The sequence below is a fragment of the Protopterus annectens genome, chromosome 7.part1 (genome assembly GCF_019279795.1).
Source record: "Protopterus annectens isolate FY-2018-M chromosome 7.part1, PAN1.0, whole genome shotgun sequence".
NCBI classification, from domain to species: Eukaryota; Metazoa; Chordata; order Ceratodontiformes; family Protopteridae; genus Protopterus; species Protopterus annectens.
This window is the reverse complement of record NC_056740.1, coordinates 182,891,510-183,179,867: the sequence shown is the minus strand read 5'-3', so window position 1 is coordinate 183,179,867 and position 288,358 is coordinate 182,891,510. Positions and strand designations below refer to the sequence as shown.

The following is a 288,358-nucleotide window of genomic DNA, read 5'->3' as shown; positions in this document are numbered from 1 at the left end:
CCTTACAAATTCAACCCATCCAAGTCACCCTATTGCTTCTTCTGTCCTAACAAAGAGGCAGATATCCTCCACATCTTTTGGAGCTACAAAACAGTTTATAAACTATGGTGCTCACTAAGATTCCTTTTAGAGAAATCAGGGTATTCAAAATTCACGTTGTCATGGGACTCAGCTATACTGCATATATTCAAATGCAATAATAATTTCTCTAAACACATTATAATAACACTATACACCCTATTAAAAGCTTACATAGCAAAAAACTGGATAGACAGATCAAGACTAATCTGATCAGAATACAAAAGCAAGGCGAAAAAACATATATTGGTCAAGAAGCTTTATACAAAAAGTCGGAAGAACCAAACCTACTATCAAAGGTACTGCAAAGCATTAACTGATATTTTGTCATAAACAGTATGTTAAATACTAATTATATAAGGATAGTAAACACATCACTTTGTTGAGATTAGTAACCACAATAATTAAAGTGACATATTTGTATATATATATGTATATAAGGTTTAGTAGAGTAGATTGTTATCTTTATATAGGTTGATGTTATACCTCTAATATTGCTCGCAGTTGTAAAATAATGTACAAGAGAACTGCTATATGATAAAAGTTCTTGGACTAACTTATAATATAACCATATCCTCATAGCAACACAAATGGTAATTCTACCTAATTTGAATGTCAATGACTAAAGTGGGCAATAACTATTATTACTTGCTTATGGTATGCACTCTGTAACATCATCTGTATCACATGTATTTGTCTTGTTTATCTTTTTCTGCATATTTTGTGAACAAATATTTAATAAAAAGAAATTTGATAAAAAAAAAGAATGTGATATAAAAGAACTTGAGCAAGAGGGAGTGAATAAATATTTGGGAATTGATGAAGGGTCAAAAATAAAATGTGAATGAATGCTAATAAAACTTAGTAAGGAATACTTTAGAAGCCTTAAATTAATCCTGAAAACAGTGTTGACTTCTAGGAACAAAATCCAAACTATAAACCAATTTGCACTTCCTGTCCTAACTTACAGTTTTGGAGTGATTGACTGGCTCCAAAACATTTTGGATAGATTAGATAGGAAAACAAAAAGGATGTTTCATGCTCACTAAATTATTTATAAAAATCAGTGTCTACCAAGATTATATATTCCCCATTCTGAAGGAGGGATGGGCCTCCTTGAAATTGATTACATATATATATCTGCAATTGTGAGACTCCACACATATCTGTTAACCACACAAGATCCAAATGTAGTGAAAGTTTTGAAACATGAGGAGAATAAATCTAAGATGACTTCTCTGTTTAATCTAGCAGAAGCATATCAGCATCAAGCAGGAATGGAAATCAAACCAGAAGTAGATAAAAATCAGGCAGCAACTGAATGTGCCAAAAAACAAATGAAAGAATATAAGGTGAAGGACCAGATGAGAAGGCAAGAAATGTGGAAAATGCATAAATATAGTTGCAAGTATAGAAATCTTCTGGAAGAACCTCATGTTGATCAGGAAGGAACACAGGAATAGTTAAGGAGAGGCAAATTCAAACCAAGAGATGAAAGATTAATATTTGTGGCCCAAGATAGTTAATTAGTATACAAAGTCCATGAAACATGTGGGAGAAACAGACAAATGTACATTTATAAAACTGAATTGGAAACAGTAGCATACCTCGATGATGGCTGTGACTTACGTATGGCAGAAGGACTGTATATTTAGAGGAGTAATAATGTGGCAAGACTGTTGCACTAGGGATTGTGCAAACATTATGGTATTGAAGTGGCTGAAAAACACTGGACACATGAGCCACAAAGCATCATAGAAAATGATGAAGTTTACATCACATGAGATCACCCATTACCAATAGTTCAAAAGATAGATGATAGAAAACCAGATATAGCTGTCCATGAAAAGAAGACAAAAGTAGAATTGATCATTGAAATTGCCACACCCAGTGACTACAGTGTCTCATGTACAGAGAGACACAAAATCATAAAATATCAGGATCTGTAGGCAAAAATGAGAAACAATGTGGAAGAAAGATACCCAGACAGTTCCAAGAGTAGGAGCAACAGGTCTTATAAAAATGAATCTACAGTCATATTTAGATATGTTACCAATAAATGTAACCCCATACGAATTGCAGAAGGAGTCATTACTGGGCACATTGCGGGTGCTGCAAAGAGCACTTTTGGCTGACATCAAAGATTGAAACGATACTAATTTCATGAACTTTAATCGTACTTTGACTTAGGAAGTGGGCCCGTTCCCGTCATGGTATTAGAAACCCAAAAGATTAGGGAAAATTAAAACAGGAACAGAAGGGTATGTTTACATTTGGACATTGTAAGATGTGTTCCAAAATAAAAAAAAATGCATGGGACAAAAATAAATGGGAAGAAATTTGTTTATAATGAAAAATGTAATTATGAGTTCATAGGGGTGATATATATCATTCGATGTAGGTGTGAAACTCTAGCATGGTATGTGGGACAAACCAAAAGGAAAGTCAGTCTGAATTTTGGAGCATTTGGGTGATATTAGGAATAAAAATATGAAAAGTCCAGTGGCAGAACATTTTGTATTAAGACATCAGGGGCTAGTCTCCAAATTCTTTTTTAGTGTGCTGGCATAGCAGTTTTTACCCAGGGATGATGATTTTTAAGCAAATCGTTAGAAATGGAAATGAAGATGATTTTAATTTATAGGACCATACACACTAGAGATTTAAATCAAAAAGTTAATTTAGCTATTTAAATACAAGACATTTAATATGATAAATAATAAAATGTGAGAGTTAGAAAATATGCAGGATATATTTAAAATTATTGTATGTGTGATGAAAGGAGATACTGCCAGCCCAGCTATCTGAAATTTTGTAAATAATTATATGTCATTTGTGAATATCAACATGATTTATATAGAAGTGTGACAAAGGGAGATACTGCCAGCACAGCTATCTAGAATTTTTAAATAATTATATGTCATTTGTGAATATCAACAAGATTCATATAAGATGTTTGTGTCACAAATGTATTAGAGCTGTATGTTATATAAGATGGTTTGTACAGATGTGTGCTGAAGAGGTATTTTACAAAGTGTTGTTTGAAATGTATCCACAGTATACCCTACTGGAATATAACAGAAATGTACATATACTATTATAACTGTTTAAATGTATATATTTTAATAGGGGAAACCGGAATATAGGAGGTTAAGTTGCAAAGCTTCAGAAAAATAGCAGAAATTAAATTACTTTATGGCTAAGCCATACAAAGATGTTGCCTTTCAGTTTCAGTGCAGCAAGGAGATACAATGTCTAAAACTAAGGGATTTTCTGTATTGTCTTGGAAGTATTTTATTATTTTATGACTTCCACCATTTGCCAAAGATCTGAGGAAAAGCCCTTGTCTATGTATTTTCACATGTAGATGCTAAATATTGCCAGATTCCAGCAGTTGGGGTTTCACATGGGATAGAATCAGATGAAAATAAATGATGCCATTCTGCAAGCTATCCCAGCAGTAATATTTGAGATATTAATTTGAGAACTCTCTGAGAGAGACTCAGCATTCTGTATTATGTCTTTGACCTGACAACTGGAGAAGGTGCATTCACCACATCTGCCTTGCTCTTAAGTAAGTAACTCTCTCATATTCAGTCAGGAATATAGTCAAGCATAGTTTAGATGTTTTCTTTATTTATTTGAGACTGTCCTGCAATGTTATTTTAAATATTTCCTGTGGTTTTGAACTCAGTTGTCACTGTAAATATATACTGAGTATTTTCTTCTTCTTTTAATATTTATTATTAAATTATTTAAAGATTTCATTGTGGCTGATCTGTCTAGAGATATTTAAGTTCTGACAGTACTTGCATGTTTATTTGGTGACACTGTGTGGGCCACTCCTAATAGCCTTACTCTTGTCTTGGTCAGACTACCATTTGCATTGATAGTAACATTATGCAGTGAGATTGGACACCCTTTGTTAAGGGCCTTAAAGTAGCTGATAAGGGGTTCTGGTGGCAGTGATAACTACCTTATAGTCTGGGCAGGAGGGGGCATAGCTAGTAAACCTGTGTCAGTCTTTCCCAGGTGTATATGGGTATGTAAAACAAATCTCCAAGAGTGTGTGTCAGCTACTTGGGCAGGGACATGAGGCACTGGTTGGACATATAGAGTGTTGGAGGATTTGGCTTGGAACCCTGGCTAAGGACTCAACTCTATAGCTGTACCAGTGGGGAGTCTTACTGGGGATCTGGAGAAAGGAGAATCCAGCCCTAGACTGACTGGTCTCTGTGTGATCTTAACAGAAATTGCACTTGATGCAGTGAGCTGCATCTGAAAATACTGTGTGTGTACCTTGTCATCCACCCAGTTTACATCCTCTACTATTGCCAGTGATAAGGATTGAGGTTCCTTGATTACTGGTACAATGGTGGGGCATCACATTTATTGGCTGGCAATGGTGGGATTATCACATCATGTATTAGGATTCAGTTGTGTGGATAGTGAATTCCTGTAGCCTATAAAAAGTGGTCACTAAAGAAGGTGTCTGTACTCTCTCAAGCAGCCACACAGTAGACATTCAGAGTTTCATATCACAATAATTTAATTTTTTGTTAGCTTATTAGTCAGGGAGAGCAGGCAAGGATGTCAACAGAGGAGTATGGCAAGCTGACAAGGAGCCAATTGGATGAGATTTGCCAAGACAAAGGACTGCGGTATGCCAAACTGACTAAAGTAGAAATTATTGCAGCCTTAGTTACGGCTGCATCACAGACCAGCAACCAGGACAACCAGACTGATGTTGGGGTGTACAATTCTCAGAAAATGCACAGTTCAACATTTCCACAGAGGACTTAAAAATTCATCTGGACTTAAAGAGACTTGAACTGGAGGCCAAACATTTGGAAATAGAATCAGCAGAGAAACTGAGACATCTGGATGCTGAGGAAAACAAAAGGCAGAGGCAACATGAAAAGGAGATACTGACTCTTTACCAGGGTCATGGGGGTAATGGAGAAGGGAGTAACCAAACCCCAGAAGCAACAAAGGTCAGTAAATGTTTTCCACAGTTTACAGAGGGTAATAATTTTGATAGTTTTATTTATCTGTGTGAAAGGGTATGTAAAAAGTATAATGTTGACCAAGGGCTCTGGGTACAGTTCCTGACACCTTGCTCCATGGTAAAGCTGTAACTGCTATTTCTAAATTGTCTGATACCAATTGCTTAAATTATAATACTGTTAAACTTGTTTATTAGAGTGTTTTAAGTTAATACCTGAAGCTTATAGAAAAAAGTTTCCTGAGCATAGGCGCAAGGCAAATGAAAGTATGTGTGAATATATTGCTGAACTAAGCACTTATTTTCATAGGTGAGTGAGTGGGTGTCAAGTCACCACTTTTGAAGGGCTGGCAGACCTTTTGGTGAGGGAAAAAGCCCTTAGCACTTTGTCTGGGAACAATAGAATCTGGTTAGCAGATAGGAAATGTAATACCGCAGATGAGTTGGGGAAAAAGGGAGACCTATACCTAGCAAGCAGGGCATCACTGCACAGGAAAGGGATACCCAGTGCTGCTCATGGGTCTAAGGGAACTCATGGAGAGCAGCCTAAACTGTCCCAACAGAGTCTGCCAGTAGCAGGGGAAGCCACTAGTTCAGGTACATGGCCAGGACCAAAGGTTAAATGTTTTAAGTGCAACCAGTGGGGCCATGTAGAATATAGATGTCCATGGAGACAAGGTGGGGAACAAAAGGTGGGGGTCTATATTATGTGATCAAATGATTAGATGATCGAACACCTAAACATCGACCACAAAATATTGAACTGCAAAATAGTGAACGCCACAGGGAAACGTTACCGTCGGCCACAAAAAAAATTAACTTTACAGCCAAACTAAGTGGGGGACTGTGCCCCCCACACCCTCCCTAACTAAATATACCAACTCTGAGATTGTTCCATAGTGGAGAAAATGGCAAAATCCAGCGAACAGCCAAGGGAAATATTTCCCTGCATTAAATTGTCCATTGGCTGTTTTTTGCTTTCGATATTACGTGGTTGATGTTTAGGTGTTCGATCTCCTAATCATTTGATCACGTAATATAGACCCCAAAAGGTGGGAGATCCAGTTAGTGGGAATGACAGAATGCCAGCAGTAAGTTGTCAGGAGACAACAAGGGTACCAAACTACCATGAGAGGTTATATCCCATCTTAGTAGATGGAAAACAGGCCTCTGCTAAGACAGACACCACCTCTGACCTAACCATTGTGAAGCCTGCCATGGTTAGAGGAGCACTACTTGCTTGGGCAGTCTACTCCAGTCAGAGCTTTAGGAAGGACCCTATTCCAAATACCTTTGGCTAGGGTTCATCTTGACTGGGAGGGGTGGAAAATGAAGCAAGCAAGTAGGTGTGTTTGAGGATATCCCTGAAGATGTCCTGATAGGGAATGATTTTGATAATGCAGTACCTTGTGTGCATGGAGTTACACACAGTCAGGCTTGGAGACAAACAAGTGGGTCTGGTAGCCTAGGGGGGACCAAGACAGACTGCAGACTTGAAGGCAGGACTAGTGTGGTGGTTACTTTAGACAGGGAGCTACCCTGTAGCAGTGAGACTGAAGGTGAGCCACAGCTGCTGGTGGGTACTGATGTTCCCCTGACAGAGTGACTGCAAGGGCAGAGGTGAGTAGTAGTACACAGGCTGACAGTCAGGTCACGCTGTCAGAGGATATCAGACTTCCTGTGGAAAAGGAGCTGGGACGTGTTAAAAGAGAAAGATGAGACAGGCTCAACTCTCAGACCCTACATTACAAGGCCTGAGGGAGGTAGCTAGTGAGGCAAATGATTGTCAAGGAAAAGGACAATTTGTATACTGGGATGAAGGGTTATTGTATAGAGAGTGGACTGCTGAGGAACAGCTAGAGAGTGAGAGAATACAGCAGCTGGTAATGCCCAGAGCCTACTTTCTGGCACTTCTAGCCATAGCCTATGATATTCCGAATGCAGATCATATGGGCATAAAGCATACCAAGAGACATATGCAGAACGTTTATTGGCCTGGGATTCCCAGGAATGTAACAAGGTACTGCAGGATCTATGAGCAGTGCAAAAAGGTAGGCAAGGCAGGAGAATAGGTCAATGCTCCTTTGATGCCTTTGCCTGTGATTGAGGAGCTATTTCAGAGGGTAGCTATTGATATTGTGGGGCCTCTGAGTACCCCAAGTTACACAGGGAAGAAGTATATCCTAGCGGTAGTAGATTATGCTACCAGATACACTGAGGCAGTGGTTTTGTCCTCCATTGAAGCAGAAAAGGTGGCAAATGCTTTGTTAGAGATTTTCAGCAGGGTAGGTTTCCCAAAAGAAATACTGACTGACAGAGGTGTCAATTTCACATCAGACCTGCTGGCTTGTCTGTGAAAACACTGTGGGGTGAAGCACATACAGACCACTCCCCTAACATTCCCAGACTAATGGTCTGGTAGCGAGATTAAACTCTACACTAAAGACTGTGCTACAGGTATTTGCAGACCAGTTTAAGTGGGAGTGTGACAAATATCTGCCCCATCTGTTGTTTGCTTACAGAGAGCTGACCAAGGAATCCACAGGTCTTTCATCCTTTGAGTTGCTGTATGGGCATAGGGTGAGGGGGATCTCTAGATTTGATTCATGATGAGTGGGTGGGTGAGTGTGAATCCCACAAATAGTCTGTTGTGGCATATGTCCTAAACCTCAGGACAAGGCTCAGGGAACTCATGGGTTTGGTCCATGAGAACCTGGCAGAAGTCCAACAGCAGAAAAAGGTCTAGTATGACAGGAAGGCCTAAGCTAGAGAGTATGCTGTGGGGCAGCAGGTTATGGTTCTCATTCCTAACAGACACAAAAAGCTGCAGGCAGCTTGGGAGGGACCCTTCAAGGTGGTAAGAAAGGTCAGTGACATTAATTATATGGTAGGACTGCTAGGCAGGAGGCAGGGGCACAAATTATACAATGTTAACATGATGAAACCTTACCATGATAGAGAGGCCCTTGTGCTAAGTATTTGCAGTGGAAAGGAGGAGGAGTCTGTGGGGGATCCATGGCTACAGGGGACCAGCCAGCAAAGTCCCACATTACTATGGTGGAGCCTAGGGTTGTAGGCATTTGATATGACAGTGCAACAATGTCATATCAAATGACAGTGTTACACTTTCATATGAAATGACAGTGCAACACTGTCATTTGATATGACAGTGTTGCACTGTCATGTCAAATGCATGCAACCCTAGGCATTTGATATGACAGTGCAACACTGCACTGGGGTCAGCAATGCAAAGGCAGCTGGAATCTCAAGAAAGGGAATGGGATAATGCATTACCTGATAGGCTCATCCCTCTCAAGCAACATTTCTCAAGCGTCACTTGAAAAACTAACTTGAGACTTTGAGGGGGGAAGAAGTGTGATGAAAGGAAATACTGCCAGCCCAGCTAGCTGGAATTTGGTTAAGTAATTATATGTCATTTGTGAATACCAAGATGATTTATATAGAAGTGTGACAAAGGGAGATACTGCCAGCACAGCTATCTGGAAGTTTCTAAATAATTATTTGTCTTTGTGAATATCAACACAATTCCTATAAGATGTTTGTTTCACAAATGTATTAGAACTGTATGTCATATAAGATGGTTTGTACAGATGTATGTTGAAGAGGTATTTTACAAAGTGCTGCTTGAAATTTATCCACAGTATACCCTACTGGAATAGAACAGAAATGTACATACACTATTATAACTGTTTAAATGTATATATTTTAATAGGGGAAACTGGAATACAGGAGGTTAACTTGCAAAGCTTCTGAAAAATAGCAGAAATTAAATTACTTTATGGCTAGGCTAAAAAAAGATGTTGTCTTTCAGTTCCAGATACAATGTCTAAAACTAAGGAGGTTTCTGTATCGTCTTGGAAGTGTTTTATTGTTTTATGACTTCCACCATTTGCAAAGATCTGAGGAAAAGCCCTTGTCTATGTATTTTCACAGGTAGACGCTAAATATTGCCAGATTCCAACAGTGGGGGGTTTCACCTGGGATAGAATCAGATGACAAGAAATGAGTTCATTCTGCAAGCTATCCCAGCAGTAATATTTGAGATATTAATTTGAGAACTCTCTAAGAAAGATTCAGCATTATGTATTCTGTCTTTGACCTGACAACAACAACTAGAGAAGATCCATTCACCAAATCTGCCTTGCTCTTAAGTAAGTTACCTAGGGTATAGTAACTCTCTTAGATTCAGTCAAGAATACAGTAAAGCATAGTTTAGATGTTTTCTTTATCTGTTTGAGACTGTCCTGCAATATTGAAACAATGCAGGGTGATTAACAGAAGATGCAGACACAAATCCTTAGCACTTTTGTTCAATTTATTTCTTTGAACTTCATCAGAAAATGACAAACCTCTCGCTCTTCCCACATTATAACAAATTCAAACACAGTCACATGACATAAATGGCCCAATCGCAATACATTACACTTCCATAAAGCATTATAGTATAGAAAATGAATGATAAAATACATATATAAATAAAAATGCAACACTAAATCACTTTCAAAAGGTGAAATATCACCTTACTACAAGAAAGCACTTGATATTAATGCTTTCATTTAATCCTGGTGCTCTGTTTGCCGCCAGGTTGATTTGCCATAGAGATTCTTTACATTCCAATAAAATCTTATAATTTCCTGTAAATTCCTTATTAACAACACTATCTAAAACTGAAAAAGTAAACTTTTTAAAAATCATGACAAGTACTGGCATGTTTGGCAAGGGCTTTGGTAAAGTCCTTCTTTTTAATGGCAAGTGTATGTTCGTAAATTCTCCTTTTTAAACCTCTAATGGTGTTCCCTATATAAAAGGAGAACCAGGAATCACAGATGGCCACATATACTACACACTGTCACAAGAAAAATAATCCCTTGCCCAAATGGTCTTGTTGCAATATCTAAAAAAAGTAGATGAAGCATTACAAATATACCTAAATTGCTTACATTTTTTTGCATGAATAAGTCCCTTTCACATAGTTGTGTCTTATGTAAGATAACTTGTTCAGTGCTTGTTCCAACATTAACTTAATGTTGGAACATTTCTTAGAGCTGAACTTTGGTTTATCACCAACAGCCTGAATAAGTTCCCTATTACCCATCAAAACCTTCCAATTGTCTCTTATGATGTTTTTTATAACTACCATTTCATTAACTATGGGTATAGGAAAGGCTATAGTGAAACCAGTAGTTGCCACATCAGTGTGTTTACCAACCAACATAGAATGTATCATCAAACTAGGTCTTGCTGCACTTTATTGCTATGACTTACATCAGGTGACAATACTTTTTTCAAGAGATGGGTATTCTTAAAAACTTTTTTATTCAAAGAGGCTATGAGTCAGCCTGGCTTAATAACATAAAAAAATGAACCTATTGCACTTAAGGAAAGTGTAGCAAGACCTATTTTGAAGATACATTCTATATTGGTTGGTAGACACACTGATGTGCCAACTACTGGTTTCACTATAGCCTTTCCTATACCCATAGTTAATTAAATGGTAGTTATAAAAAATATCATGAGACAATTGGAAGGTTTTGATGGGTAATCGGGAACTTATTCAGGCTGTTGGTGATAAACCAAAGTTCACCTATAAGAAATGCTCCAACATTAAGCTAATGTTGGAAAAACCACTGAACAAGTTATCTTACATAGGACACAACTATGTGAAAGGGACTTATTTGTGCAAAAAAAATGTAAGCAATGTAGGTATATTTGTAATGCTTCATCTACTTTTTTTAGGCATTGTAACAAAACCATTTGGGCAAGGGATTATTTTTCTTGTGACAGTGAGTATATAGTATAAGTGGCCATCTGGGATTCCTGTTTCTCCTTTTATATAGGGAAGACCATTAGAAGTTTAAAAAGGAGAATTTACGAACATACACTTGCCATTAAAAAGAAGGACTTTACCAACGCCTTTGCCAAACATGTCAATACTTGTCATGACTTTAAAAAGTTTACTTTTTCAGTTTTAGATAGTGTTGTTAATAAGGATTTTACAGGAAATTATAAGATTGTATTAGAATGTAAAGAATCTCTATGGCAGATCAACCTGGAGGCAGATAGAGCACCAGGTTTAAATGAAAGCATTAATATCAAGCGCTTTCTTATATTAAGGTGTATCGGTAAGACCAAGTTCTTTTTACTACTTGAAGCATTTCATAAATCTCAGACATATTAAAGATATTTAATCCTGTGGTTGCATTCTGCTTATTATGAACTGGGTAACTTAGACTTTCATCAATCAATTGACAATTTTAGAATTCATTCAAACTCCTAAACTAAAGTTCAGCAAGAAATCAGTTCAATAATGTTATCAGAATGCCAGCTTATGCCATAGATAAAATATTATGTGACAATCTAACTTTTCAGTCTGTTTTTTTTTTCTCAGCTTTGGAGTTTATTTGAAGCTCTAAATTTATTATCATATAAAGATGCAAGCACATTCCTTTACTTCCCATTACTTGCCTTGTTCAAGAATCATATCTATGTTAACACAGCTACTGATGCACTATAACACAATGATAGAATCAGGTATAATTTCTATGTTAGCATGGTTACTGAAGCACTATAACACAATAGCAGTGCTTCAGCTATCATATCTATGTTGACACAGCTACTGATGTACTATAACACAATAGCAGTGCTTCAGGTATCATATCTATGTTAACACAGCTACTGATGCACTATAACACAATAACAGTGCTTTAGGTATCATATCTATGTTAACACAGCTACTGATGTACTATAACACAATAGCAGTGCTTCAGGTATCATATCTATGTTAGCATGGTTACTGAAGCACTATAACACAATAGCAGTGCTTCAGGTATCATATCTATGTTAACACAGCTACTGATGCACTATAACACAATAGCAGTGCTTCAGGTATCATACCTATGTTAGCACGGTTACTGAAGCACTATAACACAATAGCAGTGCTTCAGGTATCATATCTATGTTAGCACGGTTACTGAAGCACTATAACACAATAGCAGTGCTTCAGGTATCATACCTATGTTAGCACGGTTACTGAAGCACTATAACACAATAGCAGTGCTTCAGGTATCATATGTATGTTAGCACGGTTATTAAAGCACTATAACACAATGACAGTGCTTCAGCTAGCATATATGTTAGCAGGGTTACTGAAGCACTATAACACAATGACAGTGCTTCAGGTATCATATCTATGTTAACACAGCTACTGATGCACTATAACACAATAGCAGTGCTTCAGGTATCATATCTATGTTAGCATGGTTACTGAAGCACTATAACACAAGGACAGTGATTCAGGTATCATTTCTATGTTAGCACGGTTAATGAAGCACTATAACACAATGACAGTGCTTCAGCTAGCATATCTATGTTAGCAGGGTTATTGAAGCACTATAACACAATGACAGCATTTTAGGTATCATATCTATGTTAACACAGCTGCTGAAGCACTATAACACAATAGCACTGCTTCAGGTATCATATCTATGTTAGCATGGTTACTGAAGCATTATAACACAAGGACAGTGCTTCAGGTATCATTTCTATGTTAGCACGGTTAATGAAGCACTATAAACAATGACAGTGCTTCAGCTAGCATATCTATGTTAGCAGGGTTATTGAAACACTCTAACACAATGATAGCATTTCAGGTATCATATCTATGTTAACACAGCTACTGAAGCACTATAACACAATAGCAGTGCTTCAGGTATCATATCTATGTTAGCAGGGTTATTGAAGCACTATAACACAATGACAGCATTTCGGGTATCATATCTATGTTAGCACGATTAATAAAGTGCTATAACACAATGGCAGTGTTTCAGGTACCATATCTATGTTAGCACTGTTACTGAAGCACTATAACACAATGATAGCGCTTCAGGTATCATATCTAATGTTAGCATAGTTATTGAAGCACTATAACACAATGACAGTGCTTCAGGTATCATATCTATGTTAGCATGGTTACAGAAGAATTATAACACAATAACAGTGCTTCAGGTATCATAGGTTCATAGGTTCATAGGTAGGTACTAGGCTATTGGCCCTAGAGCCTATATAAGCCTAGCCAAAAAGGTACCCTGGCTTTTGCCACCCAAGAAAATAATTTTCCTGTGCCCCTGTCGAGCAGAGCCACAGAAGTGATCCCCGGGGTGAATTTCCTATCTCCCATCCAATCATCACGAATTTTCTTGAAGAGTGCTAATGAGGGGCTTTGTTTGATATAGATAAGTAGTTTGTTCCAGAGTATGGGAAGTCTCTGGGAGAGGAATCTATCCCTCTAGCATGTTCTGTTTATTATGGTGACAAGGTTTAGGTCCCTAGAGCATGTAGCTCAGAGGGATTGGGATTTCTTTAAGTGGAGCATGTCCAACAGCTCTGGGTTTGCCATAGCTTTGTATGTTAGGCAGAGATTGTCTCTGAGTAGGCGATATGCGACAGAGTAAAGCTGGGGTTTTTTGAGACGGTCTGAGTAGGGCATCTGTTTGAGGCCAGTAATCCTCTATGTGAGGTATTTCAGCAGCCTTTCTAGTTGTTGTAGATGTCTTGTGAGGTACATACCAAAAGGGGCATTGTACTCTGTAATGGATCTAATGAGTGATGAGTAGAGGGGATCAATGACTTCTTTTTTTCCTGGATGGGAAAACTTTTGTGATGAGGTGTGCCACGTAGAAGGATATCTATGTTAGCATAGTTAATGAAGCACTATAACACAATGACAGCATTTCAGGTATCATATCTATGTTAGCACGGTTAATAAAGCGCTATAACACAATGGAAGTGCTTCAGGCACCATATCTATGTTAGCACTGTTACTGAAGCACTATAACACAATGATAGCGCTTCAGGTATCATATCTATGTTAGCACGGTTACTGAAGCGCTATAACACAATGATAGCGCTTCAGGTATCATATCTATGTTAGCATAGTTATTGAAGCACTATAACACAATGACAGTGCTTCAGGTATCATATCTATGTTAGCATGGTTACAGAAGAATTATAACACAATAACAGTGCTTCAGGTATCATAGGTTCATAGGTTCATAGGTAGGTACTAGGCTATTGGCCTTAGAGCCTATATAAGCCTAGCCAAAAATGTACCCTGGCTTTTGCCACCCAAGAATATAATTTTCCTGTGCCCCTGTCGAGCAGAGCCACAGACGTGATCCCCGGGGTGAATTTCCTATCTTCCATCCAATCATCACAAATTTTCTTGAAGAGTGCTAATGAGGGGCTTTGTTTGATATAGATAAGTAGTTTGTTCCAGAGTATGGGAAGTCTCTGGGAGTGGAATCTATCCCTCTAGCATGTTCTGTTTATTATGGTGACAAGGTTTAGGTCCCTAGAGCATGTAGGTCAGAGGGATTGGGATTTCTTTAAGTGGAGCATGTCCAACAGCTCTGGGTTTGCCATAGCTTTGTATGTTAGGCAGAGATTGTCTCTGAGTAGGTGATATGCGACAGAGTAAAACTGGAGTTTTTTGAGACAGTCTGAGTAGGGCATCTGTTTGAGGCCAGTAATCCTCTATGTGAGGTATTTCAGCAGCCTTTCTAGTTGTTGTAGATGTCTTGTAAGGTACATACCAAAAGGGGCATTGTACTCTGTAATGGATCTAATGAGTGATGAGTAGAGGGGATCAATGACTTCTTTTTTTCCTGGATGGGAAACCTTTTGTGATGAGGTGTGCCACGTAGAAGGATATCTATGTTAGCATAGTTAATGAAGCACTATAACACAATGACAGTGCTTCAGGTATCATATCTATGTTAGCACAGTTACTGAAGCACAATAACACAATGATAGCGCTTCAGGTATCATATCTATGTTAGCACAGTTAATGAAGCACTATAATGCAATGACAGTGCTTCAGGTATCATATCTATGTTAACACGGTTACTGAAGCACTGTAACACAATGACTGCACTTCAGGTATCATATCTAGGTTAGCACGGTTACTAAAGCACTATAACACAATGACAGTGCTTCAGGTATCATATCTATGTTAGCACAGTTATTGAAGCACTATAACACAATGATGGGCCTATATTATCAGACCAAAAGTGCATATGTGTGACTACATAAAAGTTGACACATAATGCATGAAACCTTAAGATAGCAAACGGACATGTAAGATAATTTTTCCCTAGGGAAAAAACTTATGCAGCTGTTCGCTAAAAAAAAATTTAACATCATAAACAGATGGGGGCTTTGCCCCCCACACCCCCCTAACTAAATACACCAACTCCGATATCGCACAATAGGGAAGGAAAGGGCAACTCCGTGAAGTTGGACAACTATCTACTTGCCCTATGATATATTCATTGAATTGCTTAAATGCGATTCAATGAATGTGTCGCTGTTTCCGTATTCGCTTAGAAGCATTTTTGTGATTCTAATATAGACCCCACAATGATAGCGTTTCGGGTATCATATCTATGTTACCACAGTTACTGAAGCACTATAACACAATGACAGTGCTTCTGGTATCATATCTATGTTAGCACGGTTAATGAAGCACTATAACACAATGACAGTGCTTCAGGTATCATATCTGTGTTAGCACGGTTACTGAAGCACTATAACACAATGATAGCACTTCAGGTATCATATCTATGTTAGCACAGTTACTTAAGCACTATAACACAATGACAGCACTTCAGGTATCATATCTATGTTAGCACGGTTAATGAAGCACTATAACACAATGACAGCACTTCAGGTATCATATCTATGTTAGCAAGGTTAATGAAGCACTATAACACAATGACAGTGCTTCAGGTATTATATCTATGTTAGCATGGTTACTGAAGCACTATAACACAATGATAGCGCTTCAGGTATCATATCTATGTTAGCACAGTTACTGAAGCACTATAACACAGTGATAGCGCTTCAGGTATCATATCTATGTTATCATAGTTATTGAAGCACTATAACACAATGACAGTGCTTCAGGTATCATATCTATGTTGGTTACTGAAGCATTATAACACAATGACAGTGCTTCCGGTGTCATATCTATGTTAGCATGGTTATTGGAGCACTATAACAAAATGAAAATGCTTCAGGTATCATATCTATGTTAGCACGGTTACTGAAGAACTATAACACAATAGCAGTGCTTCAGGTATCATATCTATGTTAGCACAGTTACTGAAGCACTATAACACAATGATAGGACTTCAGGTATCATATCTATGTTAGCACGGTTACTGAAGCACTATAACACAATGACAGTGCTTCAGGTATCATATCTATGTTTATTTATTATTTATTTTATTTAACATTTGTTTGCCAGGATAGTCCAACTCGACAACAAATGTCCGTTTTCAACAGAGTTCTGGGGCGAAAAACTTCATACGTTTACAGAGAGAAGAAAAATTTACAAAAGAGACATTACAGAGTAGGAGCATACAGATTGTAGACTTTAGAGCCATTAGTATACAGTAAGATGATATTCCCCCTTTTGGTTGAAAATACAAGTGTCCAAAATATACAATGATTGTAGATAAGAACCTGGTAGAGCATTGCAAGATATTTCACAACTGAATAAGAGTATATAAATGTTTAAGTTTTCCATATATACATTCAAGCAAATAATATATATGTAAGAGTATACATACATATATATGCATATACATACATACACATATATAAATACATACACATATGCATACATATATATATATATATATATATATATATATATATATATATAGATATATATAAAACACACACACACACACACACACACACACACACACACACACACACACACACACACACACACACACATGTGTACATACACTCATATCTATGTTAGCACAGTTATTGAAGCGCTGTCATTGTGTTATAGCATGCTGTATTTATTTGCAATTTATATGTCACTCTTTTATAGTATACTGCTAATGCAAGACTTCTGGGTTATACTTTCAAGGGAAAGTGTAGGAGAAAAAAATGTTTTACATTCTCTGCTTGTTTACAGTTTGTTTTATTCTTTTCCTTTAAAATCATAACTTTTTTCATTTTGAAACTCAGAAATTAGTTTTGATTTCTATAAAGAAAAAATGGTTTATTCAGCTTAGCTATTTTTAAAACACCCCAGAATTTATTTTTGGGTTGCAAGATGAAGTAGTACACAGCCTTTCTCTTTGGCTTGGGCTGCATCAGGTGGCTGCTGCTTGCCTGAACCAACAGTTAAAAAACACTTGGGGACTTATGGACAGCATTGTACAGTGTGAGCACAGGGGTAGTTGTGCTTGTAATTAAATATTTCTTTAATCAAATAATATCTGAATGACCTCTTGTGTTAAGGATATCATTGGTGTACTTCTGCACAAGTATTCCAGTGTCACCGCCAGCCAGTCTGCAGGACAGTATTTTTTGTTTTATGCAATTGTGTGTGTGTGTGTGTGTGTGTGTGTGTGTGTGTGTGTGTGTGTGTGTGTGTGTGTGTGTATGTGTGTGCATCTATATGCAAGTGTGTATATGTACAGAAGAGCTGCAGTAGGTTCCATGTGTTGACTGGCAGCAATGAGCTGAAGTACATTACTGTTGCCATTAATTTTAATTAATTAATTGTAATCACAATTAGACATCTGAGGTGTACACAGTTAAGAAAATTGCTATAATTGGTCAGTGCAGAGGCAGTCTGTAGATAAAAATGACTGATCTCCACTGTATTTGATTACATTTAAATAGTCACTGATTTGGCTTGACTGGGCTAGTGTATTTTTGATTAAAATAAACCAAAATACATTATTATAATTAGTAATAGTATCTGAGCCTCAGTCAGATATCTAGTATTTACACACTCAATAATGTGGAAATAATTGGTGGATACTGATGAAGTCTGTTGATGAAAGTGACTGGCCTCTGCTGTTGTTTGATCATACTTAAACAGCTATTGATCTAGTGTGGCAGACTAGAATGTGTTTGAATGAATCAAGCTGAAATGCATTAATGTGACCCTTTCAATTGATCACAGTCAGACATCTGATGAGTACACTGTCAATAAAGTCATTATAACTACCTTAAATTACTTAACTAAAGCCTCTCAAAATAGCTGGGGCATGTGAAGAGAAGGACCACTACTGACAAACTATTTAGCATGTTCAGTAATTTATGACCAGTTGCTAATGTAATACTGTAACTATGATCAAAGTTTATCCTTTCATAATATAGGTGCAACCCATTTCAGTTAGTCCCACCCATTCAGTTACTTCCTGCAGTTCCTCTTACTTTGATGTTACCACCAGGAGTCACTGCTATGTTTGTAAAGTGACATCATAGAGGCACTATTCTGAGGCTTTGGGAAAACATTATTAAAACACTATGATTATAAACTCAGATTATTTTGTACAGGCAGCTTGTTAAAACTAGAAACCTGAAATACTTTCAACAAAAAACATACAGTATTGCCAGTGCTCTACAGTATATCATGAATGTTGTGCTGAAAGGTGTCATGTTTCAGATGTGGAAGATTTTAACAACCTCTAGACATTTTTCCTTGCTGTGCAGCATCATTTAAGCTAAATGTGAATGATGTGAATACTTTACTTCATGAGAAGGTTCATAAAAACACTGTGGGCAATTTTAAGTAAAGGTATTAAAACATACAAATGTTATAAGTATTATTTTAACTCTGAAAATGCATTTTTTGCTGTATATTTTGCACTACTGAATCTAGTAATCTGGCATAGATGCTCTGTCATATCACCTCATGCCTGTATCAATTCTTAATTCAGATATATTGGTACAATCTCATTTTGGAATTTTGACTGACGACAATCTCTCACATATTGCACAGCAAAACATTTACAATGTAGTGAATCCTCCTTCAATTCCTATGTCTTTTCCCAACTCATATTCTCTAGTGTTTAGCAGGTCTGCTACTGTTATTACATTTTTACCTGCAATGCAGATTAGCAATCAGTGATGGTAAACAGAAATCTGTGTTGCTGTAGGTATAGCAAAAAACTAAGACTAGATTAGACAACTCACAAATACCAACCCATACAATGATACATATATATATATATATATATATATATATATATATATACGGTTTCACTTCAGTATCTCGAAATACTGAAGCACCGAAACTGAAATTGCTGAGACCAGAATGTCGAAGTTTCAGTATCCCGAAATACTGAAGTGCTACATAAAAAAACAAACAAAAAAACCCCACTACATACAACATTTATTCAAGCACCCCCCCCACTTAAATATACCAACTCCGAGATCGCGCTACAGTGGAGGAAAGGGAAATCTCCCATTCCGCACCATATGCGGAAGCGCAGAATGGGAGATTTGCAATGTCCACACTATCGTGCAATCATGGAGACAGTATATTCAAGTGAGGGGGGTGCAGGGGGCTTGCCCCTCTGCAGAAACAGTACTTTTCTTTATTTTAATTTTGTTTTTAGTGCCGCTTCAGTATTTCAAAATACTGAAACTTCAGCGTTCTGGTCTCGGCCATTAGAGTTTTGGTGTTTCACTATTTAGAGATACTGCAGTGAAACTATATATATATATATATATATATATATATATATATATATATATATATATTTTTTTTTTTTCAGTGAATGCAATGTGATCATTTTGTAGGTAACAGAGCATGATTATAATAAACTGCCAGGCATTTGTAACCAGAGTTGTAGCAAGGGTTATGGAAATAGGTACAACTGCCTTTGGGACAAGCAGTCCAGGTGTGTGACTGTCAGTTTTGACAAGGTATCAATTACTCCCTGGCTAGAAGTGCACAAATTCTTGAATTTGTATGGTGGCAGCTGCTTAAAAGCTTAATTAACAGTCAGTATATGAAGACAGCAAAGCACTGTTTTTCCACTATATGACATATGTTTACTATGTTCACACACTGACTTCTGATTAAAACAACAAAGCTCCTTGCATAAAAGTGACATGACTTTCATTCATATAATGTATCAAACAGGTAGCTGCAGTATGAAAACAAAACAAACAAGAGACCTTTGGAGACTGTTCCTCAACTTTGGGTGGAGAAGATAACAGCTGTGAGACATCACCCAGGGCACCAACTGACTTATTAGCTCTATTTGTAGATGCAAATAAAATCATACATTTCTCACTAGTAAAACCTGGCATGACCCTTTAACATGTGCATCCCAAAAGCAATAGTCAAATAATGTATCGCCCTTACTATGCGAAACATCATTTGTCGGGGTACGCCATTCTCTTCTATTTATCTTTAATTCAAAATATGAGTCTTTCATGTCCGAACTGTAATCCCTGGATCACTGCCCTCCAACCCCACCATCTAAAATCTCATGCTCAAAGGAAAAGCCTATTTCCTGCAAACAGTACCAGTTGATCTGCAGTCCATATGAGGCCAAATCATATTATTCTGGCATACATGTATTATAATATGTCATATCTATTGATATTACTGTGCATCCATCTTGTGGAGTTATTCATTTGAAGAATACACTCAAACAGAAAAATCCCCTAGGCCATACAAAGACATAAGCCCATGAAAACCAGAACCTCATACATGTTGCACATAACAAAAACCTCCCCGACCACAATAAATCACACATATTGTCAGTGTACCATGGCCCTGAGGAAGAATCCTTAAAAACAAAATACCTGATGTAAAAACTAGACTGAACCACGCTAAAAAGGCAAAAAAAAAAAAACCGCAGACCATGATATCTGGAAGCCACGGAAGTACTAGTAAATTTGTGACGTATCAACTAAAGTTAAAAGGGACTGAGGATAATTTTGATGAAATCATTGTTCTTGATGGAGTAAACAGTTTAATAAGGTCTTCCCTCTTGGTTATGTAAAAGAATATGGTGGGATTACTGAACATCCCAGCAAGATAAGAAAAAAAAGCACTTACTTTTAAAATCCTCCCATCACTTCATTTGGCACTTAAATATCAAGACAATATTGTGGTATTCAGTCAATGGCTAAGGACATAGGTTCATGGAAAGTGGCTTTAGCACCTGTCAGCTCAGTCTGAGATATAAAGAAAGACAGGATGCTTTTGCACTCACTGGGCTACACTGCCCTCTCGAAGGAGTACAAGTACTGAAGAAGAAACTGTCTATCCCTGTACTGTCTTCTTTCATCTCAGATCTCTTTAAATCTAAAAAAAAAAAATACTGAAAAATATACAAGTTAAAATGTGATGTTGCTAATTGCTAGAAGTTTCAGCAATAATCTGTTTGATTTAGAAGCTTTCCCCTGTTTGCACGATGTTAACTGTACTGTTACTAAAACCTGGTTTAAAGATCCAACATGCATACCACAAACTTCAGTGTATGCCCCCTCATTTAATTTGTTCCATACCCAGTGTGATAAGTAACCATGTTTCAGTATTTGGAAATAGACATCTAAAAGCCAGAAACCAAGACAAGAGTTATTTAAGATGTGCTCATTTCACAGCATTTGCACTGAAGGGCTAAGTGGTCATTGCTGGCTCACTCATTCTGGAGGAAGGGAAGTGGTTTGACTCACTGAATTTACAACATCTGCTGTAATGAATGTGTAACTCCTGACTCAATGAACCTAGTGTACCCACACTCTCAGAGGTGTGCTGCTTGGCCAGGAGATGCAGCATTTGTGCCTCCTGTTAGGCAGCATTTGTAGAGCACACAAGCCACTAATAGGGGGAGAGGGAAATAGGTCAGACTGCATTGTCAGCAGACTGGCCCACACCCTAGTACCTGATTTGTAATGTTTCCAATGTACAGATTACCACTGAAGTCCACTACATTACTGTCTCAGTCGTATGCTGTTTGTTTTTATAACAGATGTCCACTATGTGGCAGCATCATCACACCAAACACAGTAGTACAAAACCGGGCAGAATATGCGAACCATGAAAGTGTAAGTAAAAATCTCATACTCAATGTCAGTAATAGGCAGATACACTCACTGAATATTTTTCAACCATGGACAGGTTCACCTGAATGACTTTAGCAGTCTCTATTTAACCTTAAGTCCCTTGGCCAAGGTGAAGAGAAACTATCTCTTGTCAGTCTTTCAAGGAAGAAAACCACATTACCAGTCAGCTTGAATAGTAAAAAGCCTACTGTGGTTCCAAGGGATAAAGAGCTTCCTCCAGAGATAATACAACAAGTTTCACTCCTAGCTTTCTCCTATCCAAAAGAGCCATAGTGATGTAAAGCAGTTTATCTTATCCAGAAGAGCCATAGTGATGTAAAGCAGTTTATCACACACACAGCATGCCTTACTAACTGATGTCATATCTTGGGTAATACTTCCCTTTGCATTGATCTGATAAGGTGGACCTGACATGCCCATAGGCACAACAACATGGAATAGTTAAATGCATGCAGTGGAAGTCCCACTTTGGAAAGCACGGAAGCATGCTTTTTCTTATATGAATAACACATCCAAAGACTTTGCTTGTTCGTTATTCTGGAAAGGCTGCCAAACTGCTGTTTAACTGGCTGCATGTATGAAAAAGCTAAACTGTTATCGACTGAAAATGTTCTGATCAAATAACTTTGTAAACTGTGAGATGAGAACATAGACAGAATATAAACAGTGTCTTAGAGCACTCTATTTCCTTAAACTAACTGGAACAATTAATAGCAAACAATGAATACAACCTACCAATAAGATCTTCTCAAGCAAATCCAATAAGGTACAAATAGCTGCATGAGTATTCAGCCTTTGAAGAAGCCCTGTGATAGTTTATGCTGCATCTTTGAGGTGTTGTATTGCTAAAGCTGAATTATTTAAATGAAAACAAGTTAGTAACTATGTCTTTTATGGAAAAGATAACATTTGATTAGCTTTTACATATAGCGCCACAACACGACACACTATAGTAACATAAGACATCAGAAAATCAAGTCAGAGAAAGACAGGAATTTAAAAAAGGGGAAAGGTTGAAGGGATCTAACACCAAAAAGACAGGAAGATAATCAGTCATTTACTGATATGGTGTATACCTGATACAACTCGACTACAGTATTCATTTCCTTTCAGTTTTTGTTAGTTCATAAGGTATGAGAAGAATCCCAAGCCATGAATACTAAAGAGAAGGGAAAGCTCTAGCCAGTATACCATAAACTACATCAGCTTCACCTTTATAACCCTAGCCATAGCATGACCATCTAGCTTACAATGCCGGGTGAAAGTGTGGACCAAAGACCAAGTGACAGCACCATGTTAGACAGCAGTAGAAACTCTAAATAGCTGCCAAAGCAACAGCATTGCAGGTGAAATGAGCTCAGATCTTTTCAAAAACCTCACTTGCTTGTAATGCTAAAAAAAGTATATAGCCTGAAAGCATATTACCTATAGTCATTTAGTCTGTATTCAGTCTGTTCAGAGTAAATGTAGGAAAAATACGGTCAAATGTTTTGAAATTCTTCAGTCTAGAAGTATAAGACCATAAATGTCTATGGTCATTCATGGTGCATAACATTTTTACCAGAAATCTGAATATATAGATAGAAGGAAGGCAACTAAATCCTTTTTTGACAATAATAGCAGATATAATATTAAGTTTAAAGAAAAGACCAGTGTAGAACAAAATCTGGTGTTTATGAATCATTGCAAAGGGTTATAAACCCAAATGAATATGCATCACAGAAATCTTCTAGCTGAAGTAACAGTCACTGCAAAATAGTTTTTCCAAGTTAAAAAGGCAGAGGAACAGAATAGGCTAGTTTGAAGGGATAATTAGTAAGTGCCTCCAGAACAATGTTTAGATCCCACAGAGAGGTTGTATTCCTCCATGGAGGTATGAGATGTAAAACTCCCTTTAAGAGCAGCCTTACCAGAGGCCTAGAGAAAAGAGGCTGATACTGGAGGAGAAGAATGGTGAACCTTCAATGAGCATAAGTCAAACCCTCTTCAAAGTTATAAGACAAATAATCTCGCTCCACCGACAATCTGACATTCAGTGAAGAAAGATCTAAAGTCTAGCAGTAACATGGCAGCCTATTTCATTTGGCTCAATATGGTTACTTTTTAGAAATCTTTTTAATTTCAGTCAGCAATTTACTAATATCAGGGAAGAAATTAGAATTATTAAGAATCAAAAGAGTAGCCTCCAAGACATGAGATGAAAATAGTACAGAGGGCAGTAAGAAGGGAACTGCTGTTTGTCCTTAGGAACAATGACCAAATAACACCTATAGGATCTCCTATCTGCAAGACTCCTAAGTCTACTGGTGGACAAAGCAAACAAGCAAATATTTTAGTGTAAGAGAAGATTAATTTGAGTTTGTATAACACCACATCATACTCCCTTTCTTCTCAAAGAAAAAAATGTCTGCAGTAAAGTATAGCAATATATCATTTAGAGCTTTTACTGTGCATTTCAGAATTTTTACAGCCTTCAGATGACTATTTTATAGAGCTTTGAAAACAGTGATATTCAAGCATTCTCCGCATGTCTTCTAGAAAATGTCCAATAAGAACTGTATTTAAACATAATAAGGAACATTTTAAACATTTTGAAATGCTAGGAACTATTTCAAATGAGTAATGGATGAGATTTTTAAAGCAATATTTATATATAGTTGTATTGAAGTATTGACAGTTTTATACATTTCTGGTTATGTCAAATTTTTAAGCAAATGGCAAAGTAAAAGTATAAGGTTATTTCTACACACATAATCGTAAGTAGTCCTGTTTTCTGGTCACTCTTGTAGTCACTTATCATAATCACAATATCTTCTGGGTGGAAATCAACTAATGGGCAAAGTGTTAATTTATTGGAAGGATAGTCAAAGTCAGCAACATTATCAAAATAAAGGTTTGAAATGAACAGTTGCTGCATAAGAAAGGTTTTCTCTTACTAACATTTATCATAGGAACCATTAATGTCTTCTGAAAAATATTGCTCAGTGTTGAAAAAAGGTTAAAACAGGTTTACCTTAAATTTCTTAATGAAACAGTTTTGTCCCTTCTAGAAAGTGTTTCCCCAAGTTGTTTTTGTGAAAGCAGTATAGCTTTTTATTTCAAATATTCATTATAGTCTCTTTTTTTTTTATTTATAGTCTCTTTTCCTTAGAAATGTTCCTTGGCATACTTACAAATTAAACTTTCTTTCAAAAGTCATATTTAAACATTAATCAGACTGGTTCTGACCATATGGTTAGACATTCTTTTATACCCTCTCAGCATGTTACTAAACTAATGCCTCTGTGGTATTCTTTTCACATTTACTATTTGTATGGTTTTCTCTTTGTTGGCGATAATTCTTTCTCTACCATATAATTTGACTTTGCCCTCATGAGAGTCACCCTTCAATATATTACTCCCTATGTTTCACAGAACTGTGTAAGTACTGCAGTAAATAGTTCTCATGGAGCATTGTCTATACTGCTGCTAAATGTTACTTGGGTACTCTGTATGTTGTATATGTACTTATTAATATTATTATTTCCTCTGGAGCTTTTCACCCCAGCCCTCCAATTAAAAGGGACTTGTTTGCCTAGTTAGAATTTCCCTGCAAACCAATGGAACGAATGAAAGAACAAATAAATTAATAAAACAAATAAATAAATAAACAAACTGCTTTACTTGGGAGCTGTTGGAGGGCCATTATCATCAGGGACACTGATTTCTTACTTTTGTGGGAAACTGGTAAATCCCAAATTTGGACTGTCTGAATGTTAGACAAACAAAACATTTTAATTCAGTTTGGAATTTCAGGCTAGAGTACTCATTCATCATAAATCGTTTTCCTTCTTATATTTACCAATAATTTATTTATTTATTTATTTTATTTTATTTTACATTTGTTGACCGGGCTAGTCCAGCTGGATGTATGTCCATTTTCAGTGGAGGCCCGGGGAGAAAAGCTCCAATGGTTATTACAAGTTTAAACAATAAACATAAAAGGATAGAAGGATAAAAGGATGAAAACAAAGATGAAAAGATTATATACAAAATTGAGTTAGTAGATTGTATACAAAATTGAATTAGTACATGTAAAACACATATAAAAGGAAAAAGCAATTACAAGATAAGATTAATAATCAAATAAGTAATTACTTGCAATACACACATGATAATAGATAGCGTGAGTAACAAATTGACAAGGTAATGTGAAAGAAAAACATTTTTTTTTTTTTTTCAGTGTATATGAGATTAAAGAGGGGAACAGTCAGGATATAGGAAAAAGGGAAGGAGGAAATTATGGTAGTGGAAAGGAAGAAGGAAAGGTCAATTAGGGTTGGTACAAGAACAAAGCCAGTGTTTATTAAGATGCATTTCCAGTTGTTTTTTAAATAGTGGAAGAGTGGACAAGGATGAGATTTTGTTAGGAAGTTTGTTCCACATTTTTCCAATAGAGTTTGAAAAGAGGCAGTCACCTGCAGAGTTTTTGGGCTTGGTAATATTAATCAGCAGTTTGTTTGAAGAACGTAGGTGTTTCAGGTTATTATAAGGAGTAATGAGGTTAGTGAGTATTGGTGTTTTGGATGGTTGATATAGAATTTGATGAGATATTAAGAGCTGTTGATAAATAAGCTTGTTAGGAAGTTCAAGCCAACCTAGCTGTTTTAGGTTCTGACAGTGATGAGTTCTAAAAGGGGATCCTGTAGCAAATCGAGCAATATTATGGTAAGATGTAACAAGTTTGTTAAGGTTGTTTTTAGAAAGATTAGTGTAAATAGGGGAAGCATATAGAAGGGTAGAGATAAGGTGAGATCTAGCTAAGGTAGTCCTAGCTTCAGGTGTAAGGAAGGGGTTTGATTCTATAAAGGGATCCAATCTTTTTGTTAACTGCTTTTATTGTGTTGTTGATATGTGAATCAAAGTTAAGATTGTTGTCAATAGTTATACCTAGTAGCTTTGTAGTAGAATCAGGAGAAATAAAAGTGTTATCAGTGGCAGTGATAGAGAAATTTAGAGGGGAAGATTTACGGGTAAGTGAAAACAGTAATAATTTGGTTTTCTTGGGGTTAAGGAGTAGGCAACGGTCAGAGAACCAGTGTTCAACTGTGTTAAAAGCTTTCTGGGTAAGAGACTGAAGTTCAGTTTGAGAGGTAGCAGTGCAGATTATAGTGGAATCATCTGCATATTGTATGCAGGTAGTATTAGGAATAGCTGATTGGAGGTCATTAATAAAGATGGAAAATAGAAGGGGACCCAGGATAGACCCTTGAGGTACTCCTAAAGAGATAGGAAGGAGATTAGATAGTGTATTTTTCTAACATACTGCTTGCTGACGGTTTTCTAGGTAAGATGTGAACCATGTTAAGGAAGAGGGATGAAGTGCGAGAGATTGTAGTATATGCAGAAGAAGTTTGTGATTAACCATGTCAAAAGCTTTTGATAGGTCTATGAAGAGAGAAGATGATAGATTATTGTTGTTGTGGTTATGGTTGATGGAGTTGGTAAAGGAAAGTAATGCAATAATAATTATATTTTGCTTATTGGGTGCTCTGTACTCAGATTTTTAATTTTACATATATGCAGATGCAGGAATATTTCTAATGGGATCAGAGTAATAACTAGAAATTACATCTAAAAATCGAAAGTATAATTCCTGTATTTCATCTCATGAAAATGGAATTTCAGAATTGTATGGGTTCTGATAATCCAGGCATTGAAGACATCTTGTTTAAGATTAGGATTGCTAACTAGGTTGAACTGGATGTAGCAAGTTCCACAACTGACAATACTGAATACTCATATATTATTACATGGAAAAAGTCTCTGTTGTAGGTTGGCCTATAAAAACATTTGCCAGCATTCATCCACACTGCTTTTGGTAACTCGGATATTAGGAGAAGTACACTGCTGTTCTGCTGGGTGTTACACTGTCCAAGCATACATTTTAAAACTTTTTCTGTATTAAAATAAGATGGCAAATTAAGGCTCCTTCTGCCTGAGTTGGTGATAGCTTAGACAGATGTAAAAAAATCCTGTGACACTTACTGAAACGAGTAGGGGAGGTTCCCTGGTGCCCTCACCAAATTTCCACTAATCAGTATTAATACTACCTTGGGTGCCCCCTGTAAAGAGGTCATTGGCCTGGTGAAATTAACTCAGTCAACAAACTGTAAATAATTAAATAAATACATGTCATCCATATCTGTAAACTACATTTTCCCCAGCTATTGTTTGTGTTTTTACAACACCTGGATATGTTTTACAGAGAATCTAAATGATTGCGTTTGCAGCTCATTTGGTCTTGAATCTTGTCTCTTTCCCTAAGAATTTGCTATTGGTGTAAACTGTTATATTTTAAATCTCTATTTCATCATCAGTCTATCTTTTTATGCAGTACACTATTAAGACGAAATTCATCCACGTGTTATAATATGTATCCCACTCTTTTTTATTTGTCTTTTCAGGGTGGGGGCTCTGGGACTGCATGCTTACCATTTTGTTTGGGTAATCTTCTGTCATTTTTTTCATGTCCTTCTCACTTTTTTACAGACACATTAGGATGCCTCAAAGCATGTTCTGCAATGTTTTAACATTCTGTCATTCTCAGATTTTCTCTTCTAAGAAGGCTCTGTGACCTGACTGGGTCACCTCACTTAACAGTAGCTGGCCTGCTTCCTACTTTTCCTTCCCATCCCCTACCAACCCATTGACAAACACTTTTACAGATAAACCCCACAGACTAAACCACCCAACTTTCATATCAATCCAAAAAGAAAACTCCACCTCACTATACCACTATGAAACAGCTCTGCAAAATTTATCAGAAAGCAGTCGGAGATTAACTTTAAATTACATCAATAAAGATGCAGTGCTTTTCTAATAACTAAAAACTTAAACAAAATCAGGCAAATCAGATCTAATGTAAGTCTTAAATAACAATAATAAAACTCAGAAATGCTTTACTAATAACTATGCATTAAAACTAAGTATGCAAGTATTATCCATCATAGTGTTAAACAGACAAATTGTACCTCAAAATTAACACAATCTCAGCTCTTTAAACTAGTTCTTAATGTTCATAGGTTTTACTAGACAATCAGTCTGCCAGTCACTACAAGCTTGCCAATAACTCATATTCAGATGTTCCTTCCAGACTCATGGAGGTCAATACAAGATGGACCAGAAGAAGAATTTGTGGCCACCCATTGAATTATCTAGGTTTACCTTGAAGCTGGCAAGTGCACTGCTGTGCTTGCCATGCAGTGAAAATTTATTCGGGGGGGGGGGGTTGGCACATTGGGATATGAATCTATCACGCTAATGGTTATTTATCTGTTGATGAGGGTTTAGTTTATTTAAAAAGGTATTTAAGAAGCCATTTGCTGTGTGAAGGAACAGGAGGTCAAACAAGGCAGGATCTCTCATGGAAAAGTCTTGAAGAAACAGAGTACCGAGAGAGAAATGCCAGTCTGTCCTGATAACTGATCTTTGTAGGCAGGAATCTCTGACGTCTTTCAAGTTGAATGCTATGTTTAGACAAATACATCCCAAATTGTATATTTTTGTATTTATTTATTTTATTTACTGTTTTATAGCCAGGTTAGTCCCTCTAAGCCAGTGTCCTTTTTTCAGAGTAGAGTTGTTATTCATACTAATTAGGGGAAATTTGGCCAGGTTACCATGGAACTTCTTCTACTCTTTGGAAGAGAGGAAGTAAAGCATTCTATGGAGCTGCTAGGTGTCACTGGAGGGCTGGCACTGTAGTTTTGTGAATTTCAAGATGGAGGAGAGTGCAACAGAGCTGGAGAGAGGAGCAGGAGAAAACTTACTGAAGTAAGGAGATGAAATAACTGTAACAGTGCTGAAAAATGGAAGACTGGAGTCACAAGTGCTTGTAGATTTGATGAACCAGGCAGATTCAAAGCAAGGAGAGGAAGTGAAAAGAAGTGACATGGCGGAGAGAGTGTCTTACAGAAAGAATATCTGTGAGGTTGGAAACAGAAGCAACAGCTGGTGAAGGGAAAACACTGGAGGTATTCTTGACTGGTAGAGAAGTCAGTTTTAAGCATTTACCTCAGTAACAGGGCTTTTTGTTGCAAGAAAGAATGTTATGCAGATGCAGAAAGACAATGAAGAATAGAAGAAGGAAGTGAGACAGGACAAAGATTTGCAGTTTCTCAACAGCCACAGATAAATAAGATGGCCAGTGGTAAGAACAACAATTTAAATGATGGCAGTGTGAAGGGTATGATTTTACGGATAGTATTATTTTGCCACTAGGGTTCAACATTAAAGACAAGAGCATTAATTCATTTGGGAGCTGTTTTATTTTTGCAATGTGATATTTGAACTTTAACTTGATGGAAAATTTATGGCTGAGACTGAAAAAAAGAAATACAGTAACATCACGGAAAGACTGTTCATTTCAGGGAGTAAAACTAGAAAAGAAAAGAAATATGCAAGTTTTGACTTTAGATATGAATGAGCTTTAGTTAAAACTGATTTTGTTTCACTATGTAGTAAAGTACATGAAGTTAAAAAAATATGTGACAAAAGAAATGTATTCAAAGATTCAAATAAAGTTTATTGTCATTTAGGAAACACAAATTTCGAGTGTCAGCTCTTTTACAGGAGAAAACAAACACAAAAAGATAGACATGATAGGTATTAAAGAATAAGCAATAACTATAGTACAAAAGTAAATGACTAGGTAACTGACACGTGCTTGTACACTATTTATATACACTGGACAACACTGACTACTAGATGATTAACACATGAAATGAAAGTACACTATACACAGAGGTGAGATTGGGTGATATTGCACATAAAGAAGTGATTGGAATTGCACTTGAATAAGAATATATTAATTTTAGTATGCAATAAATAAATAGAATTACTGTATGAAAAAAAGGAAAAGAATGCGAGCGTAACAATCTATTATAGTTTTGCTACATCCAGATTTACGTCTGCATTAATGAGTCTTATTGCAGTTGGATAAAAAACATTCATGAATCTGGAGGTCCTGCAGCTGATACCCTGTAACCTTCTACCAGATGCAAGTTTAGTGAACTAACCATACGCTAGATGAGAAGTGTCACTCAGTATTTTGTGTGATCTCTTTTTACATCTCAATTCAAAGAGCTTCTGTAAGGTAGGAAGACTAGTGCCTATGATATTTTTCTGCTGTTCTTATTATTCTTTGTAGCTTCTTCCTTTTGGCCATTGTGCTGTTACTGAACTATACAGTGCAGTTGCTGGTGATAATGCTCTCGATGGCTCCTCTGTAGAACGTATTTAAAGCATTCATACAGAGCTTTGGTTTTCTACACCTTCTTAAGAAGTGTACTTGCTGGTTGCTGGTGGGCTTTTTCAATTAGCTGGCCTGTGTTTTTACTCCAAGAAAGATCATCTGATATATGTAGCCCCCAGGAACTGTACAGTTTAGACTCTCCCCACTTCTTCACTGTTGATTTTGAGGGGCAGGTGCATGGCAGGACTCTTTCTGAAGTTAATAATGATTTCTTTTATTTTATTGATGTCAGTGGCAGCTGGTGAGTTCAAATTGAAGGGGGGCTGCAGGAGACAGCTGAATGGGTGGGGCCAATGGGAAGGGGTGTGGTCAACCAAAAAGGGGAGGGGCTATGCTCAAAACCCCAAAACCTGGAACTTTAATTAAATACGCTGCCCTGGGTGCCAAACCATCATTATGAGAGTCCAATCAAGACAATGTGAAGTGTAGAATAATATTTCAATGCATTAGTTGCATGACAGCTTACTTAATATCTAGATGGAAACAAAAATGCTGTGAGGCATGAAAAAATAAATTACGTTTTAAATACATTACTGGAATGCCAGTCAAAATCAAGTACAAGAAAAACAAGCAGCACTCAACTCAAACCACTTCTCCTTGCACTGCAGTTCTAATTATAATTTATATTCAGCTTTATTAAAGTACCAAGTAACATGCTGAAAGTAGCAATCTCTGTGATATCCCACTTGTAAAAATGTTTCTTATCCAAAAAAGACCTGCTGCCTGACAACAACTATCTACTTGTTTCATGGAGAAAACATGATCAAAGTAAAAAATGAAAAGCAAACATGAAATAAGCTCAATATACATTGCTTAAAGGATTACTGTACAGGCAATGGACCATACACGATAGATTGGCAATCTGTTTGGTTTACAGATAAAGCCTGCAAAGATGACTGCAAGTCTCCAACAAATGTAATGAGCTTCTTAAAATAATAATGTAATCCTGTCCTTTATTAGAAATACTGTAATATGAATTTCAATACCCAAGGCTTATACATTATCTAGTTATGCAAGTATCGTCTGCATGGCAACAGAAAAGCTTTCACTGTTAGCAATTCTTTAACAGTATGCTTATTAAAGCTTATTTGCATCTTACAATCACAGAAAAGCTTACCTGATGGTCATTCAAGCGTTGCTACTTAAACACAGAGCAACAGGCACTTGCTGAGTAATAATAAGCATAAACCAACAGTATAAAAATATGACAAACCAGAACATTCTGCAAAATCAAGGACAGAATAAAAGTATTACTTGTGTCTACTTTGGATGGGGGGATACTCTGCACATTTACATTGCATAACTGCTTCTTGCCTTGCTTGGACACATCCAGAGTCACACTACATGAGGCAGTGGGGCACAGCAAGTATGTCATAATTTGAAATGTCTCTGGCTGACTTTGATGGCCCTGACACATTTGTCATACCTCTCAACCTCAGAGCAACAAATCTGGACAAAGCCATACACAGAAGTAGGACAAGGCCCAAAACAAGGACAATTTTAAATATTGCTCTTATAAACTTAGAAAGGTAATAGAGTAGTAGGTCTTGCATTAGTATGAATTTCTGAAGGGTATGAAATCTGAAACACAAATGTCTGTCATTATTTTCTAACTTCAGTCTTTAATGATTTGCTACTAATTTACCAAAAAAACACAATTTTATGAACAATGGACCAAAAATGTGATGCAAAAATATAAAATAGCCACACAATACAGCTGGGAACCTGTCAAAGAAGGGACACTTTTTTAATATTAGTACTGCTAACATGAGCAGCTGACAAAATAAAATAATCTGCATGCATTTCTGAAATAAAAGTAATCTATAACTCTGATTATTACAGTTATTACAGTTATTTCTTAATTGTAAACCTTCCACGTTTTCTTCCAAAATTGTCATTTTGCAGTGGGATTATTAGGGGAAGAGCAACATTTTGAGCCAAAATCGGGGACAGTTCAGAGGTTTGTTTAAGCCTAATTCTTTAAAGCAATTTATTTGCACATACCTCTCAACCTGTTAATGCAGGAAATCTGGACAAGGCCAAATATACTTATAAACAGTACAAAAAATTGTTGTATAAACTGGGACAGTTGATAGAACAGGTCTTGCTTTAGCATGCATTTTTCTGAAAGTTATGAAGTCTGAAACTCAGTGTCTGTCATTATTTAGTGACTTAATTCCTAAATTATTTGCCAGAAAACCATGCATTTAACGAGGAACAAACCAAATATAAGAAGCAAAAATCTATTCATTCTGTGAAAATCTGGACAGTTGAGAGGTATAGTTCAGCTGGGGCTGTCTCTGAGTTTGCCGCCCTTCCCCCTCACAAAATCATGGTCGAATGGAGCCTTCAGCTATTCCAATGAACCATTACTTGGCTATTTCACCCCATTTACCATAAACACTAATGTGCATACTGCTTTACTTCTACAATGATTTGGACTTCATTTGAAAGTTTTATTTTGCATTTTACAGCATAAACACCAAGACATCTGCTAAACAAAGCAATGCAATCTCACAATGAAAACAGACTTAGCATTAAAACTTCTCTGCCCTTGAAACTCACATTCATTGAAACAGCATTGAAACCCACATTCAAAGAAAATACATTTTGCCAGTGACAGATAAAGATTAACTTTGGGCTGTTTTCAAATCATAGGCCCCTTGCACATGAAACATACACATGGTCTTTGATACACATTTCTGATTTTATTAAATTATATTCCTTGTACAATATAGTACAGCTGTAGGGGGCGTTTTAATTTTGTTTTGAACATTTTTCCAGTAAACAATGAAACAAAATGCATGCACCAATAATGACAAAACTGCCCAATTCAGAACATTTTTCCAGTAAACAATGAAAAAAATGCATGCACCAATAACAACAAAACTGCCCAATTCAGAACATTTCTATCATAAAAGTCTACTCAAACTTCTATAGTCCACCAGTATCAGTAAATATGCACAATCTTTGAAGAAGTAAAAGTCATCTAAATAATTTCACATTAAAGAAATCTGTAACTAATGAAGAGGTTGCTGCTAGCAAACAACTTTATATGTCATTGTTTCATCTACAAATAAAGTGTGTGTTGCCCTTGAGGAATAAATTGCCTATGTTTCATTAAAAAATGATAAGCTAGTAATATTGCAATAGGGAATGGATGGCAAACTGATAACAGGTTCAGAGTTACTAGGTATCTTCACCAAAAAGGACTGCAGCATCCACCCCCTTTACAATACAGTACAGTATCAGCAATGCATTTACCTACTGTGGGAGTAGAACCCACAGCCTTCTGCATCAAAAGCAAGTATGCTACCTGTTGTGCTATTAACAATGCAAGCAGAGTAAGCATAAGCATCACTAAACTTTTGTGCCCCTGCAGCTCTCAGCTTCTTGTAAAATCTACTTGACACTCAGCTGTATCTCTGAACTTTGCAGCACAAGAAATCTGGAAAAAGCCAAAATTTGGGGGGGGGGGGCAAAAGACCAAATACAGCCCCCAAACATATTCAGTGAGTTCAGTTATCCCCATAGCTCTCAACCTTGGCACAAAAAACCTGGACGAAGCCAATAATGGGGGAATACAGTCCCAAAAATAGGGACAAATTTTAAATATCTATCTTATAAACTTATAAACTTGCTATAATAATAGGTTTTATGTTACCATGTACTTTCTGAAGAATATGAAGTCTGAAATTCCAGTGCTTGTCATTTTTATTTATTTAACATTTGTTAACCAGGAAAGTTTGATTTGAAACAAAAGCCAATTTTTGGCAGAGAAAGAAACACTCCAGACATGTCTTTGTAAGATGAGAGGACACCAGAGAAAACCCACACAAACACAGGGAGGACATGCAGACTCCACATAGAAGGCAACCCAGCCAAGAATCAAACCAGACAATCTGTAGCTGTAAGGCAACAATGGTACCACTGCACCACTGGCTGTGTTGAGAAACAAAAATACAGAAACCACAGATTTTATGAGGAACAGAACAAATATGAGGCAAAAATCTGCATTTTTTTTTACACATGGTGGTGGGTAGGGAATTCAGGCTCTTGTCATTTGGGCCCAAGGTACACACACACACACACACACACACACACACACACACACACACACACACACACACACACACACACACACACACACACACACACACACACACAAAGTCCATCAAAAGCAGCAAGCTCTGAGCTGTATAATTCATTCCTGCACCATCAATCCTGGACAAGCTGTTAATCCATGCAGTAAGCAAGCCCTTCCATGAGAGCACCTAAGGCTTGTCCTATCTGTCCCGTGAGATCACCCTGCCTGCGGACATTTTAGTCCAATCCCCTTCCAGTCTATGCAGTTCTGACTGCATAGACTACTGGGAAAATGTAGACGTGCATGTTGTCTTTGAAATCCGGACTGCTGGTGGAGACAGTCTGGATTCTGTGTGCATGCTCCAGACTGGTTCACCAGCAGTCCGAATATCGGAAATGCTGTGAGTCTGCATGCGCGATGTTTCGGGACTCATGGTTATTTTATTATTTTCTTTTTGTTATTTGTTTACAGCTTGGAGGGCTGCAGTCCTGCAGTCCAATAGCACGAGCCGCCCCTGATTGATGTACAGGCCCAAATTGTTGTTATAGCACCATTCAATCAGGGAGATGACCTCATTTCTATACCCACTGTCATCATCACCACTTATGAGTCCCACCACTGTGGTGTCATCTGTGAATATGATGATGTGGTTGTTGTTAGCTTTTGCAGAGCAGTCATGGGTAAGGATTGTTAACAGTAGAGGACTCAGCATACAACCCTCGGGTACTCCAGTGTTAATTGTAATATTCCCTGAAGTGTTGTTACTAGCACAAGTCCTTTGTAGTCTTCCAGTCAGGAAATTGAGGGTCCAGTTGCACAGACCTTTATTTATGTCAAGATTGATTAGCTTATCTATAACTTGCATTGGAATCACTGTATTGAATGCTGAGCTGAAATCTATGAACAGCAGCCTGGCATAGCTGTTCTTCTCCTCTTCAAGCTGCTCCAGTGTGAGGTGAAGTGCCACTGAAATTACATCAGCAGCTGATCTGTTTGCCTGGTAGACAAACTGCAGTGGGTCAAAGGATTGGGGTATTACTGTAGTCAAATGCCTTTTAACCAGTCTTTCAAAGAATTTCATTTACATTTGATGTAAGGGCCACTGGCCTGTAATCATACAGGCAGGTGGGGTTGGCTATTTTGGGCAGAGGGATTATGTTGGTAACTTTGAAGCATACTGGTACTTTTTCCTGGCCAGGTGAGGTACTAAAGATATCCATCAGAACTATGCTGAGTTCTAAACTGGTGGTTGGGCAGTGTGGGTAACAACGGATGCCAAGGATGGGAAAAATCTTACAATTTCATATACAATAATTGTGAATAGCAAGAGAGGATTTGTTAGGTACAGGGACCAGCCTAAAGCAAGTAATGTTTTAGGGATGAAAATCATTTAGTACAAGACTGTAACAAGCAAAGGTGTGGTCAGTGTGGGGAGAGAGGACATACAACAAAAGACTATAAGCCTAGAAAATGTGAAGGATTTGGCCACTTCTGGTATGACTGTCCCATATTGGAAAAGGAAACAGATGAAGAGGAAAGCTCAGAAGAAAGACAAACAGTATTACTGCAAAAGATGCTGAAAGAGAAGGTGGCAGGGGGGAAAGGGATACTGAAGAAAGGTTATATAACAAAGAGGGAGTTAGAGAAGAAAGAACAGTTCAGAGTGAAGTTATTGATATATAGGGAGAGAAAGATGTGCAGTATTAGAATGTGAAGAGGAAGACAAGAGAAATGGAGAGCTGAGATGAACAAGAACAAGACAGTAAAAAATCAGTTGGTGGGAGAAAAAAAATCAGTTGGTGCGAGACTTAGAAGAAGGAAAAGAAAAATAAGATCTGGTAGTAAAACATTTACAAAAAAAGGAAACGGATAATACAGGAATTTTAGCATTAAATGTAAATAGCATTAGAAATGACATAAAAAGTTTGGTGGTGATGGTGGAATTCTGTAAAAAAATAAAAATGCTTGTTTTGCTTACTAGATACCAGATGAAACAAAGAAGAAAAAAGGAAATTAATACAAGCAGTATGGGAGGACCAAATTGTTTGGTTTTTCTCTTGTTTTAATTTTTTTCAAAGATTTTGGGTTTCTAATACCATGGTGGGAATGGACTCCATTCCTAAGTCAAAGTATGATTAAAGTTAGCGAAATTAGTATTGTTTCAATCTTTGGTGCTGGACAGAAGTGTTCTTTGTAGCATCTGCAATGCACCCAGAATTGACTCCTTCTGCAATTCATATGGAGTTACACGTATTGGTAGCATATCCAAATATGCCTGTAAATTATTTTTTAAGAGACCCATTGCTCCTACAACTGTTGGAACTGACTGGGTATCTTTCTTCCAAACTGCCATAGTTTCTGCCTGTAAATCCTGATATTTATGACTTTGTATCTCTGTGTACATAAGACACTGTAATCACTGGGTGTAGCAATTTCAATGATCAATGCTAAGTCTGACTTTTTTCATAGACTACTATTTCTGGTTTTCTCAATTCTATTTGTTGAAGTGTTGGTAATGGCTAAACTCCACCATTCTCTATAATGCTTTGTGGCCCATATTTCCAATGCTTCTCAGCTACTTCAATATTGTAATGTTTGCACAATCCTCAGTGCAATACTCTTGCCACATTACTATGCCTTTCAGTTTACAGGCACTCTGCCATTAGTGTATCATACCCAGCAACAATATGGGCAACTGTTTCCAATTCTGTTTTACAGAACCTGCATTGGCCTGTTTCTTCCACTTGCTCAATGGACTTTGTAAACCGGTGTGTATGTAGTCCACTATCCTGGGCCGATAATATTAACCTTTCATCTTTTGGTTTAAATTCACCTCTCCTTAACCATTCCTGCATCAGATCCTGATCTAAATGAGGTCGTTCCAGGAGTTTTCTGTACTCGCAACTATATTTCTGCCTTTTCTACATTTCTTGCTTTCTAATCTGATCCTTCTCCTTATATTCTTTCTTTTGTTTTTTGCACATTCAGTTGCTGCCTGATTTTTGTCTACTTCTGGTTTGGTTTCCTTTACTGCTTGACACAGGTATGCTTTTGCTAAACTAACCAGGAAAGTCATCTTAGATTTGTTCTCATCATGTTTCAAAACTTTCATTATGTTTCGACTGGGTGAGACCAGCAAATATGCATGCCATCCTACGAATGCAGATCTATTCATGTAATCAGTTTCAAAGAGGTCCATACCTCCTTCAGAAAAAGGGATATATAATCTTGGTATACACTGATTTTATATATCATTCGATAAGTGTGAAGCATTTTACTTGTTTGCTGTCCAACTGATCCAGTACCTTTTGGGGCCAGTCAGTCACCCCAAAACTGTAGGTACGAACAGGTTGAATAAATTGGTTTATAGCTTGCACTTTGTTCCTAGATGTCTGGGGCTGTTTTCAGTATTAATTTTAGTCTTCTTAAATATTCCTTACTGAGTTTTTTTGCATTTGTTCATGTTTTATGGGCTGTAGGAAATTAGACATGTTCTGGAACAGGAATTTGTATAAAAAATGAATAATAGGAATTCTAGATGTTACAACTGTAGTACCAGCAAGGGTGATATGTAATAAGAGAAGGAGACAAAAATGCATAAGATTAGTACTGACTGAGGTGCATACTGATATGATAGACAGAAAACAGTTTAAAAATGTATTAATAAACATGTCAACATTGATGTGGTTATGGTGAACTGTAATATGAGTAAAGAAAAGGGAAAAATAACATGGGATATTAAGATGTTAAGAGAATTAATAAAACACAGAGATTTAAAAATAGGAAAAAAAATGGAGAATGGACATATAAACTGGGACATTTTAAGACTGAAATTGATTGTATAGCTTACTCTAAAGACATAAAAGAAATAATGGGGTTACAGATGGCAGAGTTTTCAAACTATATAGCAGTATGGGCTAGAATAGGGGAAGGCAGAAGAATAGTAAAGGAGATAAAAGGGATAAAGAGATTAACAGCAGAGTTTAAACAGGAAGAAGAAATCATAGGGAGAAAGAAATATTATGTAAAGCTCATATGATAATGAGACCATTGTGATGGTATTGTGTATGAAGTAAAAAATATATTTAGAAGTGGAAAGAAGAGTAAGCAAGAAATAAGATGCAATATAAAGAAATGTTATGGAATTATGAGAAAGCGATAGAACAAGGAAGTGACAAGATAAAGAAAATAATAAAACAGATCTAGGAAATGAATGGAGAAAAAGTAAAAATGATGTTATACAGACAAACGTTTTTTTACTGAAATGAGTGGCATGGGTGGCACAGTGGTGCAGCCGTTAACATTGTTGCCTCATAGCAAGAGGTTCTCCAGTTCAGTTCTCGGCTGGGGTGCCTTCTGTGCGGAGTCTGCATGTACTCCTTGCATTCGCGTGGATTTCCTCCAGGTACTCAGGTTTCTTCCCACATGCCAAAGATATGTGTCTGGAGCATCTCTCTCCTAGCCTCCATTGAAAATAGGCTCTGTCCTAGATGGACTTTTTCTGTCAACAAATGTTAAATAAATAAATAAAAAGAAAAGTAGATTCCCCTTATTTAGGAAAAGAAGAAAAATGAGAGAAGGATGGATGGATGCTATCTTAGATGGCAAAGAAGACATAAAAAAAGGGTGCCCAATTTTACTGAGTGATATCAATATTAATACAAATGGTAGTTTGACCAAGAGCAAGGCTATTAGGAGTGGCCCACACAGTGTCACCAAATAAATATGCAAGTACTCTCAAAATGTAAATATCTCTACACAGATCAGACACAATGAAATGTTTAAATATATTTCATAATAAATAATAAAAGAACAAGAAAATACTCAGTATATATTCAGTGATATCAGAGTTCAAAATCACAGGAACTATTTAAAACAACATTGCAGGACAGTCTTAAATAAATAAAGAAAATATCTAAACCAGGCTTTGCTAAATTCCTGACTATATCCAAAAGAATTATACTGTTCCCTAGAAACGTATTTCATCAGAGCAAGGTAGATATGGTGAATGGTTCTTGTCAGGTACAAAACAGAATAAAGACTGCTCTGTCTCATGAAGATACTCCTCAAATAAATATCTCAAATATTACTGGTGGAATAGCTTGCAGAATTACATCATTTCTTGTCATCTGACTCTAATCACAGGTGAAACCCCCACTTCAGGAAGTTTGGCAGTATTTAGCATCTACCTGTGAAAATACATAGACCTCAGATCTTTGGCAGATGCTGGAAGTCATAAAACAATTGCATTCCTTCATACTTTCAGAGGTAGTAATGAGTTCACTCCCAAGACAATACAGAAAGCTTCTCAGCACATACTATGTCTCCAGCCTAGCCTAGAAAGTAATTTAATTTCAGCTATTTTTCTGAAGTTAACCACCTGTATTCCATTTTCCACTGTTAAAATATATAAATTTAAACAGTTACAACAGTGCGTGTACATTTCTGTTCTCTTTCAGCAGGGCACACTGTGGTTACGTTTTAAGCACAAGCACTTTATAAAATACTATTTTTTAACACACGTCTGTACAAACCAGTTTGATATACACATGACATACAGTTCTAATACATTTGTAACAGAAGCATCTTATATAAATCATGTTGATATTTACAAATGACATATAATTATTTACAAAATTCCAGATAGCTGTTCTGGCAGTATCCCCCTTTGTCACAGTGGCTTCTCTTAGAAATCACTTTACTAAGAGATCGTGATCTGCTAATTGTGGCTATTATCCATTGTCATTGCAGCAGTTAAAGGCATAGTTACTTTTGAGATTAGATGTCAACTTTGCTCTCAGATGGGCATACATGGACATCAGTTTGGTTACAGATTAATCCAGTTATGCCTAACTTGACAGAGAAGTCTTTCCCTAACTTAAAAAATAAAGAAATTCGGTCAGTATTTGCACTGCAAGATATTTAATTAAGAAAAGTTCACTAACAACAGTGACCATCTTTAACAGAAGGAAAGGAATGTTTGCAATTTTAACACTTGACAATTTTTCTAGGTGCATACTCTTATGATAGTGAATTTAAAAGAACTAAGTAGGACTGTAATGTTAATGGACTTCTAAAAGTGCCAAGTGAGAAAGCCAAAAGGCTCAACATTACAAATACACTGGATATGTTCTGTCTCAAAATAATGAGTAGTTACTACTGCCCAACAAACTTATTCATGAGGAAACCAAAAACAGCTCAGTTTTGTTGTAGTGATAAGAGTCTATGTCAATGTCATAAAAAATGGCACCAAAGAGATAATTTCATTGTATACAGCCATAGCAGAAAGGACAGAACACTTATTCACATGCCGAGGAAAGAAACTATGTTAATCAAGAGTGCCAGGTCCTCCCAGGTCATGTGCCACAGTGCTGGTCACAGTATATGGGACACTTGGGGACTATAAAAATGCAATGTCTTGTCATTTTATATATAAAATGTATATATTAGATAGCCATCGAACTCCCTCTATGACTCAGACAGCCACGATGCCTATCTACAGGAATCAGAATCACTCATTATTAAACCCAATACCATTTTCTAGGTGATCTAAACTATTCAGCATTAGACAAGGAAACATATACCACCACTAGAGCACAAGCACAGAGACTCCTGGACTTTGTCAATGCAAACACTCTGGGACAATTAGTAGGAGTACCCACCAGGGGGTATAACATATTGGATCTTGTTCTTACTAATATGGGGGCATCTTGCACCATTCCTTGCATATCTTCGTCATTTGTTAGGTCTGACCATAATGCTGTCTCCTCTGAAATAAAATTGAAATCAGAGATCCCTTCCACCCAAGGTACCTTTAGAAATCTCACTAAGACAAATTATCTACTCCTAAGTGATACACTGGAAAGTTTCAAATCCCACCAAACCCAGTTAACTCCTCTGAATATGTGGAAACATACACCACCACACTATACCAGCATATAAACAGTTGCAGATATGCAGCAAGACTCTGTGGCAACAATCACAAGGCAAACCCCAGAAACAAACTCATATGACGGAACCATAATATCAACAAGCTTCACAATAAAAGGAAGAGAATTTTGACTAAAAGTAAGAAGAATAATTCCCCGAATGGTACAGCTCTCATCACTGAAATAAACAAACAACTCAGGAGCTCAGTAAAATCCACCAAAGCCACGTGTGAGGCTAAAATAGCTACCCAAGCCAAATGCAATCACAGGGTCATTTTTAGTTAAGTCTGTAATCTCAGAAGTACAATACATCAATGCACTGGGCTAATTGTGAATGAGATTACCTACAATAAGATTGGACATATAGTGAAACTACTGACCAATAAATTCAGCTGATATACCAATTTAAGTAGCATGAAGCACACTTTTGCTAGCCCCTAACAACACTGATCAACCTCAGCTGTCATACAGTTTTTGTACCTAGAGAATGAAGAACAGCTGCAGTCATTCCCATGCATAAGGGTGGACCCAAACAATTACAAACTGATAAGTCTGACCAGCCTTAAATGCAAAGCTATGGAAAGACGGGTCTATATTAGAACATCGAAGTTTCAAAACTTTGAATGTTCTAATATCGAACCCTATTCAGCGAAAGCTGAAAACATCGAACATACAAAACAGCAAATTTTTTCCTAGGGAAAAAATTTGCTGTTCCAAAACACATACACACAACACAAGCACAGCAACAAACAGCAATCCACACACATACACCTAAACTCTTATAGCTAACCCTACACTAAACTATACACACACACCACTAACTATCCACTTACCTTAACCCAAACCCTAACCCTAAGGTCCGTCATTATCGCACAATCACCTCACCCGCTCCCTAACCCTAACTCACCTACCTGTCCTAACCCTCACGTCCACACAATCGCACACTTACCTGAGCTGTGCCCTAACCCTAACTCACCTAACCTGCCCTAACCCTCACGTCCACAAAATCACACACATACCTAACCTGCACCCTAACTAACCTAACCCGCACTCAATCGCACACTTACCTGAACCCGACCCGTAACTTTCCACCACAGCGCTGAAAATACAGAAGCAACAGAAACTGACAACCAAATTCTTTCCCTAGGAAAAAAATTTGGTTTTCTGTTGCTTCGATATTTTCAGCTTTCGCTGAATAGGGTTCGATATTAGAACATTCAAAGTTTTGAAACTTCGATGTTCTAATACAGACCTGGAAAGACTTGTCTTGGAACTAATGAAGATGGATATAGGGAACCTCCAAACACTGGACCTGTCTCAGTTTGGATTTATCAAGGACATGTCATGTTTACTCACCCTGGTGAACTTTTATTTTGAAAAGGCCACCAAAGCAATGGATGGAGGCAAAAGGGTACACACCGCATACCTCAACCTGGCCAAAGCTTTAGACCCAATCCCCCCTCCCCAGGCATAGCATAAAAGCTAATTAAACTGGGGATAAACCCCTGTATTACCTGCCGGATTGCCAAGTGTCTCACAGATAGGATGCAGGAAATCAGAAATAGGAAAAAATACCTCCACAAAGAGAACAGCCACCAGTGGAGTTCCCCAGGGCTCTGTTCTGGAACCTCTTCTATTTGGCATTTATTTTTATGAAGTTAAAGCCAATACCAAAGGGCTCTAGCTGATTAAGTTTGCAGATGACTACAAACTAGGAGTAGTCATCGAATCAACAAATGACTTTGCCATCTTGCAGGAAGTATTTTTTTCCCAAATAAATAACTAGTTTGAAAATCATGGACTGAAACTAAATGCCAAAAAATGCACCATTGTATCTTTTGGGAAGTCATCTACACTAGAGGACTACCACATTGATTATATGCCCCTAAAAGCTGACCCAGTTGTTCGGTATTTGGAAACCTATGTGGATAGTAACCTAACTTTTAACTAAAGTGTGTCCATTGTCCTAAGAAAGTTCTTCTGTATTGCACAGTTTACAAACAAAGGGATTGTGTCTAGATCTAATGATGCCATTGTATCCCATTCATTGAGTACAATGTTCCCTTTGGCATGTATCTGTCCAGGCACATGCAACAACTGGAACACCCACAGAGATATCTTACTAAAAATATACAAAGCCTAAATAATATGTCCGACATGGACTGACTCAAATCCCTGTGACTATAATTGGTATCCTACAGACTGCTAAGAGGTGATCTGTGTCTAGCATACAACCATCTTTCCACCCAATACTGATGGATATACTGTACATCAGCAAGTGAAAAGGCATCAGAACTATTCAGTCTAGGAATCTAAACCTCTTCTGCTATATCAAGAAGATTGGAGGGACAAGTATATCTTGTAGATGATACCACTGCTCTGGAGCAATCTCTGCAACCATATTAAACAAAGCTTATCTCTGGCCATACTCAAATGATGGGAACCATAAAATTTACCCCAGGACTGCCCCCGTACCATTAATGGACAGAGGCAGCTCCTAAATGCTTTACCCCAATGAATGGGTCCCCTCAAATTATCTATGGTATAACCAAAAGCACAGCGTTCCTCCAGAATGGAGGTGTTGATTGTGTCTGTAGTACCTCATTCATGAGATCTAGCAACTTCTGTTTCATAAAGTCATCCCCCCATGTATATTTCTAAGGGGATCCCATTAGGTCCAGTGGATTTCCCCTTAGGGAGTTTATTCAAAATCATGTTTAACTCTTCCATTAAAATGGGGTAGGCAGGTCTATCTACATGCTCTGGGGGGATCCACACCATGTTGATTGTGTCCAGATACTCCTCTATTTGCTCAACTGAGGTGTTCTCAAAGGATAGGGCCGAGTATAACTCCCAATATTAATTCTGAAAAGTAGATACAATTACCTCTGGGTTCACAGAGAGTTGGTTACTTCATTTCTGTCACATCTTAAATACCCATCTCTTTGTCTTGTTCAGCCTTAACCTAATGGCTTGGGTTTTCTGTGTCTTGGCAAAGTTCTGCAAATATTGTTTTGCTACAGATTTAGTATTAAATTATCTCTCATTTTCTAACAGTCACTTTATTTCATCTGTAGCCTCCTGAATATCATCTTCCAGACCTTCATTCCCCTTTCCCGACATGCATGTAAATGTTGTAACCATTCCGACTTACTCATCAATTTCGCTCTGTCTTCTCTTGCATATTGGTTGCATTTTTCTCTTCAGTCATATTTTATGCAACCTGATATCTCCAGTAACTTGTCTGGGGGGAATCTATCAGTCTCAAATGGTGGTTTAATGAACTCCATCCACCATTGGTTGAAGCTTGCAGATCTCCTCAGATAGTCAAGAAAATGGCAGTGTTTCATTTCAATTCTGCTGGACAGGGTCATTTCCAGTGTCAGACATGATAAAATGGGAAGATCTCCATGCTACTAATCACATGGACATCTTCTTTGCTAATATATTTTACCCATCCTGAGTATCTGCAGTAGACTGATGAATAGTGTGGGTAGTTTTTCCCTTGACTATCTCCGTGATCCCAACCATCCTGCAGTCCTGCCATGTTTGTGGTTCTGTTAAGACATTTGCCTAAGCTATTTGTTCTGAGGAATCTTGACCCTTCCTAAACATTTAGACCACTCAATTGCTAAATTAAAATCACCAGGCCATAACATTAGACCATCCAAAAAATGGTCTAGAGTAGCTCACCAGAGTCATCACTCTAGATTCTAGCCATCCTTTAATGTCTACAAATCTATCTCCTTCATCTGTAAATTCTTCTAAAAGTTGAAATCTAACATTTTTGTTAATCAGTATGGTTACCTGACATTTCTTGGTAACAGGGAGGGAGAACATTATGAGAATGTACCTAAATTTCCCCAACTTAGTGTGCTCTTTTTTTCCTATATGCAATTCTTATAACATTATTATTTGTGGGGATTTCTATGCATCTAATCCTTCATCTGCCCTCTTTTCACTGGGTTACAGAGACCGTTAACATTTCATGATATTAATCTTAGAATCAGTGTTTAGCTCAGTATAATCTTCATTAGAAAGAAATTCTCTGCTGGTGTTCACATTTGCAATTAGATAACATGGGGTGAAGGAGTGGTTTCTGCAGGAAATTCTCATTAATATACTGCCATCTAAAGCCTGCCTATGTAAGGATAACAGCATACATAATAATCTTCCAAAACATTATAGAAAACCAAAAAAATCAACAATAAATAACTATGGTTAGAACAAAGTTTTAAAATGTATCTTCTCAGTCCAACCTACTCCCAAGGTAATGCAATCAACAGAAAGCTCCTGTAAGATGATGAACCCCTTTGTGAAGCCACACTTGTGCAAACATGAACTCCTCATGTCCAGTTTTTGCATGTCCTTCCCTTGGACAACAACACCATACATAAATTTATAGGTAAATACTAGGCTATCAGTCTGCAGGCTATTACAATCCTGCCCAATAGTCAGAGGCTAGAGTCAAACCTTCTACCTTGCATCAGTGGGGTAAAGACCTTAACCATTATGCCACCCTTTCCCCAATGGATAATCCTTGGTGTACTTCTTTTTTTAATTGCTTAGAAGGTATTACTCTCTTTACTATTAGTTAACATTGCTGGGTGTCCCAATATGTTGGCTACCCATCAGTCAAGTTCCTTTGTTTATTTCCATTTTGATGGGCCAATGTTTAATCCCATTTTTAAAGTCTGACCTTACTTCTTTGTTTGCTGGTGCTGCTGCTTAAATAGAGGAAATAATGTCATTCCTTTGTTAGTCTCTATCCTTCTCTACACTTATAGTTGCTCCATGTCTGCCTGGTTACTCGTGGATGACCATCCAGCTTGTGGGTTGTAGTTCCTGAGAAAACTCAGAACTTCTTCTGCATCTGTTCAAGCTTTTTCTCCTTCTGGGAACACTATTTTAAAAAAATAGGTAGAGCAAGCAAATTTAAAAATTTTCTTAAACAGCACTCCTTCATCGCTGCGACAAATCTGTGTCTCTTTCTCCTGATGCTGGCACGAAAATCATGATTTACATAAATCCTGGTATCACCACAACTTAGTATTTTCCCTGCTCAGCACATACTTATTAGTATTTTTTTCTCTTACGTCATATGTTGACAATGTTATGATATTTGCCTTGGTTGCTTTCCATATTGTTTTTGCCTAGTATAAATAATCTCTAGGTGATTATATCTTGTCCTAGAAGGCCTGTCCACTCCATTAACAGAGCATGCATGAAACCCATGAAACCCATAGGGTCTTTCTCCTCTTTTTTCTTGGGTATACCTGAGAAGCTCACGTTTTTGCAACATGTTGTGCCCTGTCTATCACTCAGATGAACTTCCAACTGTTCCAGTCTAACCCTGATGGCTGTAACATAGGTATTTGTTTGCTTCACATCTTTTTGAAATGCCGGGGAGAATCAGTATGCATAGTAAGTGCCTGTCCCATTTCCTCAAATCATTTCTCTGATTGTGCCACATACCTATCAAGTTTTGAGTTTATGCAGGTGAGTTTTGTCATATTCTCCTGAAGGTGCTGGTCATTCCAACTTGGTTCAATCTATTTTTCATTACTTAAAGTCACTGCCTTGCAGGAGTCTGACATAGCGCTGCTGTGGTGTTGACAGGAGTCACAGTTTTTACCTGGTTACTTTTCTTTTTACCATTTAACATCAACTGTTTCCTTCATTTTTTCCCCTCTATATATGCTGGATTTACTTTTTAAGTACACTTTTGTGATAAAATGCCTTGTGCTGCCTTTACTCTATTCTTATTACTGGAAGTAAATTTACATGTTAAATGTTCTTTGAGCCAAATGTACAAAGCACTTCATGTCTGTTTCCCATCATCCATTTATAAATGGGCTATCAGAAAGATGTATTTAAACATTTAAGAAAACAGCATCACTATGGGGTGTGAACATAAGTCATTACAGTTCAAGACAAACCAATTTATAGTATTGTATAGAATCACACACAACAAAACCAGTGACTCAGCATCAGCAATTTCATTTAAAAATAGGAAGATGAGGTTAACAACGGATCATTGAAACTTGATGTCTTAGGAACAGTACAGAACAAATAATTTTAACACACCAATGACAAGCCAAATATAAATATTTCTACTAGGATGTGATCACACTAGCAGGGCATCTGAAGACCACTGATGGGAGACACCATTAGGATCATGTGTGAAGTGCTTACTTACCAAGAAATGCAATATTCACTAAAAGACAAGTTTTGGTGTTAAGAAAAAGAACTTTAGACATAAACCAAAATGTGGATTACTACTGTAATACCCCAAAAGGAGGGAAAAACAAATCCATGCTATACAAATAAAGGATGACTAACTAAGAACAATGCACCTAGAAGGAAGGAAGAGCCAATGTACACCTCGAGAAGAATGACTGAATCATATCCGATGCACCGATAAACGAAAAACCATTTGTTCTCCAAGGCTGGAAGACAGAGATGCTGAATCAGCAGAGTTCCATTGTAGTTATTTCATTGTGGAGTACAGTTGCCACTTGGACCTGTCCAGATCCTGTCCCCAAGCCTAGTGAAGGCACCAGAGATTCTGTCCTGATTGTTTGAGATAACCTCATTATGACAGAGCAACTGTATCTGTTGTAGGAAGTTATTATTATCAACACTTTATCATAAAATGTGACAAGGATATGATTAACACTGTTAAGCTCAGACCGTCCATAATGATGTAGACATAGACAGTGGTGTTCCCTTTAAATTGCTTATGTATCAAGCTATCCTGTTATGAAATAGGCTGCCCCAAGTTTAGTAATCAGATTTATACAGTATGGTCCCATATAGCCTGAGCTATTTTGGACTTGGATGTATCTGTATTTATTATTTGTTCTTGTACTGACTATATTGTATGGAGCTTTTTTCTCCAGGCCTCTGTTGAAAATGGGCAACCCTGCCCAGTCGGACTCCCCCGGTAAACAAATGTAACACAAATAAATAAATAAATAAATAAATGAATGAATAAATAAATAAATCTGTAAGGTAACAACTTATCTATACACACATAATCTTCAAATACCCCATATTACTATACAACCTTTCTGTTTCATCCTATATTCTTCAACTAAATTAAGCAGATAATGTTTTCCATTCTCTTTTGATAAAGTATTTGTACAGTGCATCCCTTTCATTTTACTGTATGCTATTTCCACCCAATTCTAAATATATTTTACAAAGCAATAAATCTAAACTAAATTTTTGTTACACTCATTATTAATGTTTTATCTATTTGCTTTTTCATTAACTTTCTCTTATCTGACATTCTCTCTCTCTCTCAACCTTGCTGTCCCAAAATATATATTGCAGTTGTCAAAAATCAAACGTGACTGTAAAACTGTAAACTATGTTTATATTAAATGGTTGCATATGTCTTTTTACAGAAATAATGACAAAATGTATAATGTAAATGCAAATGTGTAATGTATAATGTAAAAGTGCAAAGTTTATAATTAATATATTGAACATGTTGTGTCTGCAGAATTTATGTCAAAATTTAACTGCAAAACTGTAATTATTAACTGTGAGATTTATTACTGTTGAGAATCTGTTTATTTAACATTTGTTAACTGGGAAAGTCCGACTTGTAATGAAGCCAATTTTCAGTGGAGGCCCAGGGAGAAACGCTCCAGGCACATGTCTTTTAACATGGGAGGAAACCGGAGCATCCAGAAGAAACACACATGAACGCAGGGAGGACATACAGACTCTGCACAGAATGCACCCCAGCTGAGAATTGAACTGGAGCACCTCCTGCTGTGAGGCGACAACACTACTGCTGCACCACTGCACCATCCAATAAATGCATTACTGTGTAAAGATACTGTAAGCATAGCAGTGTCTTATGGGCTAGGTTGTACACGAAAATAATCCAACTACTCATGAATGAAATTAAATCAGATAAAAGAATACATACCCACAGACACACACACACACACACACACACACACACACACACACACACACACACACACACACACACACATGCACCATGCACGCATACACGCACACACGCACATGCACACACACACACACACACACACACACACACACACACACACACACACACACACACACACACACACACACACAGTCACACACATATATCTTTCTCTCTCTCTCTCTCTATATATATATATATATATATATATATATATATATATATATATATATATATATGCACATATATATATGCCTCTCAACCTCTTGGCACAAAAAATCTGGATAAAGCCTAAAATAATGGAGGACAAATGCCCCAAAATAGGGGCAGACTTTAAATATTGCTCTTATAAACTTAGAAAGTTGCTAGGATAACAGATTTTGTGTTAGCATGCATTTTTCTGAAGGATATTATGTCTGAAACTCAAATGTCTGTCATTAGTGACTTCAATCTTCAGTGATTTGCCAGCAAATCATGAACAGACTAAAAATATGAGGCAGAAATCTGGACATTCTGTAAAAATCTGGACAGTTTAGAGGCAAATATATACATTTATATACACCAACAAAAACCTGTGTACATACATATAGATATATAAACACACACATACTTAAAGAGTAATACAAAAGAGAGCTAGAGCAGTGTTTTTGTTTTTCTTTGCTTTTTACTTATTTGTATACCATATAACACACATATAAATATATGCACATATTTAACAGTTCAGTAAGCTGCAGTGTCTTTTTTATGACTCCTGGATCTACCTCTCAGATTTAATGACATATAGTTTACCAAATTTACAGATACGTAATGGTTATGACAGTTCCATAGATTGATTAAGAATTATGATTTAAACAGAAAAATGTATTTCTCTACTTCTTTTTTTATCCCATTTTGGTTGTAATGATCGCATCTTTCTGAAACTGTTCTGTAGTTTCTGCTGTACATCTAATGAACTTATCCCTTGGTATTGTCATCTGTGAACCACACCAGTAGAATGTCAACAAAGAAGTTCCTCGTATTGTTTATGAAACTTCAGGCAGAGCACCATTCCTTAAAGGACAGCAGAGGTCACTTCAAAAAGATGACAGCTTATCTAATAGCTTATTTCCTGGCTAGAAGGTAGTTGGCTGTTGATTTTGTTACGGATAAACCCTTTTAATATAATGACATCATACTGCTAAACAGTATCTGCCCTGTGTATTAGATTTTATTTTCAAATGTTCTCTGTAATTTCTGACATTTAAAAAGGTATTTTATTATAGGTACTGCTTGCAAGTATAAAACTCTGCTTTTGCCCTTGGCTGTGTTCCTCCTTCTTTTATGATTGTGAAGATTTCAACAGTTTAAAACTAACTATGAAACAGGACAATGTAAAGACTTTTCTTTCCCTTACATCATAAGACTATATACTATGTATATTTTAATCAAAGCAGAGTTACACAACAAATTTTTGGATATGTCCGCAACCTCAAAGGAAATACACAATTGTGTACAGAGCTCATTGTAAATGGAGCCACCTGTACTGAGCCAGAAGATATAGCAAACCTCCTGGCTGATAAATTAGGCTCCAACTTTACTCCTCTCTCCTCCTCAACCTTCCCTCAGAAAATATCATCAAATATAACTCACCCTACTATCACTAGGGAGCAGGTCCTTAATGATCTCTCTAAGACCAAGACCATGGCATCAATGTGCCCAGACAATATCCCAGGATGCCTTTTAAATAGCATGAAACATGACATATCAGTGCCTCTAGAATTACTATTTAACTGTAGCCTCCAAACAGGCGTTATGGCTCATGCATGGAGAAAGGCAACAGTCATCCCTCTGCACAAAGGTGGGCCATCTACAGACCCTGGAAACTACAGACCCATAAGTCTCACTAGTCTTATATGTAAAGCCATGGAAAGAATTATCATGGAGATAATCAATATAGATATAGTAAATCTCCAGACACTGGACCCAACCCAATTTGGTTTTGTCAAGGGCAAATCATGTCTACTCAATCCGGTGGAATTCTTTGAGAAGGTCACCAAAGCAATGGATGAGGGCAAAATCGTTTACACTGCCTACCTTGACCTGGCCAAGGCATTTGACACAATACCCCACTCAGGCATTGTTGACAAACTCAAGAGGTTAGGTACAAACCTGTATGTCACCCAGTGGATAGCCAAATGGCTCACAGACAGGACCCAGGAAGTTAGAATTGGGGAGTCCACCTCTACAAAGAGGCCAGTCACAAGTAGAGTCCCTCAGGGATCAGTCCTTGGACTGCTCCTTTTTGGCATTTACTTCTTAGAAGTCAAGGCCAATGTCAATGGTCTCTGGCTGACTAAATTTTCAGATGATTATCATATTGACAACACACCTCTTAGAGTTGATCCAGTAGTCAGGGACTTAGGGACACACATTGATAGTAATCTAGCCTTTGATCATCACATGTCTACAGTGGTGAGGAAATCATTCTATGTTGCACAACTTATAAACAAAGGTATGTCATCTAAGTCCAAGGAAGTCATTGTTCCACTGTATTCGACATTCATCAGACCTGTCATTAAGTACAATGCCCCCTTTGGTATGTACCTAACCAGGCATATCCAACAACTGGAACGTCCACAGAGTTTCCTCACTAAAAGAATACAGGGCGTAAATAATATGTCCTATGCAGACTGCCTCAAGGCCCTATCCTTGTATTCTGTCTCCTACAGGCTTTTGAGGGGAGATCTATGCTTAGCTTACAGATCATTGTCAGTCCCCACTCTGATGGACCTCCTGCATATCCACAAAACAAACAGTACCAGAATTATCCATTCTAAAGACTTAAACCTTGCCTTTGATATAAATAGGACCTGCTGGAGAGATAGGTATGTATCCCAGAGACTACCCCATCTATGGATCAGACTCCCCATCCATGTGAAGCAGAGTTCCTCCCTAGCCCAATTCAAGTGCAACTTGGACAATTGGACAGGAAACCTGAAATTCATCCCTGGTTTGGGACCTATGTCTATAATGCAAACAGTTAACCTGTAAAGGGTTCATCTCCCAGGCCCATGCTTACACTTATCAAGGGTACCAGAACTTTTCAGAGATTTGGGATGCATGGCTAGACTTAAAAAGGCCCTTGTAGTCATTAGCCTAGTAAACACATATGAACCTATGAACAATGTTACCTAGAGAACATTCTTTGTGCAATTCTGTCATTTGGAGAGTTTCTTCCTGGCCTCCCCTGAAAATTGGCTTTGTTCCAAGTCAGACTTTATCAGTTAACAAATGTAAAATAAAATAAAAAAAATAATAATAATAAAATAAACATTATAGCGAAGTAAGTCTAAAAGTAATGATTACTGGCATGACTCATACTCTGGAGCTAGAAAGAAAAGGGATAATCACACATCTATAATCTGAAGTGGCTATTAGGTAATTAAAATTGTTTGAGACCAAAGCTTCAGAAGTTAACTAATTATTAATTTTTGACTGGGGTAAAGTGCTGCTACAGCTGCTGTATGCATTTAAGTCCAGTTAACTATTATACTATGGCATACATTTTGAGAAATCATTGATCATTGAAGTTACCTTGTAGAAACATCCATTGAGATATTTGGTCCCAGCAATCATTTTAAAATAAGACTGCTATTTAAAATGACTTGCAAAAGGGCCAGTCATTGACTGAATGAATATTTCACCAGAAAGTTTGGAAGTTATTCTGCTCACAGTAACTCCCAACAATTCTCAAAGAAAAAACTTGCACAGGAGATGTTACCACATATACACACCACCAATGCTGTGCACACTGATCAAGTTGGAAATCTAGGATGTTAATGTAAAACAGAAGTAAATGTTGTACCTCCATGTGCTCCACATTTTTTTCTCAGTAGTCTGCAAAAGATCACCCATTAGAGAGAGCATCATGCTAGTTAAACAAAGATAAGATTACTGAAAGGATGCAGAGTGCATGCTACTTCAGGGTAAACCAATTAGTCACTGCTATGTTGGAAGAATGTCTTTAACCTCATTGTTCAACATTCTCCCATCAGACAAATACTGAGCTAGGTGGCAATTTGCGCAGTACACACGGGACACAAACTCTAATGTTAATTGTGAGAACTATTTAATGGCCAAAATATAGACTCACAGTATGATAGTGGTAACACCTGATACAGGATTCCAAATCAAGATGGAGTTATGGTATGGATGTCACTGCTGTCCTGAAAGTCTGAACCTTCAGGATCAAACCTGGTCATGAATCAGGAGTGAATCCAATTACAACTTCTGACTCTACCAGATAGTATTGCTTAACTGTTTATTGTACATAAATTTAAATGTTCATTGAGTAAGCTTATGACTTCATGACATTTGAGTTTTTGTGTAGTGTTGAGAGTTACATATACCCATTTATACATTTTAAACATCTGAAGGGAAATAACTGATTTAAGAGCACTGGAAACTTGTTTCAAAGGTAGGGGAGCTGTTTGGTGATACAGCTGTCACATTTACAATAAATGTTATCAGGTATCTGAAGGCTGATTACCTTTCTGTGTATATTGCTCATCCCACTGCTATACTCTAAGCACAGTCTCAAAGAAGAAAGGGTCTTTGATAGCCTAGATAGATATCATAGATAGATTCTCTGTCCTGTTACAATCAAGAACTGGGACACCATAAGTCCATTTGAATTGTCCAAGTTGTCAAGCTCATCTATTTTCTTAATGAAGATCCTTTAAATCCTTTCTTGCTGAGCCAGGTGTTGGATCAAGAGATTGGAAAAGAGTCTATTATACTCTAAGACTGGCATAACAAATGAGGTGAGCAATAGGTTACTCTGAAGGTCTTTCTTATCACTGTGGCAACCTGTTGCTCAAAGGTTAGATCTTTATGTATCATTGGACCTAGGTCCTTAGTGACATATTCCATCATAAGTATCTTTCTTCAGTGCAGTAGGTGGTAAGGACCACCTACCTTCCAAATGCTGCTATTCTCTATTTATAAATACTGTAGGCAAAGCTAAAATTTTTGCACATGGACCATCCAGCTCTTTTTGTAAAACTACACTGTGTAAATGGGAGGGAACAGTTCTACCCTGTCTGCAATTACAAGCAAACCTATGAAGGCAAATGATGATATCTCATTTAGAAAGGTAATTAAACAAAAAAAGTGAAACAATGTGTTAATTCTGGGTAATTTCAATTATCATTCAAATAACTGGTGTACCTACACATTTAAGGTAAAGTATGCCCAAAGCTTTCTAGATCTTGCAAATGACAACATCTTAAGAAAAATACTTGACCATTCAACTACAGGCCAGAACATGCTGGACCTAGCCCTCACTAACATTGCCTCCAAGTGTACCATGCTATTAGAATCTCCATCCCTGGTTAAATCAGACCACAAATTAGTAACCTTCTTATTTAAAGCCACTAACTCCACAAATGTAAACAATTCTAAATTTAAAGACTTTAAACACAGACAATTAGATTCTATGATGATTTTTTTGAAGTTTACTTGCAATGTCACCACTTCCAATGAAGCTTCAGCTGCGACTTTTTCATTTAAACTCTTTTCCCACGTAAAGTATGTATAGGCCTCGCTATCCCCTTTAAAACCAAATACAATGGGTAATTTAAAAATAAAGCATCTTGGTTATCTACCACTATAAAAAGCTCTACAAACAATTGCTCCAATAACAATTGTACAACCATTAAATAGCTAATCAAAAAGATCATCAAGGAGCTAAAATTATCATCAGAAAGACCACAGATGAACATGAACTGGCACCAGAAGCCAAAGATAGGTACAAATTGTTCTCCAGTTGCATTAGGAAACTGAGAAATACCTTGCGATATGTGGGACTAATCCAAAATAGCATTACCTACTTTGACCCTAAAAACATAGTTAATATACCTGAGGATACATAAACATTTTGACTATGACTGTGACCAAGTCAGCAATGTTTCCATTGCATGTTCAATGAGTCCCAAGGTTTACTAACTATGATGCGGCCAGGCCAGTTTGCATAATGAAGAGTTTCTCATCACAGCTGCAGTACAGAGCTGTGGCCAGATCATGCTAAACTACCTTGTGGCCACATTTAAGTATGAGCAGCTGTGATACACATTGACAGTCAACAAGCATCCTAGTGGTTATTGCAAATATACATTCACATGTTTACAGGTTTAGAATGCTGATTTAAAGTACAATACAACATATATATATCTATAGTTCTAGGGAAATGGAAGAGAAAATACCACTGATGGCTGAGGGAAGAGAAGATTCTGTACTATATCAAAAGATTCCACTGAAATGGACCGAAAAAGTGCAAAGGAGGGTGTGTAACAAACAATTGTTGGAAATGCAGAATGGAGAAGGGGGTATAATAGTATGTGAATGTATACTAATGTGAAACCAAGATAAAAGAGGTGGGATACAATAAAGTAGCGTGATATAACAACCTGCACCAATGTTGATGACATCAGACTATGAGCAGTGGATCTATACCATACTATGACTGTCATTAAAAAAGAAACATATGGTAGGTACCCTAAGGATATGCAGCAGATATACAAACTGCAAAATGATAAGTTGTAAAACAACATACAACCCCCAGGGGATATGTAACACCCACTCAATGCAATGACATAGTATGAATAATTGCATGAGTACATCAAGCCATTGAAGGAGTTCAAATAATGCCAGACCTGTACATTATTTGATATTGCTATGTGCAGTGAAGTTTAGCTCATTTGTGTGATAGAGTAGCATATGCCAAGATTTCTCATCATTTTTTGCCATAGGATGTGGAGTGCCACTTCTTATATATGGTCGTCAATGCTACTCTCTGTCAACTGTCATGCAATGTATGATCACAGAAAAAAGATTCCGAATTACAAGTCCTTTGGGCTTGTGTGTGTACTGTTTATCTATGTTTTGACCATATTACATGTTTGAAATGAGCATATAGGACAAAGATGAAAAGGATACGCAAGCAGATGGTAGAATAAAAAGTGAACAAACAAGGACTGAGGAAGATAGAGGTGGGATAGGAGCCTATATTTTTCCATTTCCTAGCTCAAAAATGGTAGACAGCAATCAATAAATATATAAGTTTAGTTAGAAAATGCCAAATTACATGAAATAATTTACATTATGATGAGATGAATGTTTCATTTCAGGGGCATAGAGACCATGACAGCAAGAAAGCAGACATGCACTTGAATGGATTTGAACCCTTGCCTTTGTCATTGATATTCTCTAGACCACTACCATGTAGCTGAAACACTCAATGTCCTTAATGGGTCATTTGCATATATCCCATGAGCCTCTAGCTTGGCTAAGTTTTTCTTGCAGTTTTTACTGAATAGTTTGTCTTTGTGTCTGTTTTACCCTTTGGTTTGGATGTTAGGTGGGATATTTTGCAGGCCCCTTAATTTGTATGGGCATCAGTTGGTTTTAAAGATCCAATGTTTCTAAAGGATAGCCAAACTATCCACTTATGATGTGCCAATGAGGTCAATAAAAAGGCTAAAACATGCATGATCACAGCTAGTGGGGTTTGGATTTATTGGTCTGAATGTTGCCATAAAGACTTAAAAAGTAAAAAAGTCATGGACATTCAGAAGCCCTGCTGCTGAAACTTAACAGGGCATTTGCATATATCCCATGATCCTCCATTATTGGGGATTTAAGTTATCACCAGGGAAAATTCTAGCTTGGCTGGGTTTTTCTTGCAGTTTTACTGAAGGGAGAGGGGAAAGTGAAAGAGACAATATATAACCACAGAAAGATGATTTTAATATATAAACCTTTTTTCAGCATTCGTGTGGTTTGTTTATTTTTTAACCAGATTAAAGGATGGAAATGGGAATATAGGACAGAGATGAAAAGGGGATGCAAGCAGAGAAAAGAAAACAAGGTAATCAAATAAGGAATGAGCAGGATGGAGGTGGGATAGGATCTATACTTCTTAACTTCTTAACTCAACAATCATGTGTAAAGTATAAAAATGGCTGCACTGATTTAATGACAGAATTATCATGTTTTATGATAAACAATTATGTGTTCACTAATTAAACACCTCTGACCTGAGAGGTATGGGTGGGAGTATTTTTTGTGGGACAGGTGCCTTTTTATTTCATTATTGAGAAGGGAAAGTTGGGGGCAGAAGTCAGGGAAGTAAAAGGTAGGTATGAGAAGAGGGTAGGCCACAGGGGAAGACAGACATGACTGACAGGGTATGAGTAACACAATAAGGGAGGGGGAGCACAATAGTGAAGGAGACATTGGACAAACAGAGGGCAGACAATGGCAAGGGGAGGATTGTATAACATATAAGGGTGGTTATAGACACAAAAGGGAGGGGAACATTGGGTTTGGGGATAAAACTGGATATTCGGAGATACAGTCTCTGCCAGTTTTGATGCAGTTGAAGATTACTCCTCATTCTGGGAGGCCTGAAAACTGGGTCCTTCCTTAAGATCTGGAGGTAGCATTGGGTAGAGACATGACTTCACTTAAAAGCTCTGCCAGCTCCTGACGGGTGACAAAAGTGTCACCTCTACTTGCAGTGTTACCAGCAGGTACTACTGTACTATTCCCCAGCATAGGGCTACTTGAAGCAGGTGGTGCAGGTAGGGAAGAAGGTGTGGCACCAGGTGGCAGGCTGGGACACAGATGGACTGGATGCCCCTGGTGATGGTGGCAGCACTGCTTCTACCACCTGTGAGAGGAATGATAGGGCATGCCAGTGTGGTCAGTTTGGGTCTCAATGCTGCTGCATATAATATTAACAGAAATGGAGAGACATAAAAAATACATAAATGTATAAAAGGGAAAGGCTAGCGACAGAGGGGCTGGGGAAAGAGACGCACAAAAATAATTTATTTGCATTCTGAATTATGTTCATAATCATAACACAGTGAAGAAAAATAAGCTTTTAATAGCAGGAGCTAAACAAGTCTTCAAACTGTTTGTCTGTGTAATTATATTTGGTGCTGTAGGGGGCATATGCCAAAAGACATCATCACATACAGTTTGACATAAAGGAATGATAACTGTGGGAGACATTTATCCAATCAGCATATCTGTGCTTGTGTCCAGTGATGCTGTTGCAGTTTTGACAATAATACAACTGCATATACACATCAGCAACATGGTGATCACACAATACAAATGTCAAGTACAGGTGATAAGTATTGGACAGAAATGTGTACTGTATATATATATACATAAATATATATATATATATATATATATATATAAATATGTATATATATGTATATATATATATATATATATATATATATATATATCAATACTTAGCCAAGTAGTAATTATAGCTAAGCCATATATGGACCTTGTAGTGGCGCAATGATATTACTAGGATTACACCTATAAAATGATGTCAATATATCATTTTTTTTTTGCCGGGGGGGGGGGGCTTGACCTCACAACCATTCTAACCATGCCAGTGCAACTAGACTTAACAAGATGAGTCACTTCTCCACCTATACAGGGACTGGTATGCAGAAGCAAAACTCTAACATTGCACACTCATAATAATTCAGTAAGGTATGCTAGTAGTTACGGATGTGATCCTGCTGTATAAATTGTATATGCTATTAACTTTAATTGTTACACCTCTCACTATGCAAGTAAACATATCTTTCACAACAACAGCTGTATTTATCCTTGTGCTGTTGTAAGCACTCTAGTCTATTCCTGTGCATCTTCTTGCTCCTTTTAATATCTGCAGGGGCTGTGTGCCCTGTTCAGTCACAGCCTTACCTCAGGCTATGTCCCTAACAAATGGAACACTGTGACAGTCATGCCGCTCCATAAAGGGGGAGCAACTACAGACCCTGGGAACTATCGCCCCATTAGCCTGACAAGCCTGGTATGCAAAGCTATGGAGCGCATCATCATGGACCTGCTTAACAAAGATATAGGCAATCTCCAAGCTCTTGACCCCACACAGTTTAGCTTTGTCAAGGGGAGATCCTGCCTGCTGAAGCTGGTTGACTTCTTCGAAGCAGTCACCAAGGCTGTGGATATGGGTAAGGCAGTGTATACAGCCCACCTTGACCTGGCCAAGGCCTTTGATACCATTCCCCACTCAGGTTTCATTGATAAACTCACCAAACTAGGCATAGATCCTTACATCACTAGGTGGGTTGCAAATTGGTTCACAGACAGGATCCACAGAGTGAAAATTGCAGATTCCAAGTCAGACTATCGATTAGTCATGAATGGAGTCCCACAGGGCTCGGTCTTGGGTCCTATCCTGTTTGGCATCTACTTCTCAGAAGTCCAGGCTAACTCAGAAGGACTCTGGCTGACCACGTTCACTGATGACTGCAAGCTAGGAGTCATTATCAACTCCCCAAGTAATGCAGACATCCTACAAAAGGGCCTCTCTGAGAACAATGACTGGTGTCGGAACCATGGCCTGAAGCTTAATGTCAAAAAATGTGTTATCATCCTCTTTGGAAAAAAACTCAGTTCCCACGAACTACCACGTTTATGGGAGCCCACTGAACACTGAAGGGGCCATAAGAGATCTGGGCATCCAGGTGGACAGCCGCCTCACCTTCAACCACCACATTGCCACTGTGGTCAGAAAGTCCTTCTACGTGGCATATTTTATAAACAAAGACTTCGCATCCAGGAAGAAAGAGGTCATCATCCCTCTCTATTCCTCCCTCATTAGTCCAATCATTGAATATAACGCCCTGTTTGGCATGTACCTGACGAGACTCCTACAACAGCTGGAGAGGCCACAAAAGTAACTCACAAAAAGGATCCAAGGCCTTAAACACATGTCCTACATGGACAGACTCAAGAAACTTCAGCTGTTCTCAGTCTCTTATCATCTACTTAGAGGTGATCTCTGCTTGACCTACAAAGCCATGTCAGACCCAGCCCTACTTGAAATGCTACACCTAAAGAAATGACAATCCCTCCGCGTGACATGCTCCAGAGATCACAACCTCATTATCACAGTTAACAGAACATGCTGGAGGACAGGTTCATCTCCCAATGACTGGCCATACTCTAGAATAAGCTTCCCATTGATGTCAAGCAGAGCACCTCAATGGCCTTCTTCAAGAGAAATCTTGACGAGTGGATGGGTAACAGAAAGTTCACTCCAGGGATCATTCCAGTTGCACTACTGGATATGGGCACTGTGAACTAACATCGGGTGGCACAGTGCCTGGGCAATTTTTTTTTGGGGGGGGCTAGGCTTGTAAAGGCCCCAGGGCCATTAGCCTAGTACACACCTATGAACCTATGAACCTATGGAGATAAATGAAGAGCAGAATGAAAAGATTTATGGTACCATATACTAGCAGACTGAATAGATAGGTAAATTATATAATATTTATAGTATGAAGGTGATGGTCATGTTTTAATTTCATTCTACCATCAACCGAGGATGTCAGGCTTGCGTCAAATTAAGTCACTTTAGCAGTGATAGCACTGTTCTCCCATGCTTGGGATGTCAGCAGCACATGTGATAGCCTTGGCCAAACTCTTCCAAATATACGTTTTATATTGTGACCAGGTATAGCTCACTTGCAGGTGCCTGTGGGTGTAATGCTTGTGAAGGATGTCCAGGAAAATCTCAGACCCCTGCTCTCACTACCTATGTGCTCTAAAAGGAGCACTACAGTCACCTTCTCCATATTAGTTTATAATACCTGTCTCACTTGTGTCATATAGGTATATTTGAACATCCATGTGCAACATCCATCTACATAAGGAATGAGGAGGGTTAGAACTCCACGTTATATACTTATAGGTGTAATGACAGATATCATTTGCATGTGTAGTTGTGGTGCTGGGTTATGCTTACACTAGGTAAGTTTTCTTTTGGCATATACACAGGTGAGTCATTCTCTGGCATCAGCACTCTGGAACTAACTCTGTCAAATGCTGTAGGATCTTTAGTGTCTGATAAAGATGGTGAAGATAAGCAAGCACAGTCAAGGGATGCAAAGTCTGTATCAGGCAAAGGAAGTGTGACCCTCCCCCACATTCTCTTCTCAGACTGTGGACACAGCCTCTGTGCCTGCACATGCCCAAGACATAGTACCATCTGAGAGTGAATAGGTTGATGGTGACACTGTAGATCAGGGAAGTAACAGCCCCTGTATAGACATGTCGAAATCTGCCCCAGCCTATGTGGGTGAGGCATCCACAACAGGGAGGGTTGAAACTAGTGCTAGTTGGATGTATGGTTACTGCCCTTCTCATGAGGTTGGTGTGTCAGTAGCTGCCATTCAACATATGTGAAGGACCATTGTGGAGGAACAGGTAAGTTCCACTGGAGCCTGGGCAGATATTGTGAGGGTAATCCAGGTTCTGCATGCTGGCATATGGGTGTGCATAAAGCATATGTGTGATTCATTGTTTAGAATGAATCACACATTGGAACATACTGTGTCTACTCTGAGTCCTCTCTCAGGGGTGAGGGGTCATTCTTACAGCTAGTCATATGCTACGCTTTTGGATTTTAGTCAACTTGGTCATGGAAGAGCAAGATCCTGCTCCCTTTATACTAGCACTTCCATTGCATCATCAGTTGTGTATGTGTCTACACTCAGTAGAGGCCATCCCTATTGTCATTGTCATGCTAGCCCATTCTCAAGCAGGGATTGGTCAAGGTCAAGTAGCACACACTGACATCTAGCTAATGGGACAGCAGGTGCAACTTCTGGCAGAGCCAGATCTCGTGGGTGGGTTCATGCACTATGCACTGGAAGCTGAACTCTTTGTCATGCATGTCCTGGACCTGTCCAGTAGGTCACAGCATTATGCTGCAGATGTGCAAAGGGTGTGTATCTGCAGACATGCACATACACCACCACAGTCCTCAGCACATCCCACACATCCACTGATCTTGGCCCTTCCCAACATTAATCCCTTCATAGCATTGCTGGCTCTTCCCCAAAAAGCACTTTTTCTTTTTATACACCTCAGTGCTCACACTCATATACTTCCCTTGTGAAAGACATGCATTCCCTGTACTCTCTTTTACACCCGTGCAAATGATGATACCATGCCCTGCTCTTTGTACATAGTTACTTGGGCACCCTGCCGTAACTGTTCCTAACAATAATACTGCATAACATAGAAGGCACGGTCAGTACTTTTGCATATGTGGTAGGGTCAAACTTCAGGGCACCACCAGATGTAGCCAGGCAGCAGAAATGTGACTTCAGCAGACCAAACACACTTTCTCTAATTTATGATTTGTGATAGTGCATGGTTGCACCTGTGTTCTGTTTGGTTATGAGGATTTCTAATTAATGCTATGAGCCAGGGTTCAGGGACATATCCGGCACCACCCACAAGATACATATGTGGGAAGTCACCCATTGCAAACAAATGACAGACGTCAAATGTGGGCAATATGTGGGAGTCATGGAAACTGCCAAGGTGGCCTGCATGCACATTGTGGATAATACCTCTGCATTACAGACCACCTGACAGTTGATGGTTTGATAACATATGCTTTTGACATACGTTCTTCCTAGTTCACCAGGTGAGGCCTTTATTTCAATGTGGGTACAGTCTATGGCCCCCAGGACCTCATGGAACTGGGCTATAACAAGAAGTCCTGCATGATGTTTGTTCTCTCCTTGGGGGTACATGGTAACCACATATATTTCCCCACATGCTGAAGCATGGTGTCGAGGAACTGATGAAGTATTCTTGAGATAGATGCCTCAGATACCTCCTCTATGTACCCAGTGGGTAATGAAAAGTCCATGTAGCTAATATACATAGAGCCACACATACTTTTTATCCACTGGAATGGGTACTGCACAACTCTCATGGAGTTTGCTGATGAATCCAACACATGAACACTATTTGTTGCATGGTGTCCCTGTCCACACAGCACTGGTCCACTATGTTGTTTTCAGTGGGGGCATAAGACATTAAGTGTGGTCAGAAATGCTGGCATCTCCATGGTGACATCCCTCACTATCAACTAGAGTTGCTGCTATAACAGTCTCTTGCAGACTGACATTGTCCTCTACCTTGCACTTTGTGAACATGAGTATCTGACTCTGTATAGGACTTAAGTGGGCATATCATTACTGCATAGCATTTAATCATTTCTGAATCACTCTGCCATGTTTTTTTTTTTTGCCTGATTATCGTGTACAGCATTTCATTATGTGGTCATTAGCATATAATGTGACTAACCATGTTATTTCAGTTGGCCCTGTCGTGTTGCTTGGTTTTCAGAATCTCACATACCCTGGGTGTGGCAGCTCATCACACAGATTCACTTACTGCGATGCTGCAGAGTTTTATGAAATCGCCCTATGTCTGCAGACAGATTTAGTATTAATTTTATTCCAAAACCTCCACTGGAGTTCCACAAATCTCTGATTCCCAGTCATCCTCTAAAATTAACACGGACAATGTCCAGGCTGTTAACTGGAACACTAATTCCATGGGCCCAAAATATTTACCTGGATGCCCAATTAATAATACCAGACATGTTGCTGCTGAAACCCTCCTGCAGTTGTTTAGCTTACGCCTATTCATAGGTTATATCCCTGAGGTCTGGAGAGCATCTATTGTGGTGCCCCTGCACAAGAGACCCTACCACAGACCCCAGAAATTACAGACCCAACAGTTTAACTAGCAAGTCCATAAAACATATAAACTCTGATCTGTTAAACTATGATATCAAAAATCTCATATATCTGGCATATCTCTCAACTGTACAGATTTTCGCAGAATGTTCAGATGTTTTGCTTCATATTTTTGATGTGTTTCTCATAAAATTGTAGTTTTCTGGCAAATCATTGAGGTTTGAAGTCAGAAAATGATGACAATTGAGTTTCAGACTCCATACCTTTCAGAAAATTCATGCTAATGCAAAACCTGTTATTCTATCAACTTTCTATGTTTGTAAGAATAATATTAAAAAAAGTGTCCCTATTTTTGGACCTTTGTCCCACCATCATTTATGGCTTTGTCCAGATTTCTTGCTCTTAGCGGTTGAGAGGTATGATAACTGGACCAACAATAATTTGGTTTTGTCAAGTGCAGATTGTGTCTTTTCAACTTGGTAAACTTCTTTGAGAAAGTTTAGAGGCAACTGACAGTGGATACTCAGTCCACGCAGCATGCCTGGATTTAGCTAAGATCTTTAACACTGTACACTATGATGTTATTGTAAACAAGCTAAAAGCACTAAAGTTAATCCCGTACATGTTAAGATAGATTGCAAACTGGATGAATGAAAGAACTCACACATTTAAAGTGGCAGGTGCAACTTCAGAAAGTAAGTAGTGGAGTACCACAGAACGCAGTACCTATAGCTATGCAAATTATGTGCTATGATCAATACCCCCACAGATGCAAAAGTGCTTTGCCAATAATTAGTCCTTACAATACAATAGTGTAAATAGGAAGAGCTCAAACAAAAATGCAAGAATGTGCAGCAGTATCGCCTTTGGTAAACACTCCCTCATTTACAGTACAGCACAGTCAGTATCCGACTTCACACTGATATGGTAGCTGAGGACTGGAGCAACCTGGATTGACAATGCCTTCACCTTTGGCCACCATGTTGCAACAGTAGTAGGAAATCTTTCTTTCTAGAACTGATTTCCACAGCTATGTCAAAAGATGTTATTGCCCCTCAGCAGTTTGCCTAAATAGAGCAGTTACTGAGTACAATGCCCTTTTTACACGTACCTAGCCAGACATATCATGCAGCTAGAAAGTCCTCAAAAGCTCCTGACAAAATAATAATAATAAATAATAAAGGTTATTGACCTAAATATCCTTAACTAACAAGGCAGATGGTCTCTTATAAACTACTGTGTGGAGATCTATGACTGGCATTCTGTGCCATGAAAGACCCAACCCTAATGGGTCATTTTTTACCTTTACAGGATAAATGGCTACACAGACACCTGAACCAAGGATTTAAATCTACCAACAATATAAATAAAACAGTTTGGAGGGATAATGCAGATTCATTACCCAATGCTTGCCCCATTTCTGGAAGGTATTGCCCTTGTTTGTTTTGCAAAGTGACAGACACCCTTTCCTTCTTCAGGGCTAACCTTGATAATTGGCTGCATAGCTGGAACCTTCTTGAAGTGGAGGTACAGCTTGATGGTGTTATTTGTTAAGACACACTCCCTCTTAAGACTTACTTGCCTTGTCATTTCTATGATCATGTAAGTTACATTTCAGATAAATAGTAAGTGTGCACAACCATAACAAAAGTTTACACTATTCCATTTCATCACACTAGCACAGATTTTATGAAGCATAAAGGGAGATAAGAAATGATGCATAGAAAACAATAGTGCGAACCTTGTTGTATGTGTTTGTAAACTTAAAGTTCATTGTATTAAAACCAGCTGAGCAAGCATACTACCAAAGGAAAAAAGGCACTGACGCGTTTTATTTAATAAAACTGTTGTGAATTACTGTCGGTATGACTGTCCTACATGGTGACATGGCTATATAGTAAAATCAGTTATTTAGATTATAAACAAAGGTAATACGTTGAGTTCAGTTGCAGTATTTACCTGCTTACATATGTGTTTCTCACTTATTGTAGTTCAGGGATATATCCCTAAGCAGTACTATTGTATATATTGTATATAATTAATATTTATCTGGCCTCCTTTATCTGAATGTTCATATTTAATCTGCAATTGTTTGTGATGTATATGTATTGAAAATTCAATAACATTTCCATTTGAAAAAAAAAAGCTGTTCACAGGAGGATTGCTAATAAAGAGGTAAGCCCGGGTGATACACATTAAATTAGTTTGCGTGATTACACATCCTAATTACCTTAAGGGGGTCTATAACCTATATAATCTTTGGAGAAGCTCGGTCTGTATTTGTTACATATGCCTTATGCGTGTTTTCTATTAGTTTTTTTAAAGTCCGCTTTTAGTATTTTTACGTATTTTAAGTGGTATTTTGTTGCATTCTAGAATACATACGAGTATGCCACCCAAGAAGCCTATTGCTACTGTTGGCCCACAGCTTGTCTCGAAAGATGGCCGGTCAGGTATATACCTTAACTACTCGGCTGTATTGAGCTGTTTATTTCTCTTGCTTGATATTATTTTTCTGCTGAAGTCTAGTGTTTGTAAGGCAAGTGTGTAAATGGTAATCTGTAGTTGTGTGGCTCATGGAGGTCCCTATGTTGGACGTCGTTTTAAAGTCTTCTGATGTAGCGCTCGCTTTAAACACATAAATATTCAAGTTTTATAAATCCCCCTTCAAGACTTTCCACACTTCAGATTCGCGTTATATATATTTATTTTGAAACTATGTGGCTAGGCTTTGGACCTGAAGTTTCAAATACTAAACCAACATGTGAATTTGGTACAGATTTGTATTTCAAGGTTTCAGAAAAAAGTTACTCTAACGAGACTGCTTTTTAAAAGTAGCTTAAACATGTGCATCAACTGTTCCGATTTTGGGGTAATGTTTTGGTCTGTTCTTATAAAACATTTTCTGGCAAGTCAGCGAGGATTTAAGTCACGCAATAACCAAACGTTGAGCTTCAGAAAATGCATACCACTTTCTGTGCGTTTAAAGCTTTGAGTTGGCCTTGGGCATAGGCCAACTAGGCGGCCGACAAGTGCGCCGCTCTCGCAGGGGCGTTTTTCCAGTATTTGGTGTAGTCTACACCGTGTAGATGGACCAGGATGGGGGCACCAGGCGTCCTGAGGGGGAGCCATGGAGCCCTTTTGTCTAGGGCACCAGTTGACCTAAGGCCGCTCCTGCTAATTCTAACCAGATAGGACCACTGAACACCGTTGCTCGTGAGGCATCCCTGACAAGGAATGTCTGGTGACTTGGGCAAGGTTGGTAGATAAATGCAGAAACAGTTCCCTTACTACAACTAATTTAATCTTCTGCATACTCTGCAAAACTGAGTAGGTTAGTACTCCTTTTAGTGTTTCCACCGTGGGTTTGACTTGACTACAATGTTAGTCTAGCGCCTAGGTTAAGACAAAGGGTTAATCTGTACAGTTGGCCGTTTTTTTCCCCCTACAGTGCATTTGAATAGAAAGTATGACCCCTCCCCCCCATTTCTGTTATAGGCAGTGTATTCTGCTGTAATTCCAGTAAAATTGGAAAAGTACTTTGATTCCTTAAGGATTAAACTAGAAAAATGGACCTTCAACTTAATGCAGTGTGAGGGAGGTTGTGTCCAGCATACCTCTCAACTGTCCAGATTTTACCAGCATGTCCAGATTTTTGACATTTTTGGTCTGTTCCTTATAAAATTTGTGGTCTGAATTTTTGTGGCAAATCAGTGGGTATTTAATTCACTGATAGACCACTTGATTTGTCAGGCTTAATATCATTCAGGAAATGCATGACACAAAGCTTTTTATTCTTACAACGAGCAATATTTTAAATCTGTCCCTATTTTTGGGGCCTTGTCCAGATTTGTCAAGATATTGAGCGATGGTGTCCCATTATAAAATGTGAAACAATTGCAGGTGTTGCACTAAGCTTAAATAACTTTCTCTACCTTTTGTCTCCTGCTTTAGTTTGTTCTGACAAAATAACAGTATAAAAATGTTAACACTTTTGTGGTTTGTCTTTGTATAGATGAAATGCAATGAAGTGAAAATTAATTTTTACTCCCACAAGTCTTTCAGGTGTATCAGGCTGGCTAACTCTTCAGCTGGACTACGTTGCATAGCTAATTTTTGATGTATGGTTGTTACGCATGTTTGACAAGTATATGCACCTGTTTGCATCTTGTGTACTGTTTTTTGCTTCTGAGCAACCACCTTCTCCCAGACTGCTTAATATAAAGGGCTGTCATTAGTCTAATTGGAACTTTTAGTGACAGTTTAGTGTCACTATACCTAGCAAAAGGATCTGACCCTTACACTTGTAAGGGTTTGCGTAAGTATGTGCCTGTGTTTAACCACTGCGCATTACTCACCTTACACCAACACCTTCGTAAAAGTAATTACCAAGCTAACCAGGGGCAGGGAGTGCACATAGTAACAGCAAATGCTGATATGGTCTTCACTGTTTTTAAAAGTGGTGCTCAAAGACCAACTAGAACATTAAGAGAACAAAAGATAGTTTGAGTGATTTACATTGTAGAAATAAGTACTTGCTTCTGTAGTTGGGTGGATGTATGTAAAGTTGAATATTGAAATACAATACCTCCTTTATGCAGGTGTGGAACAAGCACTTGATGCTTGAAGATATGAGAATCTAGTTAAGCTAGATGTGTAACATTGAGGAAATTAGGAAGCTGACTATTCTAGCCAGTGGAACAAGCACAAGCTGCATAACAATGTGAGCATAAGGGAATCCATAGGAGGCGGCCTAAGCCCTCGCTATGCGCTCTAGGTAGAGGAGGGTGTGTATATAAGTGTTTCCACTGTAACAAGTCTGGTATGCACAGTCTAAAATGACAGACTTTGGGAACAGCTATAGGATGGCTTGTATGGCTTATAAACATCTACAGTGACTCTAACCAAGTGAGACAGCTAATAAAGGTAGCAACACAGTTATAGGCTAACTGCAGTTGTCTGATCACAAGGGGCTATACACTCACTTAGTACAGGGTGAAAATCCCCCATTGCTATGAAATACTTTAACAAAGCCTGCAATTTTATTTACACGCTCTCTACAGTTGGGACCATGTGGTGGTGTCTACTACCCCAGTAGATCTATCCTGTACCTTATGCACATGCAATTAAGCTCAGATGTGAGGTAGTGAGACTAAAGCCCACCTCCAGCTGGTGTGGCTACTTAGCTTGAATCTGAGATAGCTGACAAGAGCACTTGAGTGTAGGAAGGAGGGGGAATCTGAAACTAGTTGAAATTTGCGTTTCGCTTTAGAAAGGATATGTGGATGAACTAAATCAGTATTCAGTTGTACTTGGTATAGTTAACCCCATTGCAGGTGAAACTGTAGGTTTTTCAACTTTTTTCCTGTATCAGTATTGCATTGAGACCCCTCTCCCAAAGTTTCTAATTTGAAATTAAAATTAACTTTGTAATTCAAACCTTGTCTTCAGGGAATCGTGAGAGTAACAGTGTTGAACTTTGTAGAGTCTATTATGTTGCCAAGTCCTGGGACACTATAAAATTGAGTCTAAATGCAAGTTTTTTTCGGAGGCAACAAACTAGAGTGCTTACTAGTGTGTGTAATGGCTTGTGGCTGGCTGTATGAACTTTAAGGCTACCCCAAGTGTTGGGCAATCACTTGTAGTAGATGGCTACCCCCACTTAATTGCTACAATGCAAGTGCTGAGTGACTAATTTTTGCCTAAGCAGTCATCTGGGAGTAGTTAAGTGGGGAGAGTATTTGGGACAGTGAAAGTGTGCAAAATAGTGGGTACCTTACTTGCTCTTGGTAGGATTGTCCTAGAAGGCAAATGTCTCAAAGGTGGATGTGAATCTTGGGAGATAGTCTGGCTGTTTAGTGAGGGAGGTGTGGGGGTAGCTGTGCACCTTACTTATAGTTAAGGCCAGTAGCTCCACTAATTTCATTGCAATTGAATGAAGATAATCCCTGCTCTTCCACTTGAGTGGCTGGGAGATTGCTTTGCTAGCTCCACTAATTTCATTGCAATTGAATGAAGATAATCCCTGCTCTTCCACTTGAGTGGCTGGGATTTTTATGCAAGGTCAGTTGTAGAACTTTATTGGATCTCTACCTCAACTCTGTATGTCTGCCATTGGATTTCACTGCCCTTTAAAAAGAACTAGATTATTTGATTGCTTTGCACTAGCTAAAATTGACACCCTATTAGACCATGGGATTAAGTACCTTTGTTTTATAAATCAGTAAAATTCAATGCCAGTTTTTGGTTCTATGTACTTGTTACCAAAGCACCCTGGTTGTCATCAGCTGAATTGTTCTCCAAGGTGGTAACCTTATAAGGTTACCACCTTGGAGAATTGACCTTAAACTGGCCACTGTGCTCTACTCTTCCCCAGTTTTGATATAAATTTGCACTGCTCTGGAAGTAACAGAAAAATTAGTTGACTTACAAGTAAGTATGTAGGTATAAAAGGTGATTAGGACAGGAAACATTTGCTGCAATATATAATTGATCCTTAAATCAATTTCTTCATATCCACTGAATTGTCAAAGTTTTGTACTATAGGAACACTTGAGGACAATTGGACCTTGTACAAATGCCACACAGAATGCTGGGGTGGGGTTGATTAGACTGATATTTTATATCCCATGTTGCTAGTTGGTATAACTTGGGTTTCCATTTCCTTGTACCCAAGAGTATAGTGGGGAAAATGTGTAGAAACTATGTACCCGACACTACAGTGTTCTGACAGTTTAGATTTGACATTCCTAGTAGAAGTTGCTCCTAGCAAGTGAAAGAAGCTTTGTCTCCAGTTTATACCAAAGACTGGGAGGTGTGAGCTATGGTATTTAAAAAGGAATGGAGGAGGTTTCAAAAAGCATATAATTTTATCTGGTTTAAAAATTGGAACTAAAATTTGATTTAGACTTGCATTTTGCTGCAAAGTTGGTATGGCAGTCCCAGACAATCAGCTGGTTTATTGGGGCAACTTATTACTTTGGAAAAATTGTCTTAAAGCCTGTATATTGCGGGTGACCTGTGGGCTTGCAGTGCCAGTGATTTTTCTCTTGCATTGGATAATGCAAAAGTAATTTCTAATGTTCCATGTTTAAACAGAGTGAGGGTTGAAAATGCTTAAAGGGGTGTTCATGGAAATGGCTGGTTGCTTGCCCTCTGTAGCTAGGGGTGTGCAAGAGTAAGCCATTTAGACTTTTGAAACTACAGTTTGATGCTGGACTTGTTATCAAGGCAGAAGTCAAGGAGCAGGTCTCTTGACTTTTTTAAAAAAATCTAAGTTGTACATATTCACAGGTGAATATTAAGTAATCAAACCATATTAAGTTTGCATGTATAAACATTGGACTGAGATGCAATGTATAATCAAACCTACACTTTATAAATTGTTCGTTTCCTGCCTACTCTTAATCATTCCTCAAACATTTTTGCATGTTTGTTTCTGCTTTTCCCAGTTGGGGGTCGCCACAGCGGAACTCTGGTCCGCTGATTGGTAGTTGACTTGTGTGAAGAGTTACCAGCCCTGACTCGCAACCTTCAACGAAGGTACGCCCATTCACACGTCTCCACGCAGACTACTCTCTAGCTGAGAATCTAACCGGACAGCATCTTACTGTGAAATGACAATGCTACCGCAGCACCACCACCACGGATGTATTGCCACAAATTCTATTTTTCTATGTAATGTACTCCTACCCTTTTCTAAAGATAAACTTCTGTTTTAATATCCAAGATATTCACCACTACTAGTGTGGTTTAGACTTTGATTTACATTTTCTAGTTATTGCTTTTTTGGCAGCTGCCAGAATTAAACCCGATAGTTTTACTATATCTAGGCAATTTAGATCCTGCATTCCATCTCAAAAATGTCCTTAATTGTATTCATTTGCTCACCCAGTATTTCTGGCAGAGTACTCTATAGACAATTAATGTCTGCCAGCTCATTGCACTCAAAAGAACATGTGCTCCTAGGTATCTTCCTTATTGCACCTCCCAACCTTGGTCTTCCTGAGGAAAAATGTGAGAGTCTGGGTTATAGAAGTACCTATGCAAATGTTTCCAGGCAAAAAATGTGAGAGTCTGGGTTATAAAAGTACCTATGCAAATGTTTCCAGGCAAAAATCTGTGTATTTTGAGAGTTGTACATATGTTCTCACATTGTGAATTTCTTTTCCAGTCTTGACATAATATTCCTATAGTAATTGTACAGTATTCTGTATGTTATACTAACAATCCCTTTTTTAACAGCTTCTATTCAAGATTCCGATAACTCAAGTCGTGCAAGTCATGGGATTCTCCTACCCCTTTCTCTTTGCCTATACCCTGATATTAGTCCCTGAGGGGAAGGTTGTCGAGCATGGCTGTCCAAACCAAAAAACACCAATCCATGCTGCAGATGTGACTATCTTGTCAATGCATCATAATAAAGGTTGTTTAAAGCTAGCTAACAAAATCAACCATAGCTTGAACACTTAATCATCGGCTGCTCCAGTCTTTCCTTTTAGCATAAATTCCTGAGCATTCAAGAGGGGGAATATTGGGGGTGGAAGTGTTACTTGATTGCAGCGAATGCAGTCAAGTGCTCCAGAGGGAAGAGTAAAACCTCCCTTTCCCACATTTTATAGTTGTCTCGCAGCTCTGACAACCACATGACTCCTGTAGTCTGACAGTCCCTTGCCTGTAGTACAAATGTTTTCTTGGCCTCTTCCGTTCTGTTTACTTTTCTTTGTTCCCAATACCTTGGGTCCTCCAGTAAATTCAGGACTCCTCTTGCCTGTTGTCTGTACCCATACCCTCAGTCTTCCATATCAACATTCTCCTTTCTCCACCTCTGTTTTGGCTTGATCAACTTGCATCCATCCTTGGTCTGAACCATAGATATGGCATTATTGAAGCTGTGTCCTGGTGAGGTTTGGTTTTGGTTATTACTTTAAATTTCTAGACTGCCTAAAGCCTTTGACAGTTTGCCACATCAAGCTTCTACTTATGTCCTCACTATCTCTCCCAGCCCCCCTTTCTGTGCTTCAAAAGCTACCTGTCCAGTAGCTATCAGTAAAATGGTACTCCATGCTCTCCTTACCTCCCAGTTACCACTAGTGATCCCAAGGCTCTATCCTTTGTCCTCTAACATTCGCCAGCACCCTCTATACATCCACACGACAGGTCACCCTAATACAGTTATGTAGACTATTCCACGCTTGTATGCACATCTGACATGGTACACCTCCAAAACATTACTTGGGAAGCTTTAACAGACACGCAATGTGACTTTAACTGACTTCTCATTCTCAGCTGAGAAGACCAGACTAGATTTTTCCTGAAATCCAAGTCTATAATACAGCCATTAGTTGCTTCTCATAGCAAGTTAGGGGTGATGGATTATTTTAGATTTGACCTGCATATACAAAACTGCATAAGGAATCTGTCAACTAGGGATGCTTTAGAGCTTAAAAACTTGGTGACCCAACTAAAACTATACCTGCCACTAATCTCCCCCACAATTTATGGTGCTCCCATCCATACTAACCTTCAGGCTTTGCAAAAAAATAACCATGCTATAACTGTTGCTAAATTTGTAGCAAATACCCTTTTCAGAACATGCCACCGTAACACTAAAGCCTAAATTGGCTGGAACTGCCTCAACTAACATGCCTGTTATCATATCTAGTGCTGAACAGGCAAATGGATACTGAAGCAATTCTACACAACTGTTCCCAGTTTCACTGCAATCCAGTTACCAAAAACACCTGTGTTCAAGCCTAGCTGCTGGGCCTTGTCTGCACTCGTACAAGATTGCCAAGGTCTTGAACTAATCATTCAAAACCCCTCAGACTTCCTAGCTAAAACCTGGCTTTCCTCGTTCAAAACCAGGATAAACTATATCCCTAAATGTGAAGTACCTTTTTGTTCCTTGTATACCACCTTACTCTCCCTTAAATCACTTTCAAATTCTTTTCCCTGACATTCTAAATATGCCATAAGCCAGTTTCCTCGCTTCATATTGCAATACCTCTTAGATTTGCCTTTAAGTTCTTTAGGCTGTCTAAAATTTTTGTAAATTATTGTAACTTGTATTTCATTAATCAATGTTTTTTATTTAATTTATAAACTGAAGTGTTAATTTGTGAAGATTGTAAAATTACATGTTTTGCCATTTGGGGATTTTCTCTCTGGGCCTTCACTGAAAATGAGCTTCTGCCAAGTTACTTTCCTGGTTAATGTCAGCCATGCCATTTCACTGCTACCAATAAAGTGCTGCAGGAAGCTAAATGGGAATTTTTGAAAAACTTAACACTACCTTCTCAATTAGGAAGTAGATGAATAAAATCTTGTTACTAGTGCAAGACTCTAGTCCTTTGTCATACTACATACAGATTGTGATCAGTTTCCTCAGACTTGGAATGCAAATTATAAATTTTGTTGCCTTTATCTGAGGTGGAGCACTGACCTGTTGGACTAATTTCAGTCTCTGCCAAGAATGCAAACACAAAATGGAAAACCTACAATACGTTGCTAAAAGCAAAATGATTATATACAGCAGACAATATTGGCGAAGTCTTTAAAATTTCAAGGAAGATCTTCCAGAGCTTAGGTTCAAGGGTGAAAGGGGAGTGGCTAGAACACTGAAGTCTTGTTTTATAGCTGCTTGCAAGAGAGGCCCCAAGTGGCGGAGATAAAAGGCTATATAATGGAGGTGGTCTAAGCTAGAGGAAAGGACAGAAGTTCTTTCAGGAGCCGAGTAGTAGATTGGCGATTGCCAAATTGGCAGCCAGATGGCTTTGGCTAGTGTAAGACTGATCATACTTTGGGGAAGAGGCAATGAAGTGGCAGATGGAGTTGGCAGTTTGGAAAGTGGTAGTTTGGCAGCAGATTGTTGAGGTAGGCAGTAATCCATATGGTCCCTTTGCTGCAATTCTTGGTAGAAGAGGGGAAAGTCTTGACCCAGAAGAGTAGGGAGTATTTGGGGTATTTGAGATGGAAGTTAAGTGAGGATAGGTATCTAGTAATCTGCTCAGGCACCTAAGGTGAACAAGAGAATTGGGGTTCTTTTGCCTTCTAGGTCTTAAAAGATCCTAGTGTTTGAGGAGTTTTTAGTATTTTACATAAGCTGGAGATGATCTCTGCAGATCATGTTAAGTGGGTTTTATGGCTGGAGCCAGATTGGAACTTGGGGAAGGTAGATATTAAAGGCTCCAGTATGGAGCCTTGAGTGCTGGCTGATGCACTGTTAAAATTGGCTAGGTAGTTTTGGAAGAAGGGAATAGTATCCAGGATAATTCCCATGTCAGTGAGGTGGCTAAATAGGAATGGGTGGTCAACAAAGATTAAAGGCTGTGGTAAGATATGGCTCCAGTAAGGAGGGCTTTGTCCATAGCTAAAAGGGTGTGGTCATTTGAGGTCCAGCGTAGTGAAAGTGCTTTTAACAAGCCCGGAACCCTTGCTTGGCAGAGTAGATGGTGGTAGTCTTAATTTGCAAGTTTAGACCATTTAAGGTTTTCTCAAGGGAAGATGTATATTGGACAGTAATCACTGGATAGATTGTGCTTTGGATTTTAGGGGAGATTTTTTGCTGTCTTCATATATTGAGCAAACAGTTGGAGGACTGCACTTCATCATGGCTTGGTGTTTCCTACATTTAACTCCACTCTTGGACTATTTACAGATTTGTGTTTTTATATGCAATTTGAGTGACTACATGTGGTCTGGCATCTTGAAGTAATTGTGATAGTCTGCCTCTGTTTCCCACAATGCAGTGCTCATCTTTAAAGTTACATCATGCAGGCCTTTCTAATGCTGCTGTCACTGCATTGATTTACATGCATACACTGCTGTCTTTAAGTTTTCAAGTAACATTCATGCTTAAAACTCAAACGGTACAAATGCCACAGAACAGACTTTCAAAAATGCTTTTTACTGCTGCTTCCTAGAATGGCTAAACTGCAGTTTTTTTGTGAAGCCCGAAATGTACTTTCTCCCACCCCCTTCACACAACTTCCCTAGCTGCCCGAGTGCTAAGAGTAATGTGAACTATTATCTGCTGTGATTGCTGGATCGCAGCAGGACACATGACTTGTGTAATTCCTTATTTTAGCCTTTACTGTATGGGTAGGGGAAGGACCAGGGTACTGTGACATCACAGCATGAGTGGGTTTTAGGACGGTGATCTCAGATTGGGGAGGGAATTGGCCAGAAAACTACCTGTATTCAGTGGCCTTAATGACATAAATGAACTGGAGATAACTAAAGCTACCACTGTACAGTAAGGTACTGTTCTAGTGGCGAAAGTCAATTTTGAAATGCTGTTTGTTCATAGGGACAATAAATAGGGAGAAAAAGGACAGAACTTTAGCATTTAATAAAATCCTGCTGTCCTTTAAACATTGTAGATAATTTACTCCTATACTTAATGGGGGAAAAAGATGTCCCTGCAGGTTAATTTTTCAGGGGTAGATCTTAAGTGGGTGGTGTCAGGGAGTGAAATAAAGCACTGGGAGGGATTTGACCTTTTAACAGGCACCCCTCTGCTGAGAATTAGGGGAGGGAAATGCTTGTGTTGTCATGTCTATTAATGACATTTGAATTTATTTTTTGACTACTTTTTGGGGAGTGTGAAGGGTTTGGTAGGAGTTGGGTCAGACTTCCATGAGTGCTATGCTTTGATAAGGGGATTTTGAGTTTTAGATGAGACTAGTGTTTTTGTTAGCTTGTGCAGTCTTTACAAGTCTCATGTCTTATAAAGTTGGGTGAAGAACTGGGCAGCATAGTTGGTCTGAAGAGGAGCTGGTTCAGAGGTTTCATTTAATCTCTATCCGAGATGGTAGAATGAGTTTTGGAGGGACTTGCAGTGAAGGTGGATGTTGAAGCTTGTAGGAGGGTGGATAGAAATGAGGTGTGTCTCAGAAATTGAGGTTTTAAATACGTTTAAGTATGCAGTTTTGTGAGGGGCTAAGGAGACTTGAGGGTGAAGTCACCAAAAAATACACTGATGCTCCAGACAGGGAGTTGTCCTTGTAGGTTGAGTTTTTCTAATAAAACTGAGGGGGGGGGGGGCAAGGTGTTGTACCTCCTTACAGTGGTGCCAGGCCAGGACTAAGGCAATCGTAGCTTGGGAAGAAGTGGTGTATGGAAGGGATCTTTTGTCCTAAGCCAGGATTCTGATGGCAGTTGTGGTGATTGTGAATTGAGATGAGATTTATCTATTTTTTATTGAATGTTGCACATTTTAATGTCAGGAAGGAGGACAAGGTGTTTGGACCTGGATTTTGCTCTTGCTGTGCAAGTGTGGGTGTGAACTTTGAGGAATTAAGGGGGCTGTAACGATAAATGGATACTAGCTGTAGTGGAATTGTGTGAAGAGTGAGCAGGATGGAGTGTGAAGGGCAGGATGTCTTTCTGGCAAGTGATGAAATGCATTTTGAGGTGAAAGATTAGTGGTTGGGATGGAAGAACTGTAACAAAGATTGTAATAAGTGTCAGTGTACCTGTTATGGAGGAAGTGGGAATGTCAGTGGGATGAGGGGGCAGTTTGCTAATGATGGGGTGGTTGGGCTTGCAGTGGGATGGGAGCAAAGCTAGCATTGAATCATGTTCAGGGTTTCTTTTGAGCAAGCTCAGACCCAAAGCTAATAAGTTACCAGCTCTTATAGCCAGGTAAATAGGGTTAATGAACAGACCATAATCTGACCCCCACCAACAAGTTGAGCAGAGAGGTATCATAACTCCTGACCAACTGGATTGTGGGAGTCTTAACTAAAAAAAAGTGGCTTGCTGTGTTTTGTAGCTTGTCATCTAGCTGGACTTCAGAAGTGGCTTCATTTTCCATGCTTGGAAGTAATCTGATTTGTAGCTTCAGTTTGTCCTACACTTTATAGCTTGCTTATCTTCAGTGCATATTGGCATTCAGCACTGCAAATTGTAGTGCTCCAAGTTTTGGGCTTTTCAGTTCATATCTTTCTCCATGCACCAGTTTTCTTGACCATTGATCCTGTAAGCCAGTGATCTGCATGCCATTTTTAAACTTTACATCTGTTTATGTACAGTGAATTTATTTAAAAAGCATACAGTGGGATAAGACATGCATTCTAGCTTTTCTGAATGCCCACTACCCCAGATAATGATAGATTTATACTTTATCATGGCATGTTTAGGGCTAGATGCAGTTTGCCTTGAAGCTGCCTGTGCCTAATTGAAGATCAACTATCTAGAGTCTTGCATTGCAAGGAACTTGATTTTTCTGTACTTGTGCTTGCTTTGGAAAATACTGTCACCTGCTATAGAACAAACAAATTCTTTAATTGGCCCAGATGGAGGCAAAACGCAATTCAAATTAGTGAAGTGCTGCATTTGGCACTCTTCCACTACAGATTTGCACAACCCTCCCACTGAAGCATAATTCCTTGAGCAACTTCCCCCCACTCCTGCCAGTGCTTGTGTAAAGTATGCATTACCGTAACTTTTAAAATTGACATGGAGTTTCAACTTTTTTTTCTATTGCAGTAGTAACTTTGACAGTGGCTTGCATGACTTCTTATTGGGCTTCATTGCAGCTTTGTTTAGTAAAGATAATGGATTGTTCTGAATTGGTAGAAAATATTGACATTTTAAGCCCACTTTCAGGGGAGGCCCAGGGAGTAAAGTTCCAAGGTAATAAGACTTTACGTTTCAAATTTAATTACAATCTTTTTAAATTGTAACTTAAAGAAATTATTCAAATAAAGTAAATAAACTGTTAACCTCATGCTAGCAGCAAAGATTAAATGTGTACATAGAGTATGCAATCATGATATAGAAGATTGGTCAACATTGTACAGTTGGGAGCACCAAAGAATGCATGTAAATTTGGGTGTTGCATAGAATCTATAAAGACTTGTGTAGGGGGAGACTCAAGTACTTTAAAATGAGGGGGAGGGTATGTGGAAAGAGGAAGGGGGAAAAGGGAGGGAAGTAGTAAGGCCATTGGAAAAAGCAAGAGAAGGAAGAAAGTAGTGGAAGGAGGGGGAAAGTGGCTGGAGAATTGAGAAAGCAGGAGGAAGAATTGAGTTATGAATTACCAAGAAAACAGTTGGAGCAGGGAATAGAATAAGCACAGATTTAAGTTTGGTTGGTAAAATTAAGTAATGGCAGAAGCACAATTATCTCCAATCGGGAGAGATTGAACACTGCAGTTTGAGGGGCCTTGTTCAGTATGGATGGATGTAGGCATGTTCTATATCCTGGCAATATTCCAAGAGTGACTCCTGCAGGTAATTTAGGTTTATGAATTTGAAGCAGAGGGTGTTTAGATAGCAGCAGTGGTGTAATGGGGTTGTAAAAGGTAAGGTAACTAAGGGCAGTCTTGTAGCTTATACATTTTGTATGTAGTTGAGTTGGGGTAATAGGTAGTGGGGGAATTCTAGCCATTGTATTTTAGGGCAACAGGTAGAATGACTGCTTGTAGCACATTTAGCAAGCGTGATATAGCAAATTTCTAGTTGTCTTTTCAGGGAAGATTGCATGTTTAGTAAAGGTGCACTCTAGGTTAGAGGGTAGCGGGTAAGATGGTGCTAACTCCTAGTTGGTAGGGAGAGAAACCTATTGTCTCTAGAGTAATCAAAGCTTTTGAGTCTTGTATTTTGTATATGTAGATAAAATTTAAGGTTTTCGTTTATCCCTAACTATTTAGTATGGGTTACTAGCTCAATTTTGGGACAGTTAAGAGGATATATTGAGATCAACTTTACTGATGAGTGTATTTCCTTTGGGAGTAAAGAAGTTGTTTTTTGGCCTTTAAAGAAATGATTTTTGGAAGCCAAATTTCATTGGAAAATGCTGCTTGGGTATTTTGCTGTTTATGAGCAGACTATAGTACACATCTGCATACTGGACTAGGGAGCCATGTGGGATAGCTTGGTGGAGATTTAACAAAAAAAAACTGAAGAGGGCTGAAAATTGAGCTATGGGGTACATTGGTAGGGTTGTGAAGGTTCATAGGTTCATAGGTTCATAGGTTCATACTAGGCTATCTGCCCAAGGGCATTTATAAGCCTAGCCCATAGTTATGTGGCTTTCGCCACCCCTTTAGTTTGAATAAAAACTGTGCCTATCATTTTTCTGTGCCTCTGTCAAGCAGTGACACTGAAGTAATCCCTGGGGTATATCTGCGATCTCCCATCCATTGGTCAAGATTCCTCTTGAACAAGGCCAGCGAGGTGCTCTGCCTCACATGTACCGGGATTTTGTTCCACAGCATAGGGAGTCTCTGGGTGATGAATCTGTCCCTCCAGCATGTTCTATTTATAACCGTGTCAAGGTTTAAGTCTCCCGCCCTTGTGGTTCTGAGGGATCTAGATTTTTTGAGGTGAAGCATATTCATCAAATCTGGGTTTGACATGGCCTTATATGTAATGGGAAAGTTCTGCCTTTGAACCATCAAGTGGGGGATAATCTCTATACTGGATAGAATGAGATGGTATTGAATGCTTTTTGACAGGTTTAAGAAAAGGGCTGATGCATCCAGAGTCTTGGGCTTTGATAGTGTCTAAAGGATCTTAGTGCAGTGGATGTGCTATGACACCAAAACAATGGAGGCAAGTACTGAAAAAGTCACAAACCAGCAAAACCAAATAGTACCAGTGGAAGAAACACGGCTCCTTTTCTTTTAACAGCTTTATTTGCGACAAGGTAACAAAGCACAGCAGCAGCACGTAATTCCAGCAACCAGCTCCAAACACATTAACGCTATGTCTCCACACCTGCGTTTTCGTTTGAACCCACTTCCTCAGATGTACAAGAATAATACAAACTCTTCCCCTTCAACTTAAATACTGTTGCTGATTAGATAATTAAAACTCTTAATGCAATAAAATTCTTAATTACACTAATCCATCATGATTACATTAAAATCCACCTCCACAAAGTGCCTTCGTAAATATCCTTAAAATCATGTTACAATTTATTACCTTACTATTCACAACATTTTATCCCTAAAATTAATTCATAAGGTTTAATCATAAAATTCAATGAATTAAAACATGCATTTTATACATAAAAAATTCAAACATAAAAAATACATACACCAAACAAACCATACATTACACCCAACATTTTTATATAAAGGTGCTTAAAGTAATGCCCATCAAAGTTTTTTTTTACCAAAAAACAATCCCAAATTCATTTCCTGGAAACACTATGTTCACTTACAAAAGGGTATGGTGTGTATAAAATATTTTTTTATTTCAGAAATGGAGCATGTTATATTTTATATTTAATAATCTTTAATTTAATATTTTGATACTTTAACCCCCAGTGTATACATTCCCCACATCAGAGCTTCGCTGCTCTTATTTTCAATACTGGGGCCAATGACACATAATTATTCAGCCCTGGAGGATTATAAGCTTCCAGTTGGAGTTGCCAAAGTAACTCTTTGTACTCAATGGTCTCCTCCCATGGTCCACCACGAATATCCTTATTTACAACCTCCAACACAAAAAAAGTATATTCAGCTTCTTCACATTTTGTTTTATGCTTATACAGAGCATTTCATAGTTATGCTCGTAAATTCTATCTTAGTCTTCTTTCAGACTTCCCCACGTAAAATGCCTCATTTCTTACATGTACTTAAATAAATTATACCTTTGGTCTGACAATTCACATGTTGCTTGCTCTGCACTAATATATCCCTACTTTTCACATATTGTGTCTTTGTTACAAATAAATGGGCACTGGGAGCACCTCCCACATTTAAATGTACCCTTTCTCTCCCTGGTAGTGATATTTTCCTTCCTTTTCCTTTCAAAGAAATTTTTCAAGTTTTTACCTTTTCTGAATGTACATTTCAAGGGTTGTGTAAACAGACTTCCTAAATCAGAGAATTCACTAAACTTTGCCCACTCTTCTTCCACTATTCTTCGGAAGTGGTAGTGGTAGACTAGAGGGAGTAATGAATGGTTTGTTTGGTGTATGTATTTTTTATGTTTGAATTTTTTATGTATAAAATGCATGTTTTAATTCATTGAATTTTATGATTAAACCTTATGAATTAATTTTAGGGATAAAATGTTGTGAATAGTAAGGTAATAAATTGTAACATGATTTTAAGGATATTTACGAAGGCACTTTGTGGAGGTGGATTTTAATGTAATCATGATGGATTAGTGTAATTAAGAATTTTATTGCATTAAGAGTTTTAATTATCTAATCAGCAACAGTATTTAAGTTGAAGGGGAAGAGTTTGTATTATTCTTGTACATCTGAGGAAGTGGATTCAAACGAAAGCACAGGTGTGGAGACATAGCATTAATGTGTTTGGAGCTGGTTGCTGGAATTACATGCTGCTGCTGTGCTTTGTTACCTTGTCGCAAATAAAGCTGTTAAAAGAAAAGGAGCCGTGTTTCTTCCACTGGTACTATTTGGTTTTGCCGGATGTGCTATGACCTGAGTGGAGCCCATGCTGTGTTGTAGAGAATTTTGTTTAGAAGGTAGTGTTGCACATTTGTCTAGGATTTTAGAAATGGGGAAGTGGGTCTGAAATTGGAGATCAGTTGATGGGCTGCCATGATCCCTCTTTTTCCAGAAGGAAGAGACATGGAATTCTTGGATAGATTTGTTAATGAGAATGCTAATAGGATAGGCTACTGTCGACAGCAATCTTAAATTTGGCAGGAATTCTCAGCTGAATTTGAGCTGAGTTATTGCAGTTTGGATGGGGGGTATTGAAGCTTGGAGAAAGGGGAGGCAAGTTGGATGAGATTGGATAGATGGAGTTAGTATATTGCAAGGGGAGGAGAGGAGGGTGTAGGGAGAGGTAAAGCTGTGAGGTTAGCAATAGTATTAAAGTAGGAGTTAAAGGTGTTGGCTATTTTTTCAGGAGGCATGTCAGGGCATGGACGGGGATTAGGTTTGGTGCCAGGATTTAGATTTATGGAAGACTAACAATTAAATTGGTCTATTCCAGAAACGTTGCTGCTTGTCTTAGAGATTTGTTTTAGCTTGGTTTCAGAGCTGTTTGTAATGAATGAGGGTGGAATGACTTAGCCAGAGTTTCCAGGCTTTGTCCCAATTAGTCGGGATTTCTTTTGAACTAGAGGGCATGGTTAATTTTGATTCTTTAGTTCCTGGTAGCAGTTAAGCTAGCCAAGATTTTTAGAAAGGAATTAAAGGAGAGCAAATCATCCAGTGGAAGACCATTCCAATTCAGTATGCCATTATGTGGGGGCTACATTTTGATAGGTGTATGGACAAGTTTGATTGTGGATTTTTGGGAAGGATAAGCAAGCTTGTATAGCAAAGGCAGGGAGTTGGTCACTAATGGAGTTAGACATGCTGCCAGGGGTTATGTATTTAGAGGGGTCTGACAATCCAGTCCAAGATGGATCCTTAGTTTTAGTGTACCTAGTAGAGATTAATTGGGTAAAATGAAACTTTTATACTGGAGGATGATTGGAGGAAGCCCAATCAATTCATGTTGCCAAGGATAACTACACTTTTATAGTGTGGGAAATCCAGAATGGGCTCTAATACTGGTAAGTTACTTCCAGGGGGGATGTATAGGACATTGATTTAAAATTTTAACATCTCCAGAAAGATCAGAATCTCTGCTTTTTGGAATTGAGGAATAAGTCTGTAAATGAAATTGATATTGTGGTAGATTATGGCAACTCCTCCTTTTTGTTTATCTGCCTTAATTACATTAAAGTTGGATTGGAGAAACAAGAGTCCTGTATATTGGGTATAATTTCTGTTGCAGCTAGCATTTAGTATTGAGAGCCAGGCATGCATCTTAGGTTTTATTACAGATGCTTTGAAAATTGAATACTGGGAGTTTTTGAACTTGGAGGAGCTGGGTTTTGTGGAAATGAGTGGTCGAGGGGCCAGGGTTGGGGTGGATCACTGGAACAGGGTATGGTAGATTATAATGAGTTTGGAGAAAGATCTTGGTTGTATTGAGTTTGGTATGTAATGTAAGGAATAGCTGAAGAGTGAGTTGGCACAGAGGAGTTGTACAATATAGGCTAGGGCTAATGTTGGACTAAAAAATGGAACCTGTACGAGTTGGAGTTTTATTGGATAATAAGTATGGACTTGGTGCTGTTGCTTGTGTTAGAATAAGTAGGGAGAGGAATATTTTGAGAGGAACATTGTGACAAAGCAATGATAGGGAAAGGTGTGAAGACTGAGGAAAGTATTGAAATGGGTAAGTGGGGGAGGGAGAGTGTCTCAGATGGTGTATATTTGAGAGGGGGGTGGGTGGGAATGGGAGTAGTAGTGAGCCTGAGTATAGCAAGGGTGAATGGAGCAGGAAGATCCCAAGACACAGATCAGCAATCAACAATCAGGGCAGAGGTTTAGCAAGGTTGGGAAGTACAAACTTAAAGGGGCTTCTAATTCAGGTAACGGGGGGGGGGGTCTAGAAACCACTAAAGATGAGAATAAGGAAAGGTTTGGGTTCTAATATTGCAGAAACTGGGGAAGCGTTAAGTGTCTAGTGTAAGGCAGGAAGTGGACAGCAGTAATGTCCAGTAGTGTGCATGCCTTAATTTGTAAAAGAGCAGGAAAAGTCTTTTTAATCTACACAACACCAAAACCTCAACTGATGCAATTTCTTTGAACATAGCACTTACAACACTGTAAGGGTTGGGATACCAGTATTTCTGGCCAAGTTTCAGAAGTTGGCTTCAGTGCTGTTGGCCACAAATGTAAGGCCCTGAGTTAGGGGACAAAGAAATGGCAAGAAAAAAATGGTGTCTTGTGAAGAGGTTTGTGCCTAACTTTACCTGGCAATGCAATCATTGCACTCTTAACCAGAAAGTGGTGGCTGAGGAAATGTCAGCCTTACATTTTAATGGGAGGTGATGTAGCAATCCTCCAAAACCTGTATTCTAGCTTGGCATTGAGAGAGGTGCCAATTATGAGGTGGGGAGTGAGTAATTGTGTTCTGAATTTTGGAGGATTATGGCACTGCATTGAGCTGTGCTAATCCCATTAGAGATGGTCCTAGATTTTGCTATAGGTGTTAGTTTTCAAAATGTGAATTACTTCCCTGGTTTGTACTGAACTGTTTTTCTAACTTGCATTGTAAAACTGAAATCCTTTGTAGCCTGTTAGTGCTTCACAAAAGATTACAAAGTGCTCTTTGTAAAGGTTTGTCTGTTGGTATATGGAGATTAATTCCACACTTTAATCTGAGCCATATGTACAGGTCAGGGCTACATTGAATTGCATCTGTCTACCTCAAACCAGTTTTCTCTGAATCAATTTATTCCAATCTTGGGACTGAAGATTCTTGCCCAGCTCCAACTGCGACAACTGTAGCCATATTGCCCTATGCTGACTGCCTTAAACTCCAGCTATACTCTTGTTGCATATAGTCTACTTTGAGGCGATCTCTGCTTAACATACAAGGCATGTCAAACCCAGAGCTGTTGGACATGTTACACTTTTCTTATCCCCCAGAGCTGCATGCTCCAGGGATCTAAATCTTATCGCAAACATGCTGGAGGGATAGGTCCCTGACGCAGACTCCCCAAACTCTAATAGACTGTCCATATATGTCAAGCAGAGCACCTCTTTTGCAGTCTTCAAAAAGAACCTTGATGACTGGATGGGAGAGAGGAAATTCACCCCAGGGATCACGTCATTCGCTCTGCTAGACAAGGGTCCAGGGACTAAATAGCCAGGGAATTGTTATGGCTAGGCTTGTATAGGCCTTGGGGCCAATAGCCTAGTACCAACCTATGAACCCATGTTTCTCAGAGAATTTAAACTTTAAAGTTTTGTAGTTCTAATGGCTGTGATTGTAGTCCAATTATCTGTACTTGGCACACTGACAACCTCATGATTAAAATGCAATGTAAAACTTTGAGGCTTGGTTAACAAGTTGCAGTAAAGTTTGCCTCCCACCTGTTTGGTATTCCACTGGCCACCTCAAGGATGAGATGTATCACATACTGAAGGTCTTAATCTTCTGTCCCTATTGAAACTGGCTTTGACAGTCATTGAAATTCATGAATACTTAACCGCTTTGGAATATCATGTACTTGAGAGCCTAGTAAATTGGCAGTCTATTCTCAGCACAGAATCTGTCAGCTGTTGCTATTTCTTCAGCTTAACTACAGCATGGACCTGCAGGTAGTGAACATTATAGCTAAAAGGGAATTTTAGCAGTTACAAGGATGTGTGCATGCTCAATCTTGCAGTGTGGTTTGCATTGTATGAATCTGCCAACAACCACATGGTTCATAGGTGTATGCATATGTGCAATTGTAAACTGAACATCGGAGGTACAATCTGTTGCTCACTAGGTGTACATGTGACTGAGACTCTGCCTGTATCTTTGTACTTCTATTTGTATAGCTTAAATATTTGTATGGGGAATATCTACAATATCGAACAGTAACATTTGGGTAGAGGAACCTTCAGATGCACCAAAATTAAAGAAAAAAAAAAAACTTGCTATCCATGAAAATCGTCCCAAAATTTACCTAATGGCTCATCCAAGTCTGCTAGGCAGGATGGGCATTACAAGGGAAGCATGGAAAGGTCTGAATACAATACTGGGACTTGTGATACCCCAGGTGGTCCACTATTTCCTTGTAAGGCTTGCCACTGGGATGTGTACATGAGGATTACTGCACCTGTACAAACAGGTTTTTCCTTTTCCTGACCGTAGGAAACTTTTCAGTTTCATTTGAAAATACGTCAGTTAAGCTATCTGCATCAAACTGCATTATATTTCTGGGTAGGCTTTAAAGGTTTCTTACTGCAGTCTTCAGCTTTCTCCTTAATTTCTTACCTGGAGTATGCTAACTTCATTTTTAGAAATGTGTGCTTCAGGCACTTAACTGCTTGCAAGTAGCTTTGACTCATTATAAGGGCTGCAAATTTTGCCTTCTAACTGCTAGTATGATCTTGACTGCTTAAGTTTCCAGTACTTCATTTTTGCCTTGTGTAGCTGGTGTGAAATTTGTCTGCAAAGCACTATCAAGCGACATTTGGCAATCTTATGTCGCTAATGTATAAAGTTTCATTTCCAGATTTAATTGGCAGTGTAGGCATGATCCATTGCAGCAAGAATCTGGAACTTGATGCAGTACATCTGCCAAAAACAGATCACAGGCAGTCTGCTGTCTCCTTTGGGTAGCTCCTGCCTGTTGGATTGGTGTGGGAGTGGTTCTGGTATACTTAGAAGCCCTCTACATGGTGGTCTACAGCACAATACTAGTAATACTGCTGCGAACCAGAATAAACAATTCTACATGGGTAGTCCTGGAAAGTTGGTACTGTGCCATGGGGTGATCATGTTTGCTTTGTCTGGCACAGCTAGAAAGGCAGCACTGCCCTATGGTTGAGACCCACTTCCATCTTCATGGGAGATGGCTTTTCCGGTGTCCCTCCTCAATAGAGGCTTGAGGCCTAACTAATTTACTGGCTTACCGGTATTTCACTTGATTTGGTGAGGGGCAAACTAAAAACATTTTGGAAGAGGGCATCCAACATGATGTGAATAGGATCATCCCTAGTGAGTCAAATTTTCATAGCTGCTGACCTTTTATCCTGACCCATGATACATGCTCTCTAAAGTCAGTGCATGAAAGCCCAATATAGATGTTATGGGAAGGACTAAACATGCCTAATACCAGAATGCGACTGCTTTTCTGGTGAGGCCTCAGTAAATTGTGGCATTTGGACAAGTTGATACCATGGCTGAACTCTGTCAAGGGTGATCAAACTAATTCCAGAGACCTCTAGTTATTAGGAAGTAGATGCTATGACCTGATGCCTCTGGGCAAAGGGCCCAAGTTGTTGATCAGTGTGTGGTTTTAATAAGTATTCCAGTCAGTGGGCACATGCATACAAGTACTGAGAACATGCAAGCAAGAGTCATTGAGTGAGCAGCCAGTGAGCATGTATAAGTTCAGTGTTCCTGTCATCCAGCCTGATGTTTGTATGCAATAAACTATAACAATCAAGCCTCAGCCTTAATTTACATGAGTGACAAGGTGTCAGAATGGGATCCAGAGTCACAGGTATGTGGCAAGTCAAAGTTAGAATGAGTGGATCATCCCAACTACTCACTCAGCAGGTTAAACAAATTCCAGGTACTAAAGCTCATTTAAATTTCTTTTGCTGCAAATATAAAGCGAAGCACTTGGAACACACTTCAAATTTCTTGGGTGTCAAACTGCGACATATTAATAAATATTTGAAATTACTATCTGAATCACCTAAAATGTACAAAAACTTTTTTGCTATGTACTAATTAACTGCACACTTCAGATTTTAAGTATTTGCAAGTGTGCAATTTTGCAAAGTAGTTATTTCAAAAGAATATTTTGCAGATTAGTCTTTCGAAGAGCTTATTGTGCATTTGAATCTTACAAGTATCTGGTGTGAATGTTTGTACATAATTACAAGGGCTAAGATTGTGTTGCTGTCTGGGGATGAGGATTTTGCAGACCTGCACTGCTTGTTTGATAACAGTATTTCAGAAAACTACCTGTACAAAAGCATTCCTGCTTAATTTAGCTGGTTCAGTGGCCATTGAAAGGGTGATTATTTGTGTATGCACCTGCTGTTTGTGTGGGAGGTGGAAGACTGCCATATTGTGGTACCTGCTTAAATGCAGGAAGAAGTGTTTAAAAACGTAAATTTGGAGATATGTAACCCCAAACTAATGTTACAATGGAAAGACACTAGAACAAAAGCCTGGTGCAGCATATATAACTTGAGAAATGAGGCTAAACATGCATATTTGGTGAGTTTTGAGAGAGGAGGACAGGCTTGCTACTTTCACAGCTCGTGTAGCTAGTATGCAGCATGAGGCTAAAAGATCACTCCCAAAGGTGGAGTTGCCACAGTCCCAGCTTCAGAAACTTTCAGTAAGGCCCAAGATGCACGCAGCAAAGCACAAAGGTGGTTTGCCAAAAGCCCTAAACTTTAGTCAACTGTCATAATTGTGGTGATCATTGACCCAAACAAGAAGTGCTTTAGCATTTGGTCAGCAGTGTCACTCTTGCAATAAATGGAATTTCAAAAAGTTCGTAAATCGGGTATATTTTAAGAGGGCATTCCAAGAGGCAATTTGATCAATTAGAAAGCTGTGACCCTGGTTGTGTTGATGTCAAACTGTCAATGCAGTAGATTTGTGGGGAAAGAATGGGATCTTTTGTGCAATTTGGATTAATGGGAGCCCTGTAGAGCTCAAAGTAGATACTGGCTCAAAGTGCAGTGTTAGCTGAAATGTTAGCTAGAGTAAAAGTACACAACAGCGTGAGTGTGCAAAGCTGGTTTCTTATGGTAGTGGAGATTCAGACTGAAGGCTCAGTAGTGTTCATGTTCTGCTGGGAGCAGTTATGTAGTTGACACGTGCAGTCATGATTAAGCCTTGGAGACTATTAAATGAAAGTGGTCCCATTTTCAAAGTCTACAATGTAAGCCTGAATGACAACTGTTCAAATTTTGCCCAAACTATTGTGCTGATTTTTGCAGACAAACTAGGCAAACTACCAGTTGTGTACTTCTATGAAGTTAGACCCCCAGAGGTCAGCCCAGTTATCAGACCAGCATAATGTTCCAGTAGCTACTCGGCTCAGTCAAAGCTGAGCTACAGTATGGTGGGCAGCTAGGAGTAATTCTTCCAGTAGAAGAACCTACTAAATGGGTATCCTCCACGGTTTTTCATAAAAGCTTTGATATCAGAATATGTATTGATCCAGATCTGAAGCATTAAGACCTCATTAACTAATGCACACAGTTGGAGGTTACTGCCCTCATGCTAAATATGTAGAGTTATTTGGCAAACTGCTAGACTGCAAATCTTCATTGTTAACCACATTTCTATGCCATTTGAAATATTTCTGAGAATGCAGTTTGGAATAAATATCTGCCAGTGAAGTCCTCCAGTGTGCAATGGAGCAATTTTTTTGGGCTATCCATGTGCTGTTATAGTAAATTTTCTAGGAGGAGGCAGTTGAAGTCTAACATGACAAATCTCCAAGTTCTGGAAAGAGCACTTGGAGTGAATTTTAAGCTGAAGAAGTTACCTATGTTGACTTGTCGTAAGCCTGAACTGAGATGCCAGCTCCAGACTGTTCAAGCCATCTGTTTTCTTGGCATGGTTGACTATCTTGGCAGGTTCATTCCTGATTCACTTTCAGCACCACTAAGATGACTCATGTAATTCTGTCATGGTCAGAACAGCACCAAACAGTATTTGATCCCCCTGAAACAGAAAATTGCTAGTCCACCAATCCTCTGCTACTATGATCATAAACCAGTTACTCTTGCACTGCTTCTAAGTTTTATCTAGGTGCAGTCATTCAAAAGGGTAGACCGGCAGCTTATGCATTGAACTCTTACCCAAACTAAGATGCCTTTTGCCCAGTTTGAGAGCTTTGGCAATTTTTATGTTTGAAGTTTCATGATTATATTTATGGTCAACCTCGCCAACCTCTAGCCACTATTTTGAGAGCCTATGTATACAGCTCCTGCCATATTGTGGCACATGATTCTCAAACTGCAGTAGTAGTATCAATCGTGTACAAAAGGCAAACTTTTTATCTTGATACCTCATCCAGATCGCACAGGAAACTCCCAGAATATAAGCATCTTTAGTTTTGAGGTCATGGAAGGTTTTCTTCACACATCTTGAGCTTAGAACTCCTACAGCTTCAGATCCAGTTCTCCAGAAGCTAAACCTGTGTAGAGGATGGCCTTCAAAGCAATCTTGTTTACTGGTGGAAGTGCAGCAGTATTTTCCATACAAAGATGACTAGGACTAGAGTTCAGCGACTTGTCCAATGTTCCTGTTTCAGAGGACATTAGGATTCTCAGAAACAAGGACTGCTGACTCAGAGTCCCCAAGCAGAACATTCACCAGTGACAATCACTGTTGCTAAACCATCCTATTACATTGAGATCAGATTGCATCTTAAAAACCTAGTTCAGATACACTGCAAACTGGACGGGTCTTATAGTACCTGTAACTTCATGCCTGTTGAAATGTCATTGCTTGAGACAGCTCAGAGGTGTTGTAGATCTGTGATGTGCCTTTAAGAAGCATTCCAGTCAGTGGGCACATGCAAGCAGGAGTGCCATTTTGAGCGAGTAGCCAGTGAGAGCATGCAGGGTATGTAGTTGGTCCGTTCTGCCATCCATCCTGATTATATGCAATAAATACTTAAATGAATACGCAAGCTTGCACATAAGACTGTGCGTGCCCAGATCTTGAGCCGTGGGGAGAAGGGCATAAGCTTCACAAGGCAGTTCAGAGGCAGTTCAGAGGTGGGAAAGCGATAGTTGGGACACTTGTGCAGACCCTTTCCCAGAAAAGCACTGAATGGGAAACCTGTTTTCCCTACTGTATGTAGGCAACCCATGGAGCCTCCACAAGGATAAAATGTGGTTGACAAGTTCGTCTGCTGCTGGCGCTTCATCCATTTAGTACTGAAGCTTGTTTTGACATTGTGCTCAACTTGCTGTTCTGCGCTTAACTTTCGGTTCCCTGGATGTATGTCTCTGCGCTTAACTTGCGGTTCCCTGGATGTATGTCTCTGCGCTTAACTTGCTGTTCCCTGGATGTATGTCTCTTATCTCTTATCTCTGAACTAATTTCACCAGATGTGAAGAATTGAACAGTGTTCATATCGACCACTGCTCCAGTAGCCTTGACTATGGGTTGTATCCTGCCAAGGATAACTGTCTAGCTTTTAAATCTTCAGAGCATCTTCCACATGCTCAAAACTGTCAAGCAGCCAGATGTGAGCTAAAGACCAGCTTGGGTAAAAACCCTTCAGAATTCTGCTGCTGAAGAGTGCACTACTCTAAGGCTTTTGAGGATTAAACGTTTGGTTTGTGCTTTCATTTACTGGGCAGTTTCCATTTGGGGTAGAAACTTTGCTGAAGAGGAAATTAATAATTTAATGCTTTTGAGGATTAACGTTTAGTTTGTGCTTTCATTTATTGGGCAGTTTCCATTTTAGGTAGAAACTTAACTTTGCTGAAGAGGAAAAATAATTTTAATGCTGAAGAGGAAATTAATAATTTTAAAGCTTGGAAAAGTTTTAACTGCCTTGAGACTATTAATGTCAGTCTTGAGTGCAAGTGAAAACCATTTTTCTGTAGAGAAATTTTTATAGGGCTGTTAAATGTGCTGTTCAACTTTTAGATCAGTAGTGTTTACTGGCAATTGCTGCTAATCTTCCCAGGAAATGAGCTCCATTTTTCACCACAGACCACCTTTCACCCTTCAAAAATATCCAGCATACTCAAGTACTTAAGATTCAGAAGGAATCCCCCCAAGATCATTGTGGTGAATGGTTCTTCCATTTGGAAATGGCCAGGCGCAGCTACCACAAGCTTTCTCAAACTGGATATACTTGCACAAGAACAGTGGTGTTTGGTAATTCCAGTGATGTGTCTGGGTGGTGATAAATGCATGCCTAAAGAATTGAGACCTCAAGGGTGTGCAGCAGATGGTAAGTGGGGCAAGAGTCTGTATCTGCTAATATAAGACACTCATATTTGTTATCCAAAGGCCTTTCCTATTCCTCTGGTTCACTTTCTGCAATCTCTGTATATTTGTCCATGGATGATTTGGTGCAGTCTCCTGTCAATGTTCTTGAGAGATTTGACATGAGGGCCAGGAGCTCCTCATTGTGATCTTTATTTTTTTGCTAACACTGGCTCCATTTGAGCCAGCTAATCAGGCTGACTCGAGTTTAACACAGAAAAGCTACAGATTCTTCTGACCTCTGTGTGAAGGTTATGCAAGTTGCAAGCTCTTGTGGAAAAGGGGTAGGGTTCCCTCCCCATAAGGACAGGGTTGCTTTGAGAATCGCCCATTTTCTTTTCTGAACCTAAAAATCTGGGAGAATACTCTACCTTATATACTCTATATACTCTCTGCCCATACTATCTTGATAGATCTTCAGATGGACTTTCCTGGTAAAGAGAGCTGAAAAAACTAACTGGGTAAAAGCCCATTTTCAGCAGAGACCCTGGGAGAGAAGCTCCACAGTACACAACTTAAACTTGAACAATGGTTATAAATATTAAGACAAAGTAGTACAACATGTGAATACAGTAAAATAAGAAACAAGGCCAGCAGTAAAGTTGACCATACATTCTATACAAGATGGTTCCTAATATGCATGTTTGGCAAGAGTGCATGAATAGTCATAAGCCATATACTCATTCTGGCAGGAGAGCTAGATAGTAAATCGGTCATAAATTCTAGGATAGATAATTTGTAGAATTTAACAAAAGGGCCTTCTAATGTTAAGGAATCGGTGTGAGGCTAGAAAGTGGGTAAAGCAGGAAGGGGGTAGGATATATTGAGTGGGAAGAAGGGAATGGAGTACAAGGCAGCAAGGAGCATGGGGGGTAGGATATATTGAGTGGGAAGAAGGGAATGGAGTACAAGGCAGCAAGGAGCATGGGCAGATCAGTTTATTAGATGTTTACAAAGCACTACAAGCTTGAGTCCTTTTACAGTTCCAGATCACACTTTGATAGTCTACTGTCCAGGGGCTCTTGTACTCTTTCCACCTCCAAATATAGTGGCTTTGGTTATATAGCCATATAGCTAAGGCTACTGCAGCAGTGATGAATTCAGTTTTGCAAGCTGAACTTGCCATAACAGATTTGTATAAATCTTTGCTTCAGTAGCTGCCCCCTCCTTCCATCCCCTTGTTCCTATTTTTATAGGGCCAGAATGCTGGAGTGTAGAAAGTTCTAGGATTGTCCTTTCAAAGCTCAGCCTCCCTGTGTACTGGTAGAAAAGCTCTGAAGGGCTTTGCACTCAAATCTTGGCTCTGCTCCAGCTGCTTTACACTGGTTTGGGGAGAGGTGCCCTGAAGCTTTGGAAACTGGCTGTAATCTTGGCAGAATATAACCTATAGCTAAGGCTATTGCATCAGTAATTTGAACATGTAAAAGTTGTGTTGTACTTTGCTTCACAGTGGTAACTTTGAGCACAATAACTTTAGCATGTTTTGGTCTATATGGACACCTGCTTTATTTGGTCTAAGCTGATAGAAATTTGGTATGACAGTGTATTACCACCCAATTACCACCCATGCTATGACTTATGTTCTGCATAACATAAACAATGTCCTGACAGGTTGGACAACCTGATGTACAATGGACTGCTTTCAGTTACAAAACTAGACTAAATGTAATGGTTGAGACTACCACTGGCTGTAGAATTCTCATGACAAATTGGAGGCTGCATTCCTACAGCAGTTATACCAAGCCCAGTCCAGTGAGGGGTTGCTTAGGCAGACTTGCCAATGCCAGTCAACTCCACTGTAGGGTTAAGGTAGCTGTGCATCCCACACACGAGCCTCCACATGGCAGCAGATTTCTTATCCCTGTCCAGTGTTTGACTGGAATGTCCTGCATCTGGCCAGCATACCAAAGTCTCTATGCTTTCCTGGAGCTATGCCCAGGGCTTAAGATACTATGAGTGCCTAATCCCCAGCTTTGCCTCCAGTTTGATTACTTGCTTTGAGTTTGGTTTGTAAGATGTTCACTGTTTGCTCTTGTATCTTGAGAAGGCTTGGTAGCTGCCCTATTGGTATATCTTCCTTTTTTTCTCTACATGTCATTCAGGAAGGGAAATCTTCCCAAGGATACAGTGCCTTGTTTTCTACACCAACCTGTTCTGAGATGTCTGGCATTTTTCCAAAGACCTCCCCAGTGCAGTTTGTCCTTATTTATTTGGAGAACCCCCTTTAAAACTAGTTGGGTGCCATGGTCACTGAATCCTGTAGCTGCATGGAATCAGGAATACCAGACAGGGCAATAATCTCAAGGAAGACTCCACCTGTCTGGTGGGCATCTACAATAAATACTCTATATAATAAAAAAAATTGCTGTCCATGACCCAAGGGGAAGGTGCCTAATTGGAAGCAGTCTCTCCTTTTCCTGAACAAGGAAACAAGAGCACTAGTGAAATCTTCCAAAGCAAACTTGGGAGTCCAACCTGGCCACATCTACTAAAGGCCTTCATGTGTCTGCAGTCCCAAGGGAAGCACCCAGATCTGCTCTTAACTGGTGGTCAAGGACACCAGATAAGCACTGTAGATGTAACCAACCTACTGGCACAGTTTCAGTCAAAACCTGTTTCCCCCATCAGTAAAACAGGACATCCCCAGTACCTGGCCCCTCACCTTATATCTAGGGAGCAACTTATCACTGCCCTCTCAGACAAATGCAGCTAACATTCCAGGCTTCATCTTGCAGGAACTTGCAGCACCATTAGGCACCCAATTCAACCAAAGTCCAAGTACTGACTTTCTCCCAGTTGAGTGGAGGACTGCTGTCATCCCTTTGCACACTGGTAGAGCTTCACCAGTCCTGGAAATTGTAGATCCATCAGCTTGACTAGCCTGATCTGCAAAGCCAGAGTGGATTATCATGGACCTCATCAACAAGGACACTGGCAACCTCCAAACACTTGATCCCTCACAGTTTGGTGTTGTCAAGGGGCCTGTTAGTCTACCTCTGAGACTCACCAAGGCTATAGACAAAGGAAAGACTGCACACTGCCTACTTTGACATTGCCAAAGCCTTCAGTACTATTCCCCACTCGTGTATAATACTCAACTAGGCATCGATCCATGTTACCAGATAGGTAGCTCACTGATGGAACCCACCTAGTCAAAATAGGGAAAGCCACCTCAAGTAGATCTATAACGAGCTGTGTACCCTGGGGATTGGTCTTGGGGTCTCCAAGTTTGGTATGTACTTGGAGGTGCAGACCGAATCTAGTGGAGTATGGCTGACAAAGTTTGCAGATGACCGCATGCTGGATGCTGGTATCAGTTCCCTAGTGATGTGGACATCTGCAAGAGGACTCACCCAAATGACTGATTCCAGAAATGTGGCCTCAAACTGCCAAAAAAAATGCATCCTTGCTTTTGGGGCGAGATGTGCACACAAATTATCACATTGATAAGGTGATAAGCACACAATCAGTTGTGGGACTTGGGTACCCAGGTTGATGGCAAACTGACTTTACCACCATATTGTCTCCATTGTATGGAAAGCTTTTTGTATGACCCACCTCCATTAGTAAGGGTATCTCATCAGGGACAAGGTGGTCAACATCCCTGGGGTCTTCCCTTATAAGACCCATTGAGTAACTATGCCCTTTTTGGCATGTACCTCACTCTGCATATGCAGCAGCTGAGCACATGGAGCAGCTGGAGACAGGTTCTTCACCTGCAGAATCCAGGGCCTCTAACATCTACCCTAGACAGGTTAAAAGCCCTGTCCTACTAGGTCTCCTACAGACTCCTCAGAGGTGACCTCTCCGATGCAAAGCAATCTGATCCCACCCTGATTTGACTGTATATCTGCAAGTCAAGCTCCACTTGAGTAACCCGCATGTGACCTCAGCTTGGTCTGTGACATCAATAGGACTTGTTGGCGGGAGAGATTAGTGTCCCAGACTCCACCTTTTGTGGAATAGACTCCCTCTCCATGTAAAGCAGAGTACTTCATTAAACCTCAACAGCAGCTTGGATAACTGGATGGGGGAACAGAAAATACACCCCTGGGATTCCACCTGTCCCTGCTGGACAGTGGCATAGGGCACAGACTTGCTGGAACATGGGCTAAATTCTTGGCTAGGCTTGTAAGGGTCTTGGGGTCAATAGCAAAGTAACATATATGATCCACCTGCCCCTGATCTTACTGCTTAAGAGAAGCTAAAAAAGGCACAAGTTCAATCTGTTGCTGTGCAGTCTCCCTGTGCCTCTCTTCCAAACAGAGTAACCCCAGTTAATTGTACAGGCAGTTGGGGCATTCCCCAAATTCTTGTTAGCAAGGCAGTTCCTGGCAATCATTTGGACAAGTCAGACTTCCTAGACACAAGGCTCCTTTTCCCTTTAAAGAACAGATGTTGTCCTTGTGGCAAAAGATCACAGAATGGCAGGATTTTACTTGGGGGTGGGGGGGGTTCAATGCCCTTACTGGCTTTAAAGCCTCATGGGTGGTCTTTCTGTTCCCTGGTCCTCTAGACCTTCAGAACACAGGAAATCTAATTTTCTGTGAGGACGTGTGTTTTTTTTTTTTACTGAGTAGTCACTGGCCTACTGTTTCATGCCCTGGGGTCTGAATTGGATTTGAGCAATTTTGATAAACTTATAAAGGTAGTATCCTGTTTTGGGGATACTGTGGTATGTATATCCATTTTTTTAAATGGCATTACTAGGTTTTGACATTCGGGAGGTACTATAAACCTGCAGATTCACCCAGATCTGCAATCCCACCAGTGTGGGATTACTCAGATTCCCAGCCCCTAAGAAGCCTGCGATTCAGGGGTGGCTTCTGTATAAAAGCCCTTCCTGTTATGCTGGGAGCTCCTGGCCACTGAAGTTGCTATCCAAATTGGTCATACTGTGGGGAGTTCCTGGCCACTGAAGGTTGCTATTGCAATCAGTCATATTGTAGAAAGGTATGGGTGGGGGCATGTGTATACTTCTGTCTTGGCTTTCAAGGCCATTAACAGACGCACATGACTAGGTTTGTGCTGGTTGTTTCTAAACATTGGGGGTGCTCTGCCTTATTCTGAGGCAGTCTTCCTCCATTCCTATTAAGTGTTCTGCTTCAGTTGGCTTATCAAATGTAGTTATGATACTGCAAATGCATCCTGTAGGGCAGCCATCAGGGTCTGAAGCATTCTTCGCTGTGCTTACAGGCTGTGCCTGAAGATAAGTTAAATTACTGGATTCACCTTTGGATAACCAGTGTCTCTGGCTCTGCAGCTGCTACAGGATAAGGGTAAAGTCATGCAGGATCTGAAGGTGTTCTAGGTTCCAGAAAAATTAACCTCAAGTTGTGCAGAGGGTGTCTGTTCATGACATGCCTTCCTAGAGTCTAGCATTTTTCCTTGTCAAATAGGATTCCATTTGACATTCAACCTGCAGGATGGAGGGAATATAATAGGCTGAATGTCATTCAGTCTAGCAACTGAACCACATCCTTGGTGCTTCCAACACTTATGATTTGGAAGTACCTTCCTCAGTTTTCTTGCCAGTGCTCTGTTTCCTTTGCCCCTTCAGAATCTGGTAGTATAGGGAATCATCCAGCCAGTCCCTCAGCAGGGTACAGGTTTTATTCCAGGGCATTTCTGGTTCCCGGCAAGGATGGGTCTTGGGAGGACCATTCTGGATTTTCTCCATAACATCCATCTAAAAGTTCCTTCTAAGATGCTCACTGTAGATACTAGTCTGCATCCCAAAGCTTTTCAGGTGTCCCTGGATTTTGAAGGATGCTTACCTCCACATTCCTATTTACAGTCTTCGGGAATTTTTCCTGAAATTGGTCTCTGTGGCTGAGGCACACTTGTCAGAATGTGCAGCCCCAGTGGTAGCCTTCTACAGACTTTCCCTTATTTGGATGACCTTTTTCCCCCTCCAGCTCCTACTTCTGGATCTCTGATTTTCCACAATGTGGGATTTACCCTAATCTGAGTTTTTTTTTTTTTTTTTTTTTTCCATAGGACTGACTGTAGTATTTGGACCATACCAATGTCTTTGCCTGTTCCAGCCCTCTGGATAGTGGGCAGTCTTCTAGGAAGGGATGTTTCTGCATGACTTTCCCCTCTTCCTTTGCTCCCCAAAGTCCTGCACGAGATCATGAAACAGGCCAAAAATCTTTGACTTGGCCCAGACAGCATTGGTTCCCTCCTCTGTTTCATCTGGCTACAGGCAGTTATAAGTTGCCTCACAGGGTAGATCTTGCAGGACAAGGGGTCTTGCACTCACTTGCCCACTCTCTTTGGGTTTTATGATCTCCCTGATGAGAGCTAGATGGTGCCTATACTTGAATGCCAACACCAAGCTCTGGAACTCTGCCAACACATTACCATTGAGCTTTAACAACTTCACACACCCTAAAAACATTGTCGCCAGACCTGACCCTGCTCTTTCAATAGGTGAACTCCATTCAGTCTCTAGAGGCATTCCTTTTTATCCCCAAAACAGGAACTTAATCTACTAACCACTAAGATATGGATCTGGAACTAAAACTTTCCATGTTTCTACACCTTTAAAGCCGATTCATCCACTTTGGGACTAATTTTAAGTTTATTTCCTTTGAGCCTGCAGTCTTTTCTTGCACTGAATTTGGAAGACTGTACTGTTCTCTGAAGTCTCTGTACTTCAGGCACTCATGGCAGTTGTACCTTTTCATAACTGGGCATCTTTGTACCAGTCCCTTTAAGCCCAAGGTGGTTGACTTTGAAATTCATCTTCCTCTTAGAATGTTAATGAGGGTTTTTTACAGCCTGGATTTGCAGACTGTTCAGCTATTACAAAGATTGGATCAGTCTAAGCCACTGTTTTTCATTTCAGGAAATTGATTCTAAGCAAACCAGCTTCTGGCACTCTAAAAATTTCTTTTTGCCATTCCTCTCATTACTAGTGACATGCTCATTCTACCAGGGCGGGTGCCTCTTTGTGCTTTGGAGCAGCTGGATACTATCTCCAGTTGAAGCTGCTACTTATTTTCTGTACACACTAAACCTAAGTTTGTCATTTCTAGGGTCAGGGCAGGGTTTGCAAGGCCATCTGGGTTTTTGGAGGGTTCCTCTGACTTCTCCCTTTAGAGTTTGTACTCTCCCAGCTGTGGAGTACACAAGTGATAAGGACCTAGTGTGGTTGTGTATCCTGTGCCCTTCTGAGCAAGGAGTCTTTAACTTGCCTTCCTGGATGTATATGTTCTTGCTTATCTGAAGGTTGAACAAGACTGTCAAATGTTGAACAAGACAGTCAAGTGATGGGCCAGAATACCAGCCAAAGAACAAATTTCAAAAGAAAGGAATGCTGCCACCATGGCCAATTCAGACTTAAACATAAGCAAATATTTGCTCTCAAGTAGCCTACTTCAGACCAATGGAAGCGTGAGGCTTCTGTTTTAAAATAGAAGTTTATGTTTTCAGAATCTAAATCTGAGCTTTTTTCAATAAGCTGTCCCACAGTCTAAGTTTTGATCGCCAAGCAAGACTCCTGAATTGGCAGAAGCCAGCAGTTGTGTGCATTGTAACAGTAAGTTGTGGTACTAGTGAATGTTTGGGTTTGCTAAATGACATGTTTTTGGTAATCCAAAACCTTGTATTTGCTTTGTGCAACTCTGGTTAAATTACAAAAATGTTGTGTCAGTAACTAGCATATAGTGGTTCTAAAGTCTTCCTCCCTGCAGAATAAGCTAACTTGTGCACCATTTGGAAGCTAACATTTTAGCATTTGAGTAAAAATCTCATGACACTCATAGGTTCATAGGTAGGTACTAGGCTATCTGCCCAAGGGCATTTATAAGCCTAGCTAGAATGTGTTCTCCCCTCCCTTTTTAGATGAGTTTCCTGAGCCTCTGTCCATCAGGGTCACTGAAGTGATCCCAGGGGTAAATGTACGATGTCCCATCCACTCGTCAAGATTTCTCTCGAGTCAGTGAGGAGCTTTGCCTAACTGATCTGGATTCTGTTCCAGAGCAAGGGAAGCCTCTGGGACAGGAATCTATCCCTCCAGCATGTCCTATTTATTGTGCTGAGGTTTAAATCCCTAGAGTGTGTGGCTCTAAGATTTGGTTTTCTTGCAGTGGAGCATGTCCATTAATTCTGGGTTAGACATGGCCTTGTATGTCGGGCAGAGATCACCTCTGAGTAGGCAGTAAGCAACAGACTAGAGCTAGAGTTTGTCAAGCTGCATAGGGCATCTGAGGCCCACTGTCCTCTTGGTGAGGTACTTCTGTGGTCTTTCCAGCTGTTGCAGGTGTCATGTAAGGTAAATCCCAAATGGGGCATTGTACTCTATGGGCCTGATTAGCGAGGAGTAGAGGGGCATAACCTCTATCTAGATGTGAACCCTTTTGTGATTAGGTGGGCTACATAGAAAGATTTTCTAACCACTTTGGCAATGTGATTTATCAAAGGAGAGGTTGCTATCTACTTGGGTCCCCAGATCCCTAATTACATCTTCTGTACTTAGTGGATTACCACCTATGTGGTTCGTGGTCACTTGACTAGGCACTCTTTTTGGCATTTAGCTTGAAGCCATGATTCTGACACCAGGTATTTGTCAGTGAGACTCTTCTGGAGGATGTCAGTCAGCCAGTCTATTATGGCACCCAGTTTGCAATCATCTGTGAACTTGGTTAGCCATAGTCCTCCCATGCTTGCCTGTACCTCAGAAGTATATACTGAACAGGAGGGGTCCCAGGACTGAGTCCTGTGGGACTCAAACTTGTAACCGCTTTAGTCTCTGACATAGCACCTGCAACTCTGACCATGCGAGTTCTACCCATGAGCCAGTTGACAACCCATCTTGTGACATAGGGGTTAATGTTCAAGCTGGTAAGCTTATCTATGCCAGAGTGGGGAATGGTGTTGAAGGCCTTTGCGAGGTCCAGGTAGGCTGTGTGGACTACCTTTCCCTCATCTGTGGCCTTGGTAACTTCAAAGAAGTTGACTAGGTTTAGGAGGAAAGATCTGCCTTTTAACAAAGCCAAATTGGGTAGGGTCCAGTGTCTGGAGGTTCCCAATGTCTGAGTTCCATGATGCACTCAATAGCTTTGCAGACCAAGCTAGTCAGGCTTGGAGGGCGATAGTTCCCAGGATCCTTTGTGGAGTGGGATAACTGTTGCTGTATGCCATTCTTTGGGTACATAGCCTGTGGTAAGGCTGAGTTTGAACAGTGAATTTAGGTGAGTGGTTGGTTCATTTTGGATCTAATGTAAGACTCCACCTGGGATACTGTCCGGTCCCATTTGATGCTGTTTGGCTTTGGAAAGGGTTGTTTTCACCTTTGTCCATATCTGGGCCCCATCTTCTGGGATGGACACTGGCCCTTTTGGGGGTGGGGGGTCCCTTTTGGGGGTGGGGGGTAAAGTTTGCACTGAACCTATCAGCCAGGATGTTGGCGATGTCAGTTGGCTTAGTGTATTTTTTTTGCCATTTTGCACTAGCTCAGAGCAGATCTGACAGTTGCCACACAGATTCTTGACCTAGCTAAAGAAGGCTTTGTGATTATCTTTATAGTCTTTGGCAATTTTTCTTTCGAAGCTGGCCTTCAAAGATTTTAATAGGGATCGTAGTTTCATGCTGATAGGGATGCCTTCCCTTTTTGGGATTTTGCTCATGTAATTTCCTCCTGTTGTACAGCTTATTTATGGCCAGGGCTCACCAGAATGGTTTCCTCTTTTTGGAGGAGTGAGTCTTGGTTTTACTTGGGATGGCTCGCTCCATGCATTCCTGTAGGTGCTCTGCATTTGTAAAGGATTCTGCAATTTGGGCAGCATTATCCTTTAGCAAGGGAGCTTTGAAACTTTCTACCTCTGTCTTGAAGTGTGAAGTTTGCTGTTGAAAAGTTTCAGTGGTTTCCTTGACTGGGGGTGGTGTTGGGATGTGGATGTCCAATGTGATTAGTTTATGGTCTGATCTTACCAGTGACTGGTTCACCTCGTGTGCAACATTGGTCCCCCATGTTGATCAGGTCCAATATGTTGTCACCTCTTGGAGTGGTGACCAGTTCCATGGTGTATAAACTCTAGGAAGCGTTGGGTGAAGGGAGTTAGTACTGGAGTAGTACTCCAATGTTGAGTAGTTGAAATCGCCCAATATCATGGTGTTAGGTAAGACCTTCATATTTTCCAGTGTTCTCAGGAATGCTGAGTGGGGGTCCTGAGAAGGTGATCTGTAGCAAGCTACAATCTGGAAAGCAGCTTTGCCCATTGTTAGTTGCACATGGATGGTCTGAGGCCTCGTGCTGTGCCACTAACCTGGAGGTGCGGGTATCCTTGAAAATGGATACACCCCCACCTTTTGTATTTCAGTCTGGGTTCTGGGGCCGAAAGGTATGGTATGAGTTACTTGTGCTGGGGTGCTCTCTGGAGCCTTGAACCAGGTTTCTGTTATGCACAGTTTGATCCTCTCCATACGGAGTGCCTCAAGTGTGTGCATTTAGAAGTTTAACTTCTGGCATTGAGTAGCATTACCCTCAGATTTTCGTTTCTTGTGTTTACGAAGGTGGGTTTGTCTTTTGCCTTGCCTAAAAAAAAAAAGGCACTATGGGGGTGGCAAGAGCCTTGGCCAGTATTCTAAAGCCACTCAACCAACTTTTCTAAGAGATGGAAGGAACACCTTTTGAGGGCTCCTTAAATATACATCCATAAGCTTAACTATGCTACCCAGTCCACACTGCTGGAACCTATTGGATGGGTAGTGTTTGTAACTTGGGACTTGTTACAATGTGGTGGGTATTGTACAGACAGTCCATGTTGCTCTTGAATGCCAAAGAGCAACCTATGAACTAAGTGGTAGAAAGGAAGAATGGTGATGTCGCTAAGCACAGAATGCAGTGTGGGGGACCTAAAGCATCATTGTGGCATGACATGCGATCACATGCTTTGTAGCAGCATAATGCTTAAATATAGGACAATGCAGCTTCCATTCAGATTTTGAATCTTTTTTTTTTTTTTTTTTTTCCCCCAGCATGCCTGCTGAAATGCCTTCTGGAAACAGTGAGGCAGATATTGTCTGGTACAAACTGTTTTCCCCTTGATATAAAGGTGCCATTTCCAAAACTGCTTGCTTTGCCTTTGTCATGCATTCTCAAATTGTTTTGACCCTGCAATAAATCTGTAATTGCCAAACTTTTGCACCAAAACATTGGTACAAACTTCACTTGCATTTTAGCAGCTTGAAATGTCTAAACTGTTTAAATTTGGAGACCCTTCACTTGGGTAACTAATTTTTTTTGATTTGCAGGAGCCCAGAAGGCTGTACCAAAGACCCATCCAACAACTTTGGAAATGGTGGTTGAGGCCCTTAAGAAGTCTGGAGATCGGAGAGGAACATCTGTTCAAGCCATTCGGGCATATATCTTAAGCCAGTATATGACTGTAGATCCAGTAAGATTAAGGGTCTTGCTTAGAAAAGCCCTTGCCAAAGGGCTTGAGGATGGAACACTTGTTCGCCCTCATAATTCCACAGCTATAGGAGCACAAGGGCGGTTTAAGGTAAGGCATTTTTGTCAGCCTGTTATGGTTTGTGGTTTTGTATAAGAGGCCCAAAAATTTAAACTGGTTTTACTGAAGGCTGGAGTAAACTAAGTGAACACAACTGAGAAGGAAAAAAGTGCTTGGAAACAGTACCAAAAGCACTTGCAGAACCAGCAAACAAAACTCCTCTTCAGGTCAGTGAACCAAAATGTGTGTGCTGGTTCTGAAAGTGCTTTGGTTTGTACTGGACTTGCTTATCAGGACACATCTGTGTGACAGGCAGCACCATCTTGACCCAGTTTCCTTCGGATTCCACTGGGAGGAATAGACTGCAGTAAGGAGCGGTTGTAAACTTTGCTTTTTAATACATGCTGTATTATCCAAACTTTACAGGATCTGGAATACTTGAATAGCTGGCTAGAACACTTGCGGTTCAGCACCGGTCTGGAAATCCTTGCCTCTGCTACACCTTGTCATGCACAACTGTAGTCAAAGGACACTATCGTGGTTTGAAAAGTGGTGCTTTTGAATCGTGGATACTAAACGAGGGAGGTAATGGTTGGCCAAGTTATGATGCCATGGGAATGGCCTCTGGTAGAATGAATTCAAGTAACTGGATTGAATTGGGGGGGGGGGTACTACACTTCTACAGGTGGTATCAAATACTTTTTCACCTGATTAGAATCTGCAAGAGAAGACCCAGCGGTTCACATTTCTTTCCTCACCTGAAGAGGGAACTTTACTTCACTCACATTTTGTACATTGAATTTGACTATTACAAGGTCTGAGCAAATATATGGCCGTGTTGGAGGTGTGGGTTAAATTTTATTGATAAAATAAACTTGAACCACCCCACTTATGTTCTGTATTAGATGTACATACACTGCATAGCAGTGCGGGCAGCATACATTTTGAACTAAGGACCCAATAGTGAACCCTGAGGCTTTCTGCTTCAAACAGAAGGAGTAAATGAAACTGCTCTGGGAAGGTATGATTGACAATCTGGGATGGATGAAAGGTTACAGTAATATCAAGTGTTCAGTCCTTTTCTAGATGGAGGAGAGGCTGTAATGGTCACTTTGTTCACAGGTATATACTAGGCAGACTCCCAGGGCACCTGAATTGTCCCCATATAACTTGGGCATATATTTGGAGGATGTTAAGAGCTTAGTAAAAGTTTAGTGGGGGGATGTTGGAGGCAAATGGAATACCCCCTTTTGGGGACATAGGGGGGATGTCAGACTGGCAGGAATTCACCATTTCCCATCAAATGGTCAGTTGCATTTGAATAGGGTTAGGGTTGGACTAGGCTTCAAATGTGTGGAAGCCTATTTGAGTGGCAGATCTGTCTTGCATGCTCTAGTTGATGAAAGTAAATTTTAAATACTTGTATCTAGTGTCTGCCACTATTCATTTTGCAGATGTGTAAAAAGTCTATCTGGGCTTAATCTGAGGATTCCTTCTGTGCCAGGCATAGATCACATCAGTAACCTGTAGGAGACTGTACAGCAATGGGGCTTTAAAGTGATCTGTATAGGGCAATGTGTTTAACCTGGATCCTCTTGGTTAGGAACCAGAACCTCCTGGGTGTTCAAACTGCATCAGCCTGGTCAGGTAAAAGCTGAGGAAATCATTGTACCTGGATGGTTCTGTTTAAGGGTAAGTAACTTCCCTGGACTTGGATGCCATACCCTTAAGTTGAGCAACAGTGATTTTCTTTTGGCTACATGTTTGTCAAAGGCCTTATCCCTAAGCTAACTCTGGGGTGGGGGTGATATTGGAGTAATTAACCTGGGTGAATGTTTTCCCAAAGTACCATAATGCACTTGCTTTTAATTTTTAATCTGGCTTTGGCACAGGTCATTTGCCTCCTGCTCTTTTGTAGGAAGTTGGTCTCGTAGGAAAATCTGACTCCAATATGCAGTAGTCTGCCAATCTGGTGAGCCAGAGGCCTCTGCTTCTCAGGTAGTCTGGGATCTCAATCCTAACCTCAGATAATATCTGAGCCAGCTAGCAATCAAGAGTAAAGTAGGGATTTATGCCTACTTTAGGTGTCAAAAGACTAGGGTATTGTATCAAACAGGTCTAGGTAGGCAGTATGCACCATTATCCATTTCCTTGGTGACCCTCTAAAGTCTACCAGGTTAAGAAGGCGTGACCTTCCTTTGACAAAACACAAGTTGGATGGCTTCAGTATTTGTAGGTTGCCAGTATTTTGTAATTCATTCCATGGTGTTGCATATTAAACTAGTCAGACTATGGGTGTGCTTTAGGCTTTTTTTTGGGGGGGGGGGTGATTTGGTCACCCCAACCCTACACTCCAGGATTTTGAACTGTACTGTTGGAGACTTCCAACATAACCAGTACCCATTCATACTAGCACCTCTCATTGTGCAGATTCTAAGCCTGACTTGTATACATGGCCCTAATGTCAAGGCTTCAGCCTTGCTATCCACTCACTTGATGCATGCTGACTTGTCTGTTAAACATTTGATTAGTTCTAACACTGGAAAATATTGACCAAATGTACTTGCACCCCTGTTATCCAGTCTAGAGGACTTTTATAAAGGAGACAATGGCTAGTTACTGAACCATACCTCTCAAACTCGTAAAAGAAATCTGGGTAAGGTCATAAATGGTAAGGCCTCAAAATAGGGGACATTTTTAATGGTGCTCCTACAAACTTGGTTGAGGACTACAAGTTTTGCATTGGCATGGATTTTCCAAAGAGTTTGCAGTCTAACTCAAATGTCTCATTTTCTGATTTCAGTCCTCTGCTACCAGAAAATCAAAATTGAGGAAAATGCCAAAAAATTAGGTGAAATCTGGGCTTTGTGGACAGTTGAACTGTTACTGCATGCTTTCCTTATCTTTAAAGCAGATTTAACTGATCTAAGTTTTATAATTGGCACGTGTTTCCCATGCCCTCTGCTCTACTGCTGTAAGTTCCACAACTGCCTAGAGTTTGCAGGAACTCTGGTTAAGCAAAGAATAGTCCAGATGGTTTCTTCAGGGTGGCTAGTGCCAATTACAGCAAGAAGTCTATGGGAACCAGCACACTTAAACAGAATCTGAAGCTTCCTGCACACTGGACAGAGGATAGTGCAGGGACTTTGGCGGCCTTTGGCTTGTCCAGTGAAGGGTAAGATTAGCAAGCATGCATACAGTGGAATTGGGAGATTCTGGCTGTTCAGACACATTTAAGAGCTGATAAACTTGCCAAAAACCAACTTTGGCTCCAAGCAAGTTAACCAGGACTTGGGTTGAGGCTTGTTGCATTCCACCTCTACTTTGAGCAGCAAGGAAGACTAAATTGTATTTCACAGGATGGTTGAAATACCGAATAAGTCTTGTAGGTAGTCGTAAAGAGAAAAAGCGCTAAACAGAGCACAGCAAACTATAACAAACCACTGCTTTATTCACCAGTTTTGTTGAACTGTGCTTGATCCTATTGGCAAACAATGGCAACCCCTTTAAGATAGGTTGCAAACTGCTCACAAAGCAAGCACTGTGGATGACTCCAACCAGCATACCTGTTACCAGTTGGATACCACAGGGATCTGTGCTGGACCCCCTACTGCTTGGTACATCAGGTCAGAACATGTTGTGGCTCCAAGTTTGCAAACTAGATGCAATCATTGAATCCCCAAATGTCAGTACCCTCCAGGAGAGTCTGGTGTATTAGTTATGGTCTCAAAACTTGTGCAAAGAAATGCACCATGTCATTATCAACAATACACCAAGTGGTAGGGAACCTGGGATCACAGATTGACCTTAACTTTGACCACAACAGATCTACTGTTAGGAAAACTTTCCATGTAGATCACTATTAGTAAAGGCACTGCCTCAAAGAGCAAAAGTTATAGCCATCCTACACTTTGGTACTTGTCCCCATAATTGAGAAACCACCTTCCTCGTGTATTGTCCTAAGTACTTGCAGCAATTGGGGAGATTCCTCAGGTTTCTGACAAATCAAGGTCTCCAGTATGTGCCTTACATGGGCTGACTCCCTGTCTATACTCCATATTGTATAGACCTTGGGGGAGACTTGTGCCTGGATTATAGAGCAATCCAAACCTAATGTACTGCATATCTGTAATAAAGTGGGTCTAGGGCTACCTGTTCCAGGGACTTGAATATGACCTGTGTTGAAATAAAACATGCTGGAGAAACTGCTCTCCCAGAAACTGCTATGTCTTTGGAACAGGCTACCACTTTATGTGAAACAGCACCTCTGACCATGTTTGAGGAACGTGGATGGGCCACCATAAATTCTTACCTGGATAGTGCCAGTAATCACTAGTCAATCTTGAATATTGACTAGAGCTTTGGGTATTGCATTGGGTTGAAACAGCTAGGCTTAATGACTGGGTCGATAGCCTAGTAATCTATAATGCAGTATGTGTAAAGCTTGTAGATGTAAACTTGTGTCCAGTGCTTCACCCAGAGCTGACTGTAGGCCACCCAGATGAAAGGGGGCAAAACTGTAAATCAAGCTGTCTCGCTTTCAGAAGTTTAACTGGTTTCCAGCAGAGATGCAAGGACTATAATAAACCATGACCATTTGCGGTATTGAAGGGCTAATCTTTAATACTTTAACTTTGCTAAATATAGCAAGCAATTGAAACTGAAGGGTTACATGTACTTGGGGTTCATAGTATGCTTTAGCAGAAATATTCTGTATGCACCCTAGTTTTTAAAGGGTGCTCTTTCAGCATTGCCTTTTGGTGGTGTAATTCATTTTTATAGGTTTTTGAAACAGAACTGTGCATGTGCTATATACTCGAAATGGGAGCCAATTGTAAATAGAAAATCCCTCTACTTCAACAGTTTAATGTTTGAATGCATGATACTCCTGCAAACGTTGGTTCATTCAACTGCCTTTGCTTTAATGCTTGGTCAAAGTACAGCATAGAACCTCTTCACATTTGTGAAGATGTAATGAAAATGGAATTGGTATTGTCATGGGAAAAGGTTCTTTGGCCATAGGTGTGCATGGTATGGAAGAACTGAGGCAGGCTAGCCACCCAGCAGTGTGAACCTTCTGGTACTAGTGTATCTGCATATATGCACTTACCTTTTAACTAGAAAGGTGAAACATGAATATAACCACTTGCATAATAAACAGCACTATTCTGGATTACCTTGAGGGAATAGCTGAGGTTATGGATATGTAAAGGGCACACAATGGATTTTGCTACTCTGCTGCAGTCTGTAGAAACTGCAGTTGAGCTGAACTAGCAGTTGCACTAAGCTAGGATTTAAAACCTTGTGAAATTTTTAGCTTTTGTCTATGGTACAAATCTGTGCTTTGAGTAACCCCGGTGAGGGTTTAATCCTGAGTGCCACCTCAGTCTACTGTTCCTGTAGTAGAGAACAGATTCAGTGAAAGCCAGTCTGCTTCAGCCAAGATCTTGTCTCTTGACCAGTAGGTCAGTCATGGAAGAACTCTGCTGGCATCAGAGGCATGGTCTGTAAAATCACACTTGGACTGCATGTAGACTACAAAGCAGTCTTTGGCTTAGAAGCCTGGGCCCCTTTCTCTACACTTGAACCAGTGTCTTCAGTGCTCCATATACTCTAACTTTTCACATGCCTGATTATTCCTGGGGAAGGCATGCAGAATTCTCTAATTTCCTGCAGCTTTGGCTCAGTAGTACTGCCACCCCTCTGAATATCAGTGGAGACCAACTTCAGCTCTTTAGCACCTTACACATTTTAGTAGGTGATGTAGCTATCTTAACTGGTGGTGGGAACCGCAGCTTTTCAATATCTAGTATTCAGTAACCCTCAAAACTAACTAGCAAGTACCTTTTTAATTGAACCATAAAGACAACTGGATCCAGATTAAATGGGCATAAAATATCAGCATTACGCTACATTTGGCTAAAAATCTAGAGCAAACCTTTTCTGCTCTTAAAGGTCTCCTACACTTCCTAGACAGTGATTGACCAGTGTCAAATGTTTGTGTATCCTTTTTAAGCATTAAGCTGTGGATTGTTTTCTCTAGATGAGACTAGGTATTTCACATGCACTGTAGTGCCTTGGATGCAAGGACAGTTGCATCAGCTCTTTTCCACACCCTGAAACTGCCAGTGCACAGTATCTTGCATACATGTTGGCCATTTGGATATCTGCTGCTCTTTTGTAGTGCACATTGCAACTTGGCTGTTAGTACATGTTTAATGTCACTCCTTGTATCCAGCGAATGCATGTTTGCATATTAATTAGTAGTGTGAAGCACCTTTTTAAATCTGTTTTATCCTGGGATCACCCTCTTCACCCCATGAACATTTGAAGAGTATATAAATCAGTCCGGTCATGCTTAGGATGCAGCCATTGGAAGTTGTAAAAACTTTCTGGAGGGAATTAGCAAAAACAAGTTAATCCACTTAATGCATTATCTAACAAATACATGCATTGTTGTCAGAGGAATAACCTGCTTCCACAGCATGTTGATTATTGGGACACCTGGTGGTCTGTGGCCATATGGGGTAAATGTATTTAAGAATGCTACAGAATGTTTGCTGGATTTGACCATTGCTGGATTTGACCATAGAAGGTGGTGAAGTTAGTGTTTTGGGTGGGAGCACAGATGCCACATTGTAGTCCAAGTGTCCATCACTGCAAAAGCTTGCAGTATGGCACTAAAGGAATAGATGAGTAATCTGATACTGTAGTTCAGGAACCATGGTACGCTACTGGAATCATCAAATTCATTAAACATAAGGTGGGAAGACTAACAATGAAATGGATGAAAACTGGAAGCCCACTTTTTTTCCTCCCAGCAGCTGATGGCTGTCATTGACCCTTGTCACTTTCCAGATCTGGATTTGCCTTCCTGGGCTTTCCTGAACCTTATCTGAGGCCACTGAGATGAAGATACTGGTACAGTATTTTTGCCAATCAGTGTGCTGATCCCCTCTCCACAGCCTTACTAGCTCTTCAGTTGCTGCCCATGGGAGGTGCATACTAGTTTCCATGCATGTGCAGCCTGACCAGGCTGTTTTTCAACACTACTAATCGGGCTTTAGTGGTATTTTTAGTAAACTAGGCAGTACGTTTTGAACAGGGGCTTTAGAATCTAACATGTTGAAGGAAGCTTCGACAATCGGCCTTTGTTTAACCATCCAGGGCACATCTAAAAAGGCTGTCCATCTGCATGATGCCATTTTGCTTCAGCAAGCAATTTGGTTTTGTGCACTGCTTACTTGGAACTGTGATAGTCTTCTTGCTCAAGGCGATTTGATTTCTGTCATTGCCAAATTTCCCAGTTTTTCTACATTTGACCTCTAATGCTATGAGATTTTACTCATCTTTACAGCTTTTTTTGGTTGCCATTATTTCCACTACCTATTTATCTTGTATCCTCAGAATATGCTCTTGTCAAAAAGGTGGTCATCTTGCATCACTTTCTGGATCAGCTTTTCCAGGGCTTTAATTTTAGTTTTCAAAATCCCAAAACAGTGAGCCAGCCCCATATTTAACTGCATCACCTCCCTCTTGAGTTTGGCTTGTCAAGTGCAGAAATGTCCTTGTGGAAACCATGCCAAGTAAAAACTGGAAATTTCCTTTTTCCAGGCAGTGCTTGGGTAAAGCCATATTTCAATGTTGAGGGGGTGGGGTGCACGGCACAGCTGGGCTTAACTATCCTTTCCCAGGCCTTCTAAAGTACTTTTTTTTTTTTTTTTTTTTTCTCTGTATATGCTGGATCTTTGATCTAAACATCCCTTCCCTTGCATTATCCACCAAATCTGTTGAGCCTTTATCTGCTACTTGGCAATCTTGTGACTCCTGCAAAACACCACATTACAGCTTATTCCAAATGAGAGGGAAAGTAAGATTGTCCAAATACTCCAACCTTGCTGATAGTCCATGGTACACTAGCTTTGAAGGTCATCTTGGCCAGCTACTTGTGTATCCATACTTTACCTCCTGCTTAAGTTATTGGATGACTTTGCTTTCTGGTACCTTCCAAAACTTCAATTTAATTTTCATCTGATAATTGCCTTTACTGCCAGGCTAACACATTGACCTGGCTCCAGCCTCATCGATTGTGTAGCTTGCACATACTGTTATATCTGGGGCCCCAGTCTATCTTCTAGGCTGCTACTTGACAATCCCTCCCTCATAACCAAAGGAAAGTGACTGCAGGGGTCTAAAACACTTCAAAATAGAGTATGAAAGCAAACCTACCAGTGCAATACTTGAAATGTGTTGGCCACATGATTTGTTTGAATACATCCAGTCTTGACAAATTAAATTGTTCTCTGCAAACCCCTTCTTTGTAGTGAGCCATTCCCAAGTATTTTGGTTTGGGACCCAAATATTTGTGCACTGCTGTAATGCAGTCTTATTCAAATGTGTGATCACAGCTTTAGTCTAACACTTGCTTATAGCCTGGGGGATTTACTGTAGTTTCCCCATGTATCCTTCCCCAATTTCCCAATGTCTGTATAGTATGCCTGAAAGATGTAAACTAGCAGGGAAAGTGTTTTTACTAGTTCCCTACTCAAAATGGGGTTGGTTGTGGCCTTTTCGGATGTAGGGCATCCCTATGCTTTACTGTCCTAAACAGCAAGTCTCTCTTTCAAAAAGCATTTTCAATAGCTAAGCTGACTGCTCCCCCTCATTTGCCTTTTAAGTGATCAGGGTACAAGTTGCATTCTAAAATTCACTAAATAGCCAGGAGCATGTTCTGGCCAAGTTATTTGCTAACAGTGGCATGAATACTTTACATGGTTCAGTATAGTTACAGGTATATAGAAGACTCTGATCTTTACTCATGAAAAACTGCAGTTCATAGAAAGTGGTTTACTGTTGTACTGTCAGTCTTCCCCCCTTTTCAACAGCTTATCCCTTGCCAAACTTCAGTTTGCAGCCCATCTGAACACTTACTTGGTATTTCCTGCATAATGCTTTTTACTACTTTAGATTTTCCTGAGGTGTGCTAGCAATTCTCCACTTTCCATGGTAATTGAAAGCCTCCAAAGTTCGTACACCTTTCCTGAGGTGTGCTAGCAATTCTCCACTTTCCATGGTAATTGAAAGCCTCCAAAGTTCGTACATCACTTGTCTGGGGTGTTCCAGTTAAGTGTATAAATCTTTGCACTTAATTGGTCTGATTTGCTGGAGTTCCTATAAAGTCCAACCTTTCCCACTGAATCTCCTCAATCCATTCTCCCTTGCCTGGACATCATCCCAGTTTTTTGCATTTACCTCTAGCTGGTCTAATTTCTTTAAATTCTGTAGCTACTTCCTAAAAATGTCAGTGTTCACCATGTGAAGGTGCAAAGACTTGCTGCATGTTCTCATTTGGAACATTCCTGACTCCTTCCCCAGACTGATTTAAAAACTTGTTCCAGTCCCTGAAGCCAAATGCTGTTTGGTAAACTTCTCAGTCTATTGGAGTTTGGGGGAAGATGAATTGAGGCTCACCCCCCCCCCCATGAAAACAGTTTATCACTGCTAAATGTTTGCCCAATTTTTGAAGGAACTATTTGGTCTAAAACCTCTTGCTCTTGTATGATGAGCAGATGCTAAACTACCTTTACTTTCCGATTTTCTGCTGTTCTATTTCCACACTCCATGACGTCCTCGTACAGAAAAGGGACTATTAATCAAGATCATACTTGTGTAGACAGTTGCAATCTTTCTGTGGTAAGTCTGCATAAACTAGTATGCAGGTACAGACCATTTCTGAGATTTTTTTTTTTTTTTTTTTTTTTTTTTTTCAGGTTTGACTTGCTCCTTGTACCTGCTCCTTGTATCAAGATGAATCTGTATTCTCCCTTGCAAACCACTCAGTCTACTGAAGCTACTCTGCCCCTGGGTTTGCCCATTTTAACTATATGCAATATTTACAGTCCTGTAGTGGGGAGTGTGCTCCAAAATCTGTGCAAGCCCCGTTTCTTGCCATTTCAAGAAAACTGCTGAACCCTCTGCTAGGAGATGGGTTTCTGCTGTCCCTGAAACTGTACACTGCCCAATAGCTACACAAAGGGATGCATACATCTATTGACATGTCTGGAGGAGACTTAAAAATAACATTAATTGAATGACAGTTTCTCATTTTCCTCTACCATACCTTAAAGGTGAGGGAGCATGGGTGTATACTTTTTCAACAGAAGGTTGGACTTGGGGAGTAGCATCAGTTGCGGTCTGATTTGTATACTATCCTCAACTTCACTATACTTTAAGGCAGCTTAGTCTTGGATAATCAAGCCACATGTTTCTACAGCAGTGGCTTCCATAAATTTTGTATGATCAAAATGGTATCGTACTGTGGCCTTCTACCCATGGTTTGTAAAATTTCCTATCTCTAGGGGTTTATTCTTGGCATTGTTCTAGCTATAATTCTCATAGCTGTATTTTGCTATCTGACTTTAACCAGAGTGGCACTAACCCCCTATCGCTTTGCATACATAGAATACATTTTAAGGAAAAGTTTATCATGACATCCTGTGTAGTGTCCTATTCAACTGAAACTAACAAATCTTGCAGATGCAGCTTGGAATGTGTAAAATGTTTCTGCAACTGTGTCCCTTAGAGTATGGCTGCTTTTTGTTTGAGCAAAATCTATTGTAGTGGGGGAGAAATTGCTCATCCCTGTTTGGGAATCTGGCATTTGATGTGCCACTCTCCCTGTCACCAGTGCTTTTTAGGATTCATTGTATCCAAAAGATACAAAGCCTTGAAAGAGTAGAGGCAACTAAATATCAACAGTTGAGTAACTCATTGACACATATGGCTTAAACTTGTCTTCTGGTGCCAGAGCTTGGAAAGCCAGTTTGGCCTGTTCATGGAGATCTCTTTAGGCATTTACTTTTTGTCGTAAGGCATAAAATTGAGCTTTGCCTTTCCATCCTTGGTACTCTACTGCACCTTTTGATTCTTTCTTGTCCTGTCAGGCGCTTGGTTCATATAGTTTTGGGTCCTTGATTCAGAAGAGCTGAATCAGGTGATCATTTCCACCAAGCTGTTTAAAACCTTAGTGGTTACTCTTGTGTAGCACCACACACTTGGGATGTGTGCATGTCTAGGCTGCCTATGCAGACTGCAGCTCCAAGTAGGGTTTGCTTTCTGCAACTCAACATGCCTCTTGGTAGGGAGGCTGTTTTGGTATGGGCAGCATGTTCACATGCCACCTCAAAAGTGGCTTCCTGGTATCTGGAAGTATCTAGCATTGTGGCTTGAGGGGGGGAAATGCTTTCTAGCGTTTGGGTTGTAGCTGTTAGCTTTAGGGAACAATGGCTTTCTGGTTGCTGCATATGTGCAGCATACTCCTGACATGGCCCAACTAAAGAATCTGTTAAATGTTTTACACTAGTGTACAAGAAGATGCACAGATCTGCATGAAATGTATTCCAGTAGATAAGCCCCATTTTTCATTCACTAATTCAGAGGGATGCACGCAGTCCTAAAGTGATTTTTCTGACTTTGTGGTTTTAAACTACTTTGTCATTAAAATAGACCAATATGAGGGATAATGCTAAAGGAAATGCTACCACCTTCCCCTCAACCCACTGACAAAATTGAATAGGACCATAAATTCCCATGAGTATACAATCAGTCTGCCAGTCAACTCATCTGGGACCTGCAAACATGATTGTAATATAGCAGGTTGTCATGCCACTGATCTGGCCAATTAAGTTGGATAAAACTTGACGTCGCCTGTATTGGTGCCAAAATGAGACTTCAAGACAGTAAAGATTGCATGATGTGAACATAGAACTCCTGGGGCCTAAAGTTATGTGGGATGCTCATGTTGGTGACATCCAACTTTTCCATGCTGGAAAGACTAATGGGACAAAGTTGGCCTTTGTAAGGGACTTCATACTGATTTGCATTTGTTTACCACAATGTTCCGACTAGGCAGGCTTTTATGTCTGGGGTGGGATCTCTGGCATACAAGAATACTTTATTTGGGTAAAATGGTAGTACAAGTAAAATTATCCTTGCCTCCCCACATCTACAACCCACCTTAAAATGTGTATCCTACTTCTCTGTAAAACTGCTCTAACCCAGTTCCAACACTGCTCTATTCCCAAGACGGTCCTACTCTGCCTAGGAAAATATTGGTGTATGCACACTTATTTGAATAAATCAGTACCACCTATCAAACATGGCTTGAGGCTAGGTCAGTAAACTTGCTGCACTCTGGACCCTACAAAGCTCTCAATCCCTGGGCTGTGCCACTGCCCTTAGCTAAATTTAGTATGGTCCTTTGATCTAGCCAGAATGATTACCTGGAGTACAACTTCAAGGAAAGCTATTACTCTGCTTCTCCATGCATAATAAAATTCCCCTTTCTATATGCATTTGTTTTAAACACAAGACTCAAGTAAGCAATTGGGATCTGACTTCTGTTACACAGATTGTTTTAAAAGCACTCATTGCCTGCAGACTCTTGAGGGGTGACGTGATCATTTCAGAATCTAAGAAAGGCACCAGTCCTGTGACCTAATTTTGCCCCTCAAACTCATTTAAGATGGAATGAAATTGGGTAGTCTCACTTGTAGATCTGACTGGAATCTTGAGACTGGTGCTGATGAGCAGTGCGGTATGAACCTTACTGGGGTGCAGTCTAGACATCAGTAAGGCCTTGACTTCAGCACTGTTCTCAACAGACTGAAAAATGCATATTTGACTAGTCTTCTGCCACGCCCACTTGCCCTTTGGGTGCCTTGGCATACAGAGGCACCATCCTAGCCCCCTCTATTGAAACTGAACCTCTTCCATTTGTAAGGAGATGACTTGGTCCTCTCTAGATTGTCACCACTACTGGGTATCCATTCCCAGCTTCATTGTGATGCATTTGCTCCATTAGTGGCTTATGAAGCGCAACCTCCAAAATGTGTGATCAGATGTTGATGCATGGCAATCTATGCACACAGACTTAAATTTCTTCCAAATACATCTCTTACAACTTCCTGTTCCAAAAAGCCTGTCCCAGATGCTCACAAGTACCTTGTCTTAAGACAGGTCAGTAGTTTAGACATGGACACAGGCTGCAGAGTTCTTAATCCTGTCTTAAGGCCAGCAGATCATTTGATATGTTAGCAGTAAAAATACTGCTTCCCCTTACTTTCAGAGCCATAATCTAAAATTACTTTTGCTAAGCCTCCCAAATTAAGGCTAATGCTATGGAAGTGCTTTAATTTAGCATCTTGGGCTCAAATTTATCCACAGCATCATAGCCAAATCTCTTTCTAGGGCTGCTACAAGACTTGCATGGATTAGACTTCAGACTTGCAGGGGATGTAAAAGGTCATTTGTTAAAGGCCTCAGTCTGTTAATTTTAGTTGGGAATTCCCATTCCTAAACACCAGAAAAGTTGCACTTCAATTCAGTACAGTTTTGCTGGCCTGATTTGGAATAGAGTAGGATACCTAGAATCCCAACATGTTCCTCTCATTACCTTGGCCTTTGGAAATTGCAGGGGATCTGCCTTTCAGTCAGCCACACAATTTGGGCATCCTTAAACTGATGGGCATTTCTTCCCTTTCTGTGAAATCTGACTCCACTTGTCTTCTGCATCAGAACTTTGGGAGTCGTAGTGCTACTCTTCAGTAGGGGAAATGTGCTTTTCGCACTTCTGGTTCCCAAAAAACTGGGCCTAGTAAAACACTTCTGCTCATCCCAGAAGTCGATGTGGATACTTGAGAGGAAATGGGGAAATCTTCCGGTAAGTTTGTATTCCTGACCACAAATCTTGAGGTTCTTTGACTTTGATTGCATTTAGTTTGCTGCTCCATCTGTCTTCACTGAACACCTTTCTCCAGTAATTGCTTATTGCAGGCTTTGCATGGGCAACTTGCCTGATCTCTGCATCAACCTACCAAGATGCTTCATACACCTTTTCAGTAATTTAGGTTTCACGCATCATCCCTGCTTATTTTTTTTTTCTGTGGCTTCTGGGCAGCTGACTGCTTTCCCCAAGAAAATGTAGTCTCCACCATAGGTTCATAGATACTAAACTAATGGCTTTATTTGCAGAATTCCCCGTTTTAGAACCTACCACTGTATAGCACTGAAGTTTAAATTGGTTAGAACTGCCTCATCCACTAATGTACAGCTTCTTACCACCAATAAAATTATCCAGCATTTGCCTGTCCAGAACTAACATTCTATAAAACTGTTCCCAGTTGCACTGCAATCCAGTAAACAAAAACTGTACATGGTTAGCAATCTGCTGGGCATTTTACTCTTACAGGTAAGGAATTCCAAGCCCCAACCTTGTTTCAATCGGGTCTATACCCTTCCATCTTTCAAAACAACTCAAACTTCCTAGCTAAAAGTTTTTCTTGCTCAAGAGCAGGATAAACTATAGTTCTAAATGTAAGTATTCCTTATGCCTCCGTACTCTTCCTTCACTCTACTTTCATCCATAACTCCTTTTTCCCATTTTGCTCATGGGGTTAGGATGTCACTTCGTCATTTAGAGCTAAGGTTTACACCACTGGGTGGCTAGCACTGCTGCAGTAGTTCTACGCCATACACTCACTATAGCCAATTTAGTGTCCAGTCTTTGGAATTTGGGAGGATGCTGAAGCATCCAGAGGAAACCCCATGCTAACACTGGGGACTCGGTCCCTGACTTGCAAAATATACCATTGGCCTGTTTTCCTTCGCTTCATATGGCAATTGTTTGTAGTAGACTAAATGTGTATATGCTGTCTAAACTTACACATTTAATGTCATAAATTAAATTGTATAGGTTCTTAAAGGTATTTAACCTACAATTTAAACTACAGAACGTCTTTTGAAGACTAAAAATGTAGTAATTTGGAGCTTGGGCCTCTGCTGAAAAAGGCTTCCACTTAGACTTGGTAATCAAATGGAAATGGTCTTTACAAGCCTAGCCAGTATGTTTTAACAAATGTGCTCCCCTAGGAGCAAGATGATGGCATAGGTTTGTGCATATGCCTTCTGTTTTTAGATGTTCCCTGTCCATGAAGGACATGGGTGCTAGTTCAGGTGTGAATTTCTGATGTCCCTATTTCAAACTGAAGAGCCCTAGGAAAGGGCTGCTATCATAAATATGAAGCCTGCCAAAGAAGGGATAATCTGAATCTCTTGTCATCCTATTTAGATCCCTAGATCAGGTGACCAGTGTGCTGTTTTGAATATATAGTGGCTCCATCGCTGGATTTGGGTTACACAAGTTGCACCATAATTGGTAATGGACTAATAGGGGTTTTGTCCCATCTGCATAAGACATGACACTCTTCAGTTGAGAAACCTTTGGGGTCACTCCAGCTGTAGTGCCTATTAAGTACATGCCAAATGGCACGCTGTGATGGCTTATTCCTCAAAGGGTGGAGTACATTAGGACTAGGATCTGGATGCCATACCTTTACTTCTAAGCTGTGCCACATACAATTTCCTCAGTGTGGACAAGTGGTCAAAGTTCAGGCTACTATTCTATCTGTACCTAGATCTGACCTGAATCTACTCTTGGGGGTGTGCTATTAATGTAATGTGCAGGAGTCTTTGGTTTCCCTATGGGTATGAAGTGTTCACACTTGTAGACCATGGCTCACACCACACCTGTTGGAACCTCCTGAAGGACCGCAACATTTAATGGATTTGAATGCTGGCAGCATGCAGTCATTGGCAAAACTTGTCATCCCAGAGGCATTCTACAATAGCCTTGTATGTCAGAATCCTATTTCAAAACAGGACTGGTCCCAGCACGGAGTCCTTTGGCACATCACAAGTAACTGGCTTATTGCTGGATCTGGATTCAACCACTTTAACCATATGTTCTGTCATGGTTTTACCTCATATCATGCATTCCGACCACAAAAGGAGGGGGTGTATCCATATTCATCAAGGATACCCACACCTCCAGGTTGATGGCAATGCACAAAGCATCGGAAACCATCCAGGTGCAATTAACCATAGGCAAAAATGCTCTACAATTTGTAGCATGCTACAGGCCACCCTCTCAAACTCAGGAACCCCACACAGCCTTCCTGAAGACTGGAGGGTATAAATGTATCTCCAAACACCATTATATTGGGTGACTTCAACTACCTGAATATAGACTGGGAACATTACTCAAGCCCCAACTTTCTAGCCCAAAGGTTCCTGGAGTTCATAAATTCAAATGCCATGGAACAACTAGTCACCGTTCCCACAAGAGGAGAAAATATACTAGATCTCATCACAAACATGGACAAAATGCTCCACACCGGAAGTATATCCCTCATTGGTGAGATCAGATCACAAACTTATCTCACTGGAAATTCACATCCCGCCCCCACCCCAAACAAAAAAGACCACAGTGAAGAACTTCTCTAAAGCAAACTTCACACTACTCAAGACTGGTGTATCCTTCAAGGCCCCCCGAGCCAGTGGAAACCACAATCCAAGCTGCAGAAGCCCTTACAAATGCCTTCTACGAACACCTCCAGGACTGCATGGATCAGGCAATCCCTAATAAAACAGACTCTTTCCACCAAGGGCAAACGTCCAGTCTGGTGGACCCCAGCCATAAACTTTACAATAAGAGAAAGCTGTTACATGATGGAGCAAAATCCATAAAAGAGAAGACACCCTTTATCATTATTGCTAAAAAAAAAATACGAGCACTCATAAAATCGTCCAAGGCCAACTTTGAGAGAAAAATTGCAATAGATTCAAAAGACAATCATAAGGCCTTCAGTTATGTTAGAAACCTGGGTGGAAACTCCCAGATATGCGCAGAATTAGTCCAAAATGATACAAAAATCACTGAACCCACAGACATTGCCAACATACTGGCAGACAGGTTCAGTGCAAACTTCACCCCCCCCCCCCCAAAAGGAGAGAACTATCCCAGCGGAGTGTAGCCTCCCAGACATCTCAAATGCGCAGGTGAAAGCTGCTCTCTCTAAAGCTAAAAACACAGCATCAATGGGACCAGATGGTGTCCCTGGCTGTGTGCTACACTAACTCAATGAGGAACTAAACCCACATACAAGGCAGCTGTTTAATCTTAGCCTTACCACAGGATACGTGCCCAAGGAGTGGTGTACGGCAACTGTGGTCCCACTCCACAAAGGTGGTGCCTCTACGGACCCTGGTAATTACCACCCCATAAGCTTAACGAGCCTGGTCTGCAAAGCTATGGAGAGGATCATAATGGAACTCATAAACAGACATAGGGGACTTGCAGACATTGGACCCGACCCAGTTTGGCTTTGTCAAGGGCAGATCATGCCTTTTGAACTTGGTAGACTTCTTCGAAACAGTCACCAAGGCCATTGATGAGGGAAAGGCAGTCCATACAGCCTACCTTGACCTTGCAAAAGCTTTCGACACAATACCCCACTCTGGTATTAGAGAAACTTACCAGCTTAAATGTAAACCCATATGTCACAAGATGATGGGTTGCAAACTGGCTAAAGGACAGAACCCACAGGGTTAGAGTTGCTGGCGCCATGTCAGACTCCAAGCCGGTCACAAGTGGTGTCCCACAGGGCTCAGTCCTTGGCCCCCTGTTCGGCATCTACTTCTCAGAAGTACAGGCAAACATAGGAGGACTATGGCTGACAAAGTTTGCAGATGACTGCAAACTGGGCACCATAGTAAGTACATCGGACACAGATATCCTTCAGAGGGGTCTCACGGAAACTGGTGCCAGAGCCATGGCCTGAAGTTAAATGCCAAAAAATGTAGTCATACCCTTCGGGGAAAAACAAGGTAACCCCAAGCTACCATATAGGTGGCAATCCATTAAGCACAGAAGAGGTTATCTGGGACCTGGGGACCCAGGTTGATGGTGGCCTTTCTTTTGACACCTTGCTAAAGTGGTTAGACCTTCTACATTGCCCACCTGATCATGAAGGGATTCACATCCAGATCAAGTGAGGTCATTGTTCCCCTGTACTCTTCACTTATCAGACCAATGATGGAGTACAATGCCCCATTCGGGATGAATCTCACCCGACACCTGCAGCAATAAGTTCCTCACCAAAAGGATAAAGGGACTCCAAAATCTGTCATATGCTGCCAGACTGAAGAAACTCCAGCTCTATTCAGTCACATACCGCCTGCTCAGAGGTGACCTGTGCCTGACATACAAGGCCATGTCCAACCCGGAATTAATGGACATGCTCCACCTCAAAATCCAAATCTACCAGATCCACTAGAGCAAGCGACTTAAACCTTAGCACTGTTATAAATAGGACATGCTGGAGGGATAGATTTGTCACCCAGAGACTCCCTATGCTGTGGAATAAAATCCCGGTCCATGTGAGGCAGAAGAGAAATCTTGACCGGTGGATGGGAGATTGTAGGTTTACCCCAGGAATCATCTCTGTCACTGCTGGACAGAGGCACAACAAACTAATGGGCACAGTATTTTTTTAACATAAGGGGTGGCGTAAGCCACAGAACTTTGGGCTAGGCTTATAAATGCCTTTGGGCAGATAGCCTAGTATAAACCTGAGCCAGTTGTCTCTACATCTGATGTAGAAACTTATTCCCAGATTTGTGGTTTATAATACCAGTGTGAGATTCCTTCAAATGCCTTGACCAGGTCAAGGCAGGTTGTATGCACGGTTACCCTCATCCATGGCCCTAATGACTTTTGAAAGTCCACCAGATCTAGTAGTATGACTTGCTCTTGAAGCCAGGTTCAGTCCAGTTGGCACATTAGTGTTTCTTGCAAAGCCATGGAAAGAATAGCTGCTACTAAGACCCATTTGATGGCGCCTCTGCAGAATGGCGCCTCTGCAGAAGAATGACGTCCTCCACTGTTTTGGGACAAAGGATTTGGTTATAGATCCCACTGCCTAATGTGTCCTGATTAAAGCTGTGGAACAGGCAACCTGGTATATTGTCAGGCCCTATTTAAGCTGTGGTTTCTGCTATAGAGTGCAGTGGCGGCCTGTTTAGTGATTGGCGCTAGAGTGTTGGAGGGTATTGGAGAACTGGGGGTGATGGGAGGTAAAATGAATTCAGTCAGCAGATTTGCTACATTTCCTGGCAGAGTATAGTTGATTCTGCACATTGGGTATTGCCCTAATGGATGTGGATATAACTAAAGCCTTATGGCTTGCTTTGGAGGCTAGTTTTGCCCATGTCTGCTTTGAGTCTTGACCGGGTTTTCTTGTTTATACGAATGAGGGACTTGGTTATGTTGTGCACATTATTTTCTTGTACCCCTCTAATGGGCCCACCAGGGTGGCTTGTTGCAGATTGACCTGGACTTGCTTTGGTCTGGTACTGCCATTACCATGAAGTTTATATGGTCATATGGGGCTTTGTGCATAGACTTGTATTCTGGGGTTTGGGGGAGCTTCAAAAGTAGTGGACATGGAGGTAGCTTGCTTGGAAAAGTTACCTTTTGGAATTGGTGTTGGGAGGGGGGGGGTCTAGTTTCTCCTTTCTGATCTTACCAATGAAGACTTGTATCGGGGGGGGGGTTGCATTGCTCACACTAGTACCACATCTTGGATATTTGCACCTTGTGGTAGTGCAGGCCACCTGCTCCAGAGCATTTGAGTTTACAAGGTTAAGGAATCTTTGGGCATGCATGTTTGTGGCCATATACACCTACCAGTTGAAGCAGGGGTAGAAAAATCATCCATGAGAATAGTTTTGGGCTGGATGGTGAGGGATTCTTAACTTTAGGTATGCATGGGATTCCTTTGTCATGGTGGGGTGCCTGTAGCTAACATTGTCTTCCCATGGTTGGCTGGACATAGCATGCCCTTGCTTTATCTGCTTTGAGGTGTGCTTGTCCTTTATGTAGCTACACCTCCACCTTGAACTTTTTCATGTTCAGTGGGTGGTCAACATATTAAGGACATTTGTAGCAATACAGAGCCAAGTGCTTTCTGTAGTTTTGAACCACTTTTCTGTAACTAAACTTCTGCATTCTCCGGGGAGTGCTTTTAGGGAGTGTGCAGTTACTCCTAGCTTTGAGTGGGAGTGTGCAGTGAGGCTGGTCAACCATGTCCAACCAGGCTGACCAGTATTGGACCCCTTTAGAACCACAGTATACTACCAGTTGACTTGGCTATCATTTTCTGTTGGTATTCTGGTATCTTCTTGGAGATGGTAGAATGCTGCTGAATGCCTGTTCATGACAGAGCTGTTCTCTTTTATATAGTCAAAGGAGAGATGTCTTGGGTTATTCATGGAATTATGGGTCATACACTTGTGACCTTAGTGCTTGCATGATCTGGCAGGTCCTGGTTCCTGACAACTAACATTATCCAGCCTGGTAAGATGCATCAGTGAGTCTCAATGGAGTCGCCTATGACCAAAATCTTGGGTTGAGGTGTTTTGCCTTATGGGCTTAGTAGTTGAGCCACTTGGATGTGGCTTTGTGTTTTGATGTGAATTGTATGTAGAGTCTGAGGAGCAAGTCTGAGTAAGAGTGGCCTTTGAGGTTTGGGCAAGTTGTGTGAGCACACTTGCATGTGGGTCTGTGGGGTCTGTTCCTTTGGGTATGGTGGTTGGTGTGTACTTGCATGTGGCTTTGGAGTTCACCTTCCAATGTCTGTGCAGCTGCAGCTCGCATGCTGTATTTGTCCAAGAATGAACTAGTCCATGTACATTGTCTCGGGATGCTTGTGTCAAAGCTAGATAGAGATGGGAAGTGCCTATCATAGTTGCGGGTACTTGTGCCTTTTGCAAGGGATAGGAGTGGAGGGTGTTTGTAACCAGATGAGATGGGTGCTTGCTTTTGTGCAATCTAACCTATCTAGCAAAGTTGCCCAGCAATGATTTTAGTCCTGGGTGCTGTAATGTACACACATGGTCCCAACTAAATGTGGTGTTTACTGAGCTGCTTTGCACAAAAGGCTTTTGTATGGTAAAACAAGTTTTACACCAATTATCTGGCCTTGGAGCATACTGTAGGCTTTTTGCCAGCAATTCCATCTCTGAAATTGGCTCTTCTGCCACAGTGTAGCCTTTTGATCCGAAGTGTTGAACTATAAACAGATGCCCAATTAAAAATCAGTGGATACAGTAGTTGAAGGCAGAATAGCCCCTTACAGCACTTGTGAATACAGCTTGTTTTCACTTTACTGTGAAAGTTGCGCTGTTTAGTGCAAAATAAGTCTTGCCAAGGATGGCGTCTGATGTAAAGTCTTTGGCATTGCCAGCCTATGAGCAGCTGTGTATAAATGCACTTTGTTTTAACAGAAGTGCTTCCATCACACCAAGCCTTAATGGCTGCACTAAATATCTGGGATTGATATAGCTTTAAGGAAGAAAATCCAGTCAGTAAGCTGATCAGTACAGTTCTAACTAGGCCCCTAATAGTTTTCCCCTCAGTGAAGCTATTACTGACAGTGGTATGAGGCAGATTAAAGAATCGGTGTTTACAAAAAGGACAGCTTTATCTGCTCTTTGTAAAGTGCAAAATGGATTTGAGAAGCTAGATTTCTTTAGCTATATTTAGTGTTGAGCAGAAATGCTCCCACCACAGTCTTGCCTCATTCTGTTGCAGTGGGCATAAATGGCTTTTGATTCTGTATGCCAGACTTCATACGAGTGATCTAATGGTTTCTTAAATTAGTTTGGGCCAACACTTTGCTTGGGCCCTTGTTTAACATTTATTCATTCTGTGAGCCCTCTGTGGCTACATGTGCTTCATATGTGAGCCCTCTGTGGCTACATGTGCTTCATAGGTTCATACTAGGCTATCTGCCCTGGGGCATTTATAAGCCTAGCCCGATTGTTTGGCTTACGCCACCCCTTGAGTTGAGTATACTGTGCCCTTTTTAAAATTTAGTTTACTGTGCCTCTGTCTAATAGTGACGTGAAGTAATCCCCGGGACAAACCTACGATCCCCCATCCACTCATCAAGATTCTTCAAGAGAGTCAGTGAGGTGCTCTGCCTAATGAATTGGAATTCTATTCCAGAGTGAAGGGAGCCTCTGGGTTCTGAATCTGCCCCTCCAGCATGTTCTGTTTATTTCTGTGCAAGTCCCTAGAGCGCGTGGCTCTAAGGGATTTAGATAAAGATTGGACATAGCTTTATATGTCGGGCATAGATCGCCTCGAAGTAGGCAGTATGGAGTTTTATGCAACTGAGTAGAGCTGGAGTTTTTTTAACTGAGCAGCATATGGCATCTGAGTCCCTTGGTCCTCCTGGTGAGGTACTTTTGGGGTCTTTCTAATTGCTGCAGGTGTCCGGTAAGGTACATCCCAAAGGGGGCATTGTATTCTATGATGGGCCTGATGAGGGATGAATAAAGGGGCACGATTACCTCTATCTAGATGTGAATCCTTTCATGATGAGGTGGGGAGAGATTGCTATCAAGGTCCCCAGATCCCTAATTTCTCTGTACTTAATGGGTTACCACCTATGTGGTAATTTGTGGGCACATTGTTTTTGCCAAAGGGTATGACTATACACTTCTTGGCATTTAGCTTTAGACCATGGCTCTGGCACCAGTTATCCATCTCTGCAAGACCTTTTTGAAGGATGTTACTCTCAGCTGGAGAGTCTATTATGGCGCCCAGTTTGCAGTCATTTGTGAACTTTGAGCCATAGTCCTCCCGCGTTGGCCTGTACCTCAGAAAAGTAAATACAGACTCTGTGGGTTCTGTGTCTGAGCCAGTTTACGACCCATCTTGTGACATAAGGGTTTATATTTAGGCTGGATAGCTTGTCTATGCCTGAGTGGGGTATTGTCAAATGCCTTTGCGAGGTCCAGATAGGCTGTGTGGACTACCTTCCCTTCATCTATGGCCTTGACTGTTTCGAAGAAGTCGACCAGGTTCAAAAGGCAGGATCTGCCTTTGACCAAGCCAAATTGGGTAGGATCTAGTCTGCAAGTCCCTAATGTCTTTGTTCCATGATTATCCTCTCCATAGCCTTGCATACTAGGCTAGTCAGGCTTATGGGGTGATGGTTTCCAGGGTCTGCAGAGGCACCACCTTTGTGGAGTGGGACCACTGTTGCTGTACGCCATTCTTTGTGCACATATGCTGTAGTGAGGCTGAGGCTGAGATTGTACAGCAGTTTTACTTGAGGGATTAGTCCTTGGAGTTCTTGTAGGACGCAACCCGGGACTCCATCTGGTCCCATGGAAGCAGTGTTTTTGCCTTCACCTGAGCATCAGAGATGTTTGGGAGGCTGCACTCTGCCGGCATAGATACTTGCTCTCTTGGGCGGGAGGGTGTGGAAGTTTGCACTGAACCGGTCTGCCAGGATATTGGCGATGTCTGTGGGTTCAGTGTATTTTGTCGTTTTTCTAAACTCAGAACCAAGTCTGGGAGTTGCATCCCAGGTTCCTAACATAATCTTTAGTGTCCTGTGCAATTTTTCTCTCGAAGCTGGCCTTGGAGGATTTTGAGGGATCATAATTTTTTGCTAGTACTGATCAGAGATGCCTTCCCTTTTAGGGATTTTGCTCTCTCCTGTAGTAGCTTCCTTCTGTTGTACAGTTTATGGCTGGGGTCCACCAGACTGGACACCTGCCTTTGGATGATTGGGTCTTGATTTTGTTTGGGATAGCATGATTCATGCATTCCTAGAGATGTCTGTAGAATGCGTTTATATAGGATTCTGCAGTGTGGGCTGTAGTTTCCACTGGCCCTGGGGCCTTGAAGGATTCCACTTCAGTTTTGAGAAGTGTGAAGTTCGCTTTTGAGAAGTTCACTGTGGTTTTCTGGGCTAGGGGTGTGGTTGGGATGTGGATAGCCAGTGAAATTTAATTTATGGTCTGATCTTGCCAATGAGGGATATACTTCTGGTATGGAGCATAGTCCCCATGTTGGTAATCGGGTCTAGTATGTTTTCCCCTCTTGTGGGAGTGGTGACTAGTTGTTCCATAGCATTTTTATAAATTCCAAGAACCTTTGGGCTAAGGTGCTGGGGCTTGAGTAATGCTCCCAGTCTACTTCATACTTTGCATGAGGTGCAGTTTGCAGAGTGCAAGTTCATGACATCTGGAAGCCATAGCCAGTCTAAAAAATCTGGTCTCCAGGAAGTTAATGACCCAATACCACAAGTTGGTACATAAGCAGGGAGGAGTAGGATCATACTCTTTGCAGACTGGCTGCAGTTGCCAGAGAAATGCCACTTCAGCACAACTTAACCCTATGATCATCTTGCTTTCCATCAAGAGCAAAACCCAGACTGAGCAGGTAAATCTACTTGAGTATGTGAGGAGCGAGTCTGAAGCTTGGGTATCCTTTGCAGGATACTTTGCAATAATGGCTACTGCAAAAGGGATTTTATCTAAAGTTATAAGTTGGCTACACCACTGTTTTCAGGTTGAGGCTGATCAGCCAAGCTTTAGCTTCCAAACATATGGATGCTTCAAATGGTTTAGATTTGAGTCGATATACTGCCAATCCATGTGTTACTGGGAAATTAACTGACACTTCAGTCCATGTGCATAAATCCAAATGCATATTCCTCCATTTTTAACTGTAGGCAAGCCTGTTTTGTCACCTGATGAAGTAGGTTTCTTCCACTTATGGACTGGACAGTAAAACTTCAATCTTCTGTAATCTGTTAACAAACTGACCATCACAGTCTAGATTGGAGAGCCATTTGAACAGTAAGAGGTGAGCTTCCTGACTTGTGGACTAGCCTAAAATTCTTTGAACACTGACATTACAACAATGCCTTTAAAACATTTATGCTTTTCTCAGTTGGTAAATTTGGCTATTTGGTAAGAGGACCTTTGGCTCTTAAAGATTAAATTGTATTTGTTGGCTGGGCAATTCTCCATTTTTAATACTTGGGATGTAAAGTAGGTTCACAGTTTTCATTTGAATAGAATTAGTGCCAGGTTCTTTTGTAAGGCCAAAGTTAAACTTGCAAAAGATGCTCTTGTTCCAAAACTGAAGCATCCATGGGAATATTAAGCTCATGTGAATGACCCAGCGTGTGGACCTCAGGAGTAAATGGCTTTTAGCAACATTAAAGGATAGCTTGCATGTTCGGTGGGACTCCCCACCACTGAACCAGTTATCAAGGAGCCTCAATCCTTGCCACTGGCAATAGTGGGGGATGTACACAGGATAACCAGGTACACAGTATGGCAGTAGTGGGGGATGTACACAGGATAAGGTACACAGTATTACCAGATGCATCTCTGCATGAAGTGCAATTTCCCTTAAGAACACAGACCACAGTCTGGGTCTGGTTTCTCCATTTCTCCAGATCCCCAATAATGCTTTCCACTGGCACAACTGTAGTTGAGATCTGGCCAAGCAAAGATCACTAGCACCCTCTGTCCAACCAGTGTTGTCCCTGCCAAAGTAGCTGATGCACTTTGAGGTTTTTAAACACAGACCTGGGAAAGGCTGGCACAGGTTTACTAACTAGGCCCCCTTTTGCAGACTACAAGGTAGTATCACTGTTACCAGTCTGCTCCTTATCTGGTACTTGGCCATTAACAAAGGGTGTCCAGTCTTGCTGGTAGTTTGACCAAAAGCAAGGCTATTGGGAGTTGCCCAGTGTTGCCAGATATGAAAAGTACACAAATTAAATTTCCCTAGATCAACCTCGATTAAATTCTTATTTAATAAAGACAATAGTAAATGTATTTAGTGACTAGTTCAAAATCACAGGAAATATTTAAAACCTTGTAGGGCAGTCTCCAATGAAAATAAGCTTTGCTATATTTCTGGCTATATCCAAGAGTTACCATGCCCTAGAAACTTTAAGGCAGATGTGAATGGATCTTCTCTAGTTAGGTCAAATACAGAATACTGCGTTTGAGTTCCCAAATTAATCTACTGCTGGGCTAGCTTGCAGAATGATTTTCTTGTCATCTGACTTCTAGCCCCCAGGCCCAAAACAACCATTGATGGAAGCTGGTAGCATTTAGCATCTACCTGTGAAAATGGACAAGGGCTCTTCCTCATCTTTGGCAAATGCTGGAACTCTTAACCCAAGACACTACCTACTTGCTACACCACCATTTGCGGTCTAAATGGAAAGCTTGGACGTACTGCTATCTTCAGGATGCAACTGCCAAGCTGTATGCATGTTGCTTTTGTGAGTTTAGGCACGTGATTGAGGAACATTAATGCCAGTATTGAACCACCTGCAACAATGCTATTGATTCTTGTATTGTGCTTGGACAGCCTTGGACTTCTCCATATTGTGTAATTCCATGCCTATGAGAGTTTGCATGACCAGTGATTGTGCTGCTGTCAGGGCAGTTCTCGGTGCCATGAGGCTTTTGGATGAATTTTTGTAACTCTGCATAAGTTTTTGCTGGAGGTGATGTGGTGGTCTCATTGCATACTGTGGAAAGGTGTGTAGTGAACACTGGCACTCCCAGTAAGTGCAGGACATTAGGTCCTGTTTAAAACCTACAGCTTGCATGAAATCTGAATATTTATCGGAGTGGTTTGGCTTATGCACTGCCTTACTGCACCTAATGCTGAGTAGCTGGCAAGTAATGCTGTGGTTCCCTGTTTAGTAAAATGGGAGGTTGGTTAAGAAAGAAATAGCTTAGCAGAGTGTGTTTTGTTGCAAGGGTGGTGGGTATAATGTGGGAAAACAGCCCAAAAGAATAAATGGGCAATTTTAAATGTGCTACCCAGCATTTATAAAGTTAATACCATCAGGGAAAATGAATAAATGGTGTTTGTACAATGTTTCTGGTGCAGTAGTGACATTCTTGGCAAGTACTAATAGTCAGAATTTCAGTGTTGGCTCAATATGGTAAAGCAGACCTGTTTCAAGTTATAACAGCTTTGCAGTGCAGCAGAGTGTAAACTGGCATGTAGTGTAGGCTAACATGGTCTTAACATTAGCAGGTCAAAATAAATGAGTATTTTCAATGCAGTGCAAGACTGGCACAACTAGGCTGCCAGTTGGGTAATTGGATAGAACTGTCAGAACCATTATTGTATGTGTATACATAATACCTGACTTACCTAGGTCAGTGTGAATGACCGCAGATTTGACTGCTGTACAACTGGATTGCTGAGCTAGTTCTGTTCATTCTATTCATACCCTTTCCTCACTAGGGCTGGAAGCATAGGCCTTAAGTGAACAAGTTACTGCTCCTACCTTCAGTTGCTGGCTCTTCCTGTGTCCAGTTTTGGAAACTGGATGAGGTGCTTTTATCAAATATAAAACAAACTTGCCATGTCACTGCAAAGTGCTCTTTGGCAACTGAGCAAGAGACTTAACTAGGGGTCCTGCAAAATGGATCCTGGTCAAAAGCAGTTGGCAAACCCAGAAAGTGCATCATGCATGGAAACTCCTGATTTGGAGAGCATGGACACCTGAAGATCTAGGAAATGTTTACAAGCAAAATTTGTATGAAGTGCAGTTATTAATTGTGGACTAATGTCTTGGTACTCTAATGGGCCGCAGTCTGTCCTTGTATTTGCATTTGTGGATCTTAAACCACAGTAGTAAAGTGGACAGTTTTACTCTGGTGCAGATAGGCTCCTACCTTGCTTTTGAAAAGTAATGTTGGTATTTAAAATGTTGCATGCCATTTCCTTTGCTTCTCACAATTTTAAATTTACTTAAATAGCAGACTTGCAATAACCAGCAAATATTGCTGCTCAGTTTGTAAAACCTAGGTGCTGAACCAGTTATCTGCACCCATTAATTGACCAATTCAGCCCACCAAAATTGTGTACCCAGTAAAGACCAGGTCCATGAGATGACCACCCCTACAACATACTGAGTTGCAGTTCTTGCACATTGGTATGCTTGTTTCCTCCACTGACTTGTCCCCATCAAAATGTAGGTCGGTGTAGATTATCCTCTCCGCCAAGCAATAGTAAAATAAAAGCTGTGACTAGCTTATTGAGGTAGCAGTGTAATATTTTTAATGGCACTGTTTACCTATCCAGGAGTTTTATGCTTAATTTGTGGCACTCTGAGCATCAACTGACCCCATTCCAATGGGGTGGTAACTTATAAAATTGAGTCCACAAAACTTTTTGCTACCTTCATGGTAGTTGATGTATGCCACAGTGTACATGGCAACTGGGATGTTCATCACTCCACTTTCATTAAATTCAAATGTTGACTGACACTGGCACAACTAGTATGTATGAGTCATGTTTTCTGCTGTCTTAAGTGTACTGAAGCATGTTGTACCAGTGACTCACTTGACTGCACTATTCATATAAACTACTAGTGGAGGCTTTCTCCCTGAGTCTTGGCTGAAAAGGGATTCCAATACCAGACTGACTTCCCAGCAAACAAATGCAGGCTGGTACTCTGCAAACCTAGGCTCTCAAGACTTTCAGCACTCCCATCTTTGGCACTTTGCCTTTTAGCCATGTTGGTATTGTGCACTTCCAAGCAAGTTTCTTATGCTTGAATATACGTAATCTAAACTCCAGATGATAGTTGCTCCATAACTTGGGGATGAAAGTACAAGCAATGCCTGTTTTTCAATAAGTTTGCTCAAAGCACCATCTTCAGTCTTGCACCAATCTTGTATTTGGTGCCTTCTGGAAGACCAAAGAATAAGTTGCAATGTGCAACTTTCCAAATGTTTATGGAAAGGTCTGAGTTGCAGAATTTTAGTAGAATTCATACTACAAAATGAGCCTATTTCTTGGTATACTGTGCTTTTTGGGACTTGGTTGTTGGTTTTACTATACTGGTTTTACTCTACATACTCCCAACTTCCAGGAAGTACAGAAGACCTGCCCAAGCAAAGTGCCAATAAAGGCACCCGGGAAGGACAGCCAGGACATTAGTTTGCCTTACGACTAACGTATTTACAAGTGAAGCATTCCAACTTCGACAGTTGGATTCAATAAACATTTTATTGCTGCAGTCCTGTTTTATTCAAGGATAGGTAGCCGTTGACTTGCAGCCAAAGAAACTTAACTTCAGGGAATGTTATGCAAGAGCAAGCAGAGGTAAAGGCATAAATGAGCGCAGTATATTGTTTCTGTAGAGTAAATACCCAAATTGTATACTATTGGGTAGAGATGTGAAAGAGGTATGAGCCAAGGAGGTGCAGTGAGGTGCCGTGTGGGAAGTGCACTTCCAGTAAAACTTTCCAGTCTGAAGTACTATGTAAACACTGTCTTGACTTGTCAAAGCCACTTGTACTGCACCGGGAGTGAGTTAAGCAGTTGCAGGAGATATTGGATCTTTGCCGTAATCAGTCTAGTAGCTTGCTTCTATTCAATAAAAAAGTAAGGGTAAAAACATAGCAATAGCATATATTGATACCTAATCTGAACATCCTTGGTCTGGGAAATTGGCATGAAGGGAAGAAAGCGAGTTGCTCAGCTGAGGGGCTCCTTCCAGATGGACCAAACTGGGCTCCTGTACTAAACTATTATATTTCACTTCCATCTTGGCACTAGCTTTATCCAGGCAAAACATTAAATTGTCACACATGCAGCAGTTTGAGCTTCACAAAGCTTTTCCTTAGTAGCCACTCTATTCACTGGTGCATTTTATTCACAGGTAAAAGGCCACAAGCATTTTGTAAGACTACAAGAGACTCTTGTGCATGTCTCAATGTGGTGAATAAAATAAGCCTATGCAAGTACTGTCGGACAACATAATTATGGCACTGGGTATAGAAATGCAAAGCTGCTGTAGTGCAGAGTAAACTTCATATCTGAAATTCAAATTATGTAAATCCGCAACATGCCACAGTTAGTGGCATTACAAAGCCCAGATAGTGGCACCATTTTAATACAAGTTTTTGGCTAATTTTCACAAAAGCTTGGAGGTAAGGATTTTAATGTTACATGATGCGTTCCAAAATGTGCCCAAATACTGAAGGCTTCTTGTATGTGCCCAGTTACAGATGAAACTGGCAATGTGACACCCAATATAACCATGCCTGAAGACTACTGGTCAAAGGTTGACTCAGTATCTCTGCCCTGAAATTGAGCAGACTAACCATGGTCTTCAAAGAATTGTCCAGTTTCAAGATTTTGAGGATAGCCAGTTTTGGAAATGTGCTAGGTTTAACTTTGGTGGGGGTGGAGAGTACTTGTAGGTCACAAGAATCCTTGCTGCCCTTGGACAGCGGTCTTTACTACCACCCCAAGTTTGTGTGCTGTGCAGGGTAAAGCATGTGTAATTAAATTCTTGGTTCAAAGATCTTGAAACCAGTTTTTGGTTGATAACTGTATTTATGTATGGTGAAGGCTGTAGGCTATGACAGCCCTGTCATTTTCCAAGTAGGTTTGCTGCAGTCCCCCTTCACTAAGTCTGATCTTGGAAATGAATCTGCTTGTAATTTCTTCAAAATCTTGCTTTTGTCTTGGAGCCGAAATACAGAATAAAACCTGATCTGAAGTAGGAGATTCATTTGTCAGCAACCTGTGGGTATGGATCGGATATCTGATCCGAACCAGCATGGTTTATCCAGCTATGGATCCGAGCTAGCTCCTCCCCTCACCCATAATGCCCTGCTCTCCCTACATGACCTCGGATCTAGTTTGCCGCGTTCATGGTGACAGCTGGATTTTGAGCTCCTGTCAGCCAAGTGCTTTTTTGGTGTTTAAGAAGGGTTTTCTGTCAAAGTTGTTTGTGTGAAAGTATTGGGTTTTCCCTCTGTTAAACTAATTTTTTTGTTAAATTAGTTATTTTTGTAGTACCCTCCCCTCGCTGGTACGTAGCTTGTGTGTATTCTTTGGGGCCTTCTGTGTGTTTAGTTACTTTGCTTTACTTTTAAAAAAAAAAGTAGGTGAATAAGTATGTCTGAGGCCCCAAAGGCAATCTTTTCAAAATGCTCAGTGTGGCCATAAGCTATCCCCTGCTGATGGCCACACTCAGTGCGTTCGATGCCTTGGGGTTGAACACCTCACATCTGGGTGTTCAATCTGTGCAGGGTTCAACCCCAGGGCATTGAAGGAGCAGAGGTTGAAGCTGGTCTTGGCAGGATTCTTGCCCCGCCCCATTGGTGGTTACTGCTACAGCAGTTCCTGCCTTGCCTGCTCCCCCTCCTCCCGGGATTTAAACTCCCTCTACGGGTTCGGAGGAGAGGGAAGCTGGAAAGAAGGACTGGAGAGAGAAGCACCACAAGCAGCGGGCAGAGACCTCTGTCTCGGCCCCACCGGCTGTGGGCTTCTCCTCCAGCCTCGCTGGTTCTCCTCCTCTGCTCTCCTTGTTTTTCACCGGAGCCTGAGGATGAGACCCAACCTCCATCGAGGTGGCATTCAAGGCCTACCTCAGTAGCCTCGTCTGTCTACTACAGCCTCTCCAATGCTGATCTGGACCAGATGATGCAAAGTTTCATCCAGGCCCAGATGCAGATGAGTGCTCCTGCCTTCCCCCCTCCTCTGGGGGGGGGGGGGCTCTACCCCATTTTTCAAGCCCATAGCTCCTTCTCCGACCCGCTACCCGGGTTCGGAGCGCTCTGAGCCGGGCAGCCTTGGAGCCGGGGGTGGGTCAGCGCCAACAGTACTAGGTACTTAGGATCTGACCCTGCTCATTGGTCAGATCCGACCTCTTGGAGCCTTGGCCCGAGCTTCGGATCCGAGGGACTCAAGTGTGCCTTTGGCGCCGTCCCTGTCAGAGCGCACTGTTCCCTCAGATCTGAGGGGCTCGGCGCCAGCTCCGATCCACTCATCGGATCAGAGGGGGAGCAGACTTTCAGGTCCTATAGTTGAGGCTGGCTCCCCCTCCACTTTTGATGTAGTGGAGAGGGCTCTGAGGGCATCCGGACCCCCGGTCCTTGCTTCGGCTCAGTCTTACTCCATCTGCTCTGGGCCAGGCTTCAGTCACCCGGCCACTGGGACAGCCCGCTTCACTGCCCCAAGCAGTTCCCTTGGATCTGGACATCGCTGGCGAGGGCTTCTGACAGCCCCCCCCCCCCAAGGAAGCACCTCGCAGGCATACGTGTAAGAGGCACAGACTCCCCCGAGTCTTTAACTGAAGACACTGACTTGGAGGAAGGGGAAGGCTCCCCAAGATCACCCCCTGAGGATGTCTCCTTTGGAGACCTCATGGAAATGTTACAGATAGAGGTGGGTGGTCTGCCCCCAAAGTCCTCCTCTGACGAGTCCATGTTCTTGGAGGCATTTGAAGCGGGCCAGTCTACCTCTTGGGTGTCCCCTCCTACAGACCCCTGGTGGACCTTATTACCACCAGGGCGTGGAAGGAGCTGGACACTATGGAGCCAATCCCCAAGAGGCCGGACAGGATCCTTAGCCCCTCTGCTGACTGCCCACTGGAGCAAGGGACCCCTGGTAGATGCCATGTTGTCGGCAGCAGCCACTAATAGGGAACTCGCCCAGGAGAGTCCCTCAGTCCATCCCCCGAGCAAGGAGTCTCGGATGATGGACCGTTTGGGGAAGCGAATGTTTAGTTCAGTGACCTTCTCAGTGAGGGCGCTCTACTATTTGGCACATGTCATTAGGATGCAGCGCGATCTTAAGGAATACACTGCATCCCCCCCAGAGTCCATGTCGGAGGAGGACAAACTTTTGCACTCCACCCGTATGGCCACTCTTCATTCCGTGACCAACACCTCTATGCGGTTACTTTCCCCATGCTACAGACGGAGCCGCTAGAGCTGCAGGAGTGGGCCTAGTCACAAGACGCCAGGCCTGGTCCGCCACTGCAATTTCACGGAGCCCTTCAAGGAGTCATTCTCTAATGCCCCCTTTGACGGTTCTGCCCTTTTTGGCAAGACTGTTCGACACCTTGGTTTAGAGCGAGAAGGACGGGAAGACGCTGTCTGCCGTCTGAGTCTGCTTCTCTGTGCCCAAGAGGTCCTACTCTAGGAACCAAAAGGGCCAGAAAAAGATGTGGTTCCGTAAGTCGCAGCAATCCCAACCCGCTCAGGACAACCAGTCCTTCCGCGGCAGGGAGGACAGGGAGGGCGCTGCCTTAGGGGCAGAGGGGCTCCCAGGAACTTTGGGTCCAGAGAACCTTTCTCTGAATGGCCCACGCAGCAACCCTGAGGGGTTGCCCGACTGCTCCACTGGCAGTCGGGACGTTTTTTGGAGTACCTAGCGGCATGGGAGTCCATTACATCGGACCGCTGGGTACTCCAGATTATATCCAGAGGTTACAAAATCCCCTTCATGTCCCAAGATTAAAAACCCTCCCCGATGTTCCACCCGATCAAAGGGAGGCCGCTTCAGCAGAAATTGGCCATCTGCTGAGAGCTATCCAGCCCGTTCCCCCAGACCAGATCGTATCAGGGTTCTACTCCAAGTTCTTTTTAGTGCCAAAAAAGATGGGGGACCTAAGACCCATTCTGGACCTGTCCCTATTGAACCTGGCAGTTCCCAAAGAGGTTCCGGATGGTCACTCTACAATCCATCCTCCTTCTAGGGGAGAATCACTGGATGTGCTCTATAGACCTCAAGGATGCGTACTACCACATTCTAATGGACAGACGATCCAGGAGGTTCCTTCGCTTCCGGCTGGGAGCCAGTCACTACCAGTTCAGGGTCCTTCCCTTTGGTCTCACCACAGCCCCCAGGGTGTTCTACCAAAGTATTAGCAGTGGTTGCGGCCCACCTGAGGCTTCAGGGGGTGCCAGTCTTTCCATACCCGGTCCCTACTTGGATAATAGGATTATAGGAGCCAGGTTAGACACGAGAAATGTAAGAGCCTTTCTCACAACCAACAGTTCGGAATCTACGGAATCTACGACTCCGATCAGCTCAGCTCCTGCGGAATTGATCCTGAGGGCACTAGGGTCTATGGCGGCAGCGATTACTCTTCCGTTCGCCCGCTTGAACATGCGGGTGCTTCAATGGACACTTCAGGTGCATGCGGGTGCTACAATGGACACTTCAGGTGCAATGATCATTTCTCTCTCCCCCTGCATCACCCCATTGCAATCAGCAAGGTTTGCAAGTGTTCTCTTGTGGTGGCTCCATTCCCTGGATCTCTACAGGGGCCACCCTTTTTGTGCATCTCCCTCTCTCACTACAGTGATCACAAACGCTTCCCACCTCTGGTGGGGGGGCATTTTGCGGGCCGGACAGTCCAAGGCACGTGGAGCGAGAGACCTCCCTGCATATCAATGCTCTGGAAATGAGGGCAGTGCTCTTGGCGTTGCAAGCACTTTAAGCCCTCCTTCCCCTGGGAACAATTGCGATTTCAGACATGTCGGTGGTCTAGTACATCAACAAACAGGGGGGAACCAGGTCTTACCCCTTATGTCGAGAAGCCATGAGTGTGGGAATGGGCGATCTCCACCAACCGCTTTCATCGCAATGCGTATTCTGGGTCGGTCCAACATCCTAGCGGACCAGCTCAGTCGCACCATTCTCTCCCCGTACGTCTCTCCCCGTACGAGTGGTCTCAATTCTCAAGTAGCGAAATGTATCTTCGCACAGTGGGGGACTCCCTGTTGCGATCTCTTTGCTTCTCCCTTAAACGCCAAGTGCGACAAGTTTTTTTTTGCTCTAATCCCCCCTCCAGGGGATTCTCAGACGCTCTGGTGCATGCTTGGCCTCCCAGTCTTTACGCATACCCCCCTCTGCCTCTGATGCTCCAAGTACTTCAGAAAGCCTCTCGGTTGGGGTGCAGAATGATCCTCATTGCCCCATTCTGGCCTCGACAGATCTGGTTCCCTTAGCTAAGGTCTCATTCGGTGAATCCACCTTGGATTCTAGATCCCATTCCGGATCTGATATCACACCCATGGAACCTACCAACTCCGAACCTGGACAACCTGAAGTTGACTGCTTGGCTGCTCCAGTTCCACTCCTAATCAGGACTCCTGGTATCTCGTCCCCAGTTAAGGCCATTCTGGTAGCAGCCCACAAGCCCTCTACCAGGAAAATTTACTCCAGTAAATGGAAGCGTTTCTCCATTTGGGCAGAGCGGCAAGGTCTAGATCCCTTCACGGTTCCCCTTCCTTTGGTTCTAGATTTCCTTACTACTCTCATGATGGCGCCAGTAGTTCCACGGTCAAAGTTCAGCTAGCGGCCATTTCTCACTACCATGTTGGTTATGATTCAGGGCCTCGTGTCAGATAAGTTATGCAAAATCTTCCTAAAAGGCACCTTTTTGCTCAGACCCCCTGTCAAAGAAATGGTTCCCCCATGGGATCTTTCCTTGTTACTTCAGGCCTTGACCGCTCCCCCCTTCGAACCTGCAGCCACAGTAGATCTTAAATTCTTGTCAAGACTGCTTTTTTGGTAGCCATTACTTCGGCTAAGAGTTTCTGAACTTCAGGCCCTGTCCACGAAACCGCCTTATCTGGTCTTCCATCCGGACCAGGTGTGCCTCTGGATCAATCCCTCCTTTCTTCCTAAGGTAGCTTCGGAAGCTAACATTAATCAGTCCATCAACCTCCCTGTTTTCTTTCCTGAGTATCAAAACAAAGGTGAATACAAGCTGCGTTTCTTGATGTTCACAGGCAGCTTCGTTTTATCTTCACAGAACAGCTGGTCATAGACAATCCGACCAGTTGTTAATTTCCTTTGCCAAATTCAAAGTTTTTGTCACGCTGGATTTCTGTGTATTCTGTTTGCATACCAAGCTTCTGGGAGGCCCGCACCGGAGGGAGTCCATGCTCATTCGACCCGGTCTGTCTCTACTTCAGCGGCCTTTAAGTCTAGGGTTCCTCTGGATGATATTTGTTCAGCAGCCACTTGGGCTTCATCTCGTACCTTATTTCTCATTACAAGCTGGACATCATGTCTAGAGGTAGAGCATCCTTTGGCTCTGCGGTGCTCTAATATCCTTCCATGATGGCCACCCAAGATTCGGGTAGCTGGGGACTCTGTCCCACAGGTTGCTGACAATCTCCTACTTCAGATTTAGAAGTTATGTACTTACCATAACGTTCCATCTGAGTAGGTGGGTTCATTTGTCTGCAACCATCCCACCCTCCTATCCCCCTGGCCTTGTCTGTTCCTGCATTGGGTGTGTTGCCCTTTCAATTACCCTATCTGAGGTCATGTAGGGAGAGTAGGGCATTATGGGCGAGGGGAGGAGCTAGGAGCTCGGATCCATAGCTGGATAAACCATGCCATATCGGATCCATACCCACAGGTTGCAGACAAATCCACCTACTCAGATGGAACGTTATGGTAAGTACATAACTTCTAATTTCTCCTTGCATCGAAGTGAAGTGCAAATTAGCTAGTTGTTCATTGGCAGGATTACTGCAGTGTAGTTTGGTACTCTGCACTGAGTTTTAATGCAGAGCTAAGCTGTTGTGGTACAGGGATTGATTTCCCTCTGCCATCCCTCCAGAAACTTTCTGGCCTGTGAAATAGCAAGGAGTCTGTAGCCTATTTCCTTCCAGCTTTACTGTTTGGAAACCTAGGCTGCTGCAGACTGATTAACTGAAGTTTCTGGATAAGGAATTGCTTTTTGCAACTGGAATGAACATTTTTAAAGGTAGAGTACCTAATTCTGTTAGTGGTAGAATACAGACTTCAGTTTCTGAAATCTGCTGTTCTGCTCTTGTAAGAGCCTTTCAGAGAAGCACACAAATGTGTGGCCCAAATCTTTTCCAGGTTTTAGGGCTGAAATGGTTTTGTATTGAGCAGAACATTGGTAGTGACTCCTGCATGAGACCCCCTGGCCTTAAGTGCAGGAGAAAATGCTAAAGGTAGGAAAGTGTTCAGTAGTGGAACATTCAGAATTGATAGAAACCTGTGTACAAATGTATTGCCCTTTTTTTGTCCCTAAAGTAATCCTATTATACCACATGATTGTAATGCCAGCCTCCTTACTTATCCCTTCCCATGTGCAGAATCTCCTGTACTCCTACATACCTACTAGTAATGCTTGCTTAACTATATCCTTTCTTGGTCTGTGCCACTGGCTTGTCACTTCTCAAATTCTGTGGCCCACAACATTAGACTAACCTTTCTGCTTACACTTCAATTTCACAGTAAACCATGCTTTATCCTTTTCAAAGGCTTGTTGCAGTTTTCCCTCAATTTAAATTGTGGCTGTTACCCTTTTGCAGAAGTTGGTTAATCAGTTTTTAATATGTTCTAGTCCTTTAAAATCTCTACTTGCATTATTTAGGAAATATTTATGGTTTTATGAATCCTATAAATATCTCCACCATTCTAAGCTTTCTCAAAACTCTGAATTTTCAGGGCTTGTTAGGGGATTTCCACCTTTGGGTTGTAGATTTTTCTATTGGTTTGGTACTTTGGCACACAGGATCTTTAGTCCCACTTGTAAAATGCTCGAATTTGCCTTGCATGTTTTGGCGGTTCATTCACAAAACTGACTGGAGCCTCACAGGAACATGGTGCATTTTACCCAGCATAGCTACTGGATCCTTAAGTCCAGATTTGCCAAAATTTACCACAGTCTTAGAATCTGGTCGTGTATTGTATCCTAGTACTCCATTACTTGACATTTTCCTTTTTAAAATAGCCTTTTAGACTGAAGGCTCTTCAATTAACTTCTTTTTTTTGCCCCTAGCAGTATGACAGAGCATTGTAGTTGGTACTCTGCCCTTCTATATTGTCAGATTTTTACGGACATGCTTTCTGGCAACCAGTGACACGAGTCCAGGAATTCAACCATTTGAGGGCTAGTCCAAATCTTAATTGCTGTGTACTGCCTCTTCAGTTTTAGGCAGTCAGTGGCACTTGCACCTACTAAATTATCCCTTCAGTCTGCCTTAACGCTAGGAATGAAGCCATCCAACCCATAAGTAGATAAAAACTGTTAACGTAACAATGGTATCAAGCTTGTTACAGAAATTAGTTTCACAGTTGCATCCTTTCAAGTTAGAGCAGTCCTATTGTTACCATTGCTCATGTCTCTTAGCTGTGACCTTTCCTCAGTCGCTTCCCAAATTCATACTTCATTTTTAAAACTGAATTTCTGTAACTTTGGGTAATCTAATGCCTTTCCTTTTGGCAGGATTAGTCCAATAGGCCAAAAAGGACCAGCCGTCTCAATGAATGTAAATATGCAACCCCCTACCTAATCAAATTTGGTATGGCTTTAGAGCTAACTCTGAAGTGGTGTCTGAAGTATGCAATTGCTGTATATGCATGCATGTATAGCAATTAGGGTGCTGAAAAAAAGGGAACTTGACGCAGTCATTAACTTTATAACACATTCTGGAGAGTACTGTAGTTCTGCTCCTGATCAGATTGCTCAGTATGTAGTGCATACTGAAGACTTGTCACTGAATGTGGACACTGGCCATCTAGTTTCCAGAGTGGTAACTGACTAAAGTTGTCAGTAGTCCATGGGATAAGTGGCCACAAATATGAATGACAGTTGTATCACCATGGGGTTTAAACTAGGCTGCTTTCCTCTGGAAGGAGAAATTTGTTAAATTTTTCCAAAAAATGAAAAACCAAGTACTGTAACCAGTTTCCATTCAAAGTATTTGTGCAGTGTTTTCAGAGTGCACTCCAAGTAATGGAGAGGCATATGGCAGAAAATTCACTATTGGTTAGGAATGCAAAGGACTCCCTGATAGCATGGCACTTTTTTTGACCACAAATTGAAATTGCGATGTGCAATTGGGTGTCTGAGACTGGCTATATGGTACAAAGCCTTACACTCGTGCACTATAAGGCAATCTGGCTACTTGTTACACACTAATTGCACAGCACCACTGTAAATCTTACCAGGAGTGTTTATGCTACAGCTAAATTGTTAGTGTTATCAAAATCCTAGTGCATGCTCAGTGTGCTGTTGACTGGAGTATATATACATTTGGAGCACAAATTAAGCTCGTCAGAACAAACTGTCATAATGTAATAATGTAATACGTTTCCTAGGCTGTGTGGTCCTGTCCAGTGCAGTATACTGTTTCTGCAGTTGTGCCTTTCTGAGCATCTATCCCTTAATGTGACTTGCCACATGGTTTGAGTATATTGGAAGGGCCTGTTAACACTACATGTACCAGTTTGTATTGGAACTGGAGGCAACTCCTAGAGTAATCACTTTGGAGGTGGAATAAATCCATTTGATCTTGCATGCAACATGACAAGGCCATATAATTGTGGCTGCCCCATGGTGTTCTGTGACATCCCCTCTCTCTGGGCCAGTAATAAAGGAGCCTGAATCCTCACCCAGACACTGGAGAAAGACCTTCACTTCCAGCAAAAAAGGGATACACCCAGTATTTCTGGATGCAACGGTCTGCATCAGTGTCCCTCAAGGGCCTATCTCGGAGCTCGACTAGTTGAGTCCTCAGTGTGCAAGTTCACAACCACTCTCTGAACAAGTTGCTTTGTGTCCCTGCTCCCAGCAGCTGACACTGATTTGCATATACCAGGGGAAGGCCAGCACAGATTACTAGCTATGCCCCCTTCTGCCAAGACTATAAAGTAGTTACTGTAATCAGACACTCCAAAGCCAGCGACTCCAATTCTACAGAGTGAAATACAAATTGAGTGTTAAAGACCAGTCACAATGAAATATTTAAATATAGTTAAACATGAAAATAGAATATCTAGTTAAACGCCTGATTTTTCAGTTACAGGCTATATTAAAATACGGAGTAGATTCTGACAGATGCAAAAAAAATACTAATCTTGCAATATTTTCTTCTGACTTCTGTTTACCATGCTACCCCCATGGCTAGTTGCTGCCAGAGTTTAGCACATGTTGCTGTATGCGCAGCTTTGCCAAGGTGCAGCGTATGCACGGCTTAAACAATTTCAAACCTCTTCTGTTCCAGACTCAATTCATCCCAGACAATGCAGGGAGCTTCCTAGTAAGACTTGTATCTCGATGCAATCTTTATGGCCTAAACCAGGTAATTTGATTTCAGGATTTTCTCCGTTGGCTGGGGCTGAGCTTAACCTTCTGTTCCAGTATCTGCCAAAACAAACATGTAATTGGTTACAATACAGTCAGGACTCGCTGCAAACTTCAACACAAACATCAGTTCAATGTACAAATGGTACAAGATTTTTTACAAAATTCCAGCTAGCTGTGTTGGTGTATGTTGCATAGCCACTGTACTTCTGGAATAGCTGGCAGTGTCGCATCCCCTTTAAGAGTTGAGCTAGCTTCTTGTAACCTGGAGATGCATTGCTTGGGAGGGATGAGCCTGTCTGGGAATACACCAACTCATGCACTATCTTGAACCTATTTGCATTGGCATTGCTAACTCCATTACTTTGCTGCATTGTCATGTCTACAATCCTAGGCTCCACCTTAGGAACTTGGCATTTTGCTGGCTTGATGCAACCATGTTAAAGGATTGTGGTCTTAAACGCCATCTGCATGGAAGGAAATTCACTGTTTCTGCAGTGCCCATATTATGGCTAAATATTCTATCTGTAGTTTACTTTGTTCTTCAACCTTGGGTTCTCTGATCCACATTGGATCTGACAGATGTATTTTCCAGCTACTGCTGAGTTCCATGCTCCTCCACTTACCCATAATGCCCCTGTCTCTTCTCCCTTAAGATCTCTGCTTCCACCTGAGGAAGCAGTGTGGTCTGAACTCCATAGTGCTTGGCAGTATTTTTCTGAACAGTAATTGGTTCCCTTTTTTGGTTTTTCTAGTTAACTTGACTTTAACCTTTTCTATACTTTCTCAGGGTTCTCCATAGCAAAAGTAGTTCATAGGTTTTACTATCTTTCCATGTGGTGGGTGCATTTTGGGCTGGCTGAGGCATGGCAGACACCCTGAAGCCAGGCTTCAAAAGGTGCAGTGTGGCCATAAGCTTTCTCTGGCAGATGGCCAGACTCTAGGTGAGCCACCCCCAAACAAACCACGCACAGAGTCCCCCTGTCCTATTTGTGCTGGTTTTAATCCCAGGGCTATTAAGGACAGGTGGGACAAACTGATTAAGGGCCTGTTGCCCTCTTCTGCTGGGACTGAGGTCCCATATTCCCCTGCTGGGCAAGCAGTGGCTGTTGCTTCTCCTTCCTGCCAAGTGGCTTGGGGAACAGGATAAAGCCAAGGACTGGCCTCAAACTATCCCCAACCATTACCCCCCCCCCACCAAAGGTTAGGCCCATTTCCAGGCCAGTGACTGCTTGGTTCAAGTCCCCTAGGTTCTCTCCTGAGCCCAAGGTACAAGTTGGCCAGTTGCCCCCTAGGCGCCCCCCCCCACCAGCTTTCCTGGCCTACTTCAGCAGTGCCCTCCTGCTCTACATTGAGCCTGTCTGAAGTGGAGATGGGACAGGATGATGTGGAAATTTATCTGTATTCAAATCCAGATTGGGGTCTTGCTGGGGCCTTCTCCCACTGGATCAGGCTCCTTCCAGCTGGTAGTTAGACCCATCACTCCTTCGATCTGACCTGTGGTTTCATCTGTTCAGAGGTCAATGAATAGAGGAGTTGGTGCTGGCAGTACCCTGTACTTCTATGCTGGCCAGTGCAGAGTTTGTTGGAGCAGACTGGATCAGAGCTCTGAGCCACCCCCCAGGGGTCATATCCAAGGGGGGGTGCTCTCTGCTCTGAGCTTGTCTGAGAAGCATTCCCCCTGTTCCCAGAGGCTCAGCCCCAGCTCTCTTGTTGGATCTGGGGGGGGGGGGGGGAGTGGCTTCTGCGCAGTCAGCCTAGGAGGTCTGTCCTCTGCATTCGACATGGATAGGGTTCTCACAGAGTTGAGACCTCTGACTAGTCTGGAGTCCATCCAGACCCCCTGGCCTTGACTATCTGTCCCTCTCGGGGACAAGTCTGTAGGTGTAGTGCCCCAGGACATTCCAGCCTTGGAAAACCTATTGAGACCTCCCCAGGTAGCCCCCCTACAAGCATACATGTAAAAGGAGGCACTTGGCCTCTCCCCCAGAGTCCCTCACCAAAGACATGGACCTGAATGAAGGGGAAGGTTCCCAAAGATCACCCCCTGAGGATCATGGAGATCCACTGCCAGAGGGGGGTGGTCTGCCCCAAAACCAACATTTATCCATGTTTCTGGAGGCATTCAGCTTGGGCCTGTACCTCTTGGGTGTCCCCTCCTGCCGATCCACTTGTGGATTCGATAACATCTAGAATAGGACATTGGAGCCAATACCCAAGTGCCCAGATAAGGTCTGAAGCCCTCCTGCTGCAGACAAATTGCACTGGCACAAGGAGTCCCCTGTAGATGCTCTGCTGGTGGCCCCTAAGAAGGAACTCTCCCAGCAGAGTTCCATGGTCCATCCACATGACCAGAGTCTAACGGATCATTTTGGGAAGGGAGTCTGCTTCAGTGCTGCATGAGGGCGCTGAACTATATGGCATATGTTCAACTCCAGAGACACCTAGTTAAGGAAGTCATGGATTTGACCCCAGAGGCCATGTTGGCAGAGGACTAAGATATTCAATGCACAAATGGCCACCCTAAAATCTGTAGCCAACTCCTCCAGGTTTGTTCTCCCATGCCATGGAGGGAGCTTCAAGGGCAGTGGTGTCAAGCATTGCCACCTGGTGCCATGCCTGGCCCTGCTCATGTCAGTTTTAGGAGCCCTTCAAGGTGCCTTACCAACAGACCTTATGATGGTTCTTCCCTCTTTGGGAAGACTGTCCTATTTTGGTCCAGAGCGAGGACGACAGGAAGGCAGTCTGCTGTTGGTCTGCTTCTCACCACCTCAAAGGTCCTTTTCCAGGAATCAGCAAGGCCAGATCTGGTTCCACAAGTCTCAGGCATTTTCACAGGATGCTCATGACTCTGTCCCCCCCCCCCCCGAGGCAGTTGAATACAGTAGACTCCCCCTAGAGGCAGAGGGGGTCCTAAGAATTTCAGGTCCCAAGAACCTTTCTTGGATAAACCCAGACAGCAACCCTAAGGTGTTGCCTGGCTGTCCATCTTTAGAGGCAGTCTAGGTTTATTTCACCCACTAGCATGGGAGTCCACTACAGATCAGTGGGTGCTGCAATTCTTATCAAGCGGATATTTTGTCCCCTTCAAGGATCTTCCCCATCCAACAGAGCCCTCTGGACATCCCATGCAGCAAGAGGAAGCAACGGTGGATGTAGACTCACTGCTGAGAACGAGTCATCTGGTCCCCCCCAGACCAGTCCAAATCTGGGGTTTATTCCAGGTTTAGTGCCAAAAACATTGGACCTCAGACCAGTATTGATCCGTCCCAATTGAACTGGTCAGTAATGACAATTCTAGATGGGTCACTATTCAATCTAGTCTGCCTTATCTGCAGGACAAACTGGATGTGCTTGATAGACCTCCAGCCCCCCTGGGCGTTTGCCAAGGTAATGGCGGTAGTAGTAGCAGCTCACCTGAGGCTTCAGGTCTTTCCATACCTGGATGATTGGCTCTTTACCACCCTTTAGAGCATCTACTATGTCAGGCTAGAGACTCCTTCCTTCAGTTAGCCAACAAGTTGGGCATTACAATCAATATGCACAAGTCTGCTCTTCACCTGGTTCAGATTCTAGATTCCATTGGGGCATGGCTGGACATAATAATCACAGGTGTTCCTCACCTCAGGCAACGCAGTTTGGTTACACATCTTGCACATTCTTCAGAACCATTTACCAACCACTGAAGCAGTGAGCTTTAGGTTCTATGGTGGCCACAATAAATCTTCGCCCCATGGCATGCCTTCATAAAAGTACTGCAGTGAACTCAATGGTTCAGTGGTCACCTTTCTTTTCCAGTGAGAATTTCAAAAGCATGCAGTTACTCCCTTTGGTAAATTCAGTCCCCAGATCTCAAGGGATGTCCTTTTCAACCTTTACCCCCAAGCCATGGTGACCAGACACCGGTGGGGGGGCCATTGCTTGGGAAGGACAGTCCAGGGCATGTGATCCCTTCTGAGACCTATCAGTGCTCTAGAGATGAGTGGTTCTTGCGTTGCAGGCCCTCCATGTTAATCTTCCTCTGGGAATGATTGCAATTCAGACTGACCATGTCAAGTGGTTTGGTATATCAAACAAGGGGGCATGGTGGCAATGCACATCCTGGGACGGTCAAATATTGTAGCAGACAGGCTCAGCAGATCCAGATGCCTTAACAGTGGTCTCTGAAACTGTCGGTAGCAAAACTGATTTTCCTTGAGTGGGGTATCCTTGCTGCAATCTCTTCGCTTCTCCTTCCAGTGTGATGCTCTGAACCCCCCCCCCACCACCACCACTGAGGGTAGTCCCCAGAGATGCTCTGACTCATGCTTGGCCTCCCAGTCTTTATGCATAGCCTCCTCTTCCCCTTGTGTTGAAGTTTCTACAGAAAACCCAAAGGCTGGGGAGCACAGTGATCCTCATTGTCCCAATCTGGCCTCAACAGGTTTGGTTTCCCTTACTCGGGTCTCATCTAGTTCCACCATGGATCTTTGATCTGGTCCCAGATCTGCTTTCACATTCCTCTGGGATCCCTCATACAGATTTGAACAGTCTGAAGATAGCTGCTTGGCTGCTCCAGTTCCCATGAGTCTTGGGACTCCCGGTCTGTCATCTCCTGTTAGTCCATTCTGGTGGCGGCTCAAATCATCCACCAGAAAAGTATCATAGTAAATGGAAACTTTTCTATATGGGCCATTCAGAGGTCTTTGGATCCTTTCACTGCTCTGCTTTCAGCAGTTAGATTTTCTAGCTAGCATTTTTCATCAGGGCACTTAATTCCTCTATGGTGAAGTCCAACTAGTAGCAATCTCCAACTTTCATGTTTGGGTAAATGTCTTCATTGGCTTCCTCTAAACTTTGTAAAAACCTCTCAAAGGTGCCTTTCTTCTCAGACCCCTGGTTAAGGGCCCAATTCCACCGTGGGACCTTTACTTGTTGCAGGCATTGGTTTCTATCCCCCTTTGAGCCTGGGGCATCTGTGGATCTACAATTTTTGACCTGGAAAACTGCCTTGGTTGCCATCACTTCTGCTAGAAGCATGTCTGAGCTTCAAGCTCTCAGTCCCTTGTATGATCTTTCATAGTCGTTGGTATGTACTAACCCGCCCTTCCTTCCCAAGGTAGCTTTGGAAGCAAATATTAATCGGACCATCAATTTGATTTTTCCTAACTACCAGAACAAAGGGGAATACAAATTACGTTTACTGGACGTACATGGGCAGTTGGTTATAAAACCATTCCACAAGTTTGATCAACTGTGTCCTATGCCAAGCCCTTTGGTAAACAGTTTCAAAAAGTGACAGTTGCTCACTGGATTTCACAATGCATTGGCCAGGCTCATTCAGAAAGGTTGGTCTCTACCAGGAAAAGGCTCATTCGAGAATATCTATGGCTACCTCGGTGGCCTTTTGGTCTGGTCTCTTTGGATGATTTGTTCAGCTGCTACTTGGGCCTCATCTCACATTATAAACTAGATTGGTCTCTAGGAGTAGAGCATCCTTTGGTTCTGCAGTGCTCTAATATCCTTCCATGAGGGCCTCCCTAGAGTTGGGTAGCTGGGGGCTCTGTCTCGCAGGTTGAAGAGAAATTAAGTAAACTACTTCAGATAGAGGTTGTGTACTCGCCATAATGTTCTATCAGAGTAGTTCTACTTCATTTATCTTCAACCATCCCTATCGCCATCCCTATCCTTTGGGATATGACATGTCCTTTGTATCTGACAGTTATTGTTGGGATCCTTGGTCCTGTCCAGGCTAATGGTGGTTCTGTGACAATTTGGGTTTGATGGATCCCGAGACTGGCAGGTTGACTACAAATTCCATGCAGATGGAACATTATGGCGAGTTTTCTTCTGGTGAAGCCATTCTTTTGCTGTTTTGGATGTATGCTGGCGTCATTGTCTTTTTGAAAGCTGAAATGCCTCCTCTGCTTTCTAGCAGACTCATGAGGGTTTTGGGCCATAAATGATTTGTATTTGGAACTGTTCATAATTCCCTCCACCTCTACTAAAGCCCCAGTTCCAGCTGAAAAGAAAAGGAACCCCAAAGCAGGATACTGCCATCACCATGCTTCACCATGAGGATGGTGTTCTTTGGTGATGCAGAATGTTTTTGCGCCAAACATACCTTTTGGAATTGTGACCAAAAATTTCAACTTTGGTGTCATCAGACCAGAATACATTTTCCCACATGCTTTTGGGAGACTATGTATTTTCCAAATTCTAGCTGGGCCTGGATGTTTTTGTGTAACGAAGGCTTCTGTCTTGCAACCCTACCCCATAGTCCAGAGATATGGAGAATATGGGTGATGGTTGTGTACTAGACAAGTACTTGCCAGAAATTCCTGCAGCTCCTTCGGTGGTCTGTCTCTTGGCAGCCTCCCTGACCTGTTTTGTCATCAGTTTTGGAGGGACATCTGTCATTTCCAATGTCACTGTCCCATATTTTCTCCATATTTTCTCCAATTTTTGATCTTCACTGTGTTCCATGTTATAGCCAATGCTGTGGAAATATTTTTGTACCCTTCTGACTGCTTTTCAACAAGATCCGTTTTGTAAGCTCTCTGCGAACCATGGGCTTTTGCTAGCAGGCTTTTGCTGTAGCAGGCAATTGAGTAAATGTCAGGAAAATCCTGGGACAGGAACTTTATTTGGGGTTAATCAGTCTGTGTAGTCAAGACTGAATGCTGTAATAAAATCAAAAGGTGCTTCAGAGTATTTAAGGGTGTGTATTATGCAATCAACTTATTGTATGTTTATTTTTTTATTTTTCCCCCAACAGATTCAATTCAATTGAATTGTAGGTCACAAGCTTTTAAATGATTGTGGTTTCATTATTTATATTGCAAAAATCTGGCATTTTAAAAGGGGTGTGTACACTTTTATCCACTGTATCCCTTTTTTATCTGACTGCCAAAAGAATCTCATTCCTTACCTAATGGTCTGTCCTTGTCACCTGTGTAAAAAGATGGCTTCCTTGTGCTGTCAAACACAGCTTCTAGAATTAATCAGATTGGCATCTGATGCTAACCTTCATTCTGTAACTGCCATTCGCTGCCTAACAAATTTGTCAGGTCGGGAGCTCCTGTGTTTACAGCATATGCAGTTGTGGTACAGGTTTTGGCCATCTATGAACTCCACAAAGTAATAACCTCCGTGACATAATCGGCAGTAGTTTAGTCAGGGGACAGGTTTCTCTGGCATCTTGCCAGATTTAGGAAAATGCTTTTAAATTGAACAACTTGGAGACTGACCCAATGCTTTTAAATTGAACATCTTGGAGACAGACCCATTACAAAGGATTTCACGAATGCCTGTCTAGAGCTGCTCCTCTGCATGAAAAACTAAGTGCTAAGGACATGGCTTCATCACTTCAGTTTTTCTTGAGGGTTAAGTTTGTCCCCAGACAAAAGCCTTTCTGAGCCCTTTAAGGCAATGCTCATGTCTTTCTAATGCATCTACTACAGAAAGCACCCCAAACCTATTTGCTAAAGGTGTACTGTCCCCTGAGCAATGAAAATTAAAATATCTAGTTTCACTGATTAAAGCTGTACTGAACATGCTAAACAGCAGGCTACCATGAAAACCTTTGTCCAGCTGAGTCTGGCCAAGCATGCCAGGCTTGATGGCCTGCTTCTGTGCCATGTTAGGCAAGCCCTGGGCCTTGTAATGCTAAGACTTCAGATTGCTTTTCAAGTTAAGCATACTGCATTTTCAGTACTGTACCATCAAGTGATCTGCATTTCTAATGCACGTTGGTACTCTTTCCTCCAGGTATTTCTTGAACTAAATTAATATTTGGGGGGATGTAGAGAACACAAATGGCAGGTCCTTGTATGGACCCACTACTGTGCCTGCTTTGACCTCCTTGTCAAAGTGCTGGGAACTCTACCCATGCATCCCTAGTCCCCCTTGGTAGGATTAACCCTATAGTACTTTTACGCATCAGACTATTACCTCTGTCCATAGTAAGCTTCATACCTTCCCATAAAATTAATCCATGAAACTGAGCTCATCCCCAATTGTAAAAGGGCATAAACAATGCCAGTAGTTATACCTATGATTGCTTATCTGTAGTCCTTGATCCTGTTCCTTAATGCTGTCGGATGTTAGGGTGCTCCTATGCAAACTTACTGCTGATCATACTGCAGTCAGATGCCCCCCTATCATGTTGGGTAAAGTGCAGGGTTTTCTGGCTTCAGCTTTCAAGTCACAGGGCCCAGTTCTCCCGGGTTCTTAAACATTAGCAGAATTGGAGGGGGAACAAGAACTAGTATTGCCATGAGATCCTGGCTCCCTGGCTGGTTATCTATATTTTCTAAATTAAAAATTTGGAGTGCTGTTGCATAAGCTGGCAGCTTGAGTGGTTGCAAACATTCAGAAGCCTGCTATGTCTTTGAGGAATTGTGCCCAACCCTCCCCTTAGGTTGCCACATGTTGCAGGGAATTCTAATGTCATAGTTGTCTAGGTCTTTTATCACCTGACATGGAAATCACTTGCACTCTTGTGCTGAGGTTCTTAACCCTTACTTTGAGCTTTCACTCCTTGAACTGGTGTATAAAACAGAACCACAAGTTCCTGTGACCTATGCATGTGTAGTGCACACACATGTGCACTTTACTGTAATTCTGTACATGAGCTGTTTACATTCATCCTTGCCTTGTCACAGGAACATAACTACTTTTCATCTGAAGTTTAACAGTACATCATTGCTGCCTTAAATGATTTGGATACTTGTAGTGGTCTTTGTATATCACAAGTTTTGCTCCAAAAACTCATGCTCCCTTAAAGGGGAGCATTTAGAACTTGGCTACTCTAGCCCTGTAGCTGCATTAGTATTTTGTAAAGGAGTATATTTGACTAACTGTAGCTTTCTCAGCTTTCAGGGAAAAAGGCAAAGAAAGTTGGAGAAAATGCTGACCCCAATTTGGAGAAACCTCCAGTCAAGAAGCCAAAAGCTAAAGCAGGAGCCACAGGTAATGCTACATTATGTAGATTCTCACTTTTTTCACTTTGATTACACACCAGGACTTGTGTAGATTTGCTACTAGTTGCAAGTGCTTTGTTGGGTGCATAACATTTGTCCCAAGAAGGCTGGACAGAAGTACTACAGGCTTTCTGGTTGCATTTAATCCAGAACAGCATAGTCTCTTTGAATATCCATATGAATGGAGACCTTTTTCTAACTATTTGTACTAGCAGGGATCTCCTTAAAGAATGGATTAACGCAGTAAGCATACATTTGTGTTTTAACAAAGTGGGTTTGTATTCAAAATTGCATACCAGTTTTCTTTATCAAGAACTGAGTACTTGTGATGCAGTGTCAAAGTTTTTAAATATGGGAGTGATTACAAATAAACAAATTCCTATAAAGGATGCTTATTTGTCAGGAATGTTGGCAAAACTTCCAATCTTGCCATGGTTGTAGCATGCAAAGTGCATGCAACTTATGTAATAGTTTATGTAAATGTGCAATTATACTTTGCTAGTATAATGAACACAAGTTGACTTTATGTATTTCATGTCATGTACCTACTTGCGCTTGCTATTTGTAGGGCTCTTGCCCCTCTGCTGTAAAGCGATTTGCCTAGTTGGACTTTGTCATAAATAAATCTAATCTAAATGTACAGAGATTGATTACTTTGTGGACTTCAGCCCTGCTAATGTGAAAACTTAAGCAGTATTGATATTTTTTTTGGCAGTGTTGTAGATTGTCTAAACTTTTCTGAGAAAAATGCTTGGTTATTGCCATAGAAACTTATGCATAGCTTTGTTTAGCTTAAGTGGAATGCCACACTGCTAAGATCTTTACATTGTTTTTTTGCCCCATTATCTAGCTGCTCTAAGCATGGGGTACCAGGCAACTAAGTGAGCAAGCGGAGAATGTGCTGTCCTGTTCTTGCAAGCTCCTCTAAACAGTCTGCATAGTAACACTTTGATTGCAGTACAAAACTCGGGTGACAGGATTTTTAGTGGATTTTAACTTTGGATTAATATTCTAATGGGAGATCCTTCTGTATCTAGAAGTGCTTGGACCCTTTTCTAACATTGCTGTCCCCTCTTGAGACTTTCCAATTTTACTAAAAGCTTTTGGTGTTTGACTACCAGGGTAGTAACATTTAGTCTTCACTGCTTTGTACACAGCTTAGGTCATTTCAGGAGTGCTTATTGATCCTTTCCAGTAGTTTCCACACCATGCGGACTACCCTGTCTGGCTTTGATATTGAGCAATCTGTTCGGGTCCTTTCTCCCATTTGACAAACTATTATATTCTACTGGATTGTGAGCCAACTGTAGAGCTGTGGGTACTGTCTTTGAATAGTTTGCATGCTACCCAACAAATGGTCTTTGCTATAATTGAGCTTTTGGGCTGGCCTAGGCCAGCGTCCTCTTTAGGTGACAGATATTCATAGAAACGGAAACTTAACATCTGTCCAGGGCACAACTTACTCCTTTTTGAAGTACCATGGGACACCTGGCCCCTAGGTTTGATAACACCAGGCAATCTTGAGTGCCTGTATCATTTGATCTCCTTGTACATCAGTTGGCATTTAATTTGGAAGATGGATTTTTGTATGCATAATCTGTGCTAGAGACTAATGGTATTTGTAGTAGCTAGACACCTTTTATTTCCTTTACAGGTCAGCAGGCAAACCTTTCCCTAGCCAGCTGTCCAAACTACCATGTATCCAACTGAACTGGTTAAAGTTGGATGCCTTGTTCTAGCAGACTGCTATCAAAATTGAAAGTAACTGATGCCACAGACTTGAGTCTCTCTGGTTTAACTTGCACAAATATTTTCATGGTCTTTTTTGGTGGGTTTTCTGTTGTGGTCTACAGCTAGCCCTGGTTACTAGCCTGAAGCAAAACAGGACTTTATCTTTCTGAGGGACAATATTTGATGTTCTTCATTCCACATTGCTGCAGTCCTAACTATTGGGTAGTCCGCTGTCCAGTCGGCCCGAATACCAAAGTATATGGCTGACGTCGGTCACGGCGCATTAGACTGACGTCAGTACGTCAGGGTACTAATGCGCATGACCGACGTCATATCCTCGGTCTTTTTTGCCGCATGGTCCGATGCAGAAGCAATTTTGCGAGTGCAGGTTGGCGTTCTGAAAGTTTCTGAAGCCAGAGTTTCAGACCGAATCAAAGTTGGCTAAGTACCCCGTTGGGGAATATTTTGGTTTTTTCTTGCCTCAGTATTTAACCGGATGTCAGAAAAAGTGAATAACTGTATTTCTTGTGGGAAACAGATACCTCATAGGGATTACCATACTTTGTGTATACCTTGTTTAGGGCCTGAGCACGACGTTGTTGGATGCCGCTCTTGTGCTAGATTTAACAAACGCACTATTAAGAGAAGGTTAGACTGTGCCAGGTTAGTGTTTGGGAAGCGTTGTAATTATAAAATGCCGTCGGATGCTCCGACGCCGGCTTCGGCTAAAAAACGCAAGGACAAAGCAGCAAAGCCTAGAGTGGAAGAACCGACAGTCCCAGACGTCGGTTCTTTAGAGGGCTCAGTGGAGCCGGAGGTTTTGCCAGGTGTTTCTTTGGAGTCTCAGGGAGAGACTTTACTGTTACAGGATGTATCCTCTCAGGAAGTAGGCCAGGCTGAGGGGGCTTCTCAGGTGGCTGTTCTTCCCTCTCTTCCTAAGGTGGTTAGAGCCTCCCCTTCTGTTTCCAAGGCTTCTTTGAGGGGCAGGCCAAGTTTTGCTTCAGTGGGGGTTTCTCCTAGTGCTTCAGGGTCTTTGCCTAAGAAACATATGCTTAAAATGGCAGAGGATTTGATTACTATGATAAGGGGTTCTATGCCCCCTCCTGATAAGAGGCCTAGGGTGGAACCTGAGTTTGAGAGTTTTGAGCAATGCTCGAGGCTTCTGAGTCTTGGCTGAAGACTTGCAGGAGTACCCTCCTTATTCTGATTCTGATGTGGATGATTCTACTCCTTCAGCTTCTCCTCCTGAGGATTTTTCATTTTCAGAGACTCTGCATTCCATGAGGGAGCATTTTAAATGGGAAGGTCAAGATTTCTCTGATTCCAGGAAAAGGCTTAGGGAATTCTTGTTTTACCCCAGCATAGGCCTTTAGGAATACTTCCTGTTTTGAATGTGGTGGAAGATGTTTTTGCAGAGGCTTCCTGAATCCTGATTCTTTGCCTCCTGCCCCAGTTAAACCGGATAGGTATTATAGGGTGCCTGACGCTCATAAGTATCTTTTAAGAGTCCTAGGGCAGACCCGGAAACTGTCTCTCAGGGGCCTAAAGGTGTGAAGGCCTCAGTTGTTAAAAATCCTGTCCCTCCTGATAGAGGCAAGGGCTTTGGATAGATGGGGAAAGAAAGTGTATACTTCTTCCACTTTAGCCATGAGGGCGTTGAATTGTCAGTTTCACATGTTAAAATATCAGAATTATCATCTTTCACAGTTGAAATCTAAGGTGGATGCTCTGGCGGAAGGTATTGAGTGTAAAGAGTTGCAGGATTTAGTTCATGTGTCTGAACAAGTGGGTAAACATTCCTTGCAATGTGGTTTTGATGCGGTGCAGGCCTCCTCCAGGGTGGCTGCCACTGGTTCTGTTCTTCGTAGGCACGCCTGGTTGAGAGATCAGAACTTAGCTGAGCATGTTAAGACAAGGATTTTGGATGCTCCTTTACAGTCTGATGTGTTTGGTTCGCCTGTGGAAGCAGTTTTAAAGAAAATGGAGGACAAGGCTAAGTCTATGCAAACTGTTAAGGATTTTTTGCAGGTGCAGCCTCCGAAGTTTAGTAGAAATTGGCCTACTAAGGGGTGGACTTATCCTGCTTATGATTCCCAGTCTAGGGGTAGGTCTAGACATGGTAGGGGCAGAGCCCAAGGTTCTTTTAGGCCTAGGACAGGGAGTTCACCTGCTCAGGCTTCTGGTGAGGGCAGGGGTCAGTCCTTTCGTAAGCAGACCCAATGACCTGCCTTTTCAGCTGCCAGTACCTTCTCGCCTGGCGGCACCTCTAGGAGGAAGACTGTCTCTTTTCAAAGAAAATTGGGATTTAATTACCCAAGACAAATGGGTTCTGGATATCATTCACCACGGCTACAGGTTTTATTTCCATACCTTGCCTCCTTTCAAAGGCATGCCAGACATTCCTCCTCTACAAAGAACAGAGGCTCGCAAACAAATTTCTCTGTTACTCCAAATAGGAGCCATTCAGTCAGTTCCTGTGCCAGAAAAGGGCCTAGGATTTTATTCTCGCCTGTTCCTAGTACCAAAGAAGGGGAACACGTGGAGACCAATTTTGGATTTATCTATCCTCAACACTTATCTGGACATTCCAAAGTTCAAAATGTTGACGTTACAACAGCTTTTACCTCTACTGGGCAAGGATCACTGGATGGTAACTTTAGATCTCAAGGAAGCTTACCTTCATGTGCCTATAAGACTAAGTTGCAGAAAGTATCTGCGTTTTCGAGCTGGAAATTCTCATTATCAGTTCTCTGCATTGCCCTTTGGCTTATCTACTGCGCCCAGAGTATTCACACTGGTTCTGGCTCCAGTGATAGCTTACTTCAGGCTAAAAGGAATTCAAATCTATCCTTACTTGGACGACTGCCTGATTCTGGCTCAAGAAAAGGAAGACCTTCTACAGCATTTGGAATATGTCATAGCAGTGCTAAGATGCCTAGGGTATTCTGTGAACGAAATAAAGTCCAGTCTAGTACCCTCTCAAGACATGTGCTTTCTGGGTGTGAGACTGAATACAGCAGCCCAGATGGCCTTTCTAACCCCGGACAAACAAAAGAATCTTTCCAGTTACTTCCATCAATTATCTCTTCAGTCCGGGCTGACTGCAAGGACAGTCCTTCAAGCCTTAGGGTTCATGGCATCTTGTATTCTGGTGCTTCCCAATGCCAAACTGCATATGAGGAAGCTACAATGGTATCTCAAAAATCTATGGACACAGCACTGCCAGGATTTGGACACTGTCATTCAAATAATACCTTGCATTCAAAAGGAATTTTTGTGGTGGGCTCAGGAATGTCACCTAAACAAGGGACTCTCTGTGACCCGGCCAGAGGCAAGTCAGATTCTAACGACAGATGCCTCAGACATTGCTTGGGGAGCTCATCTAGATGGAAAGTGGATACAGGACAAGTGGCCTGCCAGACTACAGCATCTACATATCAACATGAAGGAGATGTTAGCAGTCCAGTTTGCATTAATGGCTTTCAAGGAATTACTTCTTCCAGGGCAGGTGTTGATTCTAACAGACAACACAACTGTCATGTGGTACATCAACAAACAAGGGGGAACACATTCTTACCCATTGTGCAGGCAAGCAATGATTTTATGGGAGACTGCGCTCAGCTTGCAACTAACTCTTCAGGCAAGGTTTCTGCCGGGAGCACAGAACTCCTTAGCAGATGTGTTAAGCAGACAAATCATGGATCCCCACGAGTGGAAACTGGATCTTCATGTATTTCAAAATTGACAGTGTCATGGGGAACTCCAGACATAGATCTGTTCGCTTCTCCACTAAACCACCAGCTGCCAAAGTTTTGCACGAGGGGATTTCATCACACAGCTTGGAAAGTGGATGCTCTTTCTTTCAGTTGGAAAAATCTTCATGTGTATGCTTTTCCACCTCTGCCTCTTCTCCCAAAGGTGCTTCTAAAGGTCAGACGAGACAAGCCAAGGATGATTTTAATAGCTCCAGATTGGCCTCGGCAGCACTGGTACCCATTACTGAGGAGTCTGGTAAGGAAGCCTCCATGGCCTTTACCCTTGATTCCACACCTATTGTCTCAGAGGGACGGTCATCTGCTCAATGTCAAGCTTCAAACTCTTCATCTAACAGCCTGGCATATTCTGTTTTGAAAGACAGCAGGTCTCAACTTCCTCAACAAGTTTTAAATGTGATTATGGAAGCCAGAAGACCTAGTACAAGGAAAGTGTATGCAGAAAAATGGAAGAGATTTTTATTTTGGACTGCAGCACAGAATTTGGAGATTTCGGAGCCTAATTTGAGTGCGGCTCTTCAATATCTTACTGAGTTATTGGACAAAGGTTTGTCTTTCTCTTCCATTAAGATTCATGCTGCAGCAATTTCAGCTCACTATGATTGTGACCCAACATTGTTTTCACATCCTTTATTCAAGCAATTTTTTAGGGGGGCAAGGAATATAAGACCCCCACGTAGAGCTCCTACTCCTGCTTGGGATCTCAATTTTGTGTTGGAGAAACTTACTCTACAACCTTTTGAGCCTGCAGCTACTGCTGACCTGAAATACTTGTCATGGAAGACTGCTTTTTTGTTGGCCATTACTTCTGCAAGAAGGGTTTCTGAGTTACAGGCCCTTATGGCGGTTGAGCCTTTTTTGATTTTTCATAAGGATAGGGTATCATTACGTACTAATCCTTCTTTTATGCCTAAGGTGGTTTCTAGTGTGGCTTTAAACCAAACTATTCATTTGCCTACTTTCTATGCAGATCCCCAAAATAAAGGGGAAAAGATTTTGCACACTTTAGATGTACACAGGCAATTGCGTTATTATTTATGCAGGACTAAGGATTTTAGAAAGTCTCAGCAGTTGTTTGTTTCTTTTGCTTTGAATTCTCAAGGCAAGCCTGTGTCAAAACAAACTATTTCTAAGTGGATTGGGTTTTGCATTGCATTTTGTTATTCCCATCATGGCAAGGATATTCCAGCTGGGATTAGGCCTCATTCCACTAGGGCTACTGCCACTTCAACAGCATTTCTAAGGGGTGTGGCAACGAAGGATATTTTGGAGGCAGCTACTTGGAGTTCAGTGCATACTTTCTCTAAGCATTACCACCTTCCTCTCTACTCTAAGTCTAGGGCTGGTTTTGCCACAGCTATTTTGCAAGGCATGTTATCAGCTCCGGCTTCCTTATGATTTGCCAGCCTCCCTTACCTCTGCTTTGGGATTCTACCCAATAGTTAGGACTGCAGCAATGTGGAATGAAGAACATAGTACAGTTTTGTACCTACCATAAATGTAGATGTTCGAGGATCCACATTGCTGCAGTCCAATTTACCCTCCCTCCTTCCCCTCTGTGTTTAGGGGTGGTTGTGTAGGTGAGTTTATATTCTGGTACCTTTGTATATATTGTATATGTTTTTGGTGCAGGTATGTTTGGTGTGTTTTGGTTTTGGCCTTGTCTTTTTAGGGTCTTCTGACATCTGGGGCAAGAAGACTGAGGATATGACGTCGGTCATGCGCATTAGTACCCTGACGTACTGACGTCAGTCTAATGCGCCGTGACCGACGTCAGCCATATACTTTGGTATTCGGGCCGACTGGACAGCGGACTACCCAATAGTTAGGACTGCAGCAATGTGGATCCTCGAACATCTACATTTATGGTAGGTACAAAACTGTACTTTTTAATGGTGATGCTGTCCAAGCAGTATTAACTGCTGAAGGCTGACAACATTGTAGCATCTTAAGAAATGGGGGGAAAAATTGTAGGGAGAGAAATGAGTGCCTTTTCTTTCTGAAGTGCACCGGTTGGAGGACTGGTGGTGGTAACTGTTATGGTGGTACATATGGATGACACCCCTCCATGCCTGGTGGGTTAATCGGATCTTAAACTGGTTGCATTAGCTCGAGACCAGGTTTAAGTCAAAATAGTCTGTCTGCAACACAATTGCATGGGAGTCTGCACAGGTAGCAGTATGCAGACTGTTAAGTGGGTACCCTTCACGGTGAGCAAACTGATTTTGCGGTTGGAAGGCACCACTTGCTAGCAGTAATTGGGTTAACACATTTCTACAGTTTGTGGATGGGAGATGTATGGGGGCACCATGCATCTGAACAGGCAGCTTCTGCATGTGTTTATGCCTGTGTGCCTTTAGATCATTTTTGGCTGTAATTAAGTCAGGAATATAATCTCCTGGCAAACACTATGAATATTGTAGATGTGCAGTTTCCAGTTGCTTCTACTTATTGGGTGGATTTAAACAAAAAAAAGGTCCAAAAAACAAAGCTTTGTAGTGAATTTGGGTAAGACTGGTATGAAATTTAGTATCTTAAGCTGCTGTTAATGCGGTCCAAAAGCAAGTTATGCATTAAAGTGACGTGGATAGATCCTCTTCAGTTACTCCATTTTGTTCCTATTTTACGTAAATGCCACATTGAACTAGTTTGGTAATTAGGTGCCACGGTTTCCATCTTTCTAGTATACAGCTGGAGCCTGTTCATAGTTCAATTTCTCCATATCTGTCCTTTAAGACCAGCTTTCCACTTCCCTTGTGCACTAAATTCCTACAGACTGCTTGGCTTTTTCTATTACGTGGGTTGGCTCTGCTGGGCAAACCCAATTTTCAGAGGTGATATAGGCAGCAGATGGCATACAGATACAGGCTGTATTTGCAGAAATAACTTGACAAATGTAGGAAATGGGGGGAGTAAAGTAGGTAGGTTTAAATGGGGTAGGGCAAGAGAACTGGTATTTATAAAGGTAGACTGTCCTTAAAGCAGATTATGGTTAATCTAGTCTTGGGAAGTGCCCTAAGACAACTGGTATCTGGCAAAGTATCAGATACCCAAGTGTATGGAGGTTGAAATCTATTCAAATGTGGGAGATGTGTTAAATTTATGAACAGGACGTGTTCATAGAATTTTAAAACAGATTAAGGAATGGAAAAATAAAAACTCTAAAGGAAAGCTTAGGGCAGTGTTGGAAAAGTCACAAGAGCTACTTGTTTATGCTTAATGGCATTCTTATCAAATGATGCAGCAAGCAGAGAAGTAAAAAAAAAAAAAAAAAAAAAAATTTTCAAAGATTGGCTGAAAAATGGATATGCACAAGAGTATCCTACCTGTGATTCTGATTTTTTTTTTTTAATGTAGGTAGATCCGTCATTGGATTAATCATTTTCAGGCTCTTCCCAGATTAGCAGTATACAGTTTATAAATGTAAATGATCAGCATGCACTAGAACAATAAAAATTCAGTTTTCCAAAGAGGCTGCTAATGCCAAGACTGCATTGAGCAGTCAGTAAGACACTGGTTAGAATGTGGCATATTTGGCATAACTGGTAAAGGTCTTCACATTACCAAGTACTGAGTTTGAGCTCTACTTATGTGCTAGGCTTAAAATGACCCTTTAGAGCAGGTAAACCTAGTATTCTGCTTTGAACCTATATTTGATCTTTTACGTGCAGTTAAACATTGTTTGTAGGGGGATAGTATACAGAGATGAGTAGGGGTTAGTTGAGGGAGAAAAATGGGGTGTAGGATGTAAAGGTGGAGGCAGGACTGTTGGGACAAAAGCTGGTTAATGCTCAAATATGGAGTGCAGAGGGTCTGTTGTAATAGCAAATTTGTAAGTAGCGCTTTGTGCAGAGGACTTGCAGGTAGTGCAAATCCAATTCCTGTTCTCTACTTTCACTTAACATACCCCACCAACATGGCTCCCTCAATTTCATATGCTATTACCCTATGCTATACTGCCCTTTAATACAACTCACTTTAATTCCAGATGAATACTTGCTAAACCCACATCTGGAACTACCTCCCTATAACCCATCTAATTGCTACTCAGAACTACATCCCAGCCTCTATTGTATAACTCCACTACTCTGCTCCAAAATATACATCTACTCCACTACTCTGCTCCAAAATATACATCTTCCCCACAACTCCAAACTACCAACTCTTATTCATACTCATGTTTTCTTGACATTAGTCCAATGTGGTGACATCATCCCAATCCCACTCTTTCCAATTCCCTCTATTGCAACTAACCACAAAATGCTTCAAAACTTTACACAACCACCATAAACCTTCAAAGTATCTGCAGTAAAACCTCTGGCCTGCATGCTTGGCTAGCTGCTAAAACATTTTAGCTACTACCGAGACATGGTTAAAGCCTACTAGAAGACTCTTGAATTCCTTCTTCCCTCCCAACTAAGTGGTGTTGTCCTGTTCTCTAATGTGCTTAATGGTCATCCCACAATTCTCCAATGCTGAAGTCTTGGTTTCCTTCCTAAATTAGCTCAGTCCATAATTAGTGTGCCAGTGTACCAACTACACCCATCTCTACCTCCACTAGATGTAATGGAACCAATGAAAACCCTCTTGGACTGGATTGTACTCAGATCAGCTGGGATCCTCCCTAACTCTAAGCAATCACCTTCCTGCTTAATTACTCAAAGCCTATCCCCCTTTCACAAAAATCATTTCAAACGAAAATCATTTCAAACGTGGCTGGAACCTATCTGGCTGCAAGGCCCACATGATATCCCAAAAGCATAAACTGGAATAACCTAAAAACGTTATCCCTAGATGAAGCCCTGGCCTAGTAAAAATTGGCCACCCTGCACTATTGTAATGCTTCCTTACTAAAAACTAGCCTTGCACCCACCCAAAAAAAATCTTGTGCTCCATGGTTATTTCTAAGGAAATAACTAGGGAAAGCTATGGCAAACACAAAGTACACTTCATAACCAGATAAACTTGTATCTAGAAACCAGAAAGAATGCTACTTGAAGCTCCAAAAGAAACACTAGCAACCCTAAATTCTGGTCCTCCATTAGTTCTGTCCTAAAGCTTGGCTCAAAGTAATCCTTGACCCCACCCAGACAACACCAGATTAAATGGTAAACATCTTCAACTTGTACTTGGGACACTGTCAGTATTAGTCACATTCTGCCAACCTCTTGCTGCAATAACATCTGTGGCATGCATACAGCCCCAGTCTTCTCTCTACTACACACACTCTAGGTAAAACTACTCCCATGTACTTACACCCCTTCATCCACCCTTACAAACTTGGCTAAATCAAATTCCTTGCCTGAATTCAAACACTATTGCACCAACAACCATAACTTCTAAAACTAAAACCCAGCTCAGATGCCATACCCACAGAATAGCAAAAATTTCAGACAATTGCCCTACCCCATTAACATTCTCAGATCCATCAAAGAATCCTATGCTCCAACATCTGGAAAAAGCAGACTTATTACTCAAAAGGGTGTACTTGAACAGATATTTCCAATTTCCAACTTCCAACCCTATAGCTGTTCCATTCCCCGATCTCCAAACTTCTAGAAAATGTGTACACCACTTCTACAGTTCCTTCTCACATCCTGTCAAACCAAGCATGGTTTCAGACCAGGCAATAATACTTCAGCTGCACCAGTGTCTTTTATGGACTTGTCTCAATTATTTCAGGACTTATCTAAGGTCTTTGATACCACTTCTAAACTCCTTCCCTAGTTTTCTAACATTGGACTACCTATCCCATCTCAACTAGTTCAAAAGCTACCTATCTGATAACATGCTGTAAAATGGCAACACTCCATATCCCCATATATTCACAGCCACACTGTCCCAAGGCTCCATATTAGGACCTCTGCTGAATCTTCACCTTTTTCAAAAAGGGCTTCAGTACCACAGATCAATTCTGCTACAACAAATCACTCCATCTGCATTTACCGTCAGACATGGCTCCAGAATAACTACCTGTCTTTAAACCAAAATAAAACTAAGCACATGAGATTCACTCTTAAGGAAATACTCCATTAACATCTCAATTCCACATTCTCCCAGAACCACAAATTGAACCGGTTAACCAAACCGCTAACTGACCAACTTAAAATTTGACTTACATTTGGTAAATTTGCATCAGAAAGACTTGCAAAAAATGGACTTCTACAGGCATAAACATTCCTCTCCCTACAAAGCAAGTACTTGCTTAATACTTCCCTCCTATGGTGCCCCATTACTAGCCAACCTTCAATCCTCCCTCAAAACTAAACTAGAAATGTTAATCTGCACATCACTACCTCAAACCATTAAATTGGCTGAAATTCCTGCACTATCTCCAGCTAACCACCACACAAAAACCACAGGATTGCCCTCCTACAATCTCAATAGGTCCCAAAGATCAGAAAAGGCTTCCAAATTCAGAAGCCCAAGCTACATTCTGGTCAACTACAATACTCCTGGGTAATGGCTAAAACCTGGAATGGCCTTCCAGCCATTTGCATAACAGTGCACTACAAAACCACCGAGCGCACTCACCTTTACTCAAATTGTATCTGCACCAAGCAACCTTAGATTACTTATGCCCTCCTAACATCCCCATATTCTCACTGCTCACTTTTCTCAAATACACTGCCATTTCTACATTCTTTACCCTTTTACTGCTAACAACTTTCTCCTGACCTAGTTTAAGTTCTCACAGTTCTTTCTCTCTCCTCTTAACTGAAATGGATAGTTCTGGATGGAGTATCAGTATACCAGAAGCAGTATAAATAGTTATGTATCCTATAGAATGTTTAAGATCAATGTACTTTACTGTATGAAATCTCCTCTATAGCATTATTCTAGTATAGTAAATGAATTTGTTTTGTTTTGTTTTTGTACCATAGTTCTAGGCATTGTCTATTTTTTACCTCGATCTACTATATCTATGCATTATATTATTGTCACTGTGGAGCTTTTCTCCCCGGGCCTCCGCTGAAAATGGACATGTATCCAGTCGGACTTTCCCGGTCAACAAATGTAAAATAAATAAAATAAAATAAAATACTCACCCTTGTACCTTTATTGTAATCACTTCCAACTTAAATTTCCCTTGTGTTCTTCCTTACTTGTACTACAGCTTTTGTAATATCACTGCTGTAGCCTGTTAATATATTCCTAGCTATAAATCTGTTTATACAAGTCTTAAGCACTTTATTCACCCATACTATATCAATTGTATCTAGTCAGTGGAGTTTCCTGGTAAACAAATCTCAAATTAAATTCACTGAAGCTGACTTCTCTGTATGGAAGGATTCTGCAACTGAAGATGTGCTTGAGTTTGGAGTGGGAATTGACCCAAGGTTGTGCTTTGAAGTACTAGAAGAAAATGAAGGTCTGCATTAGATGGGCTCAGAATGCATCTTTCACTTAATCCTTTTCAGTTTGTTTTTAGGATAGAGCTCTTGGGTGTGGTGGAGAATATAGTTTTGGGTTTTCTTTTGAGGCTTGGCAAAAATAGGCAGGTCGTATTCAAGCTGCGGTAGATCCCCTTTTGTTGCTAGCTTCTCTTCAGATGAAAGGCTCAGATAATATTGCATTTGGTATTTGTGAACACCAGAAGGTGTCAACTGTAGTTTTGATGGTCTCTTATGCAAACCTGCACTTTTGGGTACTATTCTAGCTGTCTAATTGGATGGTGCTGGATTTGTAGGTCCCCATACAACAGGATGGGGGGGTGAGTTAGATTAGCTGGAAGGGAGTTGGATTAATTGAACAGTAAAAACTGATCCTTGGGGATACTCTAGACTGACAGGTGTTTGTACTTTGAAAATGCATACCTGTAAGTAATGCTGGAATCTGGGGAGGTGATTTTGGGATCTGAAGTACATTTGATCTTCAACCTATGGGAATACAGATCAGAGCCGGCAACTTCACAAGCATCTGCTATGCGCTCTAAGCTCTTCCCTATCCATAATACATCACCTTCCTTCCCCAGATCTCGTTTGACTGCAGCATCGCTTGCATCATGGTCTGTGAGCTCTGATTTCAGAGTTATAGCTTAAATTTAATAGTTTTTTGGGTGTGTGGTGGTTAGTGTAGGTTTCTCTCACTGGTGTCGTGTTAGTTTCTAGTTTCCCTCCTCCCCAGCTCTTCGGATCTTGAGCGTGTGGTGGGTTAGTGGTGAGGCCTTGTCTGTTTTTTTTGGGATGGGTGAACAGCCAAAATAAGCATTGAGAGTGCAGAGTGGCCACAAAACATTCTCTTGCCGACTGCCAAACTGTACTTTGCTTAGGTGTAGCCCATCTTTGGACTGTAGTATTTGCACAGGCTTTAATGCAAGAGCCCTAAAAGATCGTAGGACAATTAGTAACGAAGGGTCTCCTTCCTACTACAGAGGTGGCTGTCTCCACTACCTCTTCGGTTATGGCTGTGACCACTTCAGCACCCTCCCTCCGCCTGTGGAAGGAGAGCATCTTGAGGGTAGAGCCTAAGCCAGATAGGAGGAAGAGGTCCCTGGATAGTTTCCAGCCAGGCCTCCTCCAAACATTCAGACCATTGGGAACCAGAGTCCTCTGCTCCATTTCTCCAGAGAAGCCTAGGTCGTCATCTAGGGTTTCGGCTCACCGACCTGCCAGGTCAGAGTCCATAGCATAGTCAGTCCACCCACAGTTTATCCAAAGCTGACCTGGATAAAACGATGCAGAGATTCACACAAATACAGATGGGGGTTTTGCCAGCCCCATCTCCCTCTGGAGGGATAACTCACTTCCCTTTACACCTATTTCTCCTCCGATCAGAAGTCTGGTTTCCAGAGTATTTGAATCTGAGAGGCTTCGGAGTCAGGAGGCTGGTGCCAATGGTACCAGTTACCTCCTATGCCAGCAGTTACCTGGTGTGAGTCAGACCTGACTAGCTCAGATCTGAGGTGCCTCTTGGAGCCAGACTGGGTGTCAGATCTGAGGGGATGGAATTTTTCCTGTCTGCCAACCTTGTCAGGTCACTGCCATCTCTCTGGCACTCTCTTCAGGTCTGGCTCCAATCCCCTTGTCAGATCTGTGGAGAGCCACTCTTACTGGTGTCCCAGGAAGCACTCGCCGTCTGCATTCCAACGTGGTGGAAAGGATTCACTCCAGTGGATTGACCCCTGCCCAGACTCCCTCTGCTTGGAGCGAGACTCCCATCATTTTCCTGCAGGGACAGCACATGATCAAGTAGCCCCAGATGGTTCCTTTGAACATCAGGTTTGCGAGCCCACTCCAGAGCCCCATCAGTGAGGTTCCTGGCAAGCATACGTGCAAGAGGCACTAACTCATCTTGGGAGTCCCTCACGGAGGACACCAATTTGGAGGAAGGGGAAGGTTCCTCCAGATTAGAACTATTGCCAGTGGGGAGGTCTGCCCCAAAACCTTGAACTAGTCTGTGTTCCTGGAGTCCTTCAGCATGGGCCCATTTACTTCCTGGGTCCCCCCCTGCAAATCCCTTAATGGACTTGGTCACCTTGTGGGCTTGGAAGGAACCAGATGAGAAAATTCCAAGTGCCTGGATAAAGCCCCCCCCCTCTGCAGACCTGCTTGGAATAAAGGGTTCCCAGTAGATGCTATGGTGGCAGCAACCACAAGAAGGAACTAGCCCAGGAGAGTTCCTCAGTCCATTCTGAAGGACAATGGATCACCAAGGGAAGTGGGTGTATGAATCTGCAATCTTTTCTAAAAGGGTGTTGAACTACCTGGCCCATGTTGCACGACTGCAGTGCGACCTGGTTAAGGAACTAGCTGAGTTGCTCCCTACAGATCATGTAGCAGGAGGACAAGCATACATTCTGAGGATTGCCACCTTGAACGCAGTCTCCAATACGTCCATGCACCTCTTGCACACTACTGAGGGAGTGGCTAGGGTGGCTGGGTCCAGTATTGCCATGAGATCTCACGCCTGGCTCAGATTCTCAGTTCACGGAACCCTTCAAGGAGTCTTTTGCAAATGCCCTTATGGCTCTTCCCTATTTGGAAAGACCATCTGTGACGCTTTACAGAGTGAAGGATTGGAAGACCCAGTCTGCAGTCGGGATCTGTTTCTCAAACCCTCAAAGATCCTTCTCTTGGAATTAGTGAGGGCAAAAGATGTGGTTCCAGAAGTCTCAGTATTCCTGGGACACTCTGGCTCTTCCCCTAGAGGCAGAGGGGGGCAAGATGGATGCTGGCTCAGAGGCAGAGGGGGTCTGGAGAATTTTGGGTCTTAAAAACCTTTCTCAGACCCATGCAGCAGCCCTGAGGGGTTGACTGCTCTGGGGGCAGTTGGGGGGGGTTGCCTGTCATTGCACCTGATGGCATGGAGTCCATGTCAGACCGTTGGGTGCTTCAGATAATATCCCAGAGATTATTCAATCCCATTTGTGGTTCCAGACATGCCACCCATGCAAAGGGAGGCAGCAGCACTAGAGGTTATCAAGCCACTAAAGAAGCGAGCCATCAAACCTGTCCCCTGACATCTGTCCAGATTGGGCATCTATTACAGGTTCTTTTTGGTGCCAGAAAGACAGGGGACTTTAGGTCCATTCTGGACCTGTCCACCCTGATCTGTCAGTTGCCAAAGTAATGGATGGTTGCATTTGGTCTAGCCTGTTTATACCCGCAAGAGTGGATGTGCTTGATCTGCAGGATGCTTACTATTAAATAAAAATGCACAGAAGCACCAGTAGGTTCCTCTGCTTCTGGCTAGGGACCAGTCATTACCAGTTTTGAGCCCTACCCTTTGGTCTCTACCACCATTACTTTGGTTTACGCCCTGGGTGCTGTGGTAACAGCTCACCTGAGGTTTCAGGGATTTCAGGTATACCCTTACCTGGACAATTGGCTCCTTGCTGCTCCCACCAAGCATCTACTTTGCCAGACCAGAGACAATTTCCTATGTCTTGCACACCATCTAGGAATTGGTCAACACAGCCAAGTCTCTTCTAAACCCTGTCCAGGCTGTAGAGTACAGAGGAGCATAGATACACTAAGTCAGGACTTGTCTGTAGAGAATTTGAAGCTTAGGGATGCATGTCGCAATGATTAAGGGAGATGGGACTGCTATGAGTCTGTTTAATCCTAGGTTCTATGGCAGCAATCACCTCTGCTGTGTGCTAGTTTACCTATGTGAGTACTAGTGGAATCTAGCAGTGCAATAGCTTATGTTGGATCTTCCACTGATACACAAGCAAAGTCTGCGGGTAGTCCCTCTGGATGTATTCAGAAATTCTGGAAGGACTAACTTTTTGTCACAGCTTCTGCCCAAGCCACAGTGACCACTGACTCCTCCCAGCTAGAGTGGGGGGCGTTGCTTGGGAAGGACAGCTCAAGGCGTGTGGTGCCTGATAAGTTTGTATATATGTTCTGGAGAAGAGGGTGGTCCTTTAATGTTGCAGGCCCTTCATGCCTTTCTCCCTGTAGGAACTATTGCAGTCGGACATGTCTGTCTGGTACATCAGCAGACAGAGGGACCAGATCCTACCCCCTCTGTCACAAGGCCATGAGTTTAGGAATGGGCAATCTCCAATAGTAAGAATGGTGTCTGAATCCTTCAGTAGTGGAGCAGATCTTTCTAGTGTGGGGTCAGCCTTGCTACAATCCCTTCGCATATCCTTCCAATGCAAAGTGCAATGAGTTCTTTGCTCTGAACCACCTGCTGGGAGAATCCCTCCGAGTTTAGGCCATGCTTGGCCTCCTGGTCTTTATTCTTACCCTCCTTTACCTCTTATTCTAAAGTTCCTCCAGAAGACATGTCTGCTGGGGAGCCAATGCAAAGTGCAATGAGTTCTTTGCTCTGAACCACCTGCTGGGAGAATCCCTCCGAGTTTAGGCCATGCTTGGCCTCCTGGTCTTTATTCTTACCCTCCTTTACCTCTTATTCTAAAGTTCCTCCAGAAGACATGTCGGCTGGGGAGCAAAGTGATCCTCATTGCCCCATTTTGGCCTCACCAGGTATGGTTTCCCTTCCTCCTGGTCTTATCTTCTAGCTCCTCCTTGGATCCCCTTCTGGATCTGTCACCCCTTGAGGGTCCCTCATCTGAACCTGGACAGTCTGAAGCTCATGGCTTGGCTGCTCCAGTTCCCTTAATTGCTAGGACTCCCGGTGTGTTTTCAGTGAAGACTATTCTGGTAGCGCTTAAATCGTCCACCAGGAAGATTTACCATAGCAAATGGAAGTGCTTTTCCATTTTGGCTTCTCAAAGTGATTTTGATCCTTTCACGGCTCCAATTCCAGCTATCCTTGATGCTTGGGTAAACATTTTTCAGTAGGGGGCTAGCTCGTCTACAATGAACTAGCTGCAATTTCTAATTTCCACATTGGTGAGAACATGGCTTCTTTGGCTTCTTCCAGATTGTGCAAAGCTTTTATCAAAGGTACATTTCTTGCATCCTCGGGTCAGCTCCAACCCCCCCCGTGGGACCTTACTATGGTATTGCAAGCTGTGGTTGCACCCCCCCCCCTGTGAACCTCAGCAACTGCAGGTCTTAAATTTCTATTTTGGAAGACTGCCTTCCTAGTGGCCATCACCTCTGCTACGAGGGTCTCAGAACTTCAGGCCTTCAGTCAAGGTTCCATATATGGCTTTTCCATAAGGACAGGGGTTGCTTTGTACCAATCCCTGTTTTAGTGGCATCTGAGATGAATATCTGACTATCTACATGTGTTCTTTCCAAACTTCAAAAATAAAGCTTAATGCAAATTGCATTTTAGATGTTAGTAGATAACTACGTTTCTATACACAGGACCAAAACCTTTTGCAAGTCTGACCAGTTTTGTGTCCTCTAAACCTGTTTTGGGTAAACCCATTTTCAAGGTGACCATTGCTAGGTGGTTCTCTCTGCATCCTTCAGATTTACAAGGACAAAGGCTAGTATTGTCCAGGTCAGGTTGGAGTTCATTCCACAAGGTCTTTGGCTACTTCCACAGCCTTTTGGTAGAGTTTCCTTTGACATTTGTTCTGTGGCTACTTGGTCCTCTCATACCTTATTCCTCACTATAAATTGGATTTTATTTCTAGAGGGAGGGCATCCTTTGGTTCCACAGTGCTCCAGAATATCCTTCCATGAGGGCCAACTAGGTGTATAAGTAGCTGGGGACTCTGCCCCACAGGTTGAAGATAACTTATCTGGTAGTTTACTTGATTTTATGTACTCACCATAATGTTCCATCTGAGTAGGTTCATAAATTAGTACTAAGCTAACTGCCCTTTCAAGCCATTTTAAGCCTAGCCAATTATCCCTTGAGACTCAAACCCTGCACCTTGGTGTTTGTAAGGTAAACACCTTAACCATTAGGCCACCCTCTTCATTGTCTTTAACCATCCCTCCCTCCTTCCCCCTGTCTTTACCATCTTGGCATATAGCAGCGCACACTTTTTTTGTGACTTTTGGTCTGAGTGGTGGCAAATTGTGTGTGGTAAGGTGCATTGGATCAGGTTGTTTAGCTTGGGGTGCAGCAAACTCTTGAGGGAAGGGAGGTGGTGCATTATGAGTAGGGGAGGAGCTTAGAGCAGATGCTTGTGAAGTTGGCTCTGATCAGATTTGGATCAATATTCCCACAGGTTGAAGACAAAGTAGAACTACTTGGATGGAACGTTATGGTGAGTACATAACTTTCTACTTTAATTTCTGGAATCTAGAAGCAATACTCTAGAAAGTGAAACTATGCAGCTCATGGGTGTGTTCTTGCTGTGACTCTTGGTGCAGTTGTGGTGCTCCTAAATGAGAATTTAATTATTCAGGGGAGCATATATTCTAGTATGGGTGATGGGAGAAGTATGTCTTTGGAGTTGAAAGGTTAATGGCAGTCTCCCAAATGCTGAGCGTTTGTTTTCTGTGCAGACCAAATTAGATGAGGTTTTTGTGGGAACAAGTTTATGTACTTCCTGAAGTTGAGAATTATGCAACTCATTCCATAACCATACCTCGTATTTTGCCATCCTCTGAGAATGCATTTAATGCTGCCTGCCTAATGGGCAGACTAATTTCTATCTAGTCATTCAGATGTGGACAGATTCAGTAAGGAATATTTACTCTTCTACATGTGAAAGTTTTCTCTGTAGACTAAATCTGCATTTTTTTCTGAATCTGAAGGTTTCTAATCTGTCCAGTATCGAAGCATGGCTTTAACCTGTTGGTGCTGAAGTGCTTGGGTATGTAACCAGAAGCTTTTAAATTTTAAAGTAAAGTTTTGTTGGCCTGTGCTACTCTGGTCCTCAGTTTGAAAGTGGGGATATTCCAGGGAGTCGCTTTTCAGGACCTAAAATCTCCCAAATGGTTTTAAGCAAAGCAATCCCCGCCTTAAGTCAAGAGAACAAAAATGGTAGTGGGAGGGGAATAAGGGCATTCCCAAAAAGGACCATAATATTGCAGAATGACTGCAGGATTCTTTTCTTGTCCTGCCATTATCAATCTGTCCCAGAAACTTGCACTTTACACACTCCCGGTGGCAGATTTTCAAAAACTTGGATGCAAAAAGTGGTTCACGAGGGTTAGTAAGCACTGGATGAAATTGCTTCTTTAAAGGAAGTTCCTCTGGTCGTCTTGAATTTCTGTACTTTCACATACAGATTTATAAGTGTGGCTTTGCCCCACTGTGGCTTTGCCCCAATACATGGACCCAACATTTGTAAGTCTCCAGATTGTGTATTGGGGGGATTGGGGTTGGCATCCATGGAAGTAAACGTGCAAGGCCTGTGGAATTCTAATTGTGCCTTGGATCTCTACAGGCAACACTTGAATGCTGTGCCAACTCCCAACCCACCATATACAACTCCAAGCTTATAGTGCCTGTCTTGTATAATTCCCCTCAAGATCCATAGCTCCTTAAAGCCAGATAAAAAAGGAGCTGGGCAGCATAATCTGCTAATGGGCAGTATTAGAAGTGCAAGATTGTTCTAGGGTCTTCTGCAGTAGAGAATTGAATCATTTTGCACTTATATTTTCATATAAGCTTTACATGCTGAGGAATATGGTGTGAAATGCCATGGTGAAGTAAAATTCATGGTGCATATCAGTTTATCTTGCTACACCTTTGTTGCTAATTATGAACATTTACATTTGTAGTCAAAAACCAAGTGAAACTGTTGCATGACCTCAGCTGAAGCCTCATGTTGAACACCAAATCTCAAGATGTGCATAATGCAGCTTGTTCAGTTGAGCATGTTTTCACTTTTGTAAATCTTGCATTCAATGGAATTTGGCCAACAAATGTTTAATATCTAGTTTGTTTTCCAAGATTTGAATTGGCAAAAGGGAACACTGGGTTTTTGTGAATTTAGTATTTATCAGTGTAAAACCCTTGCATTGCTTTTGTTTAATGGCTTTTATTCACCAATTTACATTGGTCCTAGTAAATCTTCAGTGCCCGTTTAACCAGTCACTTGAAAGAGTGGTTTATCCTATTTTTTTCCAGGATGAAAGCATTTCTTTTGGGAACTATTACTGGTTCCCACAATTTTTGTTAAAATATTGCAAGTGGCTTTGCTTCATTTGGCACTTTCTCCCAGTGTCAACCTTGAAGGAGGATATATTTGTAGCAAGTCTGATTCACAATATGTAGTCCCATAGAAGCAGGCTTTTCTATCATGTATGTATAGAATTCTGCTGAAAAGTCTGAATCTTTAAATTCAGATATGAAGTTTACTTCATTTGATCTTCAACCTGTGGGTCCTGATCCATATCTGATCAGACACTACTGCATTTTCTAGCTATGGCTCTGAGCTTCATGCTCCTCCCCTATCCATAATGCCCCCAGTCTCCCTTCTCCCTTCAGATCTTGTTTGCAGTCAGCGTTGGCAACGTGGTCCGAGCTCCAGAGATGGTATTTAGGCAAAGTGGTAAATCTTTGACTTTGCTGTTCTCTAAACCTTTCTTGTACTTAGGTTTTTCCATAGCTGTCAAGCTTCTTGTATGCTTTTCTTTCCTCCCTCTTTCTTGGAGTGTGCATGTATTTGCTTAGATCCTGTGTTTTGGCATGGTGGACACCCCAAAACCTGGGTTTTAAGATGCCGTGTGGCCATAAGGCTTCCCCGGCAGATGGCCAGTGTGGTTTGGGGATGGCTCGCCTCCAGTCCCCCTGTCCTGTTTGCACTGGGTTTAACACCAGAGCTCTTGAACAGGTGGAAAAAACTAATTGTGAAGGGCCTATTGCCCTCCATATCTGGGACAGATGTTCCACCTTCAGCCAAAGCAGCTACTGCTGCTTCAGCGTCCTTGACCTCAGGGATTTGCCCTCCTGTCAAGAGGTCCAGGGAGGGGACAAGGTCAAAGACCGGCCTTGTATGCGCTCCCCCAACTGCTTGAGGCCAGCAATCTGCCGAAAACCAAGCCAGTTTCCAGGCCTGCTTCCCCTCTGCTCAGATCCCAAAGGTTTTCCCCCAAGCCTGAAGTCTTGATCAGTCTGTTGCTCCATAGGCCTTCCCCTCACTGGCTATCCTGGCCTACTTTGGCATCCTCCTACTCCATCCGAAGTCTTTCCAAAGCTGAGATGGACAAGATGATGGTGATGTATCCACACAAATCCAGATGGGGGCTTGCTAGGGCTTTCTCCCACTGTGGAGCAGGTACCGTCTAACCAGTTTTCACACCTATTACTCCTTCTCTGATCTGACCTGTGGTCTTTGAGTGGTCTAATCCAAAGAGTCAAGTCGATGGGCCAGTGCTGATGGTACCCTGTACCTCCAGCCAGTGCCCTGATTGTCCTATCTGATTAGATTGGACCAGAGATCTGAGCCATAGTGGGTGCTTTCTGCTCCAGGCGTGTCTGAGGATCATTCCCCTTGGTGTCTCTGCTCTGACTCCCCAGTTGGATCAGAGGGGAACGGCCTCATTCTTCCTCTGCATTCGATGTGTTTGAGAGGGTTCTTGCAGGGGTGGCCTCTTGACTATCTGGTCTTCAGACTCAACCCAGACCCCTTTGGCCTTAAGTGCAGGTCCAACCATCTTGCCCTCTCATGGACAGCCCATAGCCATATTGCCCCAGGACGTTCTGGTCTTGGAACAATCTTGCAGATCTCCCCACAGTCCTGCCGAGAAGCTCCCCCACAAGCATGCATGCAAAAGGAAGCACTTGGACTCTCCTCCAGAGTCCCTCACAGAGGACATGGACTTAGCTGAAGGGGAAGGTTCCCCAGGATCACACCAGAGGATGGCTTCTTTGGAGGCATGGCAATCCTGCCAAAGAGGGGGTGGTCTGCCCCAAAACTAACCTCAAAGTCCATGTTCCTGGAGACATTTGGCTCTGGCCCATCTACCTCTTGGGTGTCTCCTCTTGCTGATCTACTCATGGATCTGATAACATATAGGGCATGGAAGGAGCAGGACACTATAGAGCCTATACCAAAAGGCCTGGGCAAGGTCTTGAGCAGAAAGGGTCCCATCTAGATGGATGATGTTGGCTGCCACCAAGAAGGAACTTGCCCAGGAGAGTTAATCAGTCCACCAGTCTGTCAGATGCTGGACTGTTTTGGGAAGAGTCTATACTTTAGCGACTTTCTGCATGAGGGTGCTGAGCTACATGGCACATGTTCGACTCCAGAGAGATCTGGTCAAGGAAGTCAGTCGACCCTGGGGTCCATTTTGGCAAAGGACAGGAAGTTTGCATGAATGGCCATCTGTAGCAAACACTTGATGCATTTGCTCTAGCATGCCATGGTGGGAGCTGCATGGGTGGTGGGGTCTGGCATTGCCATTTAGCACCACGCCTGGCTCCACTTAATGTCCATTCTCAGAGCCCTTCAAGGCATCTTTCGCCAACACCCTTTATGGGTCTTCTCACTCGTCTGACGGTCTTCCCAAAGAGGGAAGGATGAAAAGATACTGTCTGCAGTCAGTCTGCTCTCCATGTCAAAGGCCCTTTTCCAGAGCAAACTAGGTCAGATATGGTTCCACAAATCTGCCATTTTCCTGGACACCTTCCCCCAGAGGCAGAGGGGGGATATGATACTCTGCCCTAGAGGCAGAGGGGGTCCTAGGAATTCTGGGTCCCAAGAACCTTTCTCTGAGCAACCCTGAAAGGTTGCCCGGCTGTCCATCTCTGGAGGCAGGAGGTAGTCTTTTGCTCCACCCACTGGCACGGGAGTCTATCACAACAGATCAGTGGGTCCTATCCAGAGGTTTTGTCTCAAGGACTTGACCCCTCCCAACAAAACCCACAGAGACATTCCCATGCAGTGGGAGGAAGCAGCAGTACAATCACTGCTAAGAAAGCAGTCCTCAAAGTGGTAGCCCAAGACCAATCTGGATCCAGGGCGTACTCCAGGTTCTTTCAGTGCCCAAAAAAGACTGGGGACCTCAGACCAATTTTGGATCTGTCCCAGTTGAACCAGTCAGTAATGGTCAAAATTCCAGATGGTCGATCCAATCCATTTTTCCTTTGCAGGAAAGACTGGATGTGCTGAATAGATCTCCAGGATGTGTACCATCACATCAAAAAGCACAGGCACTCGGGAGGTTTTCACTTCCAGCTGGGGGGCCAATCATTACCAATTTCGAGCCCTCCCTTTCAGTCTCACCACAGCCCCCCAGGTGTTCACCTGAGGCTTCAGGGCATTCAGGCCTTTCTGTACCTGGACAATTGGCTCTTTACTGCCCCTTCAGAGGATCTACCATGTCAAGCCAGGGATGACTCTCTTCGTAATGCCCAACTTGTTGGCTAACAGATCTATCTGAACAAATCAGCTCTTCACCCAGTTAGTGCCCCAATCTATGGTGTCCTCACTTCAGACAGGATATACAGCTTGAGGATACATGTCGCATACTACAGGCCCACTCACCCACAGCCATAACAGTCTTAAGAGCTTTAGGTTCTATGGCAGCCACAAGAAATCTTCTCCCCATGGCACGCCTTCACATGAGGGTTCTACAGTGGACTAGCGGTACAGTGGTCTGTTAGACCTCCCTTAGTCTTTCCAGTGAGTATCTCAAAAAGCTCCCTTCTGTGTTTGATTCAGTCTCTGGACCTCCACAAGGGACATCTTTTCAACCTCTACCCCAAACCACTGTGACCACTGACTTCCTGCTTGGGTGGGGGCATTGATCCTGGAAAGACAGCAGAGGCATGTGGTCCCCTCGCCTTTTTGCACATTAACATCCTAGAGATGAGCAGTTCTTGCAAGCCGTACATCCTTTTCCTCTAGGAACGATTGCAATTCAGGCAGACATGTCAGTCTGGTATATCAAACGGGGAACCAGATCTTACCCATTATGCCGAAAGGCCATGAGTGTGGGAATGGGTGATCTCCAGCTATTTTCTGGTGGCAAACATCCGGGACAGTTTTAGCGGACAGGCTCTGCATTCATCCTGATGCCTTACAAGTGGTCTCTGAATCCTTCAGTAGCAGAACAGATCTTCCTAGAGTGGGGTTGTCCTTGCTGTGATCTCTTGTCTCCAACATGAAATGCATCAAGTTTTCAAGCCTACTCCTGGGGAACCCCCCCCCCCCCCCCCAAAGACACTCTGAGTCATGCTTGGCCTACCAGGCTCCTTTATGCATACCCTCTTCCCCTCATGTCAGTTTCTGCAGAAAGCCCAAAGGCTGGGCAGCACAGTGATCGTAATCAAACCTCTACAGGTTTGTTTTCCCTTACTAAGGTTTCACCTAGTCGCTCCACAATGGATCTTTGATCCAGTCCCAGATCTGCTTTCTCACCCAGATCTGGGCAGCCTGAAGCTCACTGCTTGACTGCTCCAGTTCCCATGATTTTTAGGAATCCTGGTCTGTAATCTCAAGTTAAATTCATTCTGGGGGCAGCTCATAAGTTATCCACTAGGAAAATTTATTCCAGTAACATTTTTCAATGTGGGGTGTTCAGAGGTCTTGGATTCTTTTACTGCACCACTTCAGTGGTTCAGGAATTTTAGCTAGCATTTTATCAAGATGCTAGTTCTACGGTGACTCCAACTAGCCGCAATTTCTAATTTTCATGCTGGGCTGGATATGTCGTTAGTTTCTTCAAAACTTATCAAAGGTGCCTTTCTCAGACCTTCAGTCAAGGATCCCATTCCTCTGTGGGACCTCACTTTGTTGCAGGCATTGGTCTCCTCCCTGCAGCCTCTGTGGACATGCAATTTCTGTCCTGGAAACTGCCTTTTTGCAATTACATCTGCTAGAAGGGTGTCTGAACTCCATGCTCTCAATGTCCTTTATATGATCATTCAAAAAGATAGAATGGATTGGTATGTACTGAGACTTTCCCCAAGGTAGCCTCTGAGGCTAATGGACTAAATTTGCCAGTATTTTTTTCGAACTGTTAGAACAGAGGGGAAACTCAAATTACATTCTTTGGATGTTCACAGGCAATTGAGATTTTATTTACACAGGACAAAGTCCTTCCAAGTCTGATCATTTTTGTCTTGTGCCGAGCCCTTTAGGCAAGCCTCTTTCAGAAGTGACTTGCTTGCTGGATTTCTCTCTGCATTGCCTGGGTTTACTGAGCCTTTTCCTGAAAGACAAACCTCTTTCGACCTGATCCATGGCTGTCTGCAGCCTTTTGGTCTAGGTCTCCTATAAGCTGGATTTGGTTTCTAGGTGTATCCTTTGGCTCTGCAGTGATTTGGAATATCCTTTCATGAGCCTCCCAAGGATTGGGTAGCTGGGGACTCTGTCCCACAGGTTGAAGATCAAATGAAGTAAACTTTTTCAGATAGATGTACTCGCAATAATGTTCCATTGGAGTAGTTCTACTTGTCTTCAACCACCTTCCCCCTGACCTTATCCTTCAGGATACTATGCCCCTTTTTCTGTTGGGATCCTTTATTTGGGTCTTGTGGTATTTTTCCCTTTGGATATGTTTGTGTGGTCAGGTAATATGTTGGGCAGGGCAGCAAACTCTATCTGAAGGGAGACTGGGCATTATGGGTAGGGGAGGTGCATGGAGCTCTGAGGTATAGCTAGAAAATGCAGCTATGTCTCTGATATGGATCAGAGGATCCACAGATTGAAGACAAAGTAGAACTACTCGGATGGGACATTATGGTGAGTACATAACTTTACTCTGGCCCACAGATGTGGTTTACTCTGGGGGGGGGCACATTCTGGGGGGGGCACATATATTTTCGTTAGAGGAAAACTAGTTTGGGTGTAAGGTTTTTTGGGGCCCTCTTGAAAGTCCAAATCTTTCGCTCCTTATGGTAGAAAGGGAACTATAAACAAAACCTATCCAGTGGATGGTAAACAATGGCCGTTTCCCCTGCCTGCCTATCTCTTAAAGCCTGTTCTAACTGGATCTGTTTCCATTTTGACAACAGATTGGGTATAACAGTTGGTTTAGGCCCTAGGGATACAAACTCCTTTCAAGGGAGTTCCTGCCCTTCCAAACCAGTTTTCTTCCATTGCTGGATGACCTGGGATCAAGATTATCCAGAAACTTGAGCTCAGATCAGTCCATTTGACAGAGTGAGGGTGTGGGAGGGAGCAGGAACTTGCATAACCTGTATAGCTTGTAGGCTGCTGCACAGATGAATTTTTTATGGGCAACAGCAGCTTTCACAACAGTACTGTCCAAGTTCTGTGCAGAGACTGCTTTTCACTGTTTGCAACACTAATACCATGTAAATGCTGCCTCAGTTGAGCCATAACTTGTGTTCTACCCATCCTTCCAAAATGCCTTTTCCATAAAGGACCCAAGTGCTGTGTGGGTAGAGATTAGAAATCTACTGTAAAGACCATGTACATGAATACAAAGCAATCTGAATTAGCTGTGGCACTTGCTAATTTGTTAGCAGTAAGCTAGTACTAACTAGCAAGCTATCCTGGTAACTACCCCTATGCTAGACGTTTGTTTCTAGGGTTTTGTTTTCTAGTGGTCAGTCAGGACATTTTGGTCAGCTCTAGTTTCTCATTTCAGTTTCCCTACTGGTACCCCCATCCATAGTGAGATACTGCCATGTTACTCTAGTCCCCCACGACAAACTGCTAGAAAGGTTCTGCCTCATCTACAAATTGCTATTCTAGTAGAACTGCTAGATCCTGTCTATAGTTTTTGCCAGTAAATATTTATACTGCATTGTTCTGCAACTTTTTGCCAGCCCAAGTACACTTGAATTGCCACAGCCACACTCAATTTAGAACCATGCTTATAAGATGGTTACTCTTCTCCAGACATTCTGAACACTAGCTTAGCCTTTTGCTGTGTGTAATACTTTGTGGCATTTCCAGTTTTTGTAACCTGGAATTAAGTGAATTATAGGTCTACTGTGACAGTGAAATGAAGAAAAATCTGCATTTGGTCAGGAATTTACCCTAAAGGAGCAAAGTATTCTGAAAATCTCCCCTTAAACTAGCACCAAAATGAAACTTCCCTCACATTTCAGTAATGCTTGCACCCATATTCCCAACACTTGTCTGGGCCTTCAGTCAGAAAAACTTTAGGATGTGCAAACTTTAGTGTCTGAAGACCATCTATAGCAGTTGGTAAGTCTCTCTGAAGAGAGAAACTGCATCTTTTATACACAAGCATAACTTGTTTACAATGACTAACAAATCAAGGACTTTGCAAATGTTTTTATCCCTCGTGATTTTTGCCTCCAACTCACGAACACCTTTTTATATTACACACCTGATTCAAGGGGGTCTTGTTTTTGACCTTGGGTGTTTCCCCTAGCAACACTTGCCTGGAGGAGTGAGGCTAAAACTTTTTACAGTAGCTAACATGCCTCTGCTCCTGTAATTCTTTAAAACACAGCAGTAACCTGTGATGCTACAGCTCTGCATACAAATTTGTTTTTTAACAATCATAGCATTAATAAAACTGAGATTAATATAAATTTTAAGCTGATCTCAAGTTCCCCTTTGATACTATTAATTACATGTATGGTAGGAGACTCAGTCTTGATAAAATATATTTTAGTGTCATTTTGTTAATAGGACTCTAGTACGTGGCAGTGGCATTTTATGTGCAGGTGAAGTGTAACATCTTGTAATTACAGCCTTTAGAATGGAAAATACCAGATTATACCATGACCCCCCCCCCCCAAAAACGTGCACGCTGATTGGCCAGCGTGCACATTGTAAATAGTTATACTAATGGAAAAAGGTCCGGTCGCCTGGACTTTTTTCCATTAGTATGTCTCGCTATGTTAAATGGGTTTAACATAGCGAGACTGCTTTAAAATAAGCAACGGAGATCTCCGTTGCTTATTTTAAAGCTGTCTCGCTATGCTAAACCCATTTAACATAGCGAGAAAGCAAGATCTCCGTTGCTTATTTTAAAACTGTCTCGCTATGTTAAACCCATTTAACATAGCGAAAACAGTAAAAAAAAAGCAACTGAGATCTTGCTTTCTCCATTGCTTTTGCCCACAGCTCTGATGTACTGCGCAGGCGTGCAGTACATCAGAACTGCCGCGGATGCCAGACGTCTGCGGAAGGCAGTAAACTGGCATTATACTATGCCATTATTTAAGAAAAGTAATAGTTTTGTTTCTTAATGTCATGGTATAATAGCAATAACCCACGCCTGGGTGTGGGTAATGCTGTATTTACCCACAGTTGGCTTTGTTTGGTCCCTCGGGACCAAACCACACCAACTGTGGGTAAATCAAGCATTACCCACACCCAGGCGTGGGTTATTGCTATAATAATCCAGTACAATGACACTACTCTGGATTAAGCTAGTTTTCAGGTTACTAAAAATACTGCCTAGCTATTCAAAAAGTGTCCATTGTTTTGATGTGCTGTCCAAATCTTTGGCCCTTTGCTTCATGAAATTTTCCAATTTTTCTTAATATATGAACAGCAATGACTCCCTATGAGGGCTATATGAACAGCAATGACTCCCTATGAGGGCACTAAACTCCCTTTTGTAGCGAGCGTATCTAGTGCCATTTGATTTTGTAACACCAGTTTGCATTTCAGTCTCAGTTTGCCAGTCTGATGTAAAGTTTCGTTGGGTCACCCCCTGTAGAATTTGAGCAAGCATGGTGATTTTAAACATTTTCCTTTGCACTCCATACTTTGGATTAAGGACCAAATCCACTTCTGCCCAGTGGCTTGCTCACTTATTTTTGTCTACTTGCTGGTGGGTTTTTGAAATGTTGACTAGCAGGAGTAATATAGCCTGCAAAGCAACATTTAGACCAGTTTGTAGGCAAACTGGTGTAGTCAATTACCACAGATGTAATAACTTGTCACTTATGCCCATGCCACGCCCCCAGTCAAGTCTAACATACTTGTGCATGGTGTCATTACATATGCTTTTTTGCTGACAACTTTTCAAAGCTTAATTACATCATTACTGCTTAACAAACTGCTGCTAGTTTAGAAGCTTGGTCTGACAAATTATTGCCCTTTGTTACAGCATCTATATCTTTTTGATGTGCACAACATTTAGACAGCTTCTTGGGTAGCACAAGTGTCTAGCAATGATTGTGCCCTGAATTTTTAATTTGATTAAGAGGTCACTTCTCAAAACCTAGATTTATCACTTGTCATAAACTCTCTCCTTTCCAGTAGTCTTTAATGCCCTCCTCTCAAAAAAAAAAATGGAAATTCCTTAACAAACCCCCACTAGAAGCAGTCCTAGCTTTCAGCTCCACCTTCCTTAGCATCATAATTCGGACTTTGCAAGGGAGCAAGCGAGTAAGTCCACCATATCTCTGGCTTTCAAAGGCCACACGTACTCTTATAACTAGAGTCTCAAACTAAGCTCCCTGTAGACTTGCAAAAATATAAAGCTCAGAAATCTGATAAACTCTAACAAACCTTCCACAGCCCTAAAATCTAATCCTAAAAATTCTGAAACTCTAACCAAATAATACATCCCGGTAATCTTGGCTCCCCCAATCCATGCCCAGACAAGACATCTGAAGAAACTTCCATTATCCTCAATACCTATTTTAGCGAGTCAATGTCTAAGCTACTGAACCCAAACTACTCTACTACACCTCCAACTTTTCTGAACCTAATCCTATCTCCTCAAATACCTTCTCCCTCAAACCTGTACCTACTAGCTACATCAAAACTCTATTCACTAAATTAAAACCATGCTCAGCATCAGATGACAATATTCCTCACCGCTATCCTCTTCCCCCCCCCCTCTTGCTCACCGCTATCCTCTTCCCCTCTTGCTCACCGCTATCCTCTTCCCCCTCTTGCTCACCGCTATCCTCTTCCCCTCTTGCTCACCGCTATCCTCTTCCCCTCTTGCTCACGCTATCCTCTTCCCTCTTGCTCACCGCTATCCTCTTCCCCCTCTTGCTCACCGCTATCCTCTTCCCCCTCTTGCTCACCGCTATCCTCTTCCCCTCTTGCTCACCGCTATCCTCTTCCCCTCTTGCTCACCGCTATCCTCTTCCCCTCTTGCTCACCGCTATCCTCTTCCCCTCTTGCTCACCGCTATCCTCTTCCCCCTCTTGCTCACCGCTATCCTCTTCCCCCTCTTGCTCACCGCTATCCTCTTCCCCCCTCTTGCTCACCGCTATCCTCTTCCCCCCCTCTTGCTCACCGCTATCCTCTTCCCCCTCTTGCTCACCGCTATCCTCTTCCCCTCTTGCTCACCGCTATCCTCTTCCCCTCTTGCTCACCGCTATCCTCTTCCCCTCTTGCTCACCGCTATCCTCTTCCCCCCTCTTGCTCACCGCTATCCTCTTCCCCCTCTTGCTCACCGCTATCCTCTTCCCCCTCTTGCTCACCGCTATCCTCTTCCCCCTCTTGCTCACCGCTATCCTCTTCCCCCTCTTGCTCACCGCTATCCTCTTCCCCCCTCTTGCTCACCGCTATCCTCTTCCCCCTCTTGCTCACCGCTATCCTCTTCCCCCCTCTTGCTCACCGCTATCCTCTTCCCCCTCTTGCTCACCGCTATCCTCTTCCCCCTCTTGCTCACCGCTATCCTTTCTCCCCCCTCTTGCTCACCGCTATCCTTTCCCCCTCTTGCTCACGCTATCCTTTCCCCTCTTGCTCACCGCTATCCTCTCCCCCAAGTACTAGAAAAATGTATTTGTAAACAAGTCATGCAACATCTAATGCAGGAAAATCTGCTTGGACCCACTCAACATGGCTTCAGACCCAAACCTAGCACCACTACAGCTCTATTCTTCCTCGGCTCTCTAGCCATGGGCGACCATAAACTTCTTGCCTATTCTTGGACCTCTCAAGCTTTCAGCACTCACACTTCAGCATAAACTGCATAACCTTAGCTTCTCTGATACTGTTGCATGGTTCTCTAGCTACCTCGCTGATCTCAGTGAGATGGCACTCTGCACTCTCCCTCTCCCTGTAAAAATGGGTGTACCTAAAGTCTGTCCTAGGGCCTTTTTACTTTTTAATATCTTTACTAAGCTCTGCCTCCCGTCAGTCATCTTTAGTGCAATACACAGAATACTCTACAGTCATCACCACAGCCAACTCTCCCTCTAAGCTCTTAGCTACTCTGGCATCTTGTAGCTTGGTTGAATCATGGCTCCAACAACCAGCTCATCCTTAACCCTAAAAGCTATTCCTACCTAAATGCAGTCCCTTAACACTCCCATTCAGGTAGAATCCAACACTAAGCTCTTGGGTGTAACGATAGACTATCTGCTTAAATTTGACTTTCATATTAATTCAAAACTAGGGCTCCTTTACTATAGGATTCCTTACCTCTGAAGCCAAAGTTACACTCTACCTTCTACCCAGCCTAATGTATAATTCTCAAGTCTTAAACTCAGCACTCCTGAACTGTAATCTACCTACAATAAGGTTGCTAGATTTGCTGCCCAACAAACCTACAAATCATCACTGTCTCAAACACCTAAACTGGCTTGAATTACCCCACCAGCTTTCGTCTCCAGATCATCCATTCTATCCTAGCCATCCTATCACCTAATCTCCCATTCTCCCTCCAGAACTCTTCGAAGCTCTAACCAAGACCTTCTACAAACCCAAATCTAAAGTTGGATGCAACATGTGCAGCTATCACCACACTATTGCTTGGAATAGGCTCCCTCTAGAAATCTGGACCCTTGCACATCCTAAACAATTAGTGACAGCCACCAAAGAACACAAGTCACTGGTTGTCACTGCACCCTCAAACATCCCTACATCTCGTACCTTAATCCACTTTCTGCCCTTAACTTGCTTCTCACTAGCGCTCTAATTTTCCTTGACCACTTTCTACTGTCTTCTAAAATCTGTTAAGCAAATCTCCTCATTCTATTGCAATTGTCTTGCCTTCATGCAACTACATTATGATAACTGGGTTTTTGTAATCACTTACCCCAAAAACTATACATCTTAATGACATTTCTTTATACATCTTGTAGTTTTGCTATACTCCTGATTGACACTAACATTGTATTGCTACATAATGCCTTGTACTAATCCTGTAACATTGCTGTTTAATGCTAATTTATAATGAAAATTGTTTAATAGGAGCTTTTCTCCCCGAGCCTCTGCTGAAAAAGGGCTCTTCAGCTCAGTTGGACAATCCCAGTCAACAAATGTAAAAATTCTCAAGTTGCCCTGAATTATGTATCGCCCCAAAAGCATAACAAAGTCTGTAAAAAATATTGGCCACTTTGTTTTTAGCTAACTCGCAGGCCTTTTGAAGAGCCACTAACTCTGAGAGGACCCTCTAATCTTTGAAACAATTCTCTTTGGTGTAGATGCCCTGCTTTTACAGGAGCTCTCCACAAACCATTTCAGGTCAACATTCGGTATAGTGTCTGCTTCCTAGGAGAAAGCAAATAGTTGTACACAATCATGCTCTTTACTATCCTCGCTAGGTAAGAGATGCTGGATTTAGAATGTGACAGTGGATCAGAAAAATAGATTTATTTAGACATGCAACTGAGATTTTATTTTGAGAGATACAGGCTGGACAGCCACTGCGATCATGCCCAAGCACCAGTGATTGTGCAAGATTAATTAGGATGGCGGCATCAACTGCCCTTTAACAGGGTGGAAAAACTTTTGCAACAGAATAGTGCCATGTTGTAATGAGCTAATGGACGATGGCTTTTTGTGCAAGTACTCCTTGAGCAAATCATTTTTTCACGACACTAAAATAAGCTTTATAGTCTGGTAACCCTAAAACTGGGGTGGCTTAGATTAAGTTTGGCAATTTTTGCATTGTCAGATGGGCCTTGCATATTGAGTCAGTAAGAGATGGTAACACCTGCCTTGCTACACTGAAATATTAAATGACCAAGATACTTGTGATCTTTCTGCAAGGATAGTCGGAAGGTATCCTAACATTGCTGAAAGGAATTTTGATATTGGTAAATCTACATGGTGTACTGTTCATCTGAACTACCCTAAGCAGCTGATTTTCCTGTCCAAGTAGGAATGTAACATTTTATTTTTTCCATTCTAATGGATATTTAATTGGAAAATTTTTGGACATGTTATGCAAATCAGGGGTCCAAGGGAGATTTTTTTTATTGGCAGCTCCCAGAATTTTCCTGAGGTGCCAAAATATCCCTCGAGGTCGCAATCTGTTGTACCCTGAGTGTGGATGGTGAGAAGTACAATACTAATGCCACTGTGTGGATGGTGAGAAGTACAATACTAATGCCACTGTTGGGGAAGTAGAAGCTATCTGAGAAGGATAGGAACTCCTCTCGACTGCAGATGTCTGTTCAGAAGATTGAACAGGGGAACTAGTCTGCACCATTGAACAGGGGAATGATGTCCAGTGGATAGCTGACCTGAAAGGTAGGGTTCAAGAGTTTTGGACAGAAGGTGCCTGTACCTGCACATATGGGGGTGGGGGTGGAATAGCTACTGTTGTAAACCTGCTAAGACTGCTTAAAGGGATTCCTTTTACTAGTCTGTACTGCCTTTTTAATCTTTTACCTGTTGCAACAATTTATTGGCATCTTACAATCCTCTTAATGCTGACTACTTTTTCCTTTAAGTGCTTCAGTGTACCAAGAACAAAATGCTGTCATTTGTTTTTCACCTACTTTGCTTTTCTTTTAAAATACCTTTTAATGTAATTAGTTTGGTCTTTCCGTAAGTTCCATTTAATGGAAATACCCCACCAGAATAAGTTGGGCTTGCATCTTCAGAACTGCCAGAATCCATGATTTTTAAGGCAACTAGTAAACTACACATCATACAGGTAGGGAAGGGTAGGAAGTCTGTCTGCATGCAACAGATTTTGATCCGCCTTTTCCCACAGCGCACTCTTGCATTCCGGCACGAGCTCAAAAGTTACTTCAGCATTGCGGTGGGGGTAACTAGGCACTGTCCAGAATTGACCACTCTGGACCCTCTGAGCATACTTCCACACAATCACACGAGTCCGTGTGCTATGGGCTCATAATTTATTTTAATTGTGCGTAGTTTGTCCATGCTGTAGGCTCATGAACTTGTTTTTAACCGTTTAGTCTGTCCCAATCATGCGGACATGTTTGACATCTTTAACCTCTTTCATTTATTCATACATTGACTAAAAAATCTCATACGTCTACCCTTTTAATCCTGAGGGTACCACCCTTGACAAGGTGCCTCCTTGTGTTAATTTATCCTTTATTGTATGTGCACATGTACTATTCCTTTGATGTAGGGTCCTCCCACTGTTTTGTATACCTTACAAACCACTCTTGACAGTTTTAGCAAAATGTAGAATAAGAGAAAAACCCCGTTTTTTCCTTTACAAAACGTTTCCCTGCCAAGGCTAGTATATTTGCACACCCTGAATAGCTGCACATCTGAGTCTGGCTTTTCTATACAAAGCAGTGTGGAAATCACAAAATCTGTGATGGGCCCTATTTCAGAACTGCCTTGCAACAATACCAAAGTTTAGAGCAGAGTCACAGCACCAAAATGTTAATCATGAATAAACATTTACCTTGTATACTGAAATATAGTTAGAACAAAAAACTTTAATGGAGAGCACTTTTGCTACAAGTTTTGCCACATCAGGCAAACACATACATCTTTGGTAGTTAAAATATATTCCAACCAATAAAAACTCCTATGTAATGAAGTCAATTAAAACAAGACTATTAAAGTTCCTTGCCAGTAAAACTGGCTTTGTGGAAGCCTTAGCATTGAGCCTACCTTGTATGCCTTCAGTCAGGAACAACACTTCAGGATATGCAGACATTTCACTTCAGGATATGCAGACATTTTTATTTACAGCGCTGTGGAACTATCTTATCCGTCTCAAACAGTGAAACTGCATCTCTTATGTACTTTTATCAAACCAATGCTGCAACTTTTGTTTACAATGACTAACAAATCAATGACTGCAAATGTTCTCACCCTTGTGATTTTCACCTCTGACTTGACCTTTCTATACATCAGCCACCTGCTTCAAGGGGTCTTGTTTTTGATCTTGGATGTTTCAAACCTTCCCTAGCAACAGTGCACTCCTAGCCTGAAGGAGTTGGGCTAAAGTTTTTGTACAGTAGGTAACATGCGTCTGCTCCTGCAGCACTTTTTTTTGCATATTAAAAGAATGCAGTTAAAACAGTAACCTAGTTTATGAAGCTATATTTTTCCACTGCTCTGCATACAAATTTTTTTAATGTAGTACTATTAATGAAGCAAACCAATATACATTTTTAATAAGCTGATCTTATCCCAAAATAAACCTATTAAAACATTATGAAGACCTGTTCTCACAGGTGACCTTTCTCCCTTTAGTGCAGTTTTCAGTACTGTATGTAAAATCTTCACTCCTAGATGTCTCTTGTACCTTCACTGCTGTAATCTGCATAGTATGCATGAAGTAAAAGCACTGAGCAGTGAAAGTAAAGCTGGCAATGGTGCCTGTGCAGTATGCTTGGTCAGCATGGCATCCTTATACTGGTATAAATGTAAGCATGTGCTTTCCTGTAAGAAGAAACATGCTGCTTAAATATGCTCTATACTCTTTCATATCACAGTATTTCAGGTGCTTACGGCACCTGTTGGCTTGTACCTCCATTTTATGGAAAATCTTGTGCAACACCTGCAATGGAAAATCCACTGCAAGTTTTTTTCTCCACCTGTCACTAACTTTATTCCAGATGAACTTGATGGCATATTCCATTAAAGGTTTGTGCTAGCAGGAACCTGTAACACAGATTCCTTGCAATTAGGCATGCATCAGGTCAGCTACTTAACATCTCATTATGAACAGTGCTCTATGGGCCATGATTTAATGAGCAAAACATGGGATCTGATGTAATTTTCATTTTTTTCCTCAGTTGGGTTCAGATCCGATCCTGTTGTATTTGCTGCTGCTTCCAGCTCCCAACACATTTGAGGTTCCTTACCCACAATGCACTAGTCCCATAACATGCAGCCCATCTCTGTTGCCTTTGTACAGATGTGATTTGGTTTATTTCTTAAACCTTTACCTTAAAACTACATTCTCCCTTCTCTTGCACTGTAGTTGTATAATTTTGCTTCCATAGTTATCCGTTTTTGTACTTGCTAACATCTTGGTTACTATTGTTGGTATTGTTGCTTGCATGGATATGGCAGAGAACCTTCCAGTTTTAAATGTATGACTTGCAGCTATAAAGTACCACTTTCTGATGCATACTTGTCTAGGCCTTGCACACTGACTGTGCTTGTGACATGTATAAAGCATTCAGTCCTAGGGCCTTGATTGCAAAAAGTTATCTTGAGGGGGTTGCTTCATTCTAAATCTTCCAAAGCATCTGGGGCTTAACAGAGGGCAAGTATTCCCTGTATCCTAAAAGTTTGTTTCAAATCCTTCAACTCTGATCTGAAGAGGTCAATCTGGTAAATCACAATGCATCAGGTCTCCTCTTTGATCTGGTGTCCTGTCTCTCTTTCTTGGGCAGGTCTACCAAGCACTCTAAAGCGTCTTCACTGGTTCCTCCAGAAGTCTGAGAAGCAGATGTGGACAAGATGTTCTGAATGCAAATTCAAATAGGGGTTCTCACAGCTCCCATCAGGTCCAGAGATGCTGGCTACCCAGCCAAGGATAACTCTCTAGATCTGACCTTTGGTTTCAGAGCAGATCCTGTGATCACAGAATTGTCCATTGGATTACAGTATCTTTGACTCCGGTGGCATCTGAGTGGAGTGGCTTGGCACTTGGCCAGTTGACTCTTGGAGCAGTAGCATCTGCACCAGGTCTGGGTGTCAGTCTACACTGAAGTTGTCATCTTAGTAGTGAAGAGCTCTGTTCGGATTCCTTCCTTGAGTGGTTTGCCTTCAGATCAAAGGGAGCAGATGGTACAGAAGCATATCTTTTTGGAGTGGTTAGTTTGTCTGAGGCACTCTGCTTTTAAGGTAGAGCTTCTGCTCATAATAGATCAGGTGTTCTTTCCCAGTTGCAGTTGTGAGTTTCGCACCTCCACTTCCTGTGTCACAGGGACATCCAGCCCCGATGAATCACCAGGTTACATAGCACAGGAAACGTCTTACTTTAGAACTTCCCACTGATAGGAAGTGGTGCAAGAGGAGGCACTTTGGACTTCCCTCTCAAAAGTCTGCATACTGACTCTAGGGAAGTGTCCCAAAGATCACCATCTCTCCATTGGATTCGTTCTAGAAGTTCTCAAGCAAAGAGGTGGCTAGTCCTGCAGACCTTTTGGAACTGTCCTGTTTACTTCCTGCTAGACTGCCTGCTAATGAGCTCATTGTTCTCTCGATGGGTATGGAAGGGTCCAGATTCTGAGTCTATCACCAAGAGACTAGATAGGATCCTGGCACCACCAAAAGGCAGAGAATTCTGGGGCAAGAGAGTACCAGGGCTGTTGCTATGACTGGCATCAAGAAGGACCTAGCAGAACAAAGTTCCTTTGGTCATCCCCCTGTCTACTAGGGCACTGGACCGATTCAAGAATTGTGTATACTTCAGCAACCTTTGAACTTCAGTCACTGAATTATTTGCCATGACACTAGACTCCAGAGGAATTTGATTTAAAGAACTTAATCCTTCTGGGACCATTACTCCAAGGCAGTGCTAGTTTGCCTCCGACTACCCCACAATCTCAAACTTGTCCATAAGGTTAATCTCTCATGCAACTGAAGGAACCTAAAGGGCAGTGAGTGCAGGGATCTCCATTAGACATGCCTGGAAGCACCTGTGATTTTGAGCCCTTCATATCTCCAAAGGACCTTTTCTAGAAATCGGTGAGGTAGTTGAGAATGTGATTCAGAAGGTTCCAGGGTCCCTTCCAAGATCTACATGGAGGTTCCCCCAGGGACAGAGGAGAGTCTTGATGGAAGATGCCCACTCGGAGGTGGTCAGCAGAACTAGGTATCTAGAGATGCATTTTAACAAATCCTACCAGTGCCCCTGAAAGGCTCTGACTGGCCACCTCTGGAGGCAGTTGGGGTGGTTTATAACTGCACCAGAAGTTGTGAAATACCTTTTTCCATACCACCCCTTTGACAATTGCCAGGCATCCAAAAGGTCCCCCAAGAACTTTATTATTTTTAGTACCAAAGAAAACTACCAATTTTGGATATCTGCCTTCTGAAGTTGGTCCAGTACACCATGTTCTGGATGTTTACAGTGCAATCCTTTCTGCACAAGGAAGACTGGATGTGCAAGATCAGTTTGCATTTAGTAGAGGACTATTCCATCTGGGAGCCAGTCACTAGCCATTCAGAGCTCTGCCCTTTCTCATCACAGCCCCCCAGGGTGTTCACCAAATGTATGGCAGTAGTAGCTCACTTAAGGCTACAGGGATTCCAGGTGTTTTCCTTATTTGGATAACTCTACCTACGACCAGGCATCTGATCAAAGCACAAGGTTATGAAATCCAAGTTGTGCTCATTTTTTTTGAATTAGTCACTCCACTGGAACATTGACAGATGCAGCTTCACTCACTCTGTCAAGGATTCAAGAGATTCCAGGTCCAAGATCAGTTTTGGCTTGAGTGATCCTTCAGGCATTGGTCAATGTCTGCTGTTAGCTTTGGTTCCACTATCAAGGTATTGTATGAGAATTCAGTGGACCCTAGTGTCTCAATGGTACTTTACCCACCCAAATCAAGAATTCTGGCCTGCAAGAATTGCCTCCTGTGGTGGATATACTCTGATCACAATGCAAGATCATACCTCTTATTCCTTTGCCCAAGGCCATAATTACAAAGGACACTTCCCAGATGAGGGGCATTTCTTGGGAGTGTCCAAGACGCATGGTCCACTGAACAGGCTAACATCCAATTGTCCTGGAGATGAGCAGTTGTCCTAGCTTTGGAGGCTTTACTTCCCTCTAACCATTGTGATTTTAGACTCGGTGGTCTGGTACATCCTCAAATGAGGAACCAAATCTTTACTCTCCCTCAGTCAAAGCTGTGTGACAATGGAGATCTCATCCAGTGCATTTCTGATGGCAACACATTCCAGAGAAATCCAGTGCGATAGTGGGCAAGTTAAGCAGGTCCATTTTAATGCATCATGAGTGGTCAGTACCTACCATGCTGCAACCGCTTTGCATTTCCCCTCAACTGCAGCAGGTTCTTGTCTTGTTGCCCCCACTAGGAATTGCTGAGGGATGCTGTACTCTTAGCCCTCGCAGTACCTCTAATTCCCCAATTTTTTCAGACCATCTTCTATTTGAAGCACAGTTCTCATCATTGCTACTTATTGGCCTTGCCATATTTCCCCCCCCCCCCCCCCCCATGGATTCTGGATCCAATTCTAGATCTCACCTGTCATGATGCATGGACATTCTAGGCCTAAAATTGACCACTTGGTTTCTCCACTTCATTGATAGCTGGACAGCCCAGGCTGTCCTGCCACATTATCTTCCTGTAAGCTTCCACTAGGAACATTTTTTTTAATGCAAGTAGAAAAGATGGATTCATTTTTCGGCACCAGTACCTAAAGTTGAGTTTAGTTGCAATCTTAAGGTGCTGTTCAAATATTGAAGTACAACTATCTGCCACTTCTAATTTTCACACGAGTGAATTCATCTTTAGCATCTTCCAAACTTTAAGACCTGAAGATGAACCCTTGGACCTTTACAGATATACTACATGGTATTAAAACATTTTTCAATCACTGACACCATCCCCATTTGAACCATCTATCTTTAGTGGCTCTCATTTGCTAGAGTTTCAGAACTTAATGAACCACCCCATCCTATCTGACTTTTTCTTTCCAAATTTCTCCATATGTTGCACCTGTTGGATGTTCATGTGGTTGAGTTAATCTACATAGGACATGTATTCAGGAAATTGTTCTGGATTAAATTGGGCAAACAGTTTTGGCTAAAGTCAGTAACTGGTTAACTGTTGCCTTTTGAGAAATCTGGTTTCCTAACCACTACAGCTCATTTCGCCAGGTCTGGCAACTTCTGTTTATCTAGATTTTCTTGGATATTTGTGCAGTTAAAACTTGGCCTATTAATACCTTTTTATTGCTCCATTACAAATTGGATATGGTCTGTAGGGGAAGAGCAGCCTTCAGCTCTGGTGTTGAGAAATATCATTGTTCTCCCAGGATGAAGTGTCCTTTATTGAGGAATGAAAAGCTGTGTACTAAACGTAACAGTACATGTGTCCACTTTCATTTTTCAACCCCCAACAATTTTCCTTAAAGGATTGGAAGCTGAAATAACTAATGTACTATTTTATCTTGTACAGGTTTAAAGGGAAGCAAACAAGATGAGGTATGTTAGGGGACTAGTGCATTGTGGGTAAGGAAGGAGTAAGTGCCAGTTTTCCAGCTTGTGGAACAATTTGATCTAAACCAATTTGAAAATGGACAGCACAGAACGTTATGGTGTACATTTTTTTAGCTTTCATCGCATTGAACAAAACCTTCATTACTCTGGTCTACACAAGCTGATATTAAGCTAAATCTGGCCCTGTTAAGTTGTATCTAACTTGCATAGTTACTTATCCACTGGCTGTTGTAATGCCTGATTAAGTGGGCCCCATGAGTATTGGTATATAATGGCAACTGAATGGCTTAAAGTCCACTTAATCCACCACAACAGATGTATATGATAAACAAGACATGCATCTGGAGCATTTCTCTCCGGGCCTCCGCTGAAAACAGGCTCTGTGGAACCTAGTTGGACATTCCTGGTCAACAAATGTTAAATAAATAAAATAAATAGATTTAATGTTCCAGCTTCTTCAGACTACAAACTAACATACTTAGTAAAAACCTTTTAAAACAATTAAAAAAACTGCCAATAGTTAGTTACCCCTCCTGATGTCCTACACAAGCATTTAAGAATTAAAGCTACAGGGGGTTACTCCAACTTAAAATGCACTAGGATGCTTGAGCAACCTCACAGCACCAAATACTGAATTTGTATACTAAACACCTTGAAATTGTATCCTTTACATGGTCAAGATACAGCTATGTTAAGTCACTCAGATCTAATATACTATATTTTTATGAAGTAAACTATATGCGAGACCAACAGCTTGGTCTTTAAAAGAATTTTGAAGAATTACTAGAACAATGACAAAGGCTTTGCCAATGTATACAAACCATACCCACTTCCTCATTACAACACAGTTGAAATTGCCAACATTTAGGCACATATGAGATACTATACATCCACACTATGGACTAAGCAGGTAATATTAACAGACTACAAACCTACGTGATGGATCGTGTATGCCAGTCCACCTATCCATTTTGATGAGCTGCAATTGGAGATGGAGATTAATTCTTCCCAAGTTCCCACTAATAGGCAGGTCATTAGATTCTTGACGACCTTCTTTGGATTCTCATTTTATGAAGGCAATCATAATTAAAAAAAAAACTGGGGTTTATTTTAGATGACCATGCATTAAGGACCTTTGGTCAAGTGCCCCAGTTTACTTATAGAAAGAGGTTTAAACTTGAAAAAGTTAGTAGAGAATCCCAAAAAAGTAATGAAGGTACACACAGGCATGTTTAAATGTGGTAGATGCCATCAATGTAACTTAGTTGCAAGAAAGATAATTTGAGATGGAGAATATATATTGGATGTCAAATTCAATTTATTCTCAAGGGGTGGTCTACGCAGTGGTCTGTGACCACTGAGAGGCTTTTTATATAGGGAAAACAAAGGAAAATTAAACCATCTATGAACATGTGTATATAGTATCAATAATTCTGTCATGAATGCCCTAGCTAAATGTATCGTGGATTGCCAAACGCATGTTTTTGTAGTGTTAGAAAAAATAGAAAGAAACTTAAGGGGGATGCCTGGGAGCTGGCATTAGAAGAAGCTGAACTTGCCTGGCAAATGTGGACAGGTGCGCCCACCCTACCAGGGTTAAATGAAGCCCTGTCCATTAAGTGCCTGCTTAAAAAGAAGGCTTTTGGCTAGGTGGATAGTTTAGTGTTAGGAGAATAGGTGGACTTGGGCATACACGATCCATCACGTAGGTTTGTAGTCTGTTAATATTACCTGCTTAGTCCAGTATCAACAATGTGTATTATCTCATATGTGCCTAACTGTTGTAATGAGGTCTTTAAGTGGGTATGGTTTGTATATATTGGCAAAGCCTTTGTCATTGTTCTAGTAGTGCAAAAAATTTTTTTAAAGACCAAGCTGTTCTCTCGTATCATAGTTTACTTCATAAAAATATAGTATTAGATCTGTGAGCGACTGGCCATAGCTCAACCATGTAAAGGATACAATTTTAAGGGGTTTATAGTATACAAATTCAGTATTGTCATTTTTTTTATTTAAAAAAATTCTTTTTAAAAACTTTTTTCTTTAATGATGGTGCTGTGAGGTTGCTTAAGGGAGTTTCCCCCTGTAGCTTTATTTTTTCAGTGAAAGCGCTTACATTAAATCTGGTTTTGGTTCATATCTGTTGTGGTGGATTAAGTGGACTTTAAGCCATTCAGTTGCCATTACACCAGTACTCAAAGAATCTGGGTATGTTTAACTTTCCACCCATCACTGAAACATGGCTTGGGGAGGACTCCTGTCACCACTGTTTACAAAGTACCAGCTGCGATTGGTCCTAGATCTGGTGGAGGTGCAGCTTTGCACAAATTGGGTACAAACTCAGAGGGCACAGTAGGTGTCTGCATAGCTGCAAATGAGCTGGATGTAGAGCTTCCTTCCACATAAAAGGAAAGATATTCCATGACCTTGGTGTGATCATACCTTGTCAGCACCCTCCCTCAGGCCTTGTAACTCCAGTAGTATCCCATTTATTGAGGAATGAAGTAAATCAGTTATGTACTGGCTATAATGGTCCATTTGCACATTTTCATGTATGGCTTTCCTGATGAAATTTGTGGATATTGATGTGGTTAGCTAGATTAGTCAACTCATTACAGCAGAGTGACGTCTCCAGGCATTTCTGTAGTTACCTCCTACTGCTCCTCTAGGCGTCAAATATTGCCTAATGCTACATACAAGGAATCAATGTTATCTTGAAGCATATATGATGGCAAACAGAACTGTACCGATATGACCTCTGTCAATTTATTTGTTAGAACTGTAAAGTGATAACTTCATCTTTAAAGGTTGAAGCCACACCCACTGGGAGTTAAAGGTACACATTCAAGAGCTCTACTGGAGGGAATAAGTTAAGATATTGTAGAGCTTGGATACTGGGTCAAAATACAGTACAAGTTTGCATCTGAATATGTAAGTCACTGGTTCTAGCATTGGTGTGGATATTACTTCTGGAGGAATGGGAAGCTCTGCAAATCTGGTCTGCAGTAAATTCTGACTTGAGCAGAGCTGCTACCCTCTCCTGGTAGCTTAGGGAGACCTGTAATTTGACTACTCACTGAGTAAATGGGAGTGATTACCTCAACTTTTTCTTTTAACTGGGCTGAAAGTACCTGGTTGACAGGCTAGGCTTGGTGTTGGTATGCAGTTTGGAAAGGGAAAACTAAATGTGTAGATACTTGTAGCACCAGTCTCCCCACTCCCCACAAATTACATGGTGTGCAGGCAATACGAGTCTTCATACAATACATACTGCACTATAGAAATACTCATTGATGCAGGTTTGACTACAGTATGAAGCATGGTGTAAAAGTCAGACTTTCTGACTGCTGTGGAGTGTGACGTCAAATGGCTCGAAAGTAGCAGTGGCTGCTTCCTGTTTCATAGCTCGTGTCCACTGCAGCTGCTTGTGATCCCTGTTTCTCCACTGGGGAGAGAAATGAAGGCTGTATACACTTCATTGCATTTTGAAATCTATGCTTATTGGGCAATTGTAACTAGGTTTATCCTGGACCCATAAATGTGCTTTAGACAAAATTCTCAGCCTGAATATCCTGATGTGTATATTGTAGATATTTGTAAACTGACGCAGATTAGTGGAATTAAATGCAGCTACTCATCTGGAAGGTTCTTGCATTCCTCTGGTAATCCAAGTAGATTATATTTTGTCATGCATAGCCTTTAGCTTGTCTGCCACTGGTATTTAGTGTAGAACATGGCAAAGTAGCTGCAGTTTATTTAGCTTGCAGTCAACAGAAAACTGTAGCTGAATTAGTGGCGTTGGTGTGAAGGGTAGGGCTGCTTCGATTTTTAGAAGGTAGACAACTTCCACATAGTGGTTATATTACTTGAATGGATTTTCATGTTTGAGATTTTCATTAAAAATATGCTGCCTTACCAGATACCACACTAGAAGCCCTTGAGCTTATGCCTAGTATATAGCTGGCACATTGTGTACTAGTATTTTGGAATGGAGTTTAACTGAACTGGTCAGGGCATTAAAATGAGTTCTAAAACAAGGTGAGAAGTAGAATATACAAAACCTGTAAATGCAAATGGATAGTTAACTTAATTTGGCACTTAAAGTGACTTGATTGGAAAAGCATTTTTTGGCTGGAGAGTAGGAAAAAATGCAATTTTGGTTGAATCACTCATGAGTTGCATTCTGCCATTTTGGTGACCTGTACAACACTATTTGTCCAGAATTTTTTAATTTGTTGACTGGGTTAGTCCAACTGGATAAATGTCCATTTTCAGTAGAGGCCTGGGGAGATGAGCTCCAGTTACTCAAAAGAGAAATAAAAAAAATGATACATAGTCAATAGAGATCAAACATCAAGAACTCTGTACAGGGTTTACAAAAACAATGTAGTATTACTAGAAACATATTTACATAGGAGAGGTTTGACAATTGTATAGAAGACTTTGAAAAAAGATTCAAACTAAATGTAGTTTTTAAAAGTAATGCTAAAGTGAAAAAAAACTAGTGTATATATACACAAAGTGGAAACATATGTGGTCTCAGCAAGTTGATTACAGAAATATCTATTCTGTGGTAGAGAGACTAGATATCCATGTGAGGAGGCTTGATATCAAAATGTAAGGGTATTGGGAGGAAGGCAAGCAGTAAGGATAAATGGGGGGGTGGTTACCAAGTTTAGTACTTGGGCATAGCCATTGAGATTTTAGTATTTTTAGTTGCTTTTTAAAGAGTGGTAATGATGTAAGTGATAGTTTGCTGGGAAGCCTATTCTAGGTTTTCCCCACAGAATTAGAGAAGAGAATCCCCTGCTTTGTTAGACTTTTTTGAATGGTTACTAGTAATTTATCTGCTGAGCGAAGGGTAGTTAAGATTTTTGTAGGGGATGATGACGCTACATAGAATAGGAGTATTACTTGGATGATACAAAGTCTTATAGGTGATAAGTTGAGATTGTAGCTGGTTTTGCAGTTCTAGCCATTCTAGCTGTTTAAGATCGACAATGGGTTCGAAATGGGGAGCCAGTGACAAATCTGGCAATGTTATAGGAGGTTGCTTTTGGAAAGATTATAAATGGGGGAGGCATAGGAGTGTAGAGATCAAATAGGTAATGGTAGTTCTAGCTTCTGGGGTAAGGAAATGTTTTATCCTGTAAAGGGTAGAGTTTTCGGTCAACAGTTTTAATAGTTGAGCATGGGAGTCAAAGTTCAGGTTGTGGTCAATTATTACACAAGAGTTTGGTGGTTGGTTCAGGTGCTATAACAGTACCATTGTTGGATGCAACTGTGAGGTCTATTGGGGAGGATTTTAGTGTTGAGTAAACAATTTTGTCTTGGCGTTTAGGAGACACCGTTTGAAGGAACCAGTTTTCTACTAGGTTAAATACAGTTTGAGTTATGGATTGAAGTTCAGATGAAGATGAGGCAGCACAAATAAGTGTGGTCATCTGCATACTGTATGCAGGCAGCTTGAAGATTTATATTTAGATAAAAATGGAAAGAGCGGTCCCAGGATAAAGCCTTGAGGGACACGCAGGGTAATAGGGAGAGGTGTGGATAGGTGATTGTCCCAAAGGACAGCTTGATGTCTATTTTCTAAGTAGGACTTGAACCATTTTAGAGCCTGTCAAGTGAGCATAATTTGTGTATGTTTAGAAGTGTCTGATGGTTAACCATATCGAAGGCTTTAGAGAGGTCAAAGTGCAGAGGAAAGCATGTTATGATTGTTAATGCAGAGAAGGATAAGCGAGCAATGGTGGTACTATGGCAGGGGCCTAAAACCATGCTAGTAGGTCCTTTTGGAGAAGGTGATAAAGTAGCTGCTGGTGGATGCACTTTTCCAAGTAGTTGCTGGTGGATGCACTTTTCCATAATTTTAGCTAAAAGAGAGTAAGGCTATGGGGCGAAAGTTAGTTTGGTTGAGTTACTATCCTTGTAAAGTGGGATAATGTGAGATTTTCCAGAGATGGGATAGAGCCTTCAGTAATGGTTCTATTAAGATGGAAATGGAATGGGCAAGTACCTTTGCTGCAGTTTGCAGGTATTCAGCTGGTAGGAGATCAGCTGAGGGGGTACATGGTTTTAAGTTTGTGGAGTAAGGTGTGGCTAAGGGATGTAGGAACTGGTTTTAAATGAAAGGTGGGGGGGTATTCTAGGTAATGAGGATGGGAGAGTTGAGCTAATAGTTGGTAAGAAGTTTGCTAGAGATTGAACAGTTTCAGTAAAGGTGTTTGAAAGCATCAGCAATCTGGCTGGGACTGTTAAGGGAGAGGCCTGATGGGGTTGGTGTCTTGGAATGGCCTGGGTATAGAAGTCTATACCTAACCAGAAAGCTTGTGTTTTTGTTTGTTTTTTCCTGGACTTTTTTATCAAGAATTTCTTTTAGTGGTTCTCGGCTCTTAAAATTTTTGATCTGTTTGATTTAGTGTCTCCATGTAGACCGGATTTTATTTCTCATTAAGATTTTCTGCCTAGTGTCTTTAGTGAGCCATGGAGCAGCTTTACTTGTAGTTCTTAGAGCGTATAGGGACATAGTATTCCAGGATTTGTAAAAATTTAGTGTTTAAAATAGGTTACTGCTTCAAGAGGGAGTAGCTTTAAGGCTGTCTAGTCACAGGCTTGAAGCTCAGCTTGAAAGTTTGCTGGATTGAAATCTTTTTTTCCGGGCAATTTTTAATGTCTGGTTGGGAATAAAGGTTTTTTGTCTTGTGTGAGTAAGGGAGTGTCTGGAAGGGTACCAGAGAGTGGCTATTTACCAAGATCCAGTCTAAGATGCATTCTTTGCTACTGGGTTTATGGATTCTGGTTGGACTGGTAATTTGGGAGAAGCCATAAAGGTTAATATGGGTTGTAGGTTTGGAGGAGGTACAGCAATTCCAATCTATTAAGACCAAGTAGAATGGTTTCTTGTGGGAAGGATGTAGAAAGCCAGCAAAGGATATTTTCTAGGATGTTAATGTTATTGCCTGGAGGTGGGTAGGAGCATATAAGGGTAGGGTAGGAGCATATAAGGGTAGGGTAGGAGCATATGCATATAAGGGTAGGGTAGGAGCATATAAGGGGCAAAGATTTACTAGCATTGATCTGTAGTTTAGAGATGAGGATTTTAGCATTACTAACAAAAGGTAGTTTTACATATAAGGAAGTAACATGTGGCTTAGATTTGTACAGAATTGCTACCCCTCCACCCTTTTTGGTTGTACGGTCTAATCTTAAGATATTAGTCAGGTGGGATAATTTCATTGTACTTTGTTACTGGTTTGAGCCAAGTCTCTAACATGATATCAAATGAATGAATGTCTAGCAAAGCATGTAGTTGGCTAATTTTCTTTAAGCTCTGTCGATGTGCCATGAGCATATGATTTTGGGTGCTAGTGGGGGTGAATGGGGTGTTGGCTTGAGGTAGGTAGGGGTTTATTGGGGTATTGATTGGTCCAGGGTTGGGGTGAATGTCACCATGGAGTAGAGAATGTTTCAGAATGTGTAAACCTCAGGAGTTTACAGAATGTTTTGTGACTTCCTAGCTTGTAGGTAAGTAATATGGGCAACCCTGTGAAACTTTAGTAAAAGGTAGGTGGAGGTGGATGTTAAAATGGCTTTAAGTGTAGCTGACTTAGAAGTAATGTCTGCTTTAAGGGATGTGGAACTCTGTATAGTGTAGGTTTTCATATAAGGTAAGAATATAGGGTACAGATAGAATGGGTAGTAGAAGTAAGACTGGTTAAGTTTTGCCTTGTAAATTAGATATATTAGCAGTGAATAGTTAAAAATGTAGGGCCTAATGAGTTTATTTGGAATGATAGTATTTTAGGGGTAGTAGAATGGTAAGCAGTATGAAGTGGGTGTAGGATTTAATTATATAGAGTACTGGAGTGCTAATGGTTAAGGGAAGGGGTGTGGTTTGAGTATAAATGTAGGAGCAGTGGGGGTGGGTGGGAATTGGGGGGGGGGAGTGGAGCGAGCCTACGGGGCAAACGGAGCGGGTAGAGCAGGAGAAAGATTATACAGTGACAATCTGTGTAGCATATTTCCTGAGGCACTCTTGTATTTACAGGTGTGTAAGGTGTGATGATGCAACTATTTGGTAGCTGAGGGATAGTGAAAAATGAGAAGTATAGCTGGATGGAGGGGGGGAAGCCCTGAATAGTGCAATACAGCAGGAAGATTGGAAAGTGGTCAGTAATAAAGTATGGGAAAAGTAGGGTAATAGGGTAAAGGAATGCCCAAGCCTAAGGTTAGTGCCACCTAGTGGACAAAGAGTAGGGTACAGCAATAGGTAGCTGTGGCAGAGATAGCCAATAGAGATGGCTTAGCAGTCGGTGAAGAGGTGGTCAGTATTGAAGGGGTAGGGAAGGGGTAAGGCTGCTGGATTCCTGGCTCACTAAATTATATAAAACACTAGATAATTACAAAAAGTTCAGCTTATTTAGGTCTAGGGAAGAACATACTTTATTCACTTTGGAACCTGGAAAATTGTGCTAGGGCAGCAGGTTTCTTTGGGTTGATGCTGGAATGGCTGAGAATTTTAATGGAAGGGGTCCTTAAAGACCCGGCAGGTTCCCAATTCTTGGTGCAGGAGTGAAGGTAGATAAGAGTAAGAGTTCCTCTGGGGCCAGGGACTTGCAGCAACCAGGGCAAAAGCAGGAATTATAAATGATGAATTGATGAAATCCTAAACTCAGTGTTGTGACCTGAAAATAAACTAAGTGGTTGCTAACAATCTGCAACAAATGTGTTGGAATTTCATTGTGTACATCTTGTGGCTTGTAGACACCCCATCTGACTTTTTGGGCTGGGATGAAAGAAGCAAAGTCTTAAACGTGTTATAGAAGTGATGCATGTCCTCTCCTTTTTATTTAGGTACTGGAGTGGCACAGAAGAAAACTGGAGTAGGAAACAAGGTGAAGAAATCTAGTGAGGTACGTTTTTCCTTCTCCCCTTGCTCTTGTCTTCCTATTTTGTTCAAGTGCATAGCCTGTTTGCAAGTTGAAAAGTTTAACCTTAGACTATAAACACATTTTGCAGTACTGTAGTATTTAGATGCATATCCTTTTGAAGGGCTGTGTAGTCTCTGCTGGGAGACTCTACTGCCTGAAACCCTTTAAGTACAACACTTGTAATCTGTTTAGGAATGCAGCTTTGATTCTTGGTGACTTGCTGGCATTCAGTACTACTTTGGCAATTTGAGCAAAGTATGTCTAAGCTTTTACCGTGGTGAATCTCCTTTATCTTGCTGTGACATCCACTTTTAGGGATATTGTGAAGTGCATTTGTGATGTCACATATGCTTGCTGTGTATGAGCATCTATAGCTGCACCTTGCATTTCCTCTTGCCTGATGTCATAGAAGTTTAGTTTGCACTATTAAGGCATTAGTTTGCACAATGTTCAGTGTTTCTCCTGAAGGTGTCCTAAAATCTGTGCTGATGGGGAGAAGCACCTGATTTTCCACTGCTGCAGTAGTCTTATGGGTGTTCTGCATGGACTAGAACAGCAGGCCAGCTTCCAAAGCTTCAGGGTACCACCTGTGCATCCAAATAACTAGTCTGCTTATGCTGAACTTGCCTAAAGACAGGTTTAGGTGCCAAGCCCTTCAGTGCTCTGCTGCAGATGATGTTTTTGGGGCTTTTAAGGATTGATCTGCTAATGCTGTTCTATTGCTGAGCTGTTCTACCTTTTGTAGTTTTGACAATGAATTTTGACTTTGGTACTTTTACTGTGGTTTTGTGGGAAATTCCTGTAACTATTGCTGCTAAGGTTTCCTGGGAAATGGGCACCGTTTTTGGCTTTACCATGGAACAAATGTGTAGCAACAAATTTGTGGCTGGAGGGTCAAACTAAAGGCTTTGCCATCACTGCAGGCTGGTATTTTTAGTCTTGGGAGGGTGATTCTGTTGTGGCCAAAGGTGGTTCTGCAGATCACTCCTTTGCAGGGTCCTTGTGTTCTTGCAGACACCATCGACCAGGGTTTGGCCACATCCTGTGTTCCCCTCACTGAGAATGGGGGGAAGGGCATGTAACTTTGCTTACGCAGTATAGTGCTGTCTCTGGGGAAGTGGTTGCTGGCAGTGCTAGGTCCATTTGATGCAACTCTGACAAAACTAAGCAGTACTAGTCTCTGGATGAGTGATTTATTAGCTTGGTTTAGGGTCTTGTGCAGGCTTGCTCTTTCTGTAAGGTGGGTTGTTGTAAAAGGAACATGGGTTCCTCTTGAAAAGGTGCAACACTTGGAAATCTGTACAGGAATGTGAGGGGACAGATGGTTCTGGGGTATGGCTGAGATGGGATCTGTCCCTGGCTGTGAGGGATTCACTTTGAGACCATTTCAGAATGTGCCATTGCTTTCAGGGAGAACACTGGGATTTCTCTGTCCCTGAGAAAATACTATGAATTGCTACAACTAGAATTCCCGGAGCCTACACCCACCAGTGCTGGCTAGGAGTTTGTCGCAGCCCATGGTTTCCCTAACTGCCAACCTGCTGTTCCTAAGAAAGCTACTGTTGAGTATTACCACTGCATCTGGGGATATTTTGATATTACTGTGGCAAATGTCCTAGTCTAGTGAACAAATGCACAATTAATGCAACAGATCTGACTCTTTCTGATGTAGGTTTAGTGGAGTGTGATTTTTTTTGTACTGCAATATATGGCTATTTCAGTGCAGTATTTTTTTTTTCTTGTGCTTCATTCAGTTTTGCAGTTTGATTTCCCTGCCTTCTGTGTTGGTTTACTCTACCTTTTATCAAGGTAGGCTCCACATGGAGGTGCAAATGGCTTTCAATAGGCACATTTCTGTGCAGGCTTGGAATGCTTCCATTGCTTTGATTTTCATCCACAGTAAGCAAACCAGGGCTGTTTTTTGGGTCTGCTAGTACCCTAGGTGAAAAGGCTCCATGGTGCCCTCTGTCCTGACCTTGCCCACACACCTGGATCAAGGCAACCAATAAAGGAATAAAGCATTTTTCCCTGCTTTCATTAAACCCTGACTGCTGTTGAACTGTTGCAATTGACTGCATTAAGTTGGGAGCCACCAGGCCCCCCCTGAAGCCATGAGGGGCTCTAGATGCAACCTGAGTGAGGCTCACTAATTTGATAGTGTAGGGGCCATTGGGCATCAGAATCCATGTGGTTACAGATGCAGAGGTGCATTTGGAGCTTTATTCCAGCCTTTTAAACCAATAATCTTTTGGCTTTTTCCTGTTGGGGGTTGCCACAGTGGAACAGTCTGTAGAACTATTGGCAGTGGAGTTTGTCAAGTTGCCAGCCAGGTGCCCAACCTTCCACAGAAGGCACACACCTAGGGCCTAGGCTAATTTATAGTGAACAATCCCCCTGCAGCATATCTTTGGGATGTGGGAGGAAGCGAGCACCCAGAGGCAACCCCCATGACTGCAGGTAGGGCATGCAGACTCCTTCTCTGTTCCAGCGCCTTCTGTGAACCAGAGAACCTCTTGCTGTGAGGCAGCTGTGCTAACTGCTGCACCACCACAGCTTCCCTCTGGTCTGAAAAGTTGGGGAAAAGGTTCTCGTCCTCCCTTCTTAACCAGCGCAAACAAGTCTCTTCGGACCAGACTGCTGTTAGGCCCAAGAAGCCACCTACCTCGGCTCCAGCTATTTTGGTGCTGTTGGAATTTCATTTGTGGAGCCATTCCACAGAGTTGGAACCAGCATCTCCCACCCTAAGATAGTTTTTGCAGTTTTCTAGATCTGTTCCATCCTCCTGATCTTCCAGCAGCCTGTCTGGTGGATTGTGGTGCAGAGGCTGACACTGGTGCTTGCCAAACTGTTGGATCCTCTGCTTTGGAACCAACCAAGCCTACCCTTTCAGTCTATTCCTGATATCTGACCTTAGTGTTAGAATGTTCTGAACTGATTGTAGTGGAACCATCTGAGCTGAGACCTATCACAGGATCTTGGAGTCCAACCATTGCTCCAACATCCTCTTCCATATGAAATCCTGAATCTAGGAGCCGATGCTGTCTGGTCAGGTCTGGGAGGGGAGTAGTCTGATCCGAACTTGCCTCTGGGTGTCTGCTGGGTGAGCTCAGCTCCTGCCTCAAGAGCCAACCCCCTTGGTTCCAGGGATTCCCTCTCAGTTTGGAACAGGGAGTTTCCTCTGATCAGGGGCGGGGGACTCTTTGAGGTGATTGGACCTATCTATGCAGACAAGCACTCTGGTCAGGACATCCTTCCCCCAAAGGCACCAGTATGTCTTAGCACCACTGCATCCGTAGACCCAGAGACCCTGGACCTCAGGATGCCCCATTGGGTGACCCCCCCCCTCTTTTCAAAACCTCTCCAGAATGCCCTTCTGAAGAGGTCACTCAGAAGAAACTAGGCAAGAGGAAGCATTTGGACTCTCCTGAAGTCTTGTCACGTCTGATACAGACCTTGATTCAGAAGGGGCCCCACAGTCTGAGGATTTCCTTTGCAGACATCCTGGAAATTCCAACAGGTGGTTGGAGTCTAACCCTTCTGAGGAGTCTGTATACCGGAAGGCCTTTGGGTCTCACTGCTCTGTCACTTGGTGTCTGCCTTTCGATGCACTGATCAACTTTGGTTTGTCAAAGGGAAAGTCTCCAATTTCAGTGAACTGGTTCCTCTGAGGCCAAACATTCATCACTAGATTAAAATTTTTTAACCAGGGAGTCCCAGTAGATGTGGTGTCAGCAGCCACCAAAAGAGCTCAGACTTCCTGTTTTCTCTCCATCTGCCAAACTCTTGTATGATGGGACAGATATGGAAAGCACATCAACACTTTTTTGCTTGGTTTGCTGAATTATTGGACTCATTTTACTAGACTTCAGAGAGCTCCTGAAAGAGGATCACTTGTACAGCAGATGTGTGAGCAGGCCAGCGGGTTCAGGAATTTCCCTAAGGAGACATTCCTGGATGCACTTGTGACTTTGCAGAGTCCTTTAAATCTTCCTTTGAACTCCCCTTTCAACTGTTTGTCCTTGTTTGGGCCAAAAGTCTCACTAACCAGGTGTGAACAAAACAAGGACTCTGCTGTAGGAATTCATTTTTATCTACCTACCAGATGTTGTTCAAAGGGTTAAAAGGGAAGAATGTGGTTTTGTAAATCCCAGAGCTTTCCAAGACATGCGATTCTTCCCTTGAGGGCAGAGAGGGAAGTACTAATGGGAGACACCGGCCACTCTGCAGAAGGGATCTGCAAAACCAGGGTGACAGGGAAGCTTTCCTTTGCAAGCCCACCATCTCTGGAGGCATTCAGGGGCTGCTTATCTTGGTACCCAGAATTCTGGCTAAAACAACAAGTGGGTACAAAGCCTATCCAGAGGTTACTCCATGCCTTTCCCCATCCCAAATGTGAGCATCTGACGTTCCACCCAGTCAAAGGGACCAGGCAACTTGAGAAATAAAAGTTGCTAGACAAGTCATCCAGACAAGTCCCCACAGACCAAATACGGTCAGGAACTTTAGGTTCTTGGTTCCAAAGAAACCAGGGGGACTGGAGACCCATCCTGGATCTCAGCAACTTAAACAAATCCGTAATAGTCAAGTTCCAGATAGTAACACTGCAGTCAGTACTCCTTTTTCTGGGACAAAACTATTGGATGTGCTGTAGAGACATCCAAGATGTGTACTACCATATAAAAATGGATAGCCAGTCCAGGAGTCATTTGCACTTGTGGCTGGGAGCCAGTTATTACCAGTTCCATGCTCTGCTCTTTGAACTCACTACACCTCTGAGTGTTCAGTGTATGGTAGTAGTAGTTATGTTCAGTGTATGGTAGTAGTAGTTAACTTGAGGTGCCTAGGATTCAGTGTTTCTGTACCTAGACTGGCTGCTGACAGCCACCACTGAGCATCTACTATCAAAAGTGAGACCACCTTGCACATCTGCTCTCAACCTAGGAATTGCCGTAAAATACAAAAAAATCTGCCTTGTTGCCATCTATGCATATAATTTTGTAGGAGCAGATCTATAAACAGATTGCAAAACCCTCCTGTGAAACATTAGTCCTACATTGTCTGGTCCTAAACCTACTTTCCAAGAGAAGTAAGGCAAAAACAGTCCTGAAAGTCTTGGACCGTGGCAGTGGCAATAACCATGATTCCATTAGCATGTCTGGATATGAGATTCTGCAGTGACTACTGTTCACTCTGGTCCATGTAGTAGCTATCCATGTCCCACCAAATTTTGATCTTGCAAGGGTTACTTTTGTTGGCTTCTCACCACCTGTGACATTAGGTTGAGCCTTTGTTCTTCCACAGCCATTAGTCAGACCCTTTGTCCTTTCACAGCTAGCTGCAGTGACCAGACTCTTCCCAGATTGGGTGTGGGAGGACAGACTGAGGCCCATTTGCACATCAGTGTCATAGAGATTAGCAGTGTTTTTAGCTTTGCAAGCATTCCAGGACACTCTTCCACTTGGAACTATTGCACTACAGATGTCAGTTGTGTGGTACATAAACAAGGTGGAACCTCCTCCCTTTATTGGGAGACCCTAAAGAGTATGGCAGTGGGAGACTCTCAACACTTTCTGAACACACATTCTAGGGAAATCCAGCGTGATGGAAGAGCGACTCAATGATTCTGATGCCTCTGATTCTGATGCCTCATGAGCACTACCTAAAACAAGTGGGAAAGATTTTCTGCAAGTGGGGCCAGCCTTGCTGTGACCTCTTGCCACATCCATGAATGCCAAATGCAGCAGCTAGTTCTCCCTTGTACCCTTCTGGGAGAGTCACCAAGGGATGCACTTGTACATGATTGGCCCTCCGGTCTCCTCTGTGCTTTTCCTCCCTTTCTGTTGATACCCAAAGTTTTTAAGAAAGCCAGTTCCTTGAAGGAATATCAGTTGCCCCATACCAGCCTTGCCAAATCTGGTTCCCCTTCCTTTGGCCTCCTCTCCAGGAGGAGCCTTGGATTCTGGACAGAGTTCCAGACCTCCTGACTCGTGCATCAGGGATTCTCCACCCCTCCCTTCAAACCCTCAAATTAACAGCTTGGCTGCTTCAATTCCAAACAGCCAGACTCCCTAACCTTTCTCAGTCGAAACATGGCCTGATCCCATCTCATAAGACTGAGAAAGCTGTATACAAGCAAATGGAAAAGATTTTCTTCATGGGCCTTGATTAATCCCATTGATCCCTTTTCTGCCCCAGTAGCTTCCATTCTTGAATCATTAGTTAAACTAATGAAGGTGCAGCTGTTGCTACTATTGGAGTTCAGTTAGCAGCGATACCTCATTTCCATCTAGGTGAATTGGGCCCCAGTGTGGTGTCCCACAGACTTTGCAAGACATTTCTAAAGGTAAGACCACACCCCCAGCACCATGGGACCTGAATTCTTATCCTGTTTGATTCTTCCCCCATTCGAACATGCATCATCCTGCGATCTCAGTACTCAAAACTATTCTTTTGATGGCTATTACTTCTGCCAAATGTTTCAGAGCTGCAAGCATAGTCAAAGCCCCCCCTACATGCTTTTCCACAGTGTATTCCTACAAACCCATGCTTTCTACCAAAGTATGCTAATCTAACTTGAACCAATCCATAGAACTACAGTTGTCTTCCCAAACTATAGCAACAAGGCAGACTATATGCTACACAACTGGATGTATAGAGAATTGTTTCTACTTGCATAGGACAAAGGACTTCAGAAAGTCTGACCAGTTTATATCCTATTCACGCAAATGTGCTCCTGTCTACAGTCGCACTTTAACAGTCTCTAAACTTTACCATAAGTAAAAGATTATTCTACAAGATCTATTGCAACCTCTTCTGCCTTTTGGGCCAGACTACCATTTAACATTTGTGCTGCAGCAATATGGGCAAGGCTTCATACCTTTATCACTCGTTGCAAAGTGGATTTGGCCTCCAGGAGCAGGGCCTCCTTTGGGTCCACTGTTCTGAAGCATATTCTCCCTTCACCACCCAAGAAAGATGCTGCTAGGGATGCTGTCCCAACCTGTTAAGAATGAAGGCGAGCTAGGACAACATATGAAGTTATGTACTCATAATATTCCAAGTGTGTTGTCAATCTCTCCTTATCTGGGGAGCTCTCCTAGTGCCTGATGGGATAGGGCTTTAGCCACTAGCTAGTGGAAGGCTTCTAGCTTTTGTATAGGCATAGTCAGAACAGAGGATCTGTTTGGAACACAACCTGTTAAGAATGAAGGTGAGATGGCCAACACACCTGGAACATTATGGTGAGTACATTATTTCCTCAACCTGAGCTGTTCCTGTCTGCCCACATCTGCATCTCCTGCCTACCAGTAGTGATGCAGGTTATACTTGAAAAATTCCCATCCTCGTTACTACCTTAACATTCAGAATTTTGAACTGGCAGACGTTCGCATTTTTACTGGCTGTTTGAGAACGTGCTACTGTTGACCCTCCTGAGATTTGCTTATGTAACTAGTGCATTTGGCTATTACTGAAGTGTGCTCATGATCTTGCTGATGGCTTTTCAGAGCTACTGCTAGAATTTCCTTGGTTACATTTGCATAATTAAGATCTTAATCTCCAATGCACTAGGTAGGTTTTCTGACAAGCCAATGCTTGTATGGAGTTTTGCAAATTTCCCTTTCTGTGGGCTCCTCCCAAAAATGTAAGGGGTTTCCATCTTAAACTTGCCTAAAAATGGAGCTGTGGGCAGCAGCACACTCCACCTTATAAGGCAGCATTTAGACAAACTGCTTTGATCTACTGTGGTGTGCAATATCCTCAAGATGGAAAACCTTGATCAGGCTGTATGTTGTGGCAGCCGGCCACTCAACTGTAAAGTTTAGGGGATCTAGTTAAATGTTGCCAGATGGGTATGGGCATTTGCTGGCTGATTCAGCCTATTTTGAGGGTCTCTATTAAATTGCCATATGTTTCAAAGTGTGAATGTCATGGTCGACACCATATGATCTAACTTTGAAAAGTTTGAAGGTGAAAGGCAACGGCTCCATATGTGCAGAATGGGAAAATTTCACTTTTCTGCACTGAAGTGTGGTCTCTGGTATAAGTAGGGGGGTGTGGGGGGCTTGCACCTTGCTCAGAGCGTTAAGGTAAATTTTTTTTACTTTTATATTCTAGGTTAAATTTTGCTTGTATGTTAACATGAGGTTGAAATTTTGAAGCTTCGAATATATAATGGACCCTATTTTGACCTACACCAGGGACCCATGTTAATGGTCAGAAGGGTAGACGTGCCCCTATTGGTGCCTGTTATAAAGCCCAATAGCCCTGAGTCAAGCTTCTGTATGGCATTTGCCCAGCTTTGGTTACCTGGGATAGGCTGAGGAAGAGTAACTTTGCTTGGAATCATGGCAGTCTAATTCAAGTGTAAAGATAAGGCACTATTCATAATCTCAGCCTATACCACACAGGGTAGTGGAGTGCATTTGGACAGCAGTTGCAGGAGAAGAATTTGTGGGTGACCTAAAACATCTGGATGGGCCAGGATATAATGGCTTGGGTCCAAATGGGTGGGGTAACAGGAATGGAGGCCATGCTAGACTGGCAATTGGCTTTATGGTGGCAAACAGATTTGTGATTTTGTGGCTGTCCAGCTGAACAAATGGCAAACGTGCAACTTTGGTAGACTTCCTAGTACGGAAAGGCCAGTTAGATGCAACTTGAATAGACTTGTTTCTAGTAAGGAAAGGGCATTGGGATAGAATCGGATTGTAAAGTCATCGCAGTGAAAGTCAACCCCCCCAGCATAAATCACTGGTTGCCAAACTCTGCTGCAAACAGTGGTTAGAGAAGGTTCCAAGGTCAAACCAGACTAAAGACCTGGAAGTTGTGAAATAGCACATTTTGAAGGAAATTCTTGGGTCTGTAGCACCTAAAGAGGAAATAAGTTAAAAAGGCAACGTCTCAAAGCAGTATGTAGGAGGACTGTAGAACAGATGGGCAGCTGAGGTTACAGTAGATATGAAAATGCTAGGTGAGAAGGGAGTTGTGGCTTGAGGCTGCTAGTAACAGTATGAAGAGGTGTATTCCAGCTGATTGGAGAATAAGCATACTAGTACCAGTTTTAAAGAACAAAGGGGACATCAACTGTGGGTTGTACAGAGGTATAATCTTCCATCACACCGCATGAACATTCTGGAAAGGGTAACAAACTAAGATGTGATAGGAGCAGTTCAGACCAAGTGTGATTCAGTACAACTGACCTGATGTTTGCAGTCACTGATTCTTAAAGCTAGAGATGAGGAGTCCTATAGATATTCCTGGTCTTTAAGAAAGCATGACAAGGTTCCAGTTATGAACAGTGTTGGCCCTCAAAGGATTTTCCAGCGAGTGTGCATTAGGGTTCAGCTCTGAGCCCACTGCTGTTCACTCTGATGGACTAAATTAGGAAAATCTGTCCAAGAGTCAGATCCGTGTCTATATGTAGACTGGCATTACAGGCAGACTAAGAACATCAGCAAAAGATAGGGGAATGGAATGTAAAACTGAAGGCAAATAGGATGAAACCAGACAGAAGACCATTGTAATGGCAGCAAACTGGTGGGAGGAATTGGAGAGGTTACAAACCTGTTGCACTATATATTTTTCCCTTGCTTCATGCATCTGGGAGGGGTTGTCTAGGAGAAAGGAAGTCTCTAGTCAAAGCTGCAATCCTAAGGGGTTGCAGTCAACTGGTAGTAGAAGACAATGCCAGTGAAGCCAAGTGTACAAAAGTTGGTGGGACCAGTACTATTTAAGTCGGGCATGAGTAGAGATGGTGACTGATAAAACACCAAGGGAGGTGGAAGAGTATTTCAAAACCTGCTAGAAATACTAAAGCAGATTCAGAGTTCTGTCCTGAACAAAGGTGTTCGGTCATTAAAATGAGTGACCCCGAACAAATTTCCCTGAGTTGACGCTCCTTTCCAAAGTTCAGTAAACTTTTCCTTTCCCAAGGAATTGTAAGTAGTCTATTCTAACCAGCCAAATTTCAAGAATCAGTGGAAGCAGGCTTGGGGGGGGGTGGGGGCTACTAGAACCAAGGACAATGATTTGCCTCTTCTCTCCCATCCTGGCAGTCATTAAGATACATCTTCGTCAGTCTGAAAATCACCCACTGTAGATTGCCACGTCATCTGAACCCCTGTTGGGGAATTCCTTCTCTTTTTCATGGGGGGAGTGGTCTCAGTCCTGCAAGCCAGATGTCCCAGTTTTGCTCCTATTTTATAGCAAATTTTGGCTTGGGGAGCATGTGCCCTTAAGTAAGATGGGTAAAGGATTTTTCTGGTGCCAAAGAAAACATGGTGACCAGTCAGACGTCATCTTTGTCTATTCCAAAATTCAGAATGTTAACCCTTCAAACCCTGTTGCTCATGACTCTCCTGCGAATTTACACCAGCATCAGACCTAAGATTATTCCAACTTTAAAAGGAATTCCAGCATTTAAGATTTTCTGGCTTACATTTATTAATCCATTGCAAATGTCTGGCTCCAGTAGTTGCTCACTGCAGGTATCAAGGCATTCACCTCTTAAGGACAAGTCTTGCTTTCCAGTTGTCAGGATTCCCTGACTTATGAAAAACTCCTGCTCAGTCTTGGGCTTCAACTGAACTTGCAAAAATTCTTGTCCCTTCCCAATTACTAGTTTGTTCTTTTCTAGCAGGCCTTTCAGATTCACTTTCCTATCGCCCAGTAATACTTCAGTGGGTTAAAACTGTCGCATCACAAGTGTTCCATTTTGAGTGGTGAAGAAAAGCTAGCACCTTATTGCCTATTGTCAATGACACTTTTCAGTGAGTGCTTTTGTGCTTTTTACACTTGTGTTGAGCTGCAACGAACTTGACCTGACTGCTTACTGCTGGATTTTATTTGGAAGATAGTCCCACCCTATCTAGGTAATGACTAGCTAGTGCCAGTTCTGTAATGAATGGGTATTGGAGCAAGGTTTGAGTGGCACCCAGAACAGGGGTCCCAGTATTGAGCCATACTTTGAGGTGCCTGTTACCGCAGTGTAAATTGTATTTAGCAGTTGGCTATTCACCTCACCCCTCACCCAGTGTATCTACTCTTAAGCCACTTGGTTTAACTGCCAGCATAGGGTAGAATGTTGAGTTTTGACCACATCCATATAAGCTGTGTGAACAGAATTGTCTTCACCCTGTGAGACCTTTTTGCTAATTTGACTAGACTGGCTTAGTATGATGCTGTTTTAAACCGTTTGTGGGCAGATGTGTTTAGTCTCTTTAAAATCTGATTTTAATGGATTTATCTTACTGGGCCTGTGGTAGGGCAAGCCTTTTGTGGTATAAGCAGTGCTGTGTGCCATGCTACTGGGTAGAATCTTGGCTAAGTGAGTTAAATAGGGATTTCATAAGGACGTACTTTTAAATGGGGATTTCATAAGGACGTACTTTACTTGGACATCAAAGTAACTCGCAGGACCCAGGGAAGTTTGTTTTAGATGGCACCTGTACTAATTCCTTTGATATTCGAGGTGTAAACGATTCAGGAATTTGTAGGATTAAGATGTTTGGAGGTAAAGTTGACACTAAATTTGTTTACTACCACTTTAATTTCAAAGTTGTTTCTAGTATGACTGGAGTAACTTCATGAAAGTAATAGTTAATGAGTGCTCTTGGCAGAACCTGTAATGTGCCTAGTCTTAATTTCATATGGAGTTGCATGTAAGAGGCATAGACCCATTGCTTCTACTATTGGAACTGTCTGGGTATCCTTCCACATTGCCTTCACTTCTGCCTGTAGATCCTGGTATTTTGACTTTATGCATGACATTGCTGGAAGTGACAATTTCAATGCAGTGCTGCTTTTCTTTGGATTACTATATCTGGTTTTCTTGCGTTTGTCTTGGTGTTGCTAAAGTGATCCCATGTGATATAAACATTCTTTAATGCTTTGGCTCACGTTTCCAGTCCTTGGCTGCTTCATTAGTGTAAGAACTGGAATTGAGATCTTTAAAAAAGGGAGGAGCAAAACTACATAGGGAAAGGGAATTGTGGGACCAATGCATACAATGGAAGAATGAACTGATATAACAAAGCTGTTATTGCAGAGAACTTGACACCTTTTGTAGCAAAATAAAGCAATTGGGTATTTAAATGCAAAGCTTTTAAATGTTTATAATGAAGGTAACTGATGCTGCATTTTAAGATTTGTAGATAAGTCAAAATTGTAAAGCACTAACACTTGCCATTTTCAAGCCCCCACGCCACAGAACTGCAGAAAGACTGGTGGCAACCCTATCAACTAGGTGCACTGATCATAAAAAGATCTTGGGCTTTTTGTAACCCCCTTCCAGAGGGGGATGCATATGTGGTACATGCAGTTTCGCAATTCCCATTTTGATTTTTGTAGAAAGGACATGGAAGTAGGAAGTAGATATACACTATCACAAATGTGCAATATGGGTGCATAGAATTAATTTGTCACTGTCACATTGGCTGTGTTGCATGTGCAATCTTGGTCAATGTCTCAGTATTTCTTTGTATTGCCAAGTGCATTTAATACTTGCCATTGTAGCCCAAGTTTGGGCTAAAAAGGGTCCTGCAACCAGTTCACTTTCCTGGTTACCAAAGTATAAATATAAGAGGGTGAACATGACTGTACATTTTTAATTTTGTATCCTGAGACTTCCCACTGAAGGCATTGGAAGGTGGCTTGTGTGTTCTAATCACATGTAAGTGTACAACAGAGATTAACTGCAGTGAAGTGAGTTTTCACACCTCAACATAAGAATGTGGGGGAAGGTCTGCCAATTCTTTTAGAACTACAAAAACATATTACAAGCCTGATATTTACCCACTTTTGGTGAAAGTAGCTAACAGCTATTTATAGCACAACAAGTTGTTGGACACTAGGTTAAGGAAACAGAAGCTCTGGTTCATGTGGTGTAGTTAGACTACTTCACAATCCTGCCGTTCTGTCTTAGTGGCATGAGCACCACTTGTCTAGCATGAGTAATATATAGAGGACTTTGTGTATTCTGAGGAGGAATGAAATCAAGAAAACATGTTACCAAGGTAGGCCCCATCCACCATTCTGAGGGAAACTCATTAAAACTGTAAACTCACTTGTGATTTTGAGGCATAAAATAGCTCCAAAAACACAATGAAACGAATGATCTGAAGTAATTTTATTTCATTTGGTCTTCAACCTGTGGGTGTCCTGATCTGACACGGCTGCATTTTCCAGCTACAGCTCTGAACTCCATGCTCCTCCCCTTACCCATAATGTCCCATGTCTCCCTCCTCCCTTCAGATCTAGTTTGCTGCCTGAGAGAAAGTGTGGTACAAGCTCTATTGCATTTTGCAGTATGTCTAACTTTTGATCTCTCTAGCTATCCCTTTCATTTCAAGCCTTTTCTGTACCTTCACAGGGTTATTCGTAGTTTTCTTGTAGGCTTTTCCATCTTCCTTCCCTCTTATGGTAGTGTTGCTTGAGCAGGCTAAGGAATGGCAAACTCCTCAAAGCCTGGGTTCAAGAGGCAGTGTGTGGGCATAAGCTTTCACCAGCAGATGGCCACACTGATTTGCTTGGTGGTTGCTCACCTCCAGTCCCCCTGTCCTATTTGCACTGGGTTTAATCCCAGAGCTCTTGAGGACAGGCGGGACAAACTTATTGTCAAGGACCTGTTGCCCTCCACTGCTGGTATGGATGTACTGCCTTCTCCTGTCAAGAGAGCTTACTTCTCATCTGAGGCCAGCCCCCCGCTACAGACTAAGCCTGTTTCACCTCGGCTCAGGTCCCCAAGGTTCTCCCCTGAGCCAGAGGTTCTCTAACTGGTGTACCCCTAGGCCCTCTCCCCACCAGCTCTTGTCCCACTTCAGCGGTGTCCTGCTCCACCCAGAGCCTTTCAAAAGCATGCTCCACCCAGAGCCTTTCAAAAGCAGATATGGACAAGATGATGCAGATATCTATCTGCACTCAATCCAGATGGGGGTCTTACCAGGGCCCTCTCCCACTGGAGCGGGTGCCTTCCAGCCAGTATTCAGACCTATTACTCCAATCTGACCCATGGTTTCATAGTTGAGGGGTTGGTGCCAATGGTACTGTGTACCTGGACGCCAGCCAGTGCCATGAGTGTTGGGTCTGACTAGATCTGATCCAAGCTCTGAGCTGTAGCCTCTGGGTAGGATCAGAGGGGGTGTTCTCTGCTCTGAGCTTGTTAGAGAAGCATCCCCCAGTGTTTCTGCTCCTAGAGGCTCTTGCTCCGACTCCCCAGTCAGAGCAGGGGTAGCGACTTCTGACAGTTCAGCCCAGGGAGGTCTGTTCCCTCTGCATTTGACGTGGAGAGGGTTTTGCAGGGTTGAGGCCAGACTATTTTGTCCTTGGAGTCGAGACACCCCTTGTCTTGATTGTAGGTCTGACCATCTTGCCCCCCTCAGGTATGGCCTGTAGTCATAATGCCTCAAGACCTCCAGCCTGGCTCTGCTTATGTCCGTTCTTGGAGCCCTTCAAGGAATCTTTCACCAGTGCCCCTTTTGATGGCTCTTCCCTCTTTGGGAAGACTGACTTTAGTCTAGAGCAAGGAGGATGGGAAGACACTGTTGGGGGCCTTCTCACTGCCTCAAAGGTACTTTTCTAGGAACCGGAGAGGCCAGATGTGGTTCTGCAAGTCTCTGGTGTTTTCCTGGGATGCTTGGGACTTGCAGTCCCCCAGAGGTGCAGAGGGGATATGACAAACACCGGCCTAGAGGCAGAGGGTCCTAGGAATTTCGGGTCCTGAAAACCTTTCTCTGAACCTGGGCAGCAACCCTGAAGGGTTGCCTGGCTGTCTTATCTCTGAATGCAGTTGGGGGTCATTTATTTGCTTCACCCACTAGCATGGGAGTCCATCACTACAGATCAGTGGGTGTTGAGAGTCCTATCCAGAGGATTTCATTCCATTCAAGGATCCACCCACGCAGCCGGAGGAAGCAGTAGTACAGGTAGACTCACTATTGAGTCATCCAGCTGGTCCCCCAAGACCAGTCCGGATCGAGGGTTTATTCCATGTTCTTTAGTGCCAAAAAAGACTGACTTCAGACCAATATTGGATCTGTCCCAGTTGAATCTGTCTGTGACTAAGACAAAATTCTGGATGGTCATGATTGAGTCTCTTCTGACTCATCTATAGGACAGACTGGATGTGATCTGTTTACCTCCAGGATGTGTACTATTGCATCAAGATCACAGGTGCTCCCAGTGGTTCCTTTGCTTCTGGCTGGGAGCCAATCATTACCAATTTTAAGCCCTCCCCTTCAGTCTCACCACAGCCTCCCTGGTGTTTTCCAAGGTAATGACCGTGGTAGTGGCTCACCTGAGGCTTCAGGGAATTCAGGTCTTTCTGTACCTAGATTGGTTCCTTACCACCCCCTCAGAGCATCTGTCAGGCCAGGAACTTCAGTTGTCCAATAAGTTGGGCATCATGATAAACATGAACAAGTCTGCCCACCAACCGGTCCAAATTGTAGACTTCATTGGGGCACAGCTGGATGCATTACAATCATGGGTTTCTCACTTCAGACAGGTTATGTAGCTTGAGGCTACACAGCTTACATATCCTACAGACTCAGTTACCAACAGCCGAAGTGGCAAGAGCTTTAGTTTCTATGGTGGTGCCGATAAATCTTCTTCCCATGGCCCACCTTCATATGAGGGTACTGCAGTGGACTCTAGCAGTACAGTGGTCGCTATTAGACATTCCCTTTATCCTTCCCAGTGAAAATTGCAAGTGTGTAGGGGCTCCCTTAGGTGGTGCATTCAGTCCCTGGATCTCAAGGGCCATCCCTTTCAAGCTTTACCCCAAACTGTGACCACAGATTCCTTCCTACATGGGTGGGGGGCATTTCTCAGTAAGGACAGTCCAAGACACGTGGTTCCCTTCAGAGACCTAGCTGCATATCAGTGCTCTAGAGATGAGCGGTTCTTGCGTTGCAGGCCCTCCATGCTCATCTTCCTCTGGGAATGATTGCGGTTCAGACTGACCACGTCATTGGTCTGGTATATCAACAAACGGGGGAACCAGATCTTGTCCCTTATGTCGAAAGGTCATGAGTGGGAATGGGTGATCACTCAAATGTTTTTTGGTGTTGACACATCCTGGGACAGTGTTTTAGTGGACAGGCTCAGCAGATCTATCCTGATGCCTTACGAGTGGTCTGAGTAGTGGAGCAGATCTTCCTAAAATGGGGTCATCCTTGCTGCAATCTTGGTCTCCCAATGTGAAATGCAGCAAGCTTTTTGCTCTGAACCCCCGTCTGGGGGAAGTCCCCAGAGATGCACCGATTCATGCTTGGTCTCCCAGGATTCTTTGCTTATTCCCCTGCAGAAAGCCAGAAGGCTGTGGAGCACTGTGATCCTCATAGCCCCATTCTGGCCTAGTCAGCAGAGTTTCCCTTACTCTGCTCTCGCCTAGTTCCACCATGGATCCAGTCCCCAGATCTGCTCACATCCTCAGATTCCTCATCCAGATCTGGACAGTCTGAAGCTCACTACTGCTCCGGTTCCCATGATTCTTAGGATTCCCGGTCTATCATCTCCCATTATATCCATTCTGATGGCAGCTCAAATCGTCCACCAGGAAAGCTTTTAGTAAACATTTTTCTGTTTGGGCCATTGAGGTCTTTGGACCCTTTCACTGCACCACTTTCAGCGGTCTTGAATTTCCTAGCTAGGATTTCATCAGGGTGCTAGTTCCTCTATAGTGAAAGTTCAGCTGGCCACAATTTCTAATTTTCATTTTGGGGTAGATGAGTCTTCGTTGGCTTCTGCTAAGGTGCCTTTCTTCTCTGACCTTGTGTTAAGAACCCCATTCCTCCATGGGACCTCACTTTGTTGTTGCAGGCATTGGTTTCTCCTCCCTTTGAGCCTGCGTTATTTGTGGATCTGCAATTTACCTGAAACTGCCTTCTTGGTTGCCACTACCTGAAACTGCCTTCTTGGTTGCCACTACCTGAAACTGCTTTCTTGGTTGCCATCACATCTGCTAGAAGGGTGTTGGAGCTTCAAGCTCTTTCTATCAAAACCCTTTAACATCTTTCACAAAGACAGTTGTGCTGCACACTAACCCATCCTTCCTTCCCAAGGTAGCTTTGGAAGTTGATATAAATCTGACTATTTACTGGTATTTTTTCCAAACTGCCAGAGCAAAGGGGAATAAAAATTACTTGGGTGTACATAGGCAGTTGAGGTTTTATCTGCATGGGACAAACTTTCTGCAAGTCTGATCAGCTTTTTGTTATATGCAAAGGCCTTTTTTTTTTTGGTAAACCTGTCTCAAAAGTGACTATTGCTCACTGGATTTCACAATGCATTAGCTGGGCTTCTCTTCCAGGAAAAGTGAAGGCTCATTCGACCTGATGTATGGCTAGGTCAGTGGCCTTGGTCTAGGGTCTCTTTGGATGACATTCGTTCAGCTGCTGCTTGGGCCCTAATCTCATACCTTTCTCTCAAACTGGATTTGGTCTCTAGGAGTAGAGCATCCTTTGTCTCAGTGCTAGAGTATCCTTCCATAAGGGCCTCCCAAGAGCTAAGTAGCTGGGGACTGTCCCACAGGTTGAAGACCAAATGAAGTAAACTACTTCAGATGAAGTTGTATACTCACCATAATGTTCCATCAGAGTAGTTCCACTTCACTTGTCTTCAACAGTTTCCCCCTCCTTCCCCATAACCTTACCTTTGGGATTTGACACGTCCTTTGTACCAGACCATTGTTGCTGGGATCTTGGCTCTGTCAGGGCTGAAGTTCCTTTGTGATGGTGTTGGAGGCTAAGGTGGTAGGTCTGGTAGGTCGGGTATAGGTTAGGCAGCAAACTATCTGAATGGAGACAGGGGCATGGAGCTTGGAGCCATAGCTGGAAAATGCGGCCATATCTGATCAGATATGGATCAGAGGACCCACTGGTTGAACTAATCAGATGGAACATTATGGTGAGAGTTCTAAGGTGGAGTTTTCCTTTAAAAAATTCAGGAATTATGATGCATCACAATATGTGAAATTGTGAAAATGAACTTCATGCAATTTGCTTTTATATATGTAAATTTGCTTGTCTTAAGCGATTAAATGTGTTTAAAAAAATATTGTAATGTTTGCAGAGTCCCCAGTTGTCTTGCCACATAATGCCTTTCAGTATACAGGCCCTCTGTTGGTGTCACCAAGATGTGACTTTCAGTTTTGCAACAATCTGCATTTCTCCTATGTGTTCAGTGTACTTAACCAGCATGTACATATTCTACTAACTACTTAACCAGCATGTACGTATTCTAACTATCCTGGGTCACCAAATTTGACCTTTAGAACTTGAAAGTTCATATGTCTTTAACCACTCCTGCATCAGATCCTGATTGACATTTCGTAAATATAACAATTTATCAAGCAAAGTTCATAATTTAGTAGCACTAAAAGCTTAGTTGGTAATATTGATACCATCTTGGAATCTACCAATCACTGCATGATTTAAGGATCTCTTCTTGTTACAGCACAACTTGTTGGTGGGTCACCAGTGTGGTTTCTTAAATTTGTCAATTTTGTATTTGACTCTAGTAGGGGAAGGGCAGGTTTAAGCACTTCTCTGTGGAGGACCAAAACTGTGTGGTGTCTGAATTTGGGTAGCTGAGTTTGATTCTACTGACTTGGAGACTTGCAGCCTTTCAAAAATCAAGTCCATGATTTTCTTCAGAGATTGAAACTAGAGAGGTGGTACATGGAGTGGCTTTAATAGGATAATGTTTTCAACTTGTTTACACATCCAAGAAACTCTGGGCATATCAAACTATGGAAGTGTATGCCTCCAGTTTGAGGCATAGTTAATATCTAAAGGTGTTTTCAGCAGTACTTGGGTTCATTTAGAAATCCTTGTGGTCATAGGGGCTATGGTGTCCTGTAGCAGGTTATCCCAGACATGGAAAGTCTGGCCTGAATGTATGGTGGGTGCAAAACGTTAACCAGCACCTCAAGCTGCTTAAAATTTTTTCTGTTCTGTGCATCTGAACAATTGCTTGTAAATCACTTGTCAGTCTTGGACCTTGCTTTCTTTACAGCTATGGTTTGCAGTATCTTGCATATGGTTGTAATGACTTGGTGCCTCTGCTGTAAATATGAAACTTGCGGACATGGTTTGAAATTGGCTTAGTCTTTTCTGGTAGCCTTAATGAGATTACTTGTTCACCTCATGCTTTTGTATTGGAACGGTTTAAAAATCTGCTCCTTACTTTGGTGCCACACACCTTGTTATAGTTTTCTTAATGACACTTGGGTGATTCTGTATAAACTGTTGCTCCAAAGTCAGTAATCTGAAATTCTTGAATCCTCCTCTAGATGTTAACTTCTGTCTTGTTTAAAATACCTTGTATAGTGGATCCTAATTGACATGCAGAACCTTGGCTGGTGATTGGACACTGCAATCAGAGGCTGGTGATTGGACACTGCAATCAGAGGCTGCAGCAGTTATCAAGAGTTTTCTGTTTTCACAAAACCAAGAACAAGCAATTAAAATTTATACCCATCACTTGTATCTACCATATTAGTGCATCACAGAACAGAATAATCTGCAGTAATATAGAAAGTCACAGTATGCCAGGAGTAAGCAGTGACTTGCCAGTAATTTAGAAAGTCACAAGAGCAAATTTCTGATGTGCACTCCTGACTCAAATCAGCAAAAAAGCAGGGTGTACTATAGTGTAATGTGCATGCCCCTCATGTGCATCTGATCTTTTATAGCTACAAGACTGGCAGCTGTAGTAATGTCATTGCACAATAACTTGTGTAATGCAGGATCTATTCACAGAATCATTAGATTTGTATATATGCCAGCAGTTCGTACTGTAATATAAAATAAAATGCTAGTTGTCTAGTTTCTCATATTTGCTAAAAATGAACCTTTAGCATATCGACATTAACCATAGTAACCATACTGTTCAGTCAGTATTAATCATTTGCCTTCCCTTACCTCCCTGCATCTAGAAATGTAGTGTGTGCTCCATCTGAATTTGCTGGCAGCCCAGGCTAATTTTTTTAATTTAACAAATTGCTGTTAATGCACACCATGAATTTTCACTAAAGCTTCTGGTATTTTGAGCAACTCCATATTGGTCTAAAATGGGTTACTTGGGTGTCTCCATTGTGCATTTCTGCCCGAATAGTAAGTGGTGTGCGGAATTTGAATCATGAATTTCTTCAGATTCTGTTTAATGCTCTTTCACCCTCTAGTTATGCCTACAAATTGGTGCTCACTGCATGGGTTTATTTTTTACTACAGCTTTAACGGGCCTGGTGTATAACTGTAAAGTATGACATGTTTCTTGTGAATAATTTCATGTGTCCAATTCCATGTATGAACTCTGGTGCTTCAATCTCCTTTCTCAGATCTGCTTAGGTCAGTGATCTGGTAGTAAGATTCCCACAGTTCACAAGAACCTGCAATCTTGCCAAACCAGTGATGCTACAGCAAGCATTAGAGCTGCCTTCCTGAGTAAGCTAAGTCCAAGCCCACATGGGTTGCAAAACTTGTGCTACCATGGCTGCAATCGCTCATCTCAACTTGAGCATGTACCTTAATTCCATACAACATGCAGAAATGTGGCACACTAGTGGGTTTTTCAGGCACAAATCATTCAGTTTCTAGTTGGATAAAATGCCAAAATTCCTAGATGCTGTTGCAGCCTGTTTCATGAATGTCTTTCTTTAGAGACTGCATAACATTTACATCTATGTAGAATCCATTAAGTTTAGATGCAGTAAGGTGTTCAATGTCTTAGATGTATTACACTGCCAGTCAGAAATGGATTGTGTATCCTTGGCTTCTTGCCTACCAGATAGAACATCGACAGTGTAGATTTCATACAATTTTTAGTCTGATCTTGATTGGGTGTGAGGCTTTAGACTTGTCACATTTGCAGCACCCCTTGTACTGTGGAGGTATTGTGGCCCAGGGAAGGTTTGTCTTGGGACATTACCCTGCCATTATCTGGCTGTTATAAGCCAGTGCAAACTTATTTTGATTGTGCAGCCAAGAAAGAGTAAGCTTCTGCCACAGGCAATATTGATGCACTTGTCTCCCCTAAGAGCGGCAGTGAACAGGTAGTTGACTGGTGTTTAATAGCTTTGACCAGTGACTTGCTGAATTTACAGCACAACACTGGAGGTACTAGACCTATTAGTCTGCTTAGTTGCAGTCCGATGTCTGCTACTTAGTAGAAGTGATAATTTTTGATTGAAAAATTTTCAATACAAGATTGAAGTCTACCTGACAGTCCTGCATCAGAAACTGAAGGTGTAGGAGCTCTTGTCAATGTGCTTTATATCTTGAGCAGCAAGATCTGTGTATAGCTATCTGAAATGATACTGTTCAGTCCATGTAGTCTTTGCAGTTCTCCTATACTTAATTTCTTGCCACTATTTTAGGTGGGATAAGCTTGGGTTGACTTTCTGGAAATGGTCAGTTTTGCAGGATGTCCACCTGGCCTTTATTGGCATTTAAGTTTAGTAGGTGTAAGCTTGAAGTTTGGCACGTTTGACCCCTTTAATGAGGATTTGTGTTGTATTTTGCAAAAGGACCAAGGAATTAATAGCTAGCTGTAAAGAATTCTAGCATACCTGATGTGTTTTTTGCTACTTTGTAGGCATCTGGAGACAAACCCAAGAAAGCCAAAGTTCCAGCAAAGAAAGTGGAGCGAAGTGATACTGGAAAATTGACAGTAAAAAAACCAAAAGCCAAAGCTGCAACAGGGAAGGCTTCCTCAAAAGCTAGTGGGATGAAACAAGATAACAAGGGAAAAGGGAAAGAAACTGCTCCTTCTCAGCCTGTCAAGGAAGAGAAGGCCACAGAACAAGTTGCCATTGAAAAAATCCCAGGCAAAGCCACTGCAAAACGTAGCAAAAAGTGAATACCAGAACTGCTTTTATTAGATTTTGTAAATATATGTAAATGCTATATTTTCAATAAAATTTACCTTTTAAGTGGACGTGTTGATTTATGCTTAAATGACTTCTGGCCCTTAATTTACAGGGGCACTCTGGATGGTAGCCAGCAAGAACATAGTAAGCAATTGGGGGGGGGGGTGTGCCGATATGTATATATCCTTAGAGGGGGGTAGGCAGGCTTGGCCTACATATCTGCCTTGGCCACTTGAAGCCTTTAGCAGAGTATTTGCTGTTGGCTGGCTATTGGGCAATTCTCCCTCAACCTTTACTTGCCTTAGTACGTAAATGTTTTCTCAAAGCACATGACTTTCTAGGTAATGGGCACATACCCCCCTCTTGTACAGGGATCCAAGGGGTGTTGCAGGGCTTTCATACAGGTCTTACTTGTGCAGTGTAACTGAGCTGGTTTTCAACATGACCAGCTGTTAACTATTGGTAGACTTGAACATTCAGCTTTTCCAGATTCCTCTCTCAGGCTGTAGACTGTCAGCATGTAAAATCAGGAGTTTGATCATCCATCTGCATATTACAAGTTGTCTTTCAAAGTTTGCACGTTCTGACAAGAGAATACAGCTTTCCCAAAATCCACACTTGAGATTAGGAAATTTTCATTATTTTTTTGACTTGGTTCAACTTAAAATTCACAATCCATTTTGAAAGCTGTTAATTTTGCTGTGCCTCCCTGTGATAACTGCCTCAAAGGTTGAAAAACACTAGGGAGATTGTCTCCCTTATTCCAGGGTCACAGCTATGAAGTAAACCGTACAGTTAATTCATTGGTATTAAACATCTCTACATTTCAGTACAGAACTTAACCACTTATTTTCAACAAATGCTTTAATGAGTAGTGGCTTCAAATTCAGCACTTGCTGTAGTAGGGCCTTGAAACAGGTTGTGGATTTCATTTTTTTCATTTCTCAAATTGCATTTGTTTTTTGTTCTCTAACTTCTTGGCTAAGGTCCAAAAAATCTTTTTCAGACAGTGAAGCACCTCAGTTAATTAGTGGGAGGGCTAAAACAGCATTCCACTTTTTGTGGAGGTATCTTTGAGTGCTTATTTGACACTTTCAACCTGCACAGCTGTTTTACTCAAACTTGGTGGCTTTTGTTTCCTGCCCCCACTGTTAGCTGGGAGGCACACCCCCCTCACTTGTTTCCTCTTTCCACTTGCCAAATTGTGATTTTCTTCCACTGCGTTTACTGTATCTTTAGTTTGCTCTTTGCAAGTGTTCAGTTGCACTTTTATTACTAGTTAGCCTGATAAAATTGTGACTTACTCTACGCCTTGGTTTTGATTTAAGCACTTGGGCTTCAAACTAGCTTTTCGTGAAGGTTGGGGGGGGGGGGGCGCTAGCAGGAGATGTCTCAAATTCTAAGTTTGGGATTGCTGGTTGAAAGTTTGTATGTTCTGTTTTGATTCTGGTTCAAGTGCTTTGGCTTCAGACCAATTATTTTATATTAAGGTTTTTGGTCTACATGCTTGTGGGAGGAAGGGTCAGCTTCCACCCTTCTGAGCAGTGAATTGCTGGTTGAAGGTTTATTGTGCTGGTTTTAAATGTCTTTATCCTGGTTTAATTTGTTTACCGGGCGAGTAACTATGCTCAAGGCCCATTTTTAGTGGATGCCTAGAGAGAAGTGCCCCACGACAAAAATTCTCAAGATAAATTGTTACAATGTAGTTACAAAAATTACAAGACCCAGAGTACACAGTTCTTGAAATAAGATGCTAGAAACAGTGCCAGTGTGAACATGATGCAATGAGTTTGTTATTGTAGAGTGATGCAGAATAGGGTGAGGTATGGTTAAGGGGTACTTGAGTAGGGAATTGTTTTGCTAGATTTTGAGGAGCCCAGTGTATGGGTGGACATGCTGAGTGTATTACTATAGAATCCTAGTTTGCTGGTAAGAGGTAAGCAAAGTAGTTTTACCCAGGAGAAGTAAGAGTAGAGCAATTTGTTTCTGAAGTGATCCAGGAGAAGTTTGAAATTTAGCGTGAGCTAAGAATGTTGGATTGTGTTCCAGGTTTTTGATCACTTATGAGTATAGTGACTCTTGGTGACTTGCAGTAGCAGTGGAGCTCTGCTACTGTATGATTGAACCAGGTTTTGGAGGCCTGGACAGTTTCTGGGTTGAGAGAATAGTGAGCAATGGTTAGTTGGCTTGTATACAGTAAGTGTGGGAGTTCAGTTAATCTTGCGTATGGCAGTGCAGTTGTGATCTGTTGGAGATTGAGCACTAGCCATTTTGCTGTAACAGGTCTGCAGTTTGGTTAATTCTGACTTTCTAGGATCAGATGGCTTGGTGGTAAATTGCTGTGGCTATGGTGTGCAGGGTCCTGAGTTCAAAAATTTCAAGGGCTGATTATTTTACTTGAGGCACTGCAAACTAAGGTCAGGTGGCAGTATGCCAGGGTAATCCTATGGCTAGGCTTGTAAAGACCCCAGTGCCATTAGCCTAGTACACACCTATGTAAGTATGGGTGAGGCATACAAGAGGGTGGAGAGGTGTTCTAACAATGGCTTGCCTGGTGGTATTGGTGAGGAATGGTTTGACTCTAGAGGCAACCACATTTAATGTGCATCTTTATGGTTGCAACCAAGTGTATTGAATATTAATAAGTTATCAGTTGTGACCCCTAGAAGTTGTGCTGATTGGGTAGTATTGGTATTGGGAGTAGATGGCAAATGGTTGACTTCCTTGGTTTGAGCTTTTTCGTAAAGATTATAAGCTTTGGTAATCAGTAAGGTAGCTATAGAACCAAGTTAGGGCAGGTTGGGGTAGATTTGGAGGCTAGTATAAGTAGTAGCTTTTAATGTGATGGTCTCAAGCATTTGACAAGTCTAGGAAGATAGCTGTGACCAGTGTTTCCAAGTTGGTTGCTATTGGTAAGACTGATTAATGCAGTTAGTCCTGTGTTTAGGTCGAAAAAAGTGTTGCACAAGCTCAATTAACTGGAGTTGCTGTCTTTGGTGTCCTTTGTCAGAGGTCCAGTGAGTCAAAGCCATCCAGAATCAATGACAAGACGTTAAGCTTATTTTGAGTTCGATCTGCACTTTTTCATCTGCATTTTACTGTTACTACATTAATTTGCCTTTTTGATTTTTACTTGTGCCTGCTTATTACTGCACTCGTTTTGCACCGAAATTGCTTAGCATAGACTAGATCCAGGCTTGCTGAATCTAGCCTGTTTTCATACAGTAACTCCAATCCAGACCTCTTTAAGAAGGGCTCACCTGCACCCTTGTGGCAGGGGTGTGGATATAGCCTTGTTAGCTGAAGATTGCTGCAGGAGGGATCTGATTTTTAGACTAGTTTGAAACTGATTAATTTCACCTGTATACAAGCTTGCATTTGCACATAGCTGAGCACTGTCGCAGGGGTCAACAGTGCTTTGTGTAGATGCAAATGTCTAAACTATTTTCTGTGGAGACCAGTCAGTGAAACCATCCCAGGTTCCCTACTCCTGTTGGGCAGCACAGCTGTGCACTTCTACACTGCAGGCAACTCAACTGAGCAGAATCACCCTAATTTTATCCCTGATTAGAAATAGTGCCCTTGTCAATCCCAGGGAGTTACCTGCTAGAGTGGACAGTTTGCCAGCCTGATTGACATGTGCATCCTGAGGCAATGTAGCAATTTCTCTTGGGTATACTGACTACCACTTGCTCCTAAAGCAAACACTGAGCCAACTATACCATGAAATGGTCCTCTCGTGTAGCAAGACCTCAAAACAGGTTGTCGGCACACCTCTTCACTCCACATATGCAAGGTACTTGCTAAGAACCTACCAAAAGACCTCAAAGCACAAACTGTTTACACATGCTGCTACATTAGTGGAATCCACCATTACATAATTTAAGACACTAAGCCCCTAAGGCAAAACACCTCAAAACCTAATGTTCTAGTCACAGGTGACTCAGTCCAACACGGATGTCCTCACTAGATTGGACAAGGTCTGTCAGCTACCTGTTAGGTGACAATCTGTCAAACCACATACTCTAGTCACTATTACCATTGTCATAGTAAATGTTTGACTTGATGCACTTTTCTGGACTGTATGAAGACATGACTGAGCTCTGTCCCAGGTAGTTATGTCCTTGGCCCTAAGCAGCATTCTGCCTTCACCGAGGATGATGCCACAATTCAGACAAAATGATTTCAATAATTGGCTTGGTTTCTGCTGCTACTCCAGTGGGATTCAGTATTTGATGGCCTGGGAAGACATGGTCGACAGATGATGCTGCTTTGCCAGAGATTGCCTTTACCTGTCTCCTCAGCTTTTGTATGCTGGTAAAGATGCTAGTCTCTCCCATAGTACTTTAGACTCCTAGCATTAAGTAGCATGAACTTGACAGTAAATTGCATTCCTTGGAAGCACTCCACCTTTGAAAATGCTGACATTTGTGCAGTCGGACTTGGTTTAAGGCTACAGAGTACCCCAGCCCTACAAGGCTACAATGCGTTTCACACGTTCATACCTCAAAATAAGCATGAAAGAACCAAAGGTGGAGTTATCCATCTTCATTAAATCTAAATACGTAGATACTGGTAACAGTGACTGAGCTACACCAGGTCCAAATGGCTATAGGCAAGATACCCTACCACATCTCTAGCTACAGATCCCCAGCCGTAAACCAGAAGAAGACTTGCTAGTCCCTTGGTATACAGACCAACAGCTTTGTCATGGAAGATTTCGGCTATCCTGCCATCAACTGGGCAATTTGCGCAACCATTGAGGTTCCTGGATTTTAATTCAAATGCTCTAGAACAGTTGGTCTGCACCTCCACAAGGGGCTCAAATGTCCTAGACCTAGTGCTCACCAACATGGGGGGGGGAGTCGCTGCATTACCCCACTGCCCTCCATACCATAAATCAGACCGGACATCACCACAGGAACAAAACATTTCTCCTAAGCAAGCTATAGCCTACTAAGTGATTGGTATACAGTTTCAAAGCCCTTACTAACACAGCTGGCTACCTTTTTATGCTGAATACACAAATGCCCTTTAATAGGCACTTAAATGTATTGACTGCTGTATCTGACAGGACTAAAGCCAGGTCCTGAAAAGCCATCCTGGTGGATGAAGTAAAGAAACTGACCTGCAAGATCAAGACAGAACTTGGCTCAGAGGAAGAATACCCTCCAAAGCTTGAACAAGCAAACTGGATATCTTGTACCTACTCTAAGGGTAGTGAAGGCTAAGCTACCATCCCTAGCTAAAGACAACCACATAGCATTCTTCAGCTATGTCCAAAATCTAAAAGACAATGCCCAGCTGTGTGCCACACCTAGTTGATAGTACCACTCAACTGAACCAGAGGGAATTGCTAGCCTAGCTGACAGATTTGGCAATAACTTCACTCACCTGTCCCTACCAGCCATACCACAAAACATTCCTGACACCAGTCCTCTACAGAGCATCTCCAAAGAACAGGTCATAAAGTGCTGTATGCCAAAAAGGCTGCCTCCATGGGACCAGATAACATCCTAGGTTGCATACTAAACCGAAAATCCTCCGTCACACTAAATACCTCAGCTCTCAGCCCCCTTCTCTAATATCTTCACAAACCAGCTCCACCTAGCTACCACAAAAGCGACATGGTCCAATATGCTGACAATTCTGATATGCTCTGCATCAGATATCCAACTTCTCAACAAAGCCCAAGAATCCTTCATATAGAAAATTGGCTAAATAAATCCCAACTGATTAACGCAAATGCAACTTGTGCTGTTCCACCCAATAAGACAAATTACCTCACCACCTCCATATTCTCTGCTAACAAGATCCACATCACCCCAGTCCCAGAGGCTAAACTGCTTGGTCTTGACACTCTACCAACTAAAATACAATAAACACAAATCCCCAACTGTCAAGTCCACAAAGCTAGGAACCCTCTATTGCAACACATTCTAGCCGAATCTAGAATTGCCATAGCTAGAATCCATCTTATGAACACTTTATGCATCCCCTGTGCTAAAACCAAAATAAAACAGACCTGAACAAGCACTCCACATAGTACAACAATCACCAGGTTCACAACCAATGCCAATCCCTACACTGGCTAGAATTTATTACATTACCACCAACTTAACCTAGCTCCCCAAACACTATACTATCCAGACAAAACCCCTGCCCTGACTGTCCTAAACTTCTGCAAGCCAAATAGGATCTAGTAGCAAAGCCCTGATAAGTTATCCCATGTAAAAACAGTTCTGGTACACCTCTATTCCCATATGAAGTTGCCAAAACATGGAATACCCTGCCTCCTGATCTCAGGCTACAATATTATACACCCACGTTCAAAAGCCTCCTTATGACACTCTGCAACCATTTTTGTAACTGCAAAGGACCTCCTTGAAGCTTCTACCCCTAGAGTAGGATGTTTCTGGTAAACTGATTCTCTCCTAGCTCGTGTATATATTGAATGTTGGTACAAACCCTACAAAAGTGGGATGATCGTATTTGTGCAACAGTTTGGTCTCTAACTTATCATTCACACTCTGTAACCTCCAAGTTCTAGCACGTATATTTACTCTTCATTCTGTAAACATATGGAGCTTTTCTCCCCAGGACTGCTGAAAACTTGCACTAGCTGTCCATCCGGCCTCTCCTGGTAAACAAATGACTTAGCTGAGCCACTTGGCACTCTTTAGCCTGAGCACTCTTTGTTCTGGCAGAGTGAACAGTAATCCCCTTGCAGAGAATCCAACCAACCCAGGAAGCTATTGAGACAAGCCTAACCAGCCTTATCTGAAGGCCATGGAAAGAATCCTCTACCTTATCAAATTACACAGGTGACCAAACTTGACTCTACCCATTTTTTGTCAAGGGTAGATTTTGCTTATTAAAGCTGGTGCAAAGCAGTACATACTGTATCTTGATTTAGCCAAGGCTTTTGATGCAAATCCCCCAATCGGGGATCCTTGGGGAAACTCTCCCAGCGGGGAATTAATCCATGTTACTAGATGGGTAGCCTACTGGCTCACCGGCAGAACACATGCTCAAAGGTTTGAGTCCACCACCAGTAGACCAGTTGCCTGAGTATCACAAGGATCTTTGCTCTGCCCTCTACTGTTTGTGGAATCCATTTGAGGTCTAGGCAAAAGTAGTCCAACTTGCCAAGTTTGCAGATGACTAAACTGGGTACAATCATGGAGTTCCCAACATTGCAGAAGGGGTTGACTCAGACAAGATTGGTGCCAAAAATCATGGACTAACTAAAAGCCTCATTCCCTTTGGCAAAGTAGCTGATTTATAGCGCCCCTCTAAGCTTAAACCCAGTGGTGTGAGACTTTAACACAGGTTTTGCAGTCTAACTTGGATCACCTTGTTTCCATAGTGGGAAGGAAAGCCTATGTTGTGCATCTTGTAAAGAAGGGCATTGGGCATCCTCCAAAACTAAGAGGCTACACCTATCAGACCACTAATAGAGTACAATGCTCCCTCCTGTCTCGCCTGCAGCAACTGGAGAGAAGAGGTTTCTAAGAATCCATTGCCTCCAAACATGAATTGCATGAAAAGATTGAAAGCCCTGTCACTATATGTATCCTGCAGACAGAGGCAACATGTGCCTGTCCTACATAGCAGCCGGACTCTGCCCTAATAGAAATGCTGCAGATCAAAGGGACACAAGTCAGACACTGTTGGAGAGCAATCTCCCAGAGATTGCCCCTTCTCAAATAAGCTCCCACTTCGTGTGAAGCAGGGCTCCTTAATGACCCGATTTAAAAACCTTGATGGCTGCATGGGAGACCATAAATGCTTCCTGGGGGAGCACACCTGTCCCTCATGGATGGGTAGTCTGCTGCTCATAGAATCTCTAATGGCCATCTAACTATAGTCAATTAGAATACTCTGGTTTTGTACATGGCTAGGCTTGTAAAAACCCTAGGGCCATTCGCTTAACACATTACATCAGTGACTCCTCCAGGTGAATCTGCAGTTAACTCCTGATGCCTATAGGTATCTATTGCATGTTCATATTTTCATCAATTCCAAAACCATACTATGTACAAGATTTTAAAAGATTTCATCTTTAAGTTTATGCAATGGCAAAGCTGCAGTGGTACAGCAGTAGCATTGTTGCCTTCACAGCAAGAGGTTCTGTTAAATTCTCTGCTGGAGTGCTTTCTGTGTGGAGTCTGCATGTCCTCCACATGGTAGAGTGGCCTCCAAAAGACATGTGTGAAAGGGTGTGCCTTTGAAGGTTTGGCATTGAGCTGGCAACTTGGCACCATAAAAAGACTGCCAATCATTAGACCGGAGTTCTGCAGTGGCAACCCCTAACCGGGAAAAGCCGAAAGAGAATCTTGAAGCTTATGCAATGGCAACTTAAATGCATTAATATTTGACCTGTCTAGTGCAGGCAAATAAAATTCATTTATATAGATATAATTTTCACATTTTTCTAAATCTCAACAGCCAAGTAACTCAGAACTCCTTAGCATCATATATCTCAGCTAGATGAATAGAATGCTGCTGACAGTATTCAAGTAACTTGAGTGGTTGCTGAGACTGTAAGTTTACAAAATATGTAATTGCTACTATTTACTGTGACTCATAAAATTCAATTTAAGATCTAGAACTTAAAGAATACTACACTATAAAAGTAGCTTGTACTGAAGTCTGTTTCCAGTGATATGAACATTTGTTTGAAATCTGAAGACATAATTTGATTCTGTGAAAAGGCTTAGGCTCTCCCCATTGGAAGTTAGTGCAAACTTGCTGAGCTCCATTTGAGTGAATGAGTTAACTTCTCCACCTATATAAAGTGACGCAAGATCTTAACCAGCCATGCGGTGTGGCTTTAGTTTTCTGAAACTAAAGGTATTGAATTCCTTAACTTGCTGTTCATTTTTTGTGGAAGTCCCTAAGGAAGCCAGTTGAGACTTGTGTTTATAGAGATGAGAAAACACTGGTGTTCTGGTAATCCTGTAAAAGGTTGACGTTGCATTACTTTGACTTGGCCAGAAAATTTAATCTTAGTCATTGCATTTGGCTTCCATTTGGACTAGTTCAGAAACAACGTGTTTCCTGAGTGGATTCCTAGATTACCACCACTTCTGCTGGGGTTGCTTCCACTGTTACTGTTATCTATACAGAGATACTGCAGACTGGGCATTGGAAGAAGCTTTAATAATGGCGCAACCCATTTATAGGTGGTCAGTTCCATCACTGATGCCAATGGAGGACTTTACCTCACGATGCTCTTCTGTTGAGTAAAGTGGAGGATCTCTTCTCCCTCACTCCTATACATATCTGGGAAATGTAGAAAGTGGATGTAGGTCACTTCATTCCACACCCTTGCAAATTTTCTGCAGTACTAAATCTTTGCAGAAGTTCTGATTTCATCTGTTTGAATGGTAGTTAACAGTAGGAAGGCTTAAGGTTAAGGCATACCACCGCCCATGAATCAAAGCAGTCTAGAAGGGTTTTTTAAACATACTTGAGTATCCCTCCTGTGACATTTGAGGCCTGGATGTGTGCCTCAGGCTTGTTGACTCTGGTATTGGAAAGGCTGTGGTGGGGATGATGGGAGTGAGTGCTAGCTCACCTATCCTGGTGAGTAGGAGATGGGAAATCCTGCATAACTGACCCCAACAAGGATTCCTTAAATCATAACATTCAAAATAAGCTTGCATTTAAAATTTTACTTCATGCAGGAAGTGCTTTTAACCATTTTCATTTACTGTAATGGTTTATATTGGTTTCTGTGTTCCTTAATCTTTCTGGAGAATGTTCACATCACTTTCCATGGAAATTGTTCCTGGTCTAAAGATCCACCTTATTAAAACTTTGGTTTAGATTTTGAATTTTCTAATCCTTGCTTTTTTAGACAGTTGTTTACTAATGTAAATGTCTGTCAGATCTACATACACCAGTTAGTGTTTTTGTAACATCTATAATACGTTTGTAGGGAATTTTAAAATCTAACTTGTTACATTAACCAAAAACTGTTCCCAATTTCCTTTTCCCCCTCAAATCTCCAGTATGCCCAAGAAAACCCAGTTGGGGTGTAAATATAACAGCACCATGCAAAAATCCTAATCTTAATGGATTTTTTTTGCATTTTTGGGATCCCTACAGATTTCCTCCAATTTGCTTTTCTAGTCTCTCCTGAGCCTTGCAGTTTCTCAATATTTTATACACAGATTTATCCCTTTGACAGAATCTGATCAGTGCTGTGGGCATTTGCCATGAAACAGGCAATATCTAAGCTACATTCCATTCCCCTGTTAGACTTCTAGATTTGCTCCCAGTACCCTAGTTTGCTAAAGTCTGCAAATTCCAACCCCTTTTGCTTTTCAGCTGTCCATCCTATGCTAGTTTAGCTAAAATGTTTTATGAATATAATTTGAGTGGCTTTTAAGGTATTGTCCAAAAGCCTACCAAACTCCTTTTCCACTTTTATCCACCATGGCTTAAGAACCTTTTAAATAGTCTCCCTAAATTACTTTTCTCTGGGTAGACTCAACTAATCCTGCTCCTCTCCGGCCCCTCTTCCTGTATACAAGGCAAGAAATGAAAATGTTTAGTGCTTTCAATCTTTATAATAGAATTTAGTTTGTCTTTTGTTTACCCACATGCAGGACATCTTACCTGTTTTTTCAGCACTAACACTCAGCAAAATCCAATTCTTTCCTCCAGTTTTTCAAACATCTTCTACTCTGTCATGGAATGCAAATACTTCCATTTCTTAATAGCAAAATCCGAGCTGGCTCTGCATCAAGACTGAGTAATGTTTTTTGGCTTTCCTCTGGATCATTAATGTCAAATGTTTCCAACTTTCCACAAAACCAGACTGGTTTATATTTTTCAGTTTTGATATCTTGAACCAGACCGGTTTATATTTTTCAATTTTGATAACTCTTATAATCCTGGTTTAAGATAAATTAGTCAAGCTGCATCTGAAGGATCTTTTTTTTTTAGTAAAGCCATCACTGCATTCTTTCAAAATGGTATATCTGTTCCTTTTTTAAAATAAAGCCTTCCAGATCTCAACTTCCACAGGAATAATTTAGTCCTGGAGACTGCCCTGTGTATACATCACTAGCTTTCTCTTGGGTATTAAGTGAGCCTAATCTAACTTTGGCATAACTGCTTCTTGCCATACTTATTTGACTTTCTTTTGCTCAAGCTATTGGTGTTCTAGAGTTATCAAAAATAGTATGTTATGTAAATGCTCATTTTTCATTCTGTATTTTCTTATATTACCCCTTCTGTAATTTAACCTTTAATTCCCTCTAAATTCATATTAATTTCACATTGTCACCATGATTTAGTCAATTTTCCCTTTCAAAAAGACAGTGAATGGAATAAATTTTTTCCTTACACACTTGATACCCATTCCTTTAATTTTACTTTCCAACAGAAGCTGGAAAATGCTAGGGTTTCATTTACATTATGCATTTATGTGAAAGCTTTCAAATGCACTGTACATGGTCCTGTGTAATTTGTATCTCAATGTGAACTTGCAGCAAGAAATCAATTTAAGTCTTCCATACAAATATTCTCCTTCAAAATCAACCCGGTTATAGTTTCTCTTCTAGGATTTACTTGTCACAATTTTTTCCTGTCCCTATATAATCCCAACTGAAAGCTTTCTCTAACTTAGGTCGCTAAATAGTGTTGGTTTAAATGCATGCATAATCCTCCATTGTCCTTTCTGTCAACAGTGGGGTGCTTTTGCAATCAGAATTACTCTTCCTTTGTCCCAGATATTCCATGCTGAAATCCTTGGCATTCCATAAAATGCTGTTGCACTATCTGTTAAACATTGTTCTTTTGAGTGTTATGTTGCAACTGCCTCATGGCCAGTCGCAGGCTGATCTTGTATGCTGTTACAGCTTTTCATGTGTATTGAACCCATGACACTATCTGCTTTTTAAAAGCTAACAAAACTGAATATACTTAAATGCAAACCCTTTCAATTCGTCAAAGCTATATACTTTGCAAAAAGTCTACCCCTCCAAATAGCAGTTCTCCCAAATTGCGATACTACACGCAAGTATTCTTTCTAAAACTGAAGCTGACAAAATGCAGTTTAGTCTATCCCTCTTTACACGGATGGCATTGCCTCTTTCTTCCCAGATATGAAACATGCATGCTTTCATTAAACATTTTAGCCTTCAAGCACACAAAGGCTACTCTTAAACTAAATTGTGCACCAGTATATTTAGTTTATTGGAGTACTAGGGATGCTGGCCAGGCAAATAGCTGCAACTCTCTTCCTGCAGTGTCAAACTTGACAGTATCCTTTCAACAGTTAATTGCATTGGAAAATTAAGATTGGCCACTCTGCTTGCACCAGTAGATTGCTTGTCTTTAGTTAAAAGCAGATGGTAATGGGGAAAATCTAGCTTACTTTACAGGTGCAATGAATGACTACTCTTCACTTTTTGCTTAAATTGTTTAAACAAGACAATCTAGATATCTGCCTCTATAGTGTTTTCAGTGCAAATACCAGTGGTCAGAAATCGCAGCATTGTATTAACTTGCTACTTTCAGGCCTGATTTGGTACAAAGCTTAAGATGCTTTGCATCTACAAAGGCTATCACCTGCATTCATTAAAACTCTTCCACCTCAGTTTACAGTACTGTGCATATTGCACTGTAGTTTCATCAGGAAACTTGAACAAATAGAAAAGGCTGTTGTGTGGATACTTTTTGCAGTCCAGTCTTTAACATGATTGGGTTTATGCCTTTTAGTTCTTCCCCCAGTTTAGTCAAATTTTCTAGTTTTTCACTTGTAGAACCAGTCTCCTATGTTTAAAACTACATCTAGTGGAAATGTAAAAGTTTTCACTTCACTAATTTACCTTATTGCTGGTAATGTTAATCATTGGGGTGATGGCCACAGTGGTTAGCGTTGTCACCTCACAGCAAGAGGAGGTTCCCTGGTTTGATCCTCAGCTGGGGGTGCCTTCTGTGCGGAGTCTGCATGTCCTCCCTGTGGTCGCATGGGTTTCCTCTGGGTGCTCCGGTTTCTTCCCACATCCCAAAGACCTGCTGTAGGTGGATTGGACACTCTAAATTGGTCCTAGGTGTGAGTGTGTGCCTTCTGTGGAAGGTTGGGCGACGGGCTGGCAACTCGACACTAAAACTCCACTGCCAATCATGAGCAGACATGTGATCCGCTGTGGCTACCCCTAACCAGGAAAAGCTGAAAGAAGAAGCTGGTAATGTTGATCATTCCACCTGCTGTAGTAGCCTTTGGCTATGGGTTATTTCCTGCCTAAGCACCAATCAGTCTTCAAGAGCTCTGGTTCCCCTCTATGCCTTTCCTGTAGCTGCTGATTGAACACTGATGAAAATGGGAAATTAGTTCAGGGAGGTTTTCTGGTTCTCCATTATAAATCGAATGAATACTTTACTGCCTTCATAAATGGTCCCTGCCTATTTGTCAAACAGGTCACAAAGATAGGAGAGGGGATCAACACGGATTGTTTCACTAAAGCAGATGGTCTAGAATGACTGCATTCTCCCACTTCCCTCCTGACACTATCTCTAACACTGTCCCAGACACAGGCCATCCATAGAGCTCAGCACTTGTTTAGAACTCGTAAGCACTGACGTTACAAATTACTACAGCACTCTGCTTTCCTCACTTGTCTAGAGGAAAACAGTTTTTAGTGCTTAAGACATGCTTGGATAGGTGCTTATTAAGGGTCAGCTCCTGGTGTTTTCTCCTGTCTACCTGATGAATCTGGGCATCTTGGGGCAATACAGCAGTTGCTTCATGTGCACAGATAACCCTCTCCTCCTACAACCTGTGAGAGATGCACTTATATAGCCAAACTGGAAGCAAAGCTCTCTTCACTCAAGACTGGACTAGACAGTCAAGAGAAGGTAAACACTTGCACCACACTCATCACACAGTCCCTCAATCTACACCACCAAAACAGACGAACACGCACACCTACATTCGTGGAGGCTCTCAATAAAAATCTGCTCAAGCAACCGAGATGTCCAAAGCAGAAACGTAAGCAACCTCCACCACCCCCAGCACAACCCAAATGAGACACAGCCCACAAACTCCGTGTGCCACTCAACCACAGCCCATAAGGCATAATGTACCCAACACTCTAGTCATAGGTGACTCTATAGTCAGGCACACTGATGTTCCACTCACCAGGCTAAACAAGGAGAAAGTTACTGTCAGCTGCCTGTTGGGTGCCAGGATCCGCCACATAATGCACGCACTCGGGTCACTCCAACAAGTACAAATAAGACTGTCATTGTCCATGTTGGTGTGAATGACCTGAGATGTACCTCCCTGGACTACATGAAGAGACATGGAGGAGCTCTCAAGGAGCTCTCTGATCTTGCAGCCCAGGCAGGTATGATCCTAGCCCCGAGTAGCATCCTGCTATCACCCAGAATGATACCACAGTACAAGGGCAAAATGATTTACTTCAGTTGGCTAAGCTTCTGGTGTCATTCTAAGGGGATCCAGTATCAGTCTGCCTGGGATGATATGATCAACAGATCACGATGCTTTGCCAGAGATGGCCTACACCCGTCGCCGTTGGGATTCTGGATACTGGCTAAGGCTCTTGCCCGCACCCCTATAGTGCCTTTTTTTGGCAAGGTTCAAATGACCACCGTAACCAGTACATGCAAGCAAAATCTGAGGGTAATGCTACGTCTAAACCTCAAAATGCATTCACTCGAGGCACTCCTTAAAATGGAGAACATCAACATCTCTGCTGTGACAGAGACCTGGTTCAAGGCTCCAGAGAGCACCCCTGCATTACCAGGCTATAATTCATACCACACCTTTCAGCCACCTAACCTGGAGCGAAACACTAATGGTGGAGTTGTGTCCATATTCTTTAAGGATATCCATACCTCCAGGCTAGTTGCTCAGCGTAATGCATCCGAGATTATCCAAGAACAGCTAACTCTGGGCAAGACTGTATTCCAAATTGTAACTTGCTACAGATCCTCCACCATGCCCCAGGAGTCATTCATACATTGGAAAATATTAGGGTACAGCCCAACACCCTCATAATGGGCAATTTCAACTACCCCACCATTAACGGGGAAAACTACTCATACCAACTCTTGCTCAACATTTTCTGGAATTCATAAATTCCAATGCCTTGGATAAACTTACCCACACCCCCACCAGGGGCAGCAATATCCTAGACCTGGTCATTACCAACATGGGCGACATCAGAGGTCAATTCCTCTGTCAGATCTGACCACAAGCTAATCACCCCAGGCATCCACATTCTGCCCCCCCCAATTATAGGGAAACTGTAAAAAATGTCTCCAAGGCCACCTTCACACTTAGACATAAGTGGCAAACTTCACGACACCCATGCAGATGGACAATAGAAGTACAACTGCTGAATCCTACACAAATGCACTTTATAAGCACTTACACGAGTGCATGGGTTGTGCTATTCCTAACAGAACCAAGATGCTATCCTCCATAAAAAAGGAAGCCAATCTGGTGGTCCCCTGCCATAAACACCCTACAACAGAAGATAGAAACTGTTACAAAAGAGTAAAATCCCATGATTGGAGGAGCTCCCTGGTCAACCTCAGTAAAAAGCTGAGATCCCTCATAAAATCCTCCAAAGCTAGTTACGAAAACAAAATTGCCACTGATTCTAAAGACAACCACAAAGCATTTTATAGCTATGTCAAGAATCTCAATGGCAGCACTCAGATCTGCTCTGAGTTACAGCACAATGACACTAAATATACAGAGCCAACTGATATTGCCAACATCCTGGCAGATAGGTTCAGTGCTAACTTTACCCCTCTCACCACCTAAAGGGCCCATCTCTATATCAGAAGAATGCAAAGTTCCTGTAATCATGGCTGCACAGATAAAAAACACTCCAAAGCCAAGAACACAGCATCCATGGGATCTGACATCCCAGGCTGCGTTCTACACGAACTACAGAATGAACTGCCACCTCACCTAAGCACCATGTTCAGTCAAAGCCTCACCTCAGGCTTTGGGCTCACTGAATGGTGCATAGTGACTGCTATCCCATTTCACAAAGGGGAGCCACCACGGACCCTGGGAACTACTGCCCCATTAGCCTAATGAGCCTGGTCTGCAAGGCTATGGAATGTATCCTCATGGAACTTTTAAACAAAGACATTGATAATCTCCAATCTCTGGACCCCACCCAGTTCGGGTTTGTAAAAGGCAGATCATGTCTCCTAAACCTGATAGACTTCTTTAAAGCAGTCACCAAAGCAGTAGACGAGGGTAGGGTTGTTCACACAGCCTGTCTATATCTTGCCAAGGTTTTTGATACCATCCCCCACTCTGGAATTATAAACTCACTAAACTAGGTATAAATCCCTATGTCACAAGATGGGTTGCCAAATGGCTCACTGACAGAACCCACACTGAAAGTAGTAGAATCCAAATCTGACTTCAGACAAGTGGAGTACCACAGGGTTCAGTCCTGGGTCCTCACCTGTTTGGTATCTACTTTTCTGAAGTAAGTACAGGCTAACACAGAAGATCTTTGGCTAACTAAGTTCGCAGATGACTGCAAACTAAGAGCCATAATCGAATCTCCTAACAATGTGGACATCCTACAAAAGGGCCTCGCTGAGACAGATGCGTGGTGTCAAAGCCATGGCCTCAAGCTCAATGCCAAAAAGTGCATTGTCATCCCCTTTGGTAAAAGCTCTGTACCCATGAGCTACCACATAGGTGGTAGTCTACTTAACACCGAAAGTGTGATAAGAGACCTTGGGACACAGGTGGACAGTAGTCTCTCCTTTGATAATCACATTGCCACAGTAGTCAGGAAATCCTATGTGGCACACCTCATCAGAAAAGGTTTCTCATCCAGGAAAAGAGGTCATTGTTCCCCTCTACTAGTCACTCATTAGACCCATTATAGAGTACAACAACCTTTTGGTATGTACCTCACAAGACCTCTACAACAACTGGAAAAGCCGCAGAAATACCTCTGAGGATTACCGGCCTCAAACAGATGCCCTACGCAGACAGTCTCAAAACACTCCAGCTTTACTCCGTTGCATATTGCCTACTCAGAGGTGATCTCTGCCTAACCTACAAAGCTATGTCAAACCCACAGCTGTTGGACATGCTCCACTTAAAGAAATCCCAATCTCTCCAAGCTACATGCTTAGGGACCTAAATCTTGTCACCACAATAAACAGAACATGCTGGAGGAATAGATTCCTGTCCCAGAGACTTCCCATACTCTGGAACAAACTAACCTATCTATATCAAACAAAGCTCATCATTAGCACTCCAATAAAAATCTTGATTGGATGGGCAATAGGAAATTCACCCTGGGGGATCACCTCTGGGGCTCTGCTCGACAGGGGCACAGGAAGATAATTTTCTTGGGTGGAGAAAGCCCAGGTACCTTTTTGGTTAGGCTTATATAGGCCCCAGGGCCAATAGCCTAGTACATACCTATGAACCTATTGCCCTCTGCAGTCACATGCTAACATTATGAATAGATCTATTGCCCTTAGGCTACAGGGCAAATGTTTTTCAGGTTGATTCCAAAAACTTGCCTGGAGACAAGTCCTAGATCATTTTCTCACTGTACTCTCTGTATGTGAGTATTCACAATGCCTAGCCCTTTATGGCCTTCCAGGCATTCTTTTGCCTTGCAGAGATTGCCACAAATCAAATCTTTAACATGGGTTGAATCCTTCCTCATCAGTCTGGGGTTCCAGATACAAAATCAAAACCCCTCCTTGATTCACTCATACAGGAATGGGTTTATAGAGTTCATGAGGACCCAAAATTTTCAGTCAGGAATTTCATATTCCAATTCTGGACCTTAATCAAGAAAGAACTGCATGGTTGGAGATTGCATAATTCAGGAATCTGGTGTCCCTTTTTCTTCAAGCCCAATCTGTACCGACAAAGGTTTCAGATTTTGTTTGGGGAGCATTTTTGTTGAATGTAAAAAGGCGAGTCCTGTGGTGCATTTTGGAAAGCTGGAGTTCATGCTATAATCTCTCATCTTGCATCTCTGGGTCTCTTGCAAGTGATTACAGAATTACCACATTGATGTGACAGTTCAAATAGTATAGAGAGACTAGATAGTTTCTTCTGTGCTCATGGCTAGGATAGCTTTGGATGTAGCTCTCTAACTTTTTTCACATCCTGTCAGAGCAATTTAGAGAGTCCGACAAGCTGGGCTGTAGCAGTATAGACACTTGTTGGAAATTACACTAGACTCTCTTTGTGGGATTGATCCATTTGTGGGAGCACTTCAAGGAGATCTGTTAATCTTTTAAAACACTCAACCAGCTTCTGTTCCAGGACTTTCACAGTTAGACTAGAGGAACAGATGCATTTCTAGTTTCAGCTGATATACAGGGTCATTCTCAGGATTGAAAGGGACTTCCCTCTGTCCCAGGCAACTGTTATTTTTCCTTATGGAATTGACCAGATGCAATTGCTACAATCTTCCTCTGATTAGATTTACAGTCACCAGACCAGGAGTGTGTGATACACCAGTCCGACTGCTTGGATGATTCAATTGATGCCTTTTTAGGCACCTCTCTTGCATGAGGATTTGCAGCAGATGGTAAAGGAGGCAAGAAAGTGTGCTACTAGAAATCTGCAAGTGGAAAAGAATTTCAAGTTGGTGCATAGCCAATAACCAAAGCCCTTGTAGGGGTTATGTCACTGGTTCTGAGTTGCTGATCTCTGGCAGATTTTATTTCTGTATCAAGGTTCATCTTGTGGCTATTTCAGCATGTCTGCCTATGATGTCACGCCTATCATTTGTCTCATTAAAGTGGTTTTAAGCATGAAACCACCTAGAAAGACAGTCTCCTTCTTGGGTCCTAAATGTGCTGGAAAGACTAACCATGTCACATATTTATGGTTCATTACTTGGATGCTGCTGTTGCTCTAACATCTTTTAGAATAATATGAGTTGCAAGTTCTTATGGTATGTGAACCCTGCCTTGTTATCCACAAAGATAGGGTTACATTAAGAACAAATCTCTCATTTTTGACAAAAGTAATCTGAGTTTACTTTGAATCAAGCCATCAATCTGTTTTACCCAGAAGTTCAAAACCAGGGAGAAAATCTAATATGCAGAATTGCATAGACAGGACAGCTCAGCTCAAGTATATTGACAGAATTAACCAATTCCCTCCAATGCAGCTTTGGAATTTTACACAGACTTCCAATGGACAAGTCTGTTTTTTTAATCGAACCAAATTGTGCTCACATTTCAAACAAATGTTCATATCTCTAGAACCATAGAGGGTTACTAAAGAAGTGTAAATGGCAAGCCCATCAGCAGAAAGTATTTTTATAGTCAGTTCTAGATCTTAAAATGGATTTTAAGTTGTAAACATGGTAATTATGTTTCTTTACCTGCACCAGACAGAGGTCAAATATCAATACTGTTTGCCATTGTGTAAGCTTTAAGATGAAATCTGCTACTTTGATGTAGCTGTTTTTGGAATTGATGCAAATATAAACAAACGATATCTGAAGATTAAAGGCATCAGGCTGTAACTACAGAAACACGTGGAGGCATCACTCTGGTGTAAGGAGTTAAATTCTTTAGAAAAGGATAAGCTGTTGTATTTCCCATGATGGTGTTTAAAGAAAAACCTGTCTTGAAACTATTTCTAGTTGTCTGTCCTCTACTATTGCTTTTATTCCAACCATGGAAAATCTTTTATGGATAGAATTAATGCACACTTGGAGCTTTTTCCTCTACTGTTGCAGACTGGAAAGGGACAAACAAAGCTTTCTAGAGGCACCTACTTGGTCTTCTAAACACAGATTTACAAAGCATATAAAGGATTCCTTTTCCAGGTCCAGAGCTAGGTTTGCAAGGTCCAGTCTCATAGGGCTACTGGACCCCTTATTCCTTTTCCAGGTTGGATAAGCTTGGCTAATCAATTCAAATAGCCATGGTCTACTGTAGCAATGGGAATGACCATTTTAAAGTTGCACAAGAACTTAGCATGACAGATGTTTGAATTCTACACTGCTGCAGTATCTGCATCTACTCGCTAGCCCACTTTTCTTGCATATAAAATGCTTTGTTAATCTCTTCAGAGGCTCAGGATGATACTTGCTATTTTTTTCTATTGGCAAGAAGTTCTTAAGTCACTTTGTTGCTGTTTATCTGGCGATGGTCATTCAACAGTCAGTGGGAAGGTGTGGAAGGGTGCCAGAGCAAGCAGGCTAGTTACTTCCTGGGCAGGAAATAACCCAAAAAGCCAAAGGTTACTGCAGGTTTGTGGAATTCCAACCTCTACTCTTATGGGAAGTTCATGGACAACTGTAGTTTCCGTATTCTATCCAAACACTAGTCTATGGCTTGAGTTCTACATACTTCTGATTTTTCTAGTTGGGTCCTGAGTTTTGTCACACAAGTGTTATCCTTTCTTATCAAACCATTACAAATAAGAATTCCTTTCAGCTTTTGTTTGTTGGCTAAACTTTATTCCCTCCATAGTTTCCTGCATCAAAAATTTCTTAGATCCTCAAAAAAAAAAAAAATATATATAGTCTGAAGACATCTTGGATATAGCAGTTTGATTCTCACACGTGTCTGTCAACCTCCTGACTGTTGGGCTAAAGTTGCGTCGCTTCTGCCTTGTGGCATGGCTCATTTTTTTATACTCTCATGTCTCAAATTTAATAAAACTGTGACAGAAGCAAAATGTCAGGCGCAATTCCTGGTATGACTGCATCTTTACTAATGGTAGGTCTTGGCTGCTTTCTGATAGCCAGATTTGGACTTGCTGAGGAACACCAATCCTGTTTATTTTCATAAAATTCATGCAGCCTGTTCCTTCTGGTAATCTCTGGTTTTCTCCCTGCTCTTCTGTTTTTGAAATAGCATTTCTTGAAGCCTTGCTTGTGTTCAGCCAGTCTTTTCAGTCTAATTTCTGCATGTGTATCAGCATATTTGACTTTGTTCTTAAAGCTGCTTCTATTTTTTTCGATCACTTTATTTGACTTTATACCACAAGTGCCTTGCATATTTGCGAATTTGATTTTTCCACTATATTACTGGAAACTATCTCCTGTACTAAAACTGCATTTTTGTTTTGAATGTCAAGGTTCTTCACAGCCAGAGTGTTTTATTTTTTTTGCTTTTTCCAAATTCATTTGCCTGCATCCTGGCAGTGTAATTGACAATAATATAAGTTTACCCATTTTGATAATTACTGTTTCAGTATTCACTGGTAGTTCTGTAATCAACATGATCTGATGTTTCACATCTGGGTTCAACCACTGGATTATCTGATCAGATGGCAGCTCACTTCCAAAAACACAAGCTTGACACACTTCTGTCTATAACCTCCTGCTCTACCAGACCTACATTGGATCTAGTTGCTGCCATTGTGGATAGCAGCTTGGTTATGCACTCTGTTCACTGTATCCTTTTTGGGTAGTGAGTGTGTTTGCTCCTCTACTTGCCTTTTTGCTTGGGTAGTTTGTATTGTGTGTGTAATATTTTTTTTGTAGTTAGAGCTGGATTGTATAGGTGGTTGTTCCCAACCTGTTTGTTGTATTTTCTGTGTTCTAGGATTAGTCTGGGTGTAGGTGCTAGATTAGATAATGGATAAGGGTTTTAAAACGTGCATAAGTTTCCTTCTCAGGATGCCTGTGAGTTATGCTTGGGACTGCTCATGAGGGCTTTGGCTCTCATGGCATTGACAGAAGGAGGGCCAGACTTGTGTTGAAAGGCCTCCTCCTTGTGGGTGACTTGGCCTCCTCTAGCAAAGGGGACAAGTCAGGTCAGAAGCAGGCTAAGGATGCCAAAGACTGTAAGTGGTGGGCCCCATTTTCTGTGGTGTCTGCTCATCTACTTCTGAGTTGATTGCCTCTGGGGCCAGTGTCTTGGAGTCTCCTTAGGCTCCACTATGTTGGAGTCCATCTCCATTTGCTTGTGTACCTCTCAGCCTATCCCCCATTGGCCCTGGTTGGTGGTAAGGCACCTTTACCTACCTTTAATGTATTCAAGCCCTTTCCTAGCAAGTGGGGCTCTTTCAGGTTGGACCCATTTCTCCTTTTGATCTCTCTACTCTGGTGTTTCAGTCCTCCATGGCTGTGATTTGTTGGCCATATCAGTTACCTGGTTGGTGATCTTATAAGCCCTCATTGGCTTCCTTGGTTCAGTCATCTTGGTCCATTGTGAGCTTGAAGACTTCAGAACTGGAGCAGTTGATGTGATCCTTCTCATAGGCACAGATGAAGTTAGGCCTCATTCTATCTGTTCCTTGCCTTGAAGCTTCAGCTCCTGTCTGTTGGTTCCCTCCCTCTGGCCCAACAGATCTCAGGTGTTTTGAACCAGTTGTCTTCTGTTCTGTATTGGAACTGATAGCCTTCCCAATATAAACTCTGATCTCTAGCTTGGTTTTCTCAAATCCAGAAGTGTTGGAGCTGAGTGGATCTCTGGGCTGACAAGTTGAAGAGGGGTCTGTAGGTCGGGTTTTATCCCAGTTTCAGATTATCCCTCCTGCTTGGGGCTTCTGATCATTTGGTCCCAGTCTCTGCATCAAGAGGAAGCAGAATGGCTGTGGATTAAGGTGCATCCTTGGGGTCTGTGGACTCCAGGTCTGCTGATTCCAGTCGGCTTGTGTCTGCCTCTGCTTTTGATATCATGGAAAATATGTTTTGTCAGGAGATGGAATGGTCTAGTTATGACTGGTGGACCCCATCTTCCATGTCTATACTTGCCGCCACTTCTTAGCTTGGTCTAGGACAGGTTGTCCCTGGTGGTATCTATGCTGCCATCCCTTTTGGAACCCCCAGCCTCTTCCATTTCTTTTTCCTTCACTGAGGAAACCAACCTTGAAGGAGAGGGGTCCCCAAATCTCCCATGAAGACACGTCTTTTGGAATTTCTTTGCCAGGGTGGGGCCTGGACTGCCAAAGCCCATTCTCTGGAATAGTCTGTTATTGGAGCCCTTTGGGGTGGGCACATCATGTCCTTGGTGGGTCCCCCTCAGGATGCATTCATTGACTTGGTGTTTTGGAGGACATGAAAGCCCAGTACAGTGGAACTAATCTCAAAAAGTCTAAGAATCCCCCCAAGGATTATCAGCAGTAAAGGGTCCTGCCTTGGATACTGTTGTGGTGGTAGAGACCCCTAAGGTGGACATTTTGGAGGAGAATGTTGTTGACTATTTAGGGAAGTACCCCTATGCCTTAACCACATTTGCACTGAGGGTGTTAAATTATCTAGATCATTTGACCAGGCTTCAACAAAACATTGTATCAAAAGTCTCAAGCTGTGAAGAGACAGAAGAATCTGGAGACTTAGCTCTCCACGCTCCATTTCATTTCTCTCCAAATGTCTTCTTTTCAAAGCAGCTGATGGCACATCCTGGCTGACTGGCACCAGCATATAGGTCACCTTGCTTGGATGAGATTGTGAGACTTTCTGGACTGCTTTAAGGCATTTTTTAACAACCCATGTTGATGACTTGTCTCTTTTGGGCCAAAAGTTAGATATTTAGTTCAGGAGTGAGCAAGATGAAAAGATGCGGTCTGCTGATGGAATTCTTTTACCCATCAATGGACTTTTTCTTGGAACCAGACGGGGGAAAAATGCATCACTTTAGGAAAGCAAGAGTAGTCCTTGCTACAGAACCAAGGCGTCCATGGAGGTTTCTCGGGCCAGACTGTGGGAGGGAGTTAGAGGGATCCATTGTCTCTACACCCAAAAGCTTGGAAGGCATCACTTCGGACACATGGGAGTTTAATCATATCCAGCGGCAACTCAATTCCATTTTTGCAAGTTTCCAGTATAACTCCCAAATGACTTCCAGATGTTTCACCCAATCAGAGAAGAGTGGCAATCAATGAAATTCAGAAGGTGCTAGCAATTAGTAATTCAAGAAGTCTCACCAGTCCAGTGAGGATTCTAGGTCTACTCAAGGTTCTTTTTGGTTCCAAAAAGCAAGGACCTCAGGCCAATCCTGGCTTTGAGCAAGTTGAATAATTTTGTGAAGCAGACCAAGTTCCAAATGCTCATGGTGTAGTCCATTTTACCTCTGAGGAAGGATGACTGGATGTGCTCAATCAGTCTCAAGAATGCCTACATAGAGATTTGTGCACTTCAGTTAAGAGCCAATCATTACCAGTTCAGAATACTGCCATTTAGTCTTAACTGCTCTGAGTGTTTTTGTATGGCAGTAGTAGCAGCCTTGGCTCAGATTGTAGGGTTTACAGGTAGTTTCCTTACCTGGACAGTTGGCTCATAATTGCCCCAGAAGAGCAACTATGGTCAGGGCCAGGGGCACCTTACTGTAGCTGGGCAGTTCCTTAGGGATCGGTCAACTGCCAAACATTGTCTCCATCCAGTATTTAGAGTTTGTAGGTTGCCATTTGGACACTATATGCCAGATCACCAAACTATGAGTCCAAAACATCGAACCTTTGGGATCTGGCATGTTGCTTGATTTCTTACATAAAAACTCCAGCATACCTTGGGTCACATGGTGGCTGCCATTTGATTGGTCTCCTTGGCCAGATATCACATATGGGGACATTGCAGTGGACTCTGGCAGTGCAATGGCTGTACTTAATATATCCAATGGACTTTTCAGTTCTGACCAGTATTCAGATCAGATCAACTGGTGGTTGCTGTCTCCCTTGGTGTCCACAAGGAGACAGTTTTCCCCCCTTCTCAGACAATGGTCATGAGGATGGACATCTCTTATGGGGGTGGGGATCATTTCAGAGAGACGACTATCCAGGGGAACTAGTCTTCCACTAAGGCCAACCTGCACATCAACATCTTGGAGAGTAGAGCAGTCCTTGTGTTGCACTTTTTTCAGGACATTCTCAAGACAGTGATTTCTGTCCATACAGACAATATGTCAGTAGTTTGGTATCTAAAAAAAAAATGGGGAAATCCACTTTTACCCCCTTTGTTTGGAGGCCATGAAGGGTCTGGTTGATTTTGACTCAATAGTTTGACTGCAGCGCACATCCCAGGGGAATTCAACATCTTGGAAATTTGAGCAGAAACTCTCCTATCTCATGAATGGTCTCTGAATCCAAGGGTTGCTTGGATGTTTCGGTGCGGTGGCATTTTTATGGCATGTTTGCTTGCCCATCCAACACAGAGTGCAGCAGCTATTCTGCCTTAGTTCCTCCTCAGCGACAGTCACCCAGGGACACTGTTCTGTATTCCTGGCTCCCCTGGCTCTTCTGTATGCATATCCCTCAACACCATTGTTAAAGTTTATTCAGAAAGTGTCTCATTGTAGAGCAACTGTAATCTTAATTGCTCCCTTTAGGCCTTGCCAGGTGTGATTTCCTTTCCTTTGGCCTCTTCTGAGTTGGTACTCTCCTTGGGTTCTAGATTCCATTTAAGATCTCATTTCTCACCCAGTGTGCATGGATCTGACAAACCTTTGAGTGCTCAGGTTAACCACCTGATTTCTCCAATTCCCTTGATGGCCAGGAATCCCAAGCTTTCAGATGGTCCTTTACATCTTAACATCTTCACAGTTGATGTCTACTCATAAGGTGTAAGCTAGCAAGTGGAAACATTTTGCCTTGTGGCCTCTCCCAGGGTTTGCATACTCTTTTAACACCATTGGAGGCTATTCTGGATTTTTTCATGGATTTGTTTAACTATGGGTCTAGTTCAACTGTTAAACTGCATTTGGCAGTTATATCCAATTTTCACATTGGTAAGGACAATAATGTGTCATGGGTTGCCCTTAAGGTCTCAAAAGCTTTTCTTACAGGAACCTGTTTACTTTGTCTTCCTGTAAAGAGATCTTGTTCTACCTTAGGACTTGACTTTTATGCTCTGTATGCTGGCCATACCTCCTTTTGAGCCCTTTGCTACTGTTGATTTGAAATGATCATGGAAGACCGTTCTTGATGGCCATTTCTTCTGGGAAACGTGAGAGCTTCAGGCCCCATCTATCTCTCCTTATGTGGTCTTTTATCAAAACTGTGTTCCTAGACGATCCTGCCTTTCTGCCTGAGGAGGTGTCAGAAAATAATTTGAACCATTCCATTCATCTGGCAGTCTTTTGTTTTCCCCAATTGTTTCCAATGGGGTGAATATCTACTGCACTGTCTTTGTCCATAGGTAGTTGAGGTTTTATTTGGACTGGACAAAGTCCTTTAGAAAGTGTGATCACTATATTTCAGTTGAATGTTGCTGCATCTAAGGGTTAGTCTGTCCAAGTGGCTTTCTGATTGTATTTCCTTTGGGTATGGTTTGAAAGGAAATTCTGCATCACAAACCCAAATGTAATTCTGCCAGAGCTATGTCTACTTCTACAGTTTTTCTGCAAAACTGCTTTGGATGACATTTGTGCAGCAGCAACTTGTTGGGTCATCACTCATTTGTATCCGACTACAAATTGGATACCCAGTTGAGGTCTAGAACTTCATTTGATTCCACCTCGTTGCACTATATCTGGCCATGAGACCACCCTGGGGTTTTATGTGGCTGGGGCAGATGGAGAAACACAACAGCAGATACAAAAATTATGTACTTACATAATAAGAGGTCCTTTGTTTCTTCTCTTTTTGGGGGCAACATCTAAAGGTTTAAATAGATATAAGGGCAAACTCGATCTGCGGTAGCTCTGGTGGAGTGGGGGTTATATGGGTAGATGAGGCAGAGCTTGTCAAGTTGAAGTCTTTGGAATTTGGCCAGCATTGAATCCATGTCAGGTCTGATAATCCAGAGGTTGAACCAGATGAAAATGGACAACACAGCTCTATTGTTATAGTAAATACACAGCTTTCATTTACTTAGTCTGTAGATATCTTGTAAGCCACCAAAACACTTTTTATCTAGGCATACCCCATCCAGGGCATTTTTTTCCTATTATGGTTAGAGGAGGAGTGTTTTAGCATAGCTAATCTTGCTTAGTTTAAGAAATAGGTGAAAGAAGAGACAATTTAGTTAACTTTAATACTTTTCAGTTATATGGAATAGATGAACTTTTCTATCATAAGAAGTTTGAGCTGTAAGGATTCTGACAGTTGTAATGGGTTATCCAAATGGTTACCATAATATGAATTCTCTTGAATACTTTTTCAAGATGTGGGGTTGAATTTAAATGGGAAGTAGAGAATTGCATATGAACTGTATAGATTTCCGGGATATGCTTTTCTCCAAAAGCTCTGTTCTAATAGAGATTAAGGATGTTGATTTGGATAAGTTGGGGAGATTATTCTGTTAATAGTAATTCTTTAAGTAAAATAGTGATACTTAGAATTTTCAGACAGTCCTTCCCAATTTGTCCAATTTTAGACTCTTGATGCGATCCATAAAAATTGATATCTTTAAAATGAACATTTCCTTGGGTGTGAAAATTTAGTGAAGGAGTTGACTTTCCAATCATGTTGCTTTTACAAGAAGAGGAAATTTTAATTTAGACTAGACCTAAGCATCTTTTTGGCCCACATTGGCTAGAGTCAGAGTTATAGCAGTGTAAACTGTCAAAGTAGTTCCTTTTAGTTTAACACATTGTGTCAGTATTAATCATATCCTGTATGTATGATTTTTGAGTGTATTTTAAGAAACCTAAGGTGATAGGAGCATCCTTGTCTAGTTCCAATTGAATTAATTGGAGTGGACAGGCTTCCATTTATTGTAAGCTGTGTTGTGACAAAGTCATAAGACATTAACTTTAATATAGTTTTTAGAAAATGGGAATGTATGAAGAACTGCGTACATAAAGGGTGTATGTACACACTTAATGACATCAAATGTTATAACATTAATCTATATAGAAGACTGTAATATTAATTATATATGAAAAATAAAAAAATTGAAGTAATTTCTCATGTTGGTAAGTTATTTTGCTCTTAACTTGTACTGCATCTTACTAATTGAGTAACCTTTTAACTGCTGCATTGCAAGGTGCCCATCTTCAGAGACCATCCTGTTGGGTATTATAGTGTCTCTGTATCAGGTTCTGCAGTATGGGTTTATCTAATTCTAATCAATATCATGTGATTGAATTTAAATTTTAAGATGTATAAGTTTACAAAAAAATCAATGCTGTGTGGTGGGGACCAAAAAGTAAAAATCTCTGCCCTTTAATGAAAGTCCCTTTAGGAACCAAATAGGAATTTTTCAAAAATGCCCTCTGGTTATAAATGGAGCCAAGTGTCCTATTCTAGTGTCCTCTTGAGTATAGTCATTTAAAAATTTGAAATCCATTTTAAGAATGGAGAGTTTTTTACCACATAGGTAAAAATATGGGTCTGATTACTGTAGAACATAACATCTGCCATGGTACTTTAGGAACATGAGTAATTTTCAAGTGGAAGTTAATTATAGTTGGGATAACTACACTATTTTTGCTGGTACCCAGCTACAAGCTATATGGCATCATTTTTCCTTCTCTCAAAATGGGGTTACTAATTTGTCTTGAACTATGCAAACCTTCATGTTCATGTTATAGAGCAAATACAAAAAGATATTTATTTTCTGGAATACTTGGATGGCATTTTAAGTCTACAGTGATAACTGTATTTGTGCCATTATTAATTTCAAATAGTTGAGCTAGGTGTTAGAGTAGTGCAACTAGAAGTTGACAGCTGCCCGTCTTCCAGTTATGTTGAATACTAGTGGTGATATTCCAGCTGCTATAATACTTCAAACATATGCACCATGGAAAATTTTTGAAATTAGCTGTTTATAGTAAGGAAGCACTAGCAAATATTTTCTGCATTAAAATTGACAGCCCTACAACTAGACTTTGTCCCTGGACCTAATCCTAAAAACTTCATAATGAGACCATAAGAAGAGTCTGAGATCCATAAACATAAAATGAACCTGAACTAAAATATTCACAATGACCCATTGTTTTGGTGGTGCATATAATTTTTACCATTTTGCAAGAGTTATCAGCTGTCATTTCTGCTATCTACTTTTACTGCATAGAATACATAATCTTCTCAATTGGGAGAATACTTGTACTTCATGAGGTAACCTAAGGATATTTAATGGTAGCATGAGGCTGCAACCTATCTTCCTTGGTCTACCCCATATTTTTCTTTATTCTTTTGATATACTAATTGATATGCTTTTACAAAATTTTGACTGCCACCTCTTAATGTAGACATGCAGTCAAGTTAGACTTTAATCATCCAGTTGGATACTGTTGGATAAGTAGTAGTATTACAGTGGAACATATCACTCAACAAGGGACATGCTGATTGGCCACAACAAACAACATGCCAGTTGTGAATCCAGCATTAGGATTAAATCTGGCTGGTAAAACTGAAGTAACATATTGACTGCAACTATAGACGCTTAAAATATGACTGGTTTCTCTGTGCTGCTAAGTGCAAAAATAAAATAAAAAAGTAACCCAGTAATACAGCTTCTTCTTTGAGCTGAATAGCTGTTAAAAAAGACTTAAAAGGGGCATCAGTAGTGAGCAAAAACAGCACCATGTATGTACCACCCTGACCGCCTTAGTGTCAGACTGCATTTGGTATATGTATTGGGCAATCATTGATTGTATATGCAAAATGCATGTGCAGTACAGACCAACTGTCCCACTGCACTGGAATAAAACTTGGAAAAGCATTAAAGATCATTAAAACAATGACAATAACCTCTTAAATATAGTAGAGTAGCAGTACCCCTTGTGGTAATGCAGGAGGTATCCATGTCGGTCTTTGCCAAATCCTGCATTACTTGCAGCTGAAGATATAGTTGCTAAAACAGCAAATTTGTTACTATAGCTCAAACAGTGTCATTTAATCATTAAACACATTAAGTACTTACACACACTGGGATTGACCTACCAGTCCATGTTAACTAATAGTTTCATTTATAGATTTAGTAGGTGCTAAATTTATAATCAGAATTACCTAAAATCCATCAACTGTTTATTTTTCAAAAGGCATTTTACATTCAAGTACCTATTCAGACCTGGAGGATGATTGGCCAAAAGTTGAGCCTGTCATCTAAACTTTATAATGTACTGTCGTCTCCTTTCATATCTTGAAAATGTAAACAAAACAAAAATTTCTTAAATGTCTTACACCTCTGTGTGTTTAAAGTTCCTTATGTTAATGCTCAGTTTTTATTTAATAAGCATGTTCTCTGATTCTGTTACTAAACTTGCCGGTGCCTTTTCATACATAAAAAGCTCACATGATATACTATTGACAGTATACGTTAGGTTTACATTGTCAAATGTAAATCTATTAAAGGCTTTTAAAGACATGCCAAAATGTTCCAAAATAAAGGTCCCTCATTTAAAAATCATCACCACTTGAACTTCTTGCCAGGAAAGGTCCCAAAAGTAGCTATTGGAACATACGCACCTATTTTACTTGTTTTTGTAGCAGTGCCTTGACTTTACCTTTTTACCTATAAAAACAGGCCCCTCACTCACTTTATTTAAAAGCTCTAGGTGACCTAAAAAGACCTTCCAGTTATTACATATAGTATTCTTTAAAGCCCCACTATCACAGCTGTAGGTAGACATGCTAATTTATTAATGCTTGCATTTGTTACTTCAATATTAGAGGATTATTTGAATATATTCCACATTCCTCTAAAAATGGACAGTGCAAGTCATGTTGACAGACCTTAAAAATGTCACAAGCCAAAGCTTTAGAATATCCCCATTCTATGAATAACCTATCCAATTTGTTGCATTTATCATAAAAAATAAATAAATAAAAAAACTCATTGGCGGTTAACTTGGGTAACCTTTTTGTTTACATGTAATGGATATGCCCTACTACAATGAATATAATTGTTAGCAAATGTAGGTTAGGTTTTCTGTACGCTCTTTGAAGAGAACTTATTCTCTTACACTCCATCTAAAAGACTCCTCATACTAATGGAAAATGGGAAACTGTTAAAACATGGACTATTTGTAAAAGAAACAACCTCCTCAATGTCTAAATCACTGTGATGCACAAACACCCCCATTTAAATACTGCATTCATGTACAAAACTATATGTTAATACTCATTTAAAACTAAATTAGCAAATTTAGGAATTACTCTATCCCCCATCGCAACATCTTTAAGTTTAAATAACATGCCATTAAACAATGTTATAATAGACTGCAGTGTGTCTCTGTTATAAAATGATGTATTGTCTGCCAAGAATAAACTTTCACCACCACCCCCGATCTTAAAGTATAGTACTATAGTGACTCAACATCTGCTGTAATTCGCCTTATATTTTCCCTATCTAGTCCTATTTGTAATTCCATTAAATATTTTAAGAATTATCCAGGATATAACCTAGTGCTGTCAGTTTCAAAGCACAATCCAAATATATAGGGTATCCCCTTTTTTTGACCCCGTTTCTTAGATAAGTCTGAATGGAGGGGTAAGTGGGCAGTTATGTAATTTAGGGATACTTAAAGTACTACAGGATACTAATATAAAATCCCAAATATAATCTATCGCTAAAGTATCGAAATCCAATCAAACTAATCCACATACTGATAAGGCAAACGTTTTGTATTTACTTTTGCACAAAATTATGCATTATTCTCCATATTCATCATTTTGTTTTTGTAATTTGTATGGGAGAGAAATCCAACTTGTTTGAGTAGAGATTTGCATAAATTAAGTTATAAGCAGACTAGTGAACGAACAGTGGCTGAAAAATACTGTAGATGTATTTTTTCAGCATAACGTATAAAGTATTATTACATCAGCAACAGTTACCACACTGAAATTTAAAATCTCCTAGGAAATTAGTTGGAATATTACAAAATAGCTTAGACAAGAGCTCCATATTGAAATTAAAATTATATGGAGACTAGCTGTCCTGTGCTATTGACTGAGAGGTGTAAAGCCATGAGTACAGCCTAGGCAACCTAAATGTGATTAGTGACTCGCATGTGATGGCTCGAGCAGGAAGGATGGCATGTCCATCTTGGAACAGAGAACCGAGTTTCCTGCTCAGCTTTAGAAACAGGGTTGTCAGCTGGAGAGTCGAGTCTCATCAAGATATTAGAGTTAGGAGATACTGGACTGGCCTCCCAAGCCATTGATGGTAGTCCGTGTGGGGGGAGGGGGGGCTGATGCATGCACAAACAGAGGGGGTATAGGTAGCGATTGCAGTGAAACAGTTCCTCATGTCTCCAGCAGGGGTGGGGTTAAACTGTAACATGTTGTATTGCTATAATACCAGAGAGAAACTGCAAAAGCTCCCTCCATGGCTGCCTGGCTGGTGTTAATGTCTGACTGAAGAGATGCTTGATAGTCAGCTGACATGAGGGAAAATAATATAAAAAATATATGAGGACTGTGGGCAACCTTGCCTCACACCCCCTTGACCAAAATATTTTTGACAGGGAATTTTAATCCATAGAAAAGATGAAGTATTTATATTAATTTATATTATTTTATTTTGCATTTGTTGGTCGGGAAAGTCAGACTTGACACGAGTCCTTTTTCAGAGGAGGTCCAGGGAGAAAATCTCCAATTAATTGGAAAAGTCAAAACTTTCACATAAAAAAGTAAAGGAGCAAATACACTCTATACAAGCAAAACTAAAAGTAAACACCAAGTTCCATTTAGATTACAAGTAGTAGAGTTATGTTTCAGATGGCAAATATTAGACTTTAATCAGTGGTGATAGATGTATATTCAGCTTTAATAACCCAGGAAGCAGAGAAGGAAAATATTTTGAGTGTTTTGGGGGAAAGTTGTTTATCCAGGGGTATTGCATGAGTATAGCCACGATTTGAATAGATGTGCTTTGAGTATCTTTTTAAAGTGTAGTGGGTTGGTAGTTTTAGTTGTCAGAAGGGAGTTTATTCCAGATTTTGTCTATGAAGTTAGAAAAGAGGAAGTCACCAGCAGAATTGTTGGCATTAACAGTAGTCAAAAGGGTTTTATTTTTTGAATGCAAATCACAATCAAGGGAGTAAGGGAGTAAGAGATTTTGGAGGGACAGGGTCTTGTCTGTGCAGTTTAGAATGGCCCATATCTCTCAACTGTACAGATTTTTGCTTCATATTTTTGGTGTGTTCCTCCTAAAATCTGTACCTTTCTGGCAAATAGCTGAAGATTGAAGTCATTAAATAATGACAAATATTTAAGTTTAAGACTCTACATCCTTAAGAAAATTTATGCTAACGCAGTACCTATTATTCTGTCAACTTGCTAAGTTTGTAAGAGCAATATTTAAAATCTGTCCCCCCATCATTTTAGGCTTTGTCCAGATTTTTTGCACTAAGAGGTTGAGAGGATGTGTTGAGTTGGTTGTAGAGCAGAAGTTGAAGTTCTAGCCAGTTAAGTTTCTTGAGTGCTGCACAGTGGTGTGACCTAAATGGCAAATCTGTGTTAAACCAAGCAATTTTGTTATGATTGTAGTTTGGCTAGGTCAGTTTTCTTTAGGTTGCTGAGAATTAGTGAGGTATAGAGCAGAGTTGAGATAAGGTGTGTTTGAGCGATAGTTACTTTTGTATTCTTAGTGAGATATTGTTTGTTTCTGTAAAGAGTACCCATCTTTTTGTGTATTTTTTTTGTGCAGCATGAGTATCGAATCTTAAGTTACTGTCAATGACTACTCGTAGTAGTTTAGTGTTGGTCATGGGTAAGATGATAGGTATTGTTAGAGGACAGAATATTAAAGTTAAGGAGTGACAAAGTGTGCCTTGTAGGTTGAAATATAAGTTGCTTTGTTTGGGTTTAGTATTAGTTGGGAATTAGCCATGCCTTGATTTTGGAATTGCGTTAATAAATTGTGTTTTTTGCACCTTGTTTAACTGTGGTGGAATCTATCATGCTTGGTGACATTCAACAGAAAACTGCTGTTTTTTCTTGGTTGCTGTTTGGCTTGGTTGTTGAATTAGCCATGACTCCATCTTTGAAAAAGCATCTTGTGTTGTTTGTAATTTTAGAGATGAAGCTGTGCATATCAAGGTAGAATCATCAGCGTACTCTGACAGAAGCATGCTGTGTTGCAGTGTGAAGTTTGTTAGTAAATATAGAAAACAGTAGGGGACCCAGAATTGATCCTTGATGTACTCCTCTTGTAACAGGCAGAAGAGAAGAGAGGTCTTGCTGCCATTGCACAGCTTGTCGATTGTTAGTTGGGTATTCTTGGAACCATACAATGGTAACAGGACTTAGATTTAGTTCAACTAGTGCAATGATCAGTTTGTTGTGTGAGACCATGTCAAAAGCTTTTGAGAGGTTGAGAAATATTGAGAAAACAAATTTTCCATTGTTTCTTTGAATGTTAACAGTATTAGAGAAGGAAAGCAGAGCTGTGGTGGTGCTGTGGTAAGGTCAGAAACCATGTTTAGTGTTAGTAGTTTTAGTAAATAGTGCATGATTTGTGTATGTATACCTCTTTGGAGAATTTTTGAGAGGGGAGAAAGTATGGCTATTGGGCAATAATTAGAAAATTCTGTTGATGTACCTATATTGTGTAGAGGGATAATATGGGAAGTTTTCCATATAGTAGGAGCTTAGCATTCAGATATTGCTCTGTTAAGTATGGATACTGCGTAGGCAATTGTGTCTGAAGCAACTGTAAGGTACTCTGTGGGTAACTTCTCGGCTGCTAGAGTGGTAGGTTTAATTTTTTAAGCAGTTTTTTTATCATGTCTGTAGTGATGGTTTGAAGGAAGAAGGCATTATTATTATTATCATCTAAAGTGGGTAGGGTTGAAGAGTGAGTGGCGATACAGTTATTTGATAGAGCTAGAATTGTTTTGGTTAAGTACTAAATTGGGTGACTGTGTTGTCAGTGTTGGTGGTGGGGGTGCTGACATTCCCTGGTAGGTGGATCTTATTGATAGCAGACCAGAACTCTTTGGGGGTTTTGTAGTGCGTAGTTTGGATGTTGTGATAACAGTTTTGTCTAGTTTGATTTGTCTTTTTTCCTTATTTCTAAGCTCATGGTAAGTCTGTTTGGAAGTTTCATCCTTGTTATTTTGGTATTGTGCTCAGGCTTGCTGTTAGTAGTGTCCTAGTTTCTTTAGTTAGCCATGCAGCATGGTTGGATTTGATTCTTATAGTTCTGGGTGGTGCATAGATGTTCATTAATGGTTAAAAAATGCAGAAAAACTTTAAATTAATGCTTATAACCCAGCCATGTTGAAGCCATTATATTGGAGGACTGAACTGAGGAATGTACTAAGCAGGTATTAGCCAACTGTCCTATCTTGTTTTTTTTTTTTTAACCAGATAGCCAATGTTGGAGTAGCACTAGCAAGGCAATATACTCCTATGCACTTTGTCAGAGAAGTGGGTTATGAGATATGAATAAAGCATACGCAGAAGTACTGGCCTTACATCATGATGGCACTAGGATTTACCACCAGTCATCCTTGAGAGGAAAATAATAAAACAAATAAACAATGAATAAACCAGGCACCAAATATAAGTGGTTGTGATGGAAAATATAGAACAATATATAAAGTATTTATTATAATTTGGATCAGTCTTTTTGTACCACATAATCTGAACTCATGAGATGGAAACTGGCAATACTGCTTATTTTAAGATATCATGGGATGGAGTGTAAGGTGCCTGAGAAATCAAATGGGGCAGATCTTCCCTTTCACGAGTAGGAGCAGAGAAGTCACTGGAAAATTGTTGACCTGCCAGTTTAACCTCAGCAACAGAGATCAGATCACTGCTGACAATATGGGTTTTGGTATATCTGAAATCTTTGTGAATCATGCCTGTAGTATCCTCATTAGACCATTGCCTTTAAAGTCGCAAACCTCTCCCCCAATGAACAAATCTGACTTTGACATTCAAAATAGACCCAAATCAAGCTCTGATAAGATCAGTATTTATTTGTAATATTACCAGCCTCCATGCAGTTTTGACTGCTACTTGCATAGCAGAGTAGTAATATTGCCTCTAAAAGTGCTTAAATCTACTAGAACCAAATATATTGGGAAATTCAGAAATAAGCCACCTTGGTAGGCAGAGTAGAAACAAGCCTAACAAAGGGGGGAAAAAATCTATAATCAAAATTTGCTCTAATTAGAATATCAAAAGGGTCAGCAAAGAACAAAAAGCTATCATCAAGAACAGCATAGCTAAACACAAGCTTGAAAGTAGCCTTTAAAGTCAAGGACAGTTATAAATCCTGCTTTAATTATATAAAAAAATGCCCATCAGTGATCTGAACTAATTAAAAATGGCATCGCCATCTTAGATGCAAAGGACACAGCAGATGTTTTTGCAGATACATTTAGAGCAAACTTTAGCCAGGAAACAGTCATTGAAATTCCACAAATTAATGATACCACCTAAAATCTTACTTGTCCTAGGTGTGGTCACAAAAGACAAAAATGACCACTTGAATGGGATCAGACACTATTCCTGAATGCCTGATGAATAGTGCCAAACATGCTGTCCTGGAATCCATCCTAAAAATTGTATAGCTTACATTTAACCACTGGGCATGTTCCGAAAATGTGAAAAAATGTTGCTGTTATACCCCTTTATAAAGTGCTTTTGCACAACAAAACCTGTGAACTACAGACCTATCTAACTAATCTGCAAGCCCATGGAGAGCATGGTATTTGACTTGACTTGACAAACTGTAATTATCAATAATGAGCATCTTGAGTCTCAGCAGTTTGATTTTGTTAAAGGGGGAGGGTATGTCTACTTTGTAAAGCTCTTTGAAGGTCACAGAGGCACTAAATATGGGTAACTCAGTCCAGACAATTTATCTGGATCTTGCAAATATATTTGATACTATTTCACCCATTCCGGTATTGCAATCAAACTGGCATAAATGTAGACCCATACGTGTTAAGATGGTTAAACATTAGAAACCCACATCGTTAAAGTAGCAGGTGCCACTTCAGAAAGCAAGAAAGTAACAGCATATGGGGGGGGGACTAATTTATTAACCAATGTTTATGCCATCTCTGGAATAAACAACCCGTATATGTTAGTGACAATTTTGTATCCTTCAAGACTAACCTTAATGACTGGATGCAACCACAAATTCATCCAGTTCCCGACTTGTGTTGGAAGCAGGATGTACATCACGATTATGATTATCAGCAAGGCGCAAATGGTCTCATGACTGCTTGCCTTGAAAATCTTTTGATCCTGAACTCCACAAAGGCAGCAACTTAAATTCACATCAATCAAGAGTGTTTCTATTGAAACCTAGCAATTAATACACCAAAATGAAGAGGAAAAAATGGCAATAGCACTTTGGATCATACATACTTTTCAGAGAGGTGCTGGAGCATTAACATAACAGAATTTTACAGGGAAGAGCATGCTGATCAAATCTGTGTAATGGATTCATATTGTTCCCAACCCTCTGTGTTAAAATCCTTACCATATGCAGAGTTTGAGGGCATACTAATTATGTAGGAGATGTAGGGTGCTTGAGGAGGGTGCAGTGGATATACCCTAAATATGTACAGAAAGGATGTAGTTAATAACTTGTGAAAGACTTGCAAATATTGTGGAACATAATGTAATGTGCTGTGGTATTTTTTATAATTAGACAAAGGTTAATTATAAAAATAAATTATTACAGGCTGATTCTTGTGTCAGTTTTGTCCCGCAAAATCATTGGCCTGTACTTTAATGGATTTCAATTTGATGTAATTCCTGAAAAATGTAAAGTTTTATAAACATTGAAAGTCTGATGGCTGTGTTAGTATCTGCAAGAGTGAGAAATGTCCCTTTCATTGATAACAAAGGCACATTTGCAAGTGGTTCTTGTCTCACATGCAAATATAGGCTCCATACTGAGCAGTGTGTCATCAGAGTATTAGTACATGGAAGATATGACTATTACATCAGGGATGGTCTACAGTTTAAGCTGTTTCTGCTTTGCTGATATTGCCTCTTGTGTTACAGTGTGTTCTGCTCTTCTCAGAAATTCTGCACAAGGGAGCCAATTTAAAAAATCCGTTTGAAATTTTTAGAATGCATGGGAGACATTAGAAATAAGTTAGTTGAAAGACAAGTAGCCAGTAGTTAATGATAAACACAATGGAAATCTAGAAGGGGTTACATTTTAATCATCAAAGACCTGCAGTGTCTTGAAAAAAAGTAAAATGAAGTTAGGTTTTTTCACAATCGGTTTATCAGTAATCATTTGAAAATGAAAATTAAAAAACTGTCTAACCACTGCAGTAAGGTGCCAATAATTTATTACAAGGGACTAAAATCACACAACAGATGAGTGCTTTTGTCTCAAACTCGAGACTTCTTCAGATAAAATACTTAAACATCCCATATTTTTATACCATTATCTAACTGGTTGTTAATCATTAATCACATGAACTTTTTAATTGTACTATATTAACCCATAGTTTCAGGTGTACCTTTATAGAAAGTTAGTTAACCTTTAAAAAGCCATTATACAAAAGCAGCCTTTTCTTTTAAAATAGGTTTTACTGACACACACTCATTCAATCCAGGAAAATAATCATCATTTAATCTAAGTTCCCATTTTAATTCCTTTCTTAACAGATTTAACTTCCTGTCATCATCCCTGGGATTCTTTTTGACTGTTTCTCAAATACCAAACTGAAAACCTGTAAAATTAGCACAAAGTGTGGAGTGTTTGTACAAAGCACTGGTTTCCTTTTTTATTTTAATGTCATGAAGGTGCTCATAAATTCTATTCTTTAAAGCTCTCTCTGTCTTTCCAATATAGAATGCTGAACACCCTGTACATTTAGCTAAATATACCAGTTGATTTGTGCTACAGTTGCCATTACCAAAGCCAACCTTACTCTCCAACCCATTTTCTAGATTAATATGTTCAGTCTTGATAATACATGGGCACTGTTTACACAGTCCACAAAGAATTATTCCCTTTCTCACCTTTGTTCTACCGACTACATCCCTATCCAAAATTTGTTTAAAATTCCTACCAGTCTTGAAAGAAAGTGTGAGCTTATGCCCTACCACATTGTGCAATTCCCTGTTCACTTTGAAAATACTCCAATTGTTTTTCAATAGTTGACAAATATACCTAGCATATTGGTTATGTTCCATTACTAGTCCTTGTCATACCTTTCTTCCTTAACTTCTTTGTACCCACTCAAAGGCCTACACTACGTAAGGGGCTATATTTAGTGCTCCACTCTTGATATACTTCATCAGTAATCTCAGTAACCACCTGTCTGGGTATGCTCTATTAAGAATCATTTGAAAAAGTTTTCTGGGTGAAGCAAATGCTACTGTTTACATAGGTTCATAAGTAAGTAGTAGGCGGTCTGCAGACCATTTCAAGCCTAACCAAAAACCCTATTCAAAATTTACCTCTGTCCACAAGAAGGGCAAGCTAGACTGGGAGAGAATTTGAGGCTGCCCATCTAGTTATTTAGATTTACCTTGAATTCTCTTGAAATACTTTTTCGAGATTTACCTTGAAGTTGGCAAGGTTGCATCTCTGCTTGACATATAGTGGAAGTTTGTTCCAGAGGTAAGGGAAAAGATGGGATATGAATCTGTTACACCAATGTGTCTTATCTGCTCATGAAGGTTTAATTCCTTTAATAACAGGAAAAAGACCAACACAAAGGTAAACTAAGTCTGCAAAAACCACAGGACAAATCCATCAGATGTATACAGACACTGGAAACGCTCAATGAAGTAGCTTTTAATATTCCACAATATTCACAAAGTTTTCAGGTATGGCTACCCTTCTTCAGTGTGATAACTACATTTAGCACAATGACTTCAATAAATAGTTAATTAACAAGATTGCATAATATATCCAAGAAAATTCTTAGCACACCCATCAAGTATTGCCTAACATCATACTGAATACAGAGTGACATATGCTGCAATTAATTTCTCTGCTTTCTTTCAGACTGATTTCATGTCTTTGCTTTTGACTTTAGTAATACAATCAGTCTTGTTGCCTTTCATTTCAAATTTCTCATTTGCTAGTTTAAAAAATGTTTTTCAAATTTTGTATTTTATTTTGGTTAGAACATTGATGAAGACTGTTTATAAGCACATTAATGAATTGTAAGCAAGTCTGAAAGATCAGATGCTAAGAATTTTATTTAGTTACAGCTTGCTTGTAGAAATGCTGTGTAGACTGAATCCTTGCTCCTCAAACTTTGCTTACCTGATTCTGTTCTTGTTTGTGTACGTATATGCCTATAAGATAAGGCATGCTCATTTATAAGATTTCTCCAATGCATGCACCCATTTATTAATTTTATTTTACATTTGTTGACCGGGAGTGTCCGACTGAGCTCAAGCCCTTTTTCAGCGGAAGCCCAGGGAGAAAAGCTCCAAAATGTACAAACCATTAGCATAACAATAGAGATATTCAAGAAGTTGCAAATTGCATATAGTTGTTGACAGAAATTTGTTTCAGTCTTATTTATATTTTTTTAACAGGGTAAGTCCAGTAGAAGTGTTACTTTTTACGGACAACCTTGGGGCACTGTCTGTGGCAGTGATATGCTCATTGTCATAATGTTTAAGAGTGGAAATTGAGGGAATCAGACTAGGAATACTGGATGAAGCTGCTAACAGCTCATAACCTTAGCCTTTCGAGCTAAACTGCAAGATGGTCATATTAAATAGTGTCTATATGTAAGAGTTTACTTGGCCATCTCAAAGATATAGAAACAGTGAAGTTCCTCCTGTACATGATAGTAAAAAAAAAGAACAAAAAGAGGACTGAGCCATTCAGATAAAGAGAAATGACAGTGAAGAGGGGAAGTAAATAATTAAATTAGATTGAGAGGCAGAAACGGGAGAAAATTTCTTATGAACTCCAGATAAGAGAGTTGTAAAGCTCCCCACAGGCACTGTGATGGTCAGAATCAGGGACAGTGCATAGTCATTTAAGTAAGGTGTATGCAAAGTGCAGAAAAAATAATGACTTTGCAAGATTTACAGAAGTACAAATGGCAAGCAATAACACAAAGCTTGGAAGGCCAGAGACAAAAAGAGCCAACAAGGCAAAGCAGGAAGATAAACGTGAAGAATATTCTAAGGAAGAAAAAGATTGAATAGCGACAGAGATAATGACCTTAGAGTCTACACATTAAATAAGGAAGGCAGTAAAGAAGGTAGATCACTCAGTAAAAAAGAAGTAGCAATTGAAAAAATGTGAATAGACATGAGCCACATTAAGCGTATTATGAGGAAAACTGTAAATAGTCGAGGCCAAACCACAGCTAAAGAAGTCTGATCTGAGCCTGCTTCTTCGCTGAAAAAGGAGAAGTAAAGGAAAATATGGCAAAGCCCTTGTCAGCATTTTACAAGATAAGAACTAATTGGATACGCTACTCCAAAGCAATAACATGGAATGCAGTATAGATTACATATAAATGCACATAATGGACACACTCTACATACTCCAGGAACTGAAAAGTTTAATTGATCTGAAAAATTTAATCTTTTTCAGGTCATAATGAATATAGATTCCTTTCAGGTCTGGTAACAGTAACCTGAAAGGCTGAGGAGCATCTCTAGAAAATGACTGTAGTAAAAGGTATACATCCCCACAATGTGGATTCCACCCATAGTAAATGCACCTTCACGAGCCTAAAGTTCAATTGTGTGGATCTTACAACCATAAACATCTATAGAGATGGAAAGGCACCTGGCAGGTGCAGCAAATAACACTGTAAGTAAGGCTAATAGGGTAAAAGTATTCAGCAAGTTTGACCCTATCCCCGGATTTCGTCAGCATGTACTTTACTTAAGCAGTAGGAGCATCACTGCATTCTCTGGTTACATAGGTGTAACAAGGCGTAAAAGTCCGATTTGGAGGTCAGATTTGTTGAAGTCTTTTAGCATACAATATGAGTAGAAAAAATGTAGATAATCGTAGTTAGGACCTTATATGGCAGAGATAATATTAGCTAGAATGAGAAAGACTGCTGTTAGAAGTAATGAAGAAAAGTGTGAGTTTGATAAGAACATCACTGGTGTATATTTTCTTACAATTTTGTGACCAGACCCAAATAAAAGTGAAATCAAGACATGATGTGGGACATCCAATCAATATGAGAGTTTGAAGTCTCTTGAGCATAACCAGTTATAGTTCCAGGTTTATAAAAGCTTTGTCAATTCCAAGGCCATTAAGGGAGTTAATGAGGAAAGATGTTCCACTTATTGGGACTAAAATTCAGCAAGAAGTAAAAAGTCTGAAGGAGTTGGATGTAGTTATAGCAATGTCATCCTTTGATTTAAACAGTCCTAAATTGCTAGAAATAAACGCAAGCTATTGACAGATAACTGAATACAAGACAGTCATGAGAAAGTAAATGCATTTGCTTGAAAATCCCTGTCTAAGATTGAAAAAAGAAATGTTGCAGCCAAACTTCAATAGAAGCTACAGCTGTTGTCTGTGAATTGATAGCATTTTCATTTATACATTTTTGGAAAATATTTCACAGATCAAAATCCATTCACAATTATATTAAATAATCTCAGATTATAGCCCTTCCCATTAAAACTGAGAGTAGGTCTGTAAAACTTCAGCTGTATCAAGCAGCAGAGTCATAGTACAGTACAGCTAAAGAAGAGCATTGTTATGTGGTATTGAAAGAAAAGGGGAAAGACGTGCTAAAATGGTTGAGGATAGTAGGAACATCATTACTGAATGGTGTTGGGCAGCATAACACTGCAATGCCATCCCATTTATAGATGTCTGAATACACAAAAGAAAGATGGGCTGATATGTGCATTAACATTTTGGACTAATACATCATAAATAATACTTCTTAGTTGCCACTAATGATTACTGAAAGGTTCCAATGTGCAGAACTTCTGTTTCCACACTGCATGTAGTGATACCAGTTCTTGTCAAAACATTTGGCACATGAGAGAATAAGTAATAACAATGGCCCAACCTTTAACAGCCATCAATTTGAAGAATCCTTTGAGTGCCAAAGTATGGTACATAGAAAAGTGGCTGTATGGAGAAAATTGACAAATCCAAAATAACCAAGATTAATGGTACCTACTGAAAAAAAGCAGATGAATAGAGTAGTGAAAGCCCAGAGAGGTTCTGTATTTCCTATAGCTGGAGCTACAACAGCTAGCTTCCTGTTTGAACTACATTTAAGGAAAGATAATGTGTGTAACTAAACTCAGAGAATGATAGTAGTCTGAAAAAGAGGCTTAAGAATGACAGACAAGATGAAAAGATACGATCATGCCAGGAGAAGAGCAAATGAAGATGCTATAAAATAGATTGCTTTGGTGAGCAGCAATACAGGCATCATACTTTCAGTCCAGAGCCCCTCTTCATAAAAAAAAATAGAGAGAGACTAATTACAAATGAAAATGAGGCACATTAACATTTTTAAATCGCTGCCATGACAGTTGGTATAGTGAAAAAGTGATTGTGATTCTAACTTTGATTAAGGCACCAAGACTTTGCTAGCAAGTGCCTATGCTTGACAAATACTAATGGCCAGATGGTAACAGTCTAAAACAAATCCTGAGGTTTTTTGTATGTTCATCTGTTATACAAAATAATGTTTATTTTCACGAGTTGTCTAAGTAGTTATGTACTGGGCACACTAGCCTGAAACTCCAAAAAGTAAGTGTGAGGCTTAACATAAGAGCAAAGTGCAAAAATTATGCCTAAAATGCATTGCCCCACTGCACTCCCCCATACCTTGCTAGTTGTACATAGTAACTGTGACACCTATGTATCTTGCAGAAAAGGGATACTTGAGATAAAGCCATTTTAGAGTAAATATATGTTTTTGTGTAATTATACTTATTTCTATTGCAAGGATCACACTTATGTTCCTAGAGTGTAGAATAGGAGCCTGATGTATTGATAACATTCATTGCTAAAAAACAATGCTTGCAACTAGCATACCAATTTCCTTTATGTGTTTTACAGAATGTGAACTTTGCTATGTATGAAGATAGATTTATGCATAATAGTTCTAAATGACCTTTTTGCACTGCAGATTCTGGCCCTGTTTTAAAGATTGGTAGTGTAGTTTATTTTATTAATGCATTGCATTGCAGAAAGTGTATTGGGTGTAAAGCAAAGTGATATAACATAAATACTATTACACTGAGTGCCTATGGAGAGAATTAGAGCTGCTGTCCGTCCCTGTTAAATAGGATTGATAATAGGGTGTAAAATACTACCCTCAGGTGCCCCACAGCTATTTGGCTTGCCAGGTAGCCATGGAAGATAGATATTTTAGATATTTCAAAAAACAAGCATTGGAAGGGTCTCTCTCATTTTACTCCATGACTGAGATAATCCTTAAAGACGATCTGATAGCCAAGCACCCTTTTGTATTTCAAAACACTGGGAAAAGTCATTATAGCTCTAAGATGTGTTTCCCCTTAAGGAATCATTGAATGTACCTGATTTGTGAAGGGTGCGTATACATGGTACCAATGGATAAGATGAGAATCATCTTAGTGCAACTAATAAAGTACATGGCTTTTACCTAGTAGCACATGAACACTACTGATTTTCAGTTAATATTATTGTTTTTTGTTGTGTTGTGAAGACTGTCACAAAAAGAAATATTGCCAGCCCAGCTATCTGGAATTTTGTAAATAATTGTATGTCCTTTGTGAATATTAATATTTATACAGAAATGTAAAAAAAGGAGATACTGCCAGCCCAGCTATCTGGAATTTTGTAAACTGTTGTGTCATTTGTGAATAGCAACATGATTCATAGGCCTGTGTTACAAATTTTATACATGTGTGCTGAAGAGATATTTTTATACACTATTGTAATTGTTTAGCTGTATGTATTTTATCAGGAGATTAACTTGCAAAACTTAAGAATTGTTGAGATTGAAGTACTTTATTGCTGGGCCATAAACAAGAGATGTTATCTTTCAGTTTCAGTCAACAGGAGACTGGAGGTCTACACTACGGGCCTCTGTGTTGCCTTGAAAGAGAGATAATTACTATGCTTGAGATGTAGAAGTGTTATATTGTTTTATGACTTCCAGGATCTGCAAACATCTGAAGGCTATGCATTTTCACAAGTAAATGCTAAATGCTAGCAGTTTCTAGCAATGGTTGTTTTTGAGCCTGGTAACTGAAGTCAGGTGACAAAAAGTGATTCCATGCTGCAAGTATCCCAGCAGTAATTCTTGATATTATAATTTAAGAACTCTGTGAGAGAGTGACTGTACATTTTGTATATGTTTTTGACCTGACAACGTCATCATCATCTAGAAGATCCATTCACCACACTTGCTTTGGTGTAATAGTAAGTTTCTAGGGTACAGTAATTTCTTTTACATATAGTCAGTAATATAGCTGAGATTAATTTAGATATTTTTCTTTATTTATTTGAGACTGTCCTGCAATGTTGTTTTAAATATTTCCTGTGGTTTTAAACTCTGAAGTCACTGTGAATATATATTTACGGTTGTCTTGTTCTTTAATTATTTGTTATTAAATATATTTAAACCTTTGAATTGTGGCTGGTCTGTCTAGAGATATGTAAGCTCTTAAATACTTGCATATCTATTTGGTGATACTGTGCAGGCCACTCTTAATAACCTTACTTTTGGTGAAATTACCATTTGGATTAATAGTAACATTACACAGTAGGATTGGGCACGCTTTGTTAAGGGCCTTAAAGTAGCTAAGTAGTGGCTGGTGATGGTGGAAACTAACTTATAGTCTGGGCAGAAGGGAGCATAGCAAGTAAACCTGTGCCAGCCTTTCCAGGTGTGTGCGTGTGTGCATAAATCAAACCTCAAAGTGTGCATGTGTGTCAGCTACTTGGGCAGGGACATGAAGCACTGGTTGAACAAAGAGGGTGCTGGAGGTCTTTGTTTGGTCACTCAGCTGAGATCTAAACCCTCTAGCTGTGCCAATGGGGAGTCTTATTGGGGATCTAGAGAAAGAGAGAGAAACCAGCACCAGACTGTCTGTGGTCTTAAGGGAAATTGCACTTTACTGTGTGTGTATTTGTCATCATCCCAGTGTGTACGTCCCCCACTGCTGTCAGTGGTGAGGATTGAGGCTCCTTGATTACTGGGTCAGTGTTGGGGCATCACAAAGACTAAATTTGATGTTGCTGCACTCAAAATGGACAAAAGTCACTTGAACATGCATGCTTTGGCCAGTGCATTTTTGTTACATCCCTCTAAAAAGTTAAGGCAATCTATGGGGTGCCCCCTGATTCATTCACTCATTTCTTCTCATATTAAACATCATCTACTAATTTGTTAATTCATCTTGTGTGTGTGTGTGTATATATATATATATATATATATATATATATATTAAGCTGTAGTGATTTATTTAAATTCTTATACATGACAGGGTAATTTGAAAAAGGTGATTTAGAGAAATAAGTGGAAATGGTCTGAAGATAGAGGAAAGACTTTTAGGAGATACTAGGAAGTATTTTATCAAAGAACGAAAGAAGACTTCACACTGTAACCTTCAAGTAGAAGGGGGTAAGATCTTAAGCAGTATAAGAATTCAGGGATGCAGTTGACAAATAAGGCACTTCTTAAAACTGTTTAATATCTGCAGCTTAATCAAATGAAATGTGTAGACTAGGTATGACATATTGTCCTAAGAAAGAAAGAAACTACAGTCATAGTTTCAGATTTTCTTTACTAAATTTCCTGTTTTTCTCCTTAGAGAGTTACAAGTTTGTCCAAAACATTGTCACAGTTGAAAATATCAGGATGCTGTATTCCAAAGAAGGCAACAATGACTGAAAAAGACAAAAAACAATTCTAATTAATTGATAAAAATTTATCTGAAGTAAAATTTATATTTGGTTTAAATTCCTAATGGTACACATATTTACTGGAGGTGTTTCATACTGTGAATGTACGTCTACACCAAGCAAACCTTGCTAATAGAGTAGTATATCTCTTGAAGCTGATATGTTTATTTCCAGTTATATGGTTAATATTTGATATACTTGTGGAAGATGCATGTATTTTCTTTATAATTTTTTTTTCATTTTTGATATTCAGTAAAGTTCCAGAATCTGAGAATATGCCTTTATTCTGTCATGTAACTAAATTAGAACTTTGTGTTATATGTAAACAATAAATTGTTTTTTTTATTGAAGTGTCAAATGCTGAGAGCCATCCCTGAGACTGTATAGATACGCAGAATTGATTCCCTCTGTATTTGTGTAATGGAGCATTAATAAGGTTGACATTTCATATATCTTTGTATTTGTAATGTTTCATACAGTAGTTGCATTTTATAGTTGGGATGGTAGAGAGCCTACATTTTAAATTGTTCCATGCTTAAAGATGTAAACAAAACATTAAAGTGAATTTTAAATGTTTATGACATCCAAATAAAATTGAGAACCTTGCCATTTTCTGTTACTGTTCTGGGGCAAATAATTTGATTTAGAAACTTTGCACAGATCAACACCTTTGAGTTTCTTATACTTGCCTTGTCTTATGGAAAAGTCCAATAACTATTGTAGCAATAACCCACGCCTGGGTGTGGGTAATGCGGGATTTAACCATGGTTGTTGTGGTTTGGTCCCAAGGGCGAAGCCCGGGGGACCAAACAGAGACAACCGTGGTTAAATCCCGCATTACCCACACCCAGAAGTGGGTTATTGCTATTATACTATGACATTATTTAAGAAAAGAAACAATTACTTTTCTTAAATAATGGCATTGTATAATGCCTCTTTGCTGCCCTTCCGCAGCTGTCTGGAATCCGCAGCAGTTCTGATGTACTGCGCATGCCTACACAGTACATCAGAGCTGTGGCCAAAAGCAACGGAGAAAGCAAGATCTCTGTTGCTTTTTTACTGTTTCACTATGTGAAATGGGTTTAACATAGCGAGACAACTTTAAAATAAGCAACGGAGATGTCCGTTGCTTATTTTAAAGCTGTCTCGCCATGTTAAACCCATTTAACATAGCGAACAGTAAAAAGCAATGGAGATCTTGCTTTCTCCGTTGCTTTTAAACCTGTCTCGCTATGTTAAATGGGTTTAACATAGCGAGACAGCTTTAAAATAAGCAACGGAGATCTCCATTGCTTATTTTAAAGCTGTCTCGCTATGTTAAACCCATTTAACATAGCGAAACAGTAAAAAGCAATGGAGATCTTGCTTTCTCCGTTGCTTTTTTTAAACCTGTCTCGCTATGTTAAATGGGTTTAACATAGCGAGACAGCTTTAAAATAAGCAACGGAGATCTCCGTTGCTTTTTTTAAATCTGTGTCGCTATGTTAAACTCTTTTAACATAGCGAGACAGTGTTTTAAAAAAAGACTTATACTAATGGAAAAAGTCCGGGCGACCGGACCTTTTTCCATTAGTATAAGTCGATTTACAACGTGCACGCTGCCCAATCAGCGTGCACGTTTTGGAATATTAATAGGGGGTCATGGTATAAAATGTAATAACTTCTATGATCTCTTAATGACATTTTCTAAATAAGATTGTTATGACATACCTAAATTATTTAAACATTGTAGTTTGCCTTTATCCTACATATATGTTTTTTATATATCTGAGACAATATTGAAGATCTGTCAAGTCTGTCATTGTTCTAGATGTACACTTAATTATATCAGAATTGGTGCAGAATGGTAGTTTTCTACAGGTCATTTACCTTTTTTTGAAACTATGCTGTAAGATCTCTGCACATCTTGTAAATCGGACTATAGTAGATGACATACTTTTGCTGTTATTTTGCTATAATATCATTGCTTTATTTATTTATACAATTTGTTAACTGGTGTAGAGCACTGATCCCACTGGACCAGTTTCAGTCTCAGCTCAGTATAGTAATGAAATATTAAATTACTAATTGTAAGGTTTTATTCTGGTAAATTATTGTCTTCTCTATGGTCTGGTCCCGCGTTATTCCATGATGTCAGCATCAGAATGTTTTATGATTGTGCATTAAAATGTTTTGAAGTCGTATTATAATTTGCATGTGCTTTACTGTGGCTTTTCCTTTGTACCCTCTTCTGGAAGCTTGCAGATTTCCTTTTTTCTGCTTACATTACTTTTACCATTTTGTATATTTTTCTCTTCATTTGGTTGCTGTGTTGGTATCTATTTTGAGATATGCATCTTTTTGCTGCTGTTATAAAGTGGGCAGTTTGAATAGTTTCCTCTATGAATGACAATGGATGATCCTTCATAAAACTATTCATTGATCACAACTGATCAAGAACACAATAATATTGTCAAAATTACTGTTTTTTTTAGGAAATAGGCCTCTGCATCCACATGGAGTTAAGGACTCACCCAAGCTTTATATGTATTAACTCCACAGTTGTACAACTGTGTAGAAATAGGTTTATAGGGCCTATGCAGGCCTAGCCAACAAGATTCCCTGGCTTTTGCCACCCAAGAAAGTTATTTTCCTGTGCTCCTGTCGAGCAGTAGTTTCACCTAGTGTACGATATTAAGTATCTGGACTTCAATCCACTGTAAAACTTAACTTCCACTACTTGTTTTCAGATAGCTGCAACCTGACCAACTGGTCTTGGACCATAAGTAAGGAAACTGAATATGGCTTACTGATTCCATTGCTACCAAGTATTTGGGCCGTAACATGTTTATTGTGGCCATTGAGATTAATAGGATAATAGACACAAGTACTAGGCTAGCTGTCCTTGCTGGCCATTTTACGTTCAGTCAATTTCCCTTTCAGAGGTGAGAATCAAACCCTGTACCTTGCGTCTGTGAGGTAAACATCTATAACCATTATACCAAACTCCGTTTCACATATAAAACTCTCCTGACTACATGTATTGTAGAAGTCAAGCCACAAAGGGATGTACTACCAAAGCAAGTCTTGAACTCAAGACCCTTTAGATTATAAAACCAGCACCTTAACCACAGGGTCTCACTACTTTTGTGCACAGTAGTGGATTTAGCTGAAAGAAGGACTTTGAGTAAGATCATATTTGCTGTTATGCAGGGTGGTAAAGAATATTGGTTCGTCAATGTAAGCATAGTTTTCATAGCATAAAAGGCACACTTTAGTTTGTGTTTCTTTCAGTGTGTGCTTATTAGCCTTCTGAACAGAGTATTTTTTCAGGTATGGTTTACAGACATGTCTGAAATACAAGCAATGTGCAAATGGTTTAATGGTTTCACTCCTGAACATGTTGAATGCTGTGCTCAATAATTGTGTTATTTGGATGGTTATGAAAGTCAGCTGCTGTTCATATTCTGTGATTGCAAAAAGCAGCTAGAATATATATGGGTCAGGTGTGTGATAAAGCCTTCTGATCTTAGTGGTGCTTGATGAATATATGAATACATGCATTTATATGTGAAGTGCATTATCTTTTTCAACAGGCTTTTACTAATAATTTATGTATGGGTAGGGTTGTTTTAGATTCTGAAAACCTCAGCCTGGCTGCATTCTACTTAGGTGCAGATGAATTAATTTTTTATATCTTCAAATGCGGATTTTTTTTCTGTGACTTCTGTAGCAGTATTGTCTTATTTTTTCCTCTTTTCAGTGATATTAATCATCATCTGGCAGTTTGTTTTACTCTATCAAAGGTCCCCCTGCATAACTGCATTGTTGGTGTTATATTGTACCTACCCCAGCTGGGCAGGGGTCGTATATGAAAGCAGAACCATTCTGCATCTATTCAGTTTCTCCTTACTGCTTCAAAGTTGTTGGTCATTTTACAGTCGCTTCATTTCATAAGTATCTCATTGGTTACTTCATCATGAAATGTATGCCAGTACAAATTAAGAGTTTTCTCTTTTGTGTTCGCTTAAGAAATAATCTCATTGTAAGGAATAGTTATATGTTGCTTAATGCTATGTTTATGATGATGTAATTTAAAAAAAAAATATCAAGAAATAATTTTAAGTTGGGAGCAATATTAGTTGTATGATGGCTTCCATGCTGGAATCTGTGAATAGGTGTATATGTTGTATTCAGTCAGTGACTAATGGCAAAGTGTCATAGACAAGGTTCAGTGTTTAAACAAGCTACATAACTTCTGCTACGAGATGAGTGCACCGGCAAATAAAAAAATAAAAAGTAACACAATACAGTCACACAGACTGCAGATGAACTTAAAAAAAAATAGGAAGGTGCTTTCATTCTCACAAACATACGCACATCTTCAAACCTGGTCTGAAATTGTTGCATTTATGACAACAAAAGCACTGAAGTTCATGTATAGTCTATATGACTCTACTGTGTTTTTAAGATTTATTGCCTGACGGCCTGTAGTAACATGTCTAATCAGGATTTACCCAGTTAATTGATATCCTATTTAATCAAAAAAAGGAATAAGATGATGATTGCCACTGATTTCTTCTTCATTGGGAAGTTAGTGTTTGTGATGATGTCAGAAAGTTGTTGTTTGTCTATTCGGCTTTTCTCAGTTAGGGGTCGCACAGCGGAACTCCAGTCCACTAATGATCGGCAGTCAATTTTTATGGTGTCGATTTGCCAGCCCGACGCCCAACCTTCAGTGAAGGCACGCCCATTCACGCATGTCTTTCAGAGGCCACTCAACTGCAGGGAGGACATGCAGACTCCACACAGAAGGCACGCCAGTCGAGAATCGAACAGGAGAACTTCTTGCTGTGAGGCAACAATGCTACCGCTGTACCATCATGGCTTGTGATGATGTCAGAAAGCATAGTTTTAAATTAATTAGCTATGTTTATTTTATACTAGTTTGGGTGTTTTTATTGGTGTCTGAGCTTGTCAACATGTGAAAAGTATTTTATACAATTTTATAGTTACACAGATATAATGGAACAGTGGATTTAAGGAGATTTCTACTTACTCCAATTGTTTGATATTGAAGTTAGTATTTGAAGCTCAGGCCGAGTGAGGGGATGCAAGCAGCTTCCCTCCCCTGCAAAAACATTGTTTTAGCTTGTTTTCCAGTGTGTTAATGTCAATGGAATGGATTCCAATCAAAGTTGCTTTCACTGGAATAATATAAAGATGTGTAGGCCACAGTGTGTTTAACATTTGGTGGGATTTGCCTTACTCCCTGGGGAGTGCAGATACTGAATTGGAAATATTGAATCCCCATTGTGACTTTCTGACACTACTTAAAATTCCAAGATAAAAAGAAACATAAAATTAAAAAAAATAGTGTTGAAGGTGTCTTGTCAGAATTCTTAACAATAAAATAGGAGGTTTAGATGCTTTTCTTTTCTAAGGGCAGCCACGGTGGTGCAGTAGTTAGCATTGTTGCCTCACAGCAAGAGGTTCTCCGGTTCGATCCTCGGCTGGGGTGCCTTCTATGCAGACTCTGCATGTCCTCCCTGTAGTCACATGGGTTTCCTCCGGGTGCTCCGGTTTCCTCCCACATCCCAAAGACATGCAGTAGGTGGATTGGACACACTAAATTGGCCCTAGGTGTGAGTGTGTGTGTATGTGCCTTCTGTGGAAGGTTGGGTGCCGGGCTGGCAACTCGACACTGTAAAACTCCACTGCAAATCATGAGCGGACAGGTGATCAGCTGTGGCGACTCTAACTGGGAAAAGCTGAAAGGAGAAGAAGAAGATGCTTTTCTTTTCTTGGAGGATGTTGATATTTATATTATTCCTCAGATATGGTCCAAAGATCAGGAAGGCATATCATAAATTCTTTGCTATATACCTCCTTTGTTGTAGCAGAGCTGATGGGATTGGTGGTATCATTTCATTCTATTTTTTGCTACTGTTTATTCTTTGCATGCAATGTGTTCTGTATCCTCATTATTTAGCAAAAGTGATCTGTGTAGCATCTTTATGCATCTCCACGTGTCCAACCACTGACTGTTTTGTATTTTTTTCTATAATTCTGTTTGGTTATATTGTTGCATTTCTTTTGTGCCCATTTATTATGTAGCTTTTCATTAATTGTCAGGTGTAGTGTCCCCAATGACATTATACCTTCCCCCACACTTCTTCCTGTCCTTATTCCTGGAGGGATTTCTGATAAATCCTCTGTCCTGTGTGTTTCAAGCATAAATACTCTTAACTTTCCAGTTTTAAACATCTTTTTTTTTGCATCACATATAGCATAGTAACGTGAGCACACACTCACTTATAAAAGAGTAAACATGTCAAGCAGAGTGCCTGTTTGGCCCTCTTCAAAAGGAACCTTGACCATTGGATGGGAGATAGGAAATTCACCCTGGGGATCACGTCAGTCGCCCTGCTAGACGGGTCCAGGGAAGTACATATTGTGGGAAGAAATAGCCAGAGAATTGTTATGGCCAGGCTTGTATAGGCCCTAGGCCTGATAGCCTAGTACCAACCTATGAACGTATGAATTAAGTTTTCCTTTGTACACATAATACAGATCTGATTTTTGTCATAATTACTTAATTTAACATTACGCAGATTGCTGCTTTCCCTGGAATATCACTACCGAACATTATACAGTATGTATTTTCTGACAGATTCCATTTATTACTATGTAGTGTACCACTTCCATTTTCTAAAGCTCCCTGTTCCAGTTCTTCATCACTTCCAGTTAATTTACCCCCTTTACAACAATCAACAATTCTGTTGCAGTTGGTTTTGTTTTTGATTCCAGTTTACTAGTAATTGCTTTTTTGGCAGCGAACTTTCTGTGTGTAGGCAATTCAATTTCTATATCCCAGCTCCAAAGAATCATTTCCTTTGTTAAGATAATTTGCTCCCCCAACATTTCTGACAAAGTACTCTGTAGGGAAGTTCTAAAATCTGTCAACTCAATGCATTCCCTAAAAATATTCCCAGGTACCTCTGTCTTTCCCATTACATCTCAAGCAATTGCTATCTACCTCTGAAAAATTCTCTGAAATCTCCTTGGGGCATAAAATACTTATGCAGACACTTCCATGCAAACATCCTAAATCTTCTAGATTTTGTTGCGTAATTGGGACCCATAAAAATAGCCCCCCACAGTTTTGCTGTATGTTGCCTTTCTATTCTCATTTCCCAGTCAATTCACTTTCCGGTTTTATGCTTTTTGACTCCATGCCTGCTGACCATCAAGCCTCTCCCTATTTAGGAGGGGCTTTCATCCAATCATAAAATGTGGAGTGATATCTGATCTTATTAAAAAATGAAAGGATGGTAGCAGATAACACAAAAAATGAGCAACTTGTGTTTTACTACCCCATTCTAGACCAGGAAGTATTACTGAGGTACTTCATGGTATCAAATAAAATGTTACATAATGCTGGAAAAGTTGTCAGCATTGTCTTGTGTCTAACTACTATCACTTTACTGATATTTATGCGTAACTGTATTTCTTTAAATATCTCAATCATTGTCCACATGGAAGCATAGTGGAAGAGCATACATTATAAAGTATGGCTCCTAAGCAAAATAGGGTACTCATTAGTAGAGAAAAAGTGTTATTTTCTTGAAATATTATGAATATATGGTATTTGTTAATTAGTTAATAACCATAACGTTTTTGCATGGCACTCTATAGTATAAAAACAAATACACACAATGTTGAAAAACTTTGCTGTAATAATTGATGTCTAACACTGCTTTGGATACATTTTTCCATTAAATATGCAACTATATTTATAAATCATATTTATGCAGCTATCAAAAATGGAATGACAAAACTGCTTTGCAGCAAATTAAAGATCACATCTGCATGAACAAAAGGCACAGTGTTAGCTGGAATCTACCTTCTTTGGTTTAACAGGTATTAACAGTCATTGATAATTACAATAAAATGTCATATCTAAGTAATTGTTCACTATTAAATCAGCATTATGTCTGGCTGATATAAATCTCATTAAGAATAGGTGCATGCACTGAATAACTTTTGTATAGTAACTTTCTTTGTAACTTTTCAGTTTTCGAGGTATATACATTTGTTTGCAGTTAGGTTGCAATATTGGATTCTCATAAATTTAGTTCAGATAAAAACTGTTGAGCCAGGAACTATGTAGGTATCAGGTGGTGTGAAATTCCACTCAGATTAAGAGTTAGTTATTTAATGAACAACACAAACTCTGAAACAATCTTCGGTCCTTCTGGTCCCTCACTCCTGACCTACTCTGTCTGTGGTATCCAAACCAAGTAAGAATGTTGTCCACATGTTGTTGTTGTAACTGTCCACATGCACAGATAGTAAATTCAACAGAGAAGAGACGGTATACAAGGTTAGCTACTTGTCTGTCATCTGTCATACTTCAACTCAGCAGGTATTTTTGGCCAATTCTATTAGTGATTCTCGCCCCATGTTCACCATGCAGAAGAATGGCAAAAATCAGTGGTCACCATGTATACCTTTATGCTAGGAGTATAAAGAACGTAGTCCAATGTTATAGAAATTGACTAATTTTTGTCATAGACTAAAAGTGCCTCAACCAGTGCCTGAACAAGGAGAAAATTACAGTCAGCTGCCTGTCAGGTGCCAGGATCCGCCACATAACACATGCACTCAAGTCACTCCACAACAAGTACAAATACGACTCTGTCATTGTCCATGCTGGAGTGAATGACTTGAGACGTACCTCCCTGGACTACATGAAAAGAGACATGGAAGAGCTCTCATCATGTGGCCCAGGCAGGTATGACCCTAGCCCTGAGTAGCATCCTGCCTTTGCCCAGAATGATACCACAGTATAAGGACAAAATGTTTGACTTCAACAATTGGCTAAGCTTCTGGTGTCATTCAAAGGGGATCCAGTATCTGTCTGCCTGGGAAGACATGATCGACAAACCACTATGCTTTGCCAGAGATGGTCTGCACCTGTCACCCCTGGGATTCAGGTTACTGGCTAAAGCTCTTGCCACCCCTATAGTGCCTTTTTTAGGCAAGGTTCAAAGGACAAAACCACCACCGTAACAGATACAAGCATGCAAAATCTGAAGGTAATGCTACTCAATGCTAGAAGTCTAAACCTCAAAATGCACTCTCTCGAGTAACTCCTAAAAATGGAGAACATCGATATCTGTGCAGTAACTGAGACCTGGTTCAAGGCTCCAGAGAGCACCCCTGCAATACAAGGCTACATCTCTTACCACACTTTTTGGCCACAAAACCAAGACTGAAACACTAAAGGTGGAGGAGTGTCCATATTCACCAAGGATATTCACACCTCCAGGCTAGTTGCCCAACACAATGCATCTGAAATTCTCCAGGTGCAACTAACACTAGGTAAGACTGCAATCCAAATTGTAGCTTGATACAGATACCCCACCATGCCTCAAGATTTTCATTACACCTTTCTAAACACACTGGAAAATATTAAGATACAACCAAACACCCTAATACTGGGTGATTTCAACTACCCTGCCATTAACTGGGAAAACTACTCGGGTACAAACTCCTTTTCCCAATGGTTCTTGGAATTCATAAATTCCAACGCCCTGGATCAACTAATCCATTGTCCCACCAGGGGCTCCAATATCCTAGACCTGGTCATTACCAACATGGGAGATAGATGCTCCACACCAGTGGGCACCCCCTCATTGGTCAGGTCTGACCATAAGCAAATCACCCTTAACATCCACATCCCACCCCCACCCCCCCAGTAAGGAAACCTCCTTAAAAAAATTCTCCAAAGCCAACTTCATGCTGCTGAAGTCAGAAGTGACAAACTTCATGACACCCATGCAGACGGGATCTGAAAGTTCGACTGCTGAATCCTACACTAAGGCACTGTACGAACTCATCCACTTGTGCATGAATCGTGCCATCCCAAATAGAACCAAGATGCTCTCCTCCAAAAAAAGGAAGCCAATCTGGTGGTCCCCTGCCATAAACAAACTTTACAACAAAAGGATAAAACTGTTGCAGAAAAGAGGAAAATCCCAGGATGCAAAAAACTCCCTTACCAGCCTCAGTAAGAAACTGAGATCCCTCATAAATCCTTCAAAGCTAGTTACGAAAATAAAATTGCCAAAGATTCCAAAGATAACCACAAAGCATTCTATAGCTATGTCAAGAATCTAAATGGCAATGCTCAGATCTGCTCTGAGCTTCAACAGAATGGCATTACATATACTGATCTGAAGGATATTTCCAATATCCTGGCAGATCGATTTAGTGCCAACTTCACCCCCCTCTCACCCCGTAAAGGGCCCATCTCAATACCAAAAGATTGCCAAATTCTGGTAATCACGGCCACACAGGTAGAAACTGCACTCTCCACAACTAAGAATACAGCATCCATGGGACCAGATGACATCCCAGGCTGTGTACTACATGAACTACAAAATGAACTGGCACCTCACCTAAGTGTCATGTTTAATTATGGCCTCACCTCAGGCTTCGTGCCCACTGAGTGGTGCGCAGCTACCGTTATCCCACTCCACAAGAGGGGATCCACCTTCCCATCAGTCTAATGAGCCTGATCTGCAAGGGCATGGAACGCATTATCATGGAACTTATAAACAAAGACACTGGCAACCTTCAAACACTGGACCCCACCCAGTTTGGGTTTGTGAAGGGTCAATCTTGTCTCCTGAACCTGATTGACTTCTTCGAATCCATCTCCAGAGCTGTGGACGAGGGTAAGGCGGTCCACACAGCCTATCTGGACCTCGCCAAGGCCTTCAACACTATCCCCCACTCTGGAATCATAGAGAAACTTACTAAGCTGGGCATAAATCCCTATGTCACTCGATGGGTTAACAACCGGTTTACTAACAGAACCCAGACTGTAAAAGTGGCCGACTCCAAATCAAGCTCCATACAAATGACAAGTGGATTACCTCAGGGTTCAGTCCTGGGACTACTCTTGTTTGGCATCTACTTCTCTGAAGTACAGGCCAACACTAAGGGACTCTGGCTAACAAACTTCGCAGATGACTGCAAATTGGGAGCCATTATTGAATCCCCAAATGATGTGGATATTCTACAAAAGGACCTTACAGAAACAGATGCCTGGTGCCAGAGCCATGGGCTCAAGCTTAATGCCAAGAAATGTATAGTTATCCCCTTTGGAAAAAAACATGTACCCATGAATTACCACATAGGTGGCAGTACACTAAACATCGAAAGTGTGATGAGAGACTTAAGGACACAGGTGGACAGTGGTCTCACTTTCGATAACCACATCGCCACAACAGTCAGGAAATCCTTCTATGTGGCACACCTCATTACTAAGGGCTTTTCATCCAGAAAAAAGGAGGTCATTGTCCCACTGTATTCATCCCTCATTAGACCCGTTATAGAGTATAATGCCCCGTTTGGTATGTACCTCACAAGACATCTGCAACAGCTGGAAAGGCCACAGAAATACCTCACTAAAAGAATCACAGGCCTAAAGCAGATGGCATATGCTGACCATCTAAAAAACTCCAGCTATACTCTGTGGCATATCGTCTACTCAGAGGCAATTTCTGCTTAACATACAAGGCCATGTCAAACCCTGAGCTGTTGGACATGCTCCACTTAAAGAAATCCCAATCCCTCAGAGCCACACACTCCAGGAATTTAAACCTTGTCTTCACAATGAACAAAACATGTTGGAGGGATAGGTTCCTGACCCAGAGACTCCCCATACTCTGGAATAGACTGCCCATACATGTCAAGCAGAGCGCCTCCTTGGCCCTCTTCAAAAGGAACCTTGATGACTGGATGGGAGATAGGAAATTCACCCCAGGGATCATGTCAGTCGCCCTGCTAGACAGGGGTCCAGAGAATTAAATATTGTGGGAAGAAATATTCAGGGAATTGTTATGGCTAGGCTTGTATAGGCCCTAGGGCCAATAGCCTAGTACCAACCTATGAACCAGGTGTCTACCTTGGCTAAGGCTGTGAATCTTGATTAAAAAAAACAGAAAGAACATCATGGGACTTCTGAATAGTGAAGTGGCAATCAAGGCTTATTAACTTAAAATGTCTTTCAGCTATGGGTGTCAAGCACTCTGAAAGTATTTGTAGTTGAATATAATAAAGACTTAGCCAACTACTTAAACAGTAGAACTTAAATCTCACTCATTCATTCAGGATGCTCAGAAAAAAAATGTAAAAGGCTTATTAAAGACCACAAAAGGGTTACTTTGATTGATATTCCCTAATAGGAGCCCACACAAATATTTTTGGAAAACTATCATTAATTTGCTGTGGTCTGGAAATAACATTAGTCCTTTCCCTTTCTTGACTGTACAAGCAAGCAGCCAAGCTGTTATCAAAACCTCTGAGGAATGCTGTACTTCCTGTCTCACATTCTTTGTATGGTGATTGAACAATAGATCACAAAAGGTTCATGATCATGTGGTTTACATTCTGGATTTACAAAGCTGGCATCACTTTGTTTAGTTATCACCCTTGCTCTTCCCATCAATAGAAGTATCGGGGCCACACTTCTTGCCCTCTGAAAAAGCACATATCTTTCCCCTTTAGAAGGGGTACTTCATGTAAGCCCCAAAAACTCCATCCTTTGCATTTTTAATTTGAAGTGGAAGAGACAGACAGTTTAGCTCTCCAGAAATGTTGAATTATATTTGTTCCATATTCCTCGGTAAGCATTTACTCTGGGAGTTTGCGATGCTATTTCTCTGGATGTAGCTTCATGTCATAATAGTCATGAAATAACATGCCATTCCTCAGGAAAATGCAAAACTGGAGCAAAAGCAGATGATTTTTCCACTAAATTGGTGTGTAAATCCAATAACACTAATAAATAGAGGCATGTAAAGAATGTCATCTTTTGGTTCCCACATCCAGTTATGTTAACTGAAAAGACATCCAAAGAAGGTCATCTTCAGGTAATACACAATTACAAATGCCATTAATGATAATACACTAGTTTATAGGACTAGACTGAAACAGGTTGGGGACTGCTAAAGGAGGAGGAATAGAGGCAAGTTAGTCACTTATGCAGGCTATGCATCTTGGTGAGACCAGGAACCCATATGTCAGCATTCTCAAACCTGCACCTTTACTGTTGTTTTATTGTCTGGTAAGGCATGTCTCCTTGTTTTAAAATAATAAGTAAATGTGTTTGTATGGTATAGAAGAGCAACCACAGCAGGGTTGGTCACCCAGCGATGTGAACATTGGCTCTAGATGATTGTCACTATTGAAGTGGCACCTTGATCTCATGTATAAAAGTGTAAAAAAAAGGGACTGTGGATGGATGCACCTTATTATTGGTGTGAAAAATGTCCTTGATTCTGTTAATAATGGTAGTGAGTTGTCACAACAACAAAAAATGTTTCTAAAGAAGTTGGTATTTTGTGGAGCAAGTAAGCTTAACTTCTTTAAAAGCAGGATTTTATAGTTCACAGAAACCAATGTTGGAAAAAGCAAGCCAGGATCCACGAACCAGTATTTTATTGAGCGCTTTCGTTTTTTGGAATAAAAAACTTCATCAGAATATAACAAATACAAATGAACAGTAACTGACCCAAATTATATAGCAATCTTGCTTACAAAGGTGTTAATTAACAATCAGCTTAAAGATATAATCTCTAAACACACAGACAATAAATACATACCTTAAGAATACATATGAAATACATAAGAAATCTATAAAATCTATAAAAACCATATGTGTAAACTCACAGAAGAAAACATTTCATAATTAAAATATAAATATATACATATGTAAATAAATAAATATGAACTGCATATTTTTTTCACATATATCCTTCTACCCTTAATCTAAGTATAGGGCTGATAGAGATGTTATTATTAAAGCGTGGATATTCGGTAGCATTGGTCCTCATCTGCCACCTTAATTCATAAAGCTCTAAGAAATCATTGACTGGACACCCCCGTCCCCCATTGATACCTGCTCTATAACTGTGAACTTAAAATTATGGCCCTCATTATTGTTAATGTGTACTGCCAAGGCATTTTTAATATCCTGCTTCCTAATGTCATAGAAGTGCTGATAAACCCTGCTTCTAAGGGCATTGATAGTCTTGCCAATATAGAAACATGGACATGACTGGCAAAGAGCAAGATAAACTACGGATTTGCTACTACAACAAAATTTCTTCTTATAAAAATATTTCCCATAATTAGGAATACCAGTCTCCGTACCCTCCATAATATGTTTACATTGAAAACAAAAACAAATTTCAACATGCCCCCTACCTTTGTGTCAATAATGCTATTTCTCTCAACATATTCTTGAAGGAAATATCCTTCCTATGGAAGGAGCAGTGCTCAGTGAACCACCTACCATAGCAACATTAGCACAGTCATTACAGACTTTGAACGCAACGGTGGAGAATTTAGCACTCTTGATGGGTAGATTGATCCAACAACCTCTACAAGAGTTGCCTCTACATCCTGGTAGGTCGGATGACCATGGAGAAGAGGCAGAGAATGTTTTTAGTGGCATTACACCAGCACAATGGCAGCAAGAATGCAGATCGCAACCTAACCAATCGGGTGAGGTTAATTTACATATGGCTTCTAATTCTGACAACAGGGGGGCCGCTACTTCCTATAATGGAAGAGATACATTAAATCAGTGGCTTGAGACTGAACAAGAATGGCATTCTATCTCAGAACAATGAAACCCTGAAGGGAACGGCTCGTTGAATGACCAACTCAAGCACTTTGAAAAAAGTGTATTGGACCATCGGAAACTACAGCTAGAAAACAGCTATTTGAGGGAGTGTAAGCGAAGAAAGGAAATCCCAAAAGGTCTTCGCACGTGGAAGTATCCAACAGGGTTAGTCAAAGATTCTTTATTACATGTTGAACTTCTTGATTTTTTTAATAAACACGGCAGTGAACTTTTAGACTGTCTGTTATTAGAGACAACGAAAATTACTTGGCTTATCCGCTAAGGTAAAGACACTTGATGACAATATCCATTCAGATTTGCTATTTGAACTTAAAATGATTACTTTAATATTTTTAAAAGGGTAGATAATAACATTAGTGATCTTAAACGTAAGAAGGACAATAAATTAAAGAGAGATGAGAATGATTATGCTCAACGGAAAGCCTACCCTCCACCTCCCCTTGAGACAAAATAGACAGATTTTTTTACATCAACAATTCTGTCAATGAGAACTCGTATGTCCCTGATGTTAATAGGGATGACAATAATGATGAATTTCATCCTGACCCTTTAGAGTATCTCCCTCTGAGGAGGTCCGAGCGACTGAGGAACCAGAGAGGGGGTACATGTTATTACAACTGGAATCACAGGGGGAGGGGGAAATGATTTAAATGTATCTAATGACCTGGATATTTCTATAACATCTGACTTTAACCTTATGACCTCAAACTTGATCCCTGATGCACATTTTGTATGCAATGAAGTGGAGAGTGAGGGTTTTCTTGACACATGCAACATCTTAAGAAATTCCTGTGGAGACTTTAGTATCTACAATTATACTGATTTTATTTTTGACCAGAAATTGGCTGACGTATTTGATAAAGGGCTCTCTTTTGTCCCATGTAGAGATGCAGTATTAGATGAAGTTTTAATTAACTTAAAACTTTATACAAGGAAGTTAAACTTACAGTTTTTAATTAAAGGAATGTGTTTTAATTCTATAGATCATGAACTATGTAAAAGAACTAGCTTATTCAACCCCCCCCGAATCCTGTAGTACAAACATTTGAGAATGTGTGAACACGACATACGTAAACTCCTTAAAAATAAAAGAAAGTATTCAGATTTGGACAATAATTTAAATATATATGAGAGTAAATTTGTGATGTATGCAACAATAGGGCAATCAGAGTTATGAAACCTGATAAAGGGGGTGGTTTGGCCATCATGAACACGAATTCTTATATAGAAAAAATGTTCGGTATATTATATACTGATGTATATTGTGAGATTAGCTTGAATGAGAAAAATATACTGTATAGGAAAGTTGATGTAATTCTAGATGAATTATTGTTAAACAGGGAAATTAGCCTAGATGACTATAATTTTATGGCAGTTAAGTCTCCAAAAATTCCTACCATCTTTCGCATACCAAAGTTACATAAGGATATAGGTAACCCACCCCTTAGGCCCATTGTTGATGCAAAGGCATCAAAAACATATTTTATTGCCAAATACATAGACACACAACTAAAATCAGTATTAAATAATTGTGGTTGGGTTTTAAAGGATTCATGGGACCTCTTAAAGAAAATTAATAAGGATATGTATGATGACGGCCTCATTTTTGTGACAATTGATGTTAGGGATTTGTTTTCTGTAAGCCCACATGAATTGGGTGTGGAGTGGTTTTATCTATTTCTATGCAGGTACACCAATATTAGACATGAGCTTATTAGGACCATTAGAACCTTG

The 288,358-nt window shown here is 41.1% G+C and overlaps 1 protein-coding gene across 2 annotated transcripts; it reads left to right on the top strand.

The window, feature by feature from the left end:
* The first annotated feature begins 67,157 nt into the window (after positions 1 to 67,157).
* Positions 67,158 to 272,526, top strand: LOC122807529 (protein B4). Of its 2 annotated transcripts, none has more exons than XM_044078450.1 (5): positions 67,158 to 67,342; positions 104,638 to 104,888; positions 153,331 to 153,427; positions 203,318 to 203,376; positions 271,830 to 272,526. In XM_044078450.1, the coding sequence occupies exons 1-5, from the start codon at positions 67,279 to 67,281 to the stop codon at positions 271,929 to 271,931; spliced, it is 573 nt and encodes a 190-aa protein (XP_043934385.1). In that variant the 5' UTR covers positions 67,158 to 67,278; the 3' UTR covers positions 271,932 to 272,526. The 2 variants fall into 2 exon arrangements, with proteins under 2 accessions (XP_043934385.1, XP_043934384.1); XM_044078449.1 differs by lacking the exon at positions 271,830 to 272,526 and adding an exon at positions 224,989 to 225,325.
* Positions 272,527 to 288,358: the final 15,832 nt, after the last annotated feature.

Coding starts and splice junctions, on each gene's coding strand:
- LOC122807529 (XM_044078449.1), top strand. CDS start 67,279: ATGCCACCCAAGAAGCCTATTGCTACTGTTGGCCCACAGCTTGTCTCG. Junction 67,343..104,637: donor CTCGAAAGATGGCCGGTCAG/GTATATACCTTA, acceptor TTTGATTTGCAG/GAGCCCAGAAGGCTGTACCA. Junction 104,889..153,330: donor GAGCACAAGGGCGGTTTAAG/GTAAGGCATTTT, acceptor TAGCTTTCTCAG/CTTTCAGGGAAAAAGGCAAA.